General features: G+C 47.4%; 2 pseudogenes; one reads left to right on the plus strand and one right to left on the minus strand.

Annotated features, from left to right (window-relative positions):
* Positions 1-48,779: 48,779 nt before the first annotated feature.
* LOC130041958 (kinesin-like protein KIF20B) lies at positions 48,780-235,905 on the plus strand (annotated as a pseudogene).
* Positions 99,381-99,477, minus strand: LOC130023099 (uncharacterized; annotated as a pseudogene).
* Positions 235,906-288,358: the final 52,453 nt, after the last annotated feature.

A 288,358-nucleotide genomic window follows, 5' to 3' on the forward strand; every position in this document is an offset into this window, starting at 1 on the left:
ATCTGCCAACCCCATACAAGTGTACTATATTCACCTGGCTATGGAAGATGCTAGGCTGTCGCAGGCCTCCTGGGTCAGTTGAGCTCCCCTGCCGGTCTATTGAACGGACCTTCCCCTCACGGGAGTAGTGGCATTGGACCCGTTCCCTGTGCCCCCCCCTTTTTTTCTTTTTGGAGCCCGTCAGTTGCAAGGCAAATCACTGCAAGGGATGGCCCTGTAGCCAGTTTCCGACTCCCTGAGAGGCATGCTGGGTCTGCATGGAGGTTCCTCTGTCCCTGCATTTTTCCACAATTCCCTTCTAGCAAGGAGTATTGAGGGATGGGCATCTCATTCTCCCCTCCACAAAACAGAGGTATTTTGCAATCTCGGGGGGACCCAGCCAATACCTCCCTGAATGAGGCTTTTATATAATATCGAAGGGGGAGATGTGGGAAGCCAAGAGCCCTCTCAAAGACCCTGGCCATGGTTCCCATGTTAGGAACTGCTTGGGACAGACATTGGTGACAGTCTCCCAGGACTTCCTGATCTCAGAGGATACCTGATCTATAGCCACACATCAGGCTGACAGCTTATCTGGCCTTATCTATAGCAACCTCCAGGATGCATCTACTCCCTAAGACCCTTTGATATACAAATGTAAAGCTCAGGATGCACCTACTGCCACAAGACCCTTTGATGTACAAATGTCTACCTTGAATGTTAGGTAAAGCTCTTGTTGCTGACCTTACCATATATGGTTATATTGCTTCTGCTCCTGACTGAGCTGCCCGGACCCTATATAAACAGCCTGTATCCCTCAATAAAGCCTGTCCCTTTTTCTCTCTGTTTCTAAACTGTACTCTGTCTCTTGTGTCTCGTGTTCATTCGGTTGGTCCCTCCTTGCACCATCGGATCAATCCTCGGGCCACCTCTGCGGGCCAGAGAGTGGTTACCGGGGCCCCCTGCAGGACTGAAGTACTTGCTTTCAGGTTCAGTCTACCCTATTGTCTCCTGTGTACCTCCAGAAGCAAGCCCCAAGCACTGAGCTGGGCACCCCTGATCATTGCAAGATGTGATTCAAAAGCCTAAGTAAATAAGTTTAAATTTGTATGTTATGGGGGAAAAATAGTATATTCAGAAAGAGTCAGAATATGGACATATTCTAGAGAGATTAGCACTATTTCTTCACCAACTTTAGGTTGTATATACCTACAGAATTGCAGTAAATTCATAAACAGTGAAGAATAAGTGGAATTTCAGAAAATACGGAGATTTATGGGGTATTTATTTCTTGCCTTCAAAGCACCATTCTCATTAAAGACAACTCATCAGGTCATGACATGAGTGTGACCTTCATATTGTAAATGTGTTCACACTTTGATGATGGGCACTTGTAGCTCATTAACTCTATTGACAGAATTATGTTCGTCTTCTGGGATTTGTGTGCATGCTTGCCAGAAAAACCTGGTCAATTATGGGAAATGATCAAAGATGGAAAGGGCTAAGATTAATATTGACATGTTCAAGTATAGGGTAGAGTAGTTACCAGTTTTTGTACAAACAGATGGATATAAGGATATAACATATTGTAGTTATGAAACTTTGCGGGGAATTTTTTCCATAAAATTCAAAACTTTCTGATTCCTTCCTTATCTGAGTCAGTTGTGTCCACATTTACAGTAGCCATTCTTCTGTCTCATGCATAATAGTGTTCTAAAGGGAACAGATTCAGTGAATTATTGTCACCCAAGAATTCAGAATTTTATATGAGCAGTGAGCACTCTCAACTATAACGTGCTAGTTACTAGTTTAAACAGTTTATTAAATACCTATGCCACCAATCAGAACACATCTACCATCTCTTTAGGGAGGGCTCTTTGACCTGGGCTTTAGTCCATGTTATTTTGTTTTGTTTTGTTGATAGGGCTTGGGGGAAAGTCCTGGAGTGGTATTCTGGGGGTTATTTCCCATGGTATTACAGGACCATAAAGTGCAGGGGATCTAACTCAAAGCATGCACTCTAGCTCTGTGAGCTGTCTCCCCGGCCCAGGCCTGAATGCAACTACTTGTTGGTGCTGTTTATCATGTGTTACTTCCCATTGTTTGCAGCCTCTTTTTTCTGATTTGGCTGGAGACCCTGCCGGTCCTGTCGCTGATCATCCAGCGTTGTGAGTTATGTTTGTAGCTCTGTCATCAGGGGTATAGCTTACTTTATTTATCCATCCTACTTTGCTTTCACAATGTGTGTGTGAAAAAAAAGAGTTAGAAATATGTTCATTCTCTGAAATTTTGACAGTATTGGCACCATTTTAAAACAAAATGGGGCCAGAGCAAACCACTGCAGAAAAAGTTGCTTTACCAGTTTCAACCCCCTGGACTAAATCAAACTGAAAATATTCTAAGAAGCCCGTGCTGTGTGAGAGGATTGTTAAGAACTTTTGCCTCCATCTGCTTTGCAATCCCTCCACCTGACCATTTTCATTTTTATATTCTTCACCTCACCACTTTCCTCCTTTTCCCTCCATACGAATCTTCCTACCATCCTGTATTTTCTCTTTGAGACACATTTTGAGTTTTTAATGTAAATCTGTGTTCCCCACGTTGCAATTCTTTGATTCCAAACATGCAAGTTTTTCTTTTTTAATTGCCTCCTGGATTTTTAAGCACACAGTCCTCACAGGAACTTTGTACTATAGTAGAAAATACTTCAGTAGAATCATGCAGACATTGATTTGCATCCCAGCTGCATTGCTGAAGAGAAAATGAATAATTTGCTTAATGTCACAAGGAACAAAGCTCCTTTCATTTTCCAGCTCTACCATGTTTACTGTGTGGCTTTTAGCCCTCCGGTTACAAGATGGCCCCTACCTCTACAAGAATTACTTCTGAACTGCACTCAGAATAAGGAAGGAAAGTATAAGCTAAAAGGCACATGCCAAGTTAGGATCTTTCTTCAAAATTCAATTTAATAACTTGTCTAGAGGTCATACATTTTCTTTTCTTTTCTTTTTTTTGTTCACTTTTTGGTTGTCACCTAGTGATGCTCAGGGGTTACTCCTGGCTCGGCACTCAGGAATTACTCCTGGCAGTACTTGGGGAGGACCACATGAGATGACGGAGATCGAACCTGGGTTAGTCACATGCAAGGCAAACACCCTACCTGCTGTACTATTGCTCCAGCAACCTAGAGGTATTATTTTTATATCTTTGCTTATTGGCCATATTGATGTCATTAAACCCCACGGGTGGCTCACGTGAGTCCTGAGGAGAAAAAGACGGTCACTTTCTCCCACTCCGCCTCTGCCACCCGAGTCCCACTGGGAAGACTAGGACTGGTAAAGTCTGCAATGAGCCCCTGCTCTGGCGTAGGCCTCAGCCCCTCCAACCCCACCAGGTGGCCATCAGTCCACACCTGAAGTCCGCTTGATCTGCCAGGCCCAATCACCCAATTTCTCCTGGAGCCACAGACTCAGGCTGGAGGGAGGATTTGCTCTTTGCCGGAAAGCACAGGACAGTTCCAGGCCTTACCCAGGTCTTACCCAAGGTTTTTGGGGTTCTTTTCTCACTCGCAGAAAAGAATTTCAGGAGTAGACAAGCAGTGAAGTAAAACAGGTTTTTTATTTGGAGGGTTTTAAGGTGTGGAGGGAGAGACAGTGAAAGAGAGAGAGAAACGTGCTCAAGAGAGAACGCAGTCTTCTCCAAGGCCAGAGAGAGCCCCCACACACACATTCCAGCATTAGACATGAAAGCATGAAAGTACACATCTCAAGAGGGGAGATGCAGGCAACATATGTGCCAGGCCTTCTTAGTTCCTATTTTTCCCGTTTTCTGCAAGGTTGGTTTCTGCCATTGCCTTGGGAGGGGGCCTTCCCTATCCTGCCTACATCAATATTAGCTAACATGGATTGCCAGAGAACCTGAAAAATAAAAATTGCATTTCAAGTTGTGCACATTCCCATGTACTAATACAACAGAGGTATCTACTACTGAGAGCAGGAGTGAAACCACTACTAAAAATCATCATCATCATCATCATCATCATCATCATCATCGAGGGGGCAGGAGTGGGCAGGAAGCTTGCCTTGCGTGCAGTTGACCTGGATCCAATCCCCAACACCCTGAGCCCTGCTAGGAGTGATCCCTGAATGCAGAGCCAGGAGTAAGCCCTGTGCACCACTGAGTATGGCCACAAAAAAAATCAAAAGTAAATAAACAAGGGGACAAAGAGATAGTATAGGGAGTAAGATTCTCGCATGCAGTGAGCTTTGTTTCGATCCCTAGCACTGCATATGGTTCCCCAAGTATCATCTGCAGTAATTCTGAGCAACAGAGTCAAAAGGAAGCCCTGAGCACCGTTGGGTGTGACCCGAAAACCAAAACAAAGAAAGACCTTAATAAGGCAGACTCCACACTCTACATTACCAATAAGGAAACTGAGTACAGAGAAATAAATTTATTTAAGGTTCACATAACCAATATTTGAATCTTGATCTGTCTGACAGTAAAACTGTTCTAAGTCATCAGTTTATGTTGTTGGATTATAAGACATTTCTCACAGACTTCTGGACACTCTTTCAAAACAAAACTTTATTTTAAAGCTCAAACTTGGCCTTACTATTGCTCATTGTCAAAGAGTGATAATTATCATAGGTAAGAAATCATCAGTGAATGGTAAAATTATTGAGACAAACTTTGATGAGAAACAGAATACATGCATATTTTCTTTCTTTTTTTTTCTTTTTGGGTCACACCCGTCAATGCTCAGGTGTTACTCCTGGCTCCTGTCTTTGCACTCAGGAATCACTCCTGGCGGTGCTCGGGGGACCATATAGGATGCTGGGAATCGAACCCGGGCACTCTAATCAGGCTGCCACATTGCTTGGTCTAGGAGGTGCCATGTTCAGTGATGCCAGAAGTAAGAGGAGCTTTTAGACTTTAAATAGCATACATTTGTTTGCTCATTATCACCATTTTCTTCAAATGAAAGCAAAATATTTTGTGTTAGAATCAATGTATTATGACAGTATACTATCATGAAGGGGGAGTGTCTTGGGAAGAGCAAAATTTTCTAGTTCACATAAATCCAGTTTTCTCTCTAGTAGCATTTCTTGCTCTCCAAAGACACTACCAAGGTGCAATCCCTATTCCTCTAGATTAGATCTCTCCTACAGATGAGATCTTTCTCTTATTTCCATCAGCAACAGAATAGAAATCTTTAGATTTTAAAATGTCCTGAGGAGATTTTGACCAAGGTCTTTTAAATAGAGACTTAAAAAATTACTGCCGTTTATGTAAAAAGTGTACTGTGACCAAGTTGTTTAAATGGAAATAAAGTGTTTTCTTTAAAAAGCAAAAATAGCGGAAGAGAAGGGCCACATGGAGGGCGGGAACCACAGCTCCCGGAGAAAAAGAAAAAAAAACAGGTTCCAAAAAGAGCCGAGATCATCGGGAAGTCTCAGATGGGGTAGGTACCTCATCCCGCCCCTCGCCCCCCAGATGGAACCCCGGTGACCAGAAGCCTCTACAAGCACAGCTCGAGTATGCGGGAACTAGGACTTTTTCTCAAATCTGCCGGGACTACAGCTCCCAGGTAACCTCTGATTCCGGAAGTCACGTGCACAGCCCACCCCCCCAGCGCCATCTTTACAGCAGACAGCCGGAAGAGAAGGGCCACATGGAGGGCGGGAACCACAGCTCCCGGAGAAAAAGAAAAAAACAGGTTCCAAAAAGAGCTGAGATCATCGGGAAGTCCCAGATGGGGTAGGTACCGCATCCCCCCCCCCCCCCCCAGATGGAACCCCGGTGACCAGAAGCCTCTACAAGCACAGCTCGAGTATGCGGGAACTAGGACTTTTTCTCAAAACCATGTGGCCGCTTACGTGGCTGCGTGACATCTCTCTATATACAAAGTGATCAATGGAAAGTAAACCACCCAACGTTTCTCCCTGAAAATCAGAGTTAAGTTTGGAGCACGGCCACAGCCCCAGAAACACAAGGACTTAATGCAGAACCCAGCAGCTCGGAGCAGAAAAGTGAAAGGACTGTGCGTTAATCCAGGCCATCATGTCTGCCCGCAGGGGAAAGGGTGTTGCTCCCTTCCGCCCTCCTACCTCTGGAAAGAAAGATGGCGGCCACATGGGAGCCTTGTGGACAGCAGGTATGAGCCGGAGGTGTGGGGGCGACTAAAACCTCATGGGAAGGGGGGCGTTCCGGTCCATCCTTCACGCTCTACCGAGGTCACCAGTTGCCCCCCACGAGCGGCTCTCCAGCATGGCCACAGCCCCAGAAGCACAAGGACTTAATGCAGAACCCAGCATCTTTGAGCAGAAAAGTGAAAGGACTATGCGTTAATCCAGACCAACATGTCTGCCCAGAGGGGAAAGGGTGTTGCTCCCTTCCGCCCTCCTCCCTCTGGAAAGAAAGATGGCGGCCACATGGGAGCCTTGTGGACAGCAGGTATGAGCCGGGGGTGTTGGGGCAACTAAAACCTCATGGGAAGGGGGGCGTTCTGGTCCGTCCTTCACGCCCTACCGAGGTCACCAGTTGCCCCCCACGAGCGGCTCTCCAGCACGGCCACAGCCCCAGAAGCACAAGGACTTAATGCAGAATCCAGCAGCTTGGAGCAGAAAAGTGAAAGGACTATGCGTTAATCCAGGCCATCATGTCTGCCCGGAGGGGAAAGGGTTTTGCCCCATTAGCTCTCTCCTCTCTGGAGAGAAGGAACGCGGCCACATGGGAGCGTTGTGGACAGCAGGTATGAGCCGGGGGTGTGGGGACGACTAAAACCTCATGGGAAGGGGGGTGTTCCGGTCTGTCCTTCACGCCCTACCGAGGTCACCAGTTGCCCCCCGCGAGCGGCTCTCCAGCAGGGCCACAGCCCCAGAAGCACAAGGACTTAATGCAGAACCCAGCAGCTTTGAGAGAAAAGTGAAAGGACTATGCGTTAATCCAGACCATCATGTCTGCCCGGAGGGGAAAGGGTGTTGCTCCCTTCCGCCCTCCTCCCTCTGGAAAGAAAGATGGCGGCCACATGGGAGCCTTGTGGACAGCAGATGTGAGCCGGGGGTGTGGGGACGACTAAAACCTCATGGGAAGGGGGGCGTTTCGGTCCGCCCTTCACGCCCTACCGAGGCCACCAGTTGCCCCCCACTAGCGGCTCTCCAGCACGGCCACGACTCCAGAGCACAGAAACCAATTTCTTAACTATCTGACTTTCAGTAGAAATACTTCCAGGGTCAATAAGTAAAATAGCAGAAATCCAAAACCAACATTTAATTCTTGAACCCAGCTGTAGAAAGCAAATCACTTCACAATGCTTTTTCAGCATGTCTGATTTGGGGGGGGTGGTAAACTCTAAATAATAGTGGTGAATCTTTTAATGAAAGAATGAATCAAGTCAAAGCAGATAGAGTGTTAACTAGAATTCATCTGCCTCACAGGGACTGGGAGGGGTGGGGGTGGGGTCTTATTGGGGTTCTTCATGGTAAAAAATAAGTATTGGTAAAGGGAAATGTGTTTGATATTTGCATGACTGAGACCTAAACCTGAAATCTTTGTAACCTTTCCCACAGTGATTCAATAAATAAATAAATAAAAAGCAAAAATAAATAAATAGAATTTTTAAAAAATAATAAAATGTTCTGAGGAGCAAGATTCCCAGTTTGACTGTGGAAAGGCTACATTGACCAACCAATAAAGTAAAGGAACAGTTGGAAAAGAGGAAATATGGAGCCAGAGATAGAACACAGTGAGTAGAGTGCTTGCCTTGTATGCAACTCACCTGGGTTTGATCCCCAGCAATATATATATATATATATATATATATATATATATATATATAGTCCCTAGTGCCCAGTCAGGAATGATCCCTGAGCACAGGAGACAGAAGCACTGAGCCCTGCAAGATGTGGCAAGAAAGAAAGAAAGAAAGAAAGAGATAGGGAGGGAGGGTTAGGGAGGGAGAGAAAGAAAGAAAGAAAGAAAGAAAGAAAGAAAGAAAAAAGAAAGAAAGAGAAAGAGGGAGGGTGGATTAGGGAGGGAAAGAAAGAAAGAAAGAAAGAAAGAAAGAAAGAAAGAAAGAAAGAAAGAAAGAAAGAGAGAGATAGGGAGGGAGGGTTAGGGAGGGAGAGAAAGAAAGAAAGAAAGAAAGAAAGAAAGAAAGAAAGAAAGAAAGAAAGAAAGAAGAGAAGAAAGAGAGAGGGAATGAGGGAGGGAGGGAAAGAGAAAAGAAAGAAAGAAAGAAAGAAAGAAAGAAAGAAAGAAAGAAAGAAAGAAAGAGGGAGAGTGGATTAGGGAGGGAGAGAAAGAAAGAAAGAAAGAAAGAAAGAAAGAAAGAAAGAAAGAAAGAAAGAAAGAAAGAAAGAGGTAGGGAGGGAGGGAGGGTTAGGGAGGGAGAGAAAGAAAGAAAGAAAGAAAGAAAGAAAGAAAGAAAGAAAGAAAGAGAAAGAAAGAGAGAGGGAATGAGGGAGGGAGGGAGGGAAAGAGAAAAGAAAGAAAGAAAGAAAGAAAGAAAGAAAGAAAGAAAGAGGGAGAGTGGATTAGGGAGGGAGAGAAAGAAATAAAGAAAGAAAGAAAGAAAGAAAGAAAGAAAGAAAGAAAGAAAGAAAGAAAGAAAGAGAAAGAGGGAGGGTGGATTAGGGAGGGAGAGAAAGAAAGAAAGAAAGAAAGAAAGAAAGAAAGAAAGAAAGAAAGAAGAAAGGGGAGGGAGGGAGGAAGGAAGGGAGGGAGGACGGAAGGGAGGGAGGAAGGAGGAGCAACAAAGGGAAAGAGGGAGAGAAAGGGAGAGAGAGAGAAAGAGAGAGAGAGAGAGAAAGGTAAAGAGAGGGAGGGTGGAAGAAAGAAAGAGAGAAAATACAGTGGGACAACAGGAATAGTTGTTAGACCTCAGAGTGAACAAATAAATGATTTTCAAAATTTTCCCTGAAGTCTTCTGAACAGAAACCTACAGGAGGTAGGATGCTTCAGGTTATAAGTAACAGAAGTGCAGTTTGAATTAGCTGAGCCAGCTAACAACAAAAAAAATTAACAATAAAACTTATTAATAGATGGTCCATGGCTCAAAAAGACTTTTCTTGGATTTTTTTCCTCCTCATAATTTATACGACACATCTAAAATGTTCAAAAAAAGGAAAATGGACCGGGCTGTTACCATAAGGTCTTGTGGAGGCTGCAAGAATCAGAGAGAAGCTTGAGTGCAACTGCCCTGCCAGTGTTGCGAAGACAGCTACTCAGATACACTCAAGCCTACTGGAACTGCATTGCCTGGGAGTTTGACCCTGCCACCCTGGATTCTAGGACACAGCGGCTCATAAGCGTGAATCTGGATGAGACTTTACTCTTCTGGGTTGGACAAAAAGAAGGTGAGTGGCCTCAACCTGGATACCAGCTGCTTTGTTAGAAAGGGAATATAAGGCTGAAGGGATCCAGAAAAGGGCTCAAAGAGCAGAACTCATGTTTTGAAAATAAGAGTGTGGGTTTTACCCACGGCCCTGCATGACCTCCAAGGCACTCAAGGGTATAGCCTCAGAGGTCCCCTGAGCACCATCAGGGTGACACTGGTGGCCCTAGTACCACTGGATCCAAGCAGCACTGCATTGCCACGCCTCAGCTTTGAACCATCCAGTCCTGCTGGTATCTCCGGGATAAGATACAAAGAGTATTTATTAGAAGATCTTCCCAAAAGAGGTGGGCCAAGGAGATGCCTCAAAGGGCAGGGGTGCACAATTAGCATGTGGGAGCCCTGGGTTTGATCCCTGGCACCACATGGCCCCCTGAATGGGTGCCAAGCAAACAAAAATAAGCAGAAGAAGTCAAGGATAAGACAGCGCATATATTGAAAGACATAAAGTACTTATTAATACATACCCAGTAGTGGGTACAGGCACTCAGGGGAGAGTCACACTGAATGGTTTAGGGATAAAGGCCTCATAGGGTGAGTTAACTAATGCATGAAGGTTGGGCTAGGGCAGTAGGCTAGACACACTCTAGGACACAAGCCTCTCTCTCTAGAGCTAGCGGTATTTGAGTTAATATGTTGTGAAGCTCTAATGAAGGAGAAAGGTGACATCAGGAATCAGGGTCAGGAATCCCTGTTAGATAGACACTGGTAACCAGTTAGAGCTACTTCTTTTGAGTTCCCTTCTTGTCAGAAGATGGTAACTGCAAGAGTCAGAGGTATATTGGTTCCGAGCCAGAGAGAGAGAGAGAGTACAAGATGTAAGGTATTTACTTGCCTTGTATTTCACTGACTGCTGGTTTGACCACATCTGCTCCCCTGAGCACTGCCAGGACTCACTTTTGAGCAAGGAGCCAGAAATAGCTCCTGAGCATTCCTCTCCCAATTCAGAAAAATAAAAAGAGGATGTTGGTTCTGGATGTTTCAATGCCATCCTAGCATGTTTCTTCCACATTGCTTCCTTTACACAGGGAAGATGCAAAGATTGGAGTGATAGCACAGCAGGTAGGGCATTTGCCTTGCAAGCGGCCAACATGGCCAACCCGAGTTCGATTCCTCTGCCCCTCTAGGAGAGCCCGGTAAGCTACCAAGAGTATCTCACCCGCACGGCAAAGCCTGGCAAGCTACCTGTGATGTATTCGATATGCCAAACAACAAGTCTCACAATGGAGACGTTACTGGGCCCGCTTGAGCAAATCTATGAACAACGGGAGGACAATGACAGTGACAGTGTGGGTTCATATGTATCAGTTATGAAATCCTAAACATTAAAGCCCCTATTCTGGTTATTCAGAGGCCTCACTTCATCTCCAACACTGCTTGTTTTTGTTTTGTTGTGTTTTTATTTTTTTCCCAGTGGTACTCAGGAGCTATTTTTGGCTCTGTGATCCCTAGAGGTCCTCAGGGGACAGGATCATGTGTGACGCCAGAGATGGAACCCAGATCAGCAGCCTGCAAGGCAAGTGCCTTACCCACTGTACTGTCTCTCCAGACCCATCTGCAAAAGGAACAAATAAAACATTGTCTGACTCGATTTTTCTCAGTAACTTAACTGTTTGAAATTTTATTTCTGAGTAATAGTAAGTTCATATTAGCACTGAAAGGGAGAAATTAATTTGGAACAAAATGAAGCTTTTATTTGAAATGGTACTAAAATAAGTCTTCACCTAGAAATATAAAATTATAGCTCAAAGGGATATAATTAAAAAATCTGAAAACACAGCTATTTGTAAAAAGTTATTTTATTTTCCTCTCCCTGACATAATGTTTAATCGTGATTTGAAAAGGTGTTTGCCTCAATGCCTCTTTTGTAGACCACAACACCCAAAAGCAGAGAGAGAACAAAAGGGAATGCCCTGCCACAGAGGCAGGGTGGGATGGGGGAGATGGGGGTGGGAGGGATATTATCCATGGTGGTGGAAAATGGGCACTGGTGGAGGGATGGGTATTTGATCATTGTATAATTGAAACCCAAGCACAAAAAATTGTAAATCTACAACTGTACCTCATGCTGTTTCACTAAAAAAAAAGAAAAAGAAAAAATAGAAAAGGTGTTTGCTCCATACAAATGCACTTTAATGGTGTTTTCAGGTGGGCGTGTAGCTCTGAAAGTTGGAGCGCACATTTTGCAACTGGGTTTAATCCCTGGCACTGCATGGCCCCCCAGTCACTACCAAGGGCATTTCCAAGCACGAGCCCACCCTGAACAGCAAGCTCCGTGTCGCCCCTGAGTACTGGAGGTGGCCCCCAAACAAACAATAACAGCAAATAGTATTGTCATTCTTGTTCCAGTAAGCATGGGTTAACATACACATAAAGCATGTGGAAATTCTGAGGTTAGATTTCTTTTTTTTTTTTGACTCCTTATAACTTAGTGAGTTTTGTCCTCTATAAAATGCGGGAGAGAGATTTAAGTATGGATGATGACCTCTGTTAAAACTGAGCGTCGTAGATATTACCCATGCGTGGCATCCTCAGAAAAAGGACAAGGCAACTCTTACTGAAAGCCCCAGCTGCCCTCTTCCCTGCCCAGACCACCTGTCCTGCAGCAGCTGGGCCTTGCTTTCCATGTGTGTGTTCTATTTCCGTGGGGTGCTTGCTGGAAGAGTATGTGAATCCTGGTTCTGCCTCTCACTCTTGTGGGTAGGCATCAGCCAGGAACTTAATCTTTGTAGCAGGAAAATTTTTTAAGGACTCAGTTCTCATATTCTCCACTGCTTGTACTCACCACCTCTTTTCTTACCAGGACACTCTACACATTTTTATTCTTACTGTTTGTTTTGTTTTGAGGCCACACCAGCAGTGCTCAGGGCTTACTCCTGGTTCTGCACTCAGGGATCACTCCTGGAGGTGCTCAGAGGACCATATATGGTGCCCAGGATTGAAATGGGGTCTACCACATGCTAGACAAGTACCTTAACCCTTGTAATAACTCTCTGAACCCCTAAAATTTATTTTTCAGCTTTTTATTTTGAACAAAGTATAACTTGTGAAAAAGATGCAAAATATAGAGTGCCGATACGTCCCTCTCCTAATACTCACATTAGATAAATCATAATACTATAATTAGAACCAGGAAATCAACATTGGTATAATACTATTTCCTATAACAAAGGCCTTATTTAAAAAATGAGTTTTTCCACTGATGTCTCTCTTCAGTTTCAGGATCCCATATGGAATTTAAGTTGCATTTAGTTGTTATTTCTCATCAGTCATTTATGGTGCATAACAGTTTCTGTCTTTTCTTGCCAATAGAAATTACCTTAAAACTTCTGAAGACTAGAGACTAGTTATTTTGTTGAATAGCCTTAAAATTAAGTTTTCTCACAACTTGACAGAACTTCAACCCCAAGATGTCCCTTCCTACCTACTTAGTTACTTAATCGGTTTTTTTCAACTATGTTATTTCATGGATGTTTTTCACATGAATTATAATTCAATGAGATCATTATTTATTTTGTAGCTCAAATTAGTTGTTATTGTTGTTGTTGTTGTTGGGTTTTTTGGGGGGGATCTTTTTTTTTGGTGGGGGTGGGGATTGGTTTTTGGCCCACACCTGGTGATGCTCAGGCCTTTCTTCTGACTTTACACTCAGGAATTACTTATAGAGGAGTCAAAGATTGGAATATCAGAGATTGAACCCAGATTGGCCATGAGCAAGCCAAGTGCCCTACCTGCTGTACTATCTCTCACCATAAACTAACTCACACACACTCTGACCCTAACCCTAACCCCAACCCTAACACTAAACCCAACCCACTCTCTAGGGTTATCTAGAGATAACCAACTTTATCTAGGCTTGGAGTAAACTTTTCAATTAGCTTTAATTTAAACATCACTCTATAATTAACTCTCATTTTGAACTTTAAAAATAGTCAAGGTAGCTGGAGTGATAGTACAGTGGGTAGGGTATTTGCCTTTTATGCAGCCGATCCGGGTTCAATCCTGGCATCCCATATGGTCCCCTGAGCACTGCCAAGAGTAATTTCTGAGTGCTGAGCCAGGAGTAAACCGTGAACATCACTGGATGTGACCCAAAAAGCCAAAAAAAAAAATGAAGGCCCAGCATGATACTACAGTGGGTAGGGCACTTACCTTGCTTGCGGCTGACCAGGGTTTGATATCAGCATCCCATATTGTCCCCTGAGCCCCGCCATGAGTGATCCCTGAGCGTAGAGCCAGGAGTAAGTCCTAAGCACCACTGGATATGGCTAAATAAATAAAAGAGAGAGAGAGAGAAAGATAATTGAGCAAATTGCTATGATCTCTTGCTCACTGATAAATTTATTCTTCAAAGACAGCAACTAATACATCACACATTATGACTATCTGGCTTATGGGAATTTTTTCCACCTGTGCTCATGATGTCATCATTAGGACTACTTTAATTTTCCTGATGATCTGCATCAAATAGCACTTTAACAATTTCCCTGTCCTTCAAAGAATGCTCAGGGTACGTACCATGATCAACGTTCCATGTTTTATTTCCATGTCAACTTTTTACAACTTGCTTATACTTTCAGCTAATAAACTTTTGGGTTAAGTAAGGTGCTTTGATATCATCTTTTCATTAGAGGTTCTAAATACCCAATTCATGATAATTTCTTAAATCACTGTGACCCAAACTCTGTGTCAAGCAATAATGTTGATTTATCAACTTTATTCTAATCATGATCAATGTCACAGATAGCATTCTGAAGATTAAATTCATTAGGAAAGTCTTGTATTTTTAGAACTATTAATTATGTTTTTTGTTTCTTTCTTTTTGTTTTGTTTTGGCTTTGTTTTTTAGATGACACCTGGTGGTGCTCAAGCTTTTGCACTCATGGATCACTTCTAGCAGGGTCTGGGGACCATTTTGGGAGCTGGAGATCAAACCCAGGTCATCCATATGCAAGTCAAATGATTTACCTACTGTACCATCACTCCAGATCAATTCTAGAGGGTGTTTTTATCCTTTTTGTATTTTGGGTTAAACCTGGTGATGCTCAGGGGTTACACCTGGCTCTGCACTCAGGGATGACTCTCGGGGATGTTATGGGATGTCGGAGATTGAACCTGAGTCAGCTGTGTGTAAGGCAAATGCCCTACCCACTGTAATATCGCTCCAGCCCATAGAGAAACAACTTTAACCTTTTTTAACATGTAGATGGATAATAATAAAAGTTTTCTGAAATTGTATAGAATTTTTGAAGGACTAATATGATCTAAGCAATTCTGGGTATTCTTAAGAAATTGCTTGGGCCGGAGCTGATCAAGTTTCAGTTCCCAGCATTCCATTTGGTCCCCCAAGCACTGCCAGGAGTGATTCCTGAGTGCAGAACCAGGAGTAACCCCTAAGCATTGCCAGGTGTGACCCAAAAAGCCAAAAAAGAAAGAAAGAAAGAAAGAAAGAAAGAAAGAAAGAAAGAAAGAAAGAAAGAAAGAAATTGTCTCAAATTGAGCAAACCTCTTTGCAAATGATAAGATCTTTTATTGCGGCTGGAGTGATAGCACAGTGGGTAGCATTTGCCTTGCACGCGGCTGACCCAGGTTCGATTCCCAGCATCCCATATGGTCCCCTGAGTACTACCAGGAGTAATTCCTGAGTGCATGAGCCAGAAGTAACCCCTGTGCATCGCCGGGTGTGACCCAAAAAGCAAAAAAAAAAAAATCTTTTATTTTGAGCATTCTAAAGCCATTTCCCACTCAGAATTATTCTAATGCTTGTGTTCAGAGAAGCTACAGGAAAAGATTTTGACAAATACTTCAGAGTGCAGATTTGTCATGAAGCTGAAGATAAAAATTGCAGTTTATGAAAAAAATTAACTATCTCAAATATTACAGGATATTGGGCCAGAAAGACGAACATGAGTTAAGACCCTTGCCTAGCTTCTAGGTGACCCCAGTTCAAGCCCTGGAGCCATATATGGTCTGCTTAGCACTACCAGGAGTAGGCCTGAGCATAGCACCAAGAGTGTGACCTGCCACTCATTCAGGTGAGTGAGGCCCAAAACACCTGGCCACAAACAAAACAAAAAAATTTCAGGATATTGAGGGGCCAGAGTGATAGTACAGTGGGTAGGGTGTTTGCCTTGCACGTGGCCAACCCAGGTTCATTCCCCAGCATCCCATATAGTCCCCCAAAGACCACCAGGGGTAATTCTTGAGCGCAGAGTCAGGAGTAACCCTTGAGCATTGCTGTGTGTGACCCAAAAAGAAAAAAAAATTTTTTTCAGGATATTGAGATTTTCACAATGAAACTGAATAAACTGTTGAGAATGAATTTAATTTTTTTTTCTTTTTGGGGTCACACCCGCCGATGCACAGGAGTTACTCCTGGTTCATACACTCAGGAATTACTCCTGGCAGTGCTCAGGGGAACATATGGGATGCTGGGAATCAAACCTAGGTCGGCTGCGTGCAAGGTAAACACCCTACACGCTGTGTTATTGCTCCAGCCCCCAAATGAATTTAATTTTTAAGTATTTTTTTTTGCTTGTTTGAAACTATATGCTGAGGCCGAAGCAATAAAAAAAACCTATATGCTTTTACTTTTTGAAAAATTTTAAATGCTCTCATTTTTTAGCTCTGTGTGCAGCATCTAATGGTGAACAGAACAGAAACATTTGCTTTTTCCTCTTCCTCACACCTTAGGTGTTTTTGTGCTTCAGGGACAATATATATGTTTACATATATCTAGGAAGACAGCCTTTCCACCTGTAATAGATAACTTGGAAACTGGCTGTATTACTGAGGCTTTGTCATAGATGACACTGCTTCAGGAATTAAGGCTGACCTCTCCACAGGCTCAGGAGAGCAGAAGCAGAGAAACTCCAGAATCCAGACTTCTCCAGCTCCTCCACACCCAAAGGAACTGTCAGCCATCAAAGATGAATCTTTCTAAAATTGCATGCAGAACTGTGAAAACTATGAATGAAGGAATGAAATTCAAATCCTCCACCCGCCAATACAATTTGGGTTTATTTGTTTGTTTGGTTGGTTCTTTTTTTTTTTTTTTTTTTTTGCACTTTGGGTCACACTTGGCGATGCACAGGGGTTACTCCTGGCTTTGCGCTCAGGAATTACTCCTAGCAGTGCTGAGGGGATATGGGATGCTGGGAATCGAACCTGGGTCAGCCACGTGCAAGGTAAACACCCTACCCTCTGTGCTATTGCTCCAGCCCGATGCCCATACACTTTGTACTCCTGTAGAATCTTTTGTGGACATTGGCCTCTCAGGGATGCTACCAAGATAGTTTCTACCTATGGAATGTTGGTTTTTTTCCTGAGTTTTTTTTTTTCTTTTTGTGTCACACCTGGTGATGCTCAGGGTGCCCTCCTGTCTCTGCACTCAGAAATTACTCCTGGCAGTGCTCAGAGGACCATTCAAGATGCCAAGGATCGAACCTTGGTCAGCCACATGCAAGGCAAAGGCCTTACTACCTACTGTACTATTATTCCAGCCCCCTATGGAATGTTCTTAAGAAGGAATTCTTCCTTTGAGAAGTGTCTATTCATTTCCTCTCCACATTTTTTGATAGGATTTTTGAATTTTTGTTGTTTCTGTTGATCTTTGGAATGGGTGAATAGGCATCCGGGCTTCAGTTCTACTGGCGATATGGGAGAGTGGTATAGTCACTCAACAACACTGAAAATATGAACTCTAAGATGCAACGAATGGAATTTTGTAACCTGCCTTTCAAGTTGACAGGTGGAGGATGGGGCAGGAGTTGGCAGTGGGGATGAAATGTGGTAACACTGCTAGAGGGAGGTTGACACTGGTAGTGGAATATTGGTGTTGAAATATTATATGCCTCAAACTCAACTATCAATAACTTTTAAGCCACAATTCTTTAATTTTTTAAAAGAAAATCTTTCTCAAAAATAATTTATCATAGCAGAGTAAAGAACTTTAAAAAAATTTCAATGAAAATGATTTGTTTTTAGCTTTTGAAAAATATATATTAGGACCAGAGAAACAGTACAAGAGACAGGGCATTTGTTTGACATGAAGTCAATCAGAGTTTGATCCCTATACCTTGTATAGTATTCTGAGCCCCACCAGGAAAGATCCCTGAGCAGAAGTAAGACAGAAGTAAAACTAAGAACAGCCAGGTATGACCCAAAACTAAAATAAAAAATAAAAATACATGTCATTGGTTGAGAAAAAAGCACCACTAAACAACTTCAACAGAGTAGGAACAACCATGATTATTTTTTAGTTAACTGGAATGCTGTTTTAGAAATTTTTTTTCAGTATTGAGGATTGAAAGAATACCAAAATTTTGAAAGAGATACTGCTTCACACCCACAAGTAAAATTCCCACAAGAATTCTCTGAGAGTAGTCATACATCATACAGTAAGGTAATTAAAACATTTTATCAGATCATTAGAATGCATATTATAACCAATTTCCATTTTATTTCATCATATAAAAATAAATCCATCATATGAATTTAATTTCTCATTTTCCTAATAACAGCACATAAATTTTCTAGCTACTAACCAAAGAGTGACAGAGATCCTCTGCCTGCTCCCAAGAGCCCGGCAGACCTCCACTACCCAGCCACCGCCACGCTCCAGGACGCTTTCTGGATACATCATAAAACACTTAGTACAAGATTACCGCACCATATTTGATGGGGTTCAAATATGGTTTGAGCCATGGGAACACCTGCAAGGATGATTAGAGGCCGCCCTAAAAGCCTTGGTAGCTTGTCAGCCTCCCTCTCTGGGAGCCTGACTAGTTACCAAGAGTGTCCCGCCCGCACAGCATAGCCTGACAAGCTATCCATGGTGTATTTGATATGCCAAAACCAGTAAATACAATGGGTCTCATTCCCCTGACCCTGAAAGAGCCACCAATACGGCAGCATTAAGAAGGATGAGGAAGGAGAGGCTGATAAAATGTCAGGACCAAACTAAAGAAGGACAAAAATGACTGTCTGTACTTTCAATGCACGTATGCTGGCATCAGATGCATCCATCAAGGACCTGATGGTGCAATCGCAAAAGATCAAGTACGACATCATTGGTCTGACTGAGACAAGAAGGCATCAATCACATCACACCATTTTCGACACTGGGGAAGAACTGTTCCTCGGAACATGCGATAAAAGAGGCATCAGTGGTGTCAGTGTCCTTGTAAACACAAACTTGGCCATAAACATTGATTCATTTGAAAGCCTAATAACCCAAATCGGATGATTACACTTGAATAGATATGGCTCACTGCCAGCAGTTTCTATCTTTGTTGTCTACTCTACGCACCAACATCCAATTATGATGAAGGAGAAATTGAGAAGTTCTACATGGAGCTGGAGAAGTTCTATAAAGAAGACCACACCTTCTACAAGATCATTGTCGGTGATTTTAATGCCAAGAGAGGACCAAGAAGATCAGCCGAAAAACTTCACATTGGGACCCATGGCCTAGAGTGGAACGAACAGGGTGAGAGACTGTCTGAGTTCATCATTGAAAGACCATTTATGGTAACTCACAATTCCAGAAGGCCGAATCTAAACGTTGGACATGGGAGTTTTCTGGTGGACAGTTCCACAACAAAATTGACCACATCATATTCAATCGACAGTCTTGCCTGACCGATGTCGCTGTTGTTCCAAAATTCAAAACGGTATCGGACCACCGTCTCCTTCGTGCAAAATTCTACTTCACGGAGCAGGGAGAAAGGGCTGCAAAGTTTAAGAAGAGAACTCTCAGAACGACCACCAACTGGGAGCTCTTTGGCACTATTGTGGCAACATGGGACGATGCCATCATCGACAACATTGACGAGGAATATGATTGACTGGTTCAGAACCTCCATGATAGTGCGAAGAACGCTGAGAGAGAGATAGCCACAAAAAGACACTTGTCTTCTAAAACTCTCGAGCTCATTCACCAACATGGCTTGGCCAAGACTCAGGCAACCACATGCGAACATCCAAGCTTGCAAAGCAGTGCAGAGAAGCAATAAAGGAATACCTCAAAAAGAGAAGAGCAGCAGTGCTGGCAGATGCAGCAGAAGCTGGGAAAATTATTCATAACGCCCGCCTGTCCTTCGCCAACTACAAGACCAAGATGACTGCCCTCCGACGTCCTGATGGATCTATCACATCTTCCAGAAGGGCAACGGAGATTATCCATGACTTCTACTCAGATTTCTTTGATATCCATGTCCACCTGCCCACATACCAAATTCCACAGGATGGATATGTCATTCCCAACGTTCTCCCTTCCAAAATCTGACATGCCATTTCATCAGTAAAGAAGCGAACAGCACCAAGCCCAGACAAGGTCAGACCCGAACACCTGAAGAACTTGTCGTCAGTACTCATCAATACACTGGCTTGGCTCTTCATATGGCATCTGTCAGAATGCAAGTTTCCATCTCAATGGAAAACCAGCAGGACTGTACTACTGTACAAGGGAGACATCCACGACATTGGCAACTATCACCCGATCTGCCTGTTGTCTGTCATCTACAAGCTGTTCACCTGAGTCATCCTGAATAGGATTGGCAGAACACTAGATGAAGGACAACCAGGCGAGCAAGCCGGTTTCTGAAAAGGATTCAGCACAATCGACCATATCTACATGATAACCAAGCTCATTGAGTTTTCTCGGGAGTTCAAGATTCTGCTCTAACGTTCATTGGTTTAAAGAAAGCCTTTGATTCTGTTGAGACTGAAGCGGTCATCAAAGCCCTAGCCAATTAGGGCATTGAAACTCAATACATCAGGACCCTCCGTGAGCTGTATTGCAGATTCACTACCAGGATCTCACCATTCTACAGGGACGTCAAGAGAGGGGTTCACCAGGGTAATACCATTTCACCAAAACTCTTCAGTGCCACCCTCAAGAACGTCATGCAGCACCTGGAATGGGAAGGAATGGGAGTGAAGATAGACGGTCGGCAACTACACCACCTTTGATTTGCTGATGACATCGTTCTAATAACACCAAACATCAGCCAAGTGGCACAAATACTGGCCGACTTTGACCATGAGTGTGGAAAGGTCGGACTACAGCTGAATCTCACAAAGACAATGTTTATGAGAAATGGTCTCATCCCTGACATTCCATTCGCTCTCAACGGGACGAACATCTCCAAATGCAACAGTTATGTGTACCTAGGTCGAGAAGTCAACATGACGAATGACCTGGCACCTGAGTTGCACAGGAGGAAGAGAGTGGCTTGGAACACCTTCAAGAACGCTAAAGAAATAGCTAAGAGAAGAACCTCCGGCTCCGGGCAAGTCTCTTCGATTCCACTGTTCTTTCTGCATTAACATACGCCTCAGAGACCTGGCTCCTATGAAAACAGGATGAGAACGCTATTCGGGTCTCCCAAAGAGGAATTAAAAAAGCTATGCTTGGAGTATCACGCTTCACTCAAATGAAAGAAAGAATCAGGAGTTCCAAACTTCATCGACGATCAAGAATCAGGGCCACTGTCTCGTTTGCCAAGGAGTCGAAAATCAGATGGGCTGGACACATAATGAGATTTGGACACAACCACTGGACTAGAGCCATTACCGACTGGATTCCACGAGACAACAAAAGATTGCGTGGCCGCCCACCTATGAGATGGTCAGACTTTTCGTCAAGACCCTGAACGATCGGTTTGATGCTGTTCATGTTCCTAGTACGAGCAGACGCCATTGGGCTACACTGGAGCGTGACAGGGCCGAATGGAGACATTACTGGCGCCTGCTCAAGCAGGTCGATGAGTAACGGGATTTCAAGTGATCAAGTGAACCAAAGAGTTATTAGCTATGTGATAGAGATTGAGTATACAATCATCTGCTGGGTTTCCTCCTCCTAACAGTTTGGTACCACAAACCTGAGCTACTGCTTAAGAAATACAGCAGAACTGATGAACATCACTTTCAGTTCTAACTGTGACTCTTCTGGAACCATTGCTGAAGCTCTTTACAGTCTACTAGGTCTGTAGATGTTAATGCCCAATACTGCAGATCATCAGATGAAGCGATTAAGCCACTGCCATCACCCAACTCACAGTGGGGCTATAAAATGGAGAAAGATAATCGTAGTCTTGTTTTTTTTAATATCAGTTACCTTTAAGACCCTGCTTAATATTATATATTCATACGTGTGTGTGTATATATACACACATACATATATATATATATATATATATGTCTATTATTAAACACAAAAGAAAAGTTAGGCTATGGTGTCTAATGAAATTGATGACTATCCCTGATTTATAAAAATTGTGTAAACACACAAAAAATAAAAAGGCCGGCGGTCAGGCCACTTCCCCACTCCAGGGAGGTCGATGGCGATGGTCAGGCGAAGGAAGGAAACGAGGCCAAGCTGGTTGGTCTTAGCAGCTGTTTATTACATGGAAGAGATGTATGTCATGGAGGCCTCAGGAATTCCTGAGCACGTGCGCCTTTGTTCTCTCAGCTTCTGTCCTCAGCCCCATCTTCCCAGGTTCTCTGATGCACGTGTCCCCCCAGAGAGCCCTGAAATCTCCCTTATATAGATCATAGTACCTCTAAAGGCACAATATAATGATGTCATCAAAAGGAGTTACAGAAAGAACATTGAGGCAGCAAACATACATTGTTTCCTTACATCCGCAGGCCAGTAACCCTTGCCTCACCTTTTCACAAGCTTCAAGCACTTAGATTAGCACAACAAAGACCAGTCTGCTAGAGCTTGGAATCTACATCTCCAAAAAAGCAGTCTCATCCAAGCTAGTCAGGACACACAGAAAACTGCTTCTAGGACGTGTTTCTCCTCTCCTTGTCCAAACAACATATAAGCATACATAATATTAATCATTTCGTATGGACACAGTAAGAAATACTTTGAGCTTATAGAATTGCTCTCCTAGGGTCATCTCGATCTCAGACTGCAGTGCTCAGGCCAGATATCTTTCCTATTCCTAGCAGCAGGGCCCTAGTCTTGTCGTTACTTTTGGATCATGACATCATTTGCCTATGATCAAACTCTTAACTTATAGCTAAGAATCGTGGCACCTTGGCCTGGCCCATCGCGATGCCAGGGTAGCACATAACTTACCGGCTTGCCCTGGTTCCATCCAGTCCCACGTCGGGACCCTGCCCTTGGAATGCTAGGAAGTGAGGGCAACTGAGGCTTAAGTTGAGAAGGCAGATGCCCAGGAGTGAATAATATTCAAAGCCAATCAATTCCTAAGTTATAAAGCATAATATTAATTAATTGTCTTCCTGTATCTATACAAAAGGACATTGCATTAAAGTAGACTGCTCAAAAGACATAAGGAGAGGAGAAAGACAATATTAACTTACAGTACAGCTTCAGTGTCTAAGAAGGATGAGACCTTACAAATTGGTTGGGGAAGAGAGCATAGAAGAGGTTACAGACAGACAAAGTAATGGGAGTGACTCGGGAGCACTGTGATGGGTACAATCTGATAAACCCAAGCTCCGTGTACTCCAACATCTCACCCTTATCTGTTTACAAAAACACAAAAATTTGAAATAGACAAAGGAACAATTCCAATCACAAAACAGTCTCATATGTAGTAGTAGTAAAACTTCAGTCCGCCCCTGAACCCAGAGCAGTGCTTGTTGTAAAGTGTCCAATAGTCCTGCACTGTTCAAGGGTAATCAGAGTCATTTAGTCGCTTATTGAAGAAATGAAGTGTCCGGATCGCAGTTTGAAGAGTTGTTTTTGCAACATCAGCAGTAATGGTCACAGCAATGAGTCCCAGCAATGAGTCCCAGAGAAACAACTGTCAAAGAGTCCTATGAACTTCAGGAAGCACTGGATCAAGCAGGGAGCACTGGAACAGGAGCATCACAACTTCTGTCAGGAGCTCTTCAGCAGGGGAATGCAGCCATTCTCTGTTCAGGTTCATGGCAGTCATAGATGTACAACCTAGCTTATGTCTGGAAAAAACACTTTTTAAAAGTTATCAGAGGCTTTGAGCATTGGGGTTTGGTTCATCTCCATGTCTGGGGGTAAAGAAAGAGGCAAGGGGGGAACTCCAAGAGAAACAGTTATCCTAGAGAGAAATTAAAAAGGTGTTCCTATTAAAAGTCATTCCTTCCTCCTTCAGGAGATGAGGCACCTGTGAATTCCAAGGAGAGGGTAAAAGTATTGTTAATCCAAAATATGGGGTCCAAGCGTTGTCCAATCCACAACCTATAAGAGAAGGCTATAAGGAATGTTCTTAATTTGATCTCGTGATATGTTAAAGGAGTTAGAGGCCTTTTCTGCAGGCCTTCTGATGCTGGTTCCTCTGATTTCCTTGTGAATTCCAGGTGAAATCAGCTTGGCGATGGCTTGGAGCTGGAATTTAGAGAGCTGTAAGACTGCAAAGGTCTGAAAGTTAATGCAGGTAGATGAATTCGGCTCCTGATGAAATGCAATGGGACCCAAAGTTTCTTAGTGGAGTTATCTGTTGAAAGAAAAATATAGCCTTTCCCTCGAATGAGGTGTCTCCCTGCTACCTTGTCTTTGTCAATTTTTAATCAAATTAGGAGAAAATAATTTTCTGAGTCTGTGCATCTTCCTGAAAATGCTTTTCAGCTGCTGTATATGACTCCCCTTGAGGTAAATTCAAAATTTTAAAGAAAACAATGTCAAAGAATAGGAGTCAAACGGGGCATTCCTCCTTATTTATTTATTTGTTTATTTATTTATTATTAACTATGCCCGATTCATAGGTCCAGGAAGACCAGAATGAGATCTGATAACAGTAATAAAAACAAGTTCAGAGCACTTTTGTAAAAGAGCCTGTTGCTGCTGAAGCAATTGTTGAGCTATATAGCATTTGATGATGTACTTAGAAACTCAGTTATAATACCAGGGAAGAGACCAACATAAACTGAATCTGAGATGATATTAGTAGGCTCTGGCACATGGGCGAGTGAAAAAAAAAAACCAGTGTGGCAAGTTATAGCCTTCATAGGAAGCTCTTTCCTGATATCCAAAATAACCTGATTTATAACCATACACAAACACATGCAGAAGTATCCTAGTGACAATGCCTTCTGTCCCTCACCAGACTCAGCATCTGTAATGGCTGAGTGGGTGAGCACCCAGGAATGAGGCGTCTCTGTGCCTCCTGGGTCAATAAGCAATGGCCTAGTGGGAGAATAACCTCGTACCCACTGGCCCTGAAGCTGTTTTCCCAGAGGTGGCATCTCATGAACTAGAAGTAGAAGTTCACTTCCCCAAAAGTAAAACTGCACCAGCCTGAATCTTTGAATAACCTTCCTTGGAACTAGCACTTCACCATTGGTTCTGTTAAAAAACCTGAGAGTCGGTTGTTCAGACTGAGTTCCTGGCAGATATTCTTGGGAATCAAGACTATAAACTAGAGAAGGCTTTCTCCACCTCTGACCTGACTGAGATCTCTTAGGGTAGCTGAGCCCTTTTACACAAAGTTCTGCTCGGTTTACCAGCGCAAATTCACCAACAGACACAACGCTTTGATTCCAAAGTTTCTCACTTTTTTCCTGGCTCAAAACCTGATGCACGTTAGGTGCAGAACTCAGCTCCGCATGTCCCATACATGGGATAGTTTGTTCCCTGAACTCAACCGCTTGTTGGTGAGCCTCTAGATGCACTCCATGAGGAACAGAGTCAGGGATCGGAGATGCCTTTTCCTTCCCTTCCAGACAACCATGAAAACCTGATGCGCTGCTTGTAACGTTTGCTTGAGCAAACTCCCTTTCTACCTGGGGGTTCAAATCTTGTCCCTTTGCATCAGAATTTAATCTGCAGGGACTCTGGGTGGGAGAAATGCTAACTGTATCAGAGAAAGAAATATCCAAAGCAGCGCTCCTTGCCGTGGCTGGCTGTAGTGAATCTACTGACTGGAGCTCTGAAGCTCCACACTGGGGAGAAGGGCTGCAGCTGGGAATGTCCCCTGATTTTGCGGGGCCTGGGGCTGGCCCCACTGTACGTTTCCCGAAATGGGGTCACCAGCTACGCCAAGATTGGAGGGGCAATCTCTGGCCCAATGGTTTCCATTATGGCATTGTGGACAAGGTCCAGGTGGTCGTCTCACAATTGCACGTTTGGGAGGTGCCCTGCAGTCCTTACGGAAGTGGCCTGATTTCCCACAATTAAAACATTTGGCCTGATTTTGTCTCTGTATGGCATAGGCCTCAACAGCATTAATACTTGCCTGATGTTTGATAGAACCAACATTCCGACATGCCTTCAAGTACCCCATTATGTCCTCCTTCTCCTTAATGGGGCGCAGAATAGCCTGGCAATCCTCGTTAGCATTTTCAAAAGCCAATTGTTTGGACAAAATTTCCTGCGTTTCCTTACCCTTAATCTGCCTTTCAATGGCTTCCATCAACCTTCCTATGAAGTCTGCATAAGGCTCTGTGGCACCCTGAATAATCTTTGTATAGCTTCCCTTGAATTCAGCATCTGCATCAATCCTCTCCCAGGCCCACAGGGCAGCATCACAGACATGAGCAAAAACCGCACGAGGCAAGGTGACTTGCTTCTTAGGGTCGTGCCATTTCCCTTCACCTATTAACATCTCATAAGTCAATTTAATTCCTGAAAATTTCCGTCCAGCATGGCCTAGGCTCTGAAGTTTTACCTTGGCCTCATCACTGAACCACATCCTCCACTGGATGTACTGAGAAGGGCTTAAGCACGTCTTAGCAACCACGTGAAAATCTTGAGGTACCCAGTGAGCCTTTTTACTCCAGCCTGTAAGATACTCCTTACAGTAGGGAGATGTAGGTCCGTAAAGGGCACAGGCTTTTTTGAAATTACTGAGTGAATCCATTCTTAACCCTTCATAAGACGGAGACTGATTCTCCTCCAGCTGGATGGGAAAAAAGAGATGGAGCTCATGGGGTCTGGGTGGGATTGACCACTTACGGTCGAGAGGTTTCAGCTGTAAGCTTCTATCGGGACCGTGCAACAAAAATGTTTTTTCATTATATTTAAAAAGTTAGCATCAAAAAAAAGTTAGCATCGGAATTTAAATTATACTTGTGTACTGTTTACTTGTGTACTTGTATAATTTAAATTATACTTGGGCTGGAGCAATAGCATAGCGAGTTAAGGCATTGCCTTGCATGCAGCAGACCCAGGTTCAATTCCTCTGCTCCTCTCGGAGAGCCTGGCAAGCTACTGAGAGTATCTTGCCTGCATGGCAAAGCCTAGCAAGCTTCCCATGACGTATTCAATATGCCAAAAACAGTAACAACAAATCTCACAATTTGTTGAGACATTACTGGTGCCCGCTCGAGCAAATCGATGAACAATGGGAGGACAGTGCTACAGTGCTACGTTTTCTAAGGAATGTCATACTTACTTTCACAGGTCTAACTTTATAAATAACTGCTACTTTTAGCTGGGTACTACATTACATTACTGAAAATTAAGTCATAAAAAATTTATTACTTTGTGTTAATTAACTAATATAAAATTAATTATACTATAGGTATAGCAATTTAATCTTGACTGCTCTTAGAAATACATTGTAGAATATATTCTATAGCTTATTTCTCTGTGTTTTCAGTACTATTCCTTAAAATGAACTTTAACATGTTTGTGATGAAAAATAACATTAGATTTTTTCTAAAAATGTATATATTTTTTATAAAAATATTTAATTAACTAAATATTAAAATCATTATTCCAAACTTTTACTGAATATATTGGTTAAAATAAATTGACTGGGTAGAAAGTAAAAGATATAATTGCTTGACACAGACATTATTTGCTATAGTTCCTAAGACTGAGAATCTAATGTCTCTGTAATAGAATCCTTTGTAAATCAGATAACTTCAAATTCGTGGATTTCAACAAGTCAAGAGGATGTAATTAAAAAGACACAAACTTCCACCTATAAAATAAATCAAGAGAACCATCTTGCTGCTCCAACAGCCTAGATGAGGCTTGCCTCACTGTGCCTACTCCAGACTGGGGACCAGAATAGCTTAAAATACAGAACTTCATGAACAGGAAACAGCTCAGGGAATTCATAGCCTTGAAACCAATTCTGCAAAAAAAGCATTAAAAGAACTCCTTTAAAGGAAGGACAAATTTCTCAACATGTGGCATTGTGTATGGAACTCTTTTTTTTTAATTTTGGTTTTTGTTTGGCTTTAGTTTTGGGGCTACACTCAAAGTTGCTCAGAGATGCTCAGAGTTTACTCCTGGCTCTGCATTCAGGAATCACCCCTGCTGATGCTCGGGGGTGGGGGTGGGGGGTCTATAGGATGCCAGGGATCAAACCCAAGGCAAGTGTACTATCTCTCCAGCCCCGAGTATGGCACTCTTAATGGTGCATATGGTTACCCTTTACTAGATTGAGACTACTTAAAAACACAACAACTTGGAGGCCCAAAGTCATACAATTTTCAGCAACAAGGGTGGGACTAGAAAATATTATGCTGAGTGAAGTCAGTCTTAAGGAAAGGGATAGATACAAAATGGTTTCTCTCATATGTGGGACTTAAAGGGCTGGAGTGATAGCACAGCAGTAGGGCATTTGCCTTGGACGCAGCCGACCTGGTCAGCCCAGGTTCGATTCCTCCGCCCCTCTCGGAGAGCCTGGCAAGCTACCAAGAGTATCTCACCCGCACGGCAAAGCCTGGCAAGCTACCCATGACATATTCGATATGCCAAACACAGTAACAAGTGTCAAAATGGAGACGTTACTGGGCCCGCTCGAGCAAATCGATGAACAATGGGAGGACAGTGACAGTGACAGTGGGACTTAAAGAGACACAGCAAGATAGAAACAAAGGCAATGTAATGAAAGAATTGATCCACACTTTGAGTTGGGTTGGGGAGATTGGGAGCAGGGTGTTTCGGGGTCCTTGGGTGAGAGAGGGGATATATTGGTGATGGGTTTGGTGTTAGAAACAAATTTTTTTGCATTTTTTTGGGTCACACCGATGCTCAGAGGTTACTTCTGGCTCTGCACTCAGGAATGACTTCTGGCTGTGCTTGGGGGAACCATATGGGATGCCAGGGATCGAACCCAGGTCAGCCATGTGCAAGGCAAATGCCCTACCTGCTTTACCATCATTCCAGCCCTGCGAAACCATTATTTATAGCATTGTAAATCACCGAATCTCAAGGGTTTTTTTTTAAATTTTAAAATATTTTTAATGTGTGCTATTCTCAAGGCTGAAGATATGGTGCAAAGGTTAGGACATGTGTCAGGCAGGCACCCAAGGGTAGTTCCCTGGCACCACATGTTCCCCTGAGCATTGTCCAGTGCAGCCCTGAAGGCCCCAGAACCACTGGGGTGAGCCTTGTGGTTCCTGACATGACAAGCACTGAGCAGCATCATGACCCCAGGCCCTCACAATGAGCCACCCACCTAGTTCTTGAAGAATTGCAGGGAGTGACACCCAGGCCCCGTGATCAAGTAGGAAGCATCCTCCTTTGTCCCTGCCAAAACATGAAGTAACTAAAGTGTACTTTCTCAAAATTTCTAAAATAAAAACACTATACTAATTATCTAATTTATGCATAATTTGATATATTTAATCTGTTTTTCTTTGGGGAGGGAGGGTCACACCCAGAGATGCTTAGGGCTTAGTCCTGACTCTGTGCTCAGGGATCATTCCTGAAAGGCTTAGGGGACCATATGGGTGCTGAGGATTGAACCAGAATTAGCCACATGCAAAGCAACACTACTGGCTTGGGCTAGAGAGATAGCACAGCGGGTAGGGCATTTGCCTTGCACGCGGCCAACCCGGGTTCGATTCCCAGCATCCCATATGGTCCCCTGAGCACCGCCAGGAGTTAACTCCTGAGTGCAGAGCCAGGTGTAACTCCTGTGCATTGCCGGGTGTGACCCCCCCCAAAAAAAAGCAAAAATAAAAAAACAAAAAAAACCACTACCGGCTTATTTCACTCTCTCCGGCCCATCTTTACTCTTTTATCTCTTTAAAAAATTGACTGTTGGGGCTCGAGCGATAGCATAGCAGGTAGAGCGTTTGCCTTGCACGCAGCCGACCCGGGTTCAATTCCCAGCATCCCATATGGTTCTCTGAGCACTGCCAGGAATGATTCCTGAGCGCAGAGCCAGGAGTGACCCCTGAGCATCACCAGGTGTGACCATAAAGCAAAAAAAAAAAAAAATGACTGTAGTCTGCCTCTCTGTGTTTCTTTTCTGGCTTCCTATTATCACTTACTGATAATGACAGCTTAATTCTAGCTTACTTAATTCTGACTTACTTTTCCAGGGCCTTAGTTTTTTCCCTTATAAAAGGAGAACATTGAACCAGCTGTCGACCTCCTAATATTCCTAATATCCTATACCTCTGGGATTAAAGAATAACCTAGACTGGGGCCAAAGCACGAAGTACAGCAGGTAAGTCCCTTGCCTTGCACAAGCCAACCTGAGTTCGATCACTGGCACCCTATATGAGCCTGCCAGAGTGATCCCTGAGTACAGAACCAGAAATAAGACCTGAGTACAACCAGACGTGTCCCAAATACAAACCAAAAAATAAAGTAAAATAAATAAAAATTAATCTAAACTATACTTATGGGGACTAAAGATAGTCCAGTGGTTAAGACACCAGGCTTGCATAGGCCGCAGCTATGACAATCCTGGCCCCATGTATGGTCTGAGAGGAAGCAAGGCAAGGTGTTGTCCTTGAGTGGCTCTTGAGCACTGCCAGCTGTGAACTCCCTCCAAAAAATTGATTTCATTTTCCTTCCAATTTCCAATTACTTAATTTGTTTTTTTTCTTTTCTTTATTAAATATCAGTAATGCTCTATTAGCATACAGCAAAGATGGTAATTTTTGAGGGATTTACTAAATTTAGATCTCTACCAATTAAGTGTAGTCATTAAATGGCTTGTCTTGACTAAAAATAATTAAATTATCCATGACATCATCATTCCCCCTAGTAATTAAGACCTGGAAGAACAAAATAAGGAATATTTTCAAAAATTGAAAGAGCATATTAAGGGCCGGAGAAATAGTACATTTGCCTTGCACACAGGCTGACCTAGATTCAATCTCCTCAATCCCGGGCACCCCATATGGTCCCCCAGCCCTGCCAGAAGCGATCCCTGAGCACAGAGCCAGCAATAAATCCTGAACACCTGAGTGTGGTCCAGAAAGAAAAAAAAATGCCATTAACGTGATCTGACTTCTTCTTTTGGAGGAAGCCAAAAATCTTGAAATAGATTTCAAGATTAAAAACCCTCTATTGATACTATTGTAAACATATGACCTAAATATAAATTTAACAAAAATATTAAAATTAATGGGCTGGAGCGATAGCACAGCGGTAGGGCGTTTGCCTTGCACGTGACCGACCCAGATTTGATTCCCAGTATCCCATACGGTCCCCTGAGCACCGCCAGGAGTAACTCTTGAGTGCAGAGCCAGGAGTAACCCCTATGCATCTCCAGGTGTGACCTAAAAAGCAAAATAAATAAATAAATAAATAATAAAAACCAAAAAGGCAGAGGTGGTGAGAAAACCCAGGTGAAGAGATGGTTGGTGGCCAGCACCAGAGGGTTATTTGGAAGAAAGGTTAGTGCCTGCAGACCACTGCCACCATTGAGGAAACAGACTTGTGTAAAGGAGCCCGAGTCCTCTCTCACTGCTGTTAGACCATGGCAGCACATGTACTCAGCTGCAGGGATCGCCCAGGTGAAGGACAGCTATAAGTGTCTTGAGATTTTGACACTTGAGCTTGAACTGCTCTCTGTAAATTTATGTTGGGGGAGGACCACACCTGGCAATGCTCAGGGGTTACTCCTGGCTCCCCACGCATGAAATAGCTCCTGGCGGTGCTCAGGAGACCATACAGGACGCCTGGGATCGAATCCAGATTGGCCGTGTGCAAGGCAAACATCCTACATGTCATGCTACAGGTCCAACCTCTCTCTCTGAATTATTTGGGGGGGCACACCCAGTGGTTCTCAGGTCTTATGCTTGGCTCAGTGCTCAGGAATTACCCCTGGAGGGCACAGGGCACAATATGGGGTGCTAGGGATGGAAGCCCGGTCGGCCACGTACATGGAAAGTGCCCTATCTGCTGTTCTGTCTATCACTCCAGCCCACGCTCTCTGAGAATTTAACCATTATCAACAGGACCTTCAAAACACGTTCAAAAAAAACTGAAGTTCCTTCACCACCAGAGAAGATCAAATATGAAGTAGAAGCAAAGATGAAGTAGTGGCCATGGCACTGGAAAGGTCTGGACTGTAGAAAACACATTCCTAGAGTGAGTAAATATATATCAGAAAGATAGTACAGGACATAGGTAGCTTGTCTTGCAACCTGTTGGCCCTGGTACAGGTCCCTACACAACATCTGGATCTTTGAGTCACCAGGAGTCACTCCTAAGCACAGAACCAGGAATATCCCCTAAACACAGCAGCGCTTGATCCCACCCCACACCCAAAGAAAAAGACACACACACAGACACACACATACACACACATACACACACATACACACACACATGAAATATTAGGCACTTCTTTATAATTTTGTTGTGTTTTGGGGGGCACATCAGGCTGTCCTCAGTCTCGGGGCTTCCATTTTGTTTGTTTTTTGTTTGGGGACCACAACAAGCAGTGCTCAGTACTTACTCCTGCCTTGTGCTCAGGGATCACTCCTGTCAAGCTTCAGGGACTATATGTGATGTCAGGGATGGAACCCGTGTTCTATCCCTGATAGAACCCATGTCAGAACCCAATTCACGGGCGGGACAAGTGCCCTACCTCTGTACTATCTCCCTGCCCCACGCCACAGAATTTCTACTAAATATTTATTCAGAAAATATTTAAGGGGCTGGAGCTATAGTATAGCGGGTAGAGCATTTGCCTTGCACCCAGCCGACCCGGGTTTGACTCGCAGCATTCCATATGGTCCCTTCACGCACCGCCAGGAGTAATTCCTGAGTGCAGAGTCAGGAGTAACCCCTGTGCATCACTGGGTGTGACCCAAAAAGCACTGTAGCACTGTCCTCCTATTGTTCATCGATTTGTTTGAGCGGGCACTAGTAACATCTCCATTGTGAGATTTGTTGTTACTGTTTTTGGCATATCGAATATGCTCCGGGGAGCTTGCCAGGCTCTGCTGTGCGGGCAAGATTCGCTCGGTAGCTTGCTGGGCTCTCCAAGAGAGATGGAGGAATTGAACCCAGGTCGGCCACATGCAAGGCAAACGTCCTACCCACTGTGGTATCGCTTCAGCCCCAAAAGCAAAAATAAATAAATAAATAAATAAATAATTTAAAAGATTAAATGAGATTGCATGTAAAAAAGTGAACAGTAATAATGCACTCAATTTGTTTAAACGTGGCCAGAAAGAGTACAATGAGAGTACAATGAGTAAGGTGCTTGCCTTGAATGTGACCAACCCAGATTCAGCTCCTAGTAACACATATTGTCCCCACCTCCAGGAGTGATCCCTGAGCCAGATCCAGGAGTAAGGCCTGAGCACAACTAGGTGTGGAAAAAAATCTCTTCTATTGCTCATTTACTCAAGTAACAAATTTATAATGAATATCTAATAAAATACAGTTATATTTAAATCACATTTTGAAATAAGATCTGTGCTGGGTACTGATCAGAAAATAAGTTACCATCACTGCCCTGAAGGAGGCCATTAGATGCTAAGGTGATTAACAAACCTACAAGACTTAATTCACTGGACAATATTTACTGAATGCCTACCATGAATCAGAGCAATTTCTAATGGTGAATAACAGATGAGGTCCCTGTCTAATAAGCTTACATGATGGTGGAGAAGATAGCATAAACAAATAAACAAGGTAATTTTAGTGTTAAGTATTACAAAAAAAGCAAAAATAGAAACACGGGTTGGGGACAAAAAAAGAGAGCAAACTTCAGTCACTGGATAAAGACAGCCTCTTTAGGGAGAGCAATGTTTCAGATGAACCACGAATAATAAGGAGTTAGCTATGCAAAGCCATTTGGAAAGAATAGGTAGAAGGAACATAAATGGGCAATCTGGGGATAGTGCAATAGTACAGTGGGTAGTGTGCTTGCCTTGCATGCGTCTAACCCAGGTTCAAACTCCAGCACCCCATATGGTTCCCTGAGCACCACCAGGAGTGATCCCTGAGTATAGAACCAGGGTAAGCCCTAGGCTCTGTGGGTATAGACTCCCCCCACCTGAAAAAAAAGGAAATATACAACCTCTCAGAAAAGTATGTTTCATGTCAGTGCTCAAGAAAATCACCAATGATGCAGTCCCTGCAAACTGAGTAGTGAATCATCTCTTTACTAAGACATTCAGTCACTGTTACTGTCACTGTCCTCCCCTTGTTCATAGATTTTCTTGAGCAGGCACCAGTAATGTCTACTTGGTGAGACTTGTTACTGTTTTTGGCATATTGAATACATCACGGGTAGCTTGCCAGGCTTTGCCGTGCAGGCCGAATACTTTCGGTAGCTTGCCAGGCTCTCCGAGAGGGGCGGAAGAATCCAACCCAGGTAGGCCATGTGCAAGGCAAATGCCCTACCCGCCATGCTATCGCTCCAGCCCAACACATGCAGTAAACTAAAGTAAAGTAAAGGCCCTCCCGTTGATCATCGATTTGCTCGAGCAGGCCCAGTAACGTCTCCATTGGAGACTTTGTTGTTACTGTGTCTGGCATATCGAATACTCTTGGTAGCTTGCCGGGCTCTCTGAGAGGGGTGGAGGAATCGAACTCAGGTCGGCCATGTTGGCTGCATGCAAGGCAAACACCCTACCGCTGTGCTATAGCTCCAGCCCACACATGCAGTATGAACTTTAAAATATTTCCTTTCTCTGATACTTCACATTTTCTAAGTTACAAATTTTGAAAAGAATTTAGTATAAAAAGCCACATTCTTTGAGGCTGGAATGATAGTACAGTGGGTAAGGCCTTTGCCTTGCACGCACCCTACCCAAGTTTAATCTCGAGCATCCCATATGGTCCCCCAAGCAGGAGTTAATTCCTGAGTGCAGAGCCAGGAGTAACCCATGAACATTACCAAGAGTAACCCAAAAAAGAAAAAAAAAAAAGAAAAAGCCTAATTCTTCTATACTTTCATTCCCTCCCCAGAGATGACCACTCTTTTAATTTACTTTTGGTTTTTACACCAATTATTATTCAGTAAAATTTGCTGTATTTGAACAGGTTCTTAGTGTTGTTTCTTCTTCTATTATTTATGTTCTACAATTAAATATACATATATGTATATGTTGGATCCTTGACATCCTATATGGTTCCCTGAGCTCTGTCAGGAGTGATTCCTGAACACAGAGGCAGGAGTAAGCCCTGAGCATTGCCAAATGAGGCCTGACCGCCGCCCCCCCCCCCAAACACACACACACACACACACACACACACACAAATCTACTATGTGTCAGAACTGTAGTCAAATAATCCATATATAATCTCTTATTCCTTATAACTTTGAGATTTAGATTTCACATATGGGCCATAGAGATAGTACAAGGGATAAGAAATTTACTTTGTACTTGTCTGATATGGATTCAATTCCTGGTACCATATATGGTCCCCTGAACCCTGCCAGGAGTGATGCTTGAAGTAAGTTCCAAACACAGTTGGGTGTGCCTCTCCCATTCCCCTCCCAACCCCCACAAAAAAAGGCTACATATTCTTCCTGAGGTTACTTCCTGCATTGGCTGGGCTTATATACAAATGAGTGACTTCAGAGCTGTCACTCTTACACTATTCTTATTCTTGTTCCTCCCAGCACATTTCTATTATAATTGTTGTCATATTGATTTGAAATTATGTGTGCTCAATGGACAATAGCCTGGGAATAGCTCAAAAGACTGGAAAGCAAGCTAAGGCACAGTCCTATCCCTGGCACCACAGGAGACCCTCCTCTCTGCCAGGCATGATCCTCAGCAGTGATGTAAGAGTAGCCCCCAGGCACTCGAGGTGTGGCCCAAAATTCCAAAAGAAAGAGGTGTGTTGAGGAATGTCCCAAATAAAAACACAGGACAGTGGGTCCAGAGAGACAGTACAGAAGGTGGTAAGCTTGCCTTGCATGAGGCCAGCCCGGATTTGATCCTTGGCTTCCCATTTGGTGCTCAGAGCACCGACAGGAGTAATTCCTGAGTGAAGAGCCAGGAATAACCCGTGAGTATCTCCAAATATGGTCCAAAAGCCAATAAGTAAATAAATAAAACCACAGTTACAGGGGCAAAAATTATTATTTGTATAACTTTTTCTTCTTCTTCTCAGGATTGGGCAGGAGCAGCATCATTCTGGAGTCAGAGCTGAAAAATGAATATGATTAACAACTGGTGTCTTGAGGGGTTAATTTTCACTTGAAATCCCAAGACTGAGAAAGGCTTTTTCAAGCTTTGGACTAACAACTTTTTGTTTTGTTGTTTTCTTTGGGGGGGGGGCGGGGGGAGAAGGGTCCAGAACGAGCATTCAGGGGCTACTCCTGGCTCTGTAATCTGGAGTCACTTGGAAGACCATTTGTGATGCTGGGGATTGAACCAGGGACAGCTGTGTGTAAGGCAAGCACCTTAACCCCTGTATATCTTTCTGGTCTAAAGACTTCAATCTGTTTCTTTTTTGGGTCAAACTTGGTAGAGTAATCAGAACTTACTCCTGGCTCTGTGTTCAGGAATTACACCTGGCAGGAATCAGGGGACCACATGGGGTTCTGGGGATTGAACCCGAGTTGTTGGCATGCAAGGCAAATGCTGTGCTATCTTTTCAACCTGAGACTGAAGACTTTTATTTTTTAATTTAGGTTTTTGGGAAACACCCAATAATGTTCAGGGGTAAGTCCTGGATCTGCACTCAAGAATTATTCCTGGCAGTGATCAGAGGACTATATGGGATGCCAGGATCAAACTCAGGTTGGCTGCATGCAAGACTAGTGCCCCGATGTAGGTGGACCCCATGGGTGGCTCATATGAGTCAGGAGGAGAAAGACGATCACTCTCTCCCGATCTGCCTCTGCCACCCGGGACCTAGGGTTACTGGGTTCTTGTCTGGCTTGCAGAAAAGAATTTCAGGAGTAGACAAGCAGTGAAGCAAAACGGGTTTTATTTGGAGGGTTTTTTGAAAGTGTGGAGGGAGAGAGAACAAGGCGGAGAGAGACGGGCTCAAGAGAGAATGCAGGCTTCTCCAAGGGTGGAGAGAGAGCCCCTACACACTTCCAGCATTAGATAGGAAAGCATCTAATGTACACATCTCAAGAGAGGAGATGCGAGCGACACATGTGCTCAGGCACTGCATGTACCGGGCCTGTTCAAGGTGGCTTTTATAGGCTCTTTGCAGGGTTGTCTTGATCCAGAAGTTCTGGAGTCTTCTCCAGGTTGAATCACTAAAGTTAATCAGATTAAAAGGGGAGGGGTCCAATCTCCTCAGGGTCTGCTGAAGGTTTTATCAGGTTTTTTGTTTTCTGTAACCACAGAGTGGATCAATCTTAAAAGTTTCCTTCTCAGAAGTTTTGTTGACCTAATTTTCACTGCCATTGCGGAGGGCCTTTTCCTGTCTACCTGCCTACATCAGCCCTACGCACCATACTCTCACTCTGGCCTGTGACTGAAGACTTTCAAAGGGCAAAGACATCTGATTTTTAGAGAGCTTGATAAGTTTCTGATGAAAATGTTATCCAAGGCTCGTAATCAATACATGTTCAGATTTTGGAATGAAAATGAACTAGATAAGTCCTGCTTTTGGAGGTGGCTTAGCAGGAGCTAAGACAGTTCTCTTTTAATAAAACCCCAATATAACTTACTAGGTCCAAAGTGCCAGAGACATTTGGAATGCAGAGGTTGAGTACGAAGATGCTGGAGTCTATTATTACCCGGATTCCAATTCCATTGTTTATTTTTTATTTTTATTTATTTTATTTATTTATTTTTGCTTTTTGGGTCACACCCAGCAATGCACAGGAGTTACTCCTGGCTCAATGCACTCAGGAATTACTCCTGGCAGTGGTCAGGGGACCATATGAGATGCAGGGAATTGGAACCCGGGTTTAAGGCAAATGCCCTACCCCCTGTGCTATTGCTCCAGCCCCCACTGTTTGTTATACAAAACTTAGCAATTATTATGTACAGAGGGATTGGAAGCAAGTTCAGGACACAACATAAGCAGCTTAACCCCATAACTATCTTTCTGGCCCATGTTGGGCTTTTTTGTTTTGCTTTGGTTTGGCTTTTGTTTTGTTTTCTTTTGGGGGTCATACCCGGTGATGCTCAGGACTTACTCTTGACTCTGCACTTAGGAATTGGTCCTGGCTCCAGGGACCCTATGGGATTCCAGGGATCAAATCAGAGTCAGTCATATACAAGACAAGCACCCTACTCACCTTGCTATCTCTCCAACCCTTTGGCTGGGTCTTTTAATATTTTACAAATGTTACTTGAATTAATCTTAACACCTCTATTTAGTAGATAGCCTTATTACCTTTTTTCCCCCTTTTCGGTTTCTTTGGGACACATGGGTGCTCAGGACTTACTTCTGGCTCTGCACTCAGGAATCACTCCTGGTGGGCTCAGAGAACCCAGTGCAGTGCCAGGAAAAATACCTCTGGAAATTTGTCCATTTTCTGTGTCTGCCCTGCCATCTCCTAGATGCATATTATCACCATCTCTTGCTGAGACAGCTGCAATTATCTCCTAATTGGTTCAACAGCTTACTTGCTGGCTGATGCAAGTCTCTTCTCTTTAAAGGCAAAAAGGTAAAGACCCTCCCGTTGTTCATCGATTTGCTTGAGCGGGCCCAGTAACGTCTCCATTGGAGATTTTGTTGTTACTGTGTTTGGCATATCGAATACATCACGGGTGGCTTGCCAGGCTCTGCCGTGCGGGCGAGATACTCTTGGCAGCTTGCCGGGCTCTCTGAGAGGGGCAGAGGAATCGAACTCGGGTCGGCCATGTTAGCTGCATGCAAGGCAAACGCCCTTTCGGGCTGAAGTGATAGCACAGTGGGTAAGGCATTTGCCTTGCACGCGGCCAACCTGAGTCCAATTCCGAGAATCCCATATGGTCCCCTGAGCACCTCCAGGAGTAATTCCTAAGTGCAGAGAGCCAGGAGTAACCCTTGTGCATCGCCAGGTGTAACCCAAAAAGGTAAGGTAAAGGTAAAGGCCCTCCCGTTGATCGTTGATTTGCTCGAGCGGGCCCAGTAACGTCTCCATTGGAGACTTTGTTGTTACTGTGTTTGGCATATCGAATACTCTCGGTAGCTTGCCCGGCTCTCCGAGAGGGGCGGAGGAATTGAACTCGGGTCGGTCATGTCGGCCGCTTGTAAGGCGAACGCCCTACCGCTGTGCTATTGCACAGCGGCAGGGCGTTTGCCTTGCATGCAGCCAACATGACCCAAAAAGCAAAAAAAAAAAAAAAAAAAAAAGTAACCTTTCCAAGATAGAGTCAACTTGGATTGTATTGTGCTCTCACTTAAAATAGTCCAACAGTTTCTCATTATTCTTAGATAATTACCCAAAATCCATAACAGATAACACTTATAGGATATGGCCTTAGTCCATTCTTTCAGTCTCATTCTTGGCCATCCTTCCCCTTCCCTTGACCCCAGTAGTTAAACTTTATATCATGTATTGTTTTTCATTTGTTTGGTTGGTTTGGAGATCACACCCCATCAGTGCCAGGACTTACTCCTGGCTGTGCACTCAGGGTTCACTCCTGGCAGGACTCAGGAGACCATATGGGGTGCCAGGGATTGAACCTGAGTCGGATACATGCAAAGCAAGTGCCCTACCCAGTGTACTCTCACTTCGGCCCCTTCACTACTTATTAACAATTGTGGGGGGGTGGCTGAAGAGAGAGTACAGGAGATAGGGTGTTTGCCTTGCACATGGTAGACCCAGGTTTGATCTCCAGCATCCCATAATATCCCCTGAGCACTTCCAGGAGCAATTCCTGAGTGCAGAGCCAAGGAGTAACCCTTGAGCATCACTAGGTGTGACCCAAAAAAGCCAAAGCAAACAAACAAACAAAATAGTCACTCTTTTATTTGCTATTAAAAGATAACAGACAAACCAAAAACAAACCTATGCAAACTGAATTGCTAGCACCTTGATTTTGGGTTTCTGAACTTTCATAACTGTGACAAATTCTGAGACTAGATAATGCTGTTCAAACAAAAACAAAGACCAATCACATGAATGTAACAGTAACAATACACGGAAGAGGATCATTTTTTTTTCTTTTTGGGTCACACCTGGCAACACACAGGGGTTACTCCTGGCTCTGCACCTGGTGGTGCTCAGGCGACCATATGGGATGCTGGGAATTGAATCTGGGTCAGCTGCGTGCAAGGCAAACGCTCTACCCACTGTGCTATCTTCAGCACCACCACCTCCCCAGGATCATTTTTTAAAAGCAGACATGAGAACTGAGAATCAGGCACTTGCTTGCCTTGCTCGCAGTGGGGGGCTTAGATTCCCCCCACACACACCACATATGGTCCCTGAGTCATGCCAGAAGTACTGAAGTACATAGCCGGGTGTGACCCCAAAAAGCCAAAAAAAATTAAATTTAAAAAAATAGAGCCAGATCGTTAGTTCAGCAGGTACGCATTTGCCGTACACATGGCCTACCGGGGTTCCAGCCCTCGTATCCCATATGGTCCCCAAGGCACCGCCAGGAGTAATTCCTGAGTGCAAAGCCAGGAGTAAGCCCTGAGCATTTCTGGGTGTGACTCAAAAAGCAAAATAAATAAATAAATGAAAAATAGAAGCGCTGAAGTAACAATGATCACAAACAGGTGTGACCAAAGACGAAAAATCACAGAAAACAGATTGGTGGTTTGGAGGAGGGATAAGGTGTTTATTTCAACAGTGACTTAGACAGGGATAAGGTGCTTATTTCAATAGTGGCTGACCACTGCTGGAATCCCAGCAACACACTACAGCTCCCCAAGCACCATTCCCAGGATGCCAGGAGTGATCCCTAAGTCCAAAACCTGGACTTAAAAAAAAAAAAACACCTGTTTTGGTTTTGATTTGGGGGGGGGGGTTGAGGGGCACACCAGGCGGTGCTCTGGGCCTACTCCTGGCTCTGCGCTCAAAGGACCCCATCTGGGGTGCTGAGAATCGCACAAGGCAAGTTTTGCTACATACCCACTGTGCTATAGCTCCATCCCAATCTCTCCTGATTTTTATACATTTTCATATTCATGATGAATCGGCATTCTCATACCCAGTTCATTTGTATCCAAACATTTTTAAAGAATTTTCATTTCATGAATGAAATTTTTTAAATATCTTATTCGTGCGGGCCACAGAGACTCTGGGACGCAGTGCCTAGCCAGCCCAGGGGACAGGCCCTTGCCAGCCCGCAAGAGCTCCGCCCGTCTCTAGGGTCGCACGGAGCAAAGTGTGGCGGCAGTGCACAACGGCATAAACCAAGTTGGTTTTTTTGAATCCTGAGACCGGGAGTGGCTCCCACCACGTTGAAAGAGCCAGAGCCTACCCGACGCTGCGCGCCCAGCTGGAAACTCAGGTAGAGCACCTGCCCACCGCCCTCCACCCGCCCACGCCCATTGGCCAGTCGCGCTCTGAGCTCCGCCCCCAGGTTTGAAAGGGTCTTCAGCGCGTCCGCGGACACCTCTTGGCGGTGATCTCGAAGCCCTCCTCTCTCTCAGCGTTCCCTAAGGCGCCCTGGCTGGCATTGTTTGAATTTGAAAACGAAAACAGCACGGGGCTACCCGCTACTCGGGTCGGGCAGGCGGGCATTCGGAGGTGAGGAGGTGCTGGCTGCGCTCTTACGAGGCTTGTCGGAGGTGCATTGGGGGCGCCTGGGGCTTCGTGTGCGCTCGGGCTGCTTGGACCGAGACTCGGCGTGAGGTTTGAGTGTCTCCCTGGACACACACGAGCGGAATGACGCAGTTCGCGTGTTGAATGTCTCCGGTTGAGTCCCGCCGACCCTGGGTCAGCCTTGGCACCGCTGTGGTCCTCCCCCGGGCCCCCCCCCCCCGCACCCCACCAGGAACGATCCAGTGCACTGGTGGAAGCTCTGAGCTCCCGCCGGGTATGCCCCCCCCCAAAAAAAAAAACCAAATCCCTGGAGGGTCTCACTTTGTTGATACGTTAAACGAGGATAATAATAATAAAAAACGCTAGGAGGCTGTCATAAAGTGCAGCATACGGCAGTCACTCTTCGCAGTCTTGAATGTTTTTCTCGTTAATTGTTCTGTTGGTGAGGTGCTGTCACCGCAGCCCAGCTGCCCGCATTCTTTATTTATGTTTGCTTTTTTGGGGGGGGGGGGGTCACACCCCGCGATGCACAGGAGTTCCTCCTGGTTCATGCACTCAGGAATTACTCCTGGCCCTGCTCGGGGGACCCTATGGGATACTGGGAATTGAACCCCGGTCAGGCCGCATGCAAGGCAAACGCCCTCCCCACTGAGCGATCGCTCCAGCCCCTGTGCCCGCATTCTTGAGATGAGGTTCTCTTGAAAGGCGACGTGCTCTCTCATTGGGAGACCCTGTTTGCCACCCCTCTGGGCACTTAATACCGGGCTGTCACGGTGCCTGGGGCTTGTCCTTGTTCTTGGCCACAGCGAACGCAGCGGGGTGGAGACACGGTGTGGGAAGGCAGTGATTGCTGCCACCTCCCCCTTTAACAGGATTCCCTGTCGTCTGGCTTCCTGATTCAGTGATTCCAATATTGACTGCTTGAAAGATTAATTGACGCAGTTCATGAACTAGCCTCGGTTTTAATCCTTGCTTAAGGTGATAAAACCACGGGCTTGTTTTTGTGTTTCAAACAAGGCAGCGTGGGCAGGACAAAGCGCTCCACCTGCTCTGCTCGCGGGAGGTCCAGGTTGGAGTCCCAGCACCGCGGGTCCGTCTCAGGTACCCTCTTTGACTCTTTTACATAGTAACATCTTTGTATCATCATTTCTACCTTTCTGAACCAGGAACCTTAGTTTAGAACTCGCTGTTCTGGATATTTTAAAATCACGTCAAAGACTGCAGCGAGTTCCCTCCCTTTCTCCTTGGCTTTGCCCACAAGTAGGTTCTCAGTCAATATTTGAATGTTTTGAGTGGGGGTGGTCCTCACCCAGCGATACTCAGGGATTACTCCTGGCAGTACTCAATGGACCTTATGGAATACCAAAGGGTCTGTAACATGCAAGGCAATTAACTGCTTCACCTGCTGTACTATCCCTCCAGCCCCATCACGTGTTTTTGATTTTTGCGGAGGGTGGGATGGGTGGTAGGGGAGGGCCTGTGCTGTGGGTTTTTTTCCCTAAATTTTTATTAGTGAAACACCATGAGGTACAGTTGTAGACTTACAAATGTTTGTGCTTGGGTTTCAGTTATACAATGATCGAATACCCATCCCTCCACCAGTGCCCATTCTCCACCACCACCGGTTCCAGTGTCCCTCCCACCCCCCTTCCCCCATCCCACTCTACCACTGTGGCAGGGTATTCCCTTTTGTTATCTCTCTCCTTTTGAGTGCTGTGGTTTGCGAAAGAGATATTGAGTGGCAGTCTTGTTCAGACTATAGTCTACTCTCATCACGCATTTCCCATCCTGAAAGGAACCTCCCAACACTCGTTATTTGGTGCTCCCCTCTCTGTCTGAGCTGCCTTTTCCCCTAGCGTGTGCAGTTGTCCTCAAAGCCATGGAGTAATCCGCCTGGTACTTATCTTTTTTTTTTTAAAAACTAAAGCTTACCCCTAAATTTATCTTTAGGTTTTGTGACTTGGTAGTTAATTAGGTTGTAATAATTTACTGATGCACTGTTATGTATTCACCTTGATTTAAGACCTGGAATGTGGAGGGTCCTGTTAAGCTCCTGAGCTCTAGTCACTCTCTGCAAAGCTCTGGGAACCATAAGGGGCCAGGGATGGAATTGGCTGCAGAAAGCAAGACCCTTCATAAGGCCTTACTCCCTTTTCTATCTGGCCCCTCTAGGCCTGTTTTGAATACACTGATATAGTTTGACATTTTGCATGTCTTATTTAGAAGAATTTACTTGTAAGTAATTGTCTAGACTTTTAACTGTCTAAACACTTAACCTCTTTAAACCCAGGTTAACCAAGGAGCTGGAGCGATAGCACACCAGGTAGGGCAGCCTTGGATGCTACCAACTCGGTTCAATTCCCAGCATCTTATATGGTCCACCAAGCACCACCAGGAGTAATTTCTGAGTGAAGAGCCAAGAGTAACCCCTGTGCATTGCCAGGTATGACCCAAAAAGCAAAAAAAAAAAAAAAAAGAAAGAAAAAAGAACAGTTTAACTGTTAAGTACTAACAAATTTCATACAAAATCTGTAATATCCTTCAGAAGACACAAAATAAGTATAACCACACAATTGTCGTAATTTTCTTTTCTTTTTTTTTAAAGATTTCAAATTAAACCACAATGGTTTTGTTTTTTCTTTTTTTTTGTAGGAGTACTGCTATTTATTCAGCCACTGATTAGCTGATTGAATTGGGCATGAACTCCACCTTAATTTTTATTTATTTTTTTCTTTATATTTATTTATTGAATCACTATGGGAAAAGTTACTAAGCTTTCAGGCTTAAGTCTCAGTCATACAATGATCAAACACCTTTCCCTTCACCAGTACTCATTTTTCACCACCAAGAACCCCAGTATACCCCCCTCCCAACCCTCCAAATGCCTGTGAGGCAGATGATTTCTACTTAACTCTTTTCTACATTGATTACATTCATTATTTCAACAAAAGATGCACCATTATTGTTTAAAATTTCCACCCAATCAGAATTGCTGAAAAGGCATTGTGAAATACTTTGTTTTCTATAGCTGGTTATGAGAATCATATAATGTCACGCGGCCACGATTTTGGATTTCTTTAAGGAGCCAGATAATTATGAGATTGGTTTCTGTGTGTCCAGTGTTATGGCCATGCCAGAGAACCGCTCGTGGGAGGTAACTCATGAGCACGGTAGGGCGTGAAGGACATGCCGGTACTGTCCCCCTTCCCATGAGACTGCAGTTGCCCCATCACTGCCAGCTCATACCTGGCTTTCCAATACACTCTGAGGTAGCGGACACCTTGCTGCCGGCGGGAGGGGGGGGGGGGAAGTGGAAGGGAGCAACACCCTTTCCCTCCTGGGGGAGCATGGAGCCTGTAATTTAATGCATGGTCCATTCACTTTTCTGCAGCAAGCTTCCAGGCTCTGGATTAAGTCCTTTTGCCTCTGGAGACATGGCCGTGCCAGAGAGCCGCTTGTGGGGGGCAACTCGTAACCTCGGTAGGACGTGAAGGACCAGTGTCGTAATTTTCTTTTCTTTTTTTTTTTTTATTTTATTTATTTATTTATTTATTTTTTATTTATTTATTGAATCACTGTGGGAAAGGTTACAAAGCTTTCAGGTTTATGTCTCAGTCATGCAAATATCAAACACATTTCCCTTTACCAATACTTATTTTTTCCCATGAAGAACCCCAATAAAACCCCACCCCCCACCCCTCCCCGTCCCTGTGAGGCAGATGAATTCTAGTTAACACTCTATCCGCTTTGATTAGATTGTTTCAATAAAAGACTCACCACTATTATTTAGAGTTTACCCCCCCCCCCCAAATCAGACATGCTGAAAAAGCATTGTGAAGTGATTTGCTTTCTACAGCTGGGTTCAAGAATTAAATGTTGGTTTTGGATTTCTGCTATTTTACCTATTGACCCTGGAAGTATTTCTACTGAAAGTCAGATAGTTAAGAAATTGGTTTCTGTGTTCTGGAGTAGTGGCTGTGCTGGAGAGCCGCTCGTGGGGGGCAACTGGTGGCCTCGGTAGGGCATGAAGGGCGGAGCGAAACGCCCCCCTTCCCATGAGGTTTTAGTCGCCCCCACACTCCCGGCTCATACCTGCTGTCCACAAGGCTCCCATGTGGCCGCCATCTTTCTTTCCAGAGAGGAGAGGGCGAATGGGGCAACACCCTTTCCCCTCCGGCAGACTTGATGGGCTGGATCAACGCATAGTCCGTTCACTTTTCTGCTCCAAGCTGCTGGGTTCTGCATTAAGTCCTTGTGCTTCTGGGGCCATGGCCGTGCTGGAGAGCTGCTCGCGGGGGGCGACTTGTGACCTCGGTAGGGCGTGAAGGACGGACCGGAACGCCCCCCGACCCATGAGGTTTTAGTCGCCCCCACTTCCCCGGCTCATACCTGCTGTCCACAAGGCTCCCATGTGGCCGCCATCTTTTTTTCCAGAGAGGAGAGGGCGAATGGGGCAACACCCTTTCCCCTCCGGCAGACTTGATGGCCTGGGTCAATGCATAGTCCGTTCACTTTTCTGCTCCAAGCTGCTGGGTTCTGCATTAAGTCCTTGTGCTTCTGGGGCCGTGGCTGTGCTGGAGAGCCGCTCGTGGGGGGCGACTGGTGACCTCGGTAGGGCGTGAAGAAAGGACCGGAACGCCCCCCTTCCCATGAGGTTTTAGTCGCCCCCACACCCCCGGCTCATACCTGCTGTCCACAAGGCTCCCATGTGGCCGCCATCTTTCTTTCCAGAGGGAGGAGGGCGGAAGGGAGCAACACCCTTTCCCCTCTGGGCAGAAATGATTGCCTGGATTAACGCATAGTCCTTTCACTTTTCTGCTCCAAGCTGCTGGGTTCTGCATTAAGCCCTTGTGCTTCTGGGGCTGTGGCCATGCTGGAGAGCCGCTCGTGGGGGGCAACTGGTGACCTCGGTAGGGCGTGAAGGACGGACCGGAACGCCCCCCTTCCCATGAGGTTTTAGTCGCCCCCACACTCCCAGCTCATACCTGCTGTCCACAAGGCTCCCATGTGGCCGCCATCTTTCTTTCCAGAGAGGAGAGGGCGAATGGGGCAACACCCTTTCCCCTCCGGCAGACTTGATGGCCTGGGTCAATGCATAGTCCGTTCACTTTTCTGCTCCAAGCTGCTGGGTTCTGCATTAAGTCCTTGTGTTTCTGGGGCTGTGGCCGTGCTCCAAACTTAACTCTGACTTTCAGGGAGAAAGATTGGGTGGTTTACTTCTCATTGATCACTTTGTATATAGAGAGATGTCGCGCGGCCGCTCACGCGGCCGCGCGGTTTTGAGAAAAAGTCCTCGTTCCCGCATAACTCAAGCTGTGTTTGTAGAGGCTTCTGGTCACCGGGGTTCCATCTGGGGGAGGCGGGATGCGGCACCTACTCCATCTGGAACTTGCGGGTGAACTCGGCTCTTTTTGGAACCTGTTTTTTCTTTTTTTTTTTCCTCCGGGATCCCGCACCCTCCATGTGTTCTTTCTCTTATGCTTAAGGCTTCAAAGATGGCGCTGGGGGGTGGGCTGTGGGCCTGACTTCCGGAATCAGAGGTTACCTGGGAGGTGTAGTCCGGCAGATTTGAGAAAAAGTCCTCATTCCCGCATACTCGAGCTGTGTTTGTAGAGGCTTCTGGTCACCGGGGTTCCATCTGGGGGAGGCGGGATGCGGCACCTACTCCATCTGGAACTTGCGGGTGAACTCGGCTCTTTTTGGAACCTGTTTTTTCTTTTTTTTTTTCCTCCGGGATCCCGCACCCTCCATGTGTTCTTTCTCTTATGCTTAAGGCTTCAAAGATGGCCCAGTGTCGTAATTTTCTTAACCATCTTCTTTCTATTTCATTTAGAGAGAATTTTCCACCTCCATGTTTGAGACATGCATGCAGGGATTCAGAGTTTTCCTTTGTTGACAGATTATTCATTAAATCTCTAGATGAATTTACATGTAGAGATTAGATTATATAAATAATACTAGTAGGTGTTATTATATGACTTAAAATCTGTAAATTAGTTAACCTTTTGTTTTTTCCATGGGTCATTATAGATCAGTCGTCTTGTGTTTTCCTTTGAAGATCTAGTAACAGTACTTCTTCACTCAAAGTTGCCAGGAGGCTCTTAAAGACTTTGACTTATGGAAAATGACATAAAAAAGCAGATCTTCTAAAACATCCTTTGTTCAGCATGACACATGGAGATTGCTTTTTTCTATCAAAATTATAAACAGTGTTTGTAGGATAACTTTGGCTTGTCCTTTCTCCATTGCCACAAGGAGCACCCATCACAGTGCTCCTAAGTCACTCCCTTTCCTCTGTTTATCTGTAAACTCTTCTCTGTGCTCTCTTCCCTAGCCAGTTGATCACCTTTTCTTCCGAATCAGATTATGTTAGCTTGTAAGATCAGATCCTTCTAAGGACACTGAACTCGTATTGTAAATTATGTCTTTCCTATAACTTACCTTAAAGCAATGTCCTTTCTGTATGGACACAGGAAGACATTTAATATTATGCTTTGTAACTTGGAAGTTAATTGACTCCGAATAATACTCAGTTTCCCTTAGTTCCTAGCACCCCTAAAGCAGGGTCCTGACGAGGGACCCAGGGAAAGTTGTGAGATAAGTTGAGGGCATGATTATGGACAAATGCTGTCATGATCCAAAAGTAAGTAACGACGAGACTAGGACCCTGCTGGGTCTAGGAAGACTAACCTGGCCTGAGGACTGCGGAATATATGGTGAGAGGTCCTCAGGAAGAACCAAACTGTAAGTTTATATCTCTCACTGTGTTCATACAGAATGAACTGTAAGTTTATATCTCTCGCTGTGTTCGTACAGAATGACATTGCTAGAAATATTGAAAGTACTAGCTGAGGAAAGAACACACCCTTGTTGGGATCCCACCTTTGAGCAGATCTCCTAGTAATCTGGAATAATCTCTTTAGATGAGATTTTATCCGTGAGTTAATCTCCTCGAGGAGTGGTCTTACCTCCCTTTGCTGATTTGTTAGTGTTCAACCCACCTTTGTGTCACCACCCCATATGATTGCTATATAAACTAAGACTGTAAGCTCGGAGGGGGTTAGAAGGTGCAGGCAGGCAGGAGAAAGCTCAGGCTGAGGAGGAGGCTGGGCCCCAGAGGAAAGAGTCAGAGGTGAGAGGGGCTTAGGCTTGAGAGAGAGAAGCAAAGGGGTGGGTGAAGATTGGAAAAAAACGACAATTAATACGACCGGCCAGCGTGGCCCTCGTTCGTTTCCTCGCCTGCCCATTGCCATCGACCTCCCTGGGGTAGGGGAAATGGCTCGAGCTACCGAACATGGGCGGCGGAAGAGATAAGAGTGCTGCTGGCCTTCCGAAAACACACCAATGTTCAGCATGTCATTAGAATATCATTTGCAGTGGTTGCTCAAGTCAGACTTTCAAAATTATTGTGGCATACATGTTGGTTTAAAGTTGTCCAACAAGGGACTGGAGTGATAGTACAGTGGGTAGGGCGTTTGCTTTGCTCACAGCCAGACCCGGGTTCATTTCCCAGCATCCCATATGGTTCCCCAAGCACTTCTGGCTCTGCACTCAGGAGTAATTCCTAAGTGCAGAGCCAGGAGTAACCCCTGAGCATCGCCAGGTGTGACCAAAAAATAAATAAAGTTGACTAACACGGTTGTTACTCTTGCAGGATGGCGTCCAATTAAAATCAAGATGAATTGCCTGGACTATCTGATGTTATTAGTGCTGACCCAGAGGTAAGACCTTCAGAAATAAATTTTGATGCCATTAAGCTTGATCTCTCACATAAATTTTCCTTAGTTGCTTCGAACAATGAGGTGAGTACAAGAAAAGCACTGTTTTGAGTATCTTAGTTGAGTGGAAATGTGTGTCTGCATGGAAATATGGTAGATCTAGAATAGAGCTTTTCTGGCTGGATTTTGGGTCGGAGAGGTAGCTCAGCAGACTGAATGCATCGTTTGCATGCAGGAAAATTGGGTTAAACTCTGGTCTGACATGGTCACAAAGCACCACCAGAGTACAAACCAGAATGTAGCCCCTGAGCACCACCATTCCCCAAAAAATAACAGTAAAAAATCTGTAGATTTGAGGCAACCTTCCATTTTAGTAACTTTTTCATGATTTACTCCCAATTGAGATACCATGATTTACAGTACTGTTGATGTGTTCATTGTTAATAGTAACTATAAATTTTTTTATTTTTAAATTTTTAAATTTTATCTTCATAAAGCTATTCACAATAATTGATTACTTTCAACAGATACATCAGGTGGTGTATCTTTAGACATCTGGGGAGGAAAAGGTGTTCCAATTAATAGATCTAGTCACTTTTTATAGATTCTGTTATGAGTGTCTCTTACTACCCACTTCTACTCCTCCCCCACCCATTCATTTTCCAAATTAGGAATATGGGATTGTGGTGCCAGAGATTGAAAAAGGGTTAGTCACATGCAGGCAAGTGCCTTATCCCTCTATAATGTCTTTATAGCCCACTTTAAAGAAAGATGACCTATGAAAAGCCCTATTTTGTATCTTTAAAATAAAGTTATCTTGCTCCCTTTTTTTTGTTTTTTAAGACAAGCAGTTTGGAACCCACAGATTATCTCCAAGTTTATCTTCGAGTGAGACCATTCACACAATCAGAAAAAGAACAAGAGACTCAGGTTTGTGTTGAGTTTGCTTGGGGTTTATTTTTTTACTTTTTGTATAGAATGGACAAAATACCATTATTTTCATTTATTTGTTATGTTTCATTTTACGTGTTGTGTTCTATTTAGGGTTGTGTTTATAGTTTAGACTCCCAGACTATTATGCTGAAAGATCCTCAAAGCATCCCTGGTAGGTTAAGTGAGAAAAGTTCTACGCAGATGGCACAGAAATTCAGTTTCTCTAAGGTTCTCAAGTTCACTGGAAAATGTGAACTTGAAAAGTCTTCTTTTAGGAGAGGGAAACTTTGGCAGATTTATTACAAAATTGTGTATATAGACTGCTCTGTGTGTATTTTGTGGTTGTGGAACTTAGATCTTAAGCACCAGTACTATTTTTCTCAAGTCTAGGACTCAAATGCCAAATTTAATACATGTATAATGGTAGTGAACAAATCAGTGTGTGGTCCTTAAACAATTTTATCAAGTATATTTGTAAGAGTTAGGAATATGGTACTATATTAAGAATGAATCTTCTAAAACAAATTATTTTAATTTTTAAAGTATGAGTGACGGATGGGGAGGAATCCATTGTTAATAGTAACTATTAAATTTTTCTTTATTTTTTAAATTTTTAAATTTTTTATCTTCATAAAGCTATTCACAATAATTGATTACATTCAGTATTTCAACTCCAATCTCACCCCCATTATTTGAATTTTCCCACTACTACCCAAGCCTGCCGCACAGGCAGATGCTAAATTTAATTTATTTTGTATAGCTTGTTGTGAATAGTATGAGATGTTGCATGGCCACAAAAGTGGCCTCGTGCTCCTAGAATTCTAAAATTTTAAATATTTGGGATTCAGAGGCATCTCTGTGGTGCCTTCCAGGAAACCAGAAGAGCAGGGATATGGTGGGGATTGCCCATTCCTGACTTCATGAAGCCACCGGTTTCAGTCACAGTTCCTGCATTCCTGGGTATTAGCAGATTCATTCTCATGCAAAGGGAGCTAGCTCAGGAAGAACCTGTGAAGGTCGGCTGTGAGCGTGGCGGGGATTGGGTTCTGGAGGTTTGAGGCTGCTCGGGTTCATCTGGGGCAGGCACATGGACACACCTGCCCCCCTCCTATGTGCCCGGTGGAATCAGCCTGGTGAGTGGTGGGGAGATATCTATCTCTGCAGCATGCTGCTCTTTTCTAAGATTCATTTGTGAGTCCTGAAATTTTCTTTAAAGGTCTTCTTTTTAAAATTTTTTTTAGGTTTTTGGCCCAGAAACTACACAGAAGGAATTCTTCCGAGATTGTACTCTGCAGCAAATAAAAGACCTCTTGAAAGGAGAAAGTCGGCTGATTTTTACTTATGGGCTAACAAATTCTGGAAAAACATATACTTTTCAGGGTAATTGTTTTATTTATTCAGGAAAGAATAAAGAAGAACCAATACAGATTTTTATATACTTGTTTATAATTATATTTTCACTATCTAGGCGGGCTGGAGCGATAGCAGAGCAGGTAGGGCGTTCGCCTTACACGCAGCCAACATGGCCGACCCGAGTTCGATTCCTCCGCCCCTCTCGGAGAGCCCGGCAAGCTACCGAGAGTATTCGATATGCCAGACACAGTAACAACAAAGTCTCCAATGGAGACATTACTGGGCCCCTCGAGCAAATCGACGATCAACAGGAGGGCCTTTACCTTTTTTTTACCTTTTCCTAGTATATTCCATTTTTAAGTATATTGAATATGTATTGGGCTGGAGTGATGTATTGCTAGTGACTTTTAATTCAGTTTGGGCTTTTGGGTTTTTTTTTGGGGGGGGGGGGTTCACACCCAGCAACGCTCAGGGGTTACTCCTGGATTTGCACTCAGGAATCACTCCTGGTGGTGCTCGGGGGACTATATGGGATGCTGGGAATCGAATCTGGGTCAGCCACATGCAAGGCGAATGCCCTGCCCACTGTACTGTTGCTCCAGCCCCCAGTTTGATTTTTTTAATTAGTACAACTACCTATATGAAAGAGTTTGATGATGAGGGGAGTTGAAGAGAGATAAGGTGGTTGCTTATCTAACATTTAGCTGACTCTGATTGTATCTCTTGAGCACCTCCAGGAATGATCTCTTAGAACAAAGTCAGGACTGGGTGTGCCCTGAAAAAAAACCAAAAAGAGATGTAGATAATACTAAAAATAGGGAACTAGAGAGGTAGTAATGCCAGTAAGACACTTGATTTACAGTACTTGAAGTTCAGCGCTACATAAGATCCCTCTAAATACCACCAGGAGTAATCCCTGAGCACAGTGTCAGAAGTAAACCCTAAACACCTCCAAGCACTGTCACACTGTCCTCCCGTTGTTTGTTGATTTGCTCCAGCGGGCACCAGTAACATCTCACAACAACTTGTGAGACTTGTTGGTACTGTTTTTGGCATATCGAATACGTAACAGGTAGCTTGCCAGGCTTTGCCATATGGGCGAGATACCCTCGGTAGCTTGCCGAGCTCTCTGAGAGGGGAGGAGGAATCGAACCCGGGTCGGCAGTGTGCAAGGCAAACACCCTACTTGCTGTGTTATACAGCGGGTAAACACTTCCAAACCAGAAAAAAAATCAAAAACAGAAACCAGTAAAAGGATTGATACAACATAGTGAATTAAGCAGAGCAAAGAAGCAAAAACATTTTATATTTTATAATTATGAGTGGTTGCACTTTTTAAGTCTTGCTCTGAATGTAAAATTTCAGGTTTTATATAAGAATAATAGTTTAAAAAGTGTTGATTGTACAACAGAGACCAGAGTGAAAGAAAAATTAGTAATCCTTTAACTCCTTGCTTTTGCTGTAGGGTTTTTTTTTTTTTTTTGGCTATTGGATTGGAGCGATAGCACAGTGGTAGGGCATTTGCCTTGTGTGCAGCCAGCCCGGCAAAGCTGGGTTTGATTCCTCTGCCCCTCTCGGAGAGCTCGGCAAGCTACCGAGAGTATCTTGCCCACAGGGCAAAGCCCAGCAAGCTACCTGTGACGTATTCGATATGCCAAACACAGTAACAAGTCTCACAATGGAGACATTACTGGGCCCACTCGAGCAAATTGATGAACAACGGAAGGACAGTGCTACTATGCCTATTGGTGACATAAAAGGACCCCCGATAGTGCAGAAATTCTTTTCCTTCACAGTACTCTGAGAGAAAACAAGATAAAAATTCTTTCCACAGGCACGAAAGAGAATGTTGGCATCCTGCCTCGGACTTTGAATGTACTATTTGACACTCTTCGGGAAAGACTATATACGAAAATGAATCTTAAACCACATAGAGCCAGAGAATATTTACAATTGTCACCAGATAAAGAGAAAGAAGAAGTTACTAGCAAAAGTGCATTGCTTCGGCAAATTAAAGAGGTTTGGAGTTGTCTTAGTATATAATATACACATTATAGCCTTTTTTAAAGTTCTATCATTTGTTTTAGCCTATAGTAGAATGTATGATGGTAATCGGAGCTATTGGGGGGGCAGGTTTTGTTGTTTGGTTTGGTTTTTGGACTACACCCATTCATGCTCAGGGTTTACTTCTGGTTCTGCATTCAGGAATTACTCCTGGTAGTGCTCAGAGGACCATATGGGTTGCTGAGGATCAAACCCAGGTCAGCTATATACAAGGCAAACGTCCTACCCACTGTACTATCACTCTGGTGCCCTTAAAATTACTTCTTAATTGTAGAAGTAATTTGTATATAAAAATATAGGGAATGTGTAAAATATAAAGTGAACATTTCTCTTCCTAAAGAACAAAGTTACCAGACTAGAAACTATTCATATTATACAGAAAGAACTTACAAAAAGTTTTTGTATGTATTTTTGTGTTTTATTTTGGGTTTTTTTTTGGTTGGGGTGGCCATACCCAGTGATGCTTAAGGGTTACGCCTGATTCTGCACTTAGGAGTTACTCCTGGAGGTGTTCTGGGGACCATATAAAATGTTTGGAGTCAAACCCATGTTGGCTGTATACAAGGCATGCACTCTCTCTGCTCTACTGCCTCTCCGGCCCCCGTGTATCTAGTTTTGTAAAAGTCTTTAACAGAATATTTTCTATAGGGCCAGGGCGATAGATAGTACAGTGGGTTGGACACTTGCCTTGGGATTGATAGAGATTTTCTTTTTTGTTTGTATTTTTGGGTGGTTTTTAGTTTTGTTTTGCTTTGTTTTCTGGCCTTTACCAACTGCAGTCAGGGCTTACTCCTGGGATCACTCAGAACCATATGGGGTGCCAATAATTGCATGCAAGGCAGGCACCTTACCCAATGCACTATCCCTGAACCCCTTTTCTAGGGGGTGGGGATCATAGCCATTGTTACTCAGAGGCTATTCTGGGCTCTGCTAAGAAGTGTTACTCAGGGGACCACACATAGTATCAAGAATTCAAACCAGTAATTTAGTACATTTTGCTGCAACAGTATGGAAGGCTAAGTGCCTAGTCCTGTCCTATCTCTCCAGCCCCCCCCCCCTTTTTTTGAGGGGGGGAGGAGTAGGAGATGCTTTGGCCATATCTCCTGTACTGTCTCTCCAGCTTTCCCTTTATGAGGGGTTGGGAGTGACTTGGGCCACAGCCTGCAGTTCTCAAGGACTTTCCAAGGCTCTGTGTGCAAGAGTAACTCCTAGCAATACTCAGGAGACCCTATTTGGTGCCCAGAATTAGAACCAGTGTTGGCAGAACGCAAAGTACATTCTGTAACCCCTATATTGTTTCTCTGGCCTGAGAATGTATTTTTTTAATTGGCTGGAAAATTTAGTAGATCAACTATCTTAACATGGTTTTAAAGTTTTTTTAATCTTTTATTTTCAGGCTGCTATGCATCATGACAGTTATGATGCTCTTCATGGTAAGGTGTCCTTTTTCACTAATCTTTAAAATGTGTATTGTCTGAAGAAATACATGAAAAGCTTTTAAATTTTAATCATTTCTATTGATTTAATTTCTTTAGTGATAGTACAAATCTAGAAAATGATACTTAGTATGAAATGTCAATCTAAAGTTTTATTTAGAGCATAAATAGCCCTTTACTAGTTCAAATATCTTAAATTCACAAGACAATTTTTTTCTTTGTCCTTTGACTTTGATTTCAGTTTGGTTCATTAGAATATTTCCAAAAGGAAAAGAAAGATAAGCCAAACTTTAGTTGACAAACAGATATCTGTTTCATTTGAAATCTATGGGCTGCTGTTAAATGATTAAGAATACTTAGTTTTCAAGTCTAGGAGGCTTGTTCTATCCTGTTATCTTGTTTTTAATGAGTTGCTGAATTGTTGTGATTATCCTTTTTAAAATTTTTTGTAGGGAGTTCGACGAACTCTTTGAGTACTTCAGAGTTTGAAGAATTTATGAAAGATTGTGAACAGTCCTGCTTGAACATGGATGATAGCATAAAGTTTTCTATTTGGATTTCTTTCTTTGAGATTTACAATGAATGTATTTATGAGTTGTTTGTTCCTGTATCTTCTAAGCTCCTAAAGAGAAATATGCTACGCCTTTCTCAGGATGTAAAGGGCTATTCTTTTATAAAAGGTATAGTAATGAGTACTTTTTATTTTATTTATTGATTCAAAGTTCCTTTCTAGATTTTGTTAAAGCTATAAGAAATCAAACCAAGGAATAGATCGATAGTACAGCGGGTAAGGAATTTGCCTTGCATGCAGCTAACCTGAGTTTGATCCCTGACATCCCCATATGGTCCCCCAAGCACTGCCAATAGTTATTCCTGAGTGCAGCGCATTAGTAACCCCGATCATAATGATCCCCCTCAAAAAAAATCAAACCAGAAATTGAAATTATTTTATTCTTTTAAAATTCAAGATAAAAAGATTGTGTTTAGGAAGTATGTTAATTAAACCTGAATATAAAGGGCTCTACTTGAGTGTTGCCATAGCGTTGCCAAATATCCCTAATTGGATTCACAAGTGGGAAAAGCTGCGAGTTTTCATATTGTTCTGCCCTATAACAGTGTCCAAATTTATAACTATCGAAATGCTATTCTCCCAAACTGCTCCAGCCCCTGAACAGGCCATTTTAAATGCTTAGATAGGGGACAAAATGATAGTATAGTAGGTTGCCTTGCATGCAGCCCACCTGGGTTCAATTCTAGGAGCCCCATGTGGTCCCAGCACCCACCGGGAGGACAGAGACCCACCTACTCCAGCACAGAGCCAGGACTAGGTCCTCAGCATCTCTGGTATGGCCCAAAAACAAAAAGAAAAATAAAGTGACCTGTTTACAGAGCAGTGGTCGAGTGCATGTTTTGATAGTGAGGCCCTGGGTTTGGCTCTTAGAGAGAGGGAGAGAAGGAGAGGTGATAGAAAATCCTACTCACAGCGTTAATACCTACGTATCAATACTGTCGTGACTTAGTACCTGCATATCTATATAAATATGCACACTAATACATGCATGTATATTTATGCCTCAGATTTTATTTACTATAAAGTATAACCTTTGTAGTAATATAATAATTTTGATTTGGGGGCAATACTGGGCAGTGCTCAAGGACTGCTCCCAGCCTAGTGCTCAGGAGTCACTCTGTAGTGATTGAAGGACCAGGTGGTGCTAGAGCTTAAGCCCTGTGCTCTTTATCACATCAGCTGTCTCTCCATCCCCACCTTTTTTTAACTTAATTTTACATAATACTGATTATGACTGAGTAAATTTTGTTTTATGACTACTTAATTTTAATCTGCATTGTCTCACCGCTATAGGCTTATACTATACTGTATTTTCTTTTATGTTCTGGATTCTACTTCTAAGGAAAAGATTTTCTGTTTGTCAGACTATATAAGAACTTTAACTTTGTCACCCATTGCTTCTTTTGCAAACCACAACACCCAATAAGAGAGAGAGAACAAAAGGAAATGCCCTGCCACAGAGGCAGATTGGGATGGAGGGGGTGGGGGGTGGGAGGGATACTGGGATCCGTGGTGGTGGGAAATGGACACTGGTGAAGGGATGGGTATTTGATCATTGTTTAATTGAAACCCAAGCACAAAAGTTTGTAAGTCTACAACTGTACCTCATGATGTCTCACTAATAAAAATTAAAAAAAAAAACTTTAACTTGATGTCTGTGACATTATGTCTTCCTTTTCTATACCTTCTAATAAAATAGTGAAAAGCTGAGTTGATTCTACCTCTAGGGCATATATTTATATGACTTTATGTTATATGACAAATGCTGTGTTTTTTTTTTGATTTGTACCTTCTTTATTTTATCAAGATCTACATTGGATTCAAGTGTGTGATTCCAAAGAAGCATTCAAACTTTTAAAACTAGGAATAAAGAATCGGAGTGTTGCCTTTACTAAACTGAACAGTGCTTCAAGTAGAAGGTAAAGAAGGCATCCTTTGGCATAAACCCAAAGCACCTAGACTATTCTATGCTAATTTAAATAAAACTAATTAAGATTAAAGTAAGTAGGAGGTTATCTGCTGTTAAGTTTTTTCACAGACGTGCAGAATACTGTAACATGAAGTGCACTCTAAAAATAAAACTTATCAGGAACATTTATTCTTGGATTTACTAATTTGTCTCCCAGGTGCTTTTCTTTATGTTAATATCTAAGCTTATTCCTTTCAGAGTTGCAAGTATTGGTGAATTTTTTTTTGCAGTTATCCCATGAACATAGCTTTTCTGCAACCTGGGTTTGCCCAGATCTTGAGGTTAAGGGAAGAGGGAAGGAGTTAGAATGTGAGACAAAGTTAAAACAAGTTTCAGCAATGAGATACTTCAAACAGATTTCTCTTAAGATGTAAATAATCCTGTCCTTCTTTTCTCAGTACATCGTGAGGATATATAATCCAGACAAGCATATATATAGGTCAAATGGCATAATTCTAAGAGAACTGTGTATGATAAATACCATTTAAACTAAGAGTATGATCTTTTGCAAGCAAATTGAGATTTTATTGTTACTCAGTTTAAGGCATGTAGGCTAAGTGAAATGAAAGATTTCATTTTATACGGGTGGATGTATAGGTGATACCCAAGTACTGAAGTGAGCTCTCTGGCAGCTAGTTAGAAAATATACTACTGGAACCATGACTCGTATCAGGACATAAATAGATTTCTTATTTAGTTAATTGCCTCCTAGAATATTTTAATGCCAAAATTACGAATAAAAGATAACATTTGATCTTTCTTTTAGTCACAGCATATTTACTATATGAATATTGCAGATCAAAGATTCTGAGATGCCTCATGTAACACAAGTCAGTGAGTAAGTTGGTCATACTTTAAATTCTTATTATTTTGAGTTGTTCTGTTTGAAAAGCCTTTAAAGTTATTTTTGTTATATTTTTTCTTTCTTTTTGGTTCACTCAGACTGTCATTGTGTGATCTTGCTGGTTCAGAAAGAAGCATGAAGACACAAAATGAAGGTGAAAGGTTAAGAGAAACTGGGAACATCAACACTTCTTTATTGACTCTGGGAAAGTGTATTAATGTTTTGAAAAATAGTGAAAAGTCAAAGTAAGTGTTATAAGTGTTACTAGCATATTTAGTATTAAAATACTTAAGCTTTTAAGAAGTTCTTTTTCCTTTGTGGAGGGCTCACATGGGGCGTCACACCTGGTAGTGCTGGAGACTACTTCCAGCATTGCCAGCTTCAAGCACTACTCGGAACCAAGTAGTAGATGGAAACTGGGGCCCGGACATGCAGAACATGCATTATCCCTTTGAGCTATCTCCCCGACCCAGAAAGTTTTTTTTCTTAACCTGTTTTTTTTTTATGTAATGACAATGGCTTATGATTGCTTTTTTTAATGATAGAAATAAAACACAAGAGCCAGAGAGATGTACAGCTAGTTGGGCACTTGCCTTTCACGCAGTCAACCTGGTTGATCCTCCGCATCACGTATCCCCTAGCACCGATAGGGGTGATTCCTGAGCATAGAGCCAGGAGTAACCTGAGAATCAATGGGTATGGCCCAAAATCAAAAAAAAAAAGGAGAAGAAGAAAGGAAACACAGTCTCAATGTTAGTGATTTTCCATGTAAATAAAGGTTTTCATAGAAAATACATGTCAGTAGTTAATAAGCTTTTCATGATGCTGGTTTGTTCATTATAATTATGCTCTAAATGTGATTGATTTCTGCCTAAGCATTTTAGGTTGAGTAAATTATGAATTAGTCTTCATCACTAGTAGTTACGGTTTTTGGTTTTCGGACTACACTCAGCTGTGCTTGAGGATTACACTAGTCTTGTGCTCAGGGAACCAGATAGTGCAAGGATTCAATCTGTTCTGCCCACAAGGCATGAGCTCTAGGCCCCTGAGCCACCTCTCTGGCCTGTTTCTTAAGTGTTTAATGATATGTATTATATATATATAAAATTGCTCTACATTGCTGAGCACAACCCAGTTTGGTATTTTTTTTTAACATTCTGCCTAGTGGGTTAATGTGGTGGTAGTTTTTTTAAAAATATAAGTAAGAAAAAAATTATTATTACACGAGTAACTAATTTCTAGTCTAGAATTTAAATCTATAATAGATTAATTACTTCCCTGTAAAATTTATTAGAATCTTGACTTCACTAGAGTATGTTTTGGTGTGTGTGTGTGTGTGTGTGTGTGTGTGTGTGTGTGTGTGTGTGTGTGTGACCCCTGGCAATGCACAGGGGTTACTCCTGGCTCTCCAGTCAGGAATTACTCCTGGTGGTGCTTTAGGGGACCATATGGGATGCCAGGGGTCGAACCCAGGTCGGCTGCATGCAAGGCAAACGCCCTACCTGCTGTACCATCACTCCGGCCCCTCACTTGATTTGTTTTAACTTAAAGTTCTTGTGAAACTTTTTTTTCATAGGTTTCAACACGTGCCTTTAGGGAAAGTAAACTGACTCACTATTTTCAAAGCTTTTTTAATGGTAAAGGGAAAATATCTATGATTGTCAACATCAGTCAGTGCTGTTTTGCCTATGATGAAACACTCAATGTGTTGAAGTTCTCAGCCATTGCACAAAAGGTAAATATATTCAAGTTTCCATAGAACTTAATAGAATATCATTGTGTTTTTCTTTGTGTAGGTAAACAAAAGAAATTGTTCTTTTAATTGTAAACCTAGGAAATTATTGAAATTTTTGTTGTTGTTGTTTGTTTTGCTTTTTGGGTCACACCCAGCAATGCTCAGGGGTCATTCCTGGCTTTGGTCTCAAGAATTATTCCTGTCGGTGCTTGGGAGACCATATGGGATGCTAGGAATCGAACCCGGGACAGATGCGTGCAAGGCAAACGCAATACCTGCTGGGGACCATTGATGGATATTCTTACACTAATTTTCAACTTAGCCATCTTTCTGGTTCATTTAGTAATAAATTAGGAGGTCTTGTTAGGATGAGAACTTAACTGAAGAAAGTACATGTTTCTGAGCATAACTTTGCATGTGTAGTTCACTTTTTTTAGTTGCCCTTCTCAAGGGTTGATCCTTATGTGTTCTGTGGGTTTTTTTTAACGCAATCAACTTGTCATTTTACTTAAAATTTTTAATTATTACTGGACAATTCTTTCCATTTATTAAAAATCACCTTTGAATTTTTGACAGGTTTGTGTTCCAGAGTCTTTAAATTCCTCTCAAGAGAAATCTTTTGGATCTATCAGATCTTCTCAAGATGTATCACTAGTCATTAATAATTCAGAAAATAAAGTATTAAATGTAAAAAGATCCACTATTGCATGGGATCTTCTAGGTTACTTTCCCATGCAAAAGTGGATCTTTTTACAATTAATACTTGGAAGATGAAGATTTGGTTGAAGATCTAGGAAAAAATGAAGAAAAGCCAAGTATGGAAACTGAACTAACTGATGATGATCTAGATAAAACAGTAGAGGAAGCCAATATAAAAATAAAAGTACTTGTTGCCAGGGCTGTACAGAGAGTACACTGGGAAGGGCATTTGCTTTGTATGTGGCCAGTCTGGATTTGATCTCTGGCATCCCATAGGGCCTCCAGAGCCTGCCAGGATTGATTGCTCAGCATAGAGCCAGGAGTAAGCCCTGAGCAGGGTGTACCCCAAGAGGGAAAAAACCTACCGCAAAAGTTCTACTTGTTGCGTTTATTAATTTTTATAATGAATATTTTTGGTCATAATAAAAATATTTAATCTCTTATAAATCTTACTTTCTAGGTATCTGTAATGCGTGATGAAGAGAAATTAATGAGGGTTAAAATTAATGAACTGGAGAAAAAGAAAAACCAGGGTTCCCAGAAAATAGATATGAAACAGTGAACCATTCAGCAACTTACGGTAAATTTTGCTTTTAAGAATGGCTTGAAAAGATTCTGTTGGCTTGCTCTTCAAGCCCGTGTTCGCCCTGAAACACATCTCTGCCTCTTTGCTTCCTTGTTTCCCATCTGGGGAAGCTGTATTCTAAAAACACACCGCTTTTCCTCCCCTCACATCTTTCTAAATAAGTTTCAATAAAAACTGTCTTGTGGGCTGCAATAGTAGTATAGCATTAGGGCACTTGGCTTGAATGCGGCCAAACCTGGTTTGATCACTGGCAATACCCTATGTGGTATCAGGGTGGTGTGGGCCTCCTGCATGCAAAGCATATGCTGAGCCCTGAGTTGTCTCCTATTCATAAAGTATAACGGGTTTCTTCCCATTACACTTCCCATTCTCCCTTTTTACCAAAGTGAAAGTCCCATTGTTAAGTATTTCTGTGTGTTTTAAGTTATATTTTAATTTAATTCATAAAGGTATAAGGTAAAGGCCCTCCTGTTGATCGTCGATTTGCTCGAGCGGGCCCAGTAACGTCTCCATTGGAGACTTTGTTGTTACTGTGTCTGGCATATCGAATACTCTCGGTAGCTTGCCGGACTCTCCGAGAGGGGCGGAGGAATAGAACTCGGGTCGGCCATGTTGGCCGCTTGTAAGGCGAACACCCTACCTGCTGTGCTATTGCTGGAGCGATAGCACAGTGGTAGGGCGTTTGCCTTACACGCAGCCAACATGGTCGACCCGAGTTCGATTCCTCTGCCCCTCTCGGAGAGCCCGGCAAGAGTATCTCGCCCGCATGGCAGAGCCTGGCAAGCTCCCCGTGATGTATTCGATATGCCAGACACAGTAACAACAAAGTCTCCAATGGAGACATTACTGGGCCCGCTCGAGCAAATCGATGATCAACAGGAGGGCCTTTACTTTATCGCTCCAGCAATTTAATTCATATTGCTTCATTTTTCAGGAGCAGTTAAGTAACCAAAAAGCAGAAGAAGCTATTCAACAGTACGAGAAAGTATGCAGAGGTCAGAAACAAATCCCTGATTCCAATAATAAAATGCATTTATCCTTTCTCCTTCAAGCCCATATTCTCCCTTGAATATGTACACATCTTGCTTGCTTGTGTCAGTGCGTCTTATTTTTTTTTCCCCCACTCTGGAGAGGAAATATTTCTCCTTTGTTCTAAGTAAGTTTTGTTCAGTAAAAATCACCTTGTAGGGCCAGAGGGATAGCACAGTGAAGGGTACATTTGCCTTGCACGCAGCCAACCTGGGTTTGATCCCATATGGTCCCATTATCGATCCCCTGAGCATTGCTGGTGTGACCCTAAAAGCCAAAAAAATAAAAACTATCTTGCTTCACTAAAATATATATATTTATTCCCAAATTTTCTTCCTTTAAGGAGCCAGAGAGAGAGAGAGAGAGAGTATAGGGGTTAAGGCACTTGCATAGCATCTGGCCAATCCTGGTCCAATCCCCAGCACCACAATGATCCCCTGAACACCCCCAGGTGAGCTCCTGTGCGCATAGCCAGCAATAGCCCTGGGCACCACTGGGCCATGGCCCCTACCCCTTCTTAAAAGGACATTGCCTGTTGGATTATGGTCCTCCCTAATCCGTTATAGTTTTGTTTTGTTTTTAAAGAAAAAAAAACAAACAAACTTGGGAGCCATTCGTGGCTGTGCTCAGGACTTACACCTGACTGTGCTCAGGAATCCCTCCTGGAGGGACTTCCGGGACTATATGAGGTACCGGGGACCAAATCAGAATTAGCCACATGGGAAGCAAGCACATTAACCCCTGTTCTGTCTTTCCTGTCCTGTACTGTCTTAAATGTAACTGGTATACAGATAGGAAATAAGTGCAAACTATCACGAAATATTTCTCATCCATTGTTTTGCCTGACGTTTATGTGTCATTTTTGTCTCTAGTGTGTGATGTTCTTCTTTCCACTTACCACTTATTCTCATATGTTCTCTCAAGAACATTTATTCTCTAAACCTTTCCTCCTTGAAAGTATTCCAGAACATTATTGTTCTAAGTGATTCTCTTTCTGATGGTAAATAATTGATTGTCCATTTGACAGTCATTTATTCTACTGTGATAACACATAGGGATAGCTATCTCTTTTTCTTTTTCACTTTTGTTTTTGTTTTTGGGCCACACCCTGGTGTGCTCCTGACTCACTCCTGGTGACACTAGAAGACTATCTTCCATGCTGGAGATCAAATCCTTGTCAACTTCTTACAAGGCAGAGCACCTTACCTTCTATACTATGTCTCCAGCCCAAGATATCTACCTCTTAAATGTATTGAAGTTGTTTGATTTGTTGCATATTTCTGAATTGTTTTGTGATATGTTATTTGGAGGCAATAACATTATCTTTTTTTTTCCCTTTACTGGCCCTACATTTAAAATTATAGGTGGGGCTGGAGCTATAGCACTGCAGGCAGGGCGTTTGTCATGCACCACTGACTTGGGTTCGATTCCCAGCACCCCATATGGTCCCCTGAGCACTGCCAGGAGTAATTCCTGAGTGCAGAGCCAGGAGTAACCCCTGAGCATCGCCGGGCATGACCCAAAAAGCTAAATAAATAAATAATATTTTAGGTGATGGTCATTAGTTAGTATTGCCACTTTATTAATTAGAAGTGAAATATAAAGTCTGTGCTTATAATTGAGTATGAAATGTAAAGATAAAGAAAGGGTTCGGGGGCCAGATTGGGGAGGGCATTTGTTTTGCATGCAGCTGACTCCGGTTCAATCCTCAGCATTCTATATGTTCCCCAAACGTTGCAAGTAGTGATTTCTGATCACAGAGTCAGGAGTAAATCCCAATTTTGGTGTGTGGCCCCAGTACCAAAAAATAATTTAAAAAATAAAGGAGTGTCTTTGAATAAATTTATGATTAGTAACATAGTATGAATCTGTTTGTAAATCATGCTTATGAAGGAAATGAATTACATAAAATTAAGACTTCTTTAATAATCCTTAAAGGAATTCTGTTTTATTAGCACTCCTGGCAGTCTGGTGTCAATGGAATGAGGCACAGCAAATCATGTATACGATTTGTTGTAATTCTTTTGTTTTAACTTCCTTATTTAAGGGAATCATATTTTAAGATTTGTGTCATTTTTAATGTCACTTTTTTTTTCAGGGGGTAGGAGTTCAGCTACACTGGTGATGCTTAGGGATTACTCCTGGCTTTACACTCAGGAATTATTCCTGATAGAGCTGAGGAAACTAAGTGGGGTACCAGGTATTGAACCTGGGTCAACCTGGAAAGCACCCTATCCACTCTGGCACCCAGAAACAACTTTTTTTTTGACTGTTTGGGTCACAGTCAGTGATTCACGGGGGTTACTCCTGGCTCTGCACTTAAGGATTACTACAGGCGGTGCTCAGGGAACCATAGGGGATGCTGAGAATCAAACCCAGGTCAGCGTGTGCAGGCAAACACCCTACCCTCTAGTATGGCGGTAGTACAGATAATCCCCTACCTGTACTATCACTCCTGTCCCCAGAAACAACTTTAGTAAGACTTGTGGCACTGTCATTCTAGAAGAGCAGAAGTAGCAACTATAAAAGTAATAAGTATTCAGCAATGACAATTTTCAAGAAGAAATAATTACATGTCAGGGAAATGGCTAAAGGGGCTTGCCCCAGTTCAGTCTGGCAACACATGGTTCCCCATGCATAGAGCCAGAAATAGCACCACCAGGTCTGGCAACAAATACCAAAAATTGAACAAATTTAAAGGAAAAATATTCCTGTGATTTTTTTTTAAGATTGGGGCTAAAAGTGTTTTTAGGAGGAAAAAGTCTTAGTTTTTTAATGTTAGTATTAAAAATAATAGCTTTGTCAAAATAATCCTGTCAAAAGTAACAGTTTTTCTAAGTTTCATGATTTATGCTCAGTTTTTTTTTGTTTAAAAATTTGTTTTCCTTTTTATTTTTGCCATCATTCTTGTATCTATCTGTACAGCTGATATTTATTTGATCTATTGTTTTTGGCATTTGCCAGTAATGAGGATTCAGTAACGAACAACTCAAAGTTTCTACCTATATGGAATTCACATTTTTTTATAGTTAATCAAATTACATTTTAACTTTAGAACTCAAAAAGTCAATTATCTGGATAGTATGTATTAGTACTGTTTCTAAAAAATATTCTCCCCTAATTTTTTTGAACCTAGGTCAGCCACATGCAAGGCAAGCACCCTACTTGCTGTAGTATCACTTTTGCCCCTAAAATAGTTTTATCTAAGTAAAATTGTATATTAAAAAAAAAGATGAGGACACAGACACAATAAGTGTCAAAAGCTCAGTAAGCTTCAAAATGAGTTATAGGTATGATTTTTTTATCTGTATTTGACTATTAGAGGAAAATTCAGTGAATGTTTTATTATTAACTTAAATGTGGGTGATTTAAGAGCTAGAAATTGTTAGTATATAGTTACAAATATTTAATATATATTGAAATAATATGAAGAGAAAATTTTTTAAATTTATTTATTTTTCACTGGCTTAAATATCACAGGGCCAACCAAACATCTCTCATTAGGGCACTCTATACATCTTGGGTTAATTTCTCAGGGAGGTTTCCCCGAAGTGGGTTCCTCAATCAAGATTTGGACTTTTTTTTTTAAGTTTGGCTTTTTTAAAATTCAATTTAATTTATGTATTTGCTTTTTGGGAAGGTCCCACCCGGCAATGCACAGGTGATTACTCTTGGATCTGCACTCAGGAATTACACCTGGCAGTGCTCAGGGGACCATTGGGATGCTGGGAATCGAACCCGGGTTGGCCACATGCAAGGCAAACACCCTGCCCGCTGTGCTATCGCTCCAGCCCCTGGAGAGGAAATTTTCAAGATACAATGTTAAGTTGCAGTGTTTCTGTCAATAAGAATTAGTTTTCAACTAAGTCTCACCTCTGTCCCATTCTTTATATAATCTTAAATGTTTAGATCAATCAATAGTATGATCATATCACTCAATGCATCACTTTTTTTTTGAGAATTACAGGCTGTTTTTTATAATATTGGCATGTATATTGGGAGCTGGAACAATATGTCTATAGTGTGTAGGGCTCTTGCCATGCACACAGCTGACTTGGGTTTGATCCCCAGCATCCCATATGGTACCCCCAAGCCCCACCAGCAGTGATCCCTGGACACAGTCAGAAATAATCCCTCAGCACTACCAAGTAGTGCCCAAAGACAAAAAAGTAATAATTTTTTTTTAAATTGGCATATTTTAAAATATAATATACCTGAACACTATGTAGTGGGTACCTGAAAGTTCCTTGTAGTAGTTGTTCTTCCCTAAAACCTTAACGTGTAGCTCTGGGAGTTGTATCAGTTGTATCAGTTCTCCTTGGTCTCTTCTTCTGGGCGTTGGTGATTTCTTGTCTGTATCCCACGTGTATTTTAAAACAATTTTGTTTTTAAATCAGAATTGGAGAAATTGAAAGAAAGGTACAAAGATCTGGAAACCAAAAATGATCAAAGGTCAAATAAAGAACTTAAGGATAATGAAGATTCATTTAGTAAAAAGCTCAGTAAGCTTGAAGATGAGTTACAGGTATGAAATTTATCTGTATCTGACGATTGTATTTCCATTAGAGGAAAATTCAGTGTATGTTTTATTAACTTACATATGGGTGAGTTAAAAGCCAGAAATTGTTAGTAATAGATATTGAAATAATATGGAGAAGAAATTTTCAAGATACAGTGACAAAATGTCAACGTAAACATAATGATTGGGTCTTTTTTTTCCCATACTTTCAGGATTAATCCTTTAATTACCTTTTTTTGTCTTACTGCCTGTTCTTCATTATCATTTCTTTTTTTGACACTCCACACAAGTATTTCCCTCATCCATTTCACCATAGTGCTGTCACACAATCAAAAAAGAGACCTCTGACTTTTCCCCCCATTTCCCTTCTTTTTTAAAAATTATTTATTCATTTATTTTTGTTATATTTATTTATTGAATCAGGGCTGGAGCGATAGCACAGCAGTAGGGCGTTTGCCTTGCATGCAGCCAACATGGCCGACCCGAGTTCAATTCCTCTGCCCCTCTTGGAGAGCCCGGCAAGCTAGCGAAAGTATCTCGCCTGCGCGGCAGAGCCTGGCAAGCTCCCTGTGACGTATTCGATATGCCAAACACAGTAACAACAAAGTATCCAGTGGAATCGTTACTGGGCCCGCTCGAGCAAATCGATGATCAACGGGAGGGCCTTTATTGAATCACTGTAAGAAAAGTTACAAAGCTTTCAAGATTAAGTCTCGGTCATACAATGATCAAACACCTTTCCCTTCACCAGTACTCATTTTTCGCCACCAAGAACCCCAGTATACCCCCCCTCCCACCCCTCCCAATGCCTCTGAGGCAGATGATTTCTACTTAACTCTCTACTTTGATTACATTCATTATTTCAACAAAAGATGCACCATTATTGTTTAGAATTTCCCCCCAACAATCAGAACTGCTGAAAAGGCATTGTGAAATACTTTGTTTTCTATAGCTGGTTATGAGAACCATATGATGTCGCGCAGCCACTATTGAGATTTTGGATTTCTGATATTTTACTAGGTAAGTCTGGAGGGATTTCTGCCAAGAGCCAGATAATTACGAGATTGGTTTCTGTGCATCTGGTGTTGTTTGCCAACTTCTTTGTTTTATTTATTCATTTTTCACATACAGGTGTAACCATGTAATAATTGTTTATCACTTCCTATTTCATTTATTGTACTTAGTATCTAGCTCTTTTATTCCAAATGGCACAATTTCATCTTTTCTAAAGACAATGGAATTCTTAATGTATGTACTTTAGATTCTTTGTCCAGCCATCTGACATTAGGCATCTCAGTTGATTCCATGTTGGTAACTACAGTGAATAATGCTGCTGTACATAGAAGAACGGATATATCTTTTCAAATTAGAGTTTCCATTTTCTTCAAGCAGATGCCTAGGAATATATATCTATTTTTTACTGCTTCCTCATCAAACACTGCTATGGAGAAGATGAGCATTAGGAAATCATCTTGACTATTATAAATTTTTCAAATTTTAAGTGAGAAAAGAATATAACATATGAAAATACAATAATATATTCGAAACTATAAAGAAGACTATCTTTGTCTTTTTCATGTTCTGCTTCATCGTACTGTATAGAATATAACATGGGGTTCTCTTTTTTTATGGGATTTACAAAATACTACATAAGTTTTTATACATTTTGTTAAAAGTACATTCTAACTAATTTTGAGTTAAAACATTAATGTTTTTAATTAACATTAATTAACATTTAAAATGTTTTTTAAAGATTGGGGATTTAATCTACATTCAGTCTCTAGAGTCAGAAATTAAGAAAAAAACAAAGAACTACTTTCTTTTGTAATGTGCTTATTTACTTTTTTATTGTGAAAAACTCAAAAGCTGCTAGAACATCACTAGTACAGGGAAAACATACTAATTGTGAGAGTTCATATAAGGAGTATTAGTATACCTTTCCTTATTCTTTTTTTGGTGGGGGAATCTTGGGAGGCCATATGCAGCAATAATCAGGGGTTACTCCTGGCTCTGCACTCAGAAATTACTCCTGGTGGAGCTTGGGGGACCATATGGGATACTTGGGATCAAACCCTGGTCAACCTTATGCAGAGCAAATGCCATATCTGCTGTACTGTCGCTCCATTCCTACTTTGTTTTTTCTTTTTTCTTTTTTTTTTCTTTTTTGGGTCACACCTGGCAATGCACTGGGGTTACTCCTGCCTCTGCACTCAGGAATCACCCCTGGTGGTCCTCAGGGGATCACATGGGATGCTGGGAATCGAATCCGGGTCTTCCACATGGAAGGCAAACACCCTACCCTCTGTACTATAGATCTAGCCCCTCCATTCCTACTTAGCATTATTCTAAAATGATGAAATCACATATCTTAGAAGTATATTTTATAATCCTGGAATGAACTGCCATAGTTTAACTAAAACAGTGATTTTAGAAGTTTTAAAACAGCGCCAGAGCAATAGTACAGTGGGTAGGGTGTTTGCCTTGCATATAGCCAAACCTAGGTTTGATCCCCAACATATCATATGGTCACCCCTAACACCTCCAGGTATAAGTCCTGAGTGCAGAGCCAGGATCAACCCCTCAGCACTGCAGAGTGTGGCAAAAAAAGTTTTAAAACATGGAGGAGCGCCAGAGTGATAGTACAGTGGCTAGGGCATTTGCCTTGCATGCTGTTGACCTGGGTTCAATCCCCAAGACTGAATGGTTCCCTGAGCATTGCCAAGGGTGATTCCTAAGTGCAGAGTCAAGAGTAACCCCTGAGCATCGCCGGGTGTGACCCAAAAACTAAATAAATAGAAAATAAAACAACAAAAAGTGGGAAAAGGACCAAGAATGCCCTGAGTTTAATCCCTGAACCTCCCTGGCCTCCCAGACACTTCCAGGAATGACCTCCTCAACTACCAACACCACCTTATGTAAGAGTTATGTAGATCGATTGGGTTGCTTTGGTTGTTTTTTTAAGACATAGTGGTTTTTGTTTGTTTTCTTTTTGGGTCATACCTGACAGTGCTCAGAGGTTACTCCTGGATTTGCACGCAGGAATTACTCCTGGAGTTGCTCAGGGGACCATATAGGATGATGAGGATTGAACCACCAGGGATTGAACCCAGGTCAGCCGCATGCAAGACAGATACCCTACCCACTGTACTATTGCTCCGGCTCCAAGACATAGTGTTTTTTGTTAAATCAAGTTTTACTTGAATTTTAGGTAATTTCGGCGATGGGGGACCAGTGGTAGAGGCTCACCTGATGGTGTTCAGAGCTTATTTCAGGTTGCATAAGTGCAGAGCATTTATAAGCATTATAAAAATAGATTATTGGGGGGCTGAAGGCTATACGTAGCTGTGCTAAGGAATTACTCTTAGCTCTGTGGTCAGGGAACCTGATGTAATCCCTGAGGTCGAACCTGAGTGAGGCTTATATAAGCGCCTTACACACTGTTTTATCCCTCCAACTCCTAACTGTATTATTTATCTATACAGGAATATGAGCAGAAATATAAAGCTGATAGAGAGAAATGGTTGGAAGAAAAAAATGATGCTAATCACTCAAGCAAGAGAAGCTGAGAATCTAAGAAACAAGGAAATGAAAAAAATTGTTGAAGACAGAGAACATTGTTTAAAGCAAGTGGTTGGTAACAATTATACATTCTCTGCATGTGTCTCCTCTGCTTTCTCCCCCTTTTCTTCGTTGCTGTTGTGATTGCTCTAAGGCCCTGTGTCTCATACACTTTGGTTGCAGTGCTTACACGCAGTTGGTTATGGCACACTGGAGATCACAGACTTTGTTGTGGTGCCAAGGATCACAAACTGCAGTGCTGCTGGGATTACGCTCAGCAGCATGGGGGTGGCACTAGGGACCTCCAGGTTCTGCCTCAGACCCTCAAGAAAGGCTCTGAGCCGCATCTCCGGGCCCCATCTGCTTTCTCTTTTGCAATGCAGTTTACTAATCCCTAAGAGGATTTTACTGTTCCAGTTTTTATCTTTCACTTCTTGTCCCAAGTTCACTTTTGCTCTTTAACTTTTTGCAGTTCATTTTGCAAGTTGGGGAAACTTTTAAATGTAGTCTAGAAATAGTACTAAAAAATCTATTTTCATCTCCAATGTTACCTTGATTCTGTTGTAAAAGTTTCTACATAATGAGTTATAGATTCTACTAGAAGCCAGTTCATTAGACATTTTGTTGGGGGGCGGGGGTTAAGCTACACCTGGCAGTACTTAGAGTTCTGGGATTTGGGTTTTTGAGTTCTTGCCTTCAAATCCTGCACTCCAACCCTCTTGAGCCATCTCCCTAGCCCAGGACTTTTTTTTTAAAGTCAGCTATACCATTTCTACAAAACCCTGGTATAAATAATGTTTCATTTTATGTTGACCAGCTAATTATTTTTTTGAACAGTGATTCCATCTTAACTTGGGGATTTTTAAGTATTTTTTAACTTTGATTTTTTTCCCTTCTCTTTTAATGGAAAGGTTACTCAGAAACCCAGTGTTGCTAATCAGAAAAAAAGAAGTTGGTGATTGATTCTAAGAAAATTGTCAGACAATACTTTAATATTAACTTTAATTAATTATTTATTTATTTTGATTGTGCATAGTCAATCTTTAATTCAGAACCAAATAGCATACTTATAGAACATCTGAGGGGGTCTGAGGTACAGAACTGCACATATTGTGATTTACCATTTACAGAGGTCAAGCGTTTCAACAGAGACAATTCTTTAGGGGGAATTAACTCAAGGAGACACTCTGCCTGAGACTATACTGAAAGATTCGCTCAGGGGCTATATGCATCTGTGTTGTGTTTCCCTTTCCCTGCTCGTACACATTAAACAAATTAAGTTTACTTCTTATTGATATTTGAAGTTATCTATACACACAGTAACAAACATTCCAAAACTTACTTCTCTGGCGTCCAGGAGCTAAGGTTAAAAGCTGGCTGGGATCCAGCTTTCTGGGGTTAGAGACTGCAGCAACTGAAGCTTGAGTCAAGTAATTATGACGGATGCCCAGGAGTGAAAAAATATACATATATATGTACATATATATATTAATGTAGGCGTGCTGCTATTTATTCAGCCACTGATTATGCTGATTGAATTGGGCATGAACTCCACTAATATAACTTTAAATTAAGAAATACATATATGCTTTGTACAGCAGATAGAGCGTTTGCCTTGCTTTTGGGTGTTACTCTTGGCTCCATGCTCAGGGCTCACTCTTGGTTGGCTCGGGCGGGAGACCCTAATGGGGTGCCAGGATCAAACCCAAGTTGGCTAACTGCAAGGCAAGTACCCCACTTACTGTACTATTGTTCCATCCCCGTTTTGTTCATTTTTTAAATTTCATATAAATGAAAATATATAAAATGGCCTAATTTGCTCCTGCTTTCTTCATTTTCAATGTCATTTTTACTCTACTGGAATCTACATATAAATTACTTTGAATCCGCTTTTCTCTATAAACACACAGAAGTTGCCCTGAATCTGGTGGGGAGGGAAATGGGGGGGGGCGGGGCTCAAACCCAGGCCTCACAAGTGGAAGAGTCGTGCTCAACCCGGAGCCACATGCCACATCCACAACTGCTGGAAATTTCACTAAGAATTATATCAGCTTTAAAGATCTGTTAAGGAAACTAACATCTTCGCACTGTTAAACCTTTGTCCTTAAACACACAGTATGTACTCTCTTGGGGCTGGAGCGATAGCACAGCGGGTAGGGCGTTTGCCTTGCACGCAGCCAACATGGCCAACCGGAGTTCGATTCCTCCGCCCCTCTCGGAGAGCCCGGCAAGCTACCGAGAGTGTCTCACCCGCAGAGCCTGGCAAGCTCCCCGTGATGTATTCGATATGCCAAACACAGTAACAACAAGTCTCACGATGGAGACGTTACTGGGGCCGCTCGAGCAAATCGATGAACAATGATGTACTCTCTTGATTTATTTGTGTCCCCCTTAATTTTGTTTTTTCAGTATTGCTTGTATATTTCATGTTTAGATCTTATATTTTCCTCAAGTTTTCACTATTTCATGATTGTTCTAACCCAGTTTATTTTTACTTTTCTAATGTTTGTTACAATTTATTGTTGTCATTTTACTGCAATTTTGCCCACTCACTTCTCTTTGCTTTTGTGGGGGATGAGGGTGTCACACCCAGCGATGCACAGGGCTTACTTCTTGCTCTGCACTCAGGAATTATTCCTGGAGCTGCGTGGGAGACCATAGGAGATGCTGGGGATTGAACCCTTGTCAGCCTTGTGAAAAGCAAATGCTGTCCCTACTGTTCTATTGTTCTGACCTCATCGCTCATGTTTCAGGTGTTGAGCAAATGCAGATATTAATTTAAATCTGTAATTTTTTTACGTGAACAAGGGGAGGCGGAGCAAGGCAAAAAGCCCTCCATGCTGTGCTATTACTCCGACCCCGAGGATTTTTTTTTTAATGTTAAAGTGTTGTTTGATAAAGAGGGAGGGCATTTGCCTTGCACAAGGCTGACCTAATTGGATCCTCTGCTTTCTGTATGGTCCCCTGAACCTCGTCGTAAGTAATTTCTGAGCGGAGAGCCAGGAGTAACCCCTGAGCATTGCTGGGAATGACCCAAAAAATCAACAACAACAAAAGAGGTGAACAAGGGGCCAAAGCAATAGTAAAGTGGGTAGGATGCTTGACTTGCATGCGGTCCCAGGTATGATCCCCAATCCTGTATCCCCCAAACCCACTAGGATCACTGCCAGGTGTGTCACCATAACCAAACAACAAATAAAGAGGTGAGCAATAAAACTGATTTTTAAATTTTGGACAGATACGGATAAAATTTGCACATGAACATAGTGGACATATTCTGTCATTTAGTGGACATATTCTGTAATTTGTTTTACAAGGAAATATTTTATCTGGGCTTTCTGATTAGGAAATGCTTATGGCACAACTGACAGAGAAAGACCGTAACCTTCAGAAGTGGCGAGAAGAACGTGATCAGCAGGTTGCAGCATTGGAAATACAACTCAAAGCTCTTGCCTCCAGTAACATACAGAAAGACAATGAAATTGAACAGTTGAAGAAGAGCGCCATAGAAAATTGTAAAACAGTCAGTAGACTTTTGTTCTTCTCATTCTTTTTTTTTTATTGAAGCACCATGAGGTACAGTTGTAGATTTACAAATCTTTGTGCTTGGGTTTCGGTCATACAATGATCAAATACCCATCCCTCCACCAGTGCCCATTTTCCACCACCATGGATAATATACCCCCCCACCCCCCTCCCACCCTGCCTCTGTGGCAGGGCACTCCCCTTTGTTCTCTCTCTCCTTTTGGGTGTTGTGGTCTGCAAAAGGGGCATTGAGTGGCAAACATGTTCAGTCCATAGTCTACTTTCAACATGCATTTCCCCTCCTGGGAGGATCCTCCAAACACCCTTTATTTGGTGCTCCCTTCTCTATCTGAACTGCCCTTTCCCCTAGAATACCCGGATGGCCTCTAAGCTATGGAGTAATCCTCTTGGTGTTGATCTCAGCTATTCTTAGGTATTAATCTCATATTTTGTTGCTTTATATTCCCCAGATGAATGCAATCTTTCTATGTCTATCCCTCTCTTTCTGACTCATTTCGCTTAGCATGATACTTTCCATATTGCACCACTTGTATGTAAATTTCATGACTTCATCTTTTCTAAGAGCTACATAGTACTCCATTGTGTAGATGTACCAAAGTTTCTTTAACCAGTCATCTGTTCTTGGGCACTCAGGTTTCTTCCAGTTTCTGGCTATTGTAAAGAGTGCTGCAATGAACAAACAAGTGCAGATGTCACTTCGACTACACATTTTTGCCTCTCTGGGGTATATTCCCAGGAGTGGTATCACTGGGTCAAATGGGAGCTCAATTTCTAATTTTTTGAGAAACGTCCATACTGTTTTCCAAAAGGGCTGAACTAGTCGGCATTCCCACCAACAGTGAAGGAGTGTCCCTTTCTCGCCACATCCGCGCCAGCATCGGTTGCTTTTGTTCTTTTGAATGTGGGCCAGTCTCTGAGGTGTGAGATGGTATCTCATTGTGGTTTTGATCTGCATCTCCCTGATGATTAATGATGTAGAGCATTTTCTCATGTGCTTTTTTGCCATTCGGATTTCTTCTTTGAGAAAGTTTCTGTTCATTTCATTGCCCCATTTTTTGATGGGGTTGGATGTTTTCTTCCTGTGGAGTTCAACTAGTACTTTGTATATCCTTGATATCAACCCCTTGTCAGATGTGTATTCGGTGAATATCCTTTCCCATTCTGTAGACTGTCTTTGTATTTTGGTCACTGTTTCTTTGGAGGTGCAGAATCTTCTTAGTTTAAGATAGTCCCATTTATCTATCTCTGTTTTTACTTGCTCGGCAAGTGGCGTGGCATCTTTGAAAGTACCATTAGCCTCAATGTCATGGAGGGTTTTGCCAACTTTGTCTTCAATGTACCTTATTGCCACGCCGTCAACGGTTTCGCCTGCGTAGCAACATGTTACGGGGGGAACCTGGGCAGGCCTCAGGTTCCTGGGAATGGGAGGTTCGCGGCCCACGGGTCTATGCCTCCGGCAGCCCCCCTTGTTTGCCTGGGCCTAGCAAGCGCCCATGACATTTCTGGTATGCGGTTCTCTAGCCTCCCAAATGGAGCTTTTAATATTTGCCTGCCAGTCTTACTTTTAGTTTAAGTATTGACTACTGCAGAAAACATAATCACTAACCACAGGAATGTAGGGAAATAAGTTCATGGTTTTAGGACAATAGGAATATAGGAATATAAGACTGGGTTAAGACTTATAAGAAGAGGTGCTGTAGTTGCAGTTTAAATTACTTTATTGTCAGTTACCTTAGCTCATGGAAAAGAGGTTTTAAATAAAGTCAGAGTTCATTTTGAAGCTAGACAAAAGCAGAGCCAGTCACGACCACTGAAAGTTATCTTTAGAAGAGTGCCAGCCTCAGCTTACAATGCAGTCATTAATGAACAAACAGCAGGCCTACGTGTGGGAGAGAGGGGATGTTGAAAGACCCCTATGCCCTCTTTTGCAAACATCAAACCCCTGCACGTACACTGCAGACATTGGCCCCTGCACGTGCACCCCATAATTCATTAATGTGACAATGCTAAACACAGTTTGGTAACCTAATGACCTTCACTGTCTCTTTAATGTACTGACCTGGTTACAAAAATAAAGCAGAACTTGTATTGGGAAAGATAAGGATAAAAGAACTCTGTAAATTGGATTGTGGTTAAACACCGTTGAACATGAAAGGCCTATATAAAGATTTACGAGCGGATGCCTTGTCTCAATGTAAAGCAGACCCTGTACCGTTTTTGGGAACTTAATGAAGAGACTAACGTAATGTCTGATAAGGACCCCTGGTTCTTTGTTCTGTAACTGTATAATAAGAGGAACTCTGGGCTCAATAAACTCGCAGCAGCACTCAGCCTCTCTTGTGTTGGTGTCTGTCTGTCCATCGCGCCGAATCTCCTGCTTTCCTGCGGACCTTCTCCCCTGTTTTCCCCTCAGCCTGGTGGTCTTCGACCGAGGCAGTCTGCGGCATTCCCCTGAGCACCGCAAGGGGTAATTCCTGATGGCAGAGCCAGGAGTAACCCCTGTGCATCGCCAGGTGTGACCCCCCCCCCCCCCAAAAAAAAGCTAACTTGCTTATGACTGGGTATGTAGCTCAGGGCTAAAGCACTTGGCTTGCAAGTATGAAATTTTGGGTTCTATGCCTTGCACTATAGAAACAAAACCAAAATCACTAACTGTGGTTGAAAATATATCTCAGTGGCAAAATATTTGTCTCAGATTTGTGAGGTTATGGGTTTGATCCCTGAATTTCCATATACGCACACAAAAGCTAATTTACTTAAAGAATATTAAACTGCTTAAAAGTAAGTATATATTGCCATACTATTATACAGATTTAATTCTCAATAAAATAACTTGAAAAGGTCTATTTTTAGCATCTTTGCTAGGAAAAGATGTTACCTAATTTTTAAATATTTGTAATTTTGGGGAAAATTTTAAATTGTCATTTTAATTTGTGCTCTTTGTCTACTAGTGAGCTTGAAAATTGCTCTTGTGTTTACGAGTCATATATACTTCTTTTAGTACAGATTATATGATCATACTTTATGCTTATTTTTTCTATACAAGTTTAATAGCTAAATACTGATTTATTTCATAGCACTAATTTATTAAAAACATTCACCTTTTGCCTATCATATTAATTGCCAGTAGTTGTTTGTTTTGCTTGTTTTTTGATCACTTAATTTACTTTTTACCTTTTCTTTCAGATTGTAAAATTTTCACACAAATGAGCATATGTTTTTCTTTATATCCTACAGTTTTAAACTGAGAACAACTGTTTGTTTTGTACAAATAAGATACCTGTGCATTTACTATTTCTTCTCATTATTTTTACATTTTAACACATCTCGATTCATCTACAACTTATCCTAGTAAGTGTTGTCATATTGAAAGAAATCACCGTTTTTTTCAATCATAGCACTGTGGCACTGTCCTCCCGTGGTTCATCCATTTGCTCAAGCATGCACCAGTAACATCTTACAACAAATTGTGAGACTTGTTGTTACTGGTTTTGGCCTATCTAATACGTCATGGGTAGCTTGCCAGGCTTTTGCTATGAGGGCGAGATACTCTGGGTAGCTTGCCGGGCAGAGGAATCGGTACTCTGGGTAGCTTGCTGGGCAGAGGAATTAGAATCAGGGTTGGCCTCCTGCAAGGCAAATGTTACCGGCTGTGCTGTAAACATTATAGAAAATATACTAGTAATACCGAATGTTGTTTCTTTAACAGTGCAATAAAAATGATTATTTATTAATTTTGGTGATTTATTAATGAAATATGTAAGCTCTTGAGTATAATGGGAGTAGTTTTCTAACACAATAGTCTGAGGAAGTTGAAACTGTTATAACTGTCTTGTAGGATTCCATCTCCCTAGCCTGCTTCATTCTACTTCTCTCTCTATCCAATCCGGTCTTCTTCTTGGGAATCTGACCTCCTGATTGGCTAGCCTCTACCTTTCAACTGCCAATTTTATGACATCATTCTCCCACCAAAACAACTACCAACTGGAAGAATCTTGGGGTTTCCATGCGGTTGTTTGTAAACAAATTTGAATCATCCTGGCAAGTGACCAGTGACCAATGACCAATCACCATTGACCAGTCATCTGTACTGGACACTTGTGGTCTTAAGCCGCTGCAGTTTACTGACGTACTCTCGTACTGTCTCCTCTTCTCTTCTAGCTTGCATCGGTATTTCCTCTTCTCTGACCATGTCAGGTAAGGAATAATACTTTTCAAAGCTTTACATTCGATTTATCATCCCTAAACTTAGCAGTCTAGTAAAAACAACATGTAGTAGTGAAGGAAACTATTCAAGTAGAATTTTATAAGCCTCATTTTAGCTTGACTTTGACATTTGCTGTGTGATTTTAGACATTGGCTTACTTTCTCTCACATACAAACTGTTTTTCCTCATTGATTATTTTATATTTAAGACATATTTACGAGCTCAAATAGAAACATATATATATATATATGTTGATTCTCTGTGTTTCTTTTTCCTTTTATTCGTGTATTTTACATGCTATCCATTGAAGAAAAGTAAATCAGAGACAGTATTTTTACAGAAACAGAAAATGTAGATGCTGTGGAAACCTGTTAATATGTACTAGCATGTTTTCTCTGTAATGGTCTCTCCACTTGTATTTATACTTCAGTATTTTAAATATAGTGCTATTACACAGTAATAATCATTGATCTTTGAGTTTTCTATTTAAACCAGGTAATAAGAAAATATGGGGCATGGGGAAGGTGTGGAGTGCTGAGTGGTAGGGAGGCAAGCCCTCAAAGGTAAGATGTTTGGGATCACTTTCATCAAACATTGACCAATAGAAACCAAGAAGATGTGAGGGAGACTGAAATAGGAAAGAAAGAAAGAAAGAAAGAATATGGACGGCAATTATTAAGGAAGAGGAAACCGTCTGGATAGAATGTTGAAGAAAACCAAGGATTTAAAATCAGAAAAGAAAGAATATATGTTAAATGTGCTGAGATAAATACACTGAGAGCAAGTCAAAGCAATTTACTTCAATAAATGCCAGAACTAGAAAGTATACTATTCCTTGAGTAGGGTACCAGTAGGAAAACCAGTATATCAGAAAACCATCCTTGGTGACTTTTTTTCCTTATTATCTCTAAGAACACAGTACTTGGTACTTGACAATTTGGAATATAACCATGCTTCAGAAATGATACATCCCATAAATAGCTAATAGTGGTTATCTAGGTGGGTGGAAGAAATAGAATCTTCAATGTTTTTATTACGTTCTGGTTTTTAAGTACATGTACGCGTTGCCTGTTGAAATTTAAAAAATGGTATCTTCTAACTTGATTCAGGAGATTTGATTCATTTGTGTTGTAAGTAGGTTCCAGGTTAAAGTTGCTTGTCATATTTACAAATATTATTTCATGTGACTTTTTCTAACATGAGAGTATTTTGATAATAGTCAACTTCTGTTTTTAGATCCTAAGAGGAAATAGGAAAATCAAGTCTCACGTGTCTAATTACACATTTTTGTCATATTTGTGAATTTTGATTATTCCTACATTAAAAATATTTAATGGGATTTTGGTGCTCATTTATTAAATAATGAGAAGAACGTTTTCCTGGTTAATAAAGATAATTCTAATCTAGGTTTTGAAAGTAAATTTGCAATATTTTGTGATCATTTTTTTATATGGTCTTTTCTGTTTGTGTGATAAACTGAAATCATATGCTATGTTTAACACGTGTTGTTTGCTGGTTAATATTCAGAGGTATTGATGAGAATAATTTTTTGTAATTACGAAGTTTCTCTATTTTACTCATTTAAAACATTTCTTGCCTATGAAATACAATCACGTTTATTCCTATTTTCTTTTTGTTATGTAGTTACTGGTAAATCTTTTTTCTTTAATGTACTGGTAAAGTGTGCACTCAAAAATCACCTTCTATTACATTTTTTTGGCTAGCAGTTTTTTTCTAAAATAGAATACACTCTTCATATTGTATATGTGAAACAATTTATTAATAAACTTATTGGACTGTTTTATTTGGTTTTGTTTGAGACCACATCCACTGTTATTCAGGGTTGACTCTTGGGTCTGCTCTCAATAACTTACTGTACTATGCTGCTTGCTACATAGCCCAGATTTCATCGATATCTATATACTTATTTTTCAGTTCTGTGATACATAATTTTCATTATGTTTTCTTTATTCTTCCTCCTATGTAAACCACGTGAAATGGAAAAATTATATTCATGTATGCATTATTATTCTTAGAGTTATTAGTAACTACATTGTAGATAACCAGCTTAAGACACAGAATTTAAATAAAGTTTTCCTTCCAAAAACATTTCTTGGGAAAAACTCAAGTAGTCCTTTTTGAAGTGGATAAAAAATCAGAGTAACCTTCAATGCATCAACAAGATTAAGTCATAAGTGAACCGTAACTAACAGATATTCATTGCACAAGTAAAATGGAAACCTGATGATTACAATGGTAATAGTTGTAAAGACCCCAAATGCCTATATTAATGTAAGGTATCTTCCTGACCGTTTCTGCATTGTAGTGATCATGCAGAGTCCTGGAAAAAAGTCCACATGCTTAGATTCCTTAACTTGGAAATTCAAAAGGGACAGAGAGATAGTACTGGAGGGGATAAGGCACTTGCCTTATACACAGCCAATCAAGTTGGATCTCTGTCACTGCATACACACTTCTGAATGTTACAAGGGGTCACTTCAGAGTGTAGAGCCAGAAAGAGCCCAAGATCACTGTCAGTTATTAGTCCAAACTATACTCCTTACCACGCCCAATAAAAATTATTGGAAAACATGAAGTCTCTTTGTCATTTCTGGCCCTCAGGTTTCTTCTTGTCCAGAGAATGTTACCCATTCTCTTAGACTTCCTAGTTTGGAAAAGCTTCCCTTATAGGAAATAACATATGAGTCAATAGGAGAGCAAGCTACAGGCATTGCTAGGGTAAGGAGAAACTCTCTGTAAGCAAGAAATTCAGGTACAGACACGATCACCTGGTGTTCTTCAACAGTTCTGTGTTCATTTGGAAGCACGATACCAAATACACAAATTGCTAAAAGGTTCCAGGATTTGAATCACCCCAAATTGTTGGAATTTTGGAAACTCAGTTGACTGCTGGTACTAGAAGCATCTCGCTGGCTTAAATTTTAAGTTAATATTGTTCCTCTCAGAATTGCAGGAGATTATTAATCTCACAGAATTTTTTCATCACCCTCTTGTTCCTTACAGAAAATTTTCAAAATACATCTGTATTGGGAACTGCACATACTCTGCAGCATTCCCTTCCCGTGGTGAACGATGCAGCTTCCCTTACAGGAAGTGTCTGCAACTACTCCAGACTATCTGCTCCAGTTGGTAGTTCTGCTTGGCTCCTGCCCTCAGCCTCTGGCACCTCTTTCAAACCACTGATGGGTAGTGCCCATCTTTACCAACATTTCAGCACAACAACGCTATCTGGAGTGTTTCACCAGAGTCATATATCCACCTCAACTGCTTCCTACCCGAGTGTTTTGGAAAGGGATATTGCAGGAAGTGCTTAAGTGAAGTCTTCCATGGGAGACTTTTTTGTAACTGTCCTTGACCAATACACCGCTGTCTCTTCCATGTCTAAGTCAGCTAGCTATGAGAGAACCCTGGATACCTACAGCACGGTGTCTGTGTACCCATCAATTTCTGGCAGTCTTGTTGAGAGAACACCATCTCTGGTTCCACATCAGATTCTAAGCCTGTCACTTCCCTACCAGGAATGAAACCAGGTGTATTACTATCATCAAGGCACTCTGGGAACTCTCCTTTCTGGCCTGCAGTCCTATGACTCCATGTCATACACAGGGAAAAATGGCTCTGCCCCCCAAGCTTACAGCAACTCATCTAGAGAAATGGTTATGGTTCTGAAGGAGGTCCAGCACCCAAATAACCAAACATCAGCCTCCTCCTCTGGAATTGACTTCTCTCTGTCTGCTCAACCCATCACAGAATCGAGTTATCAAGGTGAGTTAAACTGAGAGAAGGGAAAGAAAACTCAAAAATTGAAATCAAAAAAAGGAAAACTGTCCATAGACAGATGGTATTTAAATACACTGAGATTTTCAAGTTTATGAAATGAAGTTAACTAAACTCAGTTCATGTTTACTCCCTTCACTCATTTTTCAGCATGTTATTTTCACACTCAACACAAGAGCTCCTAATGGAGATTGTAAGGTATGATCGTATAATGGACATCTAGGTTTCATATAATGAAACTTCAGGAGCACACAAAAGAATGCCACATTTTTCCCTAGTTATTTCATTTAATTTTAAATTTTTATTAATTAAACATCATGAGGCACAGTTGTAGACTTACAAATTATTGTGCTTGGATTTCATTTATACAATGATGGAGTACCTATCCCTCCACCAGTGCCCATTCTCCAACATCACGGATCCCAGTATTCCTCCCACCACCCATACCCCCCATCCCACCCAGCCTCTGTGGCAGGGAATGTCACATTTTTCACTGTTCTAGTTCAGTAGTCCTCCAGAATTACCACACTAAAAGTAAAATACATGTCTTAAACTAGTATTTTGTTATTTTCTTAAGAAGTTTCAGAACTCTTATTGTAATGGTACCAGTTTAACTTTCCCTTCCATTATTGAACAGCAAGGTTCTGAATACACTTGTGGTTCAGAGATTCTGTCTCACACCATGAAACCTAGAATCTGTACTTCAGCACAAATATCATGCTTGTGTAAGCTCACTCAAGGTGGGGGGCACGCGGCACCCACACGGCGGCGGCTCTATCTCTCCCGCCGCCCGCGTTCGGTAGTCTCACCCTTCTACCACCCCGGAGAGGTCGATGGCAATGGTCAGGCAGAGGAAGGAACGAGGGCCAGGCTGGTAGGTATTAGTTGTAGTTTATTCTGATTCTCTCCTCATCTCTCCTTCTGTCTCTGCCCCCATTCTTCCTCCCCCAGCTACTTCATTCTCCTTCTCCATTCCCCTTCATCCTCCTTCTCTGGAGTCTGGGTTCTGATCCTCTCTGAACTCTCTTCTTCCTTCTGCCCCCTGCCCCACTCCTACAGTCCAGTTAAATCCTCTCTCCATGAGGAATTGGGGAAACAATTACACATAGGTGTGGTCACAATCAATAGGGGTGGAGATCAACAGGGGTAGAAATCTTAGCCTCAGGGAAGACCACTCCTAGGACAGATCCTTCCTCAACAGGAGGACCCACCCTAGAGCAGAAACCCATGGGCGTGCCTCTCCTCTCCTTGTCCGACAAGCATACAAGAATATAAATCATTTTGTATGGATACAGTAAGAAATATCTTAAACTTATAGAATTGCTCTCCTAGGGCCATCTTGATCTCAGACTACGGTGCTCAGGCCAGATAGTCTTTCCCACCCCTAGCAGGATCCTAGTCTTGTCGTTACCTTGGATCATGACAGCATTTGTCTATGATCAAACTCTTAACTTATAGTTAAGAATCGTGACACCTTGGCCTGGCCCATTTCGCTGCCAGGGTAGCTCACTGCTTGCCCTGGGTCCATTCAGTCCCTCGTCGGGACCCTGCTTTTGGGGTGTTAGGAACTAAGGGCAACTGAGGCTAAGTCGAGAAAGCAGATGCCCGGGAGTGAATAATATTCAAGGCCAATCAAATCCTAAGTTACAAAGCATAATGTTAACGGTCTTCCTGTATCTATACAAAAAGGATATTACCTTAAAGTAAATTGTTCATAAGGCATAAGGAGAGGAAAAAGGCAATATTTCACTCATACATATAAAATCATAGATTTCTGGGAAACTGATCTTACAAATTAACAAAGTCTGATTAAGGGGAAAGCTGATTAACTGGGTGGGAGAGCATAGGGAAGATTGTTTACAGATAAACACAATGGAAGTGGAAGTGCTTCAGGAGCACCGTGATGGGTGTAACCAGATTAAACCTAAACTTCTTGAAGGACAAAGCAATGTTACCCAACAATGCTGAAGTACTGCTTCATTCATACTCTTATTCTATGATATTAACGTCCTTTTATTTTCCAGGAAAGTGAATAAACTGAGAGTACAATACATTACAATGCTAAGCTCTGTATGGCTCTTATTAGTTTGAAAATCTCTAATTTTTTTTTTTTAAAAAGCTTTTGTTTGGAGGAGGTTGAATCTGTGTCATAGCCCAAAGTGCTCGGGGATTACTCCTGGGTCTGTGCTAGGGATCACTACTGAAGTTGCTTAGGAGATCATACGTGATACGAAAGATCAAACTGAGGTCAGCTGTGTGCAGGGCCAGGGCCTTACCAAATGTACTATCCATCTGTCCCAAGTCTCTTATTTTTTAAGTTAATTTACACAGAAACACTTTCAAATACAAAGAAAACCAAAAAACAACAGCACCACATGACAAACAGTAAGAACTACAACATTTATCTCCAATCTTCAAGCACAGGACCTTGTCCATTATCTGTAGAATACCGAGTAACAATGCCTTGCCTATTTCTGGTAGGTGCACCCTTGTTGCACCACTAGTTTTGTGGAGGGAATATCTCATTTCGCAGGGACTGATTTCTTCCTTGCTTCCTTTTTAGTGAGGAATTTCCTGGGGATGGAGACTTCCCTGGCATCACAACCTTCAGGTCAGACATTTGGTCTGACACAAATATCCGAATTGCCCACATCTTGCAGTAGCAGGATTCAAAGACCTGAGAGTAATCCACCACCTGAGCTTGGAGAAGTTCCCATAATATCTCCAGCCCAAAGTAATCTGGCGCTGACCCCAACTCCAACTCAGGAACAAAAAGTCAAGAATTTTGATCAGATGAAAACTGGGCTTTCAAAACCTCTGGAGACCTACCGGATCCCAGTAGACCTAGATTAATGCAAAGATCTGCAGGTAATGAACACCACTGACACCATCACTCTGAAGCAGGTGGAAGAAAATTCAAGTGGCACTAAGGGGACCTCCCTTCCAACACGGAAGAACAAAAAGGAGGCTTCTGAACCTCTTGAGGGAGAACCCAAGGCTAAAATCCAGCCAAAAGTCCGAGAATGCTTGCTAGGGGGAGCGGGGATTGTTTGTAATGCTGCAGTCAGTGATAGGTGTCCTTTGATCAAGGCCAAAACTAACAGCAAACCTGGCAAAGCTGCCTCCAGCAGGATCAACAAGACAAAGAGCCATGGGCAGGAGAAGATAAAAAAACACCAGAGAAAACTCTAAGAAAGCTAACAAGTGTAAGCATCCAGGGAACAAGGTCAAGGCAGAAGAAAAGCCCACCACTGGCAAGATGAAACGCAAGAAAAGTCAACCTGAGCTTTGCCAAGAGTCTGTTAAAAAGCCCCGCCGCTACCTAGGCATACACATGCTGGATTCTTTCCAAGTGTTTCATGCTCTGGGGAAGAAGAGTGATCCAAAACCTGGAATCTCTTCCTCCCAGGTCATGAGTAGCTCAAAGAAGCCTAAAGATGTCAATCCATCCTCAGCTGTAAAGCCATGGCTAGGTGCTACACGGGATGGAAAAGGCCTTGAGAAAACTCAGGTCAAAGCACAGAAACCAAGTAGCAGTGCTGAAAAACGCTCATCTCCATCCCAGTCTGAGCTGCCACCTCCTGGGAAGGTCAAATTGGTACCTTTGCCTTTTCTTACCATGGAGAGGCCGCAAGCCCGACCTGTTCCTCGGAGACCACAGTCTGTGGCCTCACATCGTCCTGCTGCAGCTTACCCTGCCAAGCCTGGCTCTACCAATGCAGGTCGGCCAACTGCTGTCAATTCTTCCCGGTCAACCACTGCATTTTTGCCTGGTTCTGCCAAACCTGCTCAGTCCATTTCAAACACCCCATCTCAACCAGGTTTGCAGAACCCAAGTAGTCAGCCTATTAGTCACCCTGCAGCTTCTAGACCTGCTCCCTACAAGACAGCAGCTGGCTCTTCTCTCCAGCGGGAGCCTCCTCCCGTCTCTGTGAACAAGAGGCAGTCGCCACCCAAACGTCAGAGTCACATTCTCCCCCAAGACTTCCGTTTCCAACCAATTCCATGGAGAAAGCCCAATGTTCCTGAGCCAGTCATGTCAAAGCCCATCACCAAACAGCAGAGACCAGAGCATGAGGCTATGTAAAGGAAGGCTCAGCAGGAGCGTGAGAACGATGCCAAACACACGTCTTTGGGGGAAATTGCAGTTCTTTATTGAGAGGGAAAAAGAGATGGACATCTCTCTCTACTATGGCTATGTAATGTGAGAGCTGGAATGGTAGGTTCCACTTTAGGTACCTGATTGTTGCCCTAGGCAAACACTGACATGCCATACACCTTTTTTTATTCTAATATATTTTTTCAAATTAAAGAGATGCATCATTGTTAATTGGTTGTTAATAAAACTTCTGAATTTTGAGATGCTGTCAACTGTGGTTGTTTTTGGGAGTGGCTGGGTGTTAAAGGATGGGATGGGAAAGAATGTGAAGTTAGAGAGAGGAAAAAGGGGGAATAGACAAGACTTTAAGAAATACAAACATGTCCAGGGTTATGAAGCCCATAAGAGGAGAAATTGCATGGGCCTGATGAAGAGTGGGGTAGTGTCAGAGGAAGAAGAGCATAGCTGACAGGGCATTTTCTCTGCAAGCAAGAAGGACCCAGTTCAATTCATGCAATCTTTTATGGTCCCCAGAGACCCCGCAGATGTGAAACTTGAGCACGGAGCCAGGAGTAAGACCAGAGCACAGTCAAGTATGCCCCATCCCTGGTGTCTTCAAAAAAAAAAATGGGAGAAATGGCATGGTCTGCGGTTTTCGGTTAAAAGAATAAATTTGGAATAGGTTGAGGAAGGCAGATGAGACTAAGGTGACCGGAAGAAAAGTAAAAATTCTTCCATGGGGGCTGTGTTTATGCCTCATGGCCACCTTTGGGCAATAACCAAATTTGAGACACATCACTAAAAGGTTTGGGTGGTCTATCTATAAATGATGCCTGGGGGATGCGAACACAATCACTGGGGAATAAACCTACCAGATGAGTGTTCAACTCCCTCAGAGTCATTCAAGGATGACTCTTAACAGGGACCCTGCCAAGATAACAGTTGCAGCATGAAGCCCGAAGATCAGCTCCTGCGAGATGCAAAGATAAGTCACCATGTCCTCGGGCCCTCTGTTCAGCACCCCTAGCTGCACCATTTCACTTATTCCCAACAATATTCATAGTTGCTATCACGGTGACACTTTACTAGCGAGTTTCAACAATGAGGTCCATTGCCTCTGTAAGTCTTTGGATTTGTAAACTCCCCAAGGTAGCCAAGCCAGCTTTCAGGAAATTTCTGGTGGTGGGAGCCTCAAATTATATTAGCTTGAGGGGCTGGTCCCTGGTGCCTGTAGCTTTCTCTAAACATCGCTTTTAACTGCAGCTCACACAAGAACCAATTTTATAAATGGCGTTGTGGCTGCGTTGCGGCAGGTACCGTACTAAGACACGTGTCCTAGGTCACCACTCCCAAAGCAGTTGGTACCGGTTGACCTTGAGCCTGGAAATTGGTGTTGGAAAGAGAAGGTCCTAGGAGAGTTAATGGGGTGATGGATGGATGGAAAGGAAACTGGGAAGGGTAGGGAACTGGAAATCTGTTCATCATCATGGGATAGTTAGTGGATGTCTTTCAAATACATTAAAATATTTTTTGTAAATGAGATTCAAAACAAAAATACGAAAATAAGATAGGTTCCAAAGAACTGTTTACATATAAGACCGAGAGAGCTGAAACGGCTGGCATTCCTTCTAGAGCTTTCAATCATACCATTCACTAAATATGTTATTTTCAAATCACTTAGCTATGGAGAGGAATAGTGAGAAAAAGAATGCCATCAGAAAAGCAAACTGGATGACCACCTTCAATAAAAGCCAGGTGGAAGGTGTTCACATGGATCCCAAGTGCAAATATATGTTAACAGGAACATATACTTAACTAACTCTGCTTGGTACCAGTAACTACTTTGGGGGAAATGGAGGAAAACGAATGTAGTTTCTGACAGACCTGAGACTAAACTGCTAACAAATTTTCCCAGGAAAGGGTAGTTGACTGACTGGGAACTGAAAAACTTGAAAAGTGTTTTGCTACCTTTCATGTATGGCTAGAGGAAAATGATCCCAGTAAACTCTCAAAATTAACAAGCTTCAACTCCCTTGAAGTAAATTTGCATTCACTGAGGAAAAAATGTTGGGAGAAAAGTCTGAAATTATAGGAAAAGAGACAATAAGTGCAAAAGGAAGGGCTTGAAATTTGGGTTCCTCTGAAAATAAAGCTTGAAACAACAAGATCTGGTGGGAACATGATTTACTGGGAATGGGATCTGAGGAGGAAAAGAGTGTTATCAGGGATGTGAACAAGAAAAATCCAAGTTAAGGAAGACTTAGCTAGCTGACTACCCCCTGGGCAACATGGTTCCAAGACTACCAGAATTTACCAAGGTTCTTATTTTAATTTTCTTTCTTTTACATGGTCAATTACAACATGTATTCTTTGCCTTCTTCAAACACAATTTGGAGTATTCATTTCTTTCTCAATATTATGTTCATTGGTGTAAGCATCTTAAACAACTGCTGGATAACAGAATTATTTGATCAGACTTATTTTTTACTTTAATGTTTAGTTGAGATTACTGAAAACTAGGTCTAAAGTGAAGTTTGTCTTGATTGGTACAAGGGAGCACTAGGGATGGAATTAGAGATTATTGGGTACCACATTCAGTTCCTAATAAAACAAGTAAAGTCAGTGTCCCAAATAGACTAATGAAAATGATTTTCATCTCTATTTAACTTGTAAATTCAGCATTTTCTATATTAAATTAAAAATGAAAGAATGTTCCTATACTTGGTCTTTTAAAGACATTCCAGGTTGGTTAAGGAAACAAACACTGCCTATGAAATCATAACAACTTAATCATAAAAACCTGATTACTACTTAAGTTTCCAAGAATGTCAGTACTAAGAATTATTTCCCTGGATCTCACTAGTGTACATGATAGTCATATGAATACACCTGTGTGGATACATCGCTGGTATCTAATTTAGAGAATAGATATATAGAGATTAGATCACATAGCTGAGTGTGATCCTAACTTTTCTAGACACTCCCCTGCCCCACACACCCAAAGACATGTGCTAATCCTTATGGATCAATGAGTTTTCCTCCTCTTCTCTCCCAGAATCTTTTAAAATTTCTTTTCAAGTACTAATGAAATGCACTTTAGAAAATATTGAGTTAACCTTAATAGTTGTCCTTTAGCTTTTATATAGAGAACCAAGAAAATCTTATTAAAAGTGTATTTTTGTATTCTTTGAAAATGGTAATAAGAACATTATCCTTGAGTCCCTCAATATACATTATATAAAGAATTTTGTGAGAAATTCCCTGTACAAATCAATACTAGAAGAAAGAAATGACTTCTCTAAATGAAAATGAACTGGGACATTTCAAAGTATCAATCAGTGAATCAAAGATGAATCATAGCATCCTATAGCTAAAAATGCTCTTGTTATAATCTAGTCAACACCATTACATTTTTTTCTTATACCAGCTGATAGCACTTTTAATTTTTTAAATTATTATTTATTTATTTTTATTAGTGAAACACCATGAGGTCCAGTTGTAGACTTACATACCTTTGTGCTTGGGTTTCAGTTATACAAATATCAAGTACCCATCCCTCCACCAGTGCCCATTCTCCACCACCAAGGAACCCAGTGACCCTCCCACACCCCATCTCCCCCACCCCGCCCCACCTCAGGGCATTCCCTTTTGCTCTTTCTCTCTTTAGGGTGTTGAGGTTTGCAATGGAGGTCAATACCATTACATTTTCAAAGAAGAAAATAGGCCCCTATATGTTCAAGACAATGCTACTGTCCTGCGGTTCTTCCCAGCATGTACCCTGCTCCAAGCCAGCCCTTTGGAAATATGCTGGGAAGGAAAACTGGATGTTCCTTTCCTCACACTGACCTGAAAGACTCTTGCTGATTCTCAGTCACATCAACTATTTCATTTGTTGCCTGATATCACCTCCTGTCCTTTACTTAAAAAAATATTTTATTTGTTTCTGGAATATAAAGAAAAAATTAAATGGACTAACAAAACAAAAGCAAAATCAAAGCTTTACACTCTGACATCAGGATCGTCCTTAGAAGAGGGGAAGTAAATGACTGAAATGGGTAGGGGAGTGTTGTTAGTTGGTTGTGGACAGTAGCTGGATATTTGACAGTGCATGGAGTATGAATACACAGTTGCTGAGATGAGGAACACTGTACTTGAAGCGAATACAGTTCGTAAACTAGTCATCACAATTATATGTCCAAATGAAATTTATCTACATATGCTTTGTGCCTTCCTTGCATTTATGTGTTATGCATGCCTTTATCATGGCCTCAGAAATGCATCTGAGGGCACTCGGAAAATTAGTTGAGCCACAAGTAGGGGGAGAGAAGTAGTAAATAATTGGAGGAGGAAGAAATATGAGGTGGAGCTTAAGAGCCGTGTAAGAGGAATATGTAGATATGTATGTGTGTAAATACACATATGTATGTATAAATATATATATGGGCTGGGGCGATAGCACAGTGGGTAAGACGTTTGCCTTGCACGCGGCCAACCTGGGTTCGATTCCTCTGCTCCTCTCGGAGAGCCCGGCAAGCTACTGAGATTAACCCTCCCGCATGGCAAAGCCTGGTAATCTACCTGTGATGTATTCGACATGCCAAGAACAGTAACAACAAGTCTCACCATAGAGACGTTTCTGGTGCCCACTCGAGCAAATCGGTGAACAATGGGAGGACAGTGCTACAGTGCTATGGTTAATTCAAACGTTGTTTATGCAAAATATGAAAGAATCAAATAAATATTCTATAAAGCTGATTACACCTATTAAAGTAATATAACTTCAAATAGTGTTTAGAAATGAAGTTGAAGAGCTTTATGGATATAGAATGATGTTGACACTATATCAAGAAACACATGGACTTTTGAGGATCAAGAACACGTAGCTGTTGTCCTTTCTTAAACTTATTTTTTTTTGCTTTTATAGAATATGCTTTCCCTGAGTTTTTGTTAATAGCTACAGTTTTTTAGAAAGCATCATAATAAATTATATTATTAAAAAAATAAAAAAGTTGGGTTTGTAATTGGATTCTGTATGTTTGGAACCTGGGAAGTATTTTCCTATGTAAGCTACATTAAACATGATATTTATAACAGAAATACCATCTGCAGTACTATTCAAAATAGCCAGAAGAAACTATGGTATACCTACACAATTTAATACTACGCAGTTGGTAGGAAACGGACATCATGAACTTTGCTTATAAATGGATGTACAGGGAAGAATATCATACTGAATGTAATCAGTCAGAAGGAAAGGGGTATACTGATTGGATTACCACTTTTTTTGAATGTAAAAAACCAGAATATGAGACTAATACCCCAGGATAGCAGAAACACGTGCCAGGAGAATTGGTCAATGGTTGGACGCTTGCCACAAGGGCTGAAGTCGGGCATTTGGAATAAAGAAGGGACAGCTATGACAATGATAGTTGGAAGTGATTACTCTGGGTGAGAACTGAGTGTTGAAAGTAGGTAAAGGAATAAACGTGATATCCTCTCAGTATCTGTATCACAATCCATAATGCCCAAAGGATGAGAGAGAGAGAGAGAGAGAGAAAGACAGAGAAGGAGGTGCCTGCCATAGTGTAGAGACAGGTCAGGGGGGGTTGGGGTTGGGAGAGGGAGTGGTGGGAGAGAAACTGGGGACATTAGCAATGGAACTGTATACTAGTGGAGGTTGGGTGTTAAAATATCCTATGATCGAAACTGAATCATGAAAAGGTTTCTAATATGTGTCTCCTGCAGACTCAATACAAAAACACGATAGTTAGTTTCTACCACCATGACTAACCTATGAATTTGCTGAAATTTATTTTTATCACCTTGGCTGGGCTCATTACATGGGTGCCTGTGTGGTTAAACTTTTTCATTTTATGCGGACTTAAGAGACAAAACTAATAGGGTTGGGACTTCTGGTGGAAGGAGAGAAGAGCATAAAAAACCCTGTTGACCACAGCTCAGCAGGGTCAGTTAACTTGCGTGATGACAGACCTCCTTCACTGGTTTCCTCTTTTGTAACGTGGAAAAATGAAAAGACTTTGCAGGCTGCCAGGGGGTTGTCCCCTCCAGTTCACACTATTTTCTTTTCGATCAGAATTGTTTAAAGATTATTTGACAAATTTGGAGCTTAATGATTTGTTCTCATATATTTCCCCTACGTGGTATCAGTGGGCATTGATCCAGGAGGCCAGCATGAAAAAGTTGAGGTGTATGTCTTAACAACCAATACCAACACTACTGTAAGTATGGAACCCAAAGTACAATAGTTAAATTTCAAAATCAAGGAAATCGGTGGGAATGCAGGGAGAAATGTATCATTTGTTGGTGGAGGGATGCAGACACTGGTGGTGTGATTAGAATTGGAATATTGTATGACAAAACTCCATTATAAATGACTTTGAAATTCAAAATTGTCTAAATTTTAAAAAAGAGAAGTCAACTTACGTCCATATTTCAAGAAAGCTTGTCTTAGCAAATTTTGGCAAGGGGACCATAGTTGGTAGAGAGAGGGAGAAAGAAAGGGTGAGTTGACAGTTGGGAAGAGAAGCCTGGGTATCATGGAAGAGATGAAAGCTGATCTTAGAAGATTTGGAGCCATCAGAGTTTAGAGAGTTAAATGGTGAGACTATTGCAGTTTAGATAGTTAAATAGCAAGATTGGTTTCAGTCATCAGCAGTGTATACATAGAGAGTTCAAAGACCTCACAGATATTCAGGCTATATTATCTAACAAGGGAAGCGTTTTTTTTTTCCTGAAGCACTATGTAAGGATAATATATTGCCAGGAAGAATGATAAGAAGTTGGTTTTCTTTTTCATAGACTAATACATTAGAGATGAAAACTTTTATACAAAGGAATCTATCATCTTTTCCTGTTGCTCTGTTTTCTTGTCATCATTCCATTCTCCCCCATGACCCTACCTAATCAGGGCTCTCCACATTTCTTAGCAGTGTCACCACATAGCCTCAGAGCATGTGTTAACTGCCTGTAGCTCACAGTTCTCATGTTTTACCCACACCCAGGCCAGAGCCATCCTTCTGCAAACCAAGCATGTTTGCTGAAGGCCCATTCTTCCTTGAAGTGGCAGTCATGGTTTACCTCTTCTTAATCATTGTGTTTACAAATTTAGATGAATGTCACTATACTAGTGACAGGGATTTTCCAAACTAAGGAAAGCATAAACATTTCCCTTTTCCCCCAAGAATTTTGGGCTAGTTATTTTCTATCCACTGCTAATTATATGTGATAATTAGGAAACAGAACTGAAGTAAAAACAGGGACATTTGTCAATTTGGTGCCATGACTAATCAGTCTTTGTATAAGTATATATTTCTAGAAAAAAAGCAGAAGAAAAGGAGTTGGTTGCTAGCAAAGAATGCCAAATCTCTGCCAAGAAATCCTTTGAAAATAAAAATTGTGACTATGGACTGAACATGATTGCCACTGAATGCCTCTTTTGCAGACCACAACACCCAAAAGGAGAGAGAGAACAAAAGGGAATGCCCAGCCACAGAGGCAGGGTGGGATGGGGGGGATAGGTGTGGGAGGGATACTGGAATCCATGGTGGTGGAAAATGGGCACTGGCAGAGGGATGGGCATTTGATCATTGTATAATCAATACCCAAGAACAAAAATTTGTAAATGTACAACTGTACTTCATGGTGTTTCACTAATAAAAATTTTTAAAAAATAAAATAAAATAAAAATTGTTTTGTCTGCCAGAGATCAGCAGATGGGAAACTGAGTGCAGGCAAAAGATTAAATTGGTTGACTTTTATTTTACCTTGAGTATATTAATTTGATTTTGGAGTCAATTTATATGACAGTTCATCAAGACACAGAAATTTTCAGCACTTCTCTTGTTTAAAAGTATATGATCATTGTATAACTGAAACCCAAGCACAAAATTTGTAAGCCTATAACTGTACCTCATGGTGTTTCACTAATAAAAAAAGAAAAAAATGTAAAAAAATAAATAAATAAAAGTATAGTGATACACTATATCTCTATCTCACATTATTTTTATTTCTGATAGTTTGACACAAAAGATACGTCAAACTCTTAGGGAAATGTAAATTACTTAAATACTGTCTTGATTATTTAAAATTACGTTATAGAATTACATTATAGAATTTCATAAAATTTAGGATTATGCAGAATCAACGTGCATGTATCATATTACACTCACTACTGAAAGGCCAACTCTGTCATTCACCATTGTTCAGTTTTTCCACTTTGACTACACCTTTCCATCTGGTAACTAAATAGTCTTATATTTCTAAAGTTTGTTTTTATTGCTTTGGAAAGATCAAAATTATGCAATTTTCAACATTGGATGAAACTAGAGGATATCGTGCATGTAACGTTAGCCTTAAGGAAAGGAACAGATACAGAGAGATTTTTCTCATATGTGGGATGTAAAGACACACAGCAAGGTAGCAACAAAGGTTCAAGGGCAATGTAAGGGGAGAACTGATCCACACAATCGAGTCAGGGGATTGGGAGTGAGGGATTCTGGGGGTTTGGGGGAGAGGGAGGGTTTATGTTTTGAGAGAATGAGGAGTGTCATGTTGGAATTATGTGTATGAGAAACCATTATTAATTGAATTATAAATCATGGAATATAAATAATGTTTTAGACGCTTGTCTGTCTCATTTTATTCTTATAATTTGTTTTTTCCATATGCCACATATGCATGAACTTGTATGATGCCTATCTTTCTCTACCTGGTTTATGTCACTAAATATAATATCCTCATGTTATCCATTTTTATACAAATAAGAAGATTTCACTTCATACAACTGAGTATTATTCCATTGCTTTACCACTTTTCATTTGCAAAATTTGTGGTTTAAATATAGAAATATTGGTTTTGACAATGCTCTGGTGTTTTAAAATTTTTAGTTTAGTGAAGCAAAATAGATTTTATTGAAAAACACTTAGAAAGAAACTTGTGAAACAGGTGTAGGGTGGAATGGAATATACGTTCAAGAGAGAACACTTGTTTAACAAAGCAAGCAAAGAGAGACATAGAGAAAGGAAGCACGGTATTTCTTCAAGGGAGAACACCAGCTTGAGGACCAAGCCGACTTTGGTAGTTTAGGAATAAGAACTTAGAGTGGTATGAACTTAACTTGTGCACTTTAGGGGGAACCTGAGTGAAACTATTAGAAGTACGTTAAGGAGCATCATAAACTGGAGTATGCACTTGGAGTGAGGAGGGTAAAGAGCTCTTTGAGGAGATCTGAACTATGGAGAACAGTAATATTATAACATTAATGATAGTATCTTACCGTGGGATTCCAAAAAATCTTTAACAGTGGCATCAGAAATGATAACATTCTCAGGTATTTGGATTTCCTGTGGAAACTACTGGAAAGCTGAGTTTATGCTCTGGATGCCTCCTCCTGAAACAAGGTCAACAAGTCATGAATGAAAAATTACAAGTTAGATGGATCAAGGATTCTGATCCCAGTGGAAGGCTAGCTTTCGGGTGGACAATTTCTACTGATGGCCTGATGTAGATTATGATCCTGGGATACGTAACAGAAAGGAGGTAGTGACAGGTATCCTCAGAAGTGAAGCCTCTGAGACAGAATTCATTCGTGCCAACTTATGGGTTATCAATGTTTGTTCATGGCTGCTACCATTATAACATGCCATTCAATGGTTTTGTGGTTTCAATTTACTGTGTCAATGTAAATTTCAAGTTTCTAAATGGAAGGTAAAAATCTGACGCCCTCAAGATGATGAATTATGGGGATGGGGGGGGAGCTGGAGCTATAGTAAAGCAGTTAATGCATTTGCCTTGCACACGACTGACCCAGGTTAGATTCCCAGCATCCTGTATGATCCCCCCAAGCACAGTGAGGAGTAATTCCTGAGTGCGGAGACAGGAGTAACCCCTGTGCATCTCCAGATGTGACAAAAAACGCAATAAAAAAGGATGACTTACCTTTAGATATTTTGAAGTCAAGTAGAAACAGCCAGAAAGCTCCCCAGAAAAGACTTCTTCAGGGTCGAAAACATCATTACCTCTAGAGTGAGAGGATACAGAAAATAAGGTTTCCCTTTTATGCCAAGTTAAAGCAAGCCATACATGATCTTGGAAAGTTTGTCAAAGGAAAGCATGAGTATAGAAAGGATAAGGTGACAACTGAGTCTTAGAGGTAAAATATACAAAGGTCAAGAAGTAGGAGCTATGGGGGCGAGCAGGTCTACTAAGAAAAGCATTTTTTAAAAAAGAAAACGCAATGAGACATCAAATAAGACCTTTTTAAATGTTTAAGAACAGGGATCTAACTCAGTGATAGAGCATTTGCCTTCCATTGTATGATGATCTGGGATTGATCCTTAGCATTGCAAACAGCATTATTTTTTAATTTTTAATTTCTTTTTTTCTTTCTTTCTTTCTTGCTTGCTTGCTTGCTTGCTTGCTTCTTTTTTTGTTTTTTGGGTCGCACCTGTCTATGTATAGGGGTTATTTTTAATTTTTAAAAAAAACTTATAATTTTACTTTTTTTACCTGTGGTTTAAAAGGAAATCTAAAATATTTTAGAGTAAATATATGTGAAGAAGAATAAAATTCACGGGAACTATTTAGTGTTCTTAATGATACAGCAGTCAGAATTTTGAGGTTAATTGTATGGGTATTGCATAAATAATTTTCCCCACTATGTGGGCTGTCTTTTAATCATGGTCACCATTTTATCTGAGTTGCAGAAACTTCTTAGTTCAATGTAGTGTCATTTGTTTATCTTCACTTCCTCTTCATTGGTCAGTGGTGTTTCTTTCTAGAAGTTTCCCTTAGCTTTAATGTCATGGAGGGATCGTCCCACATTTTTCTCCATATATCTTAAGAATTCAGGTATCATATTGAGGTCTTTAATTCATTTGATCTGACTTTGTTCCTGGCACTAGAAAAAGGTCTGAGTTCATTTTTTTTTTGCATGTTGCTGTCCAGTTTTCCCAGCACCAGTTGCTGAAGAGACTTCCTTGCTCAACTTCATATTTCTTGAGCCTTTATGAAAGATTAGGTAATAATAATCTGAGAGCCAGCGTCAGGATATTTGACTATACTCCATTGATCTGAGACCTGTCTTTATCTGAATACCATGCTATTTTGATTACTACAACGTTGTAGTAGGGTTTAAGTTGGGGAAGGTGTTCCCTTCTTCTTTTTACCAAAGATTGCTTTAGCTCTTCATTGGAGTTTATTGTTGTGTATGAGTTTCAAGAGTGTTTAATCTATTTCTTTCAAAAATGTTATGGGTGTCCTTATAGGAAGTGCATTAAATCTTTGTAGAGCTTTGGGGTGTATTGCCATTTTGACAGTGTTAATCCTCTCAATCCATGAGCATGGGATGTGATTCCATTTCCTCATATCCTCTTTTATTTCGTGAAGAAGTGTTTTGTAGGGTTTTTTTTTTTGTATAGTTCCTTAACCTTTTTAGTTGATTCTAATATACTCGATTTTCTGAGGTATTATTGTGAATGGGATTTTTTTCTCTATCTCTTTTTTCTCTTTCATATGGGAAAGAGAAAAATGGGAAATATATATGGGAAAGCCATGGACTACCGGATATTGATTTTGTAATATGCTACTTTACTAAACATATCTATTGTTCCCAGGAGCTTTTTTGTAGATTCCTTGGGATTTTCTAAGTATAGTATCATGTAATCTCCAAATAGTAAAAGCTTGAGTTCTTCCTTTTTTATCTGGATGCCTTTGATATCTTTTTTTTTACCGAAATCATATGGCAAGTACTTCAAGTACTATGCTCAATAGGAGTGGTGAAAGTGGGTAACTTGTTTTGAGCCTTGATTGTGTTTTGGGATTCTAGCTCATTGATTTCTGCTCCAAGCCTTTAGTTTTTCCCCGTTGAGAATAATGCTTGCTGTGGGTTTGTGGTAGTTTGCTTTGACTATATTGAGGAAAGTACTTTCAACTCCCATTTTGTTGAGAGTTTTTCATCCTGAATGAGTGCTAGATCTCATCAAATGCTTTATCTACATCTATTGATATGATCATATGACTTTTATCTTTATTTTATTGAGATGGTGTATTCTGTCGATTGACTTGAGAATGTTAAGCCATCCTTGCATCCCCAAGATAAACCTACTTGGTCATAGTGTGTGATCTTTTGTTGAGTCTCTGGATTCTCTTTGCTGGTATTTTCTTGAGAATCTTTGTATCTGTATTCATCAAGGAAATAGGTCTATAATTTTTTTCTGGTGTCTCTGTCTGATTTGAGTATTAGGGTGATCTTTGCCTCATAGAAACTATTTGGGAGTATTTCTGTTTCTTCAATTTTCTGGAAAATCTTGAAAAATGTTGGCAGCAGTTCCTCTTTCAAGGTTTGAAATATTTCACTATTGAATTCATCTGGGCCAGGGATTCTGTTTTGGGGGATACTTTTGACCATCATTTCAATTTCCTTGGTAGTGATAGGTTCAAGTATTCCTAATCCTCTTGGTTCAGCCTTGGGAGGTAATTGGAATCCAATAATTTATCAATTTATTCAAGATTCTCTCATATCCTACTGCAAAGATTCTCAAAATAATTTCTAATCATCCTATGGATTTCTTTAGTTTCTATTATGATATCCCCTTTGCATTTCTGATTCGATTTATTAGAATTCTTTCTCTTTTTTTCTTTGAGAGGCTTTTAGTGGTTTATTGATCTTGTTTATTTTCTCAAAGAACCAGCTTTTGCTTTTATTGGTCTTCTTTATTGTATTTTGGGATTCTAGCTCATTGATTTCTGCTACCAGTTTTATTATTTCCTTCCTCCAGCCTAGTTTGGACTACTTTAGTTGGTCATTTTCCAAAATCTTGAGCTCTAATTTATTCGTGTAGGCCCTTTCTTTCTTCCTGATGAATTCTGGCAGAGTTATAATCTTTCCTCTTAACACTGCTTTTGCTGTGTCCCACAAGTTCTGGTAGCTCGTGTCCTCATTTCTCATTTGATTCTGGAAACATTTTATTTCCTCTTTGATTTCTTCTCTAAGTCAATGGTTGTTCATTACTTCCCTTAAATAAAATATTTCCTTGTTTGATCTATTGAGAAGTGACAAAGTAGTGTTGAAATCTCCAACTAGTTTTGTGTTGCTATCAATGTTTTTCTTTAAGTCTATTAGAAGTTGTTTATAAGTATTTTGCTGGTCTGTCATTAGGAGCATATACATTGAGGAGGATGAGTTCTTTCTGATATACAGATCCCATGATCATTAAGAAATGACCTTCACTGTCTCTTATTACCCTTAGCCTTAAGTCCATGTGGTCTGATACTAGTATGGCCACTCCAGCTTTGTGGAGGTGTTCTTTTCTTGAAGAATTGTTTTCAGACTTTTACTTTGAGCCCATGGTTGCTTTGATTGTTCAGATGTGTTTCTTGCAGGCAGCAGAATGTTGGGTTCAGTTTTCTAATTCATTTTTCCATTCTATGCCTCTGAATTGGCACATTTAGTCCATTGACATTGAGAGGGATTGTTGTGATGGGGATTTGTGCTATCTTTATGTAGAAATTTTGTACTTGTGGGGATTGGGGTTGTCTTAGCTTAAAGTAGCCCTGTTAATTGTTCTTGCAACAGAAATATGGAACTCTTTACAAGATTGCATGTCATCTCTGTGCAAGAACCATGCTAATCTCTGTATCATTTCAATTTTAGTATATGTGTTACCAAACCTAGTATGAGTTAATTTTTCCATATTTTTCTCTTCTTATTAGTTGGAGTGTTGTCCTTACTCACTCCTATGTCAGACAGTGATTCCTAATCAAGGAATGTATTTCAAAGCAGCTTGAATAAATAGATTTCGAACTTTAATGTCCCAGAAAGAAAAATATGGTTTTTACCATATTATTTTTTACCATACCCACGGCATCAGTTTTACAAAATAATTCTTTTGGAAGATGGTATATGAGTCTTGTTTAATGCCCTTCCCTGAAACCTTCATTACGACCATTAAACTAGAGCCTCTTGCTGTTCTCACCTCAGTCCCGTGTACATCTCCAGAAAAAGGTGGATGGTGTTGTCTGCACTTTGACCGCCTTGATTGTAAGTAGGATTTTTCTCCTGAAGGAAGAGGTGAGGAGCATATTGATGATTTCATTCCACCTTATTACAAGTTCAACTTGAACGGAAGGTGCGACTCATGAGGCTCCTGTAAAGGACAGATTAAAGGGTTTCAGTGAAGATTAATGGCCAACACACATTAACAACACAGATGACTCAAAGTAGCCTGTGTGCATCTTTGTGTATAGTGAGTTTCATATCTACTGATAGTGATTCTCAGTCATGACACACGGGCAAAAGTTTCCAAGGATTCCAAGGTTTTTGATTTTCTGAGGCACGATTGTGAATGGGATTGCTTTTTCATGTCACTTTCTTCTCACTCATTATTTGCATATAGAAAAGCCATCGACTTTTGGGTATTGAGTTTATAGCCTGCAACTTTACTATAAAACTCTATTGTTTCTAGGATTTTTTTGGTAGAGGTTTTAGTATTATCTAAATATAGTAGAATATCTTCTGTGAATAGTGAGAGCTTATTTCTACCTTTCATAAATGAAAAACCATTAATATCTTTTTCTTATCTAATTTCTATTGCAAGTACTTCCAGTACTACATTGAACAGAAGTGCCAAAATGAATTTGTACTTAGCACTTTCTGTCTGTAAATTTCTATGCTAAGAACAGTGGAATAAACTGTGATATCTTAGTAATTTACAAGTAAATTATGAAGACAGATAATATAAAAGAATTTCTTTGTATAAATTTCCAAAATGTATAGCTTTCATTAAATATATTAAGAATAAATCGTAGGTCTTGACTATACCATGAAGATTATTTCCCTGTTAGAAGTTACCCTTCTAAAATGCAATAAAGTGACACATTTTGAAAATGTTGATTATTTGTTCATTAACTCAATGAATATTTGTTAGTCTGGTGGTGCAGTGCCTCCAGGAAGTCAACCTGTACCCTCAAGTGAGTGCATCAACAGTCTGATGGTGTCTTCATGCTTCCTGATAACGTCAAATTGCCACTGTGCCTCTGGCTGGATCCCAACACCTCAGGACTGTTTCCCGAGAAATTAAACTCCCGAAAGATATGTGGGAGCCATGTTCACAAACCAACCCTGGCTCAGCTATACAAGCTAATGGATTGGTCTTGTTTCAGAGACCCATAAACAAATCTTGAAAGATATCAAAAGCCACAGTTGACCTTGGACCTGCAAAAGGCTGAACACACTAGGGTAAATCGGAGGGAGGCAGGTTAGTTTGGTGCCCACCCAACCAGAACCCAGTGCAGCCACTTGCTCCCACAATCCAAAATCGCCACTATGCCCTCGTCTGGTTTCCACCGTCTCAGGATGGCTCTCACTGAAATATAACAGCTGAAAATTCGGATATGCGGGTTTTGTGGCAGAAATCTCCAGGCTTTCTCTGGGTCACGATGGGCATCCCACCCCCACTGCCCTGTACTTATGGAAGCCTCAGCAGTCATTTCCATACCTCAAAGCTACTCCATCCTTACCTTCCTGATAAAAATACTAAATTCCTTGAACAAACATGATGACCTCTTAGTACCTGTACGAGACCCATAATGCACAAAATAAAAAGGAGACAGAAAGAATTAAAGAGCCTGCCATAGAGACAGGCTGGGGGTGGGGGTAGGGTGTTGGGGGATGGTTTTAGGGAACCAGGAACATTGGTGGTGGGAAATGTACACTAGTGGAGGGATGGATGTTGGATCGTTGTATGACTGGAAGCAAATTATGGATAGATTTGTAATGGTCTATCTCACAGATACTCAATAAAACATTAAAAATATATATCCTTAATTTGTACCTCAGACTACTGGTAGAAATTTAAACCCCAGCATGTCTATTTTTGTGTTCTGTGTAGGAAAAAAAATGTTACTCAACTGTGTGCCAATAGTTTGAAGAATGCTAAACCCAAAGATGACTGTCTTTGGCATGAATACTGTAATTGCAGCTACGTTATGTTTTAGAATCAGTTCGTGGACAAGACGTCAAGAGGAGCAGTGGCAAAGTGCATCAATGTTGAATGGATAAATAATGTTTGAGGAGCTTGCAAGGGAGACGGAAAGATTTGGCATGAGAAGAGGGAAGAAACAGAAGAGTGAAGTACTAATAAGTATCATGAGAAAAATGCAAGGGAGGACATTTCCTGGCAAGTGTCACACTCTGTTGAGCTTTTGGTGAGGATAAGAATTAGGAAGTATCTTTCCCATTTAGTGGTAAAAAAGGTAACTATGATGGGTGAATTTAAAATTTACTTTAACAATTAGAATCACTAAGAGATACACAGTTACAAAGTTGCTCATAATTGAGTTTCAGTCATCTAACGTTCTAGAACCTTTCCAGTATATTGGAGGCATTTTTGAAGGAATATCCCTGTTGCGAAGACTAGGGCATCTGAATCTTAACACATTTCACCAAATATATGATCTGTATTCATATGATTTACACTTTCTCCCATGCTCTTTACTTTATGTTTTCATACAATATTTCCTTGTGAACCTCACCTCAAGTGAGGGTCCCTATTTAAGACAAGTACATGTTTCTGGGGCATTATATATTTTTTAGTTGCTGTGAGAGTCTCTAAAACAATGCTCAGGAGGTGTAGGGGCTCCACATACAATTCTCAGAAAACGTGGCCATGGTGCTTGGGGTCCTCCGAGGTTATACAGCCTTTGATACTCTGGCAATCAGTGGTGCTGGGAGTCAAATTAAGTGCTTGTGAGGCAATTTCTATAATCACTACACTATCTCCTGCGGCCCTGGGTATTGGATTGATGTCAGCATTCTGAAGTCCTCCCTTTTGTCAGAAAGCAAAGACTCAAGCAGGAGAAAGTGGAAGAGACTTTAGGGTTTAGCTAGGTTGACTGTGTAGATAGTGATACCATTAAGATTGGAACAGAAAGTAAAAATAAAACAAGAGCCCCGCTCCTTTTTCCGCTGAACTGGACACCCTCCACAGGGGGACACCTGCGGGGGACACCTGCAGCAGCTCCATGGGACTGTCCATCACCTAATCAGTTCCTCCCCTCCAGGTGGGTAGGGGGAACACAAACCAGTTCCACTGCTCCTCACCCCCAGCCAGGAGCCTTTTCCTGCAGAAATGGACACCTTCCAGCAGGGGACACCTGCAGCAGCTCCATGGGATTTTCCATCGCCCCTCCTCCATTCCAGGATCCTGGGTGGGAGTGACCCTGGGATGGGCCAGGGGCGTGGCCACCATGTAGGGGCGTGGCCTCCCAGAAGTGGGCGTGGCCTTCTCCTGGGTGGACAGCCGCCGTTATATTTCCCAATCTGGGCACTCTGTACTTTCATCCCTCACTTTGTCGCCTAATACCGACTAAAAGTCTCTGACCACCTCTACTAGAATACAACAACATCCCACTTGCCTACTCCATTTCTAACAAAAGACCTGTATGAAATGTGCTGTACAAGCTCAAAACTAAAAAGTACCTCCTCCAAAGCTTCACTCAATGTCGGTTTTAAAACAAAGAATAAGGCCTGATTGAGAAGATGGTCGGTATCTAGAAAGGGTTGGCTACCATCGACCAACCTTATCCAAAATCCTTTCCCATGATAAGAGGGAACAGTACCTGTGATTTCAGGGGTCTACCTCTAGGTAACCAAAACAATATGAAGAAACAGCGCAAATCTCCACCACAAGGAAAATATGAAGAAAAGAATCCCGAACCCTCAATCGAGGTTGTTCACAATTGCGCTCTCTTTGATAAAGAAATCCAGGATAAAATGCAGAGGGTGTTCAAGGATCTACTCAAAGAATCAATGGAAGAGATATCCAAAGACTAAAAGAAGAAATGAAAGAAACAATAGAACAGATAGTCAAGAAAATACAGGAAGAAAAGAGAACAGAATTAAAAATAGCTACAAAAAGAAGAGTTACAAATAAAGTATTCAGTGGATGAAATTAAAAAGTAAGTACCCTTAGCAATAGGATAAGTGCAGCTGAAGAGAGGATCAGCAAGCTTGAAGATGAGCAACAGAAATCCCATCGGGAACAACAAGCAATAGGAAAAGACCTCAAAATGGCTCTAAGTAGAATCAGAGACCTAGGGGATGACACCAAGAGGAACAACATTAGAATCATTGGAGTACCAGAAGGACAGGGAGACAACCCCAATGAAAAAGCTAGAGTCAAAGAAATCATTGCTCAAAAGTTCCCAGAGTTAAGGAAAGCAGACATCCAGATCCAAGGAGCCAGAAGGGTACCAGCTAAAGGAGACTCCACAAAAAAACACTCCAACGCATATCATAGTCAGAACGATGGATGCTGTGGAAAGAGACACAATATTACAAGCAGCAAGGTCAAAGAAGGAAATTACATACAAAGGATCACCCCTTAGATTCACAGCAGACATATCAGTGGAAACCCTCCAAGCCCGAAGGCAATGGTGGGATATTGTGAAAAAATTCAATGAAATGAACGCCTCACCAAGAATACTCTATCCAGCTAAACTCTCACTCAAATTTGATGGAACGATACACCACTTTGTAGATAAACAAAAGCTCAGGAACTTCATAAACTCAAAACTAAATCTAAATGAAGGACTAAAGGGGCTCCTGTAAGATAAGAAGGAAAACACGTGTAAACACAATCAACTCCTACAGGAAGATGGCACAAAACCCCATGACAATAATCTCCCTTAATGTCAATGGTCTAAATGCACCTACCAAGAGACACAGAGTGGCAAAATGGATCCAGAAACTGAAACCAACATTCTGCTGTCTACAAGAACCTCATCTGAACAATCAGAGCAAACACAGACTCAAAGTGAAAGGATGGAAAACAATCCTGCAAGCAAACAGCTCCCTCACAAAAGCTGGGGTGGCCATACTAGTATCCAACAACATTAATTTCAGGCTGAAAAACATTAGAAGGGACAGCGAAGGCCACTTTCTCTTCATCAAGGGATACATACAACAGGAAGAAATCATATTCTTAAATGTATATGTACCTAATGAAGGAACAGCTAGATACTTAAAACAACTGCTAACAGAATTTATCTTTAAATTCTGTCCTCTTGGACAGTGCTATCAACACAATATTAGATGGAGACTTCAACAACGCCTTATCACCTCTGGATAGATCAACAAGAACAAAACTCAGCAAGAAATCATTGGCTTTGAATGAAGAAATAGAAGAGAAAGGACTTATAGACCTATACAGGGCTTTGCACCCCCCAAAGAAAGAATACACATTCTTCTCCAGTGCGCATGGAACATTCTCCAAAATAGACTATGTGCTAGGCCACAAAACATACCTCAATAGAATCAGGAAGATAGAAAGAGTATCAACAATCTTTTCAGACCATGATGCACTGAGGATAGATGTGAATCACACACAGACACGGACAATCAAATTGAACACCTGGAAACTAAACAAGTCACTGCTGAACAATGTGTGGGTCAGGAAGGACGTCAAGGAAGAAATCAAAAGATACCTGGAAACAAATGAGAACAAAGACACGAACTACCAGAACTTATGGGATGCAGCTAAAGCCCTATTAAGGGAAAAATTTATAGCTCTGCAAGCATATCTAAGGATGGAAGAAAGGATGCACATAAGCAACTTGACTTCACAGCTCAAGATCTTAGAAAAGGATCAACAGAAGGAGCCTAAATCGGGCAGAAGGAAAGAGATCATAAAACTTAGAGCAGAAATCAACGACATGGAAACCTAAGAAACAATCCGAAAAATCAATGAAACCAAGAGCTGGTTCTTCGTGAAAATAAACAAGATAGATAAACCACTAGCAAAACTCACGAAGAAACAGAGAGAGAGAACACTAATAAACCGAATCAGAAATAAAAATGGAGATATCACAACGGAAACCAAAGAAATTCAAAAGATCATCAGAGACCACTTTGAAAGTCTGTATGCCAAGAAAAAGGAGAAGTTAGAAGAAATGCATAAATTCCTGAATTCCTATAATCTCCCAAAGCTGAGTCAAGAAGATATAGAATACCTGAATAGACCTAGTCACATCAAGGAAATTGAAACTCTAATTAAAATTCTTCCCAAAAACAAAAGCCCAGGTCCATATGGATTCACTACCGAATTTTTCCAAACATTTAAAGAGGATCTACTGCCAGTCCTTCTCAAAATTTTCCAGGAAATTGAAAAAACAGAAACTCTCCCTAACAGTTTCTATGAAGCCCATATCTCTCTAATACCAAATGGAAAAAAAGACGCCACGAGAAAAGAAAACTATAGGTGGATATCACTGATGAACACGGATGAGAAGATTCTGAACAAAATACTAGCAAATAGAATTCAACACTCATCAAAAAGATCATACACCATGACCAAGTGGGATTCATCCCGGGGATGCAAGGATGGTTTAACATTCGGAAATCAATCAACATAATCCATCATATCAACAAAACAAAAGATAAAAATCATATGATCATATCAATAGATGTAGAGAAAGCAATTGAAAAGATCCAGCATCCGTTTATGATGAAAACCCTCGCCAAATTGGGGATAGAGGGGACTTTCCCCAATATAGTTAAAGCCAGCTACCACAAGCATACAGCAAGCATCATCCTCAATGGGAAAAAACTGAGAGCGTTACCCCTAAGATCAGGAACAAGATAAGGATTACCACTCTCTCAACTGCTGTTCAACACAGTACTGGGAATACTAGCAATAGCAAGTAGACAAGAAAAAGAGATTAAGACCATCCATATAGGAAAGGAAGAAATCAAGCTCTCACTATTCGCAAATCATATGATACTATACTTAGAGAACCCTAAAAACTCTACCAAGAAACTCCTAGAAATGATAGACTTGAGAGTAAAGTTACAGGTATAAAATAAATACCCAAAAGTCCATGGATTTACTATACACAAATAGTGAGAGAGAAGAAAATGACAAGATGAAAACAATCCCATTCACAATTGTATGCCAGAAAATCAACTACCTAGGAATCAGTTTAACTAAGGAAGTAAAGGAACTGTACAAAGAAAACTACAAAACGCTGCTTCTTGAAATAAAAGAGGACACGAGGAAATGGAAAAATATATCCTGTTCATGGATCGGGAGAATTAATATTGTCAAAATGGCAATACATCCCAAAGCACTGTACAAATTCAGTGCGATCCCTATTAGGATACCCACGACATTCTTCAAAGAATTGGAGCAAACATTCCTGAAATTTATATGGAACAATAAGCCCCCACGAAGAGCTAAAGCAATTCTTGGGAAAAAGAAAATGGGAGGAATTAACCTCCCGAACCTCAAATTCTACTACAAGTAGTAATAATTAAAACAGCATGGAAATGGAACAAAGGCAGAGCTGCAGACCTATGGAACAGGGTTGAATATACTGACATCTCCCCTCAAACATATGATCATCTAATCTTTGAGAAAGGGGCAAGAAATGCGAAGTGGAGTAAGGAAAGTCTTTTTAACAAATGGTGCTGGCAAAACTGGACAACTACATGCAAACTGCTGGGCTTCGATCTCTGCCTAACACAATGTACAAAAGTAAGATCCAAATGGACCAAAGACCTAAATATCAGACCAGAACTCATACATTGAAGACAAAGTTGGCAAAACCCTCCATGACATTGAAGCTAATGGTATCTTCAAGGATGTCACGTCACTGGCCAAGCAAGTGAAAACAGAGATAGACAAATGGGAATATCTTAAACTAAGAAACAATGACTAAAAATACAGAGAGAGTCTACAGAATGGGAAAGAATATTCTCCAAATACACATCTGACAAGGGGTTGATATCAAGTATATACAAAGTACTGATTGAACTCCACAAGAAGAAAACATCCAACCCCGTCAAAAAGTGGGGCAACGAAATGAACAGAGACTTTCTCAAAGAAGAAATCCGAATGGCTAAAAGGCACATGAGAAAATGCTCTACATCATTAATCATCAGGGAGATGCGGATCAAAACAACAATGAGATATCATTTCACACCACAGACACTGGCCCACATTCAAAAAAACAAAGGCAACCTGTGTTGGCACGATGTGGCAACAAAGGGACCCTCCTTCACTGCTGTTGGTAATGCCGACTGGCTCAACCCTTTCAGAAAACAGTATGGATGATTCTCAAAAAATTAGAAATTGAGCTCCCATTTGACCCAGCAATACCACTCCTGGGAATGTACCTCGGAGAAGCAAAAAAGTATAGTCGAAGTGACAACTGCACTTATTTGTTCATTGGAGTACTATTTACAATAGCTAGAATATGGAAAAAAACCGATTGCCTGAGAACAGATGACTGGTCACAGAAATTTTGGTACATCTACACAATGGAGTACTATGTAGCAGTTAGAAAAAAATGAAGTCATGAAATTTACTTACAAGTGGTACTGCATGGAAAATATTATGCTTAGCGAAATGAGTCAGAAAGAGAGGGACAGACATAGAAAGACTGCATTCAACTGGGTAACATAAAGTAGCAAACTAAGAGAACAACACCAAGAACAGCTGTGATAAATACCATGTTGTTCACTTCATGGCTTAGAGGCCAGCCTCACATTCTAGGGGTAAAGGCAACTCAGATAGAGAAGGGAGCACCAAATAAAGGGTGCTGAGAAGATCCACCCAGGATGGGAGATGCATGCTGACAGCAATCTACAGACAGAACATGATTGCCACCCAAAGTCTCTCCTGCAGATCACAGCACCGAAAAGGAGAGATAGAAGAAAAGGGAGTGCCCTGTCACAAAGGCAGGGCAGGATGGGGGATGGGGTGTGTGAGGGATACTGGGAGTGGTAGGGTTGGAGAATGGGCACTGGTGTTGGGGTGGGTACCCGATCATTGTATAACTGAAACCCAAGCACACAACTTGTAAGTCCACAACTGTAACTCATGCTGTTTAACTAATAAAACAAAACAAAACAAAAAACAAAACAAAACAAGAGAAAAATCTAACAATAGCAAAGAGGACTATAGTACTCAAAATGTTTAGAAACAGGGACGTTGGCAAGTATTTTTAAATAAACATCCAGGAAAGAATATAGCATTGTGAGTGAACAAATCTACTATATGGATTCATCTCATCCTCAAAATGGAAAATGACAATGTGTTACAGTTACAAATTTCCAAATAAGATATATACCATCTACTTTTTTGCTGTGTTTCTATGCTTTACCAAGTATTATTCTAATTTTTAAATTTACTTTAATGATTAAAACAGTATTTGCCTGCATTAAACTTTTTAATTAACTGTTTTATTAAAAATGTTTTTAAAAATGATTTAAAAGTTTTATTAAAATGTCATTTTAAAAAACAAACATATAGTCCAAACAGCTAGTGCAGTATGTAGAGGGTGTTTACCTTGTATGCAGCTAACCTGAGTTTTGTCCCCAGAACCCTGAGCCTGCCAGGAGTGATCTCTGGATACAGAGTCAGAAGTGAGCCCGAAGCACATCTAGATGCACTCCCCTCCCCACAAAAAAGGAAGAAAAGAAAAGAAAACATGTAACTGATTCTTGAGTAGCATAGAGATAAAGGTTGCTAACTCCTATATAACTTTTGAAAACCGCCAAATTTAATAGATACTCTGCTATTGACCAAGAAGATGGTTTTCTAATAGCATTTCATTACATTGTCTGCAAGTAGTGCTATGTGTGGTCTGTAAATCTGTAAATTTGATACATTTAAAAAATTTATAATGGATTTTACAATAGACTTTATAATACATTTGTATTTTATGGTTAATAAGTGATAAATTATATTTCTTCTTTGTGGGTTATTTGGGCCATAGTATGTGGTGCTTGGGACTTCTGACTCTGTGCTCAAGGGTCATTCCTGGTGGTGCCAGCCATTAATTTGGGTTGACTGTGTGCATGGTACGTGTTTGAACCCCTATACTAAGTCTGGGGTCCAATCAAATAAATTATCTGCATATATTTAATACATGCATGGCATAATTTTTCTTAGATTTTTTGATATTTCTAGGATATATTCATCATCTTTAATTATTCCACATCTATACCAATGTCCAAAATTGTTTCAAAATATAATTATTGAAAAAAAATCACATAGAAGTTCAAATTTGTATTGTTCGTGGGATAACTATATTAAGAAGAAATAGAACCACAAGAAACATACAAGTAAAATGAAAGTACATTTCTTTGGAGTCTTTCAATTATGTATTTATATTAGTATATATACAAGTATAATTTTTAAAAAATAAATTTCAGTGACTATAAAATTTTTGAGTTTTTTATAATTGAAATGTTTTACTGCTAAGTCTATATTTATGTGAACATTTATATCTATTTGTCTAATTTTCTGATTGTTTACTTAAGATCAGTAGTTAAAAGCTAAGTTACTGATGACTGGGTATGTGGCTCAGGGCTAAATCACTTGGCTTCATGTATGAAACTTTGGGTTGGCCTCATGCAAGGCAAATGCCCTACCCACTGTGCTGTAAACGTCATATAAAGTATACTAATAATAAGACCTAATGATGTTGGTGAACAGTGCAATATAAATGATTATTTAGAAATTTTCTTGATTTATTAATGAAATATGTAAGCTTTTGAGTATAATGGGAGTAGTTTTCTAACACAAGAGTCTGAGGAAGGTGAAACTATTATAACTGTCGTGTAGGATTCCATCTCCCTACCCTGCTTCAATCTACCTCTCTCTCTATCCAAACCGGTATTCTTCTTGGGAATCTGACCTCCTGATTGGCTAGACTCTACCTTTCAACTGCCTACTTTATGAAATCATTCTCCCACCAAACCAACCATCAACTGGTAGAATCTTGGGGTTCCCATGCAGTTGTTTGTAAACAAATTTGAAACGTCATGGCAAGTGACCAGTGACCAATAGCTGGAATGGTAGGTACCACTTAAGGTACCAGATGGTTACCTTAGACAAACACTGAAATACCATACACATATATTTTTAAATTGAAGAGATACATCGTAGTTAATTGGTTTTTAATAAAAGTTCTGAAGTTTGAGATGCTGTGGTTGTTTTTGGCAGAGGCTGGGGATTGAAGGATGGCATGGGAAAGAATGGAAAGTTATAGAGACGACAAAGGGGGAATAGACAAGACTCTAAGAAAGATAAACTTGGTACAGGGTTATATGCTCATAAGAGGAGAAATTGCATGGGCCTGATGAAGAATGGGGTAGAGTCAGAGGAACAGTATAGCTGACAGGGCATTTGCTCTGCAAGCAAGAAGGACCCAGTTCAATTCTTGCAATCCTTTATGGTCCCCAGAGACCCACCAGATGTGAAACTTGAGCACAGAGCCAGGAGTAAGACCAGAGCACAGTCAAGTATGCCCTATCCCTGGTGTCCTCCAAAAAAAATGGGAGAAATGGCAAGGTCTGTGGGTTTGGATTAAAAGAATGAATTTGAAATAGGCTAAAGAAGGCAGATGAGTCTAAGGTAACCGGAAATAAAGTAAAAATTCTTTCATGGAGGCTGTGTTTATGCCTCACGGTCACCTTTGGAAAATAACGAAATTTGAGACACATCTCTAAAAGGTTTGGGTGGTCTATCCATAAATGATGGCTGGGGGATGCGAACACATACACTGGGGAATGAACCTTCCAGATGAGTGGTCAACGCCCTCAGAGTCATTCCAGGATGACTCTTAACAGGGACCAAGCCAAGGGAACAGTTGCAGCAAGAAGCCCGAAGATCAGCTCCTGGGAGATGTAAAGGTAAGTCACCATGTCCTCGGGCCCTCTGTTCAGCACCCCTAGCTGCACCATTTCACTTATTCCCAACAATATTAAGAGTTGTTATCACGGTGACACTTTACTAGCTAGTTTAACAATGAGGTCCATTGCCTCTGTAAGTCTTTGGATTTATAAACTCCCCACGGTGGCCAAGCCTGCTTTCAGGCAATGGTATCTGGACATTTCTGGCGGGGGGAACTCAAATTATATTACCTTGAGGTGTTACTCTGTGGTCTTCCATGGTCCCTGGTGCCTGTAGCCTTCTCTAAACATCGCTATTAACTGCAGCTCACACAAGAACAAACGTTGTCAATGGCATTGGGCCTGCGTTGCCAGGGGAGGTAACGGACTAAGACATGCGCACTAGGTCACCACTCCCAAAGCGGTTGGTACCGCTTGACCTTGAGCCTGGAAGGTGGTGGTGGAAAGAGATGGTCCTAGGAGAGTTAATGGGGTGATGGATGGATGGCTAGGAAACCGGGAAGGGTAGGGAACTGGACAGCTGGTGATCAGCATGGGATAGTTGGTAGATGTATTTTAAATACGTTAACATGTTTTTCGTAAATGATAAGCAAAACAAAAATATGAAAATAAGACGGTATTTTCACATCACTTAGCTGTGGAGAGGAATAGTGAGAAACAGAATGCCACCAGAAAAGCAAACTGGATGACCACCTTTCATAAAAGCCAGGTGAAAGGTGCTCACATGGACCCCAAGTGCAAATATATGTTAACAGGAACATATATTTAACTAAGTCTGATTCGTGTCAGTAATTACTTTGGTGGAAATGGAGGAAAACGAATGCAGTTTCTGACAGACCTGAGACTAAACTGCTAACACATTTTCCAGGAAAGGGTAGCTGACTGCCTGGGAACAGAAAATCTTGAAAAGTGTTTTGCTACCTTTCATGTATGGCTAGAGGGAAATTATCCCAGTAAACTCTCAAAATTAACAAGCTTCAACTCCCTTGAAGGAAAATTTTATTCACTGAGGAAAAAATGCTGGGAGAAAAGTCCGAAATGATGGGGCAAGAGACAATAAGTGCAAAAGGAAGGACTTGAAATTTGGGTTCCTCTGAAAACAAAGATTGAAACAACAAGATCTGGGGAGCACATGATTTACTGGGAATGGGATCTGAGGAGAAAAAGTGTGATATCAGGGATGTGAACAAGGAACATCCAAGTTAAGGAAGACTTAGCTAGCTAATTAACCCAAGGGCAACATGGTTCCAAGGCTAGCAGAATTTACCAAGGAATTTACTTTAATTTTCTTTCTTTAATATGGTCAATTACAACATGTATTCTTTGCCTTCTTCAGTGACAATTTGAAGTGTTCATTTCTTTCTCAATATTCTGTTCACTGGTGTAAGCATCTTAAACAACTGCTGGATAACAGAATTATTTGATCAGACTTATTTTTTACTATAATGTTTAGTTGAGATTACTGAAAACTAGGTCTAAAGTGAAGTTTGTTTTCATTGGTAGAAGTAGAGCAGGGAGTACTAGGGATGGAATTAGAGATTATAGGGTACCACATTCAGTTCCAAATAAAACAAGTAAAGGACAGTGTCCCAAATAGACTATTGAAAAAGACATTCATTTCTATTTAACATGTAAATTCAGCATATTTTTTATTAAACTAAAAATGAATCAATATTCCTGTATTGGGTCTTTTAAAGACATTCAAGGTTAGTTAAGGAAACAAACACTGTCTATGAAATCATAACAACTTAATCATAAAAACCTGATTACTACTTAATTTTCCAAGAATGCCAGTGGTAAGAATTATTTCCCGTGATCTCACTAGAGCATATGATAGTCATATGAATACATCTGTGTGAATAAATAATTGGTATCTAATTTAGAGTCTCACCATACATGGCTGTGTGTAATGAGAAATAGTTATATATATTTTCATAATTTTGCAATAAGATCTCTGGGTGTGAATCCTTGAATCATGAATAGCTTTTAGTATGTTCCAGCATCACCTCCTCCCACCTTAATTACTATATATATGACCTCCTAAGGAGTCATTAGCTTTTTTCACTTTGTTTTAGTCCTTCTCTCTCTCTTTTCAAATGTGAGTTATCTGTTTCAAATCCAGGTGCATGTACTTGGTGTGGCAGTTTAAATCTTTATGAGATATTTAAATTTTATTCATTTATTTTTTAATTGAATCACCATGAGATGGGCCATTACAAAGCTATTTTATGCAATTTAATTTTTAATCCTTTCAGTGAAGTCAAGGAAAATCTCTTACTCGTGAAATTCAGAATTTTCATATTTCAAGTGAATCAAAACTGATTGTTTTTGTATATTTCTATTTTTTTATTATTTTTTGATAGAAAAGGGACCATCAAATAATGGGTGTTGGGAGGATCCTCCCAGGATGGGAGATGCATGCTGAAAGTAGACTATAGACCAAACATGATTGCCACTCAATGCCTCTTTTGGTATGTTTTTCAGATCTTTCTTCCCCTCCTCTGTTTGCCTAGGTCTGGGACTTTGCCTCTCCCCTCGCTGTTCTTTCAGGAAGCCAGAGAGACATCTTCAGGCAGGAATAGCAGCTCAGTGGCAGGGTCTCTTGGATGGGTTTGGCGCCATCTTCCTTCATAAATTGATTTAGTGTTTCTTACCAATCTGAAAATGGCTTGGGATTTAAAATGAAGGTCCCGTAAAGAACTGAGTGCTGAAAGGAGGAAAGGGTTATGCATGATAACCTTTCAGAACCTGTATTGCAAACTATAATGTGGAAAAGGAGAGAATGGGGGGGAGGCGCGGAGCAAGAGACAGACAGCAAGACAGTCAGAGAGAGACAGAGACAGAGAGACAGACAGAGTCAGAGAGAGAAGAAAAGTGTCTGCGATAGAGCAGAGAGGTTGGCTGGGGGTGGGTGTCAGGAGGGAAAATGGGGATATTGGTGTTTGGAAATGATAGCACAGCGGTAGGGCATTCGCCTTACAAGTGGCCAACATGGCGGACCTGAGTTCGATTCCTCTGCCCCTCTCAAAGAGCCCGGCAAGCTACTGAGAGTATCTCACCCGCAGGGCAGAACCTGGCAAGCTACCCATGACGTATTCGATATGCCAAACACAGGAACAACAAGTCTCATGATGGAGATGTTACTGGGCCCGCTCGAGCAAATCGATGAACCATGGGAGGACTGTGACTTGGACTGTGACTGTTATGAAGGAATGGGTGTTGGAACACTATGACAGAAACTCAATCACAACTTTGTAGCTGTGTTTCTGTGTAATTGTGCATTTAATTTAAAAATTTTAAAGAAAAAACTAAGGTTTCAAATGAAAAATTTGAGAGATTTCTGATGAAAGAGGCATTCTGGCAGAAACCTCACTGCTTGAGCAACAATATTAGTCCCTAGTTTTGGAAGGTGGATAGTGCCATTATGGGGGGGGTGGGATGTGGGCCTCAGTCTCGTTCCCTAAGCCTCCCAACACTACTGCTAATCCTGTTCCTTTCCCATACATGAAGAGAAATCTTCACCTTGGTCAACAGCCTTATTATAAATCAGAGACTGTGTGTAGTAAGAAAGACAACTTTCAGAGACAGCAATTACAAAATTTCAAAAATTCCCAAATAAAAGCAGTCAGAAGCAAAACCCCTGTTGTGTCCTTATCCCTAAGAGTGAGCTGCACACACACTTTACAATAGCCAGAATCTGGAAAAAACCTGAGTGCCCGAGAACTGAAGACTGGTTAAAGAAACTTTGGTAAATTGACACAATGGAGTACTATGTACAGGTTAGAAAAGATGAAGTCATGAAATTTACATACATGTGGTACTACATGGAGAATATCATGTTAAGCGAAATGAGTCAGAAAGAGAGGGACAAACAGAGCAAGATTGCATTCACCCGGAGAACATAAAATAACAAAATAGGAGACCAACTCCCAAGAGTGGCCGAGATTAGTGTCAGGAAGTTTTCTTCATAGCTTGGAGACCAACCACACATGGTAGCAGAAAAGTCGGCTCAGAGAGAGAATAGATCACCAAATAAAGGGTGTTGAAAGGATCCTCCCAGGATGGGACAGCATGCTGAACATAGACTATAGACCAAACACGATTGTCACTCAATGCATCTTTTGCAAACCACAACACCTAAAAGGAGAGAGAGAACAAAGGGGAATGCCCTGCCAAAGAGTCAGTGTGGGATGAGGGGATGGGGAGTGGGAGGGATACTGGGATTCGTGGTGGTGGGAAATGGGCACTGGTAGAGTTGATGGGTATTTGATCATTGTATAATTGAAACCCAAGCACAAAAATTTGTAAGTCTACAACTGTACCTCATGGTGTCTCACTAATAAAAATTTAAAAATTAAAAATAAAAAAAGTAACATAAAGTAAAAATCAAACAAGAGAAAGATCTAACAATAGCAAAGAGGACTGTAGTATTCAAAACGTTTAGAAACAGGCACATTGACAAGTATTTTTAAATAAGAATCCAGGACAGAATATAGCATTGTGAGTGAACAAATCTACTTTATAGATTCATCTCATCCTTGAAATGGAAAAGGACAATGTATTCTAGTTACAAATTTGCAAATAAGATATATACCATCTATTGTTTGATATGTTTCTATGCTTTACCAAGTATTATTCTAATTTTTAAATTTACTTTACTGTTTAAACAGTATTTGCCTGCATTAAACTTTTTAATTAAATGTTTTATTTAAAATGATTTTTAATTATTAAAAATGTTTTATTAACACGTCATTTTTAAAAAGAAACATATAGGCCAAAGAGCTAGTGCAGCATGTAGAGGGTGTTTCCCTTGTAGGCAGTTAACCTGAGTACAATCCCAAGAACCCTGAGCCTGCCAGGAGTGATCTCTGGATACAGAGTCAGAAGTGAGCCCGGAGCACATCTCAGTGCGCTTCCCTCCCCACAAAAAAGGAAGAAAAGAAAAGAAAAACATAACTAATTCTTGAGTAACATAGAGGTTAAGGGTGCTAACTCCTATATAACTTTCGAAAACCCCCAAATTTAATAGATAGTCTGCTCTTGACCAAGAAGATGGTTTTCTAATAGTATTTCATTACATTGTCTGCAAGTAGTGCTATGTGTGGCCTGTAAAGCTGTAAATTTTGATACATTTAAAATTTATAATGGATTTTATAATAGACTTTATAAAAATTTATTTTATGGTAATAAGTGATAAATTATATTTCTATTTTTGTCGGGTATTTGGGCCATAGTATGTGGCGCTTGGGACTTCAGACTCTGTGCTCAAGGGTCATTCCTGGTGGTGCCAGCCATTAATTTGGGTTGACTGTGTGCATGGTAAGTGCTTTAACCCCTATACTAAGTCTGGGGTCCAATCAAATAAATTATCTGCATATATTTTATTCATGCATGGCATACTTTTTCTTAGATTTCATTTTATATTTCTAGGATATATTGATCATCTTTAATTATTTTACATCCATACCAATGTCCAAAAATTTTAAAAATATAATTATTGAAAAAAATCATATAGAAGTCCAAATTTGTGTTGTTCATGGGATAACTATCTTAAGAAGAAAATAAAACCACAATAAACAGACAAGTACAATGAAGGTACATTTCTTTGGAGTCTTTCTATTATGTATTTATATTAGTATATATACAAATATAATTTTTAAATAATCAATTTCAGTAACTATAAAATGTTTATTGAGATTTTATAATTGTAATATTTTACTGCTAAGATGACACTGACGTGAACATTTATCTCTATTTGTCTACTTTTCTAATTGTTTTCTTAAGATCAATTCTTAAAAGCTAACTTACTTATGACCGGATATGTAGGTCAGGACAAAAGTACTTGGCTTGCATGTAACAAACTTTGGTTTCTTTTCTTTGCACTATAGAATCACTTCACTTAATCACTTAACTTCCCGTTAGTCGTCGATTTGCGCGGGCGCAAGTAACGTCTCCATTTGTCCCTGTCGCGTGCTAGTGTAGCCCAGTGGCATCTGTTTGCTCTGGGAACATGAAGAGCCTCAAACCAATCGTTCATGATCTTGACGAAGAAGTCTGACCGTCTGGTAGGTGGGTGGCCACGCGGTCTTTTGACATCCCGTGAAATCCAGACAGTAACAGCTCTAGTCCAGCGGTCGTCTTTAAATCTCATTACGTGACCAGCCCATCTGATTTTTGACACCTTGGCAAATGAGACAGCGTCCCTGATTCTTGATCGTCTACAGATGTCGGAACTCCGGATTTTTTCTCTCATTTGAGTGAAACGTGATATTCCAAGCATAGCTCTTTCTATTCTTCTTTGGGAGACCTGAATAGCATTCTCATCCTGTTTGCATAGGGCCCAGGTCTCTGAGGCATATGTTAGTGCAGGAAGAACAGTGGAATCAAACAGATGTGCCCGGAGCCAGAGGTTCTTCTCCTCTTAGCTATTTCTTTGACGTTCTTGAAGGCATTCCAAGCCGCTCTCTTCCTCCTGTGCAGCTCGGGTGCCAGGTCATTTGTCATGTTGACTTCTCGACCTAGGTACACATAGCTGTTGCATTCAGAGATGGTCGTTCCGTTGAGAGCGATTGGGGCATCAGGAACTAGGCTGTTTCTCATAAGCATTGTCTTTGTAAGATTCAGCTGTAGTCCTACCTTTCCACATTCATGGTCAAAGTCGGCTAGCATTTGTGCTGCTTGGCTGATGTTTGGTGTTATTAAAACAATGTCATCAGCAAAGCAGAGGTAGTGTAATTGCCGACCATCTATCTTCACTCCCATTCCAGTCGTCGCATGATATTCTTGAGGGTGGCGCTGAAGAGTTTCGGTGAAATGGTATCACCCTGCCGAACCCCTCTCTTGACATCAACGATCACTTCTTTGTAGAATGGTGAGATCCTGGTAGTGAATCCACAATACAGCTCACTGAGGATCTTGATGGATTGGGCTTGAATGACCTGATTGGCTAGGGCTTCAATGACCGCTTCCGTCTCAACAGAATCAAAGGCCTTCTTTAAATTAATGAACGTTAAACAGAGCGGCATCTTGAACTCCCGAGAAACCTCAATGAGTTTGGTTATTGTGTGGATATGGTCGATGGTGCTGAATCCTTTGCGGAACCCGACTTGCTCGCATGGTTGTCCTTCATCCAGTGTTCTGCCAATCCTATTTAGGATGACTCGAGTGAACAACTTGTAGATGACAGACAATAGGCAGATCGGGCAATAGTTGCCAATGTCATGGATGTCTCCTTTCTTGAACAGTAGTACGGTCCTGCTGGATTTCCATTGGGACGGAGCCTTGCATTCAGACAGGTAGCGAGTGAAGAGCCGAGCCAGTTTATTGATGAGTACTGACGGCAGGTTCTTCAGGTGTTCAGGTCTGACCTTGTCTGGGCTGGGTGCTGTTTGTTTCTTTAACGACGAAATGGTGTGTCGGATTTCGGAAGGGAGAACGTTGGGAACGACATATCCATCCTGTGGAATTTGGTATGTTGGCAAGTGGACATGGCTATCGTAGAGATTTGAATAGAAGTCATGGATAATCTTCTCCATTGCCGTTCTGAAGGATGTGATGGATCCATCAGGACGTCGGAGGGCAGTCATCTTGGTCTTGTAGTTGGCGAAGGACAGGAGGGCATAATGAATACTTTTCCCAGCTTCTGCCGCATCTACCAGTACTTCTGCTCTTCTCTCTTTGAGGTCTTCCTCGATCGCATCTCTGCACTGCTTTGCGAGCTCGGACGTTAGCTTGCAGTTGCCTGAGGCATGCGCCACACCACGCTGGCAAATTAGCTCAAGAGTTTTCGAAGACAGGTGTGTTTTTGTGGCTATCTCTCTCTTGGCGTTCCTTGCACATTCATGGATGTGCTGAACCAGTCGATCATATTCCTCGTCAATGTTGTCAACAATGGCATCTTCCCATGTTGCTGCAATAGTGCCAAAGAGTTCCCAGTTGGTGGTCATTCTGAGAGTTCTCTTTTTGAACTTTGCAGCCCTTTCTCCCCGCTCTATGAAGTAGAATTTTGCACGAAGGAGACGGTGGTCCAATTTTGTTCGAAATTTTGGGACAACGGCAACATCGTTCGGGCAAAACCATCAATTGAATATGATGTGGTCTATTTCGTTGTGGAATCATTACCTGGGAGACTCCCATGTCCAACGTTTAGATTCTGCCTTCTAGAACTGTGAGTTACCATGGATGGTCTTGGTTGACATGATGAACTCAGACAGTCTCTCACCCTGTTCATTCCATTCTAGGCCATGGGTCCCGATGTGAAGTTCTTCAGCTGATCTTCTCAGTCCTATCTTGGCATTAAAATCACCCACGATTATCTTGTAGAAGGTGTGGTCTTCTTCATAGAACTTCTCCAACTCCATGTAGAACTTCTCGATTTCTCTTTCATCATAATGACATGTTGGTGCATAGACAATGAAGATAGAAACTGCAGGCAGTGAGCCACATCTATTCAAATGTAAAAGTCCGATTCGGGTTGTTAGGCATTCGAATGAATCAATGCTCTTGGCCAAGTTTGTGTTGACAAGGACACCGACGACTCCGACACCTCTTTTATCGCATGTTCCGAGGAACAATTCTTCTCCAGTGTCGAAAACGGCATGGTGAGATTAGTGTCTTCTTGTCTCGGTCAGACCAATGATGTCGTACTTGATCATTCGCACTTGTACCATCAGGTCCTCGATGGATGTATCTGATGCTAGCGTACGTGCATTGAAAGTACAGACGATCATTTTTGTCTTCCTTCATTGTGGCAGCCTAGTTCGGCCTTGAGATTTTGTCGGCCTCTCCTTTCTCATCCTTCTCAGTGCTGCCATGTCGGTGAAGCCTTCAGGGTCAGGTGAATGAGACCAGTTTTAGTTACTGGTTTTGGAATATCGAATACACAACGGATAGCTAGCCAGGCTCTTCCGTGTGGGCAGAATACTCTCGGTAGCTTGCCAGTCTTTCCAAGAGTGATAGAGGCTTTTGGGGCGACCTCTAATCACCCTTGTAGGTGTTACCATATTTGAACCCTATCAAATATGGTACTACAATTCCGGAAGATGGGTATTTAGTGTCTTATGATGTGTCGAGCATCCTGGCGTGTGGCAACAGCTGGGTTGTGGAGGTAGTGTTGATAGTGGAGGTCTGCCAGTGGGAAATTTATCTGGGTAGGATGGGTATTTTGTGCACAATCTGATACCTGGGTGGTTGATGGAAGCAGACAGGGCAGGGTAGGGTGGGGCTCCTGATTATAATCCCTTTGTCACCTGTGGTTGGTGGGAGCAAGCAGAGAAACTCTGTCCCTGGGTCCGCCGAGCTCGAGTCCAAGTCTCAGAGAGTTCCGCTTACCTTGTTCTGTGGGTCTTCAGTCGTGCGTGAGTCTTGGCCGGAGCTGCCACGCGGGTCCGGAGAGCGTCCTGGAGTGTGGCGATGGCTGGGTAGTGGAGGTAGTGTCCGCGCTATAGAAACAAAATTTACCTCACATTTCTGAGGTTATGGGTTTGATCCCTGAATTTCCATATACACACACAAAAGCTAACTTGCAACAAAGTCTCACACTGGAGACGTTACTGGGCCCGCTCGAGAAAATCGATGAACAATGGGAGGCCAGTGACAGTGACAGTGACTTAAAGAACATTCAACTGCTTTAAACTCTATATTGCCTGACTATTATGCAGATCTACTTCTCAATAAAATAACTTGAAAAGATCTATTTTCTACCATCTTTGCTAGGGAAAGATATTACCTGATATTTAAATATTTGTAATTTGGGGGGAAATTTTAATTTCTCATTTTAATTTGTGCTCTTTGTCTACTAGTGAGCTTGAAAATTGCTCTTGGGTGGTAATAGATGAAAATAGTATGCTAAGCGAAATGAGTCAGAAAGAGAGGGACAGACATAGAAAGACTGCATTCATCTGGGTAACATAAAGTAACAAAATAAGAGACTAACACCCAAGAACAGCTGTGATAAATACCAGGTTGTTCACTCCATGGCTTAGAGGCCAGCTGCACTCTCTAGGGGTAAAGGCAGCACAGATAGAGAAGGGAGCACCAAATAAAGGGTGCTGGGAAGATCTGCCCAGGATGGGAGATGCCTGCTGAAAATAGTCTATGGACTGAACAGGATTGCCATCCAATGTATCTTTTGCAGACCACAGCACCCAAAAAGAGAGATAGAACAAAAGGGAGTGCCCTTCCAAAGAGGCAGGGTGGGATGGGGGATGGGGGGTTGGGAGGGATACTGGGATTGGTGGGAGTGGAAATTGGGCACTGGTGGTGGGATGGGTACTGGATCATTGTATAACTGAAATCCAAGCACAACAACTTGTAAGTCTACAACTGTACCTCATGGTGTTTCACTAATAAAACAAAAAAAATTAGAAAAAAGAAAATTGCTCTTATGTTTACTAGTCATTTACACTTCTTTGAATAGAGATTATATGATCATGGTTTATGCTTATTTTTCTATTCAAGTTTAATAGCTAAATACTCATTTATTTCACAGCACTAATTTATTAAAAACATTCATCCTTGGCCTATCATATTAATTGCCAGTGTTTGTTGGTTTTGGCTGTTTTTTGATGACTTAATTTGGTTTTTGTCCTTTTCTTTCAGATTGTAAAATTTTGACACAAATGAGCATATGTTTTTCTTTATCTTCTACAGTTTTAAACTGAGAACAACTGTTTGCTTTGTTTAAATAAGATACCTGTGCATTTACTGTTTCTTCTCATTTTATTTACATTTTAACACATCTCAACTCATCTACAACTTATCATAGTAAGTGTTGTCATACTGAAAGAAACCACCATTTTTTTCAATCATAGCACTGTAGCACTGTCCTCCCGCAGTTCATCCAATTGTTTGAGCGAGAACCAGTAACATCTTACAACAAATTGTGAGACTTGTTGTCATTGGTTTTGGCCTATCGAATACATCGTGGGTAGCTTGCCAGGCTTTTGCTATGTGGACGAGATATTTTGGGTAGCTTGCCGGGCAAAGGAATGGGAATCAGGGTTGGCCTCCTGCAAGGCAAATGCCCTACCCGCTATGCTGTAAACGTTATAGAAAATATACTAGTAATACCAAATGTTATTTCTTTATTTTATTTATTTATTTATTTATTTATTTATTGAATCACTGTGGGAAAAGTTACAGAGCTTTCGGGTTTAGGTCTCAGTCATGTAAATATCAAACACATTTCCCTTTACCAATACTTATTTTTGACCCCAAACCCCAATAGACCCCCACCTCCCACCCCTCCCAATTCTTGTGAGGCAGATGAGTTCTAGTTAATACTCTATCTACTTTGACTAGATAGATTGTTTCGATAGAAGATGCACAATTATTGTTTAGAGTTTACGACCCACCCCCCACAATCAGATATGCTGAAACAGCGTTGTGAAATGATTTGCTTTCTACAACTTGGTTTAAGAATAAAATGATGTCGCGCGGACGCTATTGCGTAAGCGCGATTTTGAATTTCTGCTATTTTACTTATTGACCCTGGAAGAATTTCTATTAAAAGCTAGATAGTTAAGAGACTGGCTTCTGTGCCCTGGAGTCGTGGCCGTGCCAGAGAACCGCTCGTGGGGCTGGCGACCTCGGTGGGGCGTGGGGGACGGCCCACAAAGCCCCCTTCCCATGAGGTCCCCGCCGTTCCCGCCAAGCCCGGCTCAAACCTGCTGTCCACAAGGTTCCCGTGCGGCCGCCATCTTTCTTTCCAGAGAGGAGCGGGCGGGCTGGTCAACGCCCTTTCCCCTCCGGGCAGGCTTGGTGGCGTGGTTTAACACATAGTCCATTTGCTTTTCTGCTCCAAGCTGCTGGTTCTCTGTGCTAAGTCCTTGTGCCTCCGGGGCCGTGGACGTGCCGGAGAGCCGCTCGTGGGGGGCAGCTGGAGACCCCGGTGGGGCGTGAGGGACGGCCCACAAAGCCCCCCTTCCCATGAGGTCCCCGCCGCTCCCGCCGAGCCCGGCTCAAACCTGCTGTCCACAAGGTTCCCGTGCGGCCGCCATCTTTCTTTCCAGAGAGGAGCGGGAGGGCCGGTCAACGCCCTTTCCCCTCCGGGCAGGCTTGGTGGCACGGTTTAACACATAGTCCATTTGCTTTTCTGCTCCAAGCTGCTGGTTCTCTGTGCTAAGTCCTTGTGCCTCCGGGGCCGTGGCCGTGCCGGAGAGCCGCTCGTGGGGGGCAGCTGGAGACCCCGGTGGGGCGTGGGGGACGGCCCACAAAGCCCCCCTTCCCGTGAGGTCCCCGCCGCTCCCGCCGAGCCTGGCTCAAACCTGCTGTCCACAAGGTTCCTGTGCGGCCGCCATCTTTCTTTCCAGAGAGTAGCGGGCGGGCCGGTCAACGCCCTTTCCCCTCCGGGCAGGCTTGGTGGCGCGGTTTAACACATAGTCCATTTGCTTTTCTGCTCCAAGCTGCTGGTTCTCTGTGCTAAGTCCTTGTGCCTCCGGGGCCGTGGCCGTGCCGGAGAGCCGCTCGTGGGGGGCAGCTGGAGACCTCGGTGGGGCGTGGGGGATGGCCCACAAAGCCCCCCTTCCCATGAGATCCCCGCCGCTCCCGCCGAGCCCGGCTCAAACCTGCTGTCCACAAGGCTCCCGTGCGGCCGCCATCTTTCTTTCCAGAGACCAAATGTTATTTCTTTAACTGTGCAATATAAACGATTATTTAGTAATTTTCTTGATTTGTTAATGAAATATGTAAGCTCTTGAGTATAATGTGAGCATTTTTCTAACACAAGAGTCTGAGGAAGGTGAAACGGTTATAACTGTCTTGTAGGATTGCATCTCTCTAGCCTGCTTCATTCTACCCCTCTCTCTATTCAATCCGGTCTTCTTCTTGGAATCTGACCTCCTGATTGGTTAGCCTCTACCTTTCAACTTTCTACTTTATGACATCATTCTCCCAACGAACCAACCACCAACTGGTAGAATCTTGGGTTCCCATGCAGTTGTTTGTAAACAAATTTGAATCATCGTGGCAAGTGACCAATGACCAATCACCAGTGAGCAGTCGTCTGTACTGAACACTTGAGGTCTTAAGCCATTCAGTGTTCAGACGTACTCTCGTACCATCTCCTCTTCTCGTCTACCTTTCATCGGTATTTCCTCTTCTCTAACCATGTCACGTAAGGAATAATACTTTTCAAAGCTTTTCTTTAGACTTATTATCCCTAAACTTAGCAGTCAAGTAAAAACAGCACGTAGTAATGAAAGAAAGTATTAAGCAGAATTTTATAAGCCTCATTTTAGCTTGACTTTGACATTTGCTGTGTGGTTTTAGACATTGGCTTACTTTCTCTCACATACAAAGTGTTTTTCCTCATTGATTACATTATATTTTAGACATACTTAGGAGCTCAAATACACACACATACATATATATATATATATATATACACATATATATGAGTGTTGATTCTCCGTGTTTCTTTTTCCTTTTAATAGTGAATTTTACATGATATCCATTGAAAACAAGTAAATCATAGACAGTATTTTTATAAAAACAGAAAATATAGATGCTGTGGAAAACTGTTAATATATGCCAGCATGTGTTCTCTGTAATGGTCTCTCCCCTTGTATTTATACTTCAGTATTTTAAATATAGTGATATTACAAATTAATAGTCATTGATCTTTGAGTTTTCTATTTAAGCCAGGTAAAGTAAAAAAGTAAAGGCCCTCCCGTTGATCGTCGATTTGCTCGAGCGGGCCCAGTAACGTCTCCATTGGAGACTTTGTTGTTACTGTGTCTGGCATATCGAATACTCTTGGTAGCTTGCCGGGCTCTCCGAGAGGGGCGGAGGAATCGAACTCGGGTCGGCCATGTTGACCGCTTGTAAGGCAAACGCCCTACCCGCTGTGCTATCGCTCCAGCCCAAGCCAGGTAATAAGAAAATATGTGGCATGTGGAAGGTGTGGAGTGCTGAGCGGTAGGGAGGCAAGCCCTCAAAGGTAAGAAAGTTTGGGATCACTTTCATCAAACATTGACCAATCAAAACCATGACGATATGAGGGAGAATAAAATAGGAAAGAAAGAAAGAAAGAAAGAAGGAAGGAAGGAAGGAAAGAAAGAAAGAAAGAAGGAAGGAAGGAAGGAAGGAAGGAAAGAAAGAAAGAAAGAAAGAAAGAAAGAAAGAAAGAAAGAAAGAAAGAAAGAAAGATAGAATAGGGACGGCGATTATCAAGGAAGGGGAAAACGTTTGGACAGAATGTTGAAGAGAACCAAAGATTTAAAATCAAAAAAGAGAGAATATATATTAAATATGCTGAAATAAATACACTGAGAGCAAGTCAAAGCAATTTACTTCAATAAATGCCAGGACTAGAAAGTATACTATGCCTTGAATAGGGTACCAGTAGGAAAAGCAGTTTATCAGAAAGCCATCCTTGCTGGCTTTTTTCCTTATTATCTCTTAGAATACAGTACTTGGTACTTGACAATTTGGAGTATAAACACGCTTCAGAAATGATGCTTCCCATAAATAGCTAATAGTGCCTATTTAGGGCGGTGGAAGAAACAGAATCTTCAATGTTTTTATTATGTTCTGGTTTTTAAGTACATGTACGCGCTGCCTGTTAAATTTTTAAAAAATGGTATATTCTAACTTGAATCAGGAGATTTGAATCATTTGTGTGGTAAGTAGGTTCCAGGTTAAAGCTGCGTGTCATCTTTACAAATATTATTTCATGTGAGTTTTTCTTCCTAACATGAGAGTATTTTGATAATAGTCAACTTCTGTTTTTAGATCCTAAGAGGAAGTAGAAAAATCAAGTCTCACATGTCTAATTACACATTTTTGTCATATTTGTGAATTATGAGTTTTCCTACATTAAAGATATTTTATTGGATTTTGGTGCTCATTTATTAAACATTGAGAAGAACGTTTTCCTGGTTGATAAAGATAATTCTAATCTAGGGGTTGAAAGTAAATTTGCAATATTTTGTGATCACCTTTTAAATGATCTTTTCTGTTTCTTGTGTGATAAAGTGAAATCCTATGCTATGTTTAACACGTGTTGTTTGCTGGTTAATATTCAAAGGTATTGATGAGAATAATATTTTTGTACTTACGAAGTTTTTTTCTGTATTTTACTCATTTAAAACATTTCTTGTCTATGAAATAAAATCACGTTTATTCCTATTTTCTTTTGGTTATGTAGTTACTGGTAAATCTTTTCGCTTTAATGGACTGGTAAAGTGTGCACTCAAAAATCACCTTCTATTCCATTTTCTGTGTAGCAGTTTTTTCTAAAATAGAATACTGTCTTCATATTGTATATGTGGAACAATTTATTAATAACCTTATTTACTGTTTTATTTGGTTTTGTTTGGGATCACATCTACTGTTATTCAAGGCTTACTCTTGGGTCTGCTCTCCATAACTTACTGTACTATGCTGCTTGCTACGGAGCCCATATTTCATTAATATCTATATACTTCTTTTTCAGTTCTGTGATACATATTTTTCATGATGTTTTCTTTACACTTCCTCTTATGTAAATCACATGAAATAGAAAAATTATATTCAGGTATGCATTATTATTCTTCGAGTTCTTAAGGCAGAGTCTGGCAAACGCCCCGTGGCGTACCAAATATGCCAAATACCAGTAACAATGATGGTTCTCATTCTCCTAAGTAGCCTTGAATATAATCTCAGGGCTAGGATGAAAGAGACGTTACTGGGGCCTGCTCGAGGCAATCGACGAATAACAGGATGATGAAATGAAAATGAAATGAGTTCTTAATAACTACATTGTAGATAAACAACTTAAGACACAGAATTTAAATAAAGTTTTCCTTCCAAAAACTTTTCTTGGGAAAAACTCAAGTAGTCATTTTTGAAGTGGATCAAAAATCAGGGTAACTTTCAATGCATCAACAAGATTAAGTCGTATGTGAACCGTAAGTAACAGATACTCATTGCACAAGTCAAATGGAAACCTGATGATTACAATGGTAATAGTTGTAAAGACCCCAAATGCCTATATTAATGTAAGGTATCTTCCTTCCGGTTTCTGGCCTTGTAATGATCATGCAGGGTCCTGGCCAAAAGTCCACATGCTTTAGGTTCTGTAACCTGGAAATTCATAAGGGACAGAGAGAGATAGTGCTGGAGGGGATAAGGCACTTGCCTTGTACACAGCCAATCAAGTTGAATCTCTGTCACGGCATACACTCTCCTGAATGTTATAAGGGGTCACTCCAGAGTGTCGAGCCAGGAAGAGCCCAAGATCACTGTCATTTATTGGTCCAAACTCTACACCACCCCACGCCCAATAAAAATTATTGGAATATATGAAATCTCTTTGCCATCTCTGGGCATCAGGTTTCTTCTTGTCCAGAGAATGTTACCCATTCTCTTAGACTTCCTAGTTTGAAAAAGCTTCCATTCTGGGGAATAGCATATGAGTCAATAGGAGAGCAAGCTACAGACATTACTATGGTAAGGAAAAAATATCTGTAAGCAAGAAATCCAGTTACAGACACGATCACCTGGTTCTTCTACAGTTCTGTGTTCACTTTGGGAGCACGATACCAAATATACAAAGTGCCAAAATGTTCCAGGCTTTGAATCACCCCAAATTGTTGGAATTTTGGAAACTCAGTTGACTGTTGGTACTAGAAGCATCTCGATGGCTTAAATTTTAAGTTAATATTGTTCCTCTCAGCCTTGAAGGAGATTATTAGTCTCACAGATTTTTTTTATCACCCTCTTGTTCCTTACAGAAAATTTTTAAAATCCATCTGTATTGGGAACTGCGCATACACAGCTTTCCCTTCCCCTGGTGAACAAGGCAGCTTCCCTCACAGGAAGTGTCTGCAACTACTCCAGAGTATCTGCTCCAGCTGGTAGTTCTGCTTGGCTCCTGTCCTCAGCCTCTGGCACCTCTTTCCAACAACTGATGGTAGTGCCTATCTTTACCAACATTTCAGCACAACAATGCTATCTGGAGTGTTTCACCAGAGTCATATATCCACCTCAACTGCTTTCTACCCTAATGATTTGGAATGGGATATTGCAGGAAATGCTGAAGAGAAGGTTTCCATGGGAGACTTTTCTGTGACTGTCCTTGACCAAGACACCGCTGTCTCTTCCATGTCTATGGCAGCTCGCTATGAGAAAATCCTAGATACCAGCAACACGGTGTCTGTGTACCCATCACGTTCTGCCAGTCTTTTTGAGAGAACACCATCTCAGGTTCCACATCAGAGTCAATGCCTGTCACTTCCCTACCAGGAAGGAAGCCAGGTGTATTACTATCATCAAGGCACTCTGGGAACTCTCCTTTCTGGCCTGCAGTCCTATGACTCCATGTCATACACAGGGCAAAAGGGCTCTGCCCCCCAAACTTACAACAACTCATCGCGAGAAAGGGTGATGGTTCTGAAGGAGGTCCAGTCCCCAAATAACCAACCACCAGCCTCCTCCTCTGGAATATACTTCTCTCTGTCTGCTCAACCCATCACAGAATCGAGTTATCAAGGTGAGTAAAACTAAGAGAAAAGAAAGAAAATTCAAAAATTGGGGTCAAAAAAGAGGAAAACTGTCCAGAGACAGGTGGCATTTAAGTGAAATACACCGAAATTATTAAGTTTATGAAATGAACTTAAAAAGCTAAGTTCTTGTTTAATCCCTTCACTCATTTTACAGCATGTTATTTTCACACTCAATATAAGAGCTCCTAATGGAGATTGGAAGGTATGATAGTATAATGGACATCTAGGTTTCATATCATGAAACTTCAGGAGCACACCAAGGAATGCCAATTTTTCCCCCAGTTTATTCATTTCTCTTTTTTTTTGATTTTTATTAGTGAAACATCATGAGGTACAGTTGTAGACTTACAAATTTTTGTGCCTGGGTTTCAATTATACAATGATCAAGTACCTATGCCTCCACCAGTGCCCATTCTCCATCACCACGGATTTCAGTATCCATCCCACCGCCCATCCCCCACATCCCACCCAGCCTCTGTGGCAGGGAATGCCACATTTTTCACTGTTCCAGTTCAGCAGTCCTCCAGAATTACCACACTAAAAATAAAATATATGTCTTAAACTAGTATTTTTGTATGTTCTCAAGACATTTAAGAACTCTTATTGTGTTAGTACCACTTTAAAGTTCCCTTCCAGGAATGAGCAACAGAGTTCTGAATACACTTGGGTTTTGGTGATCCTGTCTCAAGTCGTCAAACCTAGAATCTGTACTTCAGCGCAAATTTCATGATGAAGTGGTGCTTCATTCATACTCCTATTCCAAGATATGAACGTCCCATTATTTTTTCAAGAAAGCAAATAAATTGAGACTACACTACTTTACAATGCTAAGCTCTGTATGGAACTTCATAGTTTAAAAATATCTACTTTTTTAAAATTAGCTTTAGTTTGGAGCAGGTTGAATCTGGGTCATAGCCCATACTGCTCAGGGATTACTACTGGGTCTGTGCTAGGGATCACTGCTAAAGGTGCTTAGGAGATCATACGTGATACTAAAGAGCAAACTGAGGTCAGCTGTGCACAGGGCCAGTGCCTTACCAAATGGACCTTTCCCAAGTCTCTTATTTTTAAGTGCAGTTTACACAGAAACTCTTTCAAATACAAATAAAACCAAAAAACAGCAGCACCACATGACAAACAGTAAGAATTACAACATTCACCTCCACATCTAGCATAGGGCCTTGTCCATTATCCTTAGAAGAGCCAGTAACATTGCCTTGACTATTGCTGGTCGGTGCACTGCTGTTGCACCACTACTTGTGTGGAGGGAATATCTCATTTCCCAGGGACTGGTTTTTTCCTTGGTTCCTTTTTAGTGATAAATTTCCTGGGGACGGAGACTTCCCTGCCATCGCAAGCTTCAGGTCATACGATATTTCGTATCGTTTATTATGAAAAATTCACTAACAATGATCAGAAATGATTTCCTTAGGGGAAAAGTGTGTGAAGATTGTTGTGTCTCACACTGGAGCCTTTAAGAGATGCCTTGTATAAGCCTTGTATAAGAGATGACTACAGGTTGTTACAGGTGAAGACTTGTGTGTTAATAGTTTCTTGTCTTTCCTTTTTTAAGGATTTAAAATAATTAAATCACTGTGAGAGAGACCCTTACAAAGCTGTTCCTGATTGGGTTTCAGTCATACAGTGTTCCAACATGCATCCTTCCGTCAATGCACATTTCCCGGCACCAGTGTCCCCAGGTTCCCTCCCGCCACCACCTTCTGCAGCACCCCTCTCTCTCTCTCTCTCCCTCTCTCTATATATATGTCTGTCTCCCTCTCTCCCTCTCTCTCTCTCTCTCTATATATATATCTATCTCTATCTCTCCCTCCCTCCCTCCCTCCTCTCCTCCTTACAATATTAACACTTTGCTTCCTCTTTATTTTGCTGTATGGGGCAAGGATACTCGACACTATGCTTGAGGACGGGTGTGACGGGAGCACTCCTTGCATTGAATAGGGCCAGGGACCAAACCTGACTCGACCTATTTGAGCCTTCTGAAGCCGTGTGTCCTGAATTTATTATTATTAGCAGTCACATCTAGCCGTGCTCAGGGCTTACTTACTCCTGGCTCTGTGCTCAGGGATCCCCCCTGGCGAGATCAGGGAACCAAGTAGGGTACCAGGGACTGAACCCTTGTTGGCCATGTGCAAGAACAAGCGCCCTACCCGCTGTGCTATGGCCGCAGCCTGTCTCCTGACTTTAAATAGTGCCTCCCTTGCACTCCTTCAGGATGCAATAAAAGTGGATATACAGACAGCCAAGAGTTTAGAATCAGTGAAGCGTCAGGAGCAACTGGCTCCCACAGACAGGTTCCAGAGACGCAAGACACCAGGACTCCTGCACGCTCCTCTCCCTCCTTTTGTGTGGAATTCTCCCCAAACTCATCAACTCTTTGCCTTTGCTCCTGGAACCCTCCCCTCCATGCTCCTTATTTTCTCGATCCCTACCCACGTCCTTCCCTATCTATTCTTCTTCCCACTGCCCACGAGGTCATGGGTCTCCCCCTGTCCACCCCCCTCTGGTGCTCCCCAAAGGCGAGGATGCGAACAATCACAGCCTCTTCACTTGGAAGATCCTTGGAGGCCCGAGTTCAACCTGTTTCCAGCTCTGTTTTCCACGATTCCTCTCATCTCCCTTAGAATGGAGCCCAATGGCAACAACCACCCACCAGAAATAGAAGAGCAGGGGCTAACTAATGTCGCTATGAGCGTTAGTTTGGGTTTGGGGGACACACCTGGTTGCTTGTGTCTCCTCCCATCTCGGTCCTTCAGGACTCCCTGCATTGGGGATCCGATCCAGTCTTCCTGCATGCAAAGCGTGAGGTGCAAGGAGTGCTCTGCTATCGACCCACGAGCCCAGCCCTCAGAGACAGATATTTGTTTTGCTGCGGGCCACCTCAAGCAGTGCTCAGGGTTTACTTCTGGCTCTGCACTCAGGGATCACTCCTGGTTGTGCTCGGGGACCCTGTGAGGTGCCAGAGATTCAGCTGCACTCCAGACAGCAAGTGTCTTGACCCTTGTACTATCTCTCTAGCCCCAGTTTACAGTACATGTTTAACAAGCAGGAAGCTCTGGGTGCAATCTCGATGAAGATGTAATAGGTATTAATGCTCAGCACCACCTGATGAGACAGATGCTTCTATTAGTGTAAACTGGAAGTGGAGTATCCAAGCCCAGAAGTTGCAAAGCTGCAATTCCCAGTCAGGAGTGTGACCCTGGACCTGCCCTTCTTGTCAGCTAGGTCCCCTGCTGCCCTCGGGTGCCAGGTTTGGCTCAGGCTGTCCACCGGCATAGCACTTTCAGCCATTCTCTCCCACCTCTCAGCTCCGCTCTGCAAGACACAACTCAAGGGCTTCCTGCTAGAGCCGTGGAGCAACAGCCTTTGTGGAATGATTTTTCCTTCCACACTTGCATTCACAGCACTCACGTCCTGTGGTGCCCTTGGCCAAGGCACGGACAAATATTGAACCACAGCTTTTACTGGACGGAAATATGGGCGTCAGTCCCTGCAGCCACTGTCAAAGTTCCATCGACTCTGAGATATGAACTGGCCTTATCTGAGTTCCTTTTCTGAGACACCGTGTGTGTGTGTGTGTGTGTGTGTGTGTTGGGGTGGGAGGGTGGCAATACCTGGCTGTGCTCAGAGCTTACTACTACTGATCTGCATTTGTGGATCACTCCTGCCGGCTCAGGGGGTCTATACGGGTGCTGGGGATGGATCTCTGGTGGCTGCATATAAGGCAAATGCCCTACTCACTGTACTATGGCTCCAGCCCCAAGATGCCTCTGTTTAATAGAGATTGTTTAATATGCCTCTGAGCATATGTAATTTGTGGCCAACACTGTGTGGCACTTGGTGGCACTGCAATGTGATTCATGGCTGGAGAAAGGATAGCATCAGATGTCCCTTCTCCCCAAGGACTAGTAACAGCCTCCTCATGTCTCGGAACACTTGACTCTTCAGTGTTATTGGATGGGGGTGGGTGAGGGCGGAGGGTGGGGGTAGAAAGTGTGTTTGAAGCAAGGAGAGCAACAACATAACAAGCCCACATATAGCCTGTGAAATGGACACGGCTTACAGTCAGACCTGGGAATGCATATGTCAAGAGACACAGCGTTTCCTCCTGTGCTCACGTGCTCCGGAAAAACCCGGATTCCAGGGGTATAAGTACATGTTTATTGAGCAGTGATTCTGGAGGATTCCTGCCCTCTACCCCCAGTATTTATATTTCTTATTTCAGTTACATGGACTGTTGCTGATGTATTATTGTCTCCACAGGGAAAGGGCTTTTATGTCCTCCCCTAACTTTGCTCCTCTCTGCCACCGAACTAATCCAATGGAAAGCACTCAATACATTATTTATTAGTTAAAAGAGCAGGAAGTGCCTGCAGGCTCAGAGGGCCACTGAGAAATTTCTCTGGGTTTGCCTCTGGCCGCTCAGCATTGGATGTGCCCTGGAGCAGACTCTGACAATTGCCACAAGATAAAGAATCTGATTTTTTGGGGGGGGGGGGGGGGGCGGGGGGGTGGTTTGGGAATGCAACTCAGCAGTCGCCTGCCTGCGCGCGCACATGCGCGCGCACACACACACACTCCACTCCCTAGGGCGCTTCACCATACAATCCTGCAAACTGCCATCCTGCAACAATCCTGAACTCTTTCCATCGTGCATACATGCACACGCACGCACACACATACACACATCCCTCTCCCCAGGGCGTATCACCATGCAATCCTGCAAACTGCCATGCTGCAAGAATCCTGAACCCTTTACATCATGCATACGTGCACACACGCACACACAACGCTGGGTGCCAGAGCCGTGTGCCCAGAGCAGGTGCCTGGGGCTCCCCAGGGTGCAGGGGCCACCGGCCTGTCTGCGGAGCCCCGGGGTCGGGGCGGAACCGTTGGGGTGTGCGCCCTAAGCCCCCAGCCGGGTCGCCGACTCCCGGGCCGGGCTGACGTGTTCAAGGGGAGCCGGGGCTGGGGGCGCTGGGGCTAGGGGCGCCGTGGCCTCCTTCCCGCCACGGCCGGAGCCCACCCGGGCGTGCTTTAAGCCCTACCCCAAGTCCCTTTCCTCAAGGAAAATGGCCAGGGGCCACTGGTCACCCACTCAAGAGCGCCCCGCCCATCGCAGCTCCCATGCTCCGCCCGGCCAATTGGAGCTCGGATCCCTTTCATACCCCGCCCCCTTGCGGCCGGACTCCGTGCCCGCGCGCGGAAGGCGGGGCTGGACCGACCCTCCACGAGGCCCCGCCTCCCCATGCCACGAGCCTCCTTGGATAGGTCCAGAAGGGAAAAGGGGTGGCGACGGGGGGCGTGGCCAAGAGGGGCCGGCCCGGAAGACATTGTGCTGGGTTCACGCTGCACGCCCATCGCAGCTTCCGCGCTCCGCCCGGCCAATAGGAGCTCGGATCGCTTCTGTGCCCCGCCCCCTTGCGGCCGGCTTCCGCGCCTGCGCGCGTGAAAGACGGGGCCGGGCAGACCCTCCGCGAGGCCCCGCCTCCCCGTGCCACGCGCCTCCTTGGATAGGTCCAGAAGGGAAAAGGGGTGGTGACGGGGGGCGTGGCCAGGAGGGGCCGGCCCGCGAGACTTTGTGCTGCGTTCACGCTGTGCCAAGGCATTGGGGTCTCCGCTGCTGGACTGAGCGGAACCCGGAAACGAGCCCCTGCGTCGGGCCTTCCCATTGTCCCTGGCAGCGGGCGAATCGCTGAGCGGCTGTGCCCCCTGCCGGAGGTGAGCATGCCCGCCCGCCAGCTGCTGGCGCTGTGCCATGTACACACAGGGTCACACACATGCGCACGCACTGAGACACAGAAACAGAGACACAGACTCACACATAGATACGCAGATTTATACACAGGTTCAAAGACATATACAGAGACATATTTATGCACACACACAGACACAAAAGACAGACACAGTGAGAAATCGAGAGATACATAGACACAGACATATAGGTAGACACACAAAGACACACAAACATATACACAGGCAAACCAATGCATACACAGATACAGGCATATACCAAGACACATACATAATCACAAGGAGATACAGACACAGACTCACACAGACATATACACAGACACAAAGACACAGAAAAATATAGAGATACAATGATACAGAGACACAGGCTTCTACACAGATACACACAACACACACACAAGCACACACACATATGCATAAACACACAGAATTGGCATACAGACGCACACACACACATACAGAGACAGCGATTATGCATAGAACACAGACACACATTGACAGACCGATATAGACACAGAGAGATATACACAGACGTACTCAGACACATAGATGCACATACATGCACACATATACACACATATAATCACAGACATATACAGGCGCACACACAGAAACAATCACAGACACAGAGATACAGACATATAGTTAGAGATATATACATAGACATACACACATTCATATACACAGACACACAAACATGCAGATATGCAAACATAGAGATAAGCACAGGCACAGACACACATATAGAGAAACAGATGTTTACAATATATAGAAGCACACGACATGCAGATACACACACATACACAGATATATACACAGACACACAAATGCACAAAAACACAGACAGATGCACACACTGACACACGTACACACACGTACAGATATAGACACAGAGATGCAGAGACGTATACACCCAGACACATACACAACACAGAAATGCTCAAGTGCACACACAAATATGCACATATTTACATAAGCACATAGACATATAGTTACTGAAATGTACACACACTGACATGCACAGACACACATGCATACACACAGATACATATAAACATACACACAAGGAGACACAGACATATTCAGACACACACACATGCAGACAGACACAGTGATGTATAGATATACACAGAGAAGCACACATGCACATATTTTTATGTACACACAAAGATATACACAAAGACAGTCAGGCACACTCAGAGACATATACACAGCACAGACAGAGACCTAGACATACACTAAGAAGCACAGAGATACAGATATATACAGAGACTCGTACCCAATGCACACAGAACATACTAACACAAACATAGACACAGATACACACACGTGCACATAGATTCACAGAGCAGAGAGAAAGACACATATTTGGAAGAAACATACACAACAGACATGTACACAGGCACACTCTGACAGAGATATATACAAAGACACACAAACATGCATACACGGACAGAAAGATATGCATGTATACACAGAACAGACATACAGACGCACAAATGCACACGCAGACACACATATACACAGATGCACAGTTCAGGATACACACACTTACCCAGACATATACAGACACAGACACACACCTAAACACAGAGACACACAGACATAGACATATACAAAGAAACACACATGTACACAGACACATACATGATCATAGACAGACACACAGACACACACCTGCACACCTGGACAAAAATAGACATGCACGAACACACAATACCACACATGCAAACTTATACAGAGACACATGCACACTCTTGAACACACACATATGCACAGACACACAGAGAAATGTTCACATAGAATACACAATGTACACACAAACATATACACGGGCACACGGAGAAATGTCGACACAGGGCACACAATGTACACACAGACATATACACAGAAACAAAGACACACATGCATATACACAGGCACACAAAAACTCATGTACATATGCACAGGTGCACGGACATAAACACAGATATTAAGACAAACATGGCATAAAGATAGGCACACAGGCACATACAGACCTGTATCCCAACACACTGTCACATGCAGACACAGACACGCACGCTGGCATATTCAGACACAGATTGCTACACAGAGGTATATACACAGACGTACACATATGCAAACACATAGACCTAGACACACGCACACAAAGATATAAACAAACACATGCACACAGTCACAGGAAAAAAATATACACACACAGATCCACCTGCACACAGAGATATATCGACACAGATGTATACACAAAAACCCACACACGCAGAAATATGAACACATATGCCCACAAAGACTGACACATACCGACACACAATCATATACACAGGCACATGCACGTGCATACACACAGAGACACAGACACACACATGAACACAGATGTAGGCATACCCAAATAGCACACTTACAAACATAGAAACAGACTGAGTCTCACTTGCAAACACACAGACACACAAACATATGTATACACAGACACACATGCACAGGCACACATATGCACCTACATAGACATAAAGACATATACTCAGATGAACACAGACACACAGACATATATACACGGAGACATTTACACATACACAGAGACGTACACACAGACACAAATACAGACACTCATAGGCAGACACAGAGAGGGAGACATGCACAAGAATGAAAATACAGACACAGACATACACAAACATACAGACACTCATGCACAAGCAAAAACAGACACATGCACAAACACAGATATACAGATGCACACACAGACACACATGGACATATATACAAATGCAAATACAGACACACAGACATATGCACAGACTCAAACACTGTTCACATGCAGGCACACAGACACACGTGTGCACAGACACATGCACGCATATATAACAGACATAGACAAACACCCACAAGCAAGTACACAGACACAGACATATAGACATACACAAAAATATGCACAGACACATAGACAAAGACGTGGAGATACAAACGGACATATATAGAGACACACAGACATATAGACATACTTATATACACAGATATACAAACACACATACACACATAAATGTACAGACACACATGCACACAAATACACTTGCATGTGCATACATACTCAGAGACATAAAAATATACACGGACACATGTGTCAACACACATGCGCACACAGACACACAGATTTATTGGCACACACAGGCATACACACATGCACATAGAGAGAGACAGAATCATATACACAGAGACACACAGATAAATGCAAACACAGACACATAAACACAGACACTTAAACACTTAGACATATACACACTGACGCACAGAGATACACACAGATATATGCACAGACACAAATCACATACACATAAATGGAGACATACAAAGACATGCAGAGACACACATACACACAGAACTACATGCACACACTGAGAGACACACAAACACAGGTGCACACACAGAGGTACACAGACATATGGAGAGACGCATATAGACATACACATATAGTAAACATACGAACACAGGCAAACATACACTCAGACATGCACATATCATACACATAGACATATACCCAGAACACACAGACAGCAAACATACAAAGACACATACCTAGGTAGACACACAGACACACAGAGACATACACAGATAGTCACGCACATGCACACACAGACACTAATGGATATATACACAAACACACGTACATAGAGATATGGACTGTATTCACAGAGATACAACAGTCACAAACCCCTATGCACACAGACAGACTTGAACGACATATACACATGTGCACACAGAAATATACACAGATACATATATACACACAGACACACTCAGACATGTACACAGACACACGAAGATACACAAACAGAGATTTACACAAACGCAGACAGATACATACACAGATATAGACTCTGATCTACCTGTGCACACGAAGACGTATAGATGTACAGACAGGCTCACACATGCACATATAGACACACATATACACACAAATATACACAGAGATAGATACACAAACATACACAGGACACATCTCGTGCAACACAAAGACACAAACAGGCGTATACACATGCACACAGGCATAAAGACATATATACACACAGACATATACACACAGTGACATACATAGACACACAACACAATCAAACATGTACACAGATACAAAGAGACACATAATATATACATAACACGCGCAGACACAATCACATATAGACACACATAAATGTATACACAGACATACAACCTATGCCCAAACAGACACGAATAGACATAAGGTAGACACAATTGGTTATAGACACAGACACAGTCACATACAGACACGCTCACACACAGAGACACAGACATCCTCAGACACACCCGGAGCATGCGTGCACACAAAGAGACACAGACATGCACACACAGACACGTACATACACTTACACCGACATAAATACAGAATCTCAGACACTCAGACACACACATCAACACACATACTTCTAGACATTCAAAGTTACAAATACACAAGTGCACACAGACACACACACAGACTCATACACTTATGTACACAGACACACAAACAGGTAGTCACACAGACATATACACAGAAAAACATTCCCCACACACATCCAGAGACACAGACTTCCACGTAAAATACATGAGCCCAGAGAAACAATACAGACATATATAGAAACACACACAGTGCACACACACATGCTCACCTAGACATACACAGACATAAACAGACACACACAGATAGACAAATACACACAGTCACACACAGTATATACACAACGCAGATACGCACACACACAAATACACACAGACATACACTGGCACAAACATAGACACATTCACAGAGACACACAGACACACCCACACACGCACAGACACAACAAAGATGTCTACATAAACTCACACACATGAGCATATACAGAGAGACATAGACACAGACACAGAGAAACAGATATATAACACAGACATATGCGGACATATGTGCACACTGTCGTACAGAGACACAAACATACACAGACACATAGGAGCATAGACACATGAACCCATAGACATATAGAGAGACACACAGAGACACAAGATGCACATACAGACTTACACACAGAAACACACCCATGTGTGCACACACACACAACTGTACAGTCCCACATCCAATGAGACACGTATACACAGACATACACTCATGCACAGACATACAGACACCCACACAGACATATACACAGATGCATATGTGAAGAGAGACACAGATACATACAGAAACTCATAGACACTGTATGCACACAATCATGCTGACATACAACAAATGCACATGCACACAAAAGAGACACACGTACAGAGATACACGCAGACACACAAATAGATGTAGAAACAGACAGATACGTAGACACATACAAGCACACAGAGACACACGGAAATATACACAGACATACACACTTGTATACACAGAGACTCACACAGACATATGGATATATAAGCAGATACACGCACACACAGACACACAGAGGCATATGCACAAGTACATCATAGACACACTGATACAATACATATTCAGCGGCACACACATGTGAACACAGACATGCACACACAGAATATACACAAACACATGCACACAGAGAGACACACAAAAATACAGACACAAAAACACGCACATACAGTTACACCAACACACACAGACATATATACACACAGACACAAATATGTGCACACAGACATAGGCAAACTCAGACTTATAACAGACACATATTCACACCCAACACAGACATATACACAGACTCACACCCATGTACACACAAAGAAACACACATATAGATACAGATACACATGTGCCCAGTCAAGAAACACAGACATCAATAGCACACTCAGACACACACAGATGCATATCCACACATGCACAGAGACACACATGTGCACACACACAGCCACTGCACTCTCCTCCCATTGTTCATCGATTTGCTTGAGCGGGCACCAGTAACGCCTCCATTGTGAGACCTGTTGTTACTGTCTTTGGCATACCGAATATCTCATGGGCAGCTTGCCTGGCTTTGCCATGCGGGTGAGATGCTCTCGGTAGCTTGCCGGGGTCTCCAAGAGGGGCGAAGGAATCGACCCTGGGTCGGCAGCGTGCAAGGCAAATGCCCTACCCGCTGTGCTATACACTCAGATATATACAAACACATACAGACACAGACACTTATACAAACAGTCATATACAGAGACACACAGATATATACATAGAAACACAGACACTATCAACTAGACACATACACCATGCACACCTTATAAACGAATGTATACCAACACAGACACACAAAACAAATGCATAAACACCCACATGCAGAGACACACAAATGTAAACACAGAAATACACATTTACAAATTTAGACACACATATAACAGACAAATACACAGACTCAGACACACATGCACACATACAGACACATGCCAATATATACACAGACACACATAGTGTAAACACAAGACACAGATATATGCACAAACATATACACAGACACACATACATTTATACACAGAGAAACAAACATACACACAGCACACCTACATGCACACACAGACACATTAGCATAGACATCAGACATATATACACACGGACTCTGACACACAAAAATATACACACAGACTTATACACTGACACACAGACAGAGTTAACCATAGAAACCATAGAATCATAGGCACACACACTGACATTTACACAGACACACACGTACAAAGACCTACAGACGTACACAAATGAACACAGACACAGATATTTATATGGACACACAGACACATGCAGATACACACAGATATTTATACACAGATATACATTCATTCAGCGACACAGACTGCCCACATCGACAGTACACCCATATGCACAGACATATAGTTAGACACACAAAAATAAGACATATTCACAGACAACACACAGACAGAGACACTCACTTATATAAACAGAGACACATAGGCACGTTTCTGAAACTGGGATCTTTTGCTACAAGCTGTCATCCCCAGGGGAGTGTCATCCCCAGGGGAATGTCATCCCCAGGGGAATGTCATCCCCAGGCTGCCCAATTAATAACTAAGACTCTCTGGGAAGCCCCCAGCTGCCAACTCCTTGCCCCTTCCACACACACACACACACACACAAACACACACACACCCCTTTGCAGGGAACATTTTCTTTCTCCTCTCTCACCTGGACCCAATAGTGTCACGAGAGACACAAAGCTACAACAGACCCGTAACTGACCCTTGAGGATGCATCTGCTATGGCTATATTGGTGCTAATTTTTATAATCTTTATTCCTTGACCAGAAACACGAATAAGGCCCAAGGTACTTGCCCCCCCTCCCCGTTCTTATTTTATTATTTTCCCTAGATTTTTATGGAACTTTGGGGGGGGGTTGGAGAGAGGGTAGAGAAAAATAACACCTGCTGAGATCAGAATTCCAGATGCCAAAACAAGTAACACCTGCAGAGATCCGAATTCCCGAATATCCCAAAGGAATGCATCCCAGTTTGCCAACAGCACAGGGGTCATTGGGGGCAGCAGTCCTAAAGCTTGATATTACTGGCTTGATAGAAACGTTGATGCTTTAGCAGATTTGAAACAGAGGACCCTGACCCCCAGGCCTGGCCAGGGTGAGGCTGTATCTACATAATCTTTGTAGATACAGTGCTGCACCATGCAACCCTGCAAACTGCCCATCTTCAGCAAATCCTGAACTCTTTCCATTGTGTTTACATGCACACACAAATACACACACAAACACACACACCGTCCCCAGGGCACTTCACCATGCAATCCTGCAAACTTCCATCTTGGGACAATCCTAAAGGCTTTTCATTGTGCGTGCGCGCACACACACACACACAAACCAATCCTGAACTCTTTCCATTGTACATACACAGAAACACACCTCCCTGGGCACTGCACCATGCAATCCCGCAAACACCCTGAACTCTTTCTTTTGTGCATACGTGCACACATATACACACCCCAATCCTGAACTCTTTCTCAAAAAGCCCTTATTCCTGCGTGGGTGAGCCCTGCCAGAGTCCCTATTGCTGCTGGTCTGACCCTCCCAGGGACGCACGTCTGTCAGTGTGCCCCACCTCACAAACCCTTGTCTCACTTGTGTGACCCTGTCCTGTGTGTGTTACTGTGACCGAACCCAGGCCTCTGCCTGCTTCCCTAGCTCAGAATCTGCCATCCTGTCTTGGGTGACAGCCAACAGAAGCATGCCCCTGTTCTTTTAACCCCACATCAGAGCTTCTTGTCATGGCCCTGCTCACCCTATGTAAGACCATCACTAATTTGACCCAAGAGCCCCCGGTCTCCACTTTGTGACCTCAACTCAGTGTCCATGTCCCTGCATTCCAGCATGGTCTCAGAAAAGAAATTGGTCTCACCATGGGCCTCTCCCCACAGGCAACTCAGAGTCCTCGTACCTGACTTTGTGACCGCGACTTCAGAGACGTTTCCTGTGTGACACAGGTTTGTACTCTATCTTTGATGTGACCCACCTTAGTCCTTGCTGTCCCTTACCTGACCTTACCTCGAAAACCCGTGACCTTACCTTTGTCACAACCCCTCAGACCCCATGTTTTTGCCTCTGTGACCTCCACAAAGACATTTGAGCATGACCTTTGGTGACACACTTCAGATCCCCATGACCCTGCTTGTGTGACCCCACTTCAGACCTTCTTATCTCTGTTTGTGTGACCTCACCTCAGAGTCCAGTGATCCTGCCCATGTGATCCTACCTCAGAGACCCTTTGCCCTGTTCGTGTGAACTCCCACCTCAGAGCCTCGTATCTTGCAGGTGTGTCCCCATATCAGAGCCTTGTATCCATACCTGTGTGATCGGAACTCAACCCTCATGTTGTTACTAGTGTGATCATCCACCTCAGATCCAGTCAATTCCACCTCCGATCCCCACAGCCTTGCCTGTGAAATCACAAGTAAGCATCCCATGTCCCTTCTTTTATGACCTCACCTCAGAGTTGTATGTCCCTGCTTGTGTCACCTCACCTCAGAGCCGTGTACCCTGCTTGTTTATCCCCACTTTAGAGTACCACGCCCCTGCTTGTCTTTGAGGTCCCTGTTCTGGGAATACACCTCAGTGCACATATTCCTACCATGTGGCCCACCTGAGTCATTTGCCCCTGCCCGTGTGATCCACTGTAGTGTCCCATGTCCCTACTTGTGTGACATCTCCTCAGAGCCCTGTCCCAGCTTGTGTCAGCACACCTCAGAGCCTTGCTTTTGTGACCCCCGCCAGCCCAGAGTTCCATGTTTCCACTACTTTGACTGACCTCAGAGCCCTGTGTCCCTGTCCATGTGACCTCAGATTCCCATGACTCTACATAAGAGACCCTACCTCAGAACTATGTACCCTGATCTTTGCCCGTAATCTGAGCGCATGTCCCTGCTTGTGTGACCCCCCACTTAGAGTCCCACATCCTAAACATGGAACCTCCCCTGTGTTCTGTGTCCCTGCCTGTGTGATCTCAACTTAGATCTCTGTGTCAGAGCTGATGTCAGTGGCCTATGTCCCACACATGTGACCACCCCTCAGAGACCCTTGTTCTTATCTGTGTGCCCCCTCCACAGATCATGAGTTCCCAACCATGTGATTCAACCTCAGAGCCCTATGTTCCAGTGTGTGTGAACCTTCCTCAGAGCCCTGTGTCCCTCCAAACTTGAGCCCATCTCAAAAGCCCGTGTCCCTGCCTGTGTGACCACACCTCAGATTACCATGACCTTTCATGTGCGACTACACTTCAGAGCCATGTACCCTGCTTGAGGGTCCCTACTTCAGAGAGCCACATTCCTGCTTGTGTGACCCACAAATGTCTGATGGATCTGTTCTGTGAGGCTACCTCGATGCCCTGTTTCCCTGACAACTGACCCCCACTGAGTCGGTTAACCCTGCTAGTGTGATCCTTCCTGAGAACTCCTGGCCCTGGCCCTGTGACCTGTCCCCAGAGCCCTCTCTTCCTGCTTGTGTGAACCTTGCTCAGAGCCCCGCGTCCCTGACTGTGTGACTTCAACTGAGAGCCTCTTACTCTACTCATAAACCCACCAACCTCAGAGCCCCATGTACTCATCATGTGACCCCCCCCCCACCCATTTCTTTTCCTTGCCGGGTGATTCCATCTTAGAGCCCTGTGTCCCTGCTTGTGTGACCCCCACTTCAGAACCCATGTCCCTCCCTATGTGCCCCCTCTTCAGAGACCCGTGCCCATACTTGTGTGACCTCACCTCTGAACCCCTGTCCCTGCCCGTTTTACCCTGTTGAAAGCCCCGTGTCCCTCTTTCTCAGAGTCCCATGTCCCTGCCTGTGTGACACCTTCTCAGAGCCTGTGTCCTTGCCCATGTGACCTCTTCTCAGACTCCGTGACCGTCCTTGTGTGACCCCTCCCCAGAAGCCCAGGTTTGTCCTCTGTGACCATATTTCAGAGCTCTGTGTCCCTCCCCTGTCACCACACCTCAGAGCCCCGTATTTCTACTTATGTGACCTGTTCTCAGAACCCCTTGTCTCTCCCTCTGTGACCTCTCCTCTGAGTGCTGGACCCTACTTGTGTGACCCACCTAAGAGCCCTGTGGCCCTACCCTGTGACAGCCCGTGACCATCTATCTCCTTGTGACCCTCTGCTGTGTGTCCCTCCTTTGTGTCTCTTTGTGTCCCTCCTTTGCGTCCCTTTGTGTCCCCCCCCCGTGACCATCCCTTTGTGATCCTCAGCTTTGTATCCCTTTATGACCACTCTTATGAGGAGTGGTCATAAGTAGGTACAGAGTCCCATGTACCTACTTATGTGACCCCTCTTAAGAGGCATGTGTACCTCCTTGTGTTACCCTTCCTCGGAGCCTCCTGTCCATCCCGTTACCCCTTGAGAGCCCTGTGGTGCTCCCTGTTTGACCCAATCTCAGAGGGGCATACACGTAATTTTGTGACCCCTCCCTAGAACCCTGTGACACCCCCCAGAGGTCCGAGAACCTACTTGTGTGAGCTCTCCTCAGAGCCCCAATCCCTCCCCTCTGACTGTATGTCAGAGCACCATGTCCCTACTTGTTTGACTCCTCAGAGTTCCCTGTCTCTCCTGTGTGACCCTTCCTCAGAGCCCCGTGTCCGTCCCTGTCTGACCCTTCCTCAGAGCCCTATATCCCTCCCTGTGTGACCCCACCTCAGAGCCGTGTCTCTGCCCGGGTCCCAGAGGGCAGGACCATGGCCCACCGGCCACTTGTCCCAGAGGAGCCGGCCACTTCAGGAGGAGGCAAGTGTCCCGTCCGCAGGTGTCGCTCAGGTTCCGTCAGGGTCAGGATGAGCCGTGGCTATGCCGTGCTCAGTCACCCCCTTGAGTCCCTCCCAGCCCCTGGGTTTGATTTCTCCATGCCGAATCCGGCTCCCGGGTCCCAGTCAGCCCGGCCCCTGCAGTGGGGGCTGCTGACGGTGAGCAATAATCTGTGCAGTCCTCGGGGAGAGGCGGGCGGCCCTGGGGTCTGCTGCCTGCGGCCTAGAGGCTTTAACACAGCTACTGATCCCTCCCACCCCCTCCCCTAGGAGTTGATCCAAGTACTTTCAAGTTTGGCACCAGCCCCGGTGTTGCTCAGGGTCACCTCTGACTGTTATCTCGTGAGTTACTCCTGGGGACTAGGGGCAGGTACGGGATGGAACCCGGGTGGGCCTTGTGCCAGACCACTGCCCGCCCACTATCCCCTCAGGCTTTGGCCCCGCCCCCTGATGTCTCAATCCCAGTGTTGGAGGTGTTTGGATTTGGGGCTCAAGGGGAGTGAGCCCAGGGCTGTCTCTGCCATGCGGGTGCCCTCACCAAGCCCCCCACCCCATCTCTCCCCCTGGTCCTCAGCCACTCTGCTGCTTGTCTAGAGAGCACAGTGGTGCTTAAGATGGGTGAGGGGCCTGGCCTGGGACGGGACTGAGTGGAGCTGAGGGTACCACCAGTGGGTAAGTACCCTCATCATGGAGGAGCGGGGAGACGCGCTGAGCTTCTCAGCGCTCAGAATGGGGAGCACTGCAGAGCAACCGGCTCCTCCTTGCCCTCCCTCACCCCGACGGGGCAATGACCACTCACCTGCTCGGAGAGAAAAGCACAGTGCAGGCTCCACACACGTTGCAACAACTTTATTGTAGAAAAAAATCAATATGCTATCATATTTTCTAAGGTAAACTATAGGCGAATAGATTTCATTGTGTGACTCATACAGAGCAGTTGATCCTAGTCATTTCTGGAACAATATGGATGGTAATGGGAGGTGCTGAGAAACCTCTCAGACTGGGGGGCCCCAGGGTGTCTAAGTGGGGGTGTCTGACCGTGAGGACTCGGGCCATAAGGGCCCCATAGGACCGCAGCCCCTGAGCCCTGGGAGACCTATCACCTAAGCTTCCGGGCTGGGGCACCCTGACGCTGCTGCCCATAGGGGGCAACAAGTGACTGCTTGTGCCACACCAGCTGGGTGGCACGGCTGCTCGAGCCCTGCTGGGTCACTTGAGGGGGCACACGGTGCCACGCAGGTGGGACCTGGTTGGCATGATTGATAAGTGGCTGCTGGTGCTGTGCGTGTTGGGTGGCACTCCTTTTCGAGCCCTGTGGGGGTGCGGGCACATAGGGGGGCACAGGATGCCATGCAGGTGGGACCTGGCTGGGAGCAGCCACAAGAGACTGCTGGTACCACATCAGCCGGGTGGCACCACTGGCTGAGCCCTGCTGGGCTGCGGGCCTAGGCTTCAGAGTAGCAGGAGCCACAAGTGGCCGCTGGTACCCGCCCTGCTGGGTGGCACCACTTTTCAAGCCCTGCTGGGGTGCGGGCACATAGCGGGGCACAGGGTGTGACACCTGTGGGATCTGGGTGGCGGGTGCAGGCACAGGTGCCCCCTGGGTACCGCGTGGCCCTGGTGCCTTGGGAGGCACAAGCTGCCTCGGGGGTGCAAAGTGGAACACTGGCCTCCCCTGGGGACCACTTAGCCCCGGCACGTTGGGAGGCCCAAGCTGCCACGGAGGTGCGAATCGGAAGCCTGGCTTGGGTGCACGGGCACCTTGGGTGCCACTTGGTCCCGGAACATTGGGGGGCACGGGCTTTGGCGCCGAATGGAGCTGCATGGCAGGCACAGGCACAGGGGCGCCCTGGGTGCCATTTGGGCCCGGTCCAGCGCCTGGCTGGTGTCTGTTACTTTGTGGGCCTTGCAGCTTCGCACGGTTTTTTCTCTTCCTCTTCGAGCGCTGCTGCAATATCCCTGCGGCCTGGACACGGGTCGCCTGGCCCTGGGGTTCAGCCATCTCTGGAGCCCGGGAGCGAGTTCGGGTCATGCAATTCTAGTGCTGTCAGCCCAGAAGATTCCTCCTATCTGGGGAGTCCCATCCTCCTCCCTAGAGGCTCCCTGGACTCCTCCTTCTGGACTCCCACCTTCCTCCCTTGGGATTTCCCACCCTCCTCCCTGGGGACTCCCACCCTCCTCCATAGGGGCTTCTCTACTCCCATCTTGGACTCCCACCCTCCTCCCTAGAGACTCCTTGGCGTCTTCCCTCTGGATTCCCGCCCTCCTTCCTAGGGGCTCCACACCCTCCTCGCTCGAACTCTCACCCTCCTTCCTAGGGGCTCCTTGGACTCTCCCCTCTGTACGCCCACCTACATACCCTAGGGTTTCCCTCCCTTCTCAATCGAGACTCCCACTCTCCACCCTAGGGACTCCTTGGAGTCTTCCCTCTGGTCTCTCACCCTCCTCCCTGGGGACTCTCAACTTCCTCCTTCGCTGTTCCCCATTCTCCCTGGCAATTCCCATCATTTTTCTAGGGGCTCCCCACCCTCCTCCCTTGTGGCTCCCCACCCTCCTCCCCTGGCTTCCCTCCTTCTGTCCAGGGGCTACCACACCCTCTCCCCTGGGGCCTCCCTCCCTCGGGCTGGCCCCGTTTCCCTGACCCCTGGTCCCCCATCCCCGCAGCCCCAGGTCTCTGTCCCCCCCTTAGGCACTCACCGTGGGCGGAAGGGTCTCAAAGGGGGTGATCAAGCTGCGGACAGGTGCGGGTCTGTCGTGGAACAGTCAGCGGGCAGCCCCAGGCGCTGGGAACCAAGCTGCGTCTGGTCTGACGGAGGAATTCACGTCCCGTCCCGTGTTGCCGACTAGCGTCCAAGACTAGCGTCCCAGCGGGAGTGTGCCAGTGCGGCGCATCTCTAGGAACCAGCGTTCCTTCCTGGATACCCTTAGTGTTGTAGGGCGTGGCCTCAGAACTCGGGGTTCGGGGGTCCCGCGCAGTGGAACCTCCCCATGCCCCCCCCTGCCATGTGTGTGCATGGTACAGTTGGGAGCACAGAGCAGAGGGCGCGTGGGCTTGGGCTCGTGCACAGAGCGCCCAGGCAAGGGATCCCACTGAATTGGAATCTTCCCCGGGAGCCTCACACACCTGGTACCGGGTCAGGCTTCAAATCGTTGGTCCTGCACGTGCTGAGCCTTCCCCTTACCAATAGGAACTTTGTGCCCTCATGCTCTGCGGCCGCCTCTTCCCAATCTTGGCACCCTCCGAGCAGTGCAGGGTGCGCCTAACGAATAGGCATGTTTAAGACGGGAGTCCTTGAAGTCGGGTCCCTTTGATTCCCTCTTAGGATTTTGGGCAGGGTTTGGGCAGGACCGGTCACTTCCCCCGTAGATACTCAGGGGACCGCAACATAGAGGGAATTGCACGGGACCATTTGTGATCTCTCTGGGTCCTGATATGGTTTAGGGTCCACCTCACTCTGTCCTGGGGCTGCCACGCCCCCTCTCCTGGGCTGCCACGCCCCCCTTGGGCCTCCCTCCCTCTGGTTCATCCCATTTCCCTGAGCCCTGGTCCCCTTCTTGTATCCTGTGGTCCCCGTTCCCGCTGCAGCAGGTCTCTGCCACCCCCTCAGAGGTGGGGGCAATCACCATGGGTGGAGGGGTCAGAAAGGGGGTGATCAAGCTGTGGGTGGGTGTGGGCCTGCGGCGCAAGAGCCAGGAGGCAGCTGCAGGCGCAGGGCACCAAGCTGGGCCTGGTCTGTAGGAGGAATTCAAGTCCTGTGTTGGCGACTAGCGTCCAGGCGGGAGGGTGCAGGTGCAGCGCGTCCCTAGGAACCAGTGTTCCTTCCGGAATACTCTTAGTGATGTGGCGCATGACCTAGGAATCGGGGCTCGGGAATCCTTTGTGGCGGAACCTCCCTGCACCCCCACCATGTGCGCACATGGGACCATCGGGCGCACAGAGCGGAGGGTGCGTGGGCTTGGGCACGGCCACGAGGTGCCCGGGCGTGGGGACCCGCAGAGTCAAGCCTCCCCAGGCTCCCCACCCTCTGGGGGGTCGGGGCGTGGGTGAGGCCCTATGGGAACGGGCTTCAGTGGAGACTCGGGGCACATCGGGGGAGCTGGCGGCCAGCCAGGGAATCCAGGCCTGAGATGTTGTTGAGGGGCGCACCGCACGCGGCTGGGAGTTTTTGTTTGCATCCGTGTTGGAGTCCCTTCTGTTGAATAATACAAGTTGACCCTATTTCTCTTTGCGGATAACAAACTTCAGTGCATTTTTCCGTTGTACATTTTTCTAGTAGGGAAGGATGACGGTGTGGGTGTCTTGCAACAAGCGAAGTGTCTCTGTCAAGTCCAGCCGTGGTCCAAAGCTAGAATGACCCAATCCCTTGAGTGAGTGACCCCCTGCCCTCTCCAGCTCAAACACTGGTTGTAACAATGTGATGTGTTTAGCATGGGTGAAGACAGCAAGAGAGTCTAAGCAAAATGGTACTTATTTTTTATGTTATTTTGATTTTGGGTCCTTCTAAGGACTGACTCTTGGCTCTGTGCTCAGGGATCACTCCTGGCAGTGCCAGGGGGCCGTTTATGATGTGAGACTGGAACACGCGAGCACCCTCCATCCGTGCTATACTCTCTCTCTAGTGCCTCTTATATTTCATGTGAGTCTGAGGACCGTTGTTTCTCTCTACAGAGAGAAGACTAAAGCCTTCAAGTAACACATCTATGCATATCTCTATCAGTATGTGCTAAATACATATGTCAACCTATCTGCTGTATGCATACACACAGGAAATATTTAGCGGGCTAATTACTCATAGTTATAGGATAACAACAAACTGTTATTTTGTAAACACTCATATAAACTTATATAAACGCTCATTTCCTGCTGTTTAAATTCTATGTTACATAAAGCGGAGCAAAGAAAAACCTTCTAAAACTAGTGGTACTGGAAAAGCTGGCAGTCACTGTCAGAATATGAACTCACCCCTTTCTAATGCCGTGCACAAAATAAAATCAATAGGAATTAAAGACCTGGATATCAGACCTGAATCCATAAGGTATATAGAGGAAAAGATTAGTAGAAATCTCTGTTATATTGAAGTTAGCGGCATTCTCAATGAGGCAAGACCACTGGCCACGCCAAACAAATCAAGAGAAACAGTTGGGACTACAAGAAATTCAGAACCTTGGGGCCAGAGCGGAGGGATAGGCCGCTTTCCTTGCTCATGGCTGACCAGGGTTTGATCCGCAGCATCCTATATATTTCCCTGATAACTGCTAGGAGTAATCCCTGCACACAGAGCCAGGAGTAGCCCCTGAGCATTGTCACGTGTGACCCAAAAACTAAATACATACATACATACATACATACATACATTTAGAAGCTTCTGAACTGCAAAAGAAACAATGACCAGAATACAAAAATGGCCCACTGAAAATGCGTGATGAGAGTAGACTATAGACCGAACAAGATTGCCACTCAATGCCTCTTTTGCAAACCACGGCTCTCAAAATGAGAAAGATAACAAAAGGGAATGCCCTGCCACAGAGGTGGGGTGGGATGAGTTGATGGGGGAGGGAGGGATACTGGGACTGGTGGTGGTGGAGGATGGGCACTGGTGGAGGGATGGGTATTCGATCATTGTATAACTGAAACCCAAGCACAAAAGTTTGTAAGTCTACAACTGTACCTCATGGTGTTTCACTAATAAAAATTTAAGAAAAATAAAAGGGCCCAGTGACAAGTGGAAACCATTCATCTGACTTAGGATCAATATCCAAGTTATATAAGGCACTGGTAGAACTTTACAAGAAAAAAGAAATCCAACCTCATCAAAAACTGGAGAGAAGAGATGAGCAGAAACTTCCTCAAAGAAGAAATACAACCAGCCGAAAGGCGAGTGAGAAAATGCTCAACATTGCTCATGATCAGGGAGATGCCACTCAAAACAAGATGTCATCTGATGCCAAGAGACTGGCACACATCCAGAAGAACGAGAACAACCAGGCCTGGAACGACAGCACAGGGGAGGGCTTTGGCCGACCGGGGTTTAATCCCCTGCACAACCATGTGGTCCTCCGAGCACCACCAGGAGTAATTCCTGAATGTAGAGCCAGGAATAACCCGAGCACCACCAGGAGTAATAATTCCTGAGTGCCTATGTAGGTTATTCCTTGCATCTCCAGGTGTAAGCCTGAAAGCCAAAAACAAGCAAACCAACCACAACAAGCAGTGCTGGCATGGAGGCGGGGACAGGAAGCTTCGTGCTCACTGCTGGGGCAGTGTCTACTGGCCCGGGCTTTTAGGGAGACAACAGGGACCTTTCTCAATAAACTAGGAATTGCACTTCCATATGATCAAGCAGTAGGTTATATACTGGGGCCCAAAACCACAATGCAGAAAAGACTTCTACGCTCCTGTGTTCATTGCAGCACTAGTCACAGGAGCCAAAATGTGGAACCAACCCAAGTGCCCAAGAGCCTATGAGTGGATCGAGGAACCCTGATACACAGTGGAATACTACTCAGTCATAGGAAAGATGAAGTCATGTCATGTGCTACCACATCAGTGGTTCTGGAGAGTTTGAGGCAAAGTGAAATGCGTCAGAGGAAGAAGCACAGACATGAATGGTCTTCCTCCCATGCAGGATATGAAGAAACAGAGCCTGGGAATAACACAAGGCAACCGAAACAGAGAATGAGAACCAGTTTCCAGCAGGAAACTTGCTAGTTGTAGGGGCTGGGGCAGGGCAGAACAGGCTACAATAGGCCATTGGCGGGGGCAGCGGTCACTTGGAGCAGAATGCAGTGCTGATAAGAGGCAAACAGTGCGTCCACGAGAGACATGTTCAGGACGGAAACTGGGGACACTGGTGGAGGCACGTGAGCACTGGTGGGACTGGGATGGAATATCCTATGCCTAAAATTCAATGATGAGTAACTTTGCAATTCACCATGACTAATAAAGTACGATAAAAAGGAAGGAAGGAAGGAAGGAAGGAAGGAAGGAAGGAAGGAGGGAGGGAGGGAGGGAGGGAGGGAGGGAGGGAAGGAAGGAAGGAAAGAAGGAAGGAAGGGAGGCAGACAGGCAGGCAGGCAGAAAGACAGACAGACAAAAAGAAAGAAAGGAAGGAAGGAAGGAAAGAAAAAAAGAAAGAAAGAAAGAAAGAAAGAAAGAAAGAAAGAAAGAAAGAAAGAAAGAAAGAAAGAGAGAAAGAAAGAAAGGGACACCATCATTTTGGCTACAAAAGGATAAATCTGCTGTGAATACTAGACAATCAAATAATCTACTATTGTGTGTGATTATAGAGAAGAGCGTGTAGGGTAGGTAACCATCTCTGAAGCAATCGACTTAAGGAAACATGCCAGGAGCACCCAGTGCAGAGTCTGACGTGGCTTCCCAGTGTTCGCACAACCATCATGGACATTGTGAGAAGGTTCATGCAGATGCTGGGTGCGGTGGGGAAGGGCAGCCATCGACGGGGGTGCAGGGCAGAGGGCGCACCCATCCCCTTCCCCGCCAGCCCGTGCTGGGGAGGTACAACCCCTGGCACCGGAAGAACAGCCTAACTCTTCTTCTTTGCAGCCTCTTCCCGCTTTGCAACCTGGATGTGGGGCGTTTTAAAGGTCATTTAATGCTGGTCCTGCAGACCAGTCACGCAGCCCAACCTGCCCCCCCAAATCTGAGGGGCTGCTCAGTGTAACAGGAATATCTTGGCATTGATGGGAAGGGGGAGCCGCTTGGCTGAAGGGCAGGCGCTGTTCCTGGCTCAGCGCCCCCGCTGGGCCCTAGCAGGAGGAAAAAGGCCCGCAGCGTGGACAGCGGCCACTGAAGGCTCCTTCTGGTGGACGCACAGACCGGTGTGTGGACACGATGTTCAGGGTACAGTGAACGCGCCTTCGCGGGCATCCCCTCCAGGTGTGCGGGAGCACACTGAGGTGGAGACAGCCGCCATCTGCCCCCTACCCGGGGGCACAGAGGTCCCGCGCCATGGACACTGAGGCCACTGCCGGGTCGGACACCCCGAGAAACCACCCGCAGCATCGTCATCCATGGGTTCAGGCCTGAAGGCACAGACACGCCCACCCTCAGCTGAACAGGCTCCTGAGTCTCAGCAGGGCTGGAGCCCCCAAACACTCGGTACTCCGTGCTCAGGGCTGGGCTCAGCTGGCCCGGCCACACTCGGTTCTCAGGGCTCAGGGTGGGCTCAGCTGGCCTGGCTGGCCCAGAATTTCTGGAATTGGGGTTGGGGCTGCCCTGCTTCAGACAGACATACAAGCCAAGGAGAGAGACGCCCTAGGATGGATGTGGGACCGTATTTAGTGCCTTTACAGCCCCATGCATGGATTTTTCCCACTGAAGACAAGTAATGGCTCAATCGCTTTCTTGGCAAGACACGGTAAAATTGCTTCTGGTTTCTTGGCGTGTGGGGGTGGGTTTTCCTTCCTTTTTGGTGCTTGCATTCATTAGGCTGATTCTTGGTTTCACAGGTATGCCAGTGGCTGGGCATTCTTCCTGGCTTTCCTGTTGAGTTTGCTGTGCTTGTGGGTGTGACAGTGTTGTCAGTGCTGGTGGTGGTATTTGTGTTGCTGGTGGTTGTGATGTTGGTGTTAGTGTTGTGGGTGTAATTTTCATTGCTGGTGGTGTCAAATCGGGCCGAGATCTCCCCAGAGCACTCACACGAAGACAAGTTGCGATACAATAAGCAAAGGGTTTTTATTAGCTAGTTCGGCTAGCTCAAGCTAGGGCCCTCATCAAGCTCACCGACACAGTGGCAGCCTTCTCAGAACGAGTGGCCCCGAGTCTCAAAACTGAAGGACTTTTATCCCATAGCATTATGAAACTGGGACTTTCTGCAGACTACCATTTCAGCTGCAGTATTTCTCACTACTTGTACTTAGCTGATTGGGTATAAGTTGGAATTACATAGGGAAGCTTCCCTACCTGCACCTGATTGGTAACCCTTCGTTGACCTCACCCAGGCTATCTGACTTCAGGGAAATCATGACTCAGTTCCAGGTATCTGTGCCCAATTCGCAGGAATTCCAGAACTGAAACCTACACCCAGCGTTTTCTGGCTTCTGTAAGAGCCTGTCATGGCGCTGCCTTTGCTTCTCTGTCTCTCATTCCTCCCTTTTCTTTTATGCCCGTGGTTGGGCAGGGTCAATCTTGACCCCTACAATTGTTTCAGAGGGAAATACTTTTCTGAGTACCTTAAGCTGAATGGAACTGATATGTTCTTTCACAAACTCCATGCCACCAACTCATCCAGGAAACAGGGGCCAACAATCAGGAACAGAAGCAGGAGCACTAGGGGTCCCATGAGGGCTGGGATCAGGATGAGAAGTTGACCTTCCCAGCTCCCCTTCCATAACAATATGCCTGTACCAGAGTCAATGTGATAGGAAGGGTACAAGCCAGAGGTTAGGCCATATGTGCAAACAAACCAACTCTTCTAGCTGACCCTTGGTACAATTGCTGGGAGTCTATCCTATACTTCTGGGTTACAATAGGCTCATCAGGGGGAATCTTACGAGTTATAGGTCCCTAAACAAACACAAGTCCCAGGATGGGCCATACCTGGTACAGACCAAGGTGAAACTGCAGCCTCCGTCCTTCCTGAGTGTCATTGACTATAATTCTACCCGTCATAGTGGCAGAAAATACCCAGTGCCAAAATTTGGGCTCATAGTGAGTTTGCTTCACAGCTGAGCAAGCAGAAGCAGAGAATAACCCGTGCCACTCCCTAGGATCCCTTCAATCACTTTCTTCAGTTTTATCTTGGAGGTAGTCTCCAGTTGTCAGGACACACCACTGGCCGTTGTCATCCTGTCTTCAAGGGGGGAGGCAGTTTTCACATGTGAAGCATGGACCCAGGCTTTGGTTCTGTCCACCTTCAGAACGAACGGCATGGTCAGGATCATGGGGTAGGGACCTCTCCACTGATGGAGAAACCTAGAGAAAAGTCCTTCAGTGTTTGCAGCATCTCAGACGTTGGTGGCTGCATACAAGGCAAATGCCCTACTCACTGTACTATGGCTCCAGCCCCAAGACGCCTCTTTTTAATAGAGATTGTTTAATATGCCTCTGAGCATATGGAATTTGTGGCCAACACTGTGAGGCACTTGGTGGCACTGCAATGTGATTCATGGCTGGAGAAAGGATAGCATCAGATGTCCCTTCTCCCCATGGACTAGTAACAGCCTTCTCATGTCTCGGAACACTTGGCTCTTCAGTGTTATTGGATGGGGGTGGGTGAGGGCGGGGGGTGGGGGTAGAAAGTGTGTTTGAAGCAAGGAGAGCAACAACATAAAAAGCCCACATATAGGCTGTGAAAAGGACACGGCTTATAGTCAGACCTGGGAATGCGTATGTCAAGAGACACAGCGTTTCCTCCTGTGCTCACGTGCTCTGGAAACACCCGGATTCCAGGGGTATAAGTACATGTTTATTGAGCAGTGAATCTGGAGGTTTCCTGCCCTCTACCCCAAGTATTTATTTCTTATTTCAGTTACATGGACTGTTGCTGATGCATTATTGTCTCCACAGGGGAAAGGGCTGTTATGTCCTACCCTAACTTTGCTCCTCTCCGCCACCCAGCTAATTCAGTGGAAAGCACTCAATACATTATTTATTAATTAAAAGAGCAGGAAGTGCCTGCAGGCTCAGAGGGCCACTGTGAAATTTCTGTGGGCTTGCCTCTGGCCGCTCTTCATTGGATATGCCCTGGAGCAGACTCTGACAACTGCCACAAGATAAAGAAACTGATTTGGTGGGGGTGGGGGGGTGGGAATGCAACTCAGCAGTCAAACATTCACCCTGCACTCATGTTTTGAGTGATGGGGTGCCAAGGATCAAACCTTACAGGATGCCAGGGATCAAACCCAAATGAGCTACATGCAAGGCAAATGCCCTATCCACTGTACTATTGCTACGGTCCCTCAATGCAGATTATTTCAAGTTCTTGCCTATTTCTTGGTGTAAAACCTCTTACACTGAAAAGAAATGTTCTGAAGGATCCTGGGGTTGGACTAGCGAGAGTTGTCTACAGCAGATAGGGCTTTTGTGTTGTATGTGGCTGATCCCGTTCAATCCCTGCACCCGATACAGTCCCCTGAACACCCCAGGAATGATCCCAGAGTGCAGAGCCAGGAGGAAGCCCTGAGCACAGCTGGGCTTTGATTTTGAATTCTAGTCTTTTGGGAGGCGGGGTGGGGAGGGCACACGCAGTGGTACTCAGGGTTTACCTCCTGCTCTGCACTAAAGAATCCTGCTGGGCTGGGGGTGCATGTAGGATATTGGGGATGGAACCCAGGTCAGTGGCTTGCAAAGCAAGTGTCCTACCCGTTGGACTGTCACCCTGGCCCACAACGGATTTTTTTAACTAGGCATACATACACGTCTAAAATATCTAAAATAGTGGAAAAGAGCAAAATCTAAAATATCCAAATAATGGGAAAGAGCAAGTCTCCTGTGCTCCGGGGCAAGCCAAGTCCCCACCTGGAGGCAAGCCCCGGGTCCCTGCTTGAGTTTGGTCGCATGCTCCCAGAGACCTATTTTTCCATGCATAGACTTGGGTGGGCTCCTCAGACCCCCTTCCGTCCCCGATTTCCTCCAGGCCCGCTGTTCTCTGGACTGGGTGTAAGCAGTGAGCTGGCAGGGCTGGGAGGGAGGACTGGTGGGAGGATGATGCGGAGGGATTCTGCAGCTGGGCGTCTGCTAATGGAGCACTGCAAGAAGGAGCCTGCGGGGAGAAGGAGCAGGGAGGGACCAGGAAGAGAGACGAGGGCGAAAGCTGTGTGGCTGGGTACCCCAGTGTCCTCCTTGCCCCCAGGGCCCGGCCACACAGCCGCGGGCTCGGCCTCGGGGCGGCTCCTGACGTCACTTCCGCTGGCCATTAGCGCCATCACCGTGCGCATGCGTGGTGGGAGCCCGAGCAGGTTCGGTGCCGAGGAAGGACGCGAGGCGAGGCAGCAGGTGCGTTAGAAGCGCGGAGCAGAGCATAAGGGGTGGTATGCGGGGCCTGTCAGGGTGCAGGCCGTCAGGGGTGTGAGAACCTGTGAGGGGGCGGAGTCTGTCAGGGAGCCAGACATCAGGTGTGTGAGACCCTGTCAGGAGCATCGGAAGGTGTCAGAGGCGCGGGGTCTGGCAAGGAGTGGGGCGTCAGAGGTGTGAGACCCTGTCTGGGCATCAGAATCTGTCAGGGAGCCAGACATCAGGTGTTGAGACCCTGTCAGGGGCGCGGGGTCTGTCAGGAAACGGGGCGTCAAGTGCGTTGAAACCCGGGGCTCAGAGCGTGTAAGGGGGCGCTGGGTCTGTCAGGGCGCGGGCCGTCAGGGGTGTGAGACCCTGTCTGGGGTGCGGGGTCTGTCAGGGCGCGGGACATCAGGTGTGTCAGGGGCGCAGGGTCTGTCAGGAAACGGGGGTTGGAACGTGTCCCCTGTCACGTGTCTTCCGTCAGGGGTGTCGGAACACAGGGCCGCAGAGTGCGTCAGGGGTCCGGGCTCTGTCAGGAAATGGGGGTCAGCCGTGTCAGAAAGTGGGCTGTCAGAGCCAGGAGAGCCACCGAAAGCCCTGAGAGCCAGCGGATTTGGCCCAACTCCCCCGCCTCCACAAGAAAGGAGATGCCAGTCGGGGTCCCACTGTAGCTGACAGATGTGCCTACAGGAGTGCCTACGAGGGGGCGCAAAGAGAAAGGAGCCCCTTTGTTTGGGCCTTCAGACTCAGGGCGCCTTGGAGCTCCCAGCAGCACCAGGGGGAGGAGTCTGAGTCCCCGGCCTTACTGCCTGATGGAACACCTGTGTTGGGAGATTTGCAAGGGAAAGGGGGAAAGCGAGGGCTGGAGGGGCTTTGGCCTCGATCCCAGGTGCATCCCTTTGCACGGGGAGTGCAGCTGTTTGCGCTATGGCTGGGATACCCAGTGGTGGGGCCCGCCATGAAGCCACCGTGGTGCCTCCCTCATTCCAGCCCGTCTGCAGTTACAGGAATAAACGGTGGCAATCCAGACCAGTTCCATTCAGGCTGAGGCATTTTCTCTGTTTGGAGCATTTAGGGCCCTGAATCCAGGTGCTCTGTGCCAGGGTTTTCCCATTTCCTGGGCACATACCTTGTTGTTTGGGGGAAGAGTTGAAGAGAAGGATAAATCCTCACTCACCCTGATTTGGGATGCCACTTTGCACAAGCTGGACCCACGCATTCCCCCTGGGTCCACAGAGCCTTTGGCACTGTGGGCAGTGGAGTGAAATGTTTACTCGGTGGGTGTTTATAGCAGACTCCATCCTCTCTGTTCCCTGGGAGGCAGCAAAGCTAACCCCCACCCTATCTCCCTGTTAGAACGACCTGTCATCTCTCAGCCTCCCAAGAGAAAGGGCTGGCTAGAAGCCTGGGACATAATTTAATCCATCACCCTCAAGTATGGCCTTGGGGGAACGACACACTCCCTCAGTTTCCAGGCAAGCCCAGGACTGTGTGGCTATGGGGACCCTGAGGCTCCCTGTAGTCAGCGGGCAGCTCCGGTGCTGTCTGAGGCTGTGCAGATCCACAGCACTGGTGGAGAAAGTCATTCCCGAGACCAGCCTGGCAACTTGCCTTCATCTCTGGGCTTTGCCTCCAGATGAATTTCTGCCTTGTTGCCAGCTGCTCCTCTTCCTTTACCTGCTGTGGCAGAGGAGACACAGGGAACTGCTCCCACCCCATTCAGTCCACTGTACTGGCATGCCCAAACATGGGCAATGTTGGAACATGTGTCTGTGTTTGCTTGGTTGGTTTTGTTTGGGGGACATACCTAGTGATGTTCAGGGCTCACCACTGACTCTGTACTCAGGAATCACTCCTGGCGGTGTTTTGGGGGACCATATGGGGTGCCAGGATAGAACCCCGGTCAGCAGTGTGCAAGGCAAATATCACATCACTCCAGCCTTGAGCGCATCTTTTAATACAATTTAAAAGCAGCAGAGGCCAGGGAGATAGTAGATTGGGGAGGGTGCTTGCCTTGCCTGTGACCAACGTGGATTCAATCTCCAGCCTCCTACATGGTGCCCTGGGCCCCACCAGGAGTGACTGCTGAGCACAGAACTAGGAAAAAGCCATGAGTACTTATTCCACCGCCACCAAAAACCAAAAATTAACAAACAAAATCCAAAACCGACCTCGTCTCCCCCCAAATATGGTTAGTCAAGCAGACTTGGGGATTGAGATGGACGGGAGCCCAGGTTTAACACATGGAAGCACCAGGTTCCATCATTGGTATGTCATGTTCCTTTAATCAAGGGTGGCCCCGGGCTCAGAAAATAGAGCCATAAAAGCAGAAGCGACTTGAAACAGGCTTCAAGTAGTGGTTCTCACCTGGTGAGTTCTGCCTTCTGCAGGAGACTTTGTGGCAGTGTCTGGGGACTGTTTTCGTTGTAACATTTGAATAGGGAACTCCTTTTGTCATAGGGATGTGGCTCAAGGACTCAGGAAGCACAGGCTGACCCACAACAAAAAATCCTCCAGCCCCAAACACCAGTAGTGCCGGAGTTGGCTTCAGTGAAAAAATATTTAAAAAAACCCAAATTTGTATCTCCCCCTACCCCCAGTTCCATCCCACAGCCAGAATCATGTGATATGATTTCGTCCCAAGGAGATGCTCCCCTGTGTTCCAGTTTAGAGTATTTGTCAAGGGAGAACAGCGCCCCCAAGGTGATAAAGGCTGTGTGTGTGCTTGTAGGTTTGGATTTTGGGGTCACAGCTGGCGCTGCTCAGAATTTCTTCCTGACTCCATCCTCAGGGGTTATTCCTGGCTGTGTGTTTAGGAATCAGTCTACTTGGCTCAGGGCAGCAGATGAGATGCTGGGGTTCGAACTCACGTTGGCTAGTGCAAGGGAAGCACCCTCCCCACTGGACTAGCACTATATCCACTACGGATTTGTTTCTTATGAAAGGAGTCAGAGCATTGATTTCTTTGAGATTCCATAAAAGGAGAAGAAAAAAGAAACAGGGTGTTGGCAATGTCTATGGGGGTACAGTTTGGTTCTTCATCTTCACTGCATGTTAGAATCCCCGGGAACTTTCAAACTGTGCGGTGTGTCCACATCCCAGACCAAAGAAATCCGCATCTCCACAGTCAAGGCCCAGGGCCCAGATATGTAGGCTAGGCACCAGCGGACCAGGACATTTCAGTATGTGTTTGTGTGCGTGTGTGTGTATTGGGGTTAGGAGGATAGGGCGGGCTCAAGGGTGTGCACAGTTGGCAACACCGCCCACAAGATGCATCCTGGATGGTTTCTACTTTCTCTGGTGACAGTGACAAAGCCAAGAGATGGGGTGAAGGAGCAACATTCCAAAGAAACAGAAGTCTGTGCAGGAGAGAGCCCGGCAGGGTGGAGGTCCTGGGCAGATGTGGGTGGGGAGTGCCAAATGGACCACAGGGGTGGGGTGGAACACTCAGCACTGATGGAGAAGGAGAGCCAGGAGGAGGAGGGGCTGTGGGCTCAGACACCACCTTTGTCTCACACTTCTTTCTTGCTTTTGTTTTTGGGTCATCTCTGGCGGTGCTCAGGGCTTGCTTACTTTAGCCTCTGTGCTCAGGGAACACTCCTGGTGGACTCGGGAGACAGTGTGTGATGGAACGCAGGGGATGGAACGCAGGTTGGTCACGTGCATGGCAAGCATCCTACCTGCTGTCTTATCGCTGTGGGCCCCTCGAAACTATTCTGATCCTCACTTCCCTGGCGACCTGCCATGCGTCCAGGAAGCCGGTTTAGAAGAGGAGAGTGTGTTTAAAAGAGGGGCGGGGAGTGGATTGCGAATCACAGGAACATGAGTCTCCTTCAGGAGTTGAGTAATAGACACCTGTGCACTGTCACCCTCGGCTGTATGAGGGCTGTCTCCTCTCACCCCCGCCCCACCCTCTGCCCTCTGCCCTCTGCCCCCTGGGCCCTGTGCACTGCAGCACTCTGGCGTATGAGGGCAGTCTCCCTATCCCTACACCAAGCCCTGCTCTCTGCTTTCTGCGCCCTGGGCACTTCAGCAGTCAGCTGTCCCAGGCCAGTGTCCCTCTCCCCCTCTGCTCCCCTTCCCAACCAGGACCAGCATCTCATCTGTGCTTCTGTTGGCTGGGAGCTGAGTGGTGGCCACTGAGGAGTGACCATCGGTGGTAAAAGTGGCACGGGTGCAGCAGTAGGGGTGAGTTCTGTGGGGTCCCTTAGTGACAGTTCTTCTGCTGTATCTCAGATCTACTCGGGGCCTGGAGATGCTGGAAGCTTCTAGGCTGCACACCACCTTTAGCAGTGGACATTGGAGTCTGGGGCATCCTGTCCAGGTTGTGCTTGGTTGAGGCAAGGGGTCTGGGCAGCACAGGTTCAGGGTCAAACCAGTCCCTTCACATTGTCAACCAGCACCATGTGTCTTGGCCAGTGCCTGAGTCTCTTCCGCAGACAGAACGTTTCCAAAATCAGGTGGGCAGGAGGGAGAAAAAGTCACTCAAGTAATCCTTTGGTTGTGAATTCAGCAGTAGCACTGTAGCACTATCCTCCCATTTTTCATCGATTTGCTTGAGCAGGCCCAGTAACATATTTATTGTGAGACATGTTGTTACTGTGTTTGGCATATCGAATGCGTCATGGGTAGCTTGCCAGACTTTGCCGTGCGGGCAAGATACTCTCAGTAGCTTGCCGGGCTCTCCGAGAGGGGTGAAGGACAGGCCGGCCATATGCAAGGCAAACTCCCTACCGCAGAGCTGTCGCTCCAGTGTAGGTGGAAATTCAAGGTGAAAAAAAGTGAAGGTGATCCCACAACCACCACCATGTAGAATCATTCAACTGCCCAGCTTTATGATTAAATCTCGAAAGGGGGTGTTTGGGAAAAGGAGCACAATGGGGGAGGGAAGTGGTGGGATTGGATTATTGAACGCCCATAACCAATGCCTCATGAACAGCTCTGTAAACCATGGTGTATAAATACCGGGAGGAAAGTGAAAGTGCAAAGTAAAAAAATTGCAGACCAGGAGCTGACTCAGTGGGGGCCCGGCAGCTATGCTTGCTGGTGGTAGGTTCGAGTCTAGCACTGGATATGGTCCCCTGAGCCCATCATTATTATTATTGTTTTATTATTATTGCTGTTGTTGGTTTTGGGTTCTTACTCAGCAGTGTTGTGGGACCCGGGCCATGCCCAGTGGTGTTCAGGGACCACCAGGATGGTGATACTGGAAGAAAGGACTTCAAATGTGCTAAGGACCAGAACCAGGGCGTCACACACACCTCACGTGCTCCCTACTGTTTGCTGCATCACACAGCTTTTTGTTGCTTTGTTTTAGAGGGTTGGTGGCTTGGTCCATGCCTGCCAGTGCTCTGGAGTCCTGACTCTGTGCCTAGGAGCTACTCCTGGCAGTGCTCAGGGGCTGGCTGAAGCGACTGCATGCAAGGCTGGCGTTTGCCTTGTGTGGAGCAGCCCCAGGACTGTGTTCACTTGTCTTGGGAACCGCATCATGCCCAGTGTGCTTCCCCACCTCAGACACCCGTGTCCCTGCTGTGTGGCCCCACATCACAGCCCACATTCCCTGCCTGTGTGACCTCAACTAAAAGCTCCCTGTCCTGCCTCTTCGACCCCACACCAGTGTCCCAACCACTGCCACAACAGATTCACTACTCTTGCTTGCATGAGCTGACTCAGCGCCCTGCACCTGAGTCCATGGGACCCCACCTCAGATGTCCCGGTGCATGCCTTTGTGACCTCACTTAAGAGCTACTAGTTCATGACTCTGTGACCCCACAAAGACCCACACATGAGGGCCATTGTCTCTTGCATGACCTGCCTCAGAGTTCTGGTCCTTGCCAGTGTGACCTCACCTCGTATCCCCCTCTCCTTGCCTGTGTGACTTCACCTCAGAGCCCAGGTTTCTGCCTGTGTGACATCACCTCAGAGCCCTCTGTATAACATCACCTCAAAGTACCCTACAACCCTGCTTGTGTGACCTCACGTCACAGCCCACTGTCCCTTATGTTTGTGATTCAATCCGTGTTGCTTGTCCCGGCTTCTTTGTCTACTTTAGAGTTTGTTTTTGCCTGTGATGCCCAAAGGAGAACTGTGACCCACCTCCGATCTTCCAGAACTGCCAGTGTGGGCCCATGTCAGAGTCCTTATCCGTGTCTGTGTGACCCTCTTCTGTCCCTGTCACCGTCATTGTGCTCCATCTCACAAGACCTCATTCCTGCGTGTATGACCCATGCCAGAGTCCCTATCGCTGTTGGTCTGACCCTCCCAGGGACACACGTCTGTCAGTGTGCCCCACCTCACAAACCCTTGTCTCACTTGTGTGACCCTGTCCTGTGTGTGTTACTGTGACCGAACCCAGGCCTCTGACTACTTCCCTAGCTCAGAATCTGCTGTCCTATCTTGGGTGACAGCCAACAGAAGTATGCCCCTGTTCATTTAAATCCACATCAGAGCTTCTTGTCATGGTCCTGCTGACCCTATGTAAGACCATCACTAATTTGACCCAGAGCTCCCGGTCTCCACTGTGTGACCTCAACTCAGTGTCCATGTCCCTGCATTCTGGCATGAGCTCAGAAAAGAAACTGGTCTCAGCATAGGCCTCTCCCCACAGGCTACTCAGAATCCTCGTACCTGACTTTGTGACCCTGCCTCAGAGACATTTCCCTGCCTGCGTGACACAGATTTGTACTCTATCTTTGATGTGACCCACCTTAGTTCTTGCTGTCCTTCACCTACCTTACCTCAGTAACCTGTGCCCTTACCTTTGTGACAACCCCTCACGCTCCATGTTTTTGCCTATGTGACCTCCACGGGGACCTTTGAGCGTGACCTTTGGGTGACACACTTCAGATCCCCATGACCCTGCTTATGTGACCCCATTTCAGACATTCTTATCTCTGCTTGTGTGACCTCATCTCAGAGCCCAGTGCCCTGCCCATGTGATCCTACCTCAAAGACCCTTTTCCCTGCTCGTGTGACCTCCCACCTCAGAGCCTTGCAGTTGTGTCCCCATATCAGAGCGTTGTTTCATGCATGTGTGATCAGAACTCAAACCACATGTTCTTACTAGTGTGATCATCCACTTCAGATCCAGTCAATGCCACCTACGATCCCCACAGCCTTGCCTGTAAAATCAAAAGTGAGCATCCCATGTTCCTGCTTTTATGACCTCACCTCAGAGTTGTATGTCCCTGCTTGTGTGACCTCAACTCAGAGCCGTGTACCCTGCTTGTTTATCCCCACTTTAGAGTACCACATCCCTGCTTGTGTTTGAGGTTCCTGTTCTGCGAATACACCTCAGTGCGCATATTCCTGCCATGTGGCCCACCTGAGTCATTTTCTCCTGCCCGAGTGATCCCACTGTAGTGCCCCATGTCCCTGCTTGTGTGACATCTCCTCAGAGCCCTATCTCAGCTTGTGTCGCCTCACCTCAGAGTCTTGCTTTGTGACCCCTCATCCCAGAGTCCCATGTCTCCACAACTTTGACCAACCTCAGAGCCCTGTGTCCCTGCCCATGTGACCTCAGATTTCCATGACTCCACATAAGAGACCCTACCTCAGAACTACATACCCTACTCTTTGCCCATAATCAGAGCACATGTCTCTGCTTTTGTGACCCCCCACTTAGAGTCCCACATCCTAGACATGTAACCTCCCCTGTGTTCTGTGTCCCGGCCTGTGTGATCTCAACTCGGATCTCTGTGTCAGAGCTGATGTCAGTGCCCTATGTCCCACACATGTGACCACTCCTCAGAGATCCTTGTTCTTACTTGTGTGCCCCCTCCACAGATCATGAGTCCCCAACCATGTGATCCAACCTCAGAGCCCTGTGTCCCTCCAAACTTGAGCCCGTTTCAAAAGCCTGTGTCCCTGCCTGTGTGACCACACCTCAGATTCCCATGACCCTTCATGTGCGACCAGACTTCAGAGCCATGTACCCTGCTTGAGTGTCCCTACTTCAGAGTGCCACATTCCTGCCTGTGTGACCCACAAGTGTCCGATGGATCTGTTCTGTGAGGCTACCTCGATGCCCTGTTTCTCTGACAACTGACCCCAACTGAGTCGTTTGGCCCTGCTAGTGTGATCCTTCCTGAGAACCCCTGGCCCTGGCCCTGTGACCTGTCCCCAGAGCCCTCTCTTCCTGCTTGTGTGACCCTTCCTCAGAGTCCCGAGTTCCTGATTGTGTGACTTCAACTGAGGGCCCCTTACTCTACTCATAAACCCTTCAACCTCAGAGTCCCATGTACTCATCATGTGACCCCCCCATTTCTTTTCCTTGCCGAATGATTCCATCTTAGAGCCCTGTGTCCCTGCTTGTGTGACCCCCACTTCAGAACCCATGTCCCTCCCTATGTGCCCCCTCTTCAGAGACCCGTGCCTCTACTTGTGTGACCTCACCTCCAAACCCCCTGTCCCTGCCCGTTTGACCCCTGTTGAAAGCCCTGTGTCCCTCTTTCTCAGAGTCCCATGTCCCTGCCTGTGTGACACCTTCTCAGAGCCTGTGTCCTTGCCCATGTGACCTCTTCTCAAACACCGTGATCCTCCCTGTGTGACCCCTCCTCAGAAGCCCAGGTTTGTCCTCTGTGACCATATTTCAGAGCTCTGTGTCCCTCCCCTGTCATCACACCTCAGAGCCCCGTATTTCTACTTGTGTGACTTGTTCTCAGAACCCCTTGTCTCTCCCTCTGTGACCTCTCCTCTGAGCACTGAACCCTACTTGTGTGACCCACCTAAGAGCCCTGCGTCCCTACGCTGTGACACCCCATGACCATCTCCTTGTGACCCTCTGCTTTGTGTCCCTCCCCTGTCACCACACTTCAGTGTCCCATGTACCTACTTATGTGACTCCTCTTAAGAGGCATGTGTACCTCCTTGTGTTACCTTTCCTCGGAGCCTCTTGTCCATCCCGTTACCCCTTGAGATCCCTGTGGTCCCCCCTGTGTGACCCAATTTCAGAGATGCATGCGCCTAATTTTGTGACCCCTCCCTAGCACCCTGTGACCCCCCCCTCCCCAGAGGTCTGAGTACCTACTTGTGTGAGCTCTCCTCAGAGCCCCAATCCCTCCCCTGTGACTATGTCAGAGCACCGTGTCCCGACCTGTGTGGCCCCTCCTCAGAGCCCTCTGTCTTTCCCTGTGTGACCCTTCCTCAGAGTCTCGTGTCTGTCCCTCTGTGACCCTTCCTCAGAGCCCTGTATCCCTCCCAATGTGAGCCCACCTCAGGGCTCGCGTGTCCCTACTTGTGTGAGCCCACGTCTGAGCCCATGCCCTTTCCCATCTGACCCAACCTCAGAGCTGTGTCTCTGCCCGGGTCCCGGAGGGCAGGACCATGGCCCACCGGCTGCTTGTCCCAGAGGAGCCGGCTCCTTCAGGACGAGGCAAGTGTCCCGTCCACAGGTGTCGCTCAGGTTCCATCAGGGTCAGGATGAGCCGTGGCTGTGCCATGCTCAGTCACCCCCTTGAGTCCCTCCCAGCCCCTGGGTTTGATTTCTCCATGCCAAATCCGGCTCCCGGGTCCCAGTCAGCCAGGCCCCTGCAGTGGGAGCTGCTGACGGTGAGCAATAATCTGTGGAGTCCTCGGGAAGAGGCGGGCGGCCCTGGGGCCTGCTGCCTGTGGCCTAGAGGCTTTAAAACAGCTACTGATCCCTCCCACCCCCTCCCCAAGTCTTTGATCGAAGTACTGTCAAGTTTGGCACCAGCCCCAGTGTTGCTCAGGGTCACCTCTGACTCTGCTCTCGAGAGTTACTCCTGGGGGCTGGGGGCAGGTAAGGGATGGAACCCGGGTGGACCTTGTGCCAGACCAATACACGCCCACTGTCCTCAGGCTCTGGCCCCGCCCCCTGATGTCTCAATCCCAGTGTTGGAGGTGTTTGGAGTTTGGCCTCACAGGGAGCAAGCCCAGGGCTGTCTCTGCCATGCGGGTGCCCCCCCAAGCCCCCGCCCCATCTCTTCCCTGGTCCTCAGCCATTCTGCTGCTTGGCTGGAGGGCACGGTGGTGCTTCAGATGGGGGAAGGGCCTGGCCTTGGGCAGGGCTCAGTGGAACTGAAGGTCCCCCCCCATGTACAAGGGCCCTCAGCATGGAGGAGAGGGGAACCGCGCTGAGCATCTCAGCGCTCAGCATGGGGTGCACTGCAGAGCACTCGGCTCCTCCCTGCCCTCCTTCACCCTGACGGGGCGATGCCCACTTACCTCCTCAGAGAGAAAATCACAGTGCAGGCGCCACACAGGTTGCAACAACTTTATTATAGAACAAACATTATGCTATCGTATTTTCTAAGTTAAACTATAGGCGAACATATTTCATCGTTTGAATCATACAGAGGAGTTGATCTAAGGTAATTGAGTATCCTCAGTTATTGACCTTATGTGATGACAGTCCCGGTACCCTTCTGGTGACACTGTAGGACCAATGTTCCAATGTTAACCAGGGGAGAAAACTTTGGGGCAGTGGGGAGATGGATCGGGAGGGCAGGGTGGAGTGGGTGCCCAGATGGTGTCGGGCAAAGCACATATCCATAGTGGGCAGCAGAGATGGGTACCAGATGGTCATGGGGAGACATTTCTGGAACAATATGGATGGTAATGAGAGGTGCTGAGAAACTTTTCAGACTGGGGGGCCCCAGGGTATCTGAGTGGCTGTGTCTGACCGTGAGGCCTCAGGCCAGAAGGGCCCCATGGGGCAGTAGACCCTGAGCCCTGTGTCCCCTAGCGCCTAAACTTCCGGGCTGGGGCACCCTGACCCTACTACCCATAGGGGGCAACAAGTGATTGCCAGTGCCACGCCAGGCGGGTGGCACCACCGCTCGAGCCCTGCTGGGGTGCAGTCAGGTGTGGGAGCACACGCTGCCATGCAGGTGGGACCTGGTTGGCGCGACCTATTTGGGCCCCCTGGTGCCACACTCGACCCATGGCACTGCTGGTCAGGCCTTGCTGGGGTGCGGGCACATGGGGGGCACACGGTGCCACACAGGTGGGACCTGGTTGGCATGATTGATAAGTGGCTGCTGGTACAATGAGTGTTGGGTGGCACTCCTTGTTGAGCCCTGTGGGGGTGCAGGCACATAGGGGGGCACAGGCTGCCACGCAGGTGGGACCTGGTTGGGGGGAGCCACAAGTGGCTGCTGATACCACATCAGCCAGGTGGCACCACTGGCTGAGCCCTGCTGGGGTGGGGGCACAGGCTGCTTCAGAGTAGCAGGAGCCACAAGTGGCCGCTGGTACCACCCCTGCTAGGTGGCACCACTTTTCAAGCCCTGCTGGGGTGCGGGCACATAGCGGGGCACAGGGTGCGACACCTGTGGGATCTGGGTGGCGGGTGCAGGCGCAGGTGCCCCCTGGGTACCGCTTGGCCCTGGTGCCTTGGGAGGCACTAGCTGCCTTGGGGGTGCAAACTGGAAGACTGGCCCGCCCTGGGGACCACTGAGCCCCGGCATGTTGGGAGGCCTGAGCTGCCGTGGAGGTGCGAATTGAAAGGCTGGCATGGGTACAGGGGCACCTTGGGTGCCACTTGGTCCCAGCACATTGGGGGCACGGGCTGCAGTGCTGAAGGGAGCTGCATGGCAGGCACATGCACAGGGGCGCCCCGGGTGCCATTTGGGCCTGGTCCAGCGCCCAGCTGGTGTCTCTTACTTTGTGGGCCTTGCAGCTTCGCAAGGTTGTTTCTCTTCCTCTTCGAGCACTGCTGCGATATCCCTGCAGTCTGGACGCGGGTCGCCTGGCCCTGGGGTGTAGCCACCGCAGCACGTGGCTGGGTCATGGGGACGCTGGGTGAATCCACCTCCGTGTCGCTGAGTGGTTCCCCTTGGGATTCCGCATCCATGGACTGAATGCTGCTCCCACAAGACACAACTTCCATCGATTCCACGTCACTAAGACAGGCCTGCGTTTCCTTGGTGGACACAACCTGGCTATTGTCAGGGACTTGTGGCCCCCCGATGGCTGCGGGTGCAGCTGGGGCTGGCACTGCCGCCCGTGGCGGAGGTGGAGGGGCCTCCTTCTGGGGCGCTGGGGCCCCCTTCTGGGCTAGGGCTGGGGTCACCGCCCGGCCATGAGGGGTCTTCTGGTCTGAAAGTGATGCGTTCCCCTCTGGAAGCAGGGGGCTTTCTGTGGACAGTAGACCATTGCCTCACCCCAGTCCTCCTCCTGGCGAGTGGGGCATCCGTACTGGTCAGAGGGGACTAATTACGGGCCCTGAGGTCGAGCCTGCTGGCCCTAGTGGCCCTGGCCATAGTGTGGGCCAAGCTGACTATGGGAGACAGGCCCCTGCCCATAGGCCCCTGTGGGCTGGCCACTGGGCCCTGGCCATGGGTACTAAGTTGGTGGGCCGTGGAGATAAGGCCCCAGGTTGTAGGGATAAGGGGCGTGGGGCTGAGGCTGCCCTGGAGAGCTGGGCCCACAGTACCCCCATGTGCATGGTGCCTAGGCTGGTCACGGCATCCCCGGGTCCTGGTGGAACCACATGTTGGATAGTCTCTGCGTCATCTCGGGTCAGGACTCTGCAGATCACAGGCCACACTCAGACCCTGGCAGCCCAGAGACGCACACTCCCTCCCTGCCAGTGGGGCCCTTCCTCCACCTTTGGGGTCCCTAGGGGTCACACAAAAACCATTTTATTGTTTGGTTGATTTGGGGGCTACACCTCATGGTGCCCAGGGCTGAGTCCAGGTCTGCCTCAGGGGTCCCTCCTGGTGGGTCTGGGGGCCCATCTCTGGAGCCTGGGAGCAAGTTCGAGTCATGCAAGTCATGTGCTGTCAGCCCAGAAGACTCCTCCTATCTGGGAAGTCCCATCCTCCTCCCTAGAGGCTCCCTGGACTCCTCCCTCTGGACTCCCACCTTTCTCCCTTGGGATTTTCCACCTTCCTCCCTGGGGACTCCCACCCTCCTCCATAGGGGCTTCTCTACCCCCATCTTGCACTCCCACCCTCCTCCCTAGGGAGTCCTTCGAGTCTTCACCCTGGACTCCCACCCTCCTCCCTGGGAATTCCCTCCCTCTTCCCTAGGGGCTCCCTGGACACCTCCATCTGGACTTCCACCCTTCTCCCTAGGGACTCCTTGGACTCTCCCCTCTGGACTCCCACCTTCCTACCCTTGGGTTTCTCTCCCTTCTCCCTCGAGACTTCCACTCTCTTCCCTTGGGATTCCTTGGAGTCCTCCCTCTCTTCTCCCACCCTTCTCCCTAGCTACTCCCAGCCCTCCTCCCTGGGGATTCCCAGTCTCCTTCCTAGTGACTCTCACCCTCCTCCCTAGGTGCTCCCTGCACTCCTCCCTGGGGACTCTCAACCTCCTCCCTCGCTGTTCCCCATTCTCCCTGGGAATTTCCATCATTTTCCTAGGGACTCCCCACCCTCCTCCCTTGGGTTCTCCCCTTCTGTCCAGGGGCTGCCACACCCCCTCCCCTGGGGCCTCCCTCCCTCGGGCTGGTCCCATTTCCCTGAACCCTGGTCCCCCATCCCTGCAGCCCCAAGTCTCTGTCCCCCCCCCTTGGGCACTCACCGTGGGTGGAAGGGTCGAAAAGGGCGGTGATCGAGCTGCGGACAGGTGCAGGTCTGTCACAGAATAGTCATTCGGCAGCCGCAGTCGCTGGGTACCAAGCTGGGCCTGGTCTGTCTCGGGAATTCACGTCCAGTGTTGGCGACTAGCATCCCAGCGGGAGTGTGCCAGTGCGATGCATCCCTAGGAACCAGCGTTCCCTCCTGGATACCCTTAGTCACATGGCCCGTGGCCTCAGAACTTGGGGTTCGGGGGTCCTGTGTGGTGGAACCTCCCCTTCCCCCGCCATGTGCGTGCATGGGACTGTCGGGAGCACAGAGCGGAGGGTGTGTGGGCTGGGCGCGTCCAAGGAGTGCCCGGGCGTGGGGTCCCGCAGAATTTGAACCTCCCCGGTAGCCTCACGCGCCTGGTACCGGGTCAGGCTTCGGCCGTTGGTCCTGCACGTGCTGGGCCTTCGCCCCTAACCACTCCCCCAACTCAGAACTTTGTGCCCTGGTGCTCAGCGGCCGCCTCTGCATACTCTTGGGCATCCTCCGAGCAATGAGGGGTGAGCCCAAGGGATGCACGTATGTAAGACACGAATCCTTGAAGTAGGGTCCCTTGGATTCCCTCTTAGGATTTGGGGCGGGTTTGGGTGGAGATACTCAGGGGACCACAGAATAGAGGGATCTCTCTGGGTCCTGATATGGTTTAGGGTCCCCCTCTTTCCATCCTGGGGCTGCCATGCCCCCTCCCCTGGGCTGCCACACCCTCCTTGGGTCTCCCTCCCTCCCTCCCTCCCTCCCTCCCTCCCTTTGGCTCACCCCGTTTCCCTGACCCCTGATCCCCCTTCCTGTATTCTGGGGTCCCCATCCCTGCTGTAGCAGGTCTCTGCCACCCCCTCGCGGGCACTCACCATGGGCGGAGGGGTTGGAAAGGGGGTGATCAAGCTGCGGGTGGGTGGCGGGTCTGAGGCGAAACACACATCAGGCATCGCCAAGCACTGGGTACCAAGCTGGGCCTGGTGTGTTGTGGGAATTTACGTCCTGTGCTGGCGACTAGTGTCCCAGCGGGAGTGTGCCTGTGTGGCGCATCCCTGGGAACCAGCGTTCCTTCCAGGATACCCTTAGTGATGTGGTGCATGACCTCAGGATTTGGGGCTCGGGGGTCCCGCGCATGTGAGTCCGGCTTCCAAGCCGTGGTCTAATCCTCTGGCCCTTGTCTCTACTGGCCGTGGGTGTTGATCTGTTGGAGGGCTTCTTAGTCTATGGACTCCATGGGCATTGGAAACTAATGTCTCCTGGACTTAGAAGTGGCCATAAAGACCGCTAGAATATATGCTCATTTAGATGCAAATCAAGTAGCTGTGAAAGGTTCCATCCTTAACACTCACTTAAGCACCCTGAGCACTGCAGGAGTTGACCCCAAGGAGTGGGGCGTGTCTCCAGCCTTTAGCAGCATTATATTGCCAGGGAAAATCACCACATAACCAGGGGAGTATGGTTGGAAGGGGACCCCGAGTAGTGGAATGTCACAAGGAAGAAAAGAAAGAACAGCATGTCAGGTCACCAGGTAATCTTCTGATTTATTTATTTATTTATTTTTGTCAAACAGATGTGGGAACAAGCTTGTTTTGTCTCCATGTTCTTGTAAGTGTCAAAGCCTCCAGACAGAGGTATGTATGTTAAAAAAATAAAGGGTTGGGGGGAGATAAGTACAATCAGTAAGCAAGAGCGCTGTGGCTGCCAGTGGTCACGTGTGTTTTGTTCACTGTTTTGTGCCACTCTGAGAGGAAGCAGCGGTGCATGGTGCAGGAGCCCGGGCCAGTGAGGCCACTGCCCCAGCATGGTTGGAAGGAGCCAAAGTGACCCCCGGTCCAGGAAGCTGTGGCCAAAGAGTGGGCAAAAAGATGTGGGGTGCTTCCGATACAGCCAGCCCTGGTCCCAATGGAAAATGAAGGAAGAAGGTGGGGGGAGGGCAGGCAGATGTGGACACAGAACCCACGCAGCCAAAGGGGTTTGGCCCCTGCATCACAGATTTTCAGTCACAAAGAGCAGAAGTCAAAGAACAGTCTGGAAGCGACACAATGAAGGAGGTCGGCTCTACACTGCGCCCTTTCAGAGCGAAGTGCGAAGTGTGGATGAGTTCATTGGATGAGTTCCTTTGTCACCGTCTCGCCATGAGGGGTCTTCTGGCCTAGCAGGGCCTGACAGTGATGTGTGCCGCTCTGGAAGCAGGGGGCTTTCCGTGGACAGTAGACCACTGCCTCGCCCCAGTCCTCCTCCTGGCGAATGGGCCATCCGTGCTGGTCAGAGGGGACTAACTGTGGGCCCTGGGGGTGAGCCAGCTGGTCATAGTGGCCCTGGCCAGAGCACAGACCTAGCTGGCTATGGGAGACAGGCCCCTGCCCATAGGCCCCCGTGGGCTGGTCACTGGGACCCGGCCGTGGGTAGTATGTTGGTGGGCCGTGGAGATAAGGCCCCGGGTTGTAGGGATAAGGGCTGTGGGGCTGAGGCTGCCCAAGAGAGCTGGGCCCACTGTAGCTCCGTGTGCATGGTGCCTGGGCTGGTCGCGCCGTCCCCAGGTCCTGGTGGAACCACATGTCGGATGGTCTCTGCGTCATCCCGGGTCAGGGCTCTGTAGATCACAGGCCACACTCAGATCCTGGGAGCCCAGAGACGCACACTCCCTCTCTGCCAGTGGGGCCCTTCCTCCACCTTTGGGGTCCCTGGGGGTCACACAAAAAGAATTTTATTGTTTGGTCGACTTTGGGGCCATGCCCCATGGTGCCCAGGGCTGACTCCAGGTCTTCCTCAGGGGTCCCTCCTGGTGGGTCTGGGGGCCCATATCTGGAGCCCGGGAGCGAGTTGGGGTCATGCAAGTCAAGTGCTGTCAGCCCAGAAGACACCTCCTTTCTGGGGAGTCCCATCCTCCTCCCTACGGGCTCCCTGGACTCCTCCCTCTGGACTCCCACCTTCCTCCCTTGGGATTTCCCACCCTCCTCCATAGGGGCTTCTCTACCCCCCTCTTGGACTCCCACCCTCCTCCCTAGAGACTCCTTGGCGTCTTCCCTCTGGACTCCCGCTCCTCCTTCCTAGGGGCTCCACACCCTCCTCCCTCGAACTCTCACCCTCCTTCCTAGGGCCTCCTTGGACTCTCCCCTCGGAACTCCCACCTTCCTACCCTGGGCGTTCCCTCCCATCTCCCTGGAGACACCCACTTCCCTCCCTAGGGACTCCTTGGAGTCCTCCCTCTGGTCTCTCACCCTCCTCCCTGGGGACTCCCTCCTTCCTGCCTAGGGGCTCCCTGGACACCTCCATCAGGACTCCCAACCTCCTCTCTGGGGACTCCCACCCTTCTCTAGGGGATCCCCTCCCTCCTGCCTCAGGCCTCCCACCCTCCTCCCTGGCAACTCCCAGGCCTCCTCCCTGGGGATTCCCACTCTCCTTCCTAGTGGCTCTCACCCTCCTCCCTAGGTGCTCCCCGCACTGCTCCCTGGGGACTCTCAACCTCCTCCCTCGCTGTTCCCCATTCTCCCTGGCAATTCCCATCATTTTTCTAGGGGCTCCCCACCCTCCTCCCTTGTGGCTCCCCACCCTCCTCCCTTGGCTTCCCCCCTTCTGTACAGGGGCTGCCACACCCCCTCCACTGGGGCCTCCCTCCCTCAGGTTGGCCCCGTTTCCCTGACCCCTGGTCCCCCATCCCCGCAGCCCCAGGTCTCTGTCCCCCCTCTTGGGCACTCACCGTGGGCGGAAGTGTCTCAAAGGGGGTGATTGAGCTGCGGACAGGTGCGGGTCTGTCGCGGAACAGTCAGCAGGAAGTCCCAGGCACTGGACCCAAGCTGGGTCTGGTCTGAGGAAGGAATTCACATTCCGTGCTGGCGACTAGCGTCCAAGACTAGCGTCCCAGCGGGAGTGTGCCAGTGCGGCACGTCCCTAGGAACCAGCGTTCCTTCCTGGATACCCTTAGTGATGTAGGGCGTGGCCTCAGAACTCGGGGTCCGGGGGTCCCGCGCAGTGGAACCTCCCCATGCCTCCACTGCCATGTGCGCGCATGGTACAGTCGGGCACACAGAGCAGAGGGCACGTGGGCTTGGGCTCGTGCACAGAGCGCCCAGGCAAGGGATCCAACTGAATTGGAATCTTCCCCGGGAGCCTCACACACCTGGTACCAGGTCAAGCTTCAAACTGTTGGTCCTGCACGTGCTGGGCCTTCCCATTCCCACTAGGAACTATTTGCCCTCGCACACTGTGGCCGCCTCTGCGCAATCTTGGCATCCTCTGAGCAGTGCAGTGTGCGCCCAACGAATAGGCATGTTTACGACAAGAGTCCTTGAAGTAGGGTCCCTTGGATTCCCTCTTAGGATTTTGGGCAGGGTTTGGGCAGTACCGGCCATTGCCCCTGGAGATACTCAGGGGACCGCAGCACAGAGGAAATTGCACAGGACCCTCTGTGATCTCTCTGGGTCCTTATATGGTTTAGGGTCCACCTCATTCTGTCCAGGGGCTGCCACGCCCCCTCTCCTAGGCTGCCAAGCCCCCCTTGGGCCTCCCTCCCTCTGGTTCATCCCATTTCCCTGAGCCCTGGTCCCATTCTTGTATCTTGGGGTCCCCATTCCTGCTGCAGCAGGTCTCTGCCACCCCCTCAGAGGTGGGGGCAATCACCATGGGCGGAGGGGTCAGAAAGGGGGTGATCAAGCTGCGGGTGGGTGCGGGCCTGCGGCACAAGAGCCAGCGGGCAGCCACAGGCGCAGGGCACCAAGCTGGGCCTGGTCTGTAGGAGGAATTCAAGTCCTGTGTTGGCGACTAGCGTCCAGTGGGGAGGGTGCAGGTGCGGCGCATCCCTAGGAACCAGTGTTCCTTCTGGGATACTCTTAGTGACATGGCGTGTGACCTAGGACTTGGGGCTCGAGGATCCTGTGTTGTGGAACCTCCCTGCACCCCCCACCATGTGCACACATGGGACCGTCGGGCGCACAGAGAGGAGGGCGTGTCGGCTTGGGCAGGTCAACAAGGTGCCCGGGCGTGGGGGCCCGCAGAGTCGAGCATCCCCGGGCTCCCCACCCTCTAGGGGGTCGGGGCGTGGGTGAGGCCCTATGGGAATGGGGTTCAATGGAGACTCTGGGCGCATCGGGGGACCTGGCGGCCAGGCAGGGAATCCAGGCCTGAGATGTTGCCGAGGGGCGCACAGCACGCGGCTGGGAATTTTTGTTTGAATCCGTGTTGGGGTCCCTCCCATTGAATAATACGAGTTGACCCTATTTCTCTTTGCGGATAACAAACTTCAGTGCGTCTTGCCGTTGTACCTTTTTCTAGTAGGGAAGGATGATGGTGTGGGTGTCTTGCAACAAGCGAAGTGTCTCTGTCAAGTCCAGCCGTGGTCCCAAGCAAGAATGACCCAATACCTTTAGTGAGTGACCCCCTGCCCTCTCCAGCTCAAACACTGGTTGTGAAAATGTGAAGTGTTTAGCATGGGTGAAGACAGCAACAGAGTCTAAGCAGTATGGCACTTATTATTTATGTTATTTTGATTTTTGGTCCTTCTGAGGACTGACTCTTGGCTCTGTGCTCAGGGATCACTCCTGGAAGTGCCAGGGGGCCGTTTATGATGTGAGACTGGAACACGCGAGCACCCTCCATCCGTGCTATACTCTCTCTCTAGTGCCTCTTATATTTCATGTGAGTCTGAGGACCGTTGTTTCTCTCTACAGAGAGAAGACTAAAGCCTTCAAGTAACACATCTATGCATATCTCTATCAGTATGTGCTAAATATATATGTCAACCTACCTGCTGTATGCATACACACAGGAAATATATAGTGGGCTAATTATTCATAGTTATAGGATAACAATAAACTGTTATTTTGTAAACACTCATATAAACTTATATAAACGCTCATTTCCTGCTGTTTAAATTCTATGTTACGTAAAACGGAGCAAGGAAAACCTTCTAAAACTAGTGGTACTGGAAAAGCTGGCAGTCACTGTCAAAATATGAAGTCACCCCTTTCTAATGCCGTGCACAAAATAATATCAATAGGAATTAAAGACCTGGATATCAGACCTGAATCCATAAGGTATATAGAGGAAAAGATTAGTAGAAATCTCCGTTATATTGAAGTTAGCGGCATCCTCAATGAGGCAAGACCACTGGCCACGCCAAACAAATCAAGAGAAACAATTGGGACTACATGAAATTCAGAACTTTGGGGCCAGAGCAGAGGGATAGGCCACTTTCCTTGCACATGACTGACCGGGGTTTGATCCCCAGCATCCTATATATTTCCCCGAGAACTGCTAGGAGTAATCCCTGCACACAGAGCCAGGAGTAGCCCCTGAGCATCGCCACGTGTGACCCAAAAAGCTAAATACATACATACATACATACATACATACATACATTTAGAAGCTTCTGAACTGCAAAAGAAACAATGACCAGAATACAAAAATGGCCCACTGAAAATGCGTGATGAGAGTAGACTATAGACCGAACAAGATTGCCACTCAATGCCTCTTTTGCAAACCACGGCTCTCAAAATGAGAAAGATAGCAAAAGGGAATGCCCTGCCACAGAGGTGGGGTGGGATGTGGGGATGGGGGAGGGAGGGATACTGGGACTGGTGGTGGTGGAGGATGGGCACTGGTGGAGGGATAGGTATTTGATCATTGTATAACTGAAACCCAAGCACAAAAATTTGTAAGTCTACAACTGTACCTCATGGTGTTTCACTAATAAAAATTTAAGAAAAATAAAAGGGCCCAGTGACAAGTGGAAACCATCCATCTGACTTAGGATCAATATCCAAGTTATATAAGGCACTGGTAGAACTTTACAAGAAAAAAGAAATCCAACCTCATCAAAAACTGGAGAGAAGAGATGAGCAGAAACTTCCTCAAAGAAGAAATACAACCAGCCGAAAGGCGTGTGAGAAAATGCTCTACATTGCTCATGATCAGGGAGATGCCACTCAAAACAAGATGTCATCTGATGCCAAGAGACTGGCACACATCCAGAAGAACGAGAGCAACCGGGCCTGGAACGACAGCACAGGGGAGGGCTTTGTCCGACTGGGGTTTAATCACCTGCACAACCATGTGGTCCTCTGAGCACCGCCAGGAGTAATTCCTGAGTGTAGAGCCAGGAATAACCCGAGCACCACCAGGAGTAATAATTCCTGAGTGCCTATGTAGGTTATTCCTTGCATCTCCAGGTGTAAGCCTGAAAGCCAAAAACAAGCAAACCAACCACAACAAGCAGTGCTGGCATGGAGGCGGGGACAGGAAGCTTCGTTCTCACTGCTGGGGCAGTGTCTACTGGCCCAGGCTTTTAGGGAGACAACAAGGACCTTTCTCAATAAACTAGGAATTGCACTTCCATATGATCAAGCAGTAGGTTATATACTGGGGCCCAAAACCACAATGCAGAAAAGACTTCTACGCTCCTGTGTTCATTGCAGCACTAGTCACAGGAGCCAAAATGTGGAACCAACCCAAGTGCCCAAGAGCCGATGAGTGGATCAAGGAACCCTGATTCACAGTGGAATACTACTCAGTCATAGGAAAGATGAAGTCATGTCATGTGCTACCACATCAGCGGTTCTGGAGAGTTTGAGGCAAAGTGAAATGCGTCAGAGGAAGAAGCAAAGACATGAATGCTCTTCCTACCATGCAGAATATGAAGAAACGGAGTCGGGGAATAACACAAGGCAACCGAAACAGAGAATGAGAACCAATTTCCAGCAGGAAACTTGCTAGTTGTAGGAGCTGTGGCAGGGCAGAACAGGCTACAATAGCCATTGGCCGGGGCAGCGGTCACTTGGAGCAGAATGCAGTGCTGAAAAGAGACAGACAGTGCGTCCACGAGAGACAGGTTCAGGACGGAAACTGGGGACACTGGTGGAGGCACATGAGCACTGGTGGGACTGGGATGGAATATCCTATGCCTGAAATTCAACGATGAGTAACTTTGCAATTCACCATGACTAAAAAAGTACGGAAGGAAGGAAGGAAGGTAGGAAGGAAGGAAGGAAGAAAGAAAGAAAGAAAGAAAGAAAGAAAGAAAGAAAGAAAGAAAGAAAGAAGAAACAAAGGAAGGAAGGAAGGGACACAATCATTGGCTACAAAAGGGTAAACCTGCTGCGAATACTAAACAATCAAATTCTCTACTATTGTTTGTGATTATAGAGATCAGCGTGTAGGGTAGGTAACCATCTCTGAAGCAATCGCCTTAAGGACACATGCCAGGAGCACCCAGTGCAGAGTCTGACGTGGGTTCCCAGTGTTCCCACAACCATCATAGACATTGTGAGAAGGTTCATGCGGATGCTGGGTGTGGTGGGGAAAGGCAGCCATCGACAGGGGTGCAGGGCAGAGGGCGCACCCATCCCCTTCCCCGCCAGCCTGCGCTGTGGAGGTACAACCCCTGGCACCAGAAGAACAGCCTAACTCTTCCCAGCTGCAGCATTTTCCCGCTTTGCAGCCTGGATGTGGGGCGTTTTCAAGGTCATTTAATGCTGAGTTTCCTGCAGACCAGTCACGCAGCCCAACCTGCCCCCCAAATCCGAGGGGCTGCTCAGTGGAACAGGAATATCTTGGCATTGATGGGAAGGGGGAGCCACTTGGCTGAAGGGCAGGTGCTGTTCCCGGCTCAGCGCCCCCGCTTGGCCCTAGCTGGAGGAAAAAGGCCCGCAGCGTGGACAGCGGCCACTGAAGGCTCCTGCTGGTGGATGCACAGACTGGTGTGTGGACATGGTGTTGAGGGAGCAGTGAACGCACCTGCGCGGGCATCCCCTCCAGGTGTGCGGGGGCACACTGAGGTGGAGACAGCCGCCATCTGCCCCGTACCCGGGGCGACAGAGGTCCCGCGCCATGGACACTGAGGCCACTGCCGGGTCGGACACCCCGAGAAACCACCCACAGCATCGTCATCCATGGGTTCAGGACTGAAGGCACAGACACGCCCACCCTCAGCTGAACAGGCTCCGGAGTCTCAGCAGGGCTGGAGCCCCCAAACACTCGGTACTCCATGCTCAGGGCTGGGCTCAGCTGTCCCGGCCAAACTCGATTCTCAGTGCTCAGGGCTCAGGGTGGGCTCAGCTGGCCTGGCTGGCCCAGAATTCCTGGAATTGGGGTTGGGGCTGCCCTGCTTCAGACAGACATACAAGCCAAGGAGAAAGATGCCCTAGGATGGATGTGGGACCGTATTTAGTGCCTTTACATCCCCATGCACGGATTTTTCCCACTGAGGACAAGTAATGGCTCAATAGCTTTCTTGGCAAGACACGGTAAAATTGCTTCTGGTTTCTTGGCGTGTGGGGGTGGGTTTTCCTTCCTTTTTGGTGCTTGCATTCATTAGGCTGATTCTTGGTTTCACAGGTATGCCAGTGGCTGGGCATTCTTCCTGGCTTTCCTGTTGAGTTTGCTGTGCTTGTGGGTGTGACAGTGTTGTCAGTGCTGGTGGTGGTATTTGTGTTGCTGGTGGTTGTGCTGTTGGTGTTAGTGTTGTGGGTGTAATTTTCATTGCTGGTGGTGTCAAACCGGGCCGAGATCTCCCCAGAGCACTCACACGAAGACAAGTTGCGATACAATAAGCAAAGGGTTTTTATTAGCTAGCTCGGCTAGCTCAAGCTGGGGCCCTCATCAAGCTCACCGACACAGTGGCAGCCTTCTCAGAACGAGTGGCCCCGAGTCTCAAAACTGAAGGACTTTTATCCCATAGCATTATGAAACTGGGACTTTCCGCAGACTACCATTTCAGCTGCAGTATGATGGGTTTCTCACTACTTGTACTTAGCTGATTGGGTATAAGTTGGAATTACATAGGGAAGCTTCCCTACCTGCACCTGATTGGTAACCCTTCGTTGACCTCACCCAGGCTATCTGACTTCAGGGAAATCATGACTCAGTTCCAGGTATCTGTGCCCAATTCGCAGGAATTCCAGAACTGAAACCTATGCCCAGCGTTTTCTGGCTTCTGTAAGAGCCTGTCATGGCGCTGCCTTTGCTTCTCTGTCTCTCATTCCTCCCTTTTCTTTTATGCCCGTGGTTGGGCAGGGTCAATCTTGACCCCTACAATTGTTTCAGAGGGAAATACTTTTCTGAGTACCTTAAGCTGAATGGAACTGATATGTTCTTTCACAAACTCCATGCCACCAACTCATCCAGGAAACAGGGGCCAACAGTCAGGAACAGAAGCAGGAGCACTAGGGGTCCCATGAGGGCTGGGATCAGGGTGAGAAGTTGACCTTCCCAGCTCCCCTTCCATAACAATATGCCTGTACCAGAGTCAATGTGATAGGAAGGGTACAAGCCAGAGGTTAGGCCATATGTACAAACAAACCAACTCTTCTAGCTGACCCTTGGTACAATTGCTGGGAGTCTATCCTATACTTCTGGGTTACAATAGGCTCATCAGGGGGAATCTTACAAGTTATAGGTCCCTAAACAAACACAAGTCCCAGGATGGGCCATACCTGGTACAGATCAAGGTGAAACTGTGCAGCCTCCGTCCTTCCTGAGTGTCATTGGCTATAATTCTACCCATCATAGTGGCAGAAAATACCCAGTGCCAAAATTTGGGCTCATAGTGAGTTTGCTTCACAGCTGAGCAAACAGAAGCAGAGAATAACCCGTGCCACTCCCTAGGATCCCTTCAATCACTTTCTTCAGTTTTATCTTGGAGAGGGAGCTGGAGCGATAGCACAGCGGTAGGGCATTTGCCTTGCACGCAGCCAACATGGTCGATCCGAGTTCGATTCCTCTGCCCCTCTTGGAGAGCCCAGCAAGCTACCGAGACTATCTCGCCCGCACGGCAGGGCCTGGCAAGCTCCCCGTGACGTATTTGATATGCCAAACACAGTAACAACAAAGTCTCCAATGAAGACGTTACTGGGCCCGCTCGAGCAAATCGATGATCACCGGGAGGGCCTTTACTTTCATCTTGGAGGGAGAGTCTCCAGTTGTCAGGACACACCACTGGCCGTTGTCATCCTGTCTTCAAGGGGGGAGGCAGTTTTCACATGTGAAGCATGGACCCAGGCTTTGGTTCTGTCTACCTTCAGAGCGAACGGCATGGTCAGGATCATGGGGTAGTGACCTCTCCACTGAGGTTCAAGGATGGCAGTCTAATGTCACCGAACCTAGACCAGGTCTCCCAGTGAGTATAGGTGAGGAGTTACCGATGCCCCCTCGCTTTGGTAATGCTCTCAAAGCCCCGTATGGAGCTGGACCCCGATGACCTCTAGGGCCTGTCATAACCTATGCCTAGGAGAGAGTGACCCTGCATTTCAGACTACACTTCCTCTTTTAGACTAAATTGGAATGAATGGTGGCAGCTGACCAAGAAGAATTTCAAAGGGAGTGCAGTTCTTCCAGTAGGGGGCTCTCACGCCCACAATATAGACAGGTAAGAATCTACCACCTCTATCCCCTAAGATTTCACCACCTGAAATCTTGAAAGGGAAAATGGTTGAAGATCCGACTTCTGGAGTTTCTTCCTGCTGACAAAGGGATGCTGCCCCTGACTGCACTAGGGGTGAAACCTCATGATAACTTAGTTTTTAATAGGCGCCAGATAATGAATGGGTTGGTTCCTGGAACCATCAACCTCTGAAAGAAAAGATCAGACAGATTAGGCTGAGGAATATTATTAGAGAGTATTAGACCCTGGAGGAGTAGAAGGTCTTCTCTGGCTTACTGAGGGCAAAATGGTTTCTCGTTTCAGAGAACATGAAAGTTAACAAACACAACAGTCACCAAAGCAGCATAATGGCACACCCAGTCTTACCATAAAAATGAAAAGTAATAACTCCTTCACCCATGCCTTTGGTTGATAGAAAATGACTTCCTGTGTCCAAATCTGTCTAAATTACATAGAAACACCAAGTCACCTCTCTGACTTTCTCAGTACAGATCGGAAAAGCTTCTGCCTATCCATGGAAGCTATGAATAAGAACCAATGGATATTTATACCTTAAACATTTGAGCATTTGATCCTTTGCATGAAGTCAAACTGCCAGTTGTACCCTGGATAAGTCCCTGATGTTGAACAGGTGGTGTTAGGAGGCTGTTAGACCCAAGATTTCCAAGATTTGTTGGTGTTGTTGGTGTTTGGAGGCCCAGCCATCAGGGATAAGACCAGGCCATATCAAGGGTCAGCCCTAGGGCCCGATGCATATCCAACCATTCGATCCACTCCCTGACTCTGCTTCCTGTTTTTAATCAAAGTGGCACTGTAGCACTGTCCTCCCGCTCATCGATTTGCTCGAGCGGGCACCAGTAAGGTCTCCATTGTGCGCCTTGTCTGTTACTGTTTTTGGCATATCGAATATGCCAGGGAGAGCTTTCCAGGCTCTGCCGCGTGGGCAAGATACTCTTGGTAGCTTGCTGGACTCTCTGAGAGAGGCCGGAGGAATAGAACCTGGGTTGGCCTCGTGCAAGGCAAATGCCCTACCAGCTGTGCTATCGCTCCAGCCCGTTAATCAACATAGTCTCTTCAAAATTATGGAGACATTTATTTATGTCTTTATATCATTTCTGATATGAGGGGCCTGAATATGTGGTGCTGCTCAAACCCTACAGTGCTAGGGATTATGGGGCTCTCCTGGCAGTGCTTGAGACTCCTGGGCTATACCCAGCCATGATGCTGGGAGAGAGTGGAGTAGACCATGAAGTGTTAGTGATCAGATGGGAGTCAGCCACATAAAAGGCGTCCACACCTCAAGCATTAGATTATCTGACCCAATGATAATGGATTTTTATCTGTTCATACCTTATTCGAAAAAGCAGAATATGTATATTAGATAACATATGTGGAAACTTTTTGTGTTCTTGTGTCCATTTTTTTATCACATCACAAATTATATTAGGGCAAAATATGTCATTGATAACAGAAATTCATAAAACAAGACAACTTTGACATGGTCCTAACCAGACAAAATTTTGTAAAAAATCTGCAAAGTAGAACCATTTATTAAAGGGATTATATAATGTATTCTGACATTTTTGTCTAAAGTATTTCACTTGAGTTATTTATTTTGCCTGTAAAGGTGATTAGAGGCTGCCCCAAAAGCCTCCATCCCTCTCGTAGAGCCCGGCATGCTACCGAGAGTATCCCGCCCGCACAGCAGAGCCTGGCAGGCTACCCTGTGGCGTATTCGATATGCCAAAAATAGTAACAATGATCGTCCTCATTCTCCTGACCCTGAAAGAGCCCCCAGTATGCCATCGGGCTACAATAGCACGTGACAGGGACGAATGGAGACATTACAGGTTGATGGTGAACAACGGGATGACAGCGATACAGTGACAGTGATATCATTTCTGACTTAACCTTCTTTATTTGGAAACATGTAATTTTGGAGAACTATAAATCATCCCTTAACTTCAAGTTGTTTTTTTGTTTTACCTACGTCCTTTACCTTCCATTGAACACAATGCCTGCCAAGACCAACAGCCTTCCTGTTTATTCTTAGTGATATTGGCAGTGTGAATATTATTCCTAAAAAATAATTTAAAAATATTATTTTTCATTCTGGGATAATGCTATGAGCTCCAATCATGTTAATTAAGTATGAAATTCAAACTGTTAATGTAAGCTAGTACGTAACTAGTGCTATGACTGATCCTCAAGTCCCTATATATTGAAATATCCATCACCCTCCACCTTCTTCATGAAGAAACTTAGAGAAAAGTCCTTCAGAGTTTCCAGCATCTCAGACGTTGTTTAGCCAGTTTCTGCTGTGTCTTCTTCTAGTCGTGCCAAGGCTCAGCTATTCATGATGCTGCTTCCTCTCTGCAGAAACAAGAAAAGACATTTCTTATATTCCACTGGACCTCTCACCACAAGCCATTTCCTGGGTCTTGTGTTGGAAGTTTGAAATTTTATCTGATGCCTCCTTTACTTTAAAAATACTGGGGCGGGGCTGGAGCGATAGCACAGCGGGTAGGGCGTTTGCCTTGCATGCAGCTGACATCGCCAGGTGTGACCCAAAAAGCAAAAGAAAAAAGAAAAAACTAACTTTTACTGTTCCAATGTTTTTCCCCCCTATTTAATTGCTTGAGCTTCTGTGATTGACAGGCAGTTAATGGTGCTTTGCGTGCACAACATCCCAACATACATCTGGCACTGGGTACCCACCTCCCTCCCCCAGGGGCCGGGCTTAGTTCGCCCGCGTGTTGCCTTTGGCCCTTCTTGCTCCCTGGCTGTGTCACTGTAAGTCCTGCCGTGAGAGAGCACCGTATCAGCCCCTGTCCCTCGGACTGGCTGGACTGTGCATGATGCTCATGGCTCCATTCATGGGGCTGCAGGCTGCATGATTTTGTTCATAGAGCAGCGCGGGTCCCACTGTGTGTCTATGTCTCACAACTTCTTCATCCCTTGGTCCGTGGTTGGGCCTTTGGGTGGTTTCCATGTTTGGACTTAGCACTGCAGTGGACACAGGCGTGCACGGGTCCTTTCGAATGGAAACCTTTGTGTTTGGGACGAATCAAAACCTTTCAACGTAGCTTCGAGACTTACGAGCTGGAAGAAGTTCCTTTGCGCCCCGGGAGAAGACTCACAAGGTTTGGGCACTTCTTTGCATGCTGAAAGCTCAGACTTTGAGGCTCTCGGGCCTCGCAAGGAGGAATACTGAGCCGGTAGTACTTCTGAGAGCAGAAACAAATATCTTCCTGTAGCTTAGTTGTTAGTAACATGCACAGTTGTTCTGTCTAATCCATACCACAGAATGTCCTATTGAGGCGTAACATCGATGACGCTTACATGAAAGATATTTCAGTCAGACTTTGAATGAGGTAAGTGGAAGTATTTTCTCCTCCAACTCCCATTTTAAGTGAATCTATTTGTCCGGAGGTCAAGGTTTCTCAGCTTTGACACTCGATCATTTTTTTGGCGTTATCAGAGGGTGAACAGTCGGCGGTTCTCAGGGGGTACATGCTCGGGGGTACTCGTGGCTCTGCACTCAGTAGTTGCTGCTGGCAGTGCAAGGGAGACCAAGTGGGATGTTGGGCATCAAACCCCAGTCTGCTGCTGCAAGGCATCCCACCAATTGTTCTATTGCTCTGACCCACCCCCTGGATAATTTGTTGTTGTTTTTGAATCATCGAGTCTCCCTGAGATGCAGTTACAAAGTTGTTCCTGATTGGGTTTCAGTCATACAGTGTTGCAATGCCAGCCCCTCTGCCAGTTTACATTTCCCACCACCAATGTCCCCAGTTTCTGTCCTGCCACCCTCCCCCCAGCCTGTCTCCATGGGAGGCACTTTCCTTCTCTGTCTCTGTCTCTGTCTCTTCCCCCTTTGGGCATTATGCTTTGCGATACAGGTACTAAGAGTTGTCCTGTTTGTCCCTTTGCCTCCTTTCAGCACACAGCTCTTGTCCAGAGTCACCGTTTCCAGCTGTCTTTGTCCTGTTGGTCCCTTCTCTGTCCCCCTTGCCCCAGTCCCTGAGGCCGGGTGGGTTGTGTGTTGGGGGCCGGCTGGCAGCAACTCTCCCCTCTTCCACCAGGTGGCAGTGGTGCACTCTCCCATCCAGGTCCTGGGACTAGCAGTTCCGTGCCTCCCTTCCCTTCCCTTCCCTTCCCTCTCCTCCCCTCCCCTCCCCTCCCCTCCGCTCCCCTTCCCTTCCCTTCCCTTCCCTTCCCTTCCCTTCCCTTCCCTTCCCTTCCCTTCCCTTCCCTTCCCTTCCCTTCCCAGCACAGACTGACCCACAACAAAGAATCCTCCAGCCCCAAATGCCAGTAGTGCCAGAGTTCGCTTCAGTGAAAAAATATTTTTAAAAAACCCAAATTTGTATCTCCCCCTACCCCCAGTTCCACCGCACAGTAAGAATCACGTGGTGTGACTTCTTCCCAAGGAGTCGCTCCCCTGTGTTCCAGTTTAGAGTCTTTGTCAAGGGAGAACAGCGCCCCCAAGTTGACAAAGGCTGTGTGTGTGCTCGTAGGTTTGGATTTTTGGGTCACAGCTGGCGCTACTCAGGATTTCTTCCTGGTTCCATCCTCAGGGGTTAATCCTGGCTGTGTGTTTAGGAATCAGTCTACTTGGCTCAGGGCAGCAGATGAGATGCTGGGGTTCGAACTCACGTTGGCTAGTGCAAGGGAAGCAGCCTCCCCACTGGACTAGCACTAAATCCACTACGGATTTGTGTTTCTTCTAAAAGGAGTCAGAACATTGACTTCTTTGAGGTTCCATAAAAGGAGAAGAAAAAAGAAACGGGGTGTTGGCAATGTCTATGATGGTACAGTTTGGTTCTTCATCTTCACTGCATGTTAGAATCCCCGGGAGCTTTCAAACTGTGCGGTGTGTCCACATCCCAGACCAAAGAAATCCGCATCACCACAGTCAAGGCCCAGGGCCCAGATATGTAGGCTAGGCACAAGCGGACCAGGACATTTCAGTATGTGTTTGTGTGCGTGTGTGTGTATTGGGGTTTGGAGGATAGGGCGGGCTCAAGGGTGTGCACAGTTGGCAACACCGCCCACAAGCTGCTTCCTGGATGGTTTCTGCTTTCTCTGGTGACAGTGACAAAGCCGAGAGATGGGGTGAAGGAGCAACATTCCAAAGAAACAGAAGTCTGTGCAGGAGGGAGCCCGGCAGGGTGGAGGTCCTGGGCAGATGTGGGTTGGGAGTGCCAAATGGACCACAGGGGTGGGGTGGAACACTCAGCACTGATGGAGAAGGGGAGCAGGAGGAGGAGGGGCTGTGGGCTCAGACAGCACCTTTGTCTCACACTTCTTTCTTGCTTTTGTTTTTGGGTCATCCCTGGCGGTGCTCAGGGCTTGCTTACTTCAGCCTCTGTGCTCAGGGATCACTCCTGGTGGACTCGGGGGACATTGTGTGATGTAGGGGATGGAACGCAGGTTGGTCACGTGCACGGCAAGCATCCTACCCGCTATCCTATCGCTGTGGGCCCCTCGAAACTATTCTGATCCTCACTTCCCTGGCGACCTGCCATGTGTCCAGGAAGATGGTTTAGAAGAGGAGAGTGGGTTTAAAAGCGGGGAGGGGAGTGGATTGCGAATCACAGGGACATGAGTCTCTCCTCCAGGAGTTGAGTAATAGACACCTGTGCACTGTCACCCTCGGCTGTATGAGGGCTGTCTCCTCTCACCCCCACCCCGCCCTCTGCCCTCTGCCCCCTGGGCCCTGTGCACTGCAGCACTCTGGCGTATGAGGGCAGTCTCCCCATCCCTACCCCAAGCCCTGCCCTCTGCTTCCTGCCCCCTGGGCACTTCAGCGGCCAGCTGTCCGAGGGCAGTCTCCCTCTTCCCCTCTGCTCCCCTTCCCAACCAGGACCAGCATCTCATCTGTGCTTCTATTGGCTGGGAGCTGAGTGGTGGCCACTGAGGAGTGACCATCGGTGGTAAAAGTGCTACGGGTGCAGCAGTAGGGGTGAGTTCTGTGGGGTCCCTTAGTGACAGTTCTTCTGCTGTATCTCAGACCTACTCGGGGTCTGGAGACTCTGAAAGCTTCTAGGCTGCACACCAGCTTTAGCAGTGGACATTGGAGTCTGGGGCATGCTGTCCAGGTTGTGCTTGGTTGAGGCAAGGGGTCTGGGCAGCATGGGCTCAGGGCCAGACCAGTCCCTTCACATTGTCGACCAGCACCGTGTGTCTTTGCCAGTGCCTGAGTCTCTTCCGCAGACAGACCGTTTCCAGTATCAGATGGGCAGGAGAGAGAAGAAGTCACTCAAGTGATCCCTTGGTTGTGAATTCAGCAGTAGAGCTGTAGCACTGTCCTCCCGTTTTTCATTGATTTGCTCGAGCAGGCCCAGTAACATCTCCATTGTGAGACTTGTTGTTACTGTCTTTGGCATATCGATTGCGTCACAGATAGCTTTCCAGGCTTTGCTGTGCTTGGCCGATGAAGCAGCAGTGAGGCATTCTTTGTGCTGGCGTGACAGGAGGCACTGTTGTGCTGGCGTTGGACCTCCCAGGTCACAGCTGCCAACACGACCCTTGTGGCTCTCTGGGACCAGGGAGTGCCTGCGGGCAGCCTCAGGGGAACGGGGGCTGGGATCCTGTGACCAGGGGTGCCTGACCCAGCCAGTAGCAGCCTGGCTCCTGCTCCATTCCAACACTGGGGAGGGACCCTGGACACAGGGAGCAACGCAACGGGACCCCAGCTCCTGCTTTCATTGGTTTTTGTTTCCTTTTGTTGTTGTTGTTGTTCTTTTGGGTCACACACGGTGGTGCCCAGGGCTGACTCCTGACTCTGTGCTCAGGGATCTCCTTTGGTAGGGCTCTGGGGTGCTGGGGATGGAAACTGGGTTGGCCGCATGTGAGGCAAGTGCCCTCCCCGCCCACATACGGCTCCAACAACTTACTGCTTACACCATGGTTCCAGTACTAACGGGAAAGCATTTCCACAGAGCGGTGCCTTTCATTTCACTTATTTTCGTTTATTTGCTTTAGGTTTTTGGGCCCATGTCCGATGGTGCTCAAAGACTGTGTCTGGTTTTGTGCTTGAGTGTCGTTAGCAGTACTCTTTAGGGGACCAGGGTCTACTGAGGATTCAACTAGGGCTTCCTGCATGCAAGGGTGCACCGAAGCCTGTTAAGCTGTCCTCGTCCCCTGTATTATCATTTTCCTTTGGGGGCCATAGCTAGTGGTGCTCAGGGCTTACTTCTGGCTCTGTGCTTGGAGATTTGGGGACCACGTGGGGTGGTTCGAACAGGGCAGTGTTGTGCCAGGCAAGCACCTTCCTATATAGCCCCAAATCCTTAATTTTAGGGTTCTGTTTTGGCCATACCTGGTGATGCTCAGGGACTACTCCTGGCTCTGTCTGTGCTGGGGGTGGTTACCCCTAGTGGTGGTCAGGGGACATTTAGGCCTTTCATATGGTGCCAGATACCCAACCCATGCCTCCTGCATGCAAAGTATGAGCCTGCTGAACTACCTGCGTGGGGCCTCATTTTTGTCTGATTTTTTGGGGGGAGGCTACACCCAGAGGTGCTGCAGTACTACTCCTGGCGGGGTTCAGGAACCTACACAGGATGCCAAGGATTCAACCCAGTTGGCTGCGTGCAAGGCAGATGCCCTACACACTGTGCTACCTCTGTGGCCCCTGATGTGTTTTCTGAAATAGCAGTGTTTGGGGTGGGGGGCAGGGCAGGCAGGATCCCTCCTGGCACTACCTGACAGTTTGGTACTCAGGGGAGCCATCAGAGTCACATGCACTGTCGCTGGAATTGGGGGTAGGCCATACAACTCTGGGTACCTAACTCAGGATCTCGCACATTCTAGGCAAGTGTGGTCCCCCTTGAGCTACCTCTCTAGCTTCTCCTTGTAATAAAGAAGAAGGGAAAGTAGAGATAGCACCCCACAAGTGTGGGTTTAAGCAGCCTCACCACAAAATGTGAGAGACGAAGCGATAGCAATAGCTTTTGATGTTGGAAATGAAAAAGAGATATAAATATATATAAAATAGACCTTATTGTGTATATACATATATATATTCTTTCAAAATATTCCCTCAAGAGCTGATATCCGCAATTCTTTGGCTTGTGCAATCAAAACATTTTATCTGTGGAGCATACAGCATGGGGTAATTGAATGGAACTGATTTCCCTGTGATTGAAAAATTGCGGCCTGAAGTGAAAAAGCTCTTGACCTCTCATTCGAGAATACCAATACCAGGTGCACAGAGTGAGTGGTGGACTGGGGCCTCTGGATCCATCAGTCAAAGATTTGTATGTAAATTAGGCGCTCACTTCACGGCTGAGGCATGCTTGCAAAGACTTGGGAGAGAAAGTCTCAGGGAAAAATGTGCATCCTGGAAATCACAGATGAAAGTTTGGTTTTGCGTGGGGAGAAACTGCGAAAAAATTTCTTTTTCTGACTCTTGTGGCTTTGCGACGACAGAGCCTAAATGTCAATTTGGAACTTGAATTTCAGATTTTATTGGGGTTCTTCTTTTTCCCTCTGGAGCTCACTAACGGTTATTTCCTGCAGTGGATGTGACGACTTCAGATGCAGACGATGGTGCGCTTCCCAAAGGGATCTGTCTAGTGCCTCTGTGGCAGCGGCGAATGGCTCTTTCCCAGGAGTGTGTGTGAGGGGGACATCTCCAGCTGTGTCTTGCTGTTATTGCAGTGTCAGAATCTGGAGATTCTACTGGAAGTGCAGGGAGTGAAAGCATGTTATGGTTCTATAATGAACACTTAGCTTAGAACTTGATATGTGTTATTTTGTTTCGCCCTCAAAAATTACCCTCACATAGGTAGAAAACACAAAATCCATAGTCCTAGAAGCCTACAAAAATACCTGGTAAAATAGGGGCTGGAGCGATAGCACAGCAGGTAGATCATTTGCCTTGCTTGTGGCTGACCCGGGTTCGATTCCCAGCATCCCATATGGTCTCCCAAGCACTGCCAGGAGTAATTACTGAGTGCATAAGCCAGGAGTAATCCCTGTGCATTGTCGGGTGTGACCACAAAAGCAAACAAACAAACAAACAAACCTCCTCCCCCCACCCGGTAATATAAATGAATATCTCAGTATTTTGAGGCCGGATTTGAGTCACACCCGGTGGCCTCAGAGGACCACGTGATGCCAGGACTCGAACCCTGGGCTTCACTTCTGAGACCAGATGGAATTGGTGCCTTCAGGGTGGTGTGGTCATAGACCCTGGGCTTGGCAATGCAAAACATGTGCCCACGCCCACGGAGCCCTATGTCCTGTCTCAAATTTAAGAATTCTTAAAGTGTGTTTCCTCTTTATTACTGTCAGATGCATGCATCAGAGAACCGCATTCCAGCTGAGATACTTAGGCACACCTAGCAATGCTCAGGTCATTAGTCTGAAAATGTCTAACACTTTCTAAATTATTTATTAGCTGTCCTCCTGTTCATCAATTTGCTTGAGCGGGCCCAGTAACGTCTCCATTTTGAGACTTGTTGTTACTGTGTTTGGCATATTGAATACGTCGCGAGTAGCTTGCCTGGCTTTGCCGTACAGGCGAGATACTGTAGTGGCTTTGCCCCTGCCCCTTCTGTCTGTTACTCTTTTTATTTTTTATTTTCTCTTCCTATTTGTTTCGTTTTGTTTTGTTTTGGGGCCACAGCTAGGAATGCTCAAATGTTCCTCCTGACTCTGCACTCAGGGATGTTTGGGGGACCTCTGGGGCGCCTGGGATTGAAACCCGTTGGTTGTGTGCAAAGTCAGAGCCCTCCTGATGCCCGATCTATGCTAGCCCCCTGTTCTCTTTGTGACGGGAGTGGGGGGTGTTGGGCACAGGCGAGGTGCTTGCATAGGTATTCCAGCGACCCTGTTTCCTTGTGGCACTCCCGTGCATTCTGTTTGTGATGTTGACAGGGCTTGCTGCAATGTCTGTCATTGGGCCATGCCCCCCAGAATTATAGCCCTTGGTTGCTGGTGTTCCACTGCGCTGGCTGGAAAGAGTGTAGAGGGCTGGGTTTTGAGCACTGTCAGCATGCGCTTGGTGTAGGCCACAGCACTGGGGTCCCAGTCGAGGTCTCGTGGATGCCAGGCAGACTCACTACCCAGAGAACCCTCTCCCAGCTTGGCCCTCGGGGTCCAGCTGCTCCAACAAAACAAAGTGGGGATTCAATAGCCAGCAATGTGCTCAGCGACTCCATGAATGCTCGGCCCCAAATTCTTCAGTTGCCGTGAAATCATCGAGGGAATGGTGCTAGGAGGGTGATGCGATCACGAGCCTGGCGTCCCCATGAATGGAATCGTGTACTTTGGAAGGAAACCCAGTGAGGGGCTGGAGAGAGAGCACAGGGGTGAGGCACTTGCCATATCAGGGTTCAATCCCCGAGACTGCCCAGAGTAGCCCTTGTGTACTGCTGGGTACGGCCTCAGAACAACAACAGAGAGAACAGAAGAGAGCCAGGGAGCTCTTTAGCCCCCGCCACGGGTGAGGGCCAGCAGCTGGCCAAGCCAGGGCTCTCAGGGGACACCCCTTACTAGTACCTTGAGCTTGGGCTCCTAAGCTTCTGGAACTCCAGTCAAAACCCTTGTGTGCTGTTTCTGAGCCTTCAGTTTGTGGACAAAGGGACAAAGACCAGGACTTGCGCCATGACAAGGCCGTGCCTTGGCGTTCTGAGCCAACCACAGTGCAGGCCCGGGTAACTGTGTCGCACCCTTTCCAGAGGCCTCGCAGAGACTCGCCAGCCCCAGATCTGCCCCAGACCCTTCCGGACCAGGGTGTGTCCCGAGCATCTGACAGCTGCCTCACCCTGCTGTCTTCCTTTCAGTGCTTCTGAGGGTCCCTGTGAATTCAGCACAGCTGGGTAGGTTTGTTAAATTTTGTTCCACTTTGGTGGCCGTGCTCAGCACTTACTCCTGCCTCAGTGCTCAGGAGTCACTCCTGGTGGACTCGGGGGACCACATGGGATGCCAGGGATCAAAGCCCAGTTGGTCACATGCAAGGCACTTACCCGCTATACTATCACTCTGGACCCTCCTTCGTTCTTTTCTTGCACCACTTCACTAAAGCTGGCGCAAATTTACGTTTCAATATGTATATGTCTCCTTTGACATTATTGGATTCTGCATCTTGATATTCCCCCATCCCTAGTGCCTCCCCAAAACATATTCCCCTTCCCGCCCCCACACACCCACAGGCTGAGCCTGAGCCAAGTGAGATGACTTCAAGGTGCCCTGTGAGGCAGAAGTCTCGTGTGGGCTCCTGCAGAGGAAGTGCGTTGAAAGAGATCTGGGGAAAATGACTCAGCACCCTGGGGTGCTTCTCATGACATTCCCTTTGGCTTCTGAGATGGTGGGGCAGGTAGGGGCCACAGGTTGGGCCCATGCCACAGAATGTGGCCTTATTTGTGCGTCTGCTGGTGATGGCAATATCATTCAGACCATTGCGCCAACTGCAACGGTGGTGTTCCAGCTCCTCAGCTAGCCAAAATACTCCACCCACTGGCTTGTGAATCAGGCTCAAAAAGAACAGGAGCCTTTTGCCCTGTTAGTAAAATACCAAGAAGAGTAATTGCAGTAATTGCAGTGTGTCAAATTGGCAAGAGCGGAGGATGGTACCTCACATAGTGAAGGCGGTTTTGCAGTGCGGTGTGGCCAGTTCTTATTGTGTGGGAGGTGGGTGTGGGGTGGGGGATCCTCCTGAACTATACTCAGAAGCCCCAGGGGCCCCTTCCCACTCTGCCAAGTGGACCAGTAGTTCAATACAAGGGGCTGTGGTAACGGCTCATGCCCTGCAGTACCAAGGATGACCCAGACCACCGAGCAAGGCTTAGGGGGTTCTACAAGGTTACAACATATGGTACTCCCAGCCTCCAGGACTGTACCCCAGGCTGCTTGGGGGAGCCTGTGGCGCTGGGGATTGAAGTAGGGTCAGCTTCCTGCAAGGCACAGTAAGCCTGTGCTCCCTCTCTCTCTCTCTCTCTCTCTCTCTCTCTCTCTCTCTCTTGGGCCCCACACTCCTCTGTTATCTTTCCAGGGGTCCTACATTGCATGGTTTTGGGTGTCCGTTGTATTACTGGAAATAATAGGAAGAAAAAACAATATTTTAATATAGAATAAGTAGCTTCTCATCAGCAAGAATTTAGGAAATACCTGTATTTATAACAAAGAGAATATAATAGACTTGCCATTCTTTTACCTTGAGGTTGAGAATGTCAGGACACACACACATACACCTACACCGAACAGATGCCAACACCCATGACTGGTCAGAGGAACTCCCAGGCTGTTGGAGAGAACTGGGTACCCTATTTCCAAAGAAGGTCACCTTCTGAGTTAATGTCTGTCAATTTTTTTGTTTGTTTTTCATTTTGGGTCGCACCCAGTGGTGCTCAGGGCTGACTCCTGGATCTGCCCTCAGGAATCATTCCTAGAGGTGCTTAGGGTTCCAGATGGAATGCCAGGGACTGAACCCAGGTTGCCTCATGCAAGGCAAACACTCTCCCAGCTGTATTATCTCTGTGGTCCAAAAGACTTTTTTTAAAGAACACGGTCCTGTCCCTGTCAAGAAGAAGCTCGGAGTCTTTCCCACTGCAACTTGGCGCATTGATTACTTGTATCAATGACTTCCCTGAGGGAGCCTTAGGCCAGCTTCCCCCGTGATCCATCCACACCTTCCTTCTGTCAGTTTGTGGGGTACTCCTCTTTTGGTCTATTGCAATACAGTTCTGTGCAGCCTGCAAGTATCAGAGTTTGCAGTTTGAATGGCTGTTGACATTGGCCCTTCGCAAGTCCCTCCTGAGCCAGCCCAGGGGGTTGGGCGCTTGCCTTGTGTGGAGCAGCCCCAGGACTGTGTTCCCTTGTCTTGGGAACCGCATCATGCCCAGTGTGCTTCCCCACCTCAGACACCCGTGTCCCTGCTGTGTGGCCCCACATCACAGCCCACATTCCCTGCCTGTGTGACCTCAACTAAAAGCTCCCTGTCCTGCCTCTTTGACCCCACACCAACGTCCCAACCCCTGCCTGTGAGGCCACAACAGAGTCACTACTCTTGCCTGCATGAGCTGACCTCAGCGCCCCCCACCTGAGTCCATGGGACCCCACCTCCGATGTCCCGGTGCATGCCTTTGTGACCTCACTTAAGACCTACTTGTTCCTGACTCTGTGACCCCACAAAGACCCCCACATGAGAGCCATTGTCTCTTGCACCGACCTGCTTCAGAGACCTGGTCCTTGCCAGTGTGACCTCACCTCGTATCCCCCTCTCCTTGCCTGTGTGACTTCACCTCAGAGCCCGGGTTTCTGCCTGTGTGACCTCACCTCAGAGCCCTCTGTATAACATCACCTCACAGTCCCCTCCATCCCTGCTTGTGTGACCTCACCTCACAGCCCACTGTCCCTTATGTTTGTGATTCAATCTGTGTTACTTGTCCCGGCTTCTTTGTTCACTTTAGAGTTGCCTGTGATGCCCAGAGAAGAACTGTTACCCACCTCCGATCTTCCAGACCAGCAAGTGTGACCCCATGACAGAGTCCCTCTCTGTGTCTGTGTGACCCTCTTCAGTCCCCGTCACCGTCATCTCAAAAGACCTTATTCCTGCGTTGGTGAGCCCTGCCAGAGTCCCTATCGCTGCTGGTCTGATCCTCCCAGGGATGCACGTCTGTCAGTGTGCCCCACCTCACAAACCCTTGTCCCACTTGTGTGACCCTATCCTGTGTGTGTTACTGTGACCGAACCCAGGCCTCTGCCTGCTTCCCTAGCTCAAAATCTGTTATCCTGTCTTGGGTGACAGCCAACAGAAGCATGCCCCTGTTCTTTTAACCCCACATCAGAGCTTCTTGTCGTGGCCCTGCTCACCCTATGTAAGACCATCACTAATTTGACCCAGAGCTCCCGGTCTCCACTTTGTGACCGACCTCAACTCAGTGTCCATGTCCCTGCATTCCAGCATGATCTCAGAAAATAAATTGGTCTCACCATAGGCCTCTCCCCACAGGCAACTCAGAGTCCTCGTACCTGACTTTGTGACCGCGACCTCAGAGACGTTTCCTGTGTGACACAGGTTTGTACTCTATCTTTGATGTGACCCACCTTAGTCCTTGCTGTCCTTTACCTGACCTTACCTCAAAAACCCGTGCCCTTACCTTTGTTACAACCCCTGAGACCCCATGGTTTTGCCTCTGTGACCTCCACAGGGACCTTTGAGCATGACCTTTGGTGACACACTTCAGATCCCCATGACCCTGCTTGTGTGACCCCACTTCAGACCTTCTTATCTCTGCTTGTGTGAACTCACCTCAGAGTCCAGTGATCCTGCCCATGTGATCCTACCTCAGAGACCCTTTTCCCTGCTCGTGTGACCTCCCACCTCAGAGCCTCATATCTTGCAGTTGTGTCCCCATATCAGAGCCTTGTATCCATACCTGTGTGATCAGAACTCAACCCGCATGTTGTTACTAGTGTGATCATCCACCTCAGATCCAGTCAATGCCACCTACGATCCCACAGCCTTGCCTGTGAAATCACAACTGAGCATCCCATGTCCCTGCTTTTATGACCTCACCTCAGAGTTGTATGTCCCTGCTTGTGTCACCTCACCTCAGAGCCATGTACCCTACTTGTTTATCCCCATTTATAGTACCACGCCCCTGCTTGTGTTTGAGCTCCCTGTTCTGCGAATACACCTCAGTGCACATATTCCTCCCATGTGGCCTGTGGCCCACCTGAGTCATTTGCCCCTGCCCGTGTGATCCACTGTAGTGTCCCATGTCCCTGCTTGTGTGACTTGAAGCTTTAAAACCGCTACTGATCCCTCCCCCTCCTCCCCTAAGAGTTGGTCGAAGTAATTTCAAGTTTGGCACCAGCCCTGGTGTTGCTCAGGGTCACCTCTGACTGTTCTCTCGGGAGTTACTCCTGGGGGGTGGGGGCAAGTACGGGATGGAACCCCGGTGGGCCTTGTGCCAGACCAATGCCCGCCTACTATCCTCAGGCTCTGGCCCCGCCCCCGATTTCTCAATCCCAGTGTTGGAGGTGTTTGGATTTGGGGCTCACGGGGAGTGAGCTCAGGGCTGTCTCTGCTATGCGGGTGCCCCCACCAAGCCCCCCGCCCCATCTCTCCCACTGGTCCTCAGCCATTCTGCTGCTTGGCTGGAGGGCACAGTGGTGCTTAAGATGGGGGAGGGGCCTGGCCTGGGACGGGGCTGAGTGGAGCTGAGGCTACCACTAATGGGCAAGTGCCCTCAGCATGGAGGAGAGGGGAGACGCGCTGAGCATCTCAGCGCTCAGCATGGGGAGCACTGCAGAGCAACCGGCTCCTCCTTGCCCTCCCTCACCCCGACGGGGCGATGCCCGCTCACCTGCTGGGAGAGAAAAGCCACAGTGCAGGCTCCACACACGTTGCAACAACTTTATTATAGAGCAAACAATATGCTATCATATTTTCTAAGTTAAACTATAGGCGAACATATTTCATCATGTGACTCATACAGAGCAGTTGATCCAAGGTAACTGAGTATCATTAGCTATTGAGCTTATGATGATGACAGTCCCAGCACCCTTCTGGTGACACTGTAGGACCAATGTTCCAAAGTTAACCAGGGGAGAAAACTGTGGGGCAGCGGGGAGTTGGGTCAAGAGGGCAGGGCAGGTGCCCAGATGGTTTTGGGCAAAGCACATGTCCATGGTGGGCAAGAGGGACAGGTACCAGATGGTCATGGGGAGTCATTTCTGGAACAATATGGATGGTAATGGGAGGTGCTGAGAAACCTTTCAGACTGGGGGGCCCCAGAGTGTCTGATTGGGGGTGTCTGACCGTGAGGACTCGGGCCATAAGGGCCCCATAGGACCGCAGCCCCTGAGTCCTGGGACCCCTATCGCCTAAACTTGAGGGCTGGGGCACCCTGACGCTGCTGCCCATAGGGGGCAACAAGTGACCGCTGGTGCCACACCAGCTGGTTGGCACCGCCGCTCGAGCCCTGCTGGGTCATGTGAGGGGGCACACGGTGCCACGCAGGTGGGACCTGGTTGGCATGATTGATAAGTGGCTGCTGGTACTGGGCGTGCTGGGTGGCACTCCTTTTCGAGCCCTGTGGGGTTGCGGGCACATAAGGGGGCACAGGATGCCCTGCAGGTGGGACCTGGTTGGGGGCAGCCACAAGTGGCTGCTGGTACCACATCAGCCGGGTGGCACCACTGGCTGAGCCCTGCTGGGCTGCGGGCCTAGGCTTCAGAGTAGCAGGAGCCACAAGTGGCCGCTGGTACCCACCCTGCTGGGTGGCACCACCTTTCAAGCCCTGCTGGGGTGCGGGCACATAGCGGGGCACAGGGTGTGACACCTGTGGGATCTGGGTGGCGGGTGCAGGCGCAGGTGCCCCCTGGGTACCACTTGGCCCTGGTGCCTTGGGAGGCACAAGCAGCATAGGGGGTGCAAACTGGAAGGCTGGCCCGCCCTGGGGCCCACTTAGTCCCGGCATGTTGGGAGGCCCGAGCTGCCACGGAGGTGCGAATTGGAAGGCTGGCTTGGGTACAGGGCCACCTTGGGTGCCACTTGGTCCCAGAACTTTGGGGGCCACGGACTTCGGCGCTGAAGGGAGCTGCATGGTAGTCACAGGCACAGGGGCACCCTGGTTGCCTTTTGGGCCCGGTCCAGCGCCAGGCTGGTGTCTCTTACTTTGTGGGCCTTGCAGCTTCGCACAGTTGTCTCTCTTCTGCTTTGAGCGCTACTGGGATATGCCTGCGGCCTGGACGTGGGTCAACTGGCCCTGGGGTGCAGCCATTGCAGCGCGTGGCTGTGTCATGGGGACACTGGGTGGATCCACCTCCATGTCGCTGAGTGGTTCCCCTTGGGATTCAGCATCCATGTCGCTGAGTGGTTCCCCTTGGGATTCCGCATCCATGGACTGAATGCTGCTCCCGCAGGACACAACTTCCATCGATTCCATGTCACTAAGACAGGTCTGCGTGTCCTTGCTGGATACAACCTGGTCATCGTCAGGGGCTTGTGGCAACCCTATGACTGCGGGTGCAGCTGGGGTGGGCACTGCCGCCGGGAGCGGAGGTGGAGGGACCTCCTTCTGGGGCGCTGGGGCCCCCTACTGGGCTGGGGCGGGGGTCACCGCCCGGCCATGAGGGGTCTTCTGGCCTAGCAGAGCCTGACAGTGATGCATGCCCCTCTGGAAGCAGGGGGCTTTCCGTGGACAGTAGACCACTGCCTCGCCCCAGTCTTCCTCCTGTCGAACGGGCCATCCATGCTGGTCAGAGGGAACTAACTGTGGGCCGTGGCGGCAAGCCCGCTGGCCATAGTAGCCCTGTCCATAGGCCCCTGTGGGATGGCCACTGGGCCCTGGCCATGGGTAGTAAGTCGGCGGGCCATGGACATAAGGCCCTGGATTGTAGGGATAAGGGCTGTGGGGCTGAGAATGCCCCACAGAGCTGGGCCCACAGTAGCCCCGTGTGCATGGCGCCTGGGCTGGTCGCGACATACCCAGGTCCTGGTAGAACCACATGTTGCATGTTCTCCGTGTCATTCCGGGTCAGGACTCTGCAGATCACAGGCCACACTCAGATCCTGGGAGCCCAGAGACGCACACCCCCTCCCTGCCATTGGGGCCCTTCCTCCACCTTTGGGGTCCCTGGGGGTCACACAAAAAGAATTTTATTGTTTGGTCGACTTTGGGGCCACGCCCCATGGTGCCCAGGGCTGACTCCAGGTCTTCCTCAGGGGTCCCTCCTGGTGGGTCTGGGGGCCCATATCTGGAGCCCGGGAGCGAGTTGGGGTCATGCAAGTCAAGTGCTGTCAGCCCAGAAGACACCTCCTTTCTGGGGAGTCCCATCCTCCTCCCTACGGGCTCCCTGGACTCCTCCCTCTGGACTCCCACCTTCCTCCCTTGGGATTTCCCACCCTCCTCCATAGGGGCTTCTCTACCCCCCTCTTGGACTCCCACCCTCCTCCCTAGAGACTCCTTGGCGTCTTCCCTCTGGACTCCCGCTCCTCCTTCCTAGGGGCTCCACACCCTCCTCCCTCGAACTCTCACCCTCCTTCCTAGGGCCTCCTTGGACTCTCCCCTCGGGACTCCCACCTTCCTACCCTGGGCGTTCCCTCCCATCTCCCTGGAGACACCCACTTCCCTCCCTAGGGACTCCTTGGAGTCCTCCCTCTGGTCTCTCACCCTCCTCCCTGGGGACTCCCTCCTTCCTGCCTAGGGGCTCCCTGGACACCTCCATCAGGACTCCCAACCTCCTCTCTGGGGACTCCCACCCTTCTCTAGGGGATCCCCTCCCTCCTGCCTCAGGCCTCCCACCCTCCTCCCTGGCAACTCCCAGGCCTCCTCCCTGGGGATTCCCACTCTCCTTCCTAGTGGCTCTCACCCTCCTCCCTAGGTGCTCCCCGCACTGCTCCCTGGGGACTCTCAACCTCCTCCCTCGCTGTTCCCCATTCTCCCTGGCAATTCCCATCATTTTTCTAGGGGCTCCCCACCCTCCTCCCTTGTGGCTCCCCACCCTCCTCCCTTGGCTTCCCCCCTTCTGTCCAGGGGCTGCCACACCCCCTCCCCTGCGGCCTCCTTCCCTCGGGCTGGCCCTGTTTCCCTGACGTCTGGTCCTCCATCCCCACAGCCCCAGGTCTCTGTCCCCCCTTTGGGCACTCACCATGGGCAGAAGGGTCTCAAAGGGGGTGATCGAGCTGCGGACAGGTGCGGGTCTGTCGCGGAACAGTCAGCGGGCAGCCCCAGGCGCTGGGAACCAAGCTGCGTCTGTTCTGACGGAGGAATTCACATCCCGTCCCGTGTTGCCGACTAGCGTCCAAGACTAGCGTCCCAGTGGGAGTGTGCCTGTGCGGCACGTCCCTAGGAACCAGCGTTCCTTCCTGGATACCCTTAGTGATGTAGGGCGTGGCTTCAGAACTCAGGGTTCGGGGGTCCCGTGCAGTGGAACCTCCCCATGCCCCCCCCTGCCATGTGCGCGCATGTTACAGTCAGGCGCACAGAGCAGAGGGCGCGTGGGCTTGGGCTCGTGCACAGATCGCCCAGGCGAGGGGTCCCACTGAATTGGAATCTTCCCTGGGAGCGTCACACACTTGTTACCGGGTCAGGCTTCGACCCGTTGGTCCTGCATGTGCTGGGCCTTCCCCTTCCCGTTAGGAACTTTGTGCCCTTGCGCTCTGCGGCCGCCTCTGTGCACTCTTGGCATCCTCCGAGCAGTGCAGGTTGCGCCCAACGAATAGGCATGTTTACAACAGGAGTCCTTGAAATAGGGTCCCTTGGATTCCTTCTTAGGATTTTGGGCAGGGTTTGGGCAGTACCGGCCACTGCCCCCAGAGATACTCAGGGGACCGCAGCATAGAGGGAATTGCACGGGACCCTCTGTGATCTCTCTGGGTCCTTATATGGTTTAGGATCCACCTCATTCTGTCCAGGGGCTGCCACGCCCCCTCTCCTAGGCTGCCACGCCCCCTTGGGCCTCCCTCCCTCTGGTTCATCCAATTTTCCTGAGCCCTGGTCCCCTTCTTGTATCCTGGGGTTTCCATTCCCGCTGCAGCAGGTCTCTGCCAGCCCCTCTGAGGTAGGGGCAATCTCCGTTGGTGGAGGGGTCAGAAAGGGGGTGAACAATCTGCGGGTGGGTGCGGGCCTGCGGCACAAGAGCCAGCGGGCAGCCGCAGGTGCAGGGCACCAAGCTGGGCCTGGTCTGTAGGAAGAATTCAAGTCCCGTGTTGGCGACTAGCGTCCAGTGGGGAGGGTGCAGGTGCGGCGCATCCCTAGGAACCAGTGTTCCTTCCGGGATACTCTTAGTGATGTGGTGCGTGACCTAGAACTCGGGGGTCGGGGATCCTGTGTTGTGGAACCTCCCCGCACCCCCCACCATGTGCGCACATGGGACCGTCGGGTGCACAGAGCAGAGGGCGTGTGGGCTTGGGCACGTCCACGAGGTGCCCGGAGGTGGGGGCCCGCAGATTGAGCCTCCCCGGGCTCCCCACACTCTGGGGGGTCGGGGTGTGGATGAGGCCCTATGGGAATGGGGTTCAGTGGAGACTCGGGGCGCATCGTGGGAGCTGGCAGCCAGGCAGGGAATCCAGGCCCGAGATGTTGCTGAGGGGCGCACAGCACGCGGCTGGGAGTTTTTGTTTGCATCCGTGTTGGGGTCCCTCCCATTGAATAATACGAGTTGACCCTATTTCTCTTTGTGGATAATAAACTTCAGTGTGTCTTGCCGTTGTACCTTTTTCTAGTAGGGAAGGATGACGGTGTGGGTGTCTTGCAACAAGTGAAGTGTCTCTGTCAAGTCCAGCCGTGGTCCAAAGCTAGAATGACCCAATCCCTTGAGTGAGTGACCCCCTGCCCTCTCCAGCTCAAACACTGGTTGTAACAGTGTGATGTGTTTAGCATGGGTGAAGACAGCAACAGAGTCGAAGCAACATGGCACTTATTTTTTATGTTATTTTGATTTTGGGCCCTTCTGAGGACTGACTCTTGGCTCTGTGCTCAAGGATCACTCCTGGCAGTGCCAGGGGGCCGTGTATGATGTGAGACTGGAACAGGCGAGCACCCTCCATCCGTGCTATACTCTCTCTCTAGTGCCTCTTATATTTCATGTGAGTCTGAGGACCGTTGTTTCTCTCTACAGAGAGAAGACTAAAGCATTCAAGTAACACATCTATGCATATCTCTATCAGTATGTGCTAAATATATATGTCAACATACCTGCTGTATGCATACACACAGGAAATATATAGTGGGCTAATTATTCATAGTTATAGGATAACAATAAACTGTTATTTTGTAAACACTCATATAAACTTATATAAACACTCATTTCCTGCTGTATAAATTCTATGTTACATAAAGCGGAGCAAGGAAAACCTTCTAAAACTAGTGGTACTGGAAAAGCTGGCAGTCACTGTCAAAATATAAAGTCACCCCTTTCTAATGCCGTGCACAAAATAATATCAATAGGAATTAAAGACCTGGATATCAGACCTGAATCCATAAGGTATAGAGAGGTAAAGATTAGCAGAAATCTCCGTTATATTGAAGTTAGCGGCATCCTCAATGAGACAAGACCACTGGCCACGCCAAACAAATCAAGAGAAACAATTGGGACTACATGAAATTCAGAACCTTGGGGCCAGAGCAGAGGGATAGGCCACTTTCCTTGCACATGGCTGACCGGGGTTTGATCCCCAGCATCCTATATATTACCCGAGAACTGCTAGGAGTAATCCCTGCATGCAGAGCCAGGAGTAGCCAACAGGGTAGACAACAGGGACCTTTCTCAATAAACTAGGAATTGCACTTCCATATGATCCAGCAATAGGTTATATACTGGGGCCCAAAACCACAATGCAGAAAAGACTTCTACGCTCCTGTGTTCATTGCAGCACTAGTCACAGGAGCCAAAATGTGGAACTAACCCAAGTGCCCAAGAGCCAATGAGTGGATCGAGGAACCCTGAAACACAGTGGAATACTACTCAGTCATAGGAAAGATGAAGTCATGTCATGTGCTACCACATCAGTGGTTCTGGAGAGTTTGAGGCAAAGTGAAATGCGTCAGAGGAAGAAGCACATGAATGGTCTTCCTACCAAGCAGGATATGAAGAAACAAAGTCGGGGATTAACATGAGGCAACCGAAACAGAGAATGAGAGCCAGTTTCCAGCAGGAAACTTGCTAGTTGTAGGGGCTGGGGCAGGGCAGAACAGGCTACAATAGGCCATTTGCGGGGCCAGCGGTCACTTGGAGCAGAATGCAGTGCTGAAAAGTGGCAGACAGTGTGTCTACGAGAGACAGACTCAGGACGGAAACTGGGGACACTGGTGGAGGCACGTGAGCACTGGTGGGACTGGGATGGAATATCCTATGCCTGAAATTCAATGATGAGTAACTTTGCAATTCACCATGACTAAAAATGTACAAAAGGAAGGAAAGAAGGAAGGAAGGAAGGAAGGAAGAAAGAAAGAAAGAAAGAAAGAAAGAAAGAAAGAAAGAAAGAAAGAAAGAAAGGGACACCATCATTTTGGCTACAAAAGGATAAACCTGCTGTGAATACTAGACAATCAAATAATCTACTATTGTGTGTGACTATAGAGGACAGCGTGTAGGGTAGGTAACCATTTCTGAAGCAATCGTCTTAAGGACACATGCCAGGAGCACCCAGTGCAGAGTCTGACGTGGGTTCCCAGTGTTCCCACAACCATCATGGACATTGTGTGAAGGTTCATGCGGATGCTGGGTGCGGTGGGGAAGGGCAGCCATCGATGGGGGTGCAGGGCAGAGGGCGCACCCATCCCCTTCCCCGCCAGCCCGTGCTGGGGAGGTACAACCCCTGGCACCGGAAGAACAGCCTAACTCTTCTCGCTTTGCAGCCTCTTCCCTCTTTGCAGCCTGGATGCGGGGCGCTTTTAAGGTCATTTAATGCTGAGTTTCCTGCAGACCAGTCACGCAGCCCAACCTGCCCCCCCCCCAAATCTGAGGGGCTGCTCAGTGGAACAGGAATATCTTGGCATTGATGGGAAGGGGAAGCCGCTTGGCTGAAGGGCAGGCGCTGTTCCCGGCTCAGCGCTCCCAGTGGGCCCTAGCAGGAGGAAAAAGGCCCGCAGCGTGGACAGCGGCCACTGAAGACTCCTGCTGGTGGACGCACAGACCGGTGTGTGGACACGATGTTCAGGGGGCAGTGAATGCGCCTGCGCGGGCATCCCCTCCAGGTGTGTGGGGGCGCACTGAGGTGGAAACAGCTGCCATCTGCCCCGTACCCGGGCTACAGAGGTCCCGCGCCATGGACACTGAGGTCTCTGCCGGGTCGGACACCCCGAGAAACCTCCCGCAGCATCCTCATCCATGGGTGCAGGACTGAAGGCACAGACACGCCCACCCGCAGCTTAACAGGCTCCAGAGTCTCAGCAGGGCTGGAGCCCCCAAACACTCGGTACTCCGTGCTCAGGGCTGGGCTCAGGTGGCCCGGCCACACTCGGTACTCAGTGCTCAGGGCTCAGGGTGGGCTCAGCTGACCTGGCTGGCCCAGAATTTCTGGAATTGGGGTAGGGGCTGCCCTGCCTCAGACAGACATACAAGCCAAGGAGAGAGACCCCTAGGATGGATGTGGGACCGTATCTAGTGCCTTTACAGCCCCATGCACGGATTTTTACCACTGAAGACAAGTAATGGCTCAATAGCTTTCTTGGCAAGACACGGTAAAATTGCTTCTGGTTTCTTGGTGTGTGGGGGTGGGTTTTCCTTCCTTTTTTGGTGCTCCCATTCATTAGGCTGATTCTTGGTTTCACAGGTATGACAGTGGCTGGGCATTCTTCCTGGCTTTCCTGTTGAGTTTGCTGTGCTTGTGTGTGTGACAGTGTTGTCAGTGCTGGTGGTGGTATTTGTGTTGCTGGTGGTTGTGCTGTTGGTGTTAGTGTTGTGGGTGTAATGTTCATTGTTGGTGGTGTCAAACCGGGCCGAGATCTCCCCAGAGCACTCACACGAAGACAAGTTGCGATACAATAAGCAAAGGGTTTTTATTAGCTAGCTCGGCTAGCTCAAGCTGGGGCCCTCATCAAGCTCACCAACACAGTGGCAACCTTCTCAGAACGTGTGGTCCCGAGTCTCAAAACTGAAAGACTTTTATCCCATAGCATTATGTAACAGGGACTTTCCGCAGACTACCATTTCAGCTGCAGTATGAGGGGTTTCTCACTACTTGTACTTAACTGATTGGGTATAAGTTGGAGTTCCATAGGGAAGCTTCCCTACCTGATTGATAACCCTTCGTTGACCTCACCCAGGATATCTGGCTTCAGGGAAATCATGACTCAGTTCCAGGTATCTGTGCCCAATTCGCAGGAATTCCAGAACTGAAACCTACGCCCAGCGTTTTCTGGCTTCTGTAAGAGCCTGTCATGGCGCTGCCTTTGCTTCTCTGTCTTTCATTCCTCCCTTTTCTCTTATGCCCGTGCTTGAGCAGGGTCAATCTTGACCCCTACAATTGTTTCAGAGGGAAATACTTTTCTGAGTACCTTAAGCTGAATGGTACTGACACGTTCTTTCACAAACTCCATGCCACCAACTCATCCAGGAAACAGGGGCCCACAGTCAGGAACAGAAGCAGGAGAACTAGGGGTCCCATGAGGGCTGGGATCAGGGTGTGAAGTTGACCTTCCCAGCTCCCCTTCCATAACAACATGCCTGTACCAGAGTCAATGAGATAGGAAGGGTACAAGCCAGAGGTTAGGCCATATGTGCAAACAAACCAACTCTTCTAGCTGACCCTTGGTATAATTGCTGGGAGTCTATCCTATATTTCTGGGTTACAATCGGCTCAGCAGGGGGGAATCTTACAAGTTATAGGTCCCTAAACAAACACAAGTCCCAGGATGGGCCATACCTGGTACAGACCAAGGTGAAACTGCAGCCTCCGTCCTTCCTGAGTGTCATTGACTATAATTCTACCCGTCATAGTGGCAGAAATTACCCAGTGCCAAAATTTGGGCTCATAGTGAGTTTGCTTCACAGCTGAGCAAACAGAAACAGAGAATAACCCGTGCCACTCCCTAGGATCCCTTCAATCACTTTCTTCAGTTTTATCTTGGAGGGAGAGTCTCCAGTTGTCAGGACACACCACTGGCCTTTGTCGTCCTGTCTTCAAGCGGGGAGGCAGTTTTCACATGTGAAGCATGGACCCAGGCTTTGTTTCTGTCCACTTTCAGAGCGAACGGCATGGTCAGGATCATGGGGTAGGGACCTCTCCACTGAGCTTCAAGGATGGCAGTCTAATGTCACCGAACCTAGACCAGGTCTCCCAGTGAGTATAGGTGAGGAGTTACCGATGCCCCCTTCGCTTTGGTAATGTTCTCAAAGCCCTGTATGGAGCTGGACCTGGATGACCTCTAGGGCCTGTCATAACCTAAGGAGAGAATGACCCTGCATTTCAGGCTACATTTCTGCACCCATTTCCTGGTACATAATGGTAGGACATTTCTGCCCTCCATTCCCTGGTGCCTAGTGGTCGGGGAGACATTTCTGCCCCAAGATCCCTAGTGCATAAGCATTTCTGCCCCCTGATCCCTGGTACTTAGAGATGGGGGGGGGGCATTTCTGCCTATCTGATCACTGGTATTTAATAGGGGGTACATTTCTGCTCCCTGCTCCCTCGTGCCTAGTGGCTGGGGGGACATTTCTGCCCCCCAATTGCTGGTGCCTTGTGGTGTGGGTGACATTTCTGCCCCATATCTCCTGGTACCTAACAGGGGGACATTTCTCCCCTAACACTAGGCAACAGTTCATTTCGGCCCCCGATTCCTGGTGCCTACTGGAGGGACATTTCTATCCCCTGAATCCTGGAGTTCAATGGGGGGGGGGGCACATCTGCCCCCTTGATACATGGTGCAGGTGGTGGGGGGAAATTTCTGTCCCCTGGTCCATGGTGCCTAGTGGTGCAGGCAACATTTCTGTGCCCCGATTCCTGGTGCCTGACAGGGGGGACATTTCTGCATCTCTAATACTGGTGTCTTATGGGGGGACATATCTGTCCCCTGATTCTTGGTGCCTAGTGGTTGGGGGGCCATTCCTGTCCCCATCCCTGGTGCCTAGTGGTGGGACACATCTGTCCCCTGATCCTGGACCCTAATAGGACATATCTGCTCCCTGATCCCTGCTGCCTAGTGATTGGGGGAACATTTCTGCCCCTCGATCCCTGGTGTCCAGTGGTATGGAGGATATTATGCCCTCCAATCTCCTGGTACCTAATGGGGGGACAATTCTGACCTTGATCATTGGTGCGTAGTGGTCAGGGGGACATTTCTGCCCCCGATTCCTGATGCCTAATGGGGGGACATTTCAGTCCAGATTCTTGGTGACTAATGGGGGGGACACATCTGCCCCCAATTCAGGTGACAGTGGTGGGGGGGGAAATTTCTGCCCCCTGATCCCTGGTGCCTATATGTGGGGGTATATTTCTGTCCCCAATTTCTGGTGATTAGTGGTTGGGGAGATATTTCTGCCCCTGAATTGCTGGTACCTAATGGGGGGAGAATACTGCACCCCAATTTCTTGTGTTTAATTGGGGAATGATTTCTGTTCCCCCTTTATTCCTTGTGCTTACTTGGTGAACATATATCTGCTTCCAAATCCCTGATATCTAGTGATGTGGGGGACATTTTTTCCCCCAATTTCTGATGCATATAGGGGACATTTCTGTCCCTGATCTCTGGTGCCTACTGATGGGGGGACATTTCTTCCTCCATATTCCTGGTGCCTAATGGCGAGGGGGGAGGAGGAAACGACATTTCTGCGCATCGATACCTGTGCCTAAATGGGGGGACATTTCTGCCCCCAGATTTCTCGTACCTCATTGGGGTGGGGGACACTTCTTCCCCCTGGTTCCTGATGCCTTAATGGGGGAACATTTGTGATCCCCAAATCCTGGTACCAAAAAGGAGGAACATTTCTGGCCCCTGATCCCAAGTGTCTCCTGCTGGGGGGGGGACATTTCTGCCTCCCAATCCCTCATATTTAATGGGGGGACATTCCTGCCCCTCGTTTCTCATACCTAGTAGAGGGAGATTTCTGCTTCCTGATCCCTGGTGTCTAGTGGTGGGGGGAAAGATCTGCCCCCCAATTCTGGTGCCTAATGGGGGGACACATCTGCCCCCCAGTTACTGGTGCCTAAAGGGGGACATTTCTGTACTCTGATTCCTGGTGCCTAATAGACAGATTTGTCCCCCGATTTGCTGTGCCAGTGGTGGTGGGGAAATTTCTGCCCCCCCTCGATCCTTGGTGCCTAGTGGTGGGGGGATATTTCTGCCCCCTGATTCCTGGTGCCTAAAAGCAGCGACTTACTGCCCCCTGACTTCTGGTGATTAGTGGTTGAGGGGATTTTTCTGCCCCCATCCCTGGTGTCTAGTGGTCGGGGGCATATTTCTGGCCCCTGATCATTGATGTCTGGTGATGGGGAGGACATTTCTGCCCACTGATTCCTGGTGCCTAATGGAAGACATTTCTGCACCTGATAGCTGGTGCCAAAAAGGGGGACACTTCTGCACCCAGATCACTGGTGCCTAATAGGGGGGACATTTCTGTCCCACCCGATCTCCCGTACCTCGTACTGGGGAGGATTTCTGTGCCCATTCCATGTGCCTAATGGGGAGACATTTCTGCTCACCAATTCCTGGTACCAAAAAGAAGATACATTTATGGCCCCTGATCCCTGGTACCTTGTGCTTGGGGGGACTTTTCTGTGCTTCGATTCCTATTGTCTAGTGGTCTGGAGTTCATTTCTGCCCCCGATCCTTGGTGCTTAGCAGTGGGGAGGCATTTCTGCCCCATGATTCCTGATGCCTAGTGATGTTGGGTACATTTCTGCCCCCCATATCTGGTGCTTCATAGGGGACATTTCTGCTGCCCATTTCTTGTACCTAATAAAGGGAGATTTATTCTCCCTTATCTCTGGTGCCTAGTGATGGGTGGGAGACGTTTCTGCTCCCCGATCCCTGAAGCCTAGTGGTGGGAGGGACATTTTGAGCCCCAGTCTCTGATGCCTAGTGATTGGGAAGAGATTTCTGCGCCCAGATCCCTCATGCCTACTGGTGGTGGGGGCATTTCTGCCCCCCAATTCCTGGTGCCAAGGGGTGTGGGGGACATTTCTGCTTCCTGATCCTGGTACTAGATACGGGAACATTCTGTTTCTCATACCTAATATAGGGACATTTCTGCCCCCTATCCCTGATTCCTAGTGTTGGGAGGGGGTACATTTCTGCCCCCCAATTCCTAGTGCCTAAAAGCAGGGATATGTCTGCCCCCTGATTCCAGGTGCCTAATAGGGGGACATATCTGCCCCGATTCCTGTTACCCAGTGGTTGAAGGGACATTTCTTCCCCCATCCCCGGTGCCTAGTGGTGGTGGGGACATTTGTACACCCCAATCCCTGGTACCTATGGTGGGGGGGGACATTTCTGCCCCCCGATCCCTGGTACTGTGTCGGGGAACATTTCTGCCCCCCCGTTTCTTGTACCTAATAGAGGGTGATTTCTGTCCCCTAATCCCTGGTGCCTAGTTTCTTGGGGGACATTTCTGCCCCCCAATTCCTGGTGCCTAGTGGCGGGACAAATCTGTCCCCTGATTACTGGTACCTATAGGGGGGAACATTTTTTGTCCCCTGATTTCTGGTGCCTAATAGGGGGACAGATTTGTCCCCCGACTCATGGTTCCAGTGGGGGGAGGAATTTCTGCCCCTCAATCCCTGGTGCATAGTATGGGGGGGGCATTTCTGCTCCCCCAACCTCTGCTGCCTAGTGGTGGGTGGGACATTTCTGCCTGCTGATTCCTTTTGCTTAATGGGGGATATTTCTGCCCCCGATACCTGGTGCCAAAAAGGGGGGACATTTATGCACCCCGATCACTGGTGCCTAATAGGGGTGGACATTTCTGCCCTCCAGATCTCCCATACCTCATGGAGGGGAGGACATTTCTGCCGCCCATTCATGGTGCCTAATGGGGCGACATTTCTGCTCCCTGATTCCTGGTGCAAAAAAGGAGGGACATTTATGAGCCCTGATCCCTGGTGATTCATGCTGGGGAGGGCATTTTTGTCCCCCAAATCCTGGAGCCTAATGGTGGGGGGGACATTTCTGCCCCAGATTCCTTGTGCCTAATTGGGGGACATTACTGCCCCCCGAATTCTCATACCTTCTCCCCCTGATTATTGGTTCCTAATGGGGGAACATTTGTGCTCCCAGAAAACTGGTGCTAAAAAGGAGGGACATTTCGGGCCCCTGATTCCAGGTGTCTCTTGCTGGGGGGGGGAATTTCAGTCCCCTGATCCTTGGTACTTAATAGGGGGACATTTCTGATTCCCGTTTCTCGTACCTAATAGAGGGAGATTTCTGCTTCCTGATCCCTGGTGAGTAGTGGTTGGGGGCACATTTTTGCCCTCCAATTCATGGTGCCTAATGGGAGGACACATCTGCCCCCCCCCGATTACTGGTGCCTAAAGGGGGAACATTTCTTTCCCCTAATTCCTAGTGTCTAATAAGGGGAAAGATTTGCCCCCCGATTCATGGTGCCAGTGGTGGCGGGGACATTTCTGCCCCCTGATTCCTGGTGCCTAAAAGCGGGGACATATCTGCCCCTGGTTCCTGTTTCCTAATCGTTGAGGGGACATCTCTGCCCCCATTCCTGGTGCCTAGTGGTGGTGGGGGAACATTTCTGGCCCCCAATTCCTGGTACCTCTTTGGGGGGGACATTTCTGCCCCTGATCCCTGGTACTTAATAGGCGGACATTTCTACTTCCATATCTCATACCTAATAGAGGGTGATTTCTACTCCCTGATCCCTGGTGCATAGTGGTGGGACACATCTGCCCCTCAATTACTGGTGCCTAAGGGGGGGTCTTTCCTGTCCCCTTATTACTGGTCTTAATAGGGGGGACATATTTGTTCCCCTATTCATGGTGTCAGTGGTGGGTGGGAAATTTCTGCCCCCACAGTCCCTGGTGCCTACTGGTAGGGAGGACATTTCTGCCCGCTGATTCCTGGTGCCTAATGGGGGACATTTCTGACCCCGTTACCTGGTGACAAAAAGGGGGGACATTTTGTGCCCGATCTCTGGAGCCTAGTGGGGGGGGAACATTTCTGCCCCCCAATTCCTTGTGCCTAATTGGTGGAACATTTCTGCCCTAACCCTGATTCCTTGTACCTAATTGGTGGGCATATTTCTGCTTCCCAATCCCTGATACCTAGTGGTGTGGGGGACATTTTTGCCCCAAGATTGCTGCTGCATATGGGGGACATTTCTGCCCTCTGATCCCTGATGCCTACTGGTGGGGGACATTTCTACCTCCAGATTCCTGGTGCCTAAGGGGGGGGGGCATTTCTGCCCTCCAACACCTAGTGCCTGAAGGGGGTACATTCTGCCCTCCCGATTTCTCCTACCTCATGGTGGGGGGGACGTTTCTCCCCCCTGATTACTGGTGCCTAATGGGGGCACAATTCTGCTCCCCAAATCCTGGTGCCATAAAGGAGAGACATTTAGCCTCTGATCCCAGGTGTCTCGTGCTAGGGGTTACATTTCTGCCTCCCAATCCCTGGTTCTTAATAGGGGGACATTTCTGCCCCCCCCCCCCCCGTATCTTATACCTAATCAAGGGAGATTTCTGCTCTCTGATCCCTGGTGCCTAGTGTTTGGGGGGACACTTCTGCCCCCAATCCTGGTGCATAATGGGGAGACACATCGGCCCCCCCAACAACTGGTGCCTAATTTTTGTCCCCTGATTCCTGGTGCCTAGTAGAGGGGACAGATTTGCCCCGATTCATGGTGCCAGTGTGTGTGGGGGGGAATTTCTGTCCTCCTGGTCCCTGGTGCCTAGTGGTGGAGGGGACATTTCTGCCCCCCAATTCCTGGAGTCTAAAAGAGGGGGCATATTTGCCCCCCTGATTCCTGATGCTAATATGGGGGACATATCTGCCCCCTGATTCATGGTGCCTAGTGGTTGAGGGGACTTTACTGCCCCCATCCCTGGTGCCTAGTGGTGGGGTGAACATTTCTTCCTCCCAATTCCTGATGCCTAGTGGTGAGGGGGGGCATTTCTGACCCCGATGCCTGTGACCTAGTGGTGTGGGTACATTTCTGCCCCCCAGTCTCTGGTGTCTAATGATTGGGACGACAATTCTGCGCACCGATCCCTCGTGCCTACTGGTGGGGTGAATTTCTGTCCCCCAATCTCTGGTCACGTGGGGTGTGGGGGACATTTCTGTCCCTGATCCTGATACTTGATACTAGGACATTTTGCCCCCTGTTTCTTGTAACTAATATAGGGACATTTCTGCCTCTGGATCCCTGGTAACTTGTATTGACGAGGGCATTTCTGCCCCTGATTTCTGGTGCCTAATGCAGGGACATTTCTGCCCCCCCCCCCGATTCCTGGTGCCTAATTGGGAAGACAATTCTACCTCCCAATGTTTCATACATCATGGTGGGGGGACATTTCTGCTCCCTGATTCCTGGTGACAAAGAGGAGGAAATTTTGGTCCCTGATTCCTTGTGTCTCTTGCTGGGGGAGACTTTTGTCCCCGATTTGTGGTGCCTAGTGCTGGTAAGGACATTTCTGGCCCCTGATACATGGTGGCTCGTGATTGGGGGGACATTTCTGCCCCCCCAATCCCTGGTGCCTAGTGTTGTGGGGGACACATCTGCTCTCTGTCTTCAGTTATGTAATGGGATATTTTTGACCCGATCACTGGTGCCTAGTGGCCGGCAGGACATTTCTGCCCCCCAATCCCTGGTGCCTAGTGGTGGGGAGGACATTTCTGCCCTCCAATTCCTAGTGCCTAGTGGTGAGAGGAACATTTCTGCCCCTGATCCATGATGTCTAGTGATGGAGAGGGGGCATTTCTGCCCCCTGATCCCTGATGCCTCGTGGTTGGAGGGACATGAAGTACGAGAAATCGGGAGACAGAAATGTCTCCCCTTTTAGGTGCAAGGTAACAGACGGAAGAAATTCCCCCCCCCATTAGTCAACTGGAATCTGGACGTAGAAATGTCCCCCACCACTAGGCACCAGAGAGCGGGGGACAAAAATGTCCCCCGTATGCATCAGGAATTAGGGGGCAAAATGTCCACCACACCACGAGATACCAGGGATTGGGAAGTAGAAATGTGCCCCCCAATTGGCACAATATATCGGAGGTCAATACTGTTCCCCAGTTAGGCACAGGGAATCGGGGGCAGAAATTTTCCCCCCACCACTAGGCACCAGGTAAGGGGGACGAAAATCTCCACCCAGCATGAAGCACTAGGGATCAGGGCCCAGAAATGTCCCTTCTTTTTGTCACCAGGAATGGGGGAGCAGATCTGTTCCCCCAATTAGGTACCAGGAATCAGGACTGAAATTTCCCGCTATTAGACACCAGGAACTGGGGGACAGAAAAGTCCCATTAGGCACCTAGAATCGGAGCCAGTAATGTCTTCCCCACCACGACGTAAGAGAAATCGGGGGGCAGAAATCTCCCAACTATTGCACACCAGAAATAAGGGGGCAGAAATGTCCCCCTGACCACTAGACACCAGTGATTGAGTTAGAAATATCCCATTACATAACAGGAGACAGGGAGAAGTGTCCCCCGCAACACTAATCACCAGGGATTGGGGGGCAGAAATGTTCCCCCCAACAGAAGCCACCATGTATTGGGGGCCAGAATTGTCCTGACCCCCACTAGGCACCAGAAATCAGGGACAAAATTCCCCTCCCCCCAGCAAGAGACACTAGGAATCAGAGGCCAAAATGTTCTTCCTTTTTGTCACCAGGAATCGGGGAGCAGAAATGTCCCCCCCCCACCATGGAGTATGAAACATCAGGGGGCAGAAATATCTTCCCAATTGGGAACCAGGGATTGGGGGCAGAAATGCCCCCATCACCACTAGGCACCAGGGATCAGGAGGCAGAAATGTCCCCCAGAGCACTAGGCACCAGTGATCAGGGTCAGAATTGTCCCCCTGATAGGTACCAGGAGACGGGGAGCAGTAATATCACCCATAGCACTGAACACCAGGGATTGGGGGGCCGATATGTCCCCCCAACCACTAGGCACCAGGGGTCAGGGAACAGAAATGTCCCTATATTAGTTACGAGAAACAGGGGACCGAATATCCCACTATCAAGTACTAGAATCAGGGGCTTAAATGTCCCCCACGCCCCATGGCACCAGAGATTGGGGGGGCAGAAATGCCCCTCACCAGTAGGCATGAGGGATCGGGGCACAGAATTGTCTTCCCAATCTCTAGGCACCAGAGACTGGGGGGGTAGAAATGTCCCCCACACCACTTGGCTCCAGGGATAAGATAGCAAAATCTCCCTCTATTAGATGCAAGAAACGGATGGCAGAAATGTCCCCTATTAAGCAATGGGATATTGGGGGTCAGAAATGTCCCCCATACCACTAGGCCACAGGTATCGGGGGCAGAAATGTTCCCCGCACCACTCAGCATTATGAATTGGGGGTCAGAAATGTTCACCCCACCACTAAGAACCAGGGATTGGGGCAGAAGTGTTCCCTCAACCACTAGGAACCAGGAATCATGGGGCAGATATGCCCCCACTGTTATGAACTAGGAATCAGGGAGCAAATATGTCCCTTCTTTTAGACACCAGGAATCTTGGGGCAGAAATGTCCCCTCCACCACTAGGCACCAGGGATCGGGGGAACAGAAATTTCCCCCCCACCACTGGCACCATGAATCGGGGAAAATCTGTCCCCCCTATTAGGCACCAGGAATCAGGGGACAGAAATGTCCCCTCTTTAGGCACCAGTAATTGGGGGCAGATGTGTCTCCTCTTTATGCACCAGGAATTGGAAGGCAGAAATGTTGGCCTCACTACTAGGCACCAGGGATCGGGGACAGAAATGTGCCCCCAATCACTAGGCACCAGGGATAAGAGAGCCCAAATCTCTCTCTATTAGGTATGAGAAATGGGGGGCATAAAAGTCCCCCTATTAAGTACCAGGTACCGGGGGGGGGCAGAAATGTCCCCCAGCATGAGACACCTGGGGGACACCCCACCTTCAGGGATCAGAAATGTTCCTCCTTTTTGCCACCAGGATTCGGGGAGCAGAAATATATCAGCTTGCAGAGCCTGGCAAGCTACCCGTGGCATATTCGATATGCCAAACACAGTAACAGCAAAGTCTCCAATGGAGACGTTACTGGGCCCGCTCGAGCAAATCGATGAACAACGGAAGGACCGTGACTGTGAATTGGAGGACATTACTGCCCCCTGATTACTTGTGCCCAATTGGGGGGTGATATTTCTGCTTCCCAATCCCTGGTATCTAGTAGTGTGGGGGACATTAGTGAGGCGAACATTTCTGCCCCCCAATTCCTGGTGCATAAAGAGGAGACACATCTGCCCCCAATTACTGGTGCCGAAAGAAAGGACATTTCTGTCCCCTGATTCCTGGAGCCTAATAGGGGGGACAGATTTTCCCCGATTCATGGTGCCAGTGGTGGGGGGAAAATTTCTGTTCCCCGATCCCTGGTGCCTAGTGGTGAAGGGGATATTTCTGCCCCCCCGATTCCTGGTGTCTAAAAGAGGGGACATCTTTGCTCCCTGATTCCTAGTTCATAAAAGTGGGGACATATCTGCTTCCTGATTCCTGGTGCCTAGTGGTGGGGGGGGGACATTTCAGCCCCCCAGTCTCTGGTGCCTAGTGATTGGGAAGCCAATTCTGCACCCCGATCCCCCATTCCTACTGGTGGGGGGTATTTCTGCCCCCAAATCTCTGGTACCATGGGGTGTGTGGGACATCTCTGCCCCCCAGTTCTGGTACTTGATAGTGGGACATTCTGCCCCCTATTTCTCGTACCTAATATAGGGACATTTCTGTTTTCTGATCCCTGGTGCCTTGTGGTTGGGGGGACATATGGGCCCCCAAATCCCTGTTGTTCAGGGGTGTGGGTGATATTACTGCTCCCCATCTCCTGATACCTAATTGGGGTACAATTCTGACCCCCGATCTCTGCTGCCTAGTGGTCTGGGCGACATTTCTGCCTCCTGATCCCTGGCGCCTGGTGGTGATGGGGGTATTTCTGCCCCTGATTTCTGGTGCCTAATTGGGGGGGGGCATTTCTGCTCCCCGATTCCTGGTGACAAAAAGCAGGAACATTTTGGCCCCTGATTCTGTTGTCTCTTGCTGGGGGGGAATTTTGTCCCTAATTCTTGGTGCCTAGTGGTGATGGGGACATTTCTGGCCTCCAAATACATGGTGGCTCTTGCTTGGGGGGACATTTCTGTCCCCCGATCCCTGGTGCCTAGTGTTGTGGGGGACACTTCTGCTTCCCGTCTCCTGTTATTTAATGGGATATTTCTGGGCTGGAGCGATAGCACAGCGGGTAGGGCGTTCGCCTTACACGCGGCCAACATGGCCGACCCGAGTTCGATTCCTCTGCCCCTCTCGGAGAGCCCGGCAAGCTACCGAGAGTATTCGATATGCCAGACACAGTAACAACAAAAGTCTCCAATGGAGACGTTACTGGGCCCGCTCGAGCAAATCGACGATCAATGGGAGGGCCTTTACCTTTACCTTTACCTTATTTCTGAACCGATTATTGGTGCCTTGTGGTCGGGGTACATTTCTGCCCCCTGATCCCTGATGTCTTGTGGTTGGAGGGACATTTCTGACCCCTGATTTCTGCTGCCCAATAGTTGGGACATTTCTGCCCCCCCATCTCTCTTACCTCTTAGTGGGGGGGGACATTACTGGCCCCTGATTCTTGGTGCCTCATGGGGCCTTTTCTGTCCCCTAAATCCTGGTGTCTAATGGGGGAACATTTCAGTCCTGATTTTTGGTTCCTAATGGGGGCAACACATCTGCTCCCTGATTCCTGGTGCCAAAAAGGAGGGACATTTCTGGGCCCTGAATCCTGGTGCTTCATGCTGGGGGGGGACATTTTTGTCCCCCAATCCTGGTGCCTAGTGGTAGGGGGACATTTCTTCCCCCCGATTCCTTGTGCCTAATTGGGGATCAGTACTGCCCCCCGATCTATTGTGCCTAATTGGGGGCACATTTCTACTTTTCAATCCCTGGTATCTAGTGGAGTGGTGGACATTTTTGCTCCCAATTCCCGATGCATATGGGGGACAATTCTGCCCCCCACCCCGATCTCTGGTGCCCAATGTTGGTGGGACATTTCTACCTACAGGTTCCTGGTGACTAATGGGGGGAGCATTTCTGCCTTTCAATACATTGTGACTAAGTGGGGGGAAATTTTGGCCCCCGATTTCTCGTACCTCATGGTGGGGGAACATTCCTCCCCCCTGATTCCAGGTGCCTCATTGGGGAACATTTGTGCTCCCAGAATCCTGGTGCCAAAAAGGAGGGACATTTCTCACCCCTGATCCCAGGTGTCTTGTGCAGGGTGGATATTTCTGGCCCCCAATTACTAGTGCTAAAGGGGGGACATTTCTGTCCCCTGATTCCTGGTGCCTAATAGTGGGACAGGTTTTCCCCCCAATTCATGGTGCCAGTGATGGGGGGAGAATTTCTGCCCCCCCCCCCAGATCCCTGATGCCTAGTGGTGGGGGGGACATTTCTGCCCCCTGATTCATGGTGCCTAATTGCGGGACATTTGTTCGTTCTGATTACTTGTGCCTAAGGGAGGGACACTTCTGCTCCCCGCTTCCTGGTGCTTAATAGGGGACATTTCTGCCCCCACTTTCTTGTGCTCATTTGGGGCAAACGTTTCTGCACCCAATCCATGGTGCCTAGAGTTGTGGGGGACATTTCTCTCCCCCGATTCCTGTTGCCAAATGGGGGGGTGGGCAATTCTCCCCTCTGATCCCTGGTGCCTACTGATTGGTGGGACATTTCTGACCCCCATCCCTGGTGCCTAGTGGTGGGGGAGACATTTCTGCCTTTCTATCCCTGGTACTAAATAGGGGAACATTTCTGCCCATCGTTTTTCATTCCTAATAAAAGGTAATTCTGCTCCCGGTGTGTAGTTATGTGGGGACATTTCTACCCCTGATCCCTGGTGCCTAGAAGTGGCGGGGGACGTTTATGCCTCCCAAAACCTGGTGCCTAATGGGGGGATACATCTGACCCCAATAACTGGTGGCTAATGAGGGGACATTTCTGTCCCCTGATTCTTGGTACCTAATAAAGGGGACATACTTGCCCCAATTCATGGTGCCAGTGGTGGGGGGGATATTTCTTCTACCCCACCGATCCCTGATGTCTAGTGGAGGGGGTGGGAATTTCTGCTCCCCGATTCCTGGTGCCTAAAAGTGGGGACATATCTGCACCATGATTTCTGGTGCCTAATAGGGGGACATATCCGGCCCCTGATTCCTGTTGCCTAGTGGTTGAAGGGACATTTCTGCCCCCAACCCTGGTGCCTAGTGGTGTGGGAGACATCTCTGCCTCCCGATCCCTGGTACTAAATAGGGGAACATTTCTGCTCATCGTTTTTAGGACCTAATAAAAGGTAATTTCTGCTCCCTGATCCCTGGTGCCTAGTGGTGGGACACATCAGCCCCTTGATTACTGGTGCCTAAAGGGGGGACTTTTCTGTCCCCTGATTCCTGATGCCTAGTTGTGGGGGGGACATTTCTGTCCCCCAATCTTTGGTGCCTAGTAGTGGGGGGACATTTCTGCCCCCCAATTTCTTGTGCCTAATTGGGGGGACATTTCTACCTACAGATCCCTGGTACCTAATGAGGGGGGACATTTCTGCCCTTTGATACCTTTGCCTCATAGGGGATACATTTCTGCCCCCAGATTTCTCATGCCTCATGGTGGGGAGGACATTTCTCCTCACTGGTGCCTGGTGCCTTAATGGGGGAACATTTGTGATCCCCAAATCCTGGTGCCAAAAAGGAGGGACATTTCTGTCCCCTGATCCCAGGTGCCTCGTGCTGGTCAGGATATTTCTGCCCCCTGATCCTTGGTACTTAAAAGGGGACACTTATGCCCCCCGTTTCTCATACTTAATAGAGGGAGATTTCTGCTCCCTGATCCCTGGTGCCTAGTAGTTGGGGGAACATTTCTGCCCCTGATCCATGGTGCCTAATGGGGGATATTTCTGCCTCCCAATATCTGGTGTCTAATAGGAGAGACATTGCTGTTCCCCGATCTCTAGTACCTTGTGGCGGGTGAGTATTTCTGCCTCCCCATTCCTGGTGCCTAAGGGGGGACATTTCTGCTCTGATTCTTGGTGCCACAAAGGAGGGACTTTTCTGGCCCCTAGTCTCTGGTGCCTCCTGCTTGGGGGGACATTTCTTATAGCACAGTGGGTAGGGCGTTTGCCTTGCACGCAGCCAACATGGCCAACCCGAGTTCGATTCCTCTGCCCCTCTCGGAGAGCCCGGCAAGCTACCGAGAGTATCTTGCCCGCACGGCAGAGCCTGGCAAGCTCCCCGTGACGTATTCGATATGCCAGACACAGTAACAACAAAGTCTCCAATGGAGATGTTACTAGGCCCGCTCGAGCAAATCGATGAACAACGGGAGGACCGTGACTGTGAATTGGAGGACATTACTGCCCCCTGATTACTTGTGCCCAATTGGGGGGTAATATTTCTGCTTCCCAATCCCTGGTATCTAGTAGTGTGGGGGACATTTTTGCCCCCGATTCCAGATGCATATGGGGGACATTTTTGTCCCCCGCTCTCTGGTGCCTGCTGATATGGGGACATTTCTACCTCAGATTCCTGGTGCCTAATGAGGGGACATTTCTGCCCCCAGATTTTTTGTACCGCATATTGGGGGAAAATTTCCCCCCCCCCACCCGATTCCAGGTGCCTAATGGGGGAACATTTCTGTTCCCTGAATCCTGGTGCCAAAAAGGAGGAACATTTCTGGCCCCTGATTCCAGGTGTCTTGTGCTGAGGGGACATTTCTGCCCCCTGATCCCTGGTACTTAGGGGAACATTTCTACTCCCCGTTTCTCTAGAGGGAGATTTCTACTCCCTGATTTCTGGTGCCCAGTGGTTGGGGGTATATTTCTGCAACCTATACCTGGTGACTAGTGGTGGGAAAAAATTTTTGCCCCCCAGATCTCTGATGCCTAGTGCTAGGAGTGACATTTCTGCCCCCGATTACTGGTACCTAAAAGCGGGGACATATCTGCTCCAGGATTTCCGATGCCTAATAGGGGGGGACATATCTGCCCCCTGATACCTGATGCCTAGTGGTTGAGCAGACATTTCTGCCCCTGTCCCTTGTGCCAAGTTGGGGGGGACATTTCTGACCCCCAATCTCTGGTGCCCAATAAGGGGGACATTTCTGCCCCCTGATCGTTCATACTTCGTGGTGTGGGGACATTTCTGCCCCCCCGATTCCAAGTGACTAAAGGCAAGAACATATCTGCCCCCTGATTCCTGGTGTCTAATAAGGGGGACATATTTGGCCCCTGATCTCTGATGCCTAGTGTGTGTGGGGGGGAAATTTCTTCCCTCCGATTCCTCGTGCCGAATAGTGGGGACATATCTCCTCGTGATTCCTGGCTCCTAATTGGGGGGACATATCTGTCCCCAGAGTTTGGTGCCTCATGGTTGAGGGGGACATTTCTGCCCCATCCCTGGTGACTAGTTGTGGGGGGACATTTCTGCCCCCGATACCTGCTGTCTAAAAGGGGGACATTTCAACACCCCGATCACTGGTGCCTAATAAGGGGGACATTTCTGTCCCCCGATCTCTCATACCTTGTGGTGGGGAGGATATTTCTGCCTACCCATTCCTGGTGCCTAATTGGGGGACATTATTGCCCCCCAGTTACTTGTGCCTAATGGGGGCACATTTCTGTTTCCATTCCCTATTATCTAGTGGTGTGGGAGACATTTCTACCTCCAGATTCCTGGTGCCTAATAGAGGGGACATTTGTGCCCTCAGATACCTTGTGCCTAAAAGGGAGGGGGCATTTCTGCCCCACAATTTCTCGTACCTCATGGTGGGAGGGACATTTCTCCTCCCACCCCCCGATATCTGTTGCCTAATGGCAAAACATTTCTGCCCCCTGATCCCTAGTACTTAATACGGGGGCATCTGCCCCCTCTTTTCTCGTACCTACTAGAGGGAGATTTTTGCTCCCTGATTCCTGGTGCCTAGTGGTTGGGGGGACATTTCTGCCCCCCAATCCTTGGTGTCTAGTGATGGGGGACGTTTTTGCCCCTGATCCCAAGTGCCTAGTGGGGGGGACATTTCTGTCTCCCCAGTTCCTGGTGCCTAAAGGGGGGACATTTCTGCCCCCTGATTACTGGTGCCTAAAGGGGGACATTTCTATCCCCTGATTCCTGGTGCCTAATTAGAGGACAGATTTGACCCTGATTCAGGGTGCCCTTGGTGGTGGAGAAATTTCTGCTTCACAATCCCTGGTGTATAAAAGCTGGGACATATCAGCCCCATGATTACTGGTGCCTAATGGGGGGACTTATCTGGCCCCTGATTCCTGCTGCCTAGTGGTGAGCAGAATATTTCTGTCCCCCAATCCTTAGTGCCTAGTGGTGGGGGGGTGTACATTTCTACTCAAGATTCCTGATACCTAGTGGTGGAGGGGACATTTTTGCCCCCGATGCCTGGTGCCTAGTGCTGTGGGGGACCTTTCTGCCCCCTGATACCTGGTGCTTAATGGGGGACATTTCTGCTACCGTTTCTTGTACCTAATAGAGGGAGATTTCTCCTCCCTTATCCCTAGTTCTTAGTGGTGGGGGGAACATTTCTCAGATATCTTGTGCCTAAAAGGGGGGGACATTTCTGCCCCCCCCCCCAGTTTCTTGTACCTCCTGGTGGGGAGGACATTTCTCCCCCCAATTTCAGATGCCTAATGGGGGAACATTTGGGCTCCCCGAATCCTGGTGCCAAAAAGGAGGGACATTTCTGCCCCCTGATCCCAGGTGTCTCTTGCTAGGGAGGACATTTCTGCCCCCTGATCTCATGTACTTAATGGAAGGACATTTCTGCCCCTGGTTTCTCATGCCTAATAGAGGGACGTTTTTATTCCCTGATCCCTGGTGCCTAATTTTGGGGGGACATTTCTGGCCCCGATCCCTGGTGCCTAGTGCTATGGGGGACATTTCTGCCCCCTGTCTCCTGGTATGTTTTGCAGGCACATTTCTGCCCCTCAATCCCTGGTGCCTAGTGTTCGGGGGGACATTTCTGCCTCCAGGTCCAGGGTGCATAGTGCTGGGGGGAGACATTTCTACCCCCGATTACTGGTGCCTAAAGGGGGGACTTTTCTATCCTGATTCCTGGAGCCTAACAGGCGGGACAGATTTGCCCCCCAATTCATTGTGCCAGTGGTGGGTGGGAAATTCATGCCCCTCCCCGCCCCCGATCCCTGGTGCCTAGTGGTGAGGAGGACATTTATGCCCCCCCTGATTCCTAATAGTGGGGACATATCAGTCTCATGATTCCTGGTGCCTAATAGGGGACACATGTCTGCCCCCTGATCCCAGGTGCCTAGTGGGTGGGGGAAGGCATTCTGCCCCCTGATACCTGTTGCCTAGTGGTCGGGGGGACATTTATGCAGCCCAATCCCTTGTGCCTAGTGGTGGGAGGGATATTTCTGACCTCCGATTTCTCGGGCCTAATAGTGGGAACACTTCTGCCCCCCAATCTCTCATACATTGTGGGGGGAACATTAGTGGCCCCCGATTCCTGGTGCCTAATGAGGGACATTTCTGCTCCCCGATTCCTGGTGCTATAAAGGAGGCACATTTCTGGGCCCTGATCCCTGGTGCTTCATGCTGGGGGGGGAGACATTTTTGTCCCCCGATCCCTGGTTCCTAGTGGTGGGGGTACATTTCTACCCCCTGATTCCTTTTGCCTAATTGGGGAACATTACTGCGCCACAATTTTTGTGCCTAATTGTGGACTACACTTATGTTTCCTAATCCCTGGTATCTAGTGATGTGGGGGGACATTTTTGCCCCCTGATCCTGATGCATATGGGGGACATTTCTGCCCCCCGATCTCTGTTGCCTACCGGTGGGGGGACATTTCTACCTACAGATCCCTGGTACCTAATGAGGGGAGACATTTCTGCCCTTTGATGCCTTTGCCTCAAAGGGGGGACAGGTCTGCCTCCAGATTTCTCTTACCTCATGGTGCAGAGACATTTCTCCTCTCCGGTTCCTGGTGCCTTAAGGGGGAACACTTGTGATCCCCAGATCCTGATGCCAAAAATGAGGGACATTTCTGACCCCCTATCCCAGATGCCCCATGCTGGGGGGGAACATTTCTGCCCCTCGATCCTTGGTACTTAAAAGGGGACATTCACCCCCCCCCCCCCCGTTTCTCATACCTAATAGAGGGAGATTTCTTCTCCCTGATCCCAGGTGCCTAGTACTCAGGGCGACATTTCTGCCCCCGATCCTTGGTACCTAATGGGGAACATTTCTGCCCCCCAATCGCTGGTGTCTAGTAGGAGAAACATTGCTGCCCCCCCCCCCCCCCGATCTCTTGTACCTCATGGTGGGAGGATATTTCTGCTTCCCCATTCCTAGTGCCTAAGGGGGGACATTTCTTCTCCCTGATTCCTGGTGCCAAAAAGGAGGGACTTTTCTTGCCCCTAGTCTCTGGTGCCTTGTGCTTGCGGGGACATTTCTCCCCCCATTCTTTGTGCCTAATTGGGGGACATTACTGTCCCCCAGTTACTTGTGCCTAATTGGGGGGACATTTCTGCTTCCCAATCCCTGGTATCTACTGGTGTGGGGGACATTTTTCCCCCAATTCCGGATACATATGGGGGACATTTTCGTCCCCCGCTCTCTGGTGCCTACTGAAGGGGGGACATTTCTACCTCCAGATTCCTGGTGGCTAATGGGCTGGACATTTCTGCCCTCCGATACCTTGTGCCTATAACGGGGGACATTTCTGCCCCCTGATTTCTCGTACCTCATGGTGGGGGAACATTTCTCCCCCCCCCCCAATTCCAGGTGACTAATGGGGAAATATTTCTGCTCCCGAATCCTGATGCCAAAAAGCAGGAACATTTCTGGCCCCTAATCCCAGGTGTCTCATGCTGGGAGGGACATTTCTATCCCCTGATCCCTGGTACTTATTAGGGGGACATTTCTGCCCCCTGTTTCTTGTACCTAATAGAGGGTGATTTCTACTCTCTGATTCCTGGTGCCTAGTGGTTGGGGGGACATTTCTGCTCCTGATCCATGATGCCTAGTGGTGGTGGGGGGACACTTTTGTCCCCCAATTCCTGGTGCCTAATGGGGGACACATTTGCTTCCTGACTACTGGTGCCTAAAGTGGGGACATTTCTGTCCCCTGATTCCTGGTGCCTAATAAGGGAGACTGGTTTCCCCCCGGTCCATGGTGCCAGTGGTGGGGTCAAAATTTCTGCCCACCCGATCCCTGGGGCCTAGTGGGGAGGGGGGAAATTTCTGCCCTCCGATAACTGATACCTAAAAGTGGCCCCATATCATTCCCATGATTCCTGGTGACTAATAGGAGGGATATATCTGCCCCCAGAGTTTGGTGCCTCGTGGTTGAGGGGACATTTCTGCCCCCATCCCTGGTGGCTAGTTGTGGGGAGGGACATTTCTGCCCCCCTATCCCTGATGCCTAGTGATGGGGAGGACATTTCCACCCACTGATTCCTCGTGCCTAATGTGGGACATTTCTGTTCCCGATACCTGTTGTCAAAAAGGGGGACATTTCAACACCCTGATCACTGGTGCCTAATAGGGGGACAATTCTGTCCCCCGATCTCTTGTACCTTGTGGTGGGGAGGGCATTTCTTCCTACCCATTATTGGTGCCTAATGGGGGGATATTACTGCCCCCCGATTACTTGTGCCTAATCGGGGGCATTTCTGCTTTCCAATCCCTGGTATCTAATGGTGTGAGGGACATTTTTGCCCCCAATTCCGGATGCATATGGGGGCATTTTTGTCCCCTGCTCTCTGGTACCTATTGATGGGAGGATATTTCTGCGTCCAGATTCCTTGTGCCTAATGGCGGGGGGGGGGGCATTTCTGCCCTCGGATACCTTGTGCCTAAAAGGGGGATCGTTTCTGCTCCCCGAATCCTGGTGCCAAAAAGGAGGAACATTTCTGGACCCAGATCCCAGGTGTCTTGTGCTGGGGGGGACGACATTTCTGGCTCCCGATCCCTTGTACTTAATAGGGGGATTTTTCTGTCCCCCATTTCTCATACCTAATAGAGGGAGATTGCTTCTCTCTGATCCCTGGTGCCTAGTGCTGGGGGGAACATTTCTGCCCCCGATCCCTGGTGCCTAGTGCTGGGGGGGACATTTCTGCTCCCCGATCCCTGGTTCCTAGTGTTGTGGGGGACACTTCTGCTCCGTCTCCTGTTCTGTAATGGGATATTTGTGACCTGATCATCTGTGCCTTGCGGTCAGGGGACATTTCTGCCCCCAATCCCTGGTGCCTAGTGGTGGTGTGTGTCGGGGGGGGGGCATTTCTGCACCCTGATCCCTGATATCTAGTGGTTGGAGGGACATTTCTGACCCCTGAACTCTGGTACCCAATAGTTGGGACATTTCTGCCCCCTGATCTCTCTTTCCTCGTGGTGGGGGGACATTACTGGCCCCCAATTCTTGGTGCTTCATGGGGACTTTTCTGTTCCCCGTATACTGGTGTCTAATGGGGGGGGACATTTCAGTCCTGATTCCTGGTGCCTAATGGAGGGAACATATCTGCTCCCAGATTCCTGGTGCCAAAAAGGAGGGACATTTCTGGGCCCTGATCCCTAGTGCTTCATGCTGGGGAGACATTTTGTCCCCCAATCCCTGGTGCCTAATGGTAGGGGTACATTTCTGCCCCCCAATTCCTTGTGCCTAATTGGGGGGCACATTTCTACTTCCCAATCCCTGGTATCTAATGGTGTGGAGGACATTTTTGCCCCCTGAATCCTGATGCATATGGGGGACATTTCTGCCCCCCGCTCTCTGATGCCTACTGGTGGGGGGACATTTCTACTTCCAGATTCCGGGTGCCTAATGGGGGGGCATTTCTGCCCTCCGATTCCTTGTGCCTAAAAGGGGAGACATTTCTGTCCCCCAATTTCTCGTACTTCATGATGGGGAGGACATTTCTGTTCCAATTCAGGTGACTAATGAGGGGACATTTCTGCACCCTGATCTCTGGTGCAATAGGAGGGACATTTCTGCCCCACGATCTTTCTCTACCTCGTGGTGGAAGGGACATTTCTCCCTCCCAATTCCTGGTGCCTAATGGGCGCATTTCTGCTCCCGAATCCTGCTGCCAAAAAAGAGGGACATTCTGGACCCTGATCCCAGGTGTCTCATGCTGGGGGGTGACTTTTCTGCCCCCCTGATCCCTGATCCTTAATACGGTGACATTTCTACCCCCCATTAATCATACCTAATAGAGGGAGATTTCTGTTCCCTGATCCTGGTGCCTAGTGGTGGCGGGGACATTTCTGCCCTTTATTTCTGGTGCCTAAAAGCAGGGACATATCTGCCCATGATTTCTGGTGCCTAGTGGTTGAGCAGACATTTCTGCCCCCATCCCTGGTGCCTAGTGGTGGGGGTGACATTTCTTCCCCCAATACCTGGGCTTAATAGGGACATTTCTGCCTCCCATTTCTTGTACCTAATAGAGGGAGATTTCTGCTCTCTTTTCCCTGGTGCTTGATAAGGGGCCATTCTTGCCCCCCGTTTCTTGTACCTAATCTAGAGACATTTGTGTTCTCTGATCTCTGGTATCTAGTGTTCGGGGGACATATGAGTCCCCAATCCCTGTTGCCCAGTGGTGTGGGTCATATTACTGACCCCGTCTCTTGGTATCTAATGGGGGGACAATTTTGATCCCCAAGCACTGGTACCTAGTACTCTGGGGGACATTTCTGTCTCCTGATCCCTGGTGCCTAGTGGTGATGGAGGCATGTCTGCCTGATTCCTGGTGCCTAATGGGGGGGTCACATTTGGTCCCTGATTCCTGGTCTCTTATGAGGGGACATTTCTTTCCCCCAATTCCTGGTGCCTAGTGGTGGTGAAGGGGGACATTTCTGCCCCCTGTTTTCTCGTGTGTAATAGTTGGGACATTTCTGCCTCCCAATCTCTCTTACCTCATGGTGGGGGGACATTATTGGCCCCCGATTCCTGGTGCCTAATGGGACTTTTCTGTCCCCTGATTCCTGCTGCCTATTGGGGGGATATTTCAGTCCTGATTACTGGTTCCTAATGGGGGGAACACATCTGCTCCCCGATTCATGGTGCCACAAAGGAGGGGCATTTCTGGGCCCTGATCCCTAGTGCTTCATGCTGGGGGGACATTTTCGTCCCCCAATCCCTGGTGCTTAGTGGCAGGGGGGACATTTCTGCCCCCTGATTCCTTCTGCCTAATTGGGGAATAGTACTGCCCCCCCAATTTATTGTGCCTAATTGGGGGGCACATTTCTACTTTCTAATCCCTGGTATCTACTGGTGGGGGGGACATTTTTACCCTCTGATTCCTGATTCATATGGGGGACATTTCTGCCCCCCGCTCTCTGGTGCCTACTGGTGGGGGGACATTTCTACCTCCCGATCCCGGTGCCTAATGGGGGGGGGATATTTCTGCCCTCCCATACCGTGTGCCTAAAAGGGGAGACATTTCTGTCCCTTGATTTCTCGTAATTCATGTTGGGGAGGACATTTGTGTCCTGATTCAGGTGACTTATGAGGGGACATTTTAGTCCCACAATCTTTCTTACCTCGTGGTGGGGGGGGTGCATTTCTCCCTCCCAATTCCTGGTGCCAAAACAGAGGGACATTCTGGTCCCTGATCCCAGGTGTCTTGTGCTTTGGGGGACATCTGTCCCCCGATCCCTGATAATAGAAGGATATTTCTACCCCCCGGTTCTTGTACCTAATAGAGGGAGATTTCTGCTCCATGATCCCTGGTGTCTAGTGGTGGGGGGGGACATATCTGCTCCCCCAATTCCTGGTGCCTAATGGGGGGACACATCTGCCCCATGATTACAAGTGCCTAAATGGGGGACATTTTTGTCCTCCTATTCCTGGTGCCTAATAGGTTGACAGATTTGCCCCCGATTCATGATGCCAGTGGTGGGGGTGAGGGAAATTTGTGCCCCCCAATCCCTGGTGCCTAGTGTTGGGGGGGGACACTTCTGTCCCCTGATTCCTGGTGCCAAAAGCAGGACATATCTGTTCCATGATTCCTGGTGTCTAATAGGGGGGACATATGTGCCCCCTTATTCCTGGTGCCTAGTGGTTGAGCAGACATTTCTGCCCCCATCCCTGGTGCCTAGTGTTGTGGGGGACATTTCTGCTCCCCCCCCGATCCTGGTACTTGATAGGGGGACATTCTGCCCTGTTTCTTGTACCTAATATAGAGATATTTCTGTTCCCCGATCCCTAGTGCCCAGTGGTGTGGGTGATATTACTGACCCCCACGTCTCCTGGTACCTAATGGGGGAACAATTCTGATCCCCAATCACTGGTACCTACTAATCTGGGGGACATTTCTGCCTCCTGATCGCTGGTGCCTAGTGGTGACGGGGGCATGTCTGCCCTCGATTCCTGGTGCCTAATCAGGGGACACATTTGGTCCTTGGTTCCTGATCCCTAATGGGGGGATATTTCTGTCCCCCAATTCATGATGCCCAAAAGGGGGGACATTTCTGCCCCCCATCCCTGGTGCCTAGTGCTGTAAGGGATATTTCTGCCCCCTATCCCTGGTGCCTAATAGGGGAGACATTTCTGCTCCCCGATGATTCATACATAGTGGTTCAGGGACATTTCTGCTCCCCGATTCCTGGTGCCTAGTGGTGATGATACTTTTGGCCCCTGATCCCTGGTGGCTCATGCTGGGGGGACAATTCTGCCCCCCCGATCTCTTGTATTAATAGGGGGACATTTCTGCCCCCATTTCTCGTTCCTAACAGAGGGAGATTTCTGCTCCCTCATCTCTGGTGCCTTAGTGGTTGGAGGGACATTTCTGTCCCGCGATCCCTTGTGCCTAATGGTAGGGGGGAAATTTCTGCCCTGATTCCTGGTGCCTATTTGGGGAAAACATCTGCCCCCCGATTCCTGTGACATAATGGGGGGACATTTCAGTCCCTATTCCTGGTCCATAATATGGGGAACATATCTGCCCCCTTATTCCTGGTGCCTGTTGGTTGGATGGACGACATTTCTGCTCCCATCCCTGCAGCAGTCGGGCGGGGGGGCACTTCTGCCCCCAATGCCTGGTGCCTGTTGGTTGGATGGACATTTATACCCCCAATTCCTGGTACTTATTGGGGCACTATTTCTGCCCCGTGTTGCTCGTACCACATAGAGGGACATTATTGCTCCCTGATCCCTGGTGCCTAGTGGGTTGGGGGGAGGGACATTTCTGCCTGCCCCCCGTCTCCTGGTACGTAATGGGTGTACGTTTATGCCCCCAGATCACTGGTTCCTAGTGGTCAGGGGACATTTCTGCCCCCCATCCATGGTGCCTAGTGGGGAGGACATTTCGGCCTTCCGATCCTGATGCCTAGTGGTGGGGGGACATTTCTGACCCCCGATCTCTGGTGCCCATAAGGGGGGACATTTCTGCCGTCTGATCTCATACCTCGTGGTGAGGAGGACATTTCTGCCTCCCCGTGCCCTTGCCTAATGGGAGACATGTCTGCTACCCGATTCCTGGTGCCAAAAAGGAGAAACATTTCTGGGCCCTGATTCCTAATGCTTCATGCTAGGGGGGACATTTTTCCCCCAATCCATGATGCCTAGTGGGGGGGACATTTCTGTGCCCCCCAATTCCTTGTGCCTAATTTGGGGACATTACTGCTCCCCAATTTCTTATACCTATTGGGGGGTCATTTCTGCTTCCCAATTCGTGGTATATATTGACCTGGCGGACATTTTTGCCCCTGATTCCGGATACATATGGGGGACATTTTTGTCCCCCGCTCTCTGGTGCCTACCTCTGGGGGTACATTTCTTTTTTTTAAAAATTTATTTATTTATTTATTTATTGAATCACCGTGGGAAAGGTTACAAAGCTTTCAGGTTTAGGTCTCAGTCATGCAAATATCAAACACATTTCCCTTTACCAAAACTTATTTTTTACCATGAAGAACCCCAATAAAACCCCACCCCCCACCCCTCCCAGTCCCTGTGGGGCAGATGGGCAGATGAATTCTAGTTAACACTCTATCTGCTTTGATTAGATTCATTCTTTGAATAAAAGATTCACCACTATTATTTAGAGTTTACCCCCCCCCCCCCCGCAAATCAGACATGCTGAAAAAGCATTGTGAAGTGATTTGCTTTCTACAGCTGGGTTCAAGAATTATATGTTGGTTTTGGATTTCTGCTATTTTACTTATTGACCCTGGAAGTATTTCTACTGAAAGTCAGATAGTTAAGAAATTGGTTTCTGTGCTCTGGAGACGTGGCCATGCTGGAGAGCCGCTAGTGGGGGGCAATTGTTGGCCTCGGTAGGGCGTGAGGGGCGGACCGAAACGCCCCCCTTCCCATGAGGTTTTAGTTGCCCCCAGTCCCCCGGCTTATACCTGCTGTCCACAAGGCTCCCATGCGGCCGCCATCTTTCTTTCCAGAGAGGAGAAGGCGACTGGGACAACACCCTTTCCCCTCCGGACAGACCTGATGGCCTGGATTAACGCATAGTCCATTCACTTTTCTGCTCCAAGCTGCCGGGTTCTGCATTAAGTCCTTGTGCTTCTGGGGCCGTGGCCGTGCTGGAGAGCCGCTCGCGGGGGGCAACTGGTGACCTCGGTAGGGCGTGAATGGGGGTACATTTCTACCTCCAGATTCCTGGTGCCTAAGGGGGGGGACATTTCTGCCCTCCGATCCCTTGTGCCTAAAAGGGAAGACATTTTTGCCCCCCGATTTCTTGCACTTCATGGTGTGGAGAACATTTCTGCCCCAGATTCAGGTGCTAAATGGGGGGACATTTCTGCCCCCTGATTCCTGTGCCAAAGAGGGTGGACATTTCTGCCCTCTGATCCCTGGTGCCTGGTCCTGTGTGTGACATTTCTGCACCATGATCCCTGGTGCTTAATAGGAGGGATATTTCTGCCCAAAGATCTTTTGTGCCTCTTGGTCGAGGAGATATTTCTCTTGCTTGATTCCTGGTGCCTAATTTGGGAACATTTCTGCTCCCAGATTTGGTGCCAAAAAGGAGGGACATTTCTGGCCCCTGATCCCTGGTACCTAATAGGGGTACATTTCTGGCCCCGTTTCTCGTAACTAATAGAGGGACGTTTCTGCTCCCTTATTCCTGGTTCCTTGTGGTTGGGGGGACATTTTTGCCCCTGATCCCTGGTGCCTGCTTATGGTTGGAATATTTCTTCTCCCTGATTCCTGGTGCCTAATGGCGGGAACACATCAGCCCACCACTTCCTGGTGCCTAAAAGGGGGACATTTTTGTCCCCTGATTCCTGGTACCTAATAAGGGGACCTGGCACCCGAGCTGCGCAGGAGGAAGAGAGCGGCTTGGAACGCCTTCAAGAACGTCGAAGAAATAGCTAAGAGGACGAAGAACCTCCGACTCCGGGCACATCTCTTTGATTCCACTGTTCTTCCTGCATTAACATATGCCTCAGAGACCTGGGCCCTACACAAACAAGATGAGAACGCTATTCACGTCTCCCAAAGAAGAATAGAAAGAGCTATGCTTGGAATATCACGTTTCACTCAAATGAGAGAACGAATCCGGAGTTCTGACATCCGTCGACGATCAAGGATCAGGGACGCTGTCTCATTTGCCAAGGTGTCGAAAATCAGATGGGCTGGTCACGAAATGAGATTTAAAGATGACCGTTGGACTAGAGCTGTTACTGACTGGATTCCACGGGATGTCAAAAGACCGCGTGGCCACCCACCTACCAGATGGTCAGACTTCTTCGTCAAGATCATGAACGATCAGTTTGAGGCCCTTCATGTTCCCGGAGCGAAGAGATGCCATTGGGCTACACTAGCACGCGACAGGGACAAATGGAGACGTTACTGGCGCCCGCTCGAGCAAATCGACGACTAATGGGAAGTTAAGTGATTAATAAGGGGACACACTTGTTCCCCGATTAATGGTGCCATTTGTTGATGAGGAAAATGTATTCCCTCCCATCCCGGATGCCTAATTGTGGGGGGGACATTTCTGCCCCCCATTCCTGGTGTCTAAAAGTGGAACATATCTGCCCCCTGATTCCTGGTTCCTGATAAGGGGGACATATCTCCCGCCTGATACCTGGTGCCTAATGGTTGGGGTAACATTTCTGCCCCCCGATCTCTGGTGCCTAGTGTTGTGGGGACATTTCTGCCTAGTTGTGGGGGGACATTTCTGTCACCTGGTCCCTGGTGCCTAGTGGCTCAGGGGACATTTTTGCCCCCCAATACCTGATTCATAATGGGGGAAATTTCTGCCCCTTCCTCTCTGGTGCCTACTGGTGGGAGGACATTTCTGCCTACAATCCCTGGTGCCTAATGGGGGGGACATTTCTCCCCTCCCAATTTCTGTTGCCTAATGGGGGAGACATTTCTGCTCCCAATCCCAGGTGCCTACTGATTGGTGGGACATTTCTGCTCCCTGATGTTTAGTTATGCGGGAACAATTCTGCCCCCAGTTCCTGTTATTTAATGGGGGGGGGGCATTTCTTCCCCCGATCCATGGTACCTACTGCTGGGGGAAGTGATTTACCCCCTGATCCCTGGTGCCTAATGTGGGAACAATTCTGAAACCCAGATCCCTGGTGCCTAGTTGTGAGCGGACATTTATGCCCTCAGTCCCTGGTGCCTAGTGGTGGGAGGGACATTTCTGCCCCTTGATTCCAATGCCTAATGGGTGGGAAATTTCTGTCTCCTGATCCCTGGTGCCTCATAGGGGAAATATTTCTGGTCCCTATCCCTGGTGCCTAGTGGTAGGTCTGACATGTTTGTCCCCCAATTATGATGCATAATGAGGGACATTTCTGCCCCCTGCTCTCTGGTGCCTACTGGTGGGGGGACATTTCTGGCCCCCAATACCTGGTACCTAATTGTTGGGGGGACATTTCTACCATCTGATCCCTGGTGCCTTCTGGTGTTGTGGACATTTCATCCCCCTATCCTGGTGCCTAAGGTAAGTGGGGGGAATTTCTGCCCCCGAAATTCCTTGTGCATACTGGGGGGCCGTTTCTTTCCTGCCACCCGTTCACTGGTGCCTAATGGACGATACATTTTTGACCCCAAATCCTCATACCCTTGGGGCAGACATGTCTGCCACAAATTCCTCTTGCCTAGTGGTACAGGGAATATTACTGCCCGCCCCCCCGATCCCTGGCACCTAGTGATGTGGCGGACATTTCTTCCCCGTGATTCCTTTTGCCTAATACGGGGGACATTGCTGCCCCACGATACCTATTGCCTTGTCCTGGGGGGACATTACTGCCTCAGATTTTTGGTGTCTAATGGGCAGAATATTTCTGTCCACCTTATCCCTGGTGCCTCATGCTGAGGGTTAACGTTCTGCCCCCTGATTCCTTGTGACTAATGGGGGGGGGACATTTCTGCTCCCTGATACCTGATACCTAGTTTGTGGAATATTTCTGCCTCAATACCTGGTGTCTAATGATTGGGGGGACATTTTGGGCTCCGATTTTTCGTGCCTAATGGGGGGACATTTCTGCCCCCTGATCCCTGGTGCCTTGTAGTGGGGAAGACATTTATGGCTTCCAATTCCTAGTCCCTTATGAGGGGACATTTCTGCCCCTATATACCTGGTGTCTATTTGTGGGGGAGGAACATTTCTGCCCCCCATTCCTGGTGCCTAATTATTGGGGGACATTTTCCCCCCAATTCCAAGTGCCTAACAGGGTGACATTTCTGCCCGCCAATCCTTGGTGCCTAAGGGGGGTCATTTGTACCCATGATACTTGGTGCCTAGTCTAGGAGGAATTTGTTCCCCTAATACCTGGTGCCTAGTGGTGGCGGGGGACATTCCTGTCCCATTGGTCCCTGGTACCTAGTGGTGGGGGGCATTTCTGTCCCCATGACCCCTTGTCTTCAGGTTGGGGCCATTTCTGTTCCTCACATCCCTGCTACCTATTGGGGGATATTTCTGTCCCCTTGATCCCTGATGCCTAGTTGTTGTGGCATGTCTGACCCCCACATCTCTGTTCCAAGTGTTGGGGGATATGTCTGCCTCCTGATCCCGTGTCTCGTTGTGGTTGACCTTTCTGCCCCCCCTGATCTCGTGTTTTCAGGTGGGGGCCTTGTCTGCTCCCAACATACCTGATGCCTCCTGGTTGGTGGCAGGTGAGAGTGGCAAGAGGAGGGTGGAAGGAAGAGCAAGGAAGGAGGAGGATGAAATGAGGAAGGCGGGAAGTAGGGGGTGGGAAGGACAGCATTGGGGCTAGATGAATTGGATTTGGAGAGGAGAGTGTCCACCAGGCAGCAGAAAAAAAGAAAACAGTGGGGATTAAGTTTCCAGCCGAACCTGTGCTGAAGCCCTGGACGTGGAGGCTGAGTCTGCGGCCTGGGTCTAAGGTCTGCGGCCTCTTGTTCCACACAAACAGGCACAGGAGAGTCTATCTTGATCTTCACGTACTTCGTGGTCCCTGTCGCCTGTGTCTTGACCATGGACTTCAGTCCCACACTCCTCTACACTCCACCAGCTCATCCTCCACTGCTCCTTCCTTGATGACAATGTCAAGTTCCACTCTCCTAATCCCTGAGAAGCTCTTCCTCTTTTTTCTTCCTTGATGACATTGTCAAATTGCACTCTCCTGTTCCCCAAAATGTCTTCAACTTTTTTTCTTTTTGCGTTTTGGGTCACATCTGGTGATGCTCAAGGGTTATTCTGGCTTTGCACTCTGGAATCACCACTGGTAGTGCTCAGAGAACAATATGAGATGCTGAGAATTGAAACTGGGTCGGCCGCATGCAAGACAAATGCCCTACCCTCTGTGCTATTGCTCCAGCCTGAAGGTCTTCCACTTTTATCTTCCTGATGAAAATGTAACGTTCCACTCTCCTTATCCCCCAAAATGTCTTCAACATTTTTTTTCTTTTTTGGCAAATTCCCTACCTGCTGTGCTCTCTCTCGAGCTTTGAAGGTCTCACAGTTTTTTCTTCCTTGACGACAGTGTCAAGATCCACTCCTTATTTCCCAGAAGGTCTTACGCTTTTTTTTTAACTTTCTGGCTCACATCTGGGGATGCTCTGGGGTGATTCCTGGCTTTTCATTCAGAAATCATCCGGGCTATGGTCAGGGAACCCTATAGGATGCTGGGAATCGTACCTTGGTCTTCTGTGTGCAAGGCAAATGCCCTACCCACTGTGCTACCACTCCAGCTGGGAAGTTCTTCCACTTTTTTCTTCCTTGACGACAATGTCAAGTTCCACTCTCCTTATCCCCCAAAAGATCTTCCATATATATATATGTATATATATATATATATATATATATATATATATATTCCTTTTTGGGTCACATCTGGCGATGCTCACTGGTTATTCCTGGGTTTGCACCCAGAAATAATTTCTGGCTGTGCTCAGGGTTGCATATGAGATGCTGGGAATTGAACCTGGGTCATCTGAGCACAAGGCAAATGCCCTACCCACTGTGGTATTGCTCCAGTGTGGAAGGTCTTTTATTTTTCTTAATCTTCCTTGATGACAATGTCAAGTTCCACTCTCCTAATCCCCCAGAAGATTTTTTTTTTTTGCTTTTTGGGCCACATTCGGTGATTTTCAGGGATTACTCCTGGCTTCATACTCAATAATCACTCATGGCTGTCATCAGTGGACGATATGGGATACTGGGAATCGAAGGTGGGTTGGCCGCAAGAAAGGCAAATGCCGCACGCACTGTGCTATCACTTCAGCCTCCAGCCCTGAAGGTCTTGCACTTTTTCTTCCTTGATGACAAAGTCAACTTCCACACTCCTTATACCCCAGAAAGTCTTCCTCCCCCCCCCTTTTTGGATCACATCTGGCAATGCTTACTGGTTATTCCTAGCTTTGCACTCAGGAATCACTCCTGGCAGTGCTCAGGGGTCATATGGGATGCTGAGAATCAAACCGAGTCAGCTGAGTGTAAGGCAAATGCTCTAACTGCTGTGCTATCTCTTCAGTCCTTAAGATCTTCCACTTTTTTCTTCCTTGATGACAATGTCAAGTCCCACTGTCTTAATGCCTCAGAAGGCCTTCACCTTTTTTTTTCTTTTTGGGTCACATCTGGGAATACTCACTGGTTATTCCTGGATATGCACTCAGAAATCTCTCTTGGCGGTGCTCACGGGACTATATGGGATGCTGGGAATCGAACCTGGGTCAGTTGAGTGCAAGGCACATGTCCTACCCGTTGTACTATTGCTACAGCCCCTAGGTAGGTCTGCCATTATTTTCTTCCTTGATGACAATGTCAAGTTCCACTCTCCTAATCCCCCAGAAGATCTTTTTTTAAAATTTTTTTACTTTTTGGTTACATCTGGGAATGCTCAGGGGTTATTCCTGGCTTTGCACTCAGAAATGACTCCTGGTGGTGCTCAGGGGGCATATGATATGCTGAGAATTAAACGTGGGTTCGCCCCGTGCAAGGCAAAGGCACTAGCCTCTATGCTATTGCTCCATTCCGAAGTTCTTCCACTTTTTTCTTTCTTGACCACAATGTCAAGTTCCACTCTCCTAATCCCCCAATAGGACTTCAACTTTTTTGGGGGGCGGGTCATAGCTGGGGAAGCTCAGGGGTTATTCGTTGCCCTGCACTCAGAAATCACTCTTGGCATTACTCAGGGGTTCATTCATACGGTTCATTCATATATTCATACGGGATGTTGGGAATTCTACCTGGGTCAGTTGAATGCAAGGCAAACGTCCTACCCGCTGTGCTCTTGCTCCAACCCCGGAGGTTTTCTGCTCTTTTCTCCCTTGACCACAATGTCAAGTTCCACTCTCCTAATGCCCCAGAAGATCTTCAATTTTTTTCGGGGAGGGGGTCACACCTGGGGATGCTCAGGCGTAATTCCTGGCTTTGCAGTCAGAAATCACTTAGGGCAGTGCTCAAGGTCCCATATGGTATGCTGGGAATTGAACGTGGTTTGGCCGCATGCAAGGCAAATGCCGTACTCGCTGCTATCACTCCAGTCCCAAAAGTCTTCCTTGACGACAATGTCAAGTTCCAATCTCTTTCTTTATCCCCCAGAAAGTCGACCTTGTTTTTTTTTCTTTTTGCTTCACATCTGGTGATGCTCACTGGTTTTTCCTGGTTTTGTACTGATGAATCACTCCTGGAGGTGCTCAGGGTTCCATATAGTATGCTGGGAATGGAACGTGGTCGGCTGTGTGCAAGCCAAATGCCCTACCTGCTGTGCTATTTGCTCCAGCTCTGAAGTTCTTCCACTTTTTTCTTACTTGATGACAATGTCAAGTTCCACTCTCCTTATCCCCCAGAAGATCGGCCTTGGTTTGTTTTTGTTGTTGTTGTTGTTATTGTTGTTGATGTTTTGCTTTTTGGGTGATCTGGCGATGCTCACTGGTTATTCCTGGCTTTGTACTCAGGAATCACCTCTGGCGGTGCTCAGGGTTCCATATGGTATGCTGGGAATCAAATGTGGCGGGCTGCGTGCAAGCCAAATGCTATACCTGTTGTGCAATTTCTCGAGTTTTGAAGTTCTTCCACTTTTTTCTTCCTTGACGACAATGTCAAGATCCACTCTCCTAATCCCTTAGAAGGTTTTCATATTTTTTTGGGGGAGTCACATATGGGCATGCTCAGGGGGTTATTCCAGGCTTTGCACTCAGGAATCAAAACTGGAGGAGCTCAGTGGTTCATATGGGATGCTGGGAATCCAACCTGGGTCGGCTGAGTGCAAGGCAAACGCCCTACTCACTCTGCTATCACTCCAGCCCAAAGGTTTTCCATTTTTTTTCTTCCATGACGACAATGTCACGTTCCACCACTCTCATTGTCCCCCAGGAGGCCTACCATTGTTTTTTTTGTTTGTTTGTTTCTGTTTTGCTTTCTGGGTCACATCTGGCAATGCTCACTGGCTATTCCTGGCTTTGCACTCAGGAAACTCTCCTGGCGGTGCTCTGGGGTTCATACAGAATGCTGGGAATCGAATGTGGGTCGGCCATGTGCAAGGAAAAGTTTCTACCCGCTGTGCTATCACTCCAGCCCAGAAGGTCTTTCACTTTTTTCTTCCTTGACGACAATGTCAAGTTCCACTCTCTTAATCCCCCAGAAGATCTTCAACTTTTTCTTTTTCTTTTTCTTTTTTTTTTTTACATTTTGGGTCACATCTGGGAATGCTCAGGGGTTATTCCTTGTTTTGCACTAAGAAATCACTCCTCGAAGTGCTCAGGGTGCCATATGATATGCTGGGAATTGAACGTGTGTTGGCCCCGTGCAAGGCAAAGGCCCTACCCTCTGTGCTATTGCTTCAGCTCTGAAATTCTTCCACTTTTTTCTTCCTTGATGACAATGTCAAGTTCCACTCTCCTAATCCCCCAGAAGGTCTTCAATTTTTTTTAGGTCATATCTGGGGAAGCTCAGGGGTTATTCCTGGCTTTTTCTCACAAATCACTCTAGGCAGAACTCAGGGGTTCATATTGGATGTTGGGTATCCAACCTGGGTCCGTTGAGTGCAAGGCAAACACCTTACCCGCTGTGCTCTCGCTCCATCCCCGAAGGTTTTCCATCCAGTCTTTTCTTCCTTGACCACAATGTCAAGTTCCACTCTCCTAATTCCCCAGAAGGTCTTCAAGGTTTCAACTTTTTTTTTGGGAGGGGTCACACCTGGAGATGCTCAGGGGTTATTCCTGGCTTTGCAGTCAGAAATCACTACTGGCAGTGCTCACCATACGATATGCTGGGAATCAAACGTGGTTTGGCCGCATGCAAGGCAAATGCCCTACTCGCTGCTATCACACCAGCCCCGGAAGTCTTCTACTTTTTTCTTCTTTGACGACAATGTCAAGTTCCACTCTCTTTCTTAATCCCCCAGAAGGTCGTCTTTATTTTTTATTTATTTATTTTTTGCTTTTGTGGTTCACAACTGGTGATGCTCACTGGTTATTCCTGGTTTTGTACTGATGAATCACTCCTGGAGGTTCTCAGGGTTCCATATAGTATGCTGGGAATCGAACGTGGTCAGCTGCATGCAAGCCAAATGCCCTACCCGCTGTGCTATTTATCCAGTTCTGAAGTTCTTCCACTTTTTACTTCCTTGACGACAATGTCTATATCCACTCTCCTAATTCCCGAGAAGGTCTTCATCTTTTTTTTTGGGTGGAGGGTCACATCTGGGGATGCTCAGGGGTTTATTCCTGTTTTGCACTCAGGAATCAAAACTGGTGGTGTTCAGTGGTTCATATGGGATGCTGAGTGCAAGGCAAATGTTCTACTCACTCTGCTATCACTCCAGCCCGAAGGTTTTCCATTTTTTTTCTTCCATGATGACAATGTCACATTCCACCACTCTCCTTATCCCCCAGAAGTTCTTCCATTCTATTTTTTTTTTTGCTTTTTGGATCACATCTGATGATGCTCACTGGTTATTCCCGTCTTTGCACTCAGGGGTTGATACAGAAAGCTGACAATCAAACGTGGGTCGGCCATGTGCAAGGCAAACGCCCTACCCACTGTGCTATCGCTCCAGCCCCGAAGGTCTTCCACTTCTTTCTTCCTTGACAATGTCAAGGTCCACTCTCCTAATCCCCCAGATCATCTGCACTCTTCTTTTTTGACCATGATGTCGAGTTCCACACTCCTCTCTCACTCTGGCGCCTTCTCCACCGCCTCCTCCTTGATCCTCCAGCTGCACACTTCACCTGGTTGCACACTGTTCCACAAGTTTCGCTTCTGTCGGCTTCCTTTGACACTGGTCTGCCTGTGGGGCAGCCAGAGTGTCTCAGCCAATGGAGGTGGGTGGAGAGGTCTGGGACGATGCCCCCATTTCCGCCTCCCCAGTTCCACACATCCTGACCCCCAAAGGGTCTTCTCCTTCCTGCCACTTACCCTTTCCAGGGCCCCTTGCGAGTGCAGCAGGGCCCGGAGCTGCTTTTTCTCCTTGCTGAGTTTGACTGAGCAGCCCCTAGAGGTGAAGGCAAGAGGTGAGGATCAGGGAGGGAACCGGTTGCTGCCTTCCTGTCCTGGCAGCCCTGGCCCCTCTCTCACCTGGGTGTCCCTCAGCTGGGCCTCCTGTATGGATTGCGCCAGCTGCAGCTGCTCCATGAACTGCTTCTCCTGCAGCAACTGCGGGTGCAGCGTCTCCACCTTGGAGCCCAGGTGACGGAGGGCCTCCAGGGGCTGTTGTGTCATAGCTGTGTGCTGTTCGAAGAAGCAGGAGAAAGGTCCCAGTGAGGCCACAGCCCTGCACAGTCTCATCCTGCAGCTGTATCTGTGGGCAGGTCAGAGCTGTGAGGACAGGCGGGTAGGCTGACCAAACCCCAGCCAGGAGCAACAGGGCTCAGACCCTCACTCCCCGGACCTTGGCAGGCAGCACTGAGGTGACCTGTCCTCTGCAACACCCCCAGGAGTGTCTCTCCCAGGACTTAATCAGGGGACCTCACCCTGCTTTGAGCCCTTAATCCTACCCCACAGCCTCCCACCTCCTAGGACCCCTCCCACCCTCCTAGGAGTCTTCATCCTTGGCCTCTGCAGTCCCTCAGAGGGTGGTTTCCTAGCCTGCCCTTCCATCACCCAAGGCCAGCTCTTGGCCTCACAGTGAGTCTCACCAGCGTATTCCCCAGTCAGGAAAGTCAAGGCAGAGAGGGCTGAAACATCTCTTCCCTGCTCTCCAAGAACGGCCTAAGCTGGAACAGAGCAGCCAGCCAGGAGATCCCTGCACAGGCTCAGGAAAGTCTGGTTGCTTGGCCAGCTGTTCCTGATCTTCCAGTGTGGGGACAGGTTGGGGTGAATGTTGCCCAAATCCCTTTCCCCTGTTTGTGAGACACAGCTTGAGCCTAACCTGGCTCAGGTCAACCCCTGGGGCCCTCAGACCGCAGGAGGCACTGCCACTGCCCCTGTAGCCCGGCTTAGTCCCTTGGCTCTTACAGAATCTGCAGTTATTCTCCCAGATCACCGGTTCTTCCTGGAACTTCCTGGCTCCCAGCTTTAGCCATTCTGTTTTGTGGCAACAAACAGATGGGGGAGCCGCAGGCACCCAGGGGCTGGTGCCCCGAGAGGAAGCCGATGGTCCAGCTCCCTGGAGCCTCAGCCCCACTCTAACTTCATGGTCCACAGCCGCTGGATTTGAGCTCCTTCTGCTCCTCTCGAGGGGCTGCTCATTTATTATGGCCTTAGCTGCTCAGGGTCCCTGAAAAAGTAGCTTCTTCCCTGGTTTCGACGCACTTGAGTCCTCCTGGCAGAGCTGGAAAGGGACAGGACATAAATGACGGTTCCATGTTTGGGCCCTAGAGCTCTCTGAATTTCCATGCCAGAACATTCTGGGGGGCCCGGATACCCATCTGCTGTCCACAGAGGAGGACACTGAGGAGCAGGACTGTGAGACTCTCCAGCTCAGCTCCCGCCCGTCTCTCAATACCACAAGGCCCCGTCACAAGGCCCCCGCCCTGGGCATCTAGGCTACCCCTTCCCGCCATCCCGTCCCCACATGTCACAGGCTTGAACCCCTGATCCCATTCCCCCGAGACCCCAGTCACTCACCCAGACAAGTGTGTCCTGCTATGTGGTCTTCTGAATGTTTTAATATATTTGATGTTTTAGAATTCGTCTTTCAATTCCTTTCTCTGTCCAAAACATGAGGGAAGGGGCGTGTTGGCAATGGACAGGCCAGGGGTCCTGCCTTGAACCCCGGCACCTCAGAGGCAGCTCCTGAGCACTTTGTTGGATTTTCCTCCCCTGCTGAGCTCCCACCGACATTGTTTCCTGAGCTGGGACGAGTGTCCAGGCCCCTGGGTCTTTCCGGTGGCAGGAGGAGGGGACAGGTCCTGGAGTGGGGGCGTCTGGGGGGTCCCCATCCCAGAGTCCTGGGGAGAACCTGGTAGCCGAGGCTACTGGGTATGGGACTGGCTGCAGACCTGGGCTGGAAATGGGCCGGGGTCTTCATCCTTGGCCTCTGGGCCTCACGCTCTGACCACCGCGGGGCCGTTGCAGGACCGTGGGCTGCCGGGGGAAGCCATCCCAACACTCTGACCCTCTGTCGGGCTCTTCCCATTTCCAGCTATCTCCTAGAGAAAAGTAAACGTGGGTAAGAGGCTTGGGGCCTCTTCCAGCTTAAGGATCTCTGCCAGAGGGTGCCCTGAGCTGTTAGGGCGGGGCTCATGGGCGTGGCTTCGGATCTGCAACCCCATTGGCCAGCGAGAATTCCAGTGCTCCCAGGAGCCCCGCCCCCACCCAGAGGGAGGCTGACCTCACAAGGAAGGCTGCAACAGCCTTGGGCACTGCCCCTACCCATGATGGAGGCTTGGAACTCTGTGGCCCCAGGGTGGGCTGGGAACGAATTCCAAGGGAAGCGCGTCTGTCCAGGCACTGACCCTTTCAGTCTCCCCATAGCTCAGTCCAGGACTTTCTCATTCCCAAATCATGCCCCCAGATTCCCAGACTTGTCCTGCAACTGCTGGGAGTCGCCTCTGAGCACCCTCAGGTTTGGCCTGGCTGCAGGTGTGAGAGTCCAGAGAGCCAGGCTTAGGGGGTGTCCAGGCCGCTGTCCACACCGCCCCTCATGCCCTCTGCCTCTCTCTCTCTTTTTTTCCCTTGGGTCACAGCCGCAATGCACAGGGGTTACTCCTGTCCTTCTCTCTCTGCTTCCTCCCAGCCTGACAGCATATCTATGAGGCCTTCGAGACCCTGGCCTAGTCAACCTCTGACCAGAGTTCCCTCTGTTGCATAGAGACTTCCCCTTCAGAGTCCACGGAGGGCTCTTCCATGACCCCTTCCCCACCCAAGCGCCTCCCCAGCCCCTGCTCCCACCCCTCCCTCTGAGACTCAGTCCATCCTAGCTGGCCTTGGCTTTGGGAAGGTGGACCCTTCTCTCATATGGGTCCTGGCCTGTTTTAGAAATCCTCTCAGTGCACACACGTGTACCTTTGGCCTCTAGCCTGGCCATGTGCCCTCAGGGAGTCCTGCAGCATGACCACAAGGGACCCCAACTCCCCACATCGCCCCCTGCCCGCTATGCCCCCTGCTGAGTGACTCTGTCTTCCCTGCCCAACGCACAGCCAGGCCCAGTGCTCTGAGCCGCCTCCTGCGCCCTGACCGCTCTCCCTCCTGCGATCGCTGGTCTGAGAGTGAAATATGTCTCTGAGTGGTGGGGAACAAGGGTGACTGTGGGCTTGTGCTGTCTGGGGAGCTTGTGGGCAGTGACGGGTTCTACATTTGGGTGCAGGGCTCTGGGGAGAGAAGGTCCATCCGGTCCTAGGGAGGCTTGCAGAATCCCTGTCTGTGGGGCACGAGGATTGAGTTTTCCCCAACAAGCTTGGCTTTGGAGGTAGTTAGGAGATGAGCGAAGGAATTTCCTTTGGCCACCATCATGGTGGGGACCTTAGGAAACCAGGCTCCTGTGTCCCTTCTCCTCTGTCACAGGCCAAGGTCAGGTCAGCTAGGGGGCATTCAGTTGTGGCTGCTCTGTCCAAGCGAACCCCTAAATTGGTAGTCTGACTCTGTTCCTAAAATGGAGAATGGGGGGGGGTCCATCTGGAGCCCGGCTGGAGCTTTAGTCTGGCAGGTGAGGGTCTGGTTCTGCACCTGGATGACTTAGGTTTGAGCACCCCATATCGCCCTCTGAGCATTTCAGGAGTGATCACTCAGCACAGAGCTGGGAGAAAGCCCTGCTCACCATCTGGTGTAACTCCAAAGCAAAACAAACCAAACCAAGAAAAAAACAGAAACAAAAACACCGCCAATTGCTGACCATATCTGGGCTTGAGAATTTTGCTTGAAGCTGGGAGGGAAAGGGTCTTTGCAGGGCCCAGTATGGAGGGCAGTTTCTCAGACTGCCCAGGATGAGAGGGTACCAGGCCAAAAGATAATGACCAGCACACTTGTTTTGTTTTCATTTCACAATCCAGCTGGGCACTCAGGCCTCCCCGGCTGTCTCCATAAGCCAAGGCCTGGCTGCCCGGTGCTGAGACAAATGTGGAGGATGCCTTGCCAGCCTCCCAGCATCTCAGCTGGGGTGGGGTGTCTTTTTCTCTCCTTCCATCTTGGTCTTGACCTCTGGGGTTACAGCCTGTTCCTCAGCATTTCTTTTAGATTATTCAAATGTCCTTTTGGTGGATAGGAGTCAGGATTTCATCTATGGCAGCTGGGACTTTTGAAAAATCACTTTATTGCTAACTAAAGAACAGGTGTGCCACTGGGGTTTAAAGATCAGTTGGACATGCGAGCCCAGACGAACCTGGGAAAGACTTTCTGGATTTCAGTTGCCATTAAGTTACCTGAAGAGGGTAAGAAATTATTTTGCCCTTCTCTTTATACTTAAAAAAGTTTTTTTTATTGAATCACCATGAGATACAGCTACAGATTTACAAACTTTCTTGATTACATTCAGTCATACAATGATCAAGTACCCATCCCTCCACTAGTGCCCATTCTCCACCACCAATGTTCCCAGTATCCCTCCCTGTTTACACTTCTCGAAAGAAGTATTGAGTTTTTGTTATATACTAGAGAATTAGTCTTTAGGAGATCCTCTTCATAGATAAAGGAAAATGTTAAGAGATGTCAGACAGCCCAGGAGTAGAAACACAAAATTTACTGGATCTATGTGTAAAGTTGCCTGGCACCAAGAGATTGTAGTATGACATTAGGAAAATGACACTCCAGGCAGGAGGAAGTGCACGGCCAGAGACTTCTTAGAGTAGACAGAGAAAAACCCATTTTTGTACTTGCAAATGTGTTCCAGTTTGTTTGGAGAGAGGGAATGGTTTGGGACCACACCCAGTGCTGTTCAGGGCCTGCTCCTGGCTCTGCACTCATGGACCACTCCTGGCGGAGCTCAGGGAACCTCGTGAAATTCTGGGGAATAGTAGTGGGGTCTACTGCATGCAAGGCAGACTCTTTTATTTATTTATTTTTTTAATTTTATTGAATCACTGTGAGATAGTTACAAGCATTCATGTTTGGGTTCCAATCACACAATGATCAAACACCCATCCATCCCTCTCTGGTTCCAGGTGATGGCAGTTGAAAGACTCCAGGGAACTGAAGGAGGGGATATGTCTGTTAGTGCGAGGACAGCTTCAGGTTACAGCCCCAGTGTGCAGTTGGTGCTCTGTGGGCCCTGGACAAACCAGGGAATCAGTCTTTGAACAATTTAGATGGTCACCGAAAGAATCATTCCAAGAGTATGGAAAGTTCTGGAACATGCCAAAAGGCCTGGGATTAGGGGAAGTTGATAGTTTTGGATGATCTGGGCAAGGTATCCATGGAGAAGAGTCACTGGGAAAGAGTATCTGAAATGGCACAAGCCTGAAGAATCCCTGAGAGCCCTGTTCTTACTTTCTCCTTTAGTTTGCTCTGACCTCAACTGGCCTCAAATTTACAGGTTGATCAAAAGAGGGTATCAAGCTGTAAATTTGGACTTTCTACCCGCCTCTTGAGTATATTACTTCTAAGGATGGATTTATATTAGAAGGGGTCTCTAAATATAATTTATTCTTCTCTGCCTCTCATTCACCAGTCTAATTGTTTATTTTTTTATTCATTTATTCTGCATACACAAAGAGACCCATAGTCACACCACACCTGGTAATGTTCAGGTATTATTTCAGGCTGCATGCTCAGAGATTGGGGCATCATATTGGGTGTCAGATGTCAAACCCAGGTCAGCCGGTTGCCAGGCAAGCCCGCTCTGCTGTCTCTGGCCCCTGTGCTACCAAGACTAATAGAGTTTATATGTGCCATGGTTGAGGCTGAGTGACACTGACCTTTTCCTCTCCAGGTTTCTTTGAGTTCTGTTAAACACTAAGTTGAAGGAGCAAGAGCGTCCAGATCTTTCTATTCGCTGTGCTCTTTCTGCTCCTGCCTGACCCAGGCCTCTGTTGCCTTTTACCTGACCCACTGAGCTACGCTAGCTTTCCTGCCACCCCCATTCTCCTGTGGGATCCACATGCTGACCTACTGTGCTCTTTCTTGAACACCTGTGGAGATAGCCCAGGGGCACCTGCCAGGCAATTTGCATCCCAGGCCTCAGGGCCCCTTGAGCACCCCTGGGATTGCCTTGGTGGCCCAAACAGCATTGTCTGCTCAGCTGGACATTGTACTACCTAGCCCGCTATCACAGGCAGTGGTCCAGGGTCCCTGAACCATGCTTGGGAGACCCCAAAACCACCCAAGTCGAGCACTCACCCCACCCTCCGGATCAGAGCCGGCCTCCCTCATTTCATGTTCCCAGGCTGAGTCCTGCTGACTTGTTCCCTACCCCTCTTGCTCTATAACAACAGGTCTCACAATGGAGATGTTAATGTTGACCTCTCAAGCAAATCAGTGATCAATGGGAGGACAGTGCTACAGTGCATTTATCTCTGTATGGAGGTCAGATCTAGCAGAACTCGTAGGCCACTATGGGTACTACTCTGGACCCACAGGGGGCCAGGAATCAAACCCAGGGTTCCTGCATGCAAAGCATGTGCTCACAACCTCTGTACCATCATCCTTGGAGACAGGCCACACTTGGTGGCTTAGGGGCTACTCCAGACCCTGTGCCCAAGGGTCACTTCTGCTGGTGACCCTAAGGGGCTGTGTAATGGGAATGGAACCAGGGTTTGAACACAGGTCAGCTGTGTGTAAGGCAAGTGCTTCAGTTTCTCTACTGACTGTCGCAGGCCCAGATGTGTAAAGAAGATCCCACCGGGGAGTTTGATCTTTATTCTCCATTCAGGTCAGCGGTGCTTCTCCTTGAGTGTATGGGAAGTTACCCTCGGTTTATTATTTTTTTTTAATGTAGGAGTATTGCTATTTATTCAGCCATTGATTAGGCTGATTAAATTGGGCATAAACTCCTCCTTAGTTTATTTTCATAAATTTATTTATTGTATCACCATGAGAACAGTTATAAAGCTTTCGGGTTTAAGTCTCAGTCATACAAGGATGAAACACCCGTCCCTTCACCAGTGCCCATTTTCCACCACCAAAACCCCAGTATACCCCCCATTCCACACCCTCCCCCGGCCTGTGGGGCACATGATTTCCACATTACTCTCTCTCTCTCTACTTTGATTATATTCAATATTTTGACACCAGACCCACCATTATTATTTGGGACTTTCCCCAACACTCAGATCTGCCAAAAAGGCAACCGTAGACAATTTGTTTTCTATGGCTGATTATGAATAACATATGATGTCACACAGCGAGTAGTGGCCGCACGATTTTGGAATTCTAAAATTTTAACAATTAAATTTGGAGGGATTTCTGCCAAAACCTGCTGGGTTTGAGATTTGTTCCTGAATCTCTGGGATAATGGCCATTAAGCAGCTTGATCAGGAGTCACAGAGGCCTTTTGTTGGCAGCGACCTGGGGTCTCATTGGGGAGGGGAGGGAAAGACCGGTTCTACCCCCATCCCATAAGGCCCTGTGTGTCTCATCACTGTGGGCCCAAACCTGACTTCCAATGGCCACTGGAGGATGGCAGCCACTGAGCCAACAGGTGGCACAGGAAAAGGCACAGAACATATTCCCACCTTGGGTGGCCGGGCACTGTTAACCTACTGTGGGTACTGCACCACACACATTTCTGCGAAAAGCCGCTGGGTTCTGAGATTTGTTTCTGAGTCTCTAGGATCAAGGCCATTAAGCTGTTTGATCAGGAGCCAGAGAGGCTGTTCGTAGCTGGCGAACCCTGATTCAGGATCTCGTTGGGACGGGGAGGAAAGGGCCGGCTCCACCTCCACCCCATGAGGCCCTGTGTGTGTTGTCACTGCAGGCCCAACCCTGACTTTTCAATGGCTTCTGGAGGATGGTCGCCACCGAGCCACCAAGGGGGAGCAAGCAGAGGGACAGCACCCTTTTCCCCCTGGGGTGGCCCGGAGCCGGTAACCCATTGTGGGAACTGGACACATTTCTGATTTTTTTCTGAGTCTCTGAGATCATGGACATTAAACAGTTTGATCAGGAACTAGAGAGGCCTTGCATCCAATTATATAGCTGAGCTGGAGGTGGTTTGTTGGTATTTCTCCCAAGAACCTAACTTTTGTTTTTTTTCTTTTTTGGGTCACAGCTGGCGATTCTCAAGGTATACTTCTGGCTTTGCGCTCAGGAATTACTCCTGGCAGTGCTTAGCGGACCATATGGGATGCTGGGAATCGAACCTGGGTCAGCTACATGCAAGGCAAACGCCTTACCCGCTGTGTTATCACTCCAGCCCCACAAACCTAATTTTTGCCATTTACTTTCTTGGTGAACTTTGTCCCAAGTTGTTGGGGTCTGGCCAATTGCACAGCAGCAATTTGGGAGTATCTAGAAGTCTGAAGGCACAATCAAGCTGCTGATGCACTCGCCTCCCAGGTACAGATTGACCTGCTGTTGGCACCATACCCCCAAACCCAAGCTTTGAGAACGCTGAGAGCCAGACTATTTCAGGACTGCAGAAATCAGTTTGTGGTGGGGAGGCCGAGCCCTTGGTGTTTTCCAGATGTCCCCACGGCTTCCGGGATTGCTCAGGAGAGACGTGGTGCTGGACAGAAGTTGCAGAAGCCTTGAACATGGGAGAATCTTTTAATTATTATTTTTTTTTTGCTTTTTGGGTTTCACACTACGATGCTAAGGAATTACTCCTCACTGTGCCCTCACGAATTACTCCTGCTGGTGCTCAAGGGACCGTATGGGATGCCGGAATTCAAACCTGGGTTGGGCGAATGCATAACAAACAACCTACCTGCTGTCTTGCTCTGTCCCCAGAACTGTTTTTTTTTTTTTTACTATTAATGAAGTGTTTTCAAGGAATCTTCTTGGTGTGTTTTTCTTTTTAGCTAATTCCACGTCTAGTGGCAGCTTGGAAGACATTCATTTAGAAAGTGAAGTGAACTCTCTCCCAGAGAGAGTGCCATGGGCAGGGTGATTGCCTTGCGTGCAACTGGCCTAGGTTCAATCCCAGAACCCCATATTGTCCCCTGAGCACTTCCAGAAGTGAACCTTGAATACAGAGCATAAGTAAGCCCTCAGGAACCAACCAAAACCAGAAAAAGCAAAGAGAGAGATTGAGAAAGCAGCTAATGAATATTTTTAGGAGAAAAGCTGATGGAAAAGAATAATAAAACCATTCTTTGTGTCTGTGTGGGGCGGAGGGGTTGGTTTTCAGAAGCCACTATGGAAATATTAGGGATCATTCAAGAAAGTTTAGAAGGTGGCTAAGAAATAGGAAGGGGTGCTTGGGAGAGAATACAATGGGTAGGGCAGTTGCCCTGCACATGGTCGATCCAGGTGGATCCCTGGCATCCCACATGGTCCCCCGAGCACTGCCAGGGCTGATACCTGAGTGAGGGAACTAATCCCTGAGCCTCACCAGGTAGGGCCCTTCTATTTCCTGGAGGAATCCTTTTCTTAAAACAGCCTTAATCTCTACATCTGCAATAGGCTTGGGCTTAGTTCTACGGGAAGAGACTCGCCATGGGAACTGTGATGGCCTCACGGTCTTTTTCCTTTTTTCCAGGGTCCTGTCTTCTCCTGAACGAAGAGTCACTTGCAGTAGAAAGGGGATCAACCAGAAGCCTCAGCCAGGGGATGGAGTTGCTGGTAAGTGGGAAGGATGGACTTGGTTCTCACCAAGTCTTGCAGTTCCACAGGATCAGGGAAGAGACAAAGAGCCCAAGCAGCCAGTGAGTCTGGCTTCCCTTCACAATTTTCCCAGGGCTCAGGGGCAGCTCTCTGTGATTCTCCCCACAAAGCCTGAGCCCTAAAGTTCACTGTTGTCTCCTGATTCTGTGGGTTGATGGGACAATTTTTCTATTCTCGCCTTGCATCATTCCCATAGCTTCCTGCAGCTGTACTGAGACTGTGGACTGTTTTATTTTCTCTCAGTGTGGCCCATTTGCTGTCCAAAACGTCAGCATATTGGGGGCTGGAGTCATAGTACAGATAATATGGGCTGGGACGCTTGAATACCTAAACACAGCCATGTGTGCCCCGTCTCCTGCCCCTACCCCCCCCATGCAAATGATAGCATATAGTGCTGGAGATATCCTACAGGGGTTAAGGCACTTGCCTTGCATGTGACTGACCTCAGTTTAATCTCCAGCACTGTGTGTGTTCCCCTGAAAACCTTTAGGAATGGTTCCTGAGCACAGGGCCAGGAGTAAAATTTGAGCACTGCAAGACTTGGGCCAAGCCTAGTTTCCAAAAATGTGGGTGATTTTTGAGGGGAGGAGGAGGTTTGGGTCACACCATACAATGATTAGGGTTTACTCCTGGCTTTACACTCAGGAATCACCCCTGACGGTGCTCAGGTGACTCTGTGGAGTGCTATGAATTGAACGCTCGTCATCTGTGTGCAAGGCCAGTACCCTACCCACTGTTCTCTCTGGCCCCCAAGTTTCCCGAAATTTTATATTCCTGTTTTTGTCTCTAACACTTTTAGGAATCTTCAGAGAACAAAGAGATGGAGCATCAGGAGTTCCAGGATTCCTTCCTGGGGAAGGAAGGTGAGTGACCAGTCGAGGAGCGTGTGAGTGAGTAGGAACACGTGTGTGCGCCCAGATGGCTCGGCTTCCTGAGGGGGAAGTCTCATTCTTCAGACGGTCCCCAAGACTCCTGGCCCTGACTCTTCTGTGGTGGGCACTCCCGGCAGTGCTCAGGACTGGCTTCTGGCTCTTTGCTCAGGGATCACTCCTGACGGTGGAGAGTGGCTGACCACAGTATGGCCAGTGCCTTCACCCTTGGACTATCACTCCGCCCCAAGCCCTGCATATTTTTTTCTTTTGCAATTTTTAAATATTTTATTTTCATAAAGTAGTTCAGAGGGTTCTTTGCAGAGAATATTCAAACATCAATCCCACCACTGAGCACCTTCCCACCACAGTGAGAGGAAAGTGTGTGAAGGTTGTTGTATGTTGCTGTAGTTCATACTGGGGCCATTTAAGACCATAGAGAAGCCTCACCCAAGTGGGATCCGGCAGAAAAACAGAGATAGGTGGCCCCGGGACTGAGACCTCCAAGCCCGCTAGCATCGGGACTAGGTCTCCTCCCACCAGCTCCCCAGTTTTCCAGTACCTTGGTAGTCACACTCACAAACTGTGCCCAGTGCCAAGTAATCTCACCAACTGCCAAGATCCAGAGACTACAAACCAAAGCTCCGCAAGAGAGCGCTGTAGAATTTCCTGGAGTATGCAGCTGCATTCACAACCTCATATTCTAGCCCATTTATGTACCAAAAGTAGCAGATATTTGTTTGGTTTTAACATATTTGCGTAGAGGTGTGGGGGACATTTCTGCCCAGTCTCTTGGTACCTAATGGGGGGACATTTCCCCCCCTCGTCATGGTGCCTCATAGTGGGGGGTTCATTTCTACCCCCGATTCCTGGTGCCTAATGGGGGGACATTTCTGTCCCCTGATTCCTGGTGTCTAATGGGGGGGACATATCTGCCCCCGATTCATGGTGTGAGTGGTGATGGGGAAATTTCTGTTCCCCCGATCCCTGGTGCCTAGTGGTGTGGGGGACATTTCTTCCCCCTGATTCCTGGTACTAAATAGGGGGACATTTATGCCACCCCTTTCTCATACTGAATTGAGGGAGATTTCTGCCTCACAATCTCTGGTGCCTAGTGGTGGTGGTGGTGAGGGGGGACATTTCTGCCATCCAATCCCTGGTGCCTCTTAGTTGGGGGGACATTCCTGCCCCCGATCCCTGATGCCCAGTGGTGGGGAAGACATTTCTGCCTGCTGATCCTGGAGCCTACTGGGGGCCATTATTGCCTGTGATATCTGGTACCAAAAAGGGGGGACATTTCTGCACCCCAATCACTTGTGTCTAATAGGGGGGACATTTCTGCCCCCTGATCTCTTGTACCTTGTGGGGAGGACATTTCAGCCTACCCATTCCTGGTGCCTAATGGGGGTGGGGGGGCATTTCTGTTCTCTGATTCCTGGTGCCAAAAAGGAGGGATATTTCTGGCCTTTGATCCCTGGTACCTCGTGCTTGGGGGGACATTTCTACCTCCCGTATCTCATACCTAATAGAGGGTGATTTCTGATCCCTGATCCCTGGTGCCTAGAAGTTGCAGGAACATTTCTGACCCCGATCCCTGGTGCCTAGTTTGGGGGGAACATTTTTACCCCCGAATTCCTGGTGCCTAGTGGGGGGGAAATCTGCCCACCGATTACTGGTGCTTAAAGGGGGGGGCATTTCTGTCCCCTGATTTCATGTGCCCAATAGGGGGGACAGATTTGTCCCCCAATTCATGGTGCCAGTGGTGGGCAGGAAATTTATGCCCCCTGATCGCTGGTGATTATTGGTGGGGGTGACATTACTGCCCGCTGATTCCTGGTGCTTATGGGGGATATATCTGCCCCTGATACCTGGTGCCAAAAAGGGGGGACATTTCTACACCCTGATCGCTGGTGCCTAATAGGGGGGACATTTCTGCCCCCCAGATCTCTCATATCTCATGGAGGGGAGGATATTTCTTCCACCCATTCATGGTGCCTTATGCGGCAACATTTCTGTTCCTCGATTCCTGGTGCAAAAAAGGCATTTCTGGGCCCTGATCCCTGGTGATTCATTCTGGGGAGGACATTTTTGTCCCCCAATTCCTGGAGCCTAATGGTGAGGGGGACATTTCTGCCCCTGATTCTTTGTGCCTAATTGGGGACATTACTGACCCCCGAATTCTCATACCTCATGGTGGGAGGCATTTCTCCCCCCAATTATTGGTTCCTAATGGGGGAACATTTCTGCTCCCCGAATACTGGTGCCAAAAGGAGGGATATTTCTGGCCCCTGATCCCGGGTGTCACTTGCTGTGGGGGATATTTCTATCCCCTGATCCTTGGAACTTAATAGGGGGACATTTCTGCCCCCTGTTTCTTGTACCTAATAGAGAGAGATTTCTGTTCCCTGATCTCTGGTGCCTAGTGGTGGGGGGGGGCACATTTCTGACCCCAGTTCCTGGTGCCTAATCGGGGAACACATCTGCCCCCCGATTACTGGTGCCAAAAGGAGGGACATTTCTGTCCCCTGATTCCTAGTGTCTAATAGGGGGGACAGATTTGCCCCCCGATTCATGGTGCCAGAGGTGGGGGGACATTTCTGCCCCCCGAATCCTGGTGCCTAAAAGCGGGGACATATCTGCCCCCGATTCCTGCTGCCTAATCATTGAGGGGACATTATACCCCCACACCTGGTGCCTAGTGGTGGGGGGACATTTCTCTGGTGCCTATTTGTGGGGAGGGCATTTCTGCCCCGATCCCTGGTACTTAATAGGGGGACATTTCTACCTCCCATATCTCATACGTAATAGAGGCTATTTCTACTCCCTGATCCTTGATGCCTAGTGGTTGGGGGGACATTTCTTCCCCCGAACCCTGGTACCTAGTAGTGGAGGGGGACATTTCTGCCCCCCCAAATACCTGGCGCCTAATGGGTGGGACACATCTGACCCCGATAACTGGTGCCTAAAGGGAGGACTTTTCTGTTCCCTGATTCTTGATAACTAATGGGGGGAGACAGATTTGCCCCCGATTATGGTGCCAGTAGTGGGTGGGATATTTCTTCCCCCCAATCCCCGATGCCTAGTGGTGGGGGGGAAATTTCTGCCCCCCATTTCCTGGGGCCTAGAAATGGGGACATATCTGCCCCATGATTCCTGGTGCCTAATAGGGGGACATATCCACTAATTCTTTTTGCATAGTGGTTGAGGGAACATTTCTGCCCCCATCCCTGGTGCCTAGTGGTGGGGGGACATTTCTGCCCCCCAATCTCTGGTGCCCAATAGTTAGGACATTTCTGCCCCCCGATCTCTCTTACCTCGTGGGGGGGGGACATTACTGGCCCCCGATTCCTGGTGCCTAATGGGGACTTTTCTGTCCCCGATTCCTGGTGTCTAATGGGGGGCCATTTCTGTCCTGATTCCTCATGCCTATTAGGGGGGACATTTCTGGGCACTGAATCATGGTGCTTCATGCTGGTGGGGAACTTTTTTGTCCTCCAATCCCTGGTCCCTAGTGGTGGGGGGATATTTGTGCCCCTGATTCCTTGTGCCTAATTGGGGAACAGTACTGTCCCCCAATTTCTTGTGCCTAGTTGGGGGACACATTTCTGCTTCCCAATCCCTTGTATCTATTGGTGTGGGGGACATTTTTGCCCCCTGATTCCTGATGCTGTGGGGGACATTTCTGCCCCCCGCTCTCTGGTGCCTACAGGTGGGGGGACATTTCTACCTCCACATTCCGGGTACCTAATGGGGGACATTTCTGCCCTCTGATCCCTTGTGCCTAAAAGGGGAGACATTTCTGTCCCCTGATTTCTTTTACTTCATGTTGGGGAAGATACTTTTGTCCCTATTCAGGTGACTAATGAGGGGACATTTTGGCACCCTGATCTGGTGCTAATAGGAGGGTCATTTCTGTCTCATAATCTTTCATACCTCGTGGTACGGGGGACATTTCTCCCTCCTGATTCCTGGTGCCTGATGGGCACATTTCTACTTCCCGAATCCTGGTGCCAAAAAGAGGGACATTCTGGCCCCTGATCCCAGGTGTATTGTACTGGGGGGGGGGGGGACATTTCTGCCCCTGATCCCTGATCCTTAATAGGGGGACATTTCTTCCCCCATTTCTTGTACCTAATAGATTTAGATTTCTGCTCCCTGATCCCTGGTGCCTAGTGGTGGGGGGACATTTCTGCCCCCCAATTCCTGGTGCCTAATGGGGGGGACACATCAGCCCCATGATTACAGGTGCCTAAATGGGGGACATTTTTCTCCTCTTATTCCTGGTGCCTAATATGTGGATCGATTTGCCCCAGATTCATGGTGCCAGTGGTGGGAGGGAAATTTTTGCCCCCCCCCTCAAATCCCTGGTGCCTAGTGGTGGGGGGGGGGACATTTCTGCACCAATTCCTGGTGCGTAAAAGCAGGGACATATCTGCCCCATGATTCCTGGTGCCTAATAGAGGGACATATCTGCCCCTTGATTCCTGGTGCCTAGTGGTTGAGGGGACATTTCTGCCGCCATCCCTGGTGCCTAGTGGTGTGGGGGACATTTCTGCCCCCTGATTCCTGGTGCGTGAAAGCAGGGACATATCTGCCCCATGATTCCTGGTGCCTAATAGGGGGACATATCTGCCCCTTGATTCCTGGTGCCTAGTGGTGTGGGGGACATTTATGCCCCCTAATACCTGGGCTTAATAGTGACATTTCTGCTGCCCGTTTCTTATACCAAAAAGAGGGAGATTTCTGCTCTCTTATCCCTGGTGTCTAGTGTTGTGGGGGACATTTCTGCCCCCCGATCCTGGTCCTTCATAGGGGGACATTCTCTCCTATTTCTTATACTTAATATAGGGACATTTCTGTTCCTTGATCCCTGGTGCCTAGTGGTTGGGGGACATATAAGTCCCCTGATCCTTTGTGCCCAGTGGTGTGGGTGATATTACTGACCCCCCAACTCCTGGTACCTAATGGGGGGATAATTCTGATCCTCGATCACTGGTACCTAGAAGTCAGTGGAACATTTTTGCCTCCTGATCCCTGGTACCTAGTGGAGATGGAGGCATGTCTGCCCCCGATTCCTGGTTTCTAATGGGGGGGGGGGCATTTCTGCCCCCTGATCCCTGGTGCCTAATAGGGGAGACATTTCCGCTCCCCGATGATTCATACATCATGGTTCAGGGACATTTCTGCTCCCCGATTCCTGGTGCCAAAAAGGTGCAATATTTTGGTCCCTGATTCCTGGTGTCTCTTCTGGGGGGGCATTTCTGCCCCCCCCAATTCTTGGTGCCTAGTGGTGTTGACATTTCTAGCCCCCGATCCCTGGTGGCTCATGCTGGGGGGTACATTTCTGCTCTCCGATCCCAGAATTGATTGGGGGACATTTCTGCCCCCGTTTCTCGTACCTAACAGAGGGAGATTTCTACTCCGTCATCTCTGGTGCCTTCGTGGTTGGGGGGACATTTCTGCCCCCAGATGCTTGGTGATTAGTGGTAGGGGGAACATTTCTGCCCCTATTCCTGGTGCCTAATTGGGGGAAACATCTGTCCTCCGATTCCTGGTGCCTAATAGGGGGGACACATCTGCTATCCGGTTTATGGTGACGTTGGGCGGGGGGGATTTCTGCCTCCCGATTCCTGGTGCCTAAAAGCGGCGACATTTCTGCCCCAATTCCTCGTGCCTAATAAGAGAGACATATCTGCCCCCTTATTCCTGGTGCTAGTGGTTGGGGGGACATTTCTGCTCTCATCCCTGGTGCAGTGGGCGGGGGGGTGGGGGGGAAGGGACAATTCTGCCCTCGATTCCTGGTATGTATCGGGGCGACATTGGTGCGTCCTGTTGCTCGTACCTTTAGAGAGACATTACTGCTTCCTGATCCCTGGTGCCTAGTGCTTGGAGGGAGGGACATTTCTGCCCCCCGTCTCTTGGTACGTAATGGGTGTACATTTCTGCCCCCTGACCACTGGTGCCTAGTGGTCGGGGGACATTTCTGCCCCCTATCCCTGATGCCTAGTGGGGAGGACATTTCAACCTTCCAGTCCCTGGTGCCTAGTGTTGGGGGCACATTTCTGCCCCCTGATTCCTTGTGCCTAATTGGGGGACATTACTGCCCCCCAATTTTGTGCCTAATTGTGGAGTACACTTATGCTTCCCAATCCCTGGTATCTAGTGATGTGGGGGACATTTTTGCCCCCTGATCCTGATGCATATGGGGGATATTTCTGCTCCCCCCCATCTCTGTTGCCTACTGATGGGGTGATATTTCTACCTACAGATCCCTGGTACCTAATGAAGGGAAATATTTCTGCCCTTTGATACCTTTGCCTCAAAGAGGGGACATTTCTGTCCGCAAATTTCTCGTACCTTATGGTGGGGAGGAAATTTCTCCCCCCCCCCATTTCCTGGTGCTTTAAGGGGGAACATTTGTGATACCCAAATCCTGATGCCAAAAAGGAGGGACATTTCTGGCCCCTGATCCCAGGTTACCCATGCTAGGGGGGACATTTCTGCCCCTCGATCCTTGGTACTTAAAAGGGGACATTTCTGCCCCCCGTTTCTCATACCTAATAGAGGGAGATTTCTTCTCCCTGATCCCTGGTGCCAAAAAGGAGGGACTTTTCTGGCCCCTAGTCTCTGATGCCTCGTGCTTGGGGGAACATTTCTGCCCCCTGATTCCTTGAGCCTAATTGGGAAACATTACTGCTCCTGATTTCTTGTGCCTAATTTTGGGGACATTTCTGCTTCCCAGTCGCTGGTATCTAGTGGTGTGGGAGACATTTTTGCCCATGATTCTGGATGTATATGGGGACATTTTTGCCCCCTGGTCTCTGGTGCCTACTGATGGGGGTACATTTCTACCTCCAGATTCCTGGTGCCTAGTGGGGTGGACATTTCTGCCCACCAATACCTTGTGTATAAAAGGGGGGATATTTCTGCCTCCCGATTTCTCATACCTCATGGTGGGGGAACATTTCTCCCCCCTCAATTCCAGGTGACTAATGGGGGAACATTTCTGCTCCCCGAATCCTGATGCCAAAAAGAGGAACATTTCTGGCCCCTGATCCCAGGTGTCTTGTGCTGGGGGGGACATTTCTGCCCCCTGATCCCTGGTACTTATTAGGAGGACATTTCTATCCCCCATTTCTCGTACCTAGTAGAGGGTGATTTCTGCTCCCTGATTTCTTGTGCCTAGTGGTTGGGGGGACATTTCTGCCCCCAATCCCTGGTGCCTAATGATGGGGGGGACAATTTTGCCCCTGATCCTAAGTTCCTAGTGGGGGGGACATTTCTGTCCCCCCAATTCCTGGTGCCTAAAGGGGGGACATTTCTGCCCCCAGATTACTGTTTTCTAAAGGGGGCCATTTCTGCCCCTGATTCCTGGTGTCTAAAAGTGGGGATATATCAGCCCCATGATTCCTGGTGCCTATAGGGGGGGACTTATCTGACCCCTGATTCCTGTACCCTAGTGGTGGGCAGAACATTTCTGTTTCCCAATCCCTAGTGCCTATTGGTGGTTGGGGGGACATTTCTACCCCAGATTCCTGATACCTAGTGGTGGAGGGGACATTTCTGTCCCCGATGCCTGGTGCCTAGGGCTGTGGGGGACCTTTCTGCCCCCTGATACCCGGTGCTTAATAGGGGACATTTCTGCCGCCCATTTCCTGTACCTAATAGAGGGAGATTTCTGCTCCCTTATCCCTGGTACTTCGTGGGAGGGGGACATTTCTGCCCACCGATACTGTGTGCTTTTCTAAAAGAGGGGACATTTCTGCCCCCCAATTTCTTATACCTCCTGGTGGGGAGGACATTTCTCCCCCTGATTTCAGATGCCTAATGGGGGAACATTTGTGCTCACTGAATCCTGGTGCTAAAAAGGTGGGACATTTCTGCCACCTTATCCCATGTACTAATAGAGGGACATTTCTGCCCCCCGTTTCTCATACCTAATAGAGGGACATTTCTACTCCCTGATCCCTGGTGCCTAATTTTGGGGGGGCATTTCCGGCCCCGATCCCTGGTGCCTAGTGTTCAGGGGACATTTCTGTCCCCTGTCTCCTGGCATATAATGGGGGAAAACATTTCTGCCCCCCAATCCCTGGTGCCTAGTGTTCAGGGGACATTTCTGCCTCCAGATCCCTGGTGCAGAGTGCTGGGGGAGGACATCTCTGCCCCCCGATTCCTGGTGCCTAAAAGCAGGAACATATTTGCCCCGTGATTCCTGTTGCCTAATATGGGGGACATATCTGCCCTCTGATTCCTGGTGCCTAGTGGTTGAGCAGACATTTCTGCCCCTCCCCCCCAATCCCTGATGCCTAGTGGTGGGGAGGACATTTCTGCTCTCTGATTCCTGGTGCCCACTGGGGGACATTATTGCCCCTGATACCTGGTGCCAAAAAGGGGGGATATTTCTGCACCCCAATCACTCATGTCTAATAGGGGGGCATTTCTGCCCCCTATCGTACCTTGTGGGGAGGACATTTCTGCTTACCTCTTCCTGGTGCCTAATGGGGGGACATTTCGTTCCCTGATTCCTGGAGCAAAATGGAGGGATATTTCTGGCCTTTGATCCTTGGTACCTCGTGCTTGGGGAGACATTTCTGCCTCCCAATCCCTGGTGCCTATGGTGGGGGGGGACATTTCTGTCCCCCGATCTTTGATACCAAATATGGGGACATTTCTGCCCCCCATTTCTCGTAACTAATAGAGGGAGATTACTGCTACCTGATCCCTGGTGCCTAGTGGTTGGGGGGACATTTCTGCTGCCGATCCCTGGTGTCTAGTGGTGGGGGGCACATTTCTGCCCCCCAATTCCTGGTGCCTAATGGGGGGACACATTTGCCCCAAGATTACAGGTGCCTAAATGGGGAACATTTTTGTCTTCGCATTCCTGGTGCCTAATATGTGGACCGAATTTTCCCCGATTCATGGTGCCAGTGGTGGGAGGGAAATTTTTTGCCCCACCCAATTCCTGGTGCCTAGTGTTGGTGGGGACATTTCTGCCCCCGGATTCCTGGTGCCTAGTGGTGGGAGGACATTTCTGCTCTCTGATTCCTGGTGCCCACTGGGAGACATTATTGCCCCTGATACCTGGTGCCAAAAATGGGGGACATTTCTGCATCCTGATCACTCGTATCTAATAGGGGGGACATTTCTGCCCCCCTGTCTCTTGTGTCTTGTGGGGAGGACATTTCTGTCTACCCATTCCTGGTACCTATGGGGGACATTTCTGTTCCCTGATTCCTGGAGCAAAATGGAGGGACGTTTCTGGCCTTTGATCCCTGGTACCTCGTGCTTGGGGGTACATTTCTGCCTCCCAATCCCTGGTGCCTATGATGGGGGTCATTTCTGTCCCCCGATCTCTGATACCAAATAGGGGGACATTTCCGCCCCACATTTCTCGTACCTAATAGAGATTTCTGTTTCCTGATCCCTGGTGCCTAGTGGTGGGGGGGATATTTCTGCCTAAAGGGGGGACATTTCTGTCCCCTGATTCCTGGTGCCTAATGGGGGGACAGATTTGCCACCTGATTCATGGTGCCAGTGGTGGGGCGAAATGGTGGGGGACATTTTTACCCCCCAATTCCTGGTCCCTAGTGGGGGAAAAATCTGCCCATCAATTACTGGTGCTTACCGGGGGGGGGACATTTCTGTCCCCTGATTTCTTATGGCCATGGGGGGGGGACAGATTTGTCCCCCAATTCATGGTGCCAGTGGTGGGCAGGAAATTTCTGCCCCCCAATCCCTGGTCCATAGTGGTGGGTGTGACATTTCTGCCCACTGATTCCTGGTACTTAATGGGGGATATTTCTGCCTCCAATACCTGGTGCCAAAAAGGGGGAACATTTCTGCACCCTGATCGCCGGTGCCTAATTGGAGGGACATTTCTTCCCCTCAAATTTCTCATATCTCATGGAGAGGAGGACATTTCTGCCGCCCATTCATGGTGCCTAATGGGGCAACATTTCTGCTCCCCGATTCCTGGTGCAAAAAAGGAGGGACATTTCTGGGCTCTGATTCCTGGTGATTCATGCTGGGGAGGACATTTTTGTCCTCCCAATTCCTGGAGCATAATTTGGGGGGGACATTTCTGTTCCTGATTCCTTGTGCCTCATTGGGGACATTACTGCCCCCCAAATTCATGTACCTCATGGTGGGGGCACATTTCTCCCCCCAATTGTTGGTACCTAAATGGGGGAACATTTCTGCTCCCCGAATACTGGTGCCAAAAGGAGGGACATTTCTGGCCCCTGATCCCGGGTGTCTCTTGCTGTGGGGGTATTTCTGTCCCCCGATCCTTGGTACTTAATAAGGGGACATGTCTGCCCCCCATTTCTCGTACCTAATAGAGAGAGATTTCTGCTCCCTGATCTCTGGTGCCTATTGGTTGGGGGGGGGGGGGGGTCACATTTCTGATCCCAATACCTGGTGCCTAATGAGGGGCACATCTGATCCCGATTACTGGTGCCTAAAGGGGGCACATTTCTGTCCCCTGATTCCTGGTGCCTAATGGGGGGACAGATTTGCCCCCTGATTCATGGTGCCAGTGGTGGGGCGAAATTTATTCCCTCCGATTCCTGGTGCCTAAAAGTGGGGACATATTACCCCATAATTCCTGGTTCTAATAGGGGGGACATATCTAATTCTTTTTGCCTAGTGTTTGAGGGGACATTTCTGTCCCCATTCCTAGTGACTAGTTGTGGGGGGGGACATTTCTGCCCCCCGATCTCTCGAACCTTGTGGTGGGGAGGACATTTCTGCCTACCCATTCCTGGTGCCTAATGTGGGACATTATTGCCCCCCAGTTACTTGTGCCTAATGGGGGCACATTTCTGCTTCCATTCCCTATTATCTAGTGGTGTGGGAGACATTTCTACCTCCAGATTCCTGGTGCCTAATAGAGGGGACATTTGTGCCCTCAGAAACCTTGTGCATGAAAAGGGGGACATTTCTGTCCCACAATTTCTCGAACCTCATTGTGGGAGGGACATTTCTCCCCCCCCCCCGATATTTGGTGCCTAATGGGAAAACATTTCTGCCCCCTGATCCCTGGTACTTAATAGTGGGACATCTGCCCCCTCTTTTCTCATACCTACAAGAGGGAGATTTTTGCTCCCTGATTCCTGGTGCCTAGTGGTTGGGGGGGACATTTCTGCCCCCGAATTCTGGTGTCTAAAAGTGGGGACATATCAGTCCCATGATTCCTGGTGCCTAATAGGAGGGACTTATCTGGCCCCTGATTCCTGCTGCCTAGTGGTGGGCAGAACATTTCTTCCCCCCATGCCTGGTGCCTAGTGGTGTAGGGGACCGTTCTGCCCCCGATACCTGGTGCTTAATAGGGGACATTTCTGCCGCCTGTTTCTTGTACCTAATAGAGGGAGATTTCTGCTCCCTTATCCTTGGTGCTTTGTGGTGGGGGAGACATTTCTGCCCCCCAATTCCCTATACCTAGTGGTGGTGCAGAGGACATTTCTGCCCCCTGGTGCCTAGTGGTGTGGGGGACCGTTCTGCCCCCGATACCTGGTGCTTGATGGGGGACATTTCTGCTGCCCATTTCTTGTACCTAATAGAGGGAGATTTCTGCTCCCTTATCCCTGGTGCTTTTTGGTGGGGGGACACTTCTGCCCTCCAATTCCTGATACCTAGTGGTGGTGGTGGTGGTGGGGACATTTCTGCTCCTGATGCCTGGTGCCTATTGGTGTGGGGGACTTTTCTGGCCCTGATACCTTGTGCTTAATAGGGGACATTTCTGCCGCCTGTTTCTTGTACCTAATAGAGGTATAAGTAACCTCCCAGGTACAAGATTTATGCTCCCTTATCCCTGGTATCTAGTGGTGTGGGGGACATTTCTGCGCCTGACACCTGGTGCTTAATAGAAGACACTTCTGCCACCCATTTCTAGTACTTAATAGAGGGAGATTTCTGCTCCCTAATCCCTGGTGCCTAGTGGTGGTGGGGGGGGACATTTCTGCCCCCCCATCCTTGAAAACTAATGGTGGGAGAGACTTTACTGGCCCCTACTCTCTGGTGCCTGGTGCTTGGGGGATCATTTCTGCCCCTCGATTCCTTGTGCCTATTTGGGGGAAATTACTGCCCCCGATTACTTGTGCCTAATTGGGAGGGACATTTCTGCTTCCCAATCCCTGGTATCTCATGGTATGGGGGACATTTTTGCCTTCGATTCCTGATGCATATGGGGGACATTTCTGCCCCTTGCTCTCTGGTGCCTATTGATGGGAGGACATTTCTACCTCCAGATTCCTGGTGCCTAATGGGAGGGGGGGACATTTCTTCCCATTGATACCTGTACCTAAAAGGGGGGACATTTCTGCCCCCCGATTTCTCATACCTCATGGTGAGGGAGCATTTCTCCCCCCCCCCGATTCCAGGTGTCTAATGGGGGAACATTTCTGCTCCCCGAATTCTGGTGCCAAAAAGGAGGAACATTTCTGGCCCATGATCCCAGTTGCCTTGTGCTGTGGGGGACATTTCTGCCCCCCGATCCCTGGTACTTAATAGAGGACATTTCTGCCCCCCATTTCTCTAGAGGGAGATTTCTGCTCCCTGATCCCTGATGCCTAATCCTGGGGTAGGCATTTCTGCTCCCCGATACCTTGTGCCTAATGGGGGGACATTATCTACCCTGATTACTGGTGCCTAATGATTGAGGGGACATTTCTATCCCCATCCCTGATACCTAGTGGTGGGGGGGCATTTCTGCCCCCCAGTCTCTGGTGCCTAGTGATTGGGAAGTCAATTCTGCACCCTCGTGCCTACTTGTGGGCAGGAATCAGGGACAAAAGTCCCCTCAGGAAGAGACACCAGGAATCAGGGGCCAAAATGTTCTTTTTTTTATCACCTGGAATCGGGGAGCAGAAATGACCCCCACCACGAATATGAAATATCGGGGGGCAGAAATGCCTTCCCAATTCCCACTGTGATCTCTGGTGCCATGGGGCGTGGGGAACATTTCTGCCCCCCCGATTCTGGTACTTGATAGTGGGATATTCTGCTCCGTTTCTCGTACATAACATAGGGATATTTCTGCTTCCTGATCCCCGGTGCCTAGTGGTTGGGGGGACATATGGGTCCCTCAGTCCCTAGTGTTTAGGGGTGTAGGTGATATTACTACTCCCTGTCTCCTGGTACCTAATGGGGGGACAATTCTGACCCCCGATCACTAGTGCCTAGTGGTCTGGGGGACATTTCTGCCTCCTGATCCCTGGTGCCTAGTGATGATGGGGGCATTCCTGCCCCCGATTTCTGGTGCCTAATTGAGAAGGCACTTCTGTCCCCCGATATTTCATACATCGTGGTGGGGGGATATTTCTGCTCCCCGATTCCTGGTGACAAAAAGGAGGAACATTTTGTCCCTTGATTCCTTTGTCTCTTGCAGGGAGGACTTTTGTCCCTGATTCCTGGTGCCTTGTGGTGGTGGGGACATTTCAGCCCCCGATACAAGGTGGCTCGTGCCAGGGGGATATTTCTGCCCCCCGATCTGTGGTGCCTAGTGTTGTGGGGAACACTTCTGCTCCCTATCTCCTTTTTTGTAACGGGATATTTCTGACCCAATCACTGGTGCCTAGTGGTCGGGGGAACATTTCTGCCCCCTGAACCCTAGTGCTTAGTGGTGGAGGGGACATTTCTGCCACCCGATTTCTGGTGTCTCCCCCCTGATTCCTGGTGCCTAATGGGGGAACAATTCTGCTCCCCAAATCCTGGTGCCATAAAGGAGAGACATTTGGCCCCTGATCCCAGGTGTCTCATGCTGCGGGGAACATTTCTGCCTCCTGATCCCTGGTACTTAATAGGGGGACATTTCTGCCCCCCGTTTCTCATACCTAATCAAGGGAGATTTCTGCTCTCTGATTCCTGGTGCCTAGTGTTTGGGGGGACATTTCTGTCCCGATCCCTGGTGGCTAGTAGTGGGGGGGACATTTCTGCCCCCAATCCTGGTGCATAATGGGGAGACACATTTGCCCCCCAACTACTGGTGCCTAACGGGGGCACATTTTTGTCCCCTGATTCCTGGTTCCTAAAAGGGGGGACAGATTTACCCCGATTCATGGTGCCAGTGGTGGAGGTAAATTTCTGTCCTCCTGGTCCCTGGTGCCTAGTGGTGGAGGGGACATTTCTGCCCCCCAATCCCTGGTGTCTAAAAGAGGGGACATATTTGCCCCCTAATTCCTGGTGCTAATATGGGGGGACATATCTGACCCCTGATTCCTGGTGCCTAGTGGTTGAGGGGACATTTCTGCCCCCATCCCTGGTGTCTAGTGGTGGGGTGAACATTTTGCCTCCCAATTCCTGACGCCTAGTGGTGAGGGGGGCCATTTCTGACCCTGATGCCTGTGACCTAGTGCTGTGGGTACATTTCTCTCCCCCAGTGTCTGGTGTCTAATGATTGTGAAGACAATTCTGTGCCCCGATTCCTTGTGCCTACTGGTGGGGGGAATTTCTGTTCCCGAATCTCTGGTCACATGGGGTGTGGGGGACATTTCTGTCCCTGATCCTGATACTTGATACTAGGACATTCTGCCCCTGTTTCTCGTAACTAATATAGGGACATTTCTGGCTCTGAATCCCTGGTGCCTTGTATTGACAAGGGTATTTCTGCCCCCGATTTCTGGTGACTAATGCGGGAACATTTCTGCTCCCCAATTCCTGGTGCCTAATTGGGAAGACATTTCTGCCCCCCAATGTTTCAAACATTGTGGTAGGGGGACATTTCTGCTCCCCAATTCCTGATGACAAAGAGGAGGAACTTTTGGCCCCTGATTCCTGGTGCCTAGGGGTAGTAGGGACATTTCTGGCCCCTGATACATGGTGGCTCATGCTGGGGGGGACAGTTCTGCCTCCCGATCTCTGGTGCCTAGTGTTGTGGAGGACACTTCTGCTCCCCGTCTCCGGTTTTGTAATGGGATATTTCTGACCCGATCACTGATGCCTAGTGGACAGCGGGACATTACTACCCCCCAATCCCTGGTGTCTAGTGGTGGTGGGGACATTTCTGCCCCCTGATTCCTAGTGCCTAGTGGTGAGAGGGACATTTCTGAGCCCTGATTTCTGGTGCCCAATAGTTGGGACGTTTCTGCCACCCGATCTCTCGTATTTTGTGGTGGGGCGAACATTACTGGCTACCGATTCCTGGTGCCTAATTGGGACTTTTCTGCCCCCAATTTCTGGTGTGTAATGGGGGGACATTTCAATCCCTATTACTCGTGGCTAATAGGGGGGACATTTCTGGGCCGTGAATCCTGGTGCTTCATGCTGGTGGGGAACATTTTTGTCCCCCAATCCCTGGTGCCTAGTGTTGGGGGGGGACATTTGTGTCCCTGATTCCTTGTGCCTAATTGGGGAACAGTACTGCCCCCCAATTTATTCTGCCTAATTTGGGGGCACATTTCTACTTCCCAACTGGTATCTAGTGGTGTGGCAGACATATTTGCCCCCTGATTCCTGATGCATATGGGGGACATTTCTGCCCCCCACTCTCTGGTGCCTATTGGTGGGGGACATTTCTACCTGCAGATTCCGAGTTCCTAATGGGAGGGGGTCATTTCTGCCCTCTGATACCTTGTGCCTAAAAGGGAAGGTATTTCTGTCCCCTGATTTCTCGTACTTCATGTTGGGGAGGACATTTCTGTCCCGATTCAGGTGACTAATGAGGGGACATCTCTGCACCCTGATCTGATTCCTGGTGCCAATAGGAGGGATATTTCTGCCCCATAATCTTTCTTACCTCGTGGTAGAGGGGGGGACATTTCTCCCTCCCGATCCCTGGTGCCTAATTGGGATCTCCTGGTGCCAAAAAAGAGGGACTTTCTGGCCCCTGATCCCAGGTATCTCGTGCTGGGGGTGCATTTCTACCCCCCGATCCCTGATCCTTAATAGGGGGACATTTCTGCCCCCATTTCTTGTACCTAATAGAGGGAGATTTCTGCTCCCTCTTCCCTGGTGCCTAATGGTTGGGGGAACGTTTCTGCCGCCAATCCCTGGTGTCTAGTTGTGGGGGGTCACATTTCTGCCCCCCAATTCCTGGTGCCTAATGGGGGTACAAATCTGCCCCCCAGTTACTGGTGCCTATTGGGGGGGACAGATCTGCCCCCTGATTTACTGTGCTAGTGGTGGTGGTTGCGAAATTTCTGCACCCCGATTCCTGGTGCATAGTGGTGGGGAGGACATTTCTGCCCTCTAATTTCTGTGCCTAGTGGTGGTGGGGGGACAGTTTTGCCCTCAAATTCCCGGTTACTCTTAGTGAGGGGGACATTTCTGCCCCCAATCCCTGATGCCTAGTGGTGGAGAGGACATTCCTGCCCTCTGATTCCTGGTACCTACTGGGGGTCGTTATTACCCCTCATGCCTGGTGCCAAAAAAGGGGAACATTTCTCCAGCCCGATCACTCATGTCTAATAGGGGGGACATTTCTGCCCCCCGATCTCTTGTACCTTGTGGGGAGGACATTTCTGCTTATCCATTCCTGCTGCCTAATGGGGGGACATTTCTGTTCCCTGATTCTGAAGCCACAAAGGAGGGATATTCCAGGTCTTTGATCCCTGGTATCTCGTGCTGGGAGACAGTTCTTCCCCCCCCAAATACCTGGTGCTTAATATTTGCCATTTCTCCAGCCCATTCCTTGTGCCTAATGGGGGAACATTTCTGCTCCCCGATTCCTGGTGCCAAAAAGGAGGTACAATCATACCCCTGATCCCTGGTACCTTGTGCTTGGAGGGACATTTCTGTGCTTCGATTTCTATTGTCTTGTGGTCTGGAGGAAATTTCTGCCCTTCGATCCCTGGTGCTTTGTGGTGGGGGGCATTTCTGCCCCCCGATTCCTGATGCATAGTGGTGTTGGGAACATTTCTGTCCCCCAATACCTGGTGCTTCATAGGGAACATTTCTGCTGCCCATTTCTTGTACCTAATAAAGGGAGATTTCTGCATCCTTATCCCTGGTTCCTAGTGGTGGGGGATCATTTCTGCCTCCCGATCCCTATTACGGGGACATTTCTGCCCCCAGTTTTTTGTACCTAATAGAATATAATTTCTGCTCCCTGATCCCTGGTGCCTAGAAGTGGAACACATTTGTTCCTCGATTACTGGTGCGCAAAGGGGGGACTTTTCTGTCCCCTGATTCCTGGTTCTAATAGGAGGGACAGATTTGTCCCCCTGTTCATGGTGTCAGTTGTTGGCAGGCAATTTCTACCCCCCCAATCCCTGGTGCCTTGTTGTGGGGGTGGGGAATTTCTGCCCCCAATCCCTGGAAATGTCTCCCTATTATCAGGGATCGGGGGGCAGAAATGTCCCCCCAGAACGAGATATCTGGGATCAGGAATTGGGAGGGAGAAATGTCCTACCCACCATGAGGTAAGAAAGATCGTGGGGCTGAAATGTCCCTCCTATTGGCACCAGGGATCAGGGTGCAGAAATGTCCCCTCATTAATCACCTGAATCAGGACAGAAAAGTCCTCCCCAACATGAAGTATGAGAAATCGGGGGACAGAAATATCTCCCCTTTTAGGCACAAGGTAACAGAGGGCAGAAATTCCCCCCCATTAGGCACCCGGAATATGGAGGTAGAAATGTCCCCCACCAGTAGGCACCAGAGAGCGGGGGACAGAAATGTTCCTCATATGCATCAGGAATCGGGGGGCAAAAATGTCCCCCACACCACTAGATACCAGGGATTGGGAAGTAGAACTGTGCCTCCCCCAATTGGCACAATATATCGGAGAGCAGTACTGTTCCCCAATTAGGCACAAGGAATCGCGGGCAGAAATGTCCCCCCCCCACCACTAGGCACCAGGGATGGGGGACGGAAATCTCGGCCCAGCATGAAACACTAGAGATCAGGGCCCAGAAATGTCCCTCCTTTTTGGCACCTGGAATCGGGGAGCAGATCTGTTCCCCTCATTAGGTACCAGGACTCAGGACTGAAATTTCCCGCCATTAGACACCAGGAATCGGGGACAGATATGTCCCCCGCAACACTAGGCATTAGGAATTGGGGGTCAGAAATGTTCACCCCACCACTAAGAACCAGGGATTAGGGGCACAAATGTCTCCCCCAACACGAGGTACCAGGGATTGGGGCAGAAGTGTTCCCTCAACCACTAGACACCAGGAAGCGGGGGCAGATATGTCCGCACTCTTATGAACTAGGAATCAAGAAGCAGATATGTCCCCTCTTTTAGACACCAGGAATCTGGGGGCAGAAATATCCCCTCCATCACTAGGCACCAGGGATCGGGGGAACAGAAATTTCACCCCCACTACTGGCACCATGAAACAGGGGTCAAATCTGTCCCCCATATTAGGCACCAGGAATCAGGGGACAGAAATGTCCCCTCTTTAGGCACCAGTAATTGGGGGCAGATGTGTTTCCCAATTATGCACCAGGAATTGGAGGGGCAGAAATTTTTGCCTCACTACTAGGCACCAGGGATAAGAGAGCAGAAATCTCCCTCTATTAGATATGAGAAATGGGGGACAGAAATGTCCCCCTATTAACTACCAAGTACCGGGGGCAGAAATGTCCCCCCCAGCACGAGACACCTGGGATCAGGGGTCAGAAATGTTCCTCCTTTTTGCCACCAGGATTCGGGGAGCAGAAATGTACCCTCATTAGACACCTGGAATCGGGGGGAGAAATGTTCCCCCCCATGAGGTACAAGAAATCGGGGGGCAGCAATGTCCCCCACTTTAGGCACAAGTTATCAATGGGCAGAAATTCCCCCCCCCATTAGGCAACAGGAATCTGGAGGTAGAAATGTAGCCCCAGCAGTAGGCACCCGAGAGCGGGGGACAAAAATGTCCCCCATATGTATTTGCAATCATTACATTAGATACCATTAGATACCAGGGATTGGGAAGCAGAAATGCCCCCCCCCCCAATTAGGCACAAGTAATCAGGGTGCAGTAATATCCCCCAATTAGGCACAAGTAATCGGGGCCAGAAATGTCCCCCCCACCACTAGGCTCCAGAGATCAGGGCACAAAAATGTCCCCCCCAGCATGAAGCACCACGGATCAGGGCCCATAAATTTTCCTCCTTTTTGGGACCAGGAATCCAGGAGCAGAAATGTCCCCCATTAGGCACCAGGAATCTGGGGGCAGTAATGTCCCCCACCACGAGGTATGAGAGATTGGGGGGCAGAAACATCCAACCTATTGGGCACCAGAGATTGGGGGTCAGAAATGTCCCCCCACCACAAGGCATAAGGAATTGGGAGTCAGAATGTCCCCAATAGCACGAGGCATCAGGGATCAGGCGCCAGAAATGTTCCTCATTTTTGGTACTTGTAATCAGGGAGCAGAAATGTCCTCCCACTACTAGGCATCAGGAATCGGGTAGGCAAAAATTTCCCACCCACCACTGACACCATGAATAGGGGGACAAATCTGTCCCCCCTATTAGGCACCAGGAATCAGGGGACAGAAATATACCCCTTTTAGGCATCAGTAATCGGGGGGGGGCAGATGTGTCCACCGATTAGGCACCAGGAGTTGAGAGGCAAAAATGCACCCCCAACACCACTAAGCACCAGGGATCCGGGGCAGAAATCTTCATCTATTAGGTACGAGAAACTAGGGTCAGAAATGTCCCCGTATTAAGTACCAAGGATCGGGGGACTGAAATATTCCCCCCAGCAAGAGACACCTGGGGTCAGTGGCCCAAAATGTCCCTTCTTTTTGGCACCAGTATTCTGGGAGCACAAATGTTCCCCCATTAGGAACCAATAATCAGGAGGAGAAATGTCCCCCCATCATGAGGAACGAGAATTTGGGGGGCAGTAATGTCCCCAATTAGGCACAAGGAATCAGGGGCAGAAATGTTCCCCCAAATTATGCTCCAGGAATTGGGGGACAAAAATGTCCTCCCCAGCATGAATCACCAGGGATCAGGGCCCAGAAATGTCCCTCCTTTTTTGCACCAGGAATCGGGGAGCAGAAATGTCACCCCATAAGGCACCATGAATGGGTGGCAGAAATGTCCTCCCCTCCATGAGGTGCCTAGTAGTGGGGGGACATTTCTGCCCCCGATCACTGATGCTTAATGGTAGGGAGGACATTCCCGCTGATTCCTGGTGCCTAATGGGGAACATTTCTGCCCCTGTTACCTGGTGACAAAAAGAGGGAACATTTTTGTGCCCCAATCTCTGGAACCTAGTGGTGGGGGGACATTTCTGCCCCCCAATTCCTTGTGCCTAATTGGGGAACATTACTGCCCCCCCGATTTCTCATGCTTAATTGGGGAGACATTTCTGCTTCCCAATCCCTGGTGTCTAGTGGTGTGGGGACATTTTTGCGCCTTGATTCCTGATGCACATGGGGGACATTTCTGTCGCCCGCTCTCTGGTGCCTACCGGTGGGGGACATTTCTAATTACAGAATCCTGGTGCCTAATGGGGGAGACATTTCTGCCCTCCGAAACCTTGTGCCTATAAGGGGGGACATTTCTGCCCCCTAATTTCTCATACCTCCTGGTGGGGAGGACATTTCTCCTCCCATCCCCGATTCCAGGTGCCTAATGGGGGAACATTTGTGCTCCCTGAATCCAGGTGCTAAAAAAATGGGACATTTCTGGCCCCTGATCCCAGGTGTCTCGTGCTGGGGGGAGGGGGGGAGACATATCTCCCCCCCAATCCTTCGTATTTAATTGGGGGACATTCCTGCCCCCCGTTTCTCATACCTAATAGAGGGAGATTTCTACTCCCTGATCCCTGTTGCCTAATTTTGGGGGGATATTTCTGTCCCTGATGTCTGGTGCCTAGTGCTGTGGGGAACATTTTTGCCTCCAGATCCCTGGTGCATAGTGCTGGGAGGAGGACATTTCTGCCCCCTGATTACTGGTGCCTAAAGGGGGGACTTTTCTGTCCGCTGATTCCTGGTGCCTAATAGGGGAGTCAGATTTGCCACCCAATTCATGGTGCCAGTGGTGGGGGGAAAATTTCTGCCCCCTGATTTTGGTGCCTGGTGGTTAGGGGGACATTTCTGCCCCCCGATTCCTAATAGTGGGGACATATCAGTGCCATGATTCCTGGTGCCTAATAGGGGACACATGTCTGCCCCCTGATCCCAGGTTCCTAGTGGGTTTTGGGGAAGGCATTTCTGCCCCCTGATACCTGTTGCCTAGAGGTTCGTGGGACATTTTTGCAGTCCAATCCCTGTTTCCTAGTGGTGGGAGGTATATTTCTGACCCCTGATCTCTCATGCTTAATAGTGGGGACACTTCTGCCCCACAATCTCTCATCCATCGTGGGGGGGACATTTGTAGCCCCCAATTCCTGGTGCATAATGAGGGACATTTCTGCTCCCCAATTCCTGGTGCTATAAAGGAGGGACATTTCTGGGCCCTGATCCCTGGTGCTTCATGCTGGGGGGGATATTTTTGTCCCCCGATCCCTGGTGCCTACTCGTGGGGGCACATTTCTGCCCCCTGATTCCTTGTGCCTAATTCGGGTCATTACAGCCCCCCCCCCCCAATTTTTGTGCCTAATTGTGAAGTCCATTTATGCTTCCTAATCCCTGGTCTCTACTGATGTGGGGGACATTTTTGCCCCCTGATCCTGATGGATATGGGGGACATTTCTACCCCCTGATCTCTGTTGCCTACTGGTGGGGGGACATTTCTACCTACAGATCCCTGGTACCTAATGAGGGGGACATTTCTGCCCTTTGATACCTTTGCCTCAAAGGGGGTACATTTCTGCCCCCAGATTTCTCGTACCTCATGGGGGGAGCATTTCTCCACACCCCCGGTTCCTGGTGCCTTAAGGGGGGACATTTGTGATCCCCAAATCCCCAAAAAGGAGGGACATTTCTGGCTCCTGATCCCAGGTGTCTTCTGCTGTTGGGGACATTTCTTTCCCCTCGATCCCTGCTACTTAATAGAGGGACATTTCTGCCCCCCTCCCCCCCGCTCATTTCTCTAGAGGGAGATTTCTGCTCCCTGATCCCTGGTGCCTACTATTTGGGGGCATATTTTTGCAACCTATACCGGATGACCAGTAGTGGGGAAGAATTTCTGGCCCCTCAGATCCCTGATGCCTAGTGCTGGGGGAGACATTTCTGCTCTCCGATTACTGCTACCTAAAAGTGGGGACATATCTGCTCCCTGAATCCTGGTGCCTAGTGGTTGAGCAGACATTTCTGCCCCTGTCCCTGGTGCCTAGTTGTGGGGGGACATTTCTGCCCCCTGATCGTTCATACTTTGTACTGTGGGGACATTTCTGTCCCCCGATTCCTGGTACCTAAATGCAGGAACATATCTGCCCCCTGATCCCTGGTGTCAAATAATCACTTAATCACTTAACTTAATCACTTAACTTCCCGTTAGAAGTCGATTTGCTCGAGCGGGCGCCAGTAACGTCTCCATTTGTCCCTGTCGCGTGCTAGTGTAGCCCAATGGCATCTCTTCGCTCCGGGAACATGAAGGGCCTCAAACCGATCGTTCATGATCTTGACGAAGAAGTCTGACCATCTGGTAGGTGGGTGGCCACGCGGTCTTTTGACATCCCGTGGAATCCAGTCAGTAACAGCTCTAGTCCAACGGTCGTCTTTAAATCTCATTACGTGACCAGCCCATCTGATTTTCGACACCTTGGCAAATGAGACAGCGTCCCTGATCCTTGATCGTCGACGGATGTCAGAACTCCGGATTCTTTCTCTCACTTGAGTGAAACATGATATTCCAAGCATAGCTCTTTCTATTCTTCTTTGGGAGACCTGAATAGCATTCTCATCTTGTTTGCGTAGGGCCCAGGTCTCTGAGGCATATGTTAATGCAGGAAGAACAGTGGAATCAAAGAGATGTGCCCGGAGTCAGAGGTTCTTCGTCCTCTTAGCTATTTCTTCGACGTTCTTGAAAGTGTTCCAAGCCGCTCTCTTCCTCCTGCGCAGCTCGGGTGCCAGGTCATTTGTCATGTTGACTTCTCGACCTAGGTACACATAGCTGTTGCATTCGGAGATGGTCGTTCCATTGAGAGCGAATGGGGCGTCAGGAACAAGGCTGTTTCTCATAAACATTGTCTTCGTAAGATTCAGCTGTAGTCCGACCTTTCCACACTCACGGTCAAAGTCGGCCAGCATTTGTGCCGCTTGGCTGATGTTTGGTGTTATTAAAACAATGTCATCAGCAAAGCGGAGGTGGTGTAGTTGCCGACCATCTATCTTCACTCCCATTCGTTCCCATTCCAGTCGTCGCATGATGTTCTCGAGGGTGGCACTGAAGAGTTTCGATGAAATGGTATCACCCTGCCGAACCCCTCTCTTGACATCAACGATCACTTCTTTGTAGAATGGTGAGATCCTGGTAGTGAATCCGCAATACAGCTCACGGAGGATCCTGATGTATTGGGCTTGAATGCCCTGATTGGCTAGGGCTTCAATGACCGCTTCCGTCTCAACAGAATCAAAGGCCTTCTTTAAATCAATGAACGTTAAACAGAGCGACATCTTGAACTCCCGAGAAACCTCAGTGAGATTGGTTATCGTGTGGATATGGTCGATGGTACTGAATCCTTTGCGGAATCCTGCTTGCTCGCATGGTTATCCTTCATCCAGTGTTATGCCAATCCTATTTAGGATGACTCGAGTGAACAACTTGTAGATGACAGACAATAGGCAGATCGGGCGATAGTTGCCAATGTCATGGATGTCTCCCTTCTTGAACAGTAGTACGGTCCTGCTGGATTTCCATTGGGACAGAACCTTGCATTCAGACAGGTAGCGAGTGAAGAGCCGAGCCAGTGTATTGATGAGTACTGACGGCAGGTTCTTCAGGTGTTCAGGTCTGACCTTGTCTGGGCCGGGTGCTGTTTGTTTCTTTACCAACGAAATGGTGTGTCGGATTTCGGAAGGGAGAATGTTGGGAACGACATATCCATCCTGTGGAATTTGGTATGTTGGCAAGTGGACATGGCTGTCGAAGAGATTTGAGTAGAAGTCATGGATAATCTTCTCCATTGCCGTTCTGGAGGATGTGATGGATCCATCAGGACGTCGGAGGGCAGTCATCTTGGTCTTATAGTTGGCGAAGGACAGGCAGGCGTTACGAATACTTTTCCTGGCTTCTGCCGCATCTACCAGTACTTCAGCTCTTCTCTCTTTGAGGTCTTCCTTGATCGCATCTCTGCACTGCTTTGTGAGCTCGGACGTTAGCTTGCGGTTGCCTGAGGCATGCGCCAAACCACGCTGGCGAATTAGCTCAAGAGTTTTCGAAGATAGGCGATTTTTTGTGGCTATCTCTCTCGGCGTTCCTCGCACATTCATGGAGGTGCTGAACCAGTCGATCGTATTCCTCGTCAATGTTGTCAACAATGGCATCTTCCCATGTTGCCGCAATAGTACCAAAGAGTTCCCAGTTGGTGGTCATTCTGGGAGTTCTCTTTTTGAACTTTGCAGCCTTTTCTCCCCGCTCTGTGAAGTAGAATTTTGCACGAAGGAGACGGTGGTCCGAGCCCGTTCGAAATTTTGGGACAACAGCAACATCAGTCAGGCAAAACCGTCGATTGAATATGATGTGGTCTATTTCGTTGTGGAATCGTCCACCGGGAGACTCCCATGTCCATCGTTTAGATTCTGCCTTCTGGAACTGTGAGTTACCATGAATGGTCTTGGTCGACATGATGAACTCAGACAGTCTCTCACCCTGTTCGTTCCATTCTAGGCCATGGGTCCCGATGTGAAGTTCTTCAGCTGATCTTCTCGGTCCTATCTTGGCGTTAAAATCACCCACAATGATCTTGTAGAAGGTGTGGTCTTCTTTATAGAACTTCTCTAGCTCCATGTAGAACTTCTCGATTTCTCTTTCATCATAATGAGATGTTGGTGCATAGACAACGAAGATAGAAACTGCAGGCAGTGAGCCACATCTATTCAAATGTAAACGTCCAATTCGGGTTGTTAGGCATTCGAATGAATCAATGCTCTTGGCCAAGTTTGTGTTGACAAGGACACCGACGCCTCCAACACCTCTTTTATCGCATGTTCCGAGGAACAATTCTTCTCCAGTGTCGAAAACGGCATGGTGAGATTTGTGCCTTCTTGTCTCGGTCAGACCAATGATGTCGTTCTTGATCATTCGTGCTTGTACTATCAGGTCCTCAATGGATGCATCTGATGCTAGCGTACGTGCATTGAAAGTACAGACGATCATTTTTGTCTTCCTTCGTTGTGGCAGCCTAGGTCGGCCTTGAGATTTTGTCGGCCTCTCCTTTCTCATCCTTCTCAGTGCTGCCATGTCGGTGAAGCCGTCAGGGTCAGGTGAATGAGACCAGTTCTAGTTACTGGTTTTGGCATATCGAATACACAGCGGATAGCTTGCCAGGCTCTTCCGTGTGGGCGGAATACTCTCGGTAGCTTGACAGTCTTTCCGAGAGGGATAGAGGCTTTGGGGGCGACCTCTAATCACCCTTGTAGGTGTTACCATATTTGAACCCTATCGAATATGGTACGACAATTCCGGAAGATGGGTATTTAGTGTCTTATGATGTGTCGCACAGCCGCTTGCAGCCGCGCGGGTCCGGAAAGCGTCCTGGAGTGTGGCGACGGCTGGGTAGTGGAAGTAGTGTCGAGAGTGGAAGTCTGCCAGTGGGGTATTTATCTGGGTAGGGTGGGTCTCCTGTGCACAATTCGATCCCTGGGTGGTTGATGGAAGCAGACAGGGCAGGGTAGGGTGGGGCTCCTGATTAGAATCCCTTTGTCACCTGTGGTTGGTGGGAGCAAGCAGAGAAGCTCTGTCCCTGGGTCCGCCGAACCTGGAGTCCAAGGTCTCAGAGAGTTCTGCTTATCTTGTTCTGTGGGTCTTCAGTCGTGCGTGGGTCTCGGCTGGAGCTGCCACACGGGTCCGGAAAGCGTCCTGGAGTGTGGCGACGGCTGGGTAGTGTCGAGAGTGGAAGTCTTCCAGTGGGGTATTTATCTGGGTAGGGTGGGTCTCCTGTGGTTGGTGGGAGCAAGCAGAGAAGCTCTGTCCCTGGGTCCGTCGAGCCTGGAGTCCAAGGTCTCAGAGAGTTCCGCTTATCTTGTTCTTTGGGTCTTCAGTCGTGCGTGGGTCTCGGCTGGAGCTGCCACGCGGGTCCGGAAAGAACCAAGGGGGACTTCGTCAAATAAGGGGGACATATTTGCCTCCCGATCTCTGATGCCTAGTGGTGTGGGGGCATTTCTGCCCCCGATCCCTGGTACTTAATAGGGGGACAATCTGCCACCTATTTCTTGTACCAAATATAGGGACATTTCTGCCCCCTGATCCCTGGAGCCCAGTGGTGTGGGGATATTACGGCACCCCCCCCCCGTCTCCTGGTTCCTAACGGGGGGACAATTCTGACCCGATCACTGGTGCATAGTGGTTGGGGGCACACATCTGGCCTCTATTTCTTGTGCCTAATGGGGGGACATTTCCGTTCAGAATCTTGGTGACTAATAGGGGGAACACATCTGCCCCCGATTCATGGTGCCGGGGTGGGGGAATTTCTTCCCCGTGATCCCCGGTGCCTATATGTGGGGGTACATTTCTGTCCCCGATTTCTGGTGCTCAGTGGTTGGGGAGATATTTCTGCCCTTGAATCGCTGATGCCTAATGGGGGGAGATTACTGCCCCCCGATTTCCTGTGTCTATTTGGGGGAACATTTCTACCCCCCTGATTCCTCGTGCCTAATTGATGGTCATATTTCTGCTTCCCAATCCCTGGTATCTAGTGGTGTGGGGGACATTTTTGCCCTCCATTTCTGATGCACATGGAGGACATTTCTGCCCCCTGATCTCTGGTGCCTACTGGTGAGGGGACATATCTACCTCCAGATTCCTGGTGACTTATTGGGGGGGCATGAACATTTATGCCAACCATTTCTCATACCAAAGAGAGGGCAATTTCTGGTCTCTGATCCATGGTGCCTAGTAGTGCGGGGGACATTTATGCGCCCAAATCCTGGTGCTTAATGGAGAGACACATCTGCCCCCCCCAATTACTGGTGCCTAAAGGGGGTACACTTCTGTCCCCTGATTCCTGGAGCCTAACAGGGGGATCAGATTTGTCCCCCGATTCATGGTGCCAGTGGTGGGGGGCGAAATTTCTGTTCCCCCGATCCCTGGTGCCTAGTGGTGGAGGGGACATTTCTGCCCCCCAATTCCTGGTGTCTAAAAGAGGGGACATCTTTGCTCCCTGATTCCTAGTTCATAAAAGTGGGGACATATCTGCTTCCTGATTCCTGGTGCCTAGTGGGGGGGGGGGACATTTCAGCCCCCCAGTCTCTGGTGCCTAGTGATTGGGAAGCCAATTCTGCACCCCGATCCCTCATTCCTACTGGTGGGGGGTATTTCTGCCCCCAAATCTCTGGTACCATGGGGTGTGTGGGATATCTCTGCCCCCCAGTTCTGGTACTTGATAGTGGGACATTCTGCCCCCTATTTCTCGTACCTAATATAGGGACTTTTCTGTTTTCTGATCCCTGGTGCCTCATGGTTGGGGGGACATATGGACCCCCAAATCCCTGTTGTTCAGGGGTGTGGGTGATATTACTGCTCCCTGTCTCCTGATACCTAATTGGGGTACAATTCTGACCCCCGATCTCTGCTGCCTAGTGGTCTGGGCGACATTTCTGCCTCCTGATCCCTGGTGCCTGGTGGTGACGGGGGCATTTCTGCCCCTGATTTCTGGTACCTAATTGAGGGGGACATTTCTGCTCCCTGATTCCTGGTGACAAAAAGCAGAAACATTTTGGCCCCTGATTCTGTTGTCTCTTGCCGGGGGGGGGGGGAAATTTTGTCCCTAATTTCTGTTGCCTAGTGGTGGTAGGGACATTTCTGGCCCCCAAATACATAGTGGCTCTTGCTTGGGGGGATATTTCTGCCCCCCGATCCCTGGTGCCTAGTGTTGTGGGGGACACTTCTGCTCCCTGTCTCCTGTTATGTAATGGGATATTTCTGAACCGATTACTGGTGCCTTGTGGTCGGGGGACATTTCTGCCCCCTGATCCCTGATGTCTAGTAGTTAGAGGGACATTTCTGACCCCTGATCTCTGCTGCCCAATAGTTGGGACATTTCTGCCCCCCCCCCCGATCTCTCTTACCTCGTAGTGGGTGGGACATTACTGGCCCCCAATTCTTGGTTCCTCATGGGGCCTTTTCTGTCCCCCGAATTCTGGTGTCTAATGGGGGGACATTTCAGTCCTGATTTCTGGTTCCTAATGGGGGCAACACATCTGATCCCTGATTCCTGGTGCCAAAAAGGAGGGACATTTCTGGGCCCTGAATCCTGGTGCTTCATGCTGGGGGGGGGCATTTTTTCCCCCAATCCTGGTACCTAGTGGTAGGAGGACATTTCTTCCCCCCGATTCCTTGTGCCTAATTGGGGATCAGTACTGCCCTCCAATTTACTGTGCCTAATTGGGGGACACATTTCTACTTTTCAATCCCTGGTATCTAGTGGAGTGGAGGACATTTTTGCTCCCGATTCCCGATGCATATGGGGGACAATTCTGCCCCCACCCCCGATCTTTGGTGCCCACTGTTGGTGGGACATTTCTACCTACAGATTCCTGGTGACTAATGGGTGGAGCATTTCTGCCTTTCTATACATTGTGACTAAGTGGGGGGAAATTTTGGCCCCCCGATTTCTCGTACCTCATGGTGGGGGAACATTTCTCCCCCCCCCCATTCCAGGTGCCTCATGGGGGAACATTTGTGCTCCCAGAATCCTGGCGCCATAAAGGAGGGACATTTCTGACCCCTGATCCCAGGTGTCTTGTGCAGGGGTGGATGTTTCTGGCCCCCAATTACTAGTGCTAAAGGGGGGATATTTCTATCCCCTGATTCCTGGTGCCTAATGGGGGACATTTTTGCCCCCGTTATCTGGTGCCAAAAAGGGGGGACATTTTTGTGCCCTGATCTCTGGAGCATAGTGCTGGGGGGGACATTTCTGCCCCCAATTTCTTGTGCCTAACTGGGGGACGTTACTGCCCCCCAATTTCTCATGCCTAATTGAGGAGACATTTCTGCTTCCCAATCCCTGGTATCTAGTGGTGTGGGGACATTTTTGCACCTTGATTCCTGATGCACAAGGGGGACATTTCTGTCCCATGCTCTCTGGTGCCTACCAGTGGGGGGATATTTATAACTACAAATTCTTGGTGCCTAGTGGGGAAGACATTTCTGCCCTCTGAAACCTTGTGCCTATAAGGGGGGACATTTCTGCCCCCTAATTTCTCGTACCTCCTGGTGGGGAGGACATTTCTTGCCCCGATTCCGGGTGCCTAGTGGGGGGACATTTGTGCTTCTCAAATCCAAGTGCTAAAAAGAAGGAACATTTCTGGCCCCTGATCCCAGGTGTCTTGTGCTGGGGGAGGGACATTTCTCCCCCCCCCAATCCCTCGTATTTAATGGTGGGACATTCCTGCCCCCCGTTTCTCATACCTAATAGAGGGAGATTGATCCCTGTTGCCTAATTTTGGGGGGATATTTCTGGCCCCGATCCCTGGTGCCTAGTGCTATGGGGGACATTTCTGCCCCCACGCCTCCTAGTATGTAATGGAGGGACATTTCTGCCCCTGGATCACTGGTGTCTAATAGGAGAGACATTGCTGGCCCCCGATCTCTAGTACCTCGTGGTGGGAGGATATTTCTGCCTGCCCATTCCTGGTGCCTAATGGGGGGACATTTCTACTCTGATTCCTGGTGCCAAAAAGGAGGGACTTTTCTGGCCCCTAGTCTCTGGTGCCTCGTGCTTGGGGGACATTTCTGCCCCCCAATTCCTTGTGACTAATTGGGGGACATTACTGTACCCTGATTACTTGTGCCTAATTTGGGGAGACATTTCTGCTTCCCAATCCCTGGTATCTACAGGGGTGGGGGACATTTTTGCCCCTGATTTTGGATACATATGGGGGGCATTTTTCCCCTGCTCTCTGGTGCCTACTGCTGGGAGGACATTTCTACCTCCAGATTCCTGGTGCCTAATGGGTGAGACATTTCTGCCCATTGATACGTTGTGCCTAAAAGGGGGGACATTTCTGCCCCCCAATCATTCATACTTCGTGGTATGGGGACATTTCTGTCCCCCAATTCCTGGTACCTAAATGCGGGAACATATCTGCCCCCTGATCCCTGGTGTCTAATAAGGGGGACATATTTGCCTCCCGATCTCTGATGCCTAGTGGTGTGAGGTCATCTCTACCCCCGATCCCTGGTACTTAATAGGGGGACAATCTGCCACCTATTTCTTGTACCAAATATAGTGACATTTCTGCCCCCCTGATCCCTGGAGCCCAGTGGTGTGGGGGATATTACTGCACCCCCCCGTCTCCTGGTTCCTAATGGGGGGACAATTCTGACCCGATCACTGGTGCATAGTGGTTGGGGGCACACATCTGGCCTCTATGTCTTGTGCCTAATGGGGGGACATTTCTGTTCAGAATCTTGGTGACTAATAGGGGGAACACATCTGCCCCCGATTCATGGTGCCGGGGCGGGGGAATTTCTGCCCCTTGACCCCTGGTGCCTGTATGTGGGCGTACATTTCTGTCCCCGATTTCTGGTGCTTAGTGGTTGGGGAGATATTTCTGCCCTTGAATCGCTGGTGCCTAATGGGGGGAGATTACTGCCCCCCGATTTCCTGTGTCTATTTGGGGGAACATTTCTACCCCCCTGATTCCTCGTGCCTAATTGATGGTCATATTTCTGCTTCCCAATCCCTGGTATCTAGTGGTGTGGGGGACATTTTTGCCCCCCATTTCTGATGCACATGGAGGACATTTCTGCCCCCTGATCTCTGGTGCCTACTGGTGAGGGGACATATCTACCTCCAGATTCCTGGTGCCATTTGGGGGGGGGGGGGCATTTTTGCCCACCATTTCTCATACCTAATAGAGGGAGATTTCTGGTCTCTGATCCCTGGTTCCTAGTAGTGTGGGGGACATTTATGCGCCCAATTCCTGGTGCTTAATGGAGAGAAACATCTGCCCCCCAATTACTGGTGCCTAAACGGGGGACATTTCTGCCCCCAGATTCCTGGTGACTAAAAGAGGGGACATATTTGCTCCCTGATTCCTAGTTCATAAAAGTGGGGACATATCTGCCTCCTGATTCCTGGTGCCTAGTGGTGGGGGGGACATTTCAGCCCCCAGTCTCTGGCGCCTAGTGATTGGGAAGCCAATTCTGCACCCCAATTCCACATTCCTACTGGTGGGGGGCATTTCTGCCCCCAAATTTCTGGTACCATGGGGTGTGAGGGACATTTCTGCTCCCCCCCCAGTTCTGGTACTTGATACTGGGACATTCTGCCCCCTATTTTTCGTACCTAATATAGGGATATTTCTGTTTTCTGATCCCTGGTGCCTAGTGGTTGGGGGGACATATCGGCCCCCCAATCCCTGGAGTTCAGGGATGTGGGTGATATTACTGCTCCCGGTCTCCAGATACCTAATGGGGGGACAATTCTGACCCCCGATCTCTGCTGCCTAGTGATCTGGGGGACATTTCTGCCTCCTGATCTCTGGTGCCTAGTGGTGACGGGGGCATTTCTACCTCTGATTTCTGGTGCCTAATTGTGGGGGACATTTCTGCTCCCCGATTCCTGGTGACAAAAAGCAGAAACATTTTGGCACATGATTCTGTTGTCTCTTGCTGGGGGGTAATTTTGTCCCTAATTCCTGGTGTCTAGTGGTGTTGGGGGCATTTCTGGCCTCCGAATACATGGTGGCTCTTGCATGGGGGACCATTTCTGCCCCCCCGATCCCTGGTACCTAGTTTTGTGGGGGACACTTCTGCTCCCTGTCTCCTGTTATGTAATGGGATATTTCTGAACCGATTACTGGTGCCTTGTGGTCGGGGGACATTTCTGCCCGCAATTCCTCGTGCCTAGTTGTGGTGGTGGGGGTGGGGGGGACATTTTTGTCCCTCAATCCCTGGTGCCTAGTGGTAGGGGGACATTTCTTCCCCCCGATTCCTTGTGCCTAATTGGGGATCAGTACTGCCCCCCGATCTATTGTGCCTAATTGGGGGCACATTTCTACTTTGCAATCCCTGGTATCTAGTGGAGTGGAGGACATTTTTGCTCCCGATTCCCGATGTATATGGGGGACAATTCTGCCCCCCCCCCCGATCTCTGGTGCCTACTGTTGGTGGGATATTTCTACCTACAGATTCCTGGTGACTAATGGGTGGAGCATTTCTGCCTTTCAATATATTGTGACTAAGTGGGGGGAAATTTTGGCCCCCCGATTTCTCGTACCTCATGGTGGGGGAACATTCCTCCCCCCCGATTCCAGGTGCCTCATGGGGGAGCATATGTGCTCCCAGGATCCTGGTGCCAAAAAGGAGGGACATTTCTGACCCCTGATCCCAGGTGTCTCGTGCAGGGGTGGATGTTTCTGGCCCCCGATTACTAGTGCCTAAAGGGGGGACATTTCTGTCCCCTGATTCCTGGTGCCTAATAGGGGGAGAGGTTTGCCCCCGATTCATGGTGCCCGTGATGGGGGGGGGAAATTTCTGCCCCCCCAGATCCCTGATGCCTATTGGTGGGGGGGGACATTTCTGCCCCCTGATTCATGGTGCCTAATTGCGGGACATTTGTTCGTTCCGATTACTTGTGCCTAAGGGAGGGACACTTCTGCCCCCTGCTTCCTGGTGCTTAATAGGGGACATTTCTGCCCCCACTTTCTTGTGCTCATTTGGGGGAAACGTTTCTGCCCCCAATCCATGGTGCCTAGAGTTGTGGGGGACATTTCTCTCCCCCGATTCCTGTTGCCTAATGGGGGGCAATTCTCCCCTCTGATCCCTGGTGCCTACTGATTGGTGGGACATTTCTGACCCCCATCCCTGGTGCCTAGTGGTGGGGGAGACATTTCTGCCTCCCGATCCCTGGTACTAAATCGGGGAACATTTCTGCCCGTCGTTTTTCATACCTAATAAAAGGTAATTTCTGCTCCCGGTGTGTAGTTATGTGGGGACATTTCTACCCCTGATCCCTGGTGCCTAGTAGTAGAGGGGGACGTTTATGCCTTTCAATACCTGGTGCCTAATGGGGGGGGGGGACACATCTGAACCCAATAACTGGTGGCTAATGGGGGAACATTTCTGTCCCCTGATTCTTGGTACCTAATAGGGGGGACAGATTTGCCCCCAATTCATGGTGCCATTGGTGGGTGGGATATTTCTTCTCCCTCACCGATCCCTGATGTCTAGTGGGGGGAGGGATTTCTGCCCCCCGATTCCTGGTGCCTAAAAGTGGGGACATGTCTGCCCCATGATTTCTGGTGCCTAATAGGGGGACATATCCACCCCCTGATTCCTGTTGCCTAGTGGTTGAGGGGACATTTCTGACCCCCATCCCTGGTGCCTAGTGGTGGGGGAGACATTTCTGCCTCCCGATCCCTGGTACTAAATCGGGGAACATTTCTGCCCATCGTTTTTTGTACCTAATAAAAGGTAATTTCTGCTCCCTGATCCCTGGTGCCTAGTGTTGGGACACATCAGCCCCTCGATTACTGGTGCCTAAAGGGGGGACTCTTCTGTCCCCTGATTCCTGGTTCTAATAAGGGCGACAGATTTGTCCCCCTATTCATGGTGTCAGTGGTGGGCGGGAAATTTCTGCCCCCCCGATCCCTGGTGCCTAGTAATGGAGGGGACATTTCTGCCCCCCGATTTCATGTGCCTAATTGGGGGGACATTTCTGCTTCCCAATCCCTGGTATCTAGTGATGTGGGGGACATTTTTGCCCCCTGATCCTGATGCATATGGGGGACATTTCTTCCCCCTGATCTCTGTTGCCTACTAGTGGGGGGACATTTCACCTACACATCCCTGGTACCTAATGAGGGGGGACATTTCTGCCCTTTGATACCTTTGCCTCAAAGGCGGGACATTTCTGCCCCCAGATTTCTCGTACCTCATTATGGGGGGGACATTTATCCCCGCTGGTTCCTGGTGCCTTAATGGGGGAACATTTGTGATCCCCAAATCCTGATGCCAAAAAGGAGGGACATTTCTGGCCCCTGATCCCAGGTGCCTTGTGCTGGTCAGGACATTTCTGCCCCCCGATCCTTGGTACTTACAAGGGGACATTTCTTCCCCCCGCTTCTTATACCTAATAGAGGGAGATTTCTGCTCCCTGATCCCTGGTGCCTAGTAGTCGGGGGAACATTTCTGCCCCCGATCCTTGGTGCCTAATGGGGGACATTTTTGCCCCCCAATTGCTGGTGTCTAATAGGAGAGACATTGCTGTTCCCCGATCTCTAGTACCTTGTGGCGGGCGAGTATTTCTGCCTCCCCATTCCTGGTGCCTAAGGGGGGGACATTTCTGACCCCCAATTCCTTGTGCCTAATTTGGGGACATTACTGCCCCCCGATTACTTGTGCCCAATTGGGGGGTTACATTTCTCCTTCCCAATCCGTGTTATCTAGTGGTGTGGGGGACATTTTTGCCCCCGATTCCAGATGCATATGGGGGACATTTTTGTCCCCCGCTCTCTGGTGCCTACTGATGGGGGGACATTTCTACCTCCAGATTACTGGTGCCTAATGAGGCAACATTTCTGCCCCCGGATTGTTTGTACCACATGCTGGGGGAACATTTCTCCCCGCCGATTCCAGGTGCCTAATGGGGGAACATTTCTGCTCCCTATATCCTGGTGCCAAAAAGGAGGAATATTTCTAGCCCCTGATCCCAGGTGTCTTGTGCTGAGGGGACATTTCTGCCCCCTGATCCCTGGTACTTAGGGGGACATTTCTGCCTCCCGTTTCTCTAGAGGGAGATTTCTACTCCCTGATTCCTGGTGCCTAGTGGTTGGGGGTATATTTCTGCAACCTATACCTGGTGACTAGTGGTGGGAAAAAAATTTTGCCCCCCAGATCTCTGATGCCTAGTGCTGGGGGAGACATTTCTTCCCTGATTACTGGTACCTAAAAGCGGGGACATATCTGCTCCAGGATTTCCGGTGCCTAATAGGTGGGGACATATCTGCCCTCTGACACCTGATGCCTAGTGGTTCAGCAGACATTTCTGCCCCTATCCCTGGTTTCTAGTTGGGGGGTGGGGACATTTCTGACCCCCGATCTCTGTTGTCCAATAGGGGGGACATTTCTGCCCCCCCATCGTTCATTCTTTGTGGTGTGGGGACATTTCTGCCCCCCGATTCCTGGTGACTAAAGGCAGGAACATATCTGCCACCGATTCCTGGTGTCTAATAAGGGGGACATATTTGGCCCCTGATCTCTGATGCCTAGTGGTGTGGGGGACATTTCTGCCCCCGATCTGTGGTAGTTAATAGGGGGACATTCTGCCACCTGTTTCTCGTACCAAAAAGGACATTTCTACTTCCTGATCCCTGTTGCATAGTGGTTGGGGGAACATTTCTGTACCCCGATCCCTGGAGCCCAGTGGTATGGGGGATATTACTGCTCCCCCATATCCTAGTACCTAATGGGGGGACAGTTCTGACTCTGATCACTGGTCATAGTGGTCAGGGAGACATTTCTGCCCCGATTCCTGGTGCCTAACGGGGGACACATCAGGCCCCTATTCCTTGTGCCTTATGGGGAGACAGTTCTGTTCTGATTCTTGGGGACTAATAGGGGGAACACATCTGCCCCCAACTCATGGTGCTAGTGGTGGTTGGGGGGGATGTCTTCCCCATGATCCCTGGTGCCTATAGATGTGGGTACATTTCTGTCCCTCATTTCTGCTGCTTAGTGCTTGGGGAGACATTTCTGCCCCTGAATTGAAGTGCCTTATAGGGGGAGATTACTGCCCGCCAATTTCTTGTGTCTAATTGGGGGACATTTCTGTCCCCTGATTCCTTCTGCCTAATTGGTAGACATATTTCTGCTTCCCAATCCCTGGTATCTAGTGAAGGGGAGACATTTTTGCCCCCCGATTCCTGATGCATATGGGGGACATATCTGCCCCCTGATCTCTGGTACCTACTGGTTGGGGGACATTTCTACCTCCAGATTCCTGGTGCCTAATGGAGGGGGTACATTTCTGCCCTCCGACACCTTGTGCCTAAAATATGGGAAAATATGACCCCAATTTATCGTACCTCTTGGTGGGGGAAACATTTCTTCCCCTTGATTCCTGGTGCCTAATGGGGGAACATTTCTGCTCCCCGAATCCTGGTGCCAAAAAGGAGGAACATTTCTGGCCCCTGGTCCCAGGTGTCTAGTGTAGGGGAGGACATTTCTCCTCCCCAATACCTGGTACTTAATAGGGGTATGTTTATGCCCCTTGTTTCTTGTACCTAATAGAGGGAGATTTCTTCTCTCTTATCCCTGGTGCCTAGTGGTGTGGGGGGGCATTTCTGCCCCCAATTCCTGGTGGCTAATGGGGGACATATCTGCCCCCCCACTACAGGTGCCTAAAGGGGGAACTTTTCTGTTCCCTGATTTCTGCTGCCTAATAGGGGGGACTGATTTGCGCCCTGATTCATGGTGCCAGTAAAGGTAAAGGTAAAGGCCCTCCCGTTGATCGTCGATTTGCTCGAGCGGGCCCAGTAACGTCTCCATTGGAGACTTTGTTGTTACTGTGTCTGGCATATCGAATACTCTCGGTAGCTTGCCAG

The sequence above is a fragment of the Sorex fumeus genome, unplaced genomic scaffold, assembly GCF_029834395.1.
Source record: "Sorex fumeus unplaced genomic scaffold, SorFum_2.1 ptg000002l, whole genome shotgun sequence".
NCBI classification, from domain to species: domain Eukaryota; kingdom Metazoa; phylum Chordata; class Mammalia; order Eulipotyphla; family Soricidae; genus Sorex; species Sorex fumeus.